The sequence below is a fragment of the Carcharhinus amblyrhynchos genome, chromosome 24, assembly GCF_965287045.1.
Source record: "Carcharhinus amblyrhynchos chromosome 24, sCarAmb.v2.hapA, whole genome shotgun sequence".
Lineage (NCBI taxonomy): Eukaryota > Metazoa > Chordata > Chondrichthyes > Carcharhiniformes > Carcharhinidae > Carcharhinus > Carcharhinus amblyrhynchos.
The window spans coordinates 36,348,485-36,636,842 of record NC_137347.1 but is presented as its reverse complement, the minus strand read 5'-3'; the positions used below and the strand labels follow the sequence as shown (position 1 = coordinate 36,636,842).

The 288,358-nt window shown below is 43.6% G+C and overlaps 5 protein-coding genes across 11 annotated transcripts in view; 2 read left to right on the top strand and 3 right to left on the bottom strand.

The window, feature by feature from the left end:
- Positions 1-91,384: 91,384 nt before the first annotated feature.
- On the bottom strand, positions 91,385-115,296 carry mtfr1l (mitochondrial fission regulator 1-like). 3 transcript variants are annotated; one of them, XM_080211659.1, is made up of 8 exons: positions 115,139-115,253; positions 113,060-113,215; positions 108,537-108,641; positions 104,287-104,411; positions 103,154-103,380; positions 101,392-101,725; positions 97,930-98,086; positions 91,385-94,909 (listed from the first exon to the last, which is right to left on the bottom strand). In XM_080211659.1, the coding sequence occupies exons 2-7, from the start codon at positions 113,072-113,074 to the stop codon at positions 97,972-97,974; spliced, it is 921 nt and encodes a 306-aa protein (XP_080067785.1). In that variant the 5' UTR covers positions 113,075-113,215; positions 115,139-115,253; the 3' UTR covers positions 91,385-94,909; positions 97,930-97,971. The 3 variants fall into 3 exon arrangements, with proteins under 3 accessions (XP_080067785.1, XP_080067783.1, XP_080067784.1); XM_080211657.1 differs by lacking the exon at positions 113,060-113,215 and having other exon boundaries at positions 115,139-115,296; XM_080211658.1 differs by lacking the exon at positions 113,060-113,215 and having other exon boundaries at positions 97,948-98,086; positions 115,139-115,296.
- A 153-nt stretch (positions 115,297-115,449) lies between these two features.
- Positions 115,450-200,732, top strand: LOC145357993 (nuclear receptor coactivator 7). 4 transcript variants are annotated; one of them, XM_080211656.1, is made up of 18 exons: positions 115,453-115,873; positions 122,662-122,830; positions 123,865-123,922; positions 128,012-128,130; positions 128,290-128,474; positions 137,114-137,184; positions 137,268-137,375; positions 139,647-139,760; positions 142,026-142,157; positions 142,926-143,110; positions 146,119-146,879; positions 162,535-162,703; positions 188,945-189,104; positions 191,915-192,037; positions 192,630-192,782; positions 192,861-192,956; positions 193,776-193,849; positions 199,829-200,732. In XM_080211656.1, exons 5-18 carry the CDS (start codon positions 128,363-128,365, stop codon positions 199,962-199,964), a joined length of 2,394 nt encoding a protein of 797 aa, XP_080067782.1. In that variant the 5' UTR covers positions 115,453-115,873; positions 122,662-122,830; positions 123,865-123,922; positions 128,012-128,130; positions 128,290-128,362; the 3' UTR covers positions 199,965-200,732. The 4 variants fall into 4 exon arrangements, with proteins under 4 accessions (XP_080067779.1, XP_080067780.1, XP_080067782.1 ...); XM_080211655.1 differs by lacking the exon at positions 128,012-128,130; XM_080211653.1 differs by lacking the exons at positions 123,865-123,922; positions 128,012-128,130 and having other exon boundaries at positions 115,450-115,873.
- Positions 200,733-204,959: 4,227 nt separating this feature from the next.
- On the bottom strand, positions 204,960-228,789 carry selenon (selenoprotein N). Its single transcript, XM_080211356.1, has 12 exons — positions 228,267-228,789; positions 225,316-225,433; positions 222,845-222,975; positions 220,463-220,675; positions 218,071-218,195; positions 217,122-217,259; positions 213,413-213,494; positions 211,920-212,108; positions 211,725-211,830; positions 209,329-209,441; positions 207,826-207,927; positions 204,960-205,319 (listed from the first exon to the last, which is right to left on the bottom strand). The coding sequence occupies exons 1-12, from the start codon at positions 228,459-228,461 to the stop codon at positions 205,149-205,151; spliced, it is 1,683 nt and encodes a 560-aa protein (XP_080067482.1). The 5' UTR covers positions 228,462-228,789; the 3' UTR covers positions 204,960-205,148.
- A 9,867-nt stretch (positions 228,790-238,656) lies between these two features.
- On the bottom strand, positions 238,657-244,199 carry znf593 (zinc finger protein 593). 2 transcript variants are annotated; one of them, XM_080211550.1, is made up of 4 exons: positions 244,143-244,199; positions 241,965-242,177; positions 240,591-240,653; positions 238,657-239,021 (listed from the first exon to the last, which is right to left on the bottom strand). In XM_080211550.1, the coding sequence occupies exons 2-4, from the start codon at positions 242,162-242,164 to the stop codon at positions 238,889-238,891; spliced, it is 396 nt and encodes a 131-aa protein (XP_080067676.1). In that variant the 5' UTR covers positions 242,165-242,177; positions 244,143-244,199; the 3' UTR covers positions 238,657-238,888. The 2 variants fall into 2 exon arrangements, with proteins under 2 accessions (XP_080067676.1, XP_080067677.1); XM_080211551.1 differs by lacking the exon at positions 244,143-244,199 and adding an exon at positions 242,751-242,977.
- Positions 244,200-275,371: 31,172 nt separating this feature from the next.
- Positions 275,372-288,358, top strand: part of rlf (RLF zinc finger) — a 68,930-nt gene continuing 55,943 nt past the window's right edge. The window contains exon 1 of the mRNA XM_080211520.1: positions 275,372-275,505. Within this exon, the coding sequence (XP_080067646.1) occupies positions 275,377-275,505 (129 nt within the window). The 5' untranslated portion in view covers positions 275,372-275,376. The remainder of the gene's footprint in view (positions 275,506-288,358) is intronic.

Below are 288,358 nucleotides of genomic sequence, written 5' to 3'. Positions count from 1 at the left end.
TTCCAAAAACATGTACACAGAAATCCAGCAGCAATTAACCGATAGTGAATTTCCCCCTCGTGATAAAGTCTATCTGGAACTGCTCAGTTGGTTGGTTTGTGATGCAGAGCGATGCCTACATTGTGGGTTCAATTCCCGTATCGGCTGAGATTCTTCATGAAGGTCCCCCGCACTCTTGCCTAAGCTGTGGTGATTCTCAGGTTAAATCATCACCGGTCAGCTCCCTCTGTCTCTCAAAAAGGGGGAGACAATCTGTGGTGACCTTCCTTTTTCATAAACAGGTCTTTGCGGAGTTACGCTAGGACCTGGTGTGGGCGTGCAGGTGGGTGAAGATGGAGGGTTTGGTGGATTTGGTTTCAATACTGTCCAGTACTGAGGAGTACTTGGGTGAATGACAGTCCAAAGATGTGCGGGTTAGGTGGATTGGCCGTACTAAATTTACCCTTAGTGTCAGGGGGACTAGCTAGGGTAAATGCATGGGGTTATGGGGATCGGGCATGGGTGGGATTGTGGTTGGTGCAGACTCGATGGGCCGAATGGCCTCCTTCTGCACTGTAGGGTTCTATGATTGTGATGCACCTTGTGGTTGAATGACTTGTAGACAGCCAAGCTTATGACAACATATTTTTCAGTAACCAGTCCAGGACATCAAGACACATAAGAACAGGAGTAGACCATTCAGCCCTTCAAACCTATCCCACTGTTCTATTATCTCTAACTTATATCTTAATTCCATCTGCCTGCCTTCATTCCATAATCCGTAATATGCTTACCCACAGAGAATCAGACAAGCTCAGTTTTGAAATTTTTAATCGATGCCCACCCCCCCACACCCCCCACCCCTCCCAGCATCAACACCTTTTTGATGTTTGACATTCCTTACCCATTCTGGACATCCACCCTCACTGAAACTGCCTGGAAATAATTGGACAAGTGGGACCTCACTATCTGACTCTGAGATGGCGAAATCATTGGAATGAAAACCAGGCAGCTTCTACAATCGACTGGATTACTACCCAGCGGTGGAGGTGAAACTGAGATCTCCCCCGCTGTTTGACCCTGTGCTGTGAGGAAGGGGAAGTGAGAGAATCGCAAACCAGGGGCGGAAGGGAATGTAACCATCCCTAATGCTCTTCATGTCACTGACGAGGTCGCCATTTCTTACCTCCCCCCCAAGAAGGTTGCAGTGAATAGAAGTGGAAAGTCCACTACCTATTTATATTTATCACATTTATCCATACTAAGTGAATCATTTTAGCTTCAATTCCTGCAGTGCAATCTCTGATTACCACCTCACTGAAAGATTTTTGCAGCCTTTCCAACCAAAATCATCCCATGACCTTCTACAAATCTACAATTCCACAAAGTGCTGAAAGTTAGGGCTTTCTCGAACTTTAAAGGCAGGCTTTCCTGAAATGGTTTGGTACAATTGAATGGCCACTTCAAAGGGCAAATTCCATGTTGGTGTGGGACAAAAGTCAACAAAAGTCTGAGGTCACGTACCAACCGACTCAAGAACAGCTTCTTCCCTGCTGCCATCAGACTTTTGAATGGACCAATCTCGCATTAAGTTGATCTTCCCCTACACCCTAGCCGTGACTGTAACACTACATTCTGCACTCTCTCCTCTATGAACGGTATGCTTTGTCTGTATAGTGCGCAAGAAACAATACTTTTCACAGTATGAAAATACAGGTGACAATAATAAATCAAATCAAAATCAAAAGTCACTGGAGTCACTGGGCGATGATTTCTGCTGCGTTTACTCATTCAAACCCCAATTTTCAATTGTGTTTTCTCAACTTTTTGCCGTCTTGTCTTGAGTTGCATTCAGGGCCCTAAGCTCTGGAATTCCTTCCTGTTATAAGGTGTGTTCAATAAAATATTAATTTACAACATCGGCTACACATACATATTGAACTTTTCTTTTGAAAGAACACTTCATCTAAGCAAAGGACCCTGGATTAGAGCAGCAGTTACTAAGTTGCATTTGCAAAGAATTGAAGCTGTTTTGATGGAGATACCAAGGACAGAATTTTCCTATCCTGGACCAAGTCCCGGATGGATTCAGGAATACGGGGGACAGCGGGAAAACACCGAATCTTCTGGCCCCAACTTCATTAGCTATGCAACTGGTGTCTCAAAACGTTGGCTCTATTCTCTCCCCACAGATGCTGTCAGACCTACTGAGATTTTCTAGCATTTTCTGTTTTTGTTTCAGATTCCAGTATCTGCAGTATTTTGCCTTTATTTATGGGTGTTGTTTTATTCATTCGTGGGACATGGGCATCACTGGCTAGCCAGCATTTATTGCCCATCCCTAGTTGCCCTTGGTGGGCAGTTGAGAGTCAACCACATGTAGGTCAGACCAGTTCCTTACCTGGAAGATTTCCTTCCCTAAAGGATATTAGTGAACTAGGTGGGATTTTCAGTCAGTGAACAATGATTTCATGGTCATCAGTAGACTCTTAATTCAAGATATTTTCTATTGAATTCAAATTCCGCCATATGCCATGGCGGGATTTGAACCCAAGTCCCTAGAACATTAGCTGAGTTTCTGGATTAATAGTCGAACGATAATACCACTAGCCATCACCTCCCCAGGATGTACCAGTGGCAGGGTAGGCCTGATGGTCTGCTAAATGCTATGTTGAAAAGGTGTCCAACATCATTGACCCACCATTGGAGGAAGAAGGTGGACCTCCAGCAGATGGATCTGCAGGAACATTTTGAAGCTGGAAGATGGACCCCCTCCACCACACTGAATCTGGAAGGTCCACCTACAGATGCTCCCCTACAACTAGGGGCAGATGTACAATAATTGTTGCTAGACTCAGGACCCCAGCCAATGGGGGGGTGGCCCCGATGTTGACTGCCCTGTTGTATCACCTGACCCAGTAATGCGACACTCAGGGTCAGCTCAGCTGGACTCCACATCAATATGGCCAGACAGTTAGCAGGGCATCCAATCAGAGGCAGATCACTCCCTGTATTTGCTGCTGATAGGCTCTAACACAAAGGGCGGGACTTTCTGGCCACGCTCGCCCCAAAACCGGAAAATCCCACCTGAGGTCAACGAACTTTTGCCTGGTCCGCCCGCTACGATTCCCGTGATGGGTGGGACAGGAAGCTTCTGCCCAAGGAGTGGGAAGGAAAGTAACAGTTGTTAAAGCAAGCTCCGTTATTGGAGATTATTTCCCCCTTTTCATTGAGTTAAAAACACTATATATTTGAGTATCCGAAAATGAACCCTTCTCTGCTTGTTGACCAGCCCAAGATGTGACTCAAAGCAAGAATAATATTGACCTTCCTTTACCCTGAGCAATCTTGTCTAATTCTGTTATCCCCGAGACAGTAGCTTGTTTTCAGAATGACAACCTGCTCCTGGATGATTGAATTTTGAGATGAGACAGCTGGTGATGAGAAGCAGCCTCCTTCACGATAAAAATCTGATCTGACATTGAGGGAACATTGGTGCCTACGTTCTGTAGCGTACCTTATTTCCCCAAAAAAGAAGGAACTTGATGGAGCAGTGATGCACACATTCTGGGAACCAGTTTAATTTCATACCTGTCTTTCAGAGCACGGATTCTCCCATTCCATGTCAGTTTCCGCTTTGCTACAACTTCCTTCATGATTCTTCAATTGTAATGCAATATAATTCTAATTTTAAACCGAGAGCAATTGTACGGCCTATGTTCCAAGGAAATACTACATTGAAAGATTGTGGTGATGTCATGGACTGTCGTACAAGCTTGAGCTTACCAATTTTTTAATAAACTCTAACACTCCACATTGGCATTGATTTAAAAATAAATTCTCAGGTCATGGGCATCATTGGCAAGGTTGGCATCACCAACAGAGATAGGGTGAGAACAGAGTCAGGGCCAACTTCTTGAGAAGATGGTAATGGGCCTCCTTCACCTGGGTGAAGATGCTCCTTCAGTGCCGTTAGACAGGCATTTCCAGGATTTTGACCCAATGACAGAGGAACGGCCAAATCAAAGAGGTGTGTGAGTTAAGGAGGAGTTCAGCAGTGATGTTAATCCATTGCACAGAACCATCCCGCGCTCCTGGCTGTTGGGGGTACAAATTCGGAAGGTGGTGCCAAATACATCTGAGCAAGTTTACTGCAGTGCAGTCTGTAGACGGTACACTTGTTGGTTTACAGTTTCATAAGGTCTCTGATATCTTATCCGAATATATAAATATGTGATACCTTATCCTACTGCCCATTCTATACTTGTGAGCCAAGGCAGAGGTTGTTACGCAATATTCCTGCAAGGCCAAGCTTGATGTTTTACCCATCTGCTCTCCGCTTGCATACAGGGAGCCAGTGTGGGCAAGGATTTCTCACGGACATTCACTCCTCTCTAACTCAGAAAGGCAAAAAACAATTGTAACACTGCCCACCCCCACTTCCACCCTGACCGCCATACCCAACCCCACCCACACCCCACGCCAGCCCTACCTCCAGTCCCACCCCCACCCACACTCCCAACCCCTCCCACCACAATTCCTGCCCCCCCTCCACTCCCACTCTCACTCCCATCCCCACCCTTCCCCACCCCCATCCCTACAATACCCCCACTCCCACCTCCGACCCCACTCACACTCCCACCCTCACGCACACTCCCTCCCCCCTTTCACCACCATTTCCATCTCCACCCCCCACCCCCACCCCACACCCACCCTCCCCACCTCCACCCTACCAGCTTCCCCCACCCTCACCCCCAGCCCACTCCAACCCCCACCCCACCTCCACTCCCATCCCCACCCCACACCCACCCTCACCCCAACTCCACTCCCACCCCCAACCCACACCCACCCTCACCCCCAGCCCACTCCAACCCCCACCCCACCTCCACTCCCATCCCCACCCCACACCCACCCTCACCCCAACTCCACTCCCACCCCCAACCCACTCTTACCCTCATCCCCACCCCTACTCCCACCCTTACCCCACCCCCACCCTCACCCCCAGCCCACTTCAACCCCACTCCCACGCCACCCCCAACTCCCACCCCCACTCCCACTCGCATCCCCATCACACACCCACCCTCGCCGCACCCCCAATCCCACCCCCAACCCCACCCACTCCACTCTTACCCTCATCCCCAGCCCCAGCCGCACCCACATCCCCACTGCCACTCCCACCCCCATCCTCAATCCCACCCTCACCTCAACCCCATCCCCACCCCACCCCACCCCAATCCCACCCCCACCCTCATCCTCATCCCCTGCTGCACCCCATCCTCATTCCCCACCCTTATCCCCAACCCTCATCCCCACTCCCACCCCCACTCCCAATCCCACTCCCACCTGTACATCCATCTCACCCAAACCCCCACCCTCACCCCCAGCCCCACACCCAACCCCGACCCCACCCATCCAACCCCCACCCCGCTCCGAGGCCTGAGTGCTAACACTATCTGGTCCGGCAAATTGAAGATGTCTTAGTTCTTTTTGTGGCTGTACCCCTGCTATTTGGATCCCACAAAATTTCATTCTACGTAAGAACATAAGAACTAGGAGCAGGAGTTGGCCATCTGTCCCCTCGAGTCTGCTCCGCCATTCAATAAGATCATGGCTGATCTTTTTGTGGACTCAGCTCCACTTACCCGCCCCCTCCCCATAACCCTTAATTCCTTTACTGTTCAAAAATGTATCTATCCTTGCCTTAAAAACATTCAATGAGGGAGCCTCAACTGTTTCACTAGGCAGGGAATTCCACAGATTCACAACCCTTCGTGTGAAGAAGTTCCCCCTCAACTCAGTCCTAAACCTGCTTCCCCTTATTTTGAGGCTATGTCCCTTAGTTCCAGTTTCACCTGCCAGTGGAAACAATTTCCCTGCTTCAATCTTACCTATTCCCTTCATAATTTTATATGTTTCTATAAGATCACTCCTGGTATCATATCAAGTGTGAAAAATTAACATGGGGATCGCAGTAGAAAATATTTTGGGAAGCGCTGTGGCCTCAGCTGAGGAATAAATATTTCCCTGGGACAGTGGAGGAACTCCCTGCTCTGCCATTTGATCATTTATGTAACATCCATTCTCCTGGATGAGGGAAGTGTAAAACTTACCCAGTTGTACTACTGTTGATTCATACCGAGAGAGTCTATGAACATTGTGCATTACCGATGGGGTAAGTATATGATCAGGCCTTACTGCGATATCCCTCATGGTCAATTATCAAGTTCACATCTGGAGAATGACCAGTCAAACCTGCACCAGAAAGATAACATGACCTGAAAATCCAAATCTGAGAGTGAACTAACACCAGGGAGACAGAGAACATAGAATTCGCTCCCCCAAAGTGGATGCTGGGACTATGAGTAAATTTGAGGAGGAGCTGGACAGATTTTTAATTGGTAATGGGTTGAAGGGTTATGGGAAGAAGGCAGGAAAATGGGGATGAGGAGGATTTCAGCAATGGTTGAATGGGGGAGCAGACTCAATGGTCCGAATGGCCTAATTCTCTTTCTAGACCTTATGAACTTATGAACAGACTGAGGGGAAACATTTTTTTAAAAAGCCAGACTAATTCAAAGCACGCATTTCTCCATACATAGAAATGTATTTTTCACGTTCTATAATTATTTGATAATCCTTCTCCCTTCAACTTCTGTCATTACTGCAGTTTATTCTTGATAAGTCAATTTTTAATCTCAAAAAAGTGGGGCTAGGTAACTGTTTGAATTAAGCAATTTGCACGACAGCGAAAATTGAGAGTACAATCCAATCATCTAATAGCTGCAACGAACCAACTTCGTATCAAGAGGCCTGGACTGTGCAGCTGATACAGGGACATTCCAACAATCTGTTAATAGTGTCTGCAATCAGTAAGGATAGGCAATCCTCCACGATTACCCTCAATACCGATGCCCCATAAAGCTGTGTCCTCAGCCCCTTATTATACTCCTTATATACCTGTGACTACATGGCCAAATTATCCACCAACGCAATTTTCAAGTTTGCTGATGACACCACCGTAGTGGTCGGATCTCAAACAATGATGAGATTGAGTACAGGAATGAGATAGAGAATCTGCTGTGACAACAATAATCTCTCCCTCAATGTCAACAAAACAAAGGAAATTGTCATTGACTTCATGAAGCATAAAGGTGAACATGCCCCTGTCTACATTAGCAGGGACGAAGTAGAAATGTTGAGAGCTTCAAATTTCTAGGTTTCCAGATTACCAACAGTCTGTCCTGCTCCCTCCAGAAAACCTACCAATGTCTCTAATTTCTCATGAGGCTAAGGAAATTTGGCATGTCTGCTATGACTTGCACCAACTTTTACAAATGCATCATAAAAAGCACCCTCTCTGGTTGTACCATAGCTTGGTATGGCTCCTGCTCTGTCCAAGACCACATGAAACTACAAAGGGTTGTGAATGAAATAACAGGTAGTGAATGGGAGGCAAAACAGCCTCCCATCAACTGACACTGTCTACACTTCCCACTGTCTCAGAAAAACAGCCAGATTAATCAAGGGCCCCACGCACCCCAGATATACACTCTTCCACCTTTTTCCACAGGGCAAGATACAAAAATCTGAGGTCACGCACCAACCAACTCAAGAAAAGCTTCTTCCCTGCTGCCATCAGACTTTTGAATGGACCTACCTTGCATTAAGTTGAACTTCCTCCACACCTAGGCTATGACTGTTACACTACATTCTGCACCCTCTCCCTTCGTTGTCTATGAATGGTATGCTTTGTCTGTATAGCATGCAGGAAAAAATACTTCTCACTGTATACTAATATGTGACAATAATAAATAAAATCAAATCAAACCCTGTCCCTGACACTAACACTAACACTCCATCCAAGTAAACTGCACTCACCTGTTAAACAGCTGGCAGCCAGTTGGTGAAGGAAGAGCCCAGAAGACGATCTTTATTCAGTTTTAGATCTGTTCACAAAGTGAGATATTACAAACATGTATCTCCTAACTCTACTTTCCCTGTTGCATAGAATCATAGAATCCCTACAGTGCAGAAAGACGCCATCGAGTCTGCACCAACAACAATCCCACCCAGGCCTTATCCCCATAACCCCACATATTTACCCTGCTAATGCCCCTGACACCAAGTAGCAATTTAGCATGGCCAATCCACCTCACCCTCCAAACTGACTTTGGAGTGTGGGAGGAAACTGGAGCACTCAGAGGTAGCCCCTTTGGATAAATCAAATAACCAATTAAACTAAATCAAATAAACTGAGGGACCTAACTCTACAATCTATCAGCAGCATCAATAATTGCCAAGTTATATTCTTTTGAGTAAAGAATCAATGAGACAAATGAACTAATTCACAAATTGACAGTACCCTAAAGGGGTACTTATTTTCAAGGGGCACTTAATTGTCACTTCAAAGTTTATTTATTTGTCACAAGTAGACTTACATTAACACTGCAATGAAGTTACTGTGAAAAAATTCCCCAGTTGCCACACTCTGGCACCAGTTCAGGTACACTGAGGGAGAATTTAGCATGGTCAATTCACTTAACCTGCCCATCTCTGGACTGTGGCTGGAAACCGGAGCACCCAGAGGAAACCCACGCAGACACAGGAAGAATGTGCAAACTGCACGCAGACAGTGACCCAAGCTGGGAATCGAACCTGGGTACCTGGCGCTGTGAGGCAGGAGTGCTAACCACTGTGCCTCCTTGTCACCCGTATATCTGCACAATTCATTTTACAATGGAGAATTAGATAATTATTACCACCACACACATCCCCCCACCACCTGTATAGATTTAACCTTAATATTTAACAATACAAAGAGGAAATAATCCTGAGATAGAAAGTCACTTGATGATATGAACCAAATGTCAAACCCACTCCCAGAACAGCTGCCAGACAAACTGCCCACAGAAGGAGTCTATTTGGCCCATTCAGTCCGAGTACGTCCTCTAGAGAGCAATCTAGCCAGTCCCATTCTCCTGCTCCTTCCCTGTAACCCTGCAAGATTATTTCTCTCAACTACACATCCAATTACTGATTGTTTCCATTTCCACCCCCTTACAGGGAGTGAATTCCAGTATATGTGAACCAAATAAAAAAGGTTACCACCTGTGAAGAAAGAAAACTGGAGAAATAAGAGTAGGAACAAGATGGGAAAATGAACCACACTCCTGACCGAGCCCCCTTTCAAACTAACCCTAAATTCAACCCATCGAATTTAAGGACATGGTCTACATGATGACTTACTGATTTTTGATTTCTCCATTGACAGCTACAATTTCCAATACTATAATGTATTGTTTATTTATTAGTCACAAATAAGGCTAACATTAACACTGCAATGAAGTTACTGTGAAATTGCCGTAGTCGTCACAGTCCGACATCTATTGGGGTCAATGTACCTAAACAGCAAGTCTTTCAGACTGTGGGAGGAAACTGAAGCACCTGGAGGAAACCCATGCAGACACAAGGAGAATGTGCAAACGCCACACAGACAGTGACCCAAACCAGGAATCGAACCCAGATCCCTGGGGCTATAAAGCAGCAGTGCTAACCACTGTGCTACCGTGCCACCCAAAATCTCCATACAGTACTTTAAATGTCTCTTCTTTCTAGAGCACTTGGTTAAAGATATTATTCGACTTATTTCTGACGTAAATTCTGACCCTCAACAGTTTAGCCTCAGAAGCTTCTTGCTTGATCAAAAATATTTTATTTAAAAGATCTATTTGCGTTCTTACAGCAATCAATAATTGTTGTGCTTTAATAGCAAGGATAACCATACAGAGTAGCAACAAATAATAATAAAAATGTAGTCAGGGCCAAAATATTAATACCAGAATTTAGCTGCTTAACCTCTATCCCATCAGGATTTTTTTCTTTAGGATGCATCATTTTCATCTGATTGCCACATTTTATGTTGGATTATTATCTGCAGTTAGCATGAGCCCTCATCCTCGTTGCCAGTCTCAATTTGATATCAACAGTGAAAGAAAGTGGACTGATTCACCAGCAAATAGCATCACCGCCCCCAGTTCGATCCTGCCTTCATCCCAAATCCACACACGTACATATCGGGAGGGAGTTGGTCTTGGTGGAAACGATGGTTAACTTCCCGCCAGCCATCTGATTGAAACACGAGACCCTCCCCTTAATGAGGGAGAGGTCTTGGGTAAGACATTCTGTCAGAGCGTTAGTGCAGACTTGATGGGCAGAATGGCCTCTTTCTGCACTGTAGGGATTCTAAATTTAACATAGTGAGTAACTGAGACATTAGCAGATTTGAGTCTGGGATGAATCAACTGAAGCCAGTGATAAAATTGGTTGTGACTCAGTCCACCATCTTACTGGATAGGGTTTAATTTTAGCAAGTGGTCTGATAATATATTTTGTTGGTGTTATGAATCATAGGATCATAAAATCCCCACAATGCAGAAGGACACCTTCGGCCAATCAAACCAGCACCAACAACAATCCCATCCTATCCCCGTAACGTCACATACTTACCCTGCTAATCCCCCCCAAAAGTAGGGGCAATTTAGCATGGCCAATCAACTTAACCCTCACATCTTTCAGACTGTGGGAGGAAACTAGAACGAAACCCACGCAGATATGGGGAGAATGTGCAAAGTCCAGACAGACAGTGACCCAAGTCAGGAATCGAACTTGGGTCCCTGACGTTGTGAGGCAGCAGTGCTAACCACTGTGCCACCATTGCACATTGTTCTTCCCCCTCTTTTGGGGAATAGCAAGCTGATTATTAACCTGTCTGAACCACATTACAAACATGGTCACAACAAGCTCTGGAGTGGGATTTGAAGTCATGATGTGGGTATGCCGGCGTTGGACTGGTGTAAACACAGTAAAAAGTCTGACAACACCAGGTTTTAGTCCAACCGATTTATTTGATAATAGACTTATAAGCTTTCGAGGTTTCCCTCTTCGTCAGGTGAATGGAGAGTTCTGGCCTCAGACAGAGCATATAAAGCACAGACAGTTTAGAGATTACTGATTAGAATGCGAATCCTTACACCTAACCTGCTGTTCAAGACCTGAAGTGGCTGACAATGTGAGTGGAAGGAGCACTGATCACAGGTTAAAGAGATGTGTATTGTCTCCAGACAGTACAGTAAGTGAGGTTTTGCAAACCCAGGCAAGTCACGGGGGTTACAGATAGTGCGACATGAACCCAAGATCCCTGTTGAGACTGTCCTCATGTGTGCAGAACTTGGCTATCAGTCTCTGTTCAGCGACTCTGTGCTGTCGTGTGTCGTGAAGGCCGCCTTGGAGAACGCTTACCCGAAGGTCAGAGGCTGAATGCCCGTGACCACTGAAGTGTTCGCCAACAGGAAGGGAACAGTCTTGCCTGGTGATTGTCGAGCGATGTTCATTCATCCGTTGTCGTAGCGTCTGCATGGTCTCCCCAATGTACCATGCTTCGGGACATCCTTTCTTGCAACGTATCAGGTAGACAATGTTGGCCGAGTTGCAAGAGTATTTACCATGTACCTGGTGGATGGTATTCTCACGTGTGATGATGGTATCCATGTCGATGATCCGGCATGTCTTGCAGAGGTTGCTGTGGCAGGGTTGTGTGGTATTGTGGTCACTGTTCTCCTGAAGACTGGGTAGTTTGCTGCGAACAATGGTCTGTTTGAGGTTGTGTGGTTGTCTGAAGGCAAGAAGTGGGGGTGTGGGGATAGCCCTGGCGAGATGTTTGTCTTCATCAATGATATGTTGAAGACTCCGGAGAAGATGTCGTAGTGGGATTTGAAACCAGGGCTTTAGGTTTAGCAGTGACACCAGGGTTACCTACTAAACCACAAGATCCCCCACCATAAACCATGTCACTTTTCTGGCTCACAAATAAAAATTCACATCTTTGGATGAGGTGCCAGCCAACACCAACAGAATTGTATCCAGCAAGGAGTCAGCACCTACCGGAATGTGCCTGGAACAGCACGCTGTTCTTGCTGTTCACTTTTCAGATCATTCATAATGTTGTGTGAACTGTTCGAAGCTTTGGAAGGCAGAGTAATAATGAGTAAATTCCTTCCAGATTACAAGCCGCTAACCCTCGTCTTGTGAAATTGCTGTCTTCGTTGATAAGACAATTTAAAGGAAAGACAAAATGTTCCTCTGGTTTTGAAACAAACAATTCTGCAGAAAATAAATTACTATCCAAGATAACTTATCAAATGCAAAGAATACATAATCCATGATCGTGATAAACAGGCTCGCAGTATTTAAGTTCTTGAGTGTTTTTATAATGCGGAAAATGGCCTATTTGTTTTAAACCGTTGCTACGTCAAATTGAGACGTATAAGATGATGAATGGGATGGATAGGATAGAGGTGGAGAGACTCTTCCCACTGAAAAAAGACAGTAGGACTAGGGGGCACAGCCTCAAGATAAAGGGGGGGCGTTTTAGAACGGAGTTGAGGAGGAACTTCTTCACTCAAAGGGTGGTGAATCTCTGGAATTCTCTACCCGTTGAAGTGGTGGAGGCTGCCTCGCTAAATATTTTCAAGAAGCGGGTTGATGGGTTTTTGATAAGAGAGGGGATTAAGGGTTATGGGGAGAGGGCGGGAAAGTGGAACTGAGCCACGACAGATCAGCCATGATCTTATTGAATGGCGGGGCAGGCTCGAAGGGCCAGATGGCCTACTCCTGCTCCTATTTCTTATGTTCTTATGTTCTTATGTAAATGTACCCAGCCCTTACCTCATTAGTAATTAATAACCTTGATCTTTGATGGATTGGGTTACATTCACGACCTTTTGTAATGTCTTGCGGTCTTGGGCAGAGCAGGAGCCATACCAAGCTGTGATACAACCAAAAAGAATGCTTTCTATGGTGCTCCTGTAAAAGTTGGTGAAACTCATAGCTGACATGCCAAATTTCCTTAGGTTTCTGAGAAAGTGGAGGCTTTGGTGGGCTTTCTTAACTAGAGCATTGGCATGGGGGGACCAGGACAGGTTGTTGGGGGGCACCAGGACAGTAGGACGAGAGGGCACAGCCTCAAGATAAAGGGGGGGCGGTTTAGAACGGAGTTGAGGAGGAACTTCTTCACTCAAAGGGTGGTGAATCTCTGGAATTCTCTGCCCGTTGAAGTGGTGGAGGCTGCCTCGCTAAGTATATTTAAGACGCGGGTTGATAGGTTTTTGATAGGCAAGGGGGTTAAGGGTTATGGGGAGAGGGCGGGAATGTGGAACTAAGACACGACAGATCAGCCATGATCTTATTGAATGGCGGGGCAGGCTCGAAGGGCTAGATGGCCTACTCCTGCTCCTATTTCTTATGTTCTTATGTTGGTGATCTGGACACCTAAAAACCTGAAGCTCTCGACTCTTTCTACTTCATCCCTATTGATGTAGAGGGGGTATGTTCTCCTTTACGCTTCCTGAAATCGATGACAATCTCCTTCATTTTATTGACATTGAGGTAGATTATTGTCGCCGCACCAGTTCACCAGGTTCTCTGTCTCTTATCCCTTTTATTATTTTTCCCTTAAGCAGTCACTGTTGACAATAGCAACCTGTATTTTCATAGTGTCTTATATGCAGTGAAACATCCTCGGATGCTTCACAGGGGAGTTGACATCAAGCCGCATACAGAGATGTCAGGACAGGGAGGGAGGGAGTCCAAAGCTCGGGGAAAGATGTTAAGGAGAATCTTTTCAGGGTTAAGTGGGCGCTTTTAGTTACACCGAGGGGAAAATATTTGGCACAATTGGCTTTAGTCAGACACAAAAGATTGCATTTGAAAAGCAAATCCCATATTGTTTGCATTGATACAAGTGATAAAGCTCACCACCCACACATTTTCCAAGATCATTGTAAAATGTCAACACCGCTGAAAAGTTAACAGCAAACGTTAAATCTCCTTCCGGCTGAGTGAACTGGGTTGGCCATCGAACGGATCCCGGAAGGAGATGTCAGCAAGTGATTCATTGACCGATTATTTACAACCTCCAACTGCTGAGGCACCGTAAACGTCTATCTAAATGCTAACGTGAAATTTAAATTCAGGGAATAAGCCCAGTGAGAAAAGAATGCTTCACTTTCTTGAAACAGCGTTGGGTTGGATGCAAATTTAATTGAAATATTCAATATAAATGTTAGACAGTATCAGTTAGTAAAACACATGACCCCGAAACACAGCTAGCCTTTTTTTTTAACGGCTGATTAGTCACAAGTAGGCTTACATTAACACTGCAATGAAGTTATTGTGAACATCCGCTAGTTGCCACACTCCGGTGCCTGTCTGGGCACACTGAGGGAGAATTTAGCGCGGTCAACGCACCGAAGCAGCGTGTCTTTTGGACTGTGAGAGGAAACCAGAGCACCCGGAGGAAACCCACACAGACACGGGGAGAACGTGCAGACTCCACACAGTCAAAGACCCAAGCTGGGAATAGAACCCTGGCGCTGTGGGGCAGTAGTGCTAACCACTATGCCACCCCATGTTGAAGGAACTCTGGATGCAACTCAATAAATATTTCCCTTTTAACCATAGAAACCATACAAAATTACAGCTCAGAAACAGGCCTTTTGGCCCTTCTTGTCTGTGCTGAACCATTTCTTGCCTAATCCCACTGACCTGCACCTGGACCATATCCCTCCACATCCCTCTCATCCATGAACCCGCCCAAGCTTTTCTTAAATGTTAAAAGTGGCCCCGCATTTACCACTTAATCCGGCAGCTCATTCTGCACTCCCACCACTCTCTGCATGAAGAACTAAACATTTTGCGATGAACTAAACATTTCCCACTGTGTAGAGCGGCTGAATGAAGGTCTGAGCTCTGAAATATTCTTCCCTATTTGGTTAAAAAGTAATTCCTCTCCCTCGGCAGGGCCACTGTGAGCAGGTTACAGCCAGAGTGAGGGCTTCATTGGTCCACATTTATTTTCAACCCATTCCTTACTCGAGGAAGCTAGTGTACGTGGAAGAGAAACCAACAACAACAACTTACATTCATATAGCGCTTTTAATAGGACGAAATGCCTCAATTTGTGTCACAGAAACAAAAATATGACAGAGCGGCAAAATGAGGGATTAGGGCAGATGAGCAAACGTTGGCTCAAAGAGGTAGAGGGGGGATTTTCGTATCTCTGTCACATATTTTGTGGCACCGGAGTTGGGCCACCATTGGCCGATGTTGGGATCTTCAGGGTCTCACTGCTGTTAATGGGTTTCCTGTTGATTGCACCCCCTGGAGTGAACCATTCCGGGCGGTGGGGTGGGACAGACTTGTAGGCCTGGAGACTTCAGTCCCAGACCCGCTAATACAGGGTAAATAGCGATTTAAATATTGATGGTAGGAAGAATGGTAGGAAGGACTATTACTTACGTGGCGAAAAACTGCAGCAGGCGACGGTGCAGAGGGACCTCGGGGTCCTTGTGCATGAGTCGCAAAAACCCAGCTTGCAGGTGCAGCAGGTGGTCAGGAAGGCGAATGGGATGCTGGCCTTCATAGCGAGGGGGATTGAATATAAAAGTAGGGAGGTCTTGCTGCAGCTGTATAGGGCATTGGTGAGGCCGCAGCTGGAGTACTGTGTGCAGTTTTGGGCGCCGCACCTGCGCAAGGATATTTTGGCCCTGGAGGGAGTGCAGAGGAGGTTTACTAGGCTGATACCGGAGTTGAGGGGATTGAGCTATGAGGAGAGGCTGAATAAACTAGGCTTGTACTCGTTAGAGTTTAGAAGAATGAGGGGAGATCTCATTGAGACGTATAAGATGATGAATGGGATGGATAGGATAGAGGTGGAGAGACTCTTCCCGCTCAGAAAGGACAGTAGGACTAGGGGGCACAGCCTCAAGATAAAGGGGAGGCGGTTTAGAACGGAGTTGAGGAGGAACTTCTTCACTCAAAGGGTGGTGAATCTCTGGAATTCTCTGCCCGTTGAAGTGGTGGAGGCTGCCTCGCTAAATATTTTTAAGAAGCGGGTTGATGGGTTCTTGATAAGAGAGGGGATTAAGGGTTATGGGGAGAGGGCGGGAAAGTGGAACTGAGCCACAACAGATCAGCCATGATCTTATTGAATGGCGGGGCAGGCTCGAAGGGCTAGATGGCCTACTCCTGCTCCTATTTCTTATGTTCTTATGTTCTTATGGTGTGGAGATGCCAGCGTTGGACTGGGGTAAACACAGTCAGAAGTCTCACAACACCAGGTTAAAGTCCTACAGGTTTATTTGGTGGCTCGAGGTTTTGGAGCATTGTCCCTTCATCAGGTGAGTGGAGGATTGGGTTCACAAACACGGCATTTATAGACACAGGCTCAAAATAATGATTGGAATGTGAGTCTTAACAGGTAATCAAGTCTTTACAGGTACAATGCAAGTGCAGGGCGGGTTAAGCACAGGTTAAAGAGGTGTGAATTGTCTCAAACCAGGATTCAAGCCAGATCCTCCAGAATTTAAATATTGAAATCAGCTCCGTGCCGATTTCCAGCGCAGAGCTGATGACGTTAGAAGTCTTGGGTTGGGAGGCTCTCGGAGGCAGCGGTGCCCATTGGGAAGCCCATGAAATGGCCTCCGCTGATATCCCTGGCCCGTTGCTGAGGGAAATCACTCCCAAGATGTCCCAAAAAAGGGCAAACCTGTTGTGCTGTCATTGTTTCTTTGGAGGCAAAACTGGCGACCAAGCCGTGCACAGTAAGATCCCACAAGCAGCAATGAGATAAATGACATGTCGATCAGTTTGGATGGCATTGGCTGATGGACCCACGTTGGCCAATGCGCCAGGAGATCTCTCTGTTCTGTCATGGGATCCTTGATGTTCACCTAAACATTGAAGGGACCGTGCTTTGATATGTCATTCAAAGGGCAGCACCTTAGAACAGCACAAGACAGCCGAGATTCTGTGCTCAAATCCCCAGGTAGGCACAGACACTTTAACAATCGAAGGTGATTACTGAGCTATGAAGAATGTTGCTGTCAAAGTGAGGATGTTTTCTTCCAGATTCAAAAGCATTTCAACTTGCGTTAAGAGACATTTATGTTAAATCTTCTTCTCATTGATGACTGTGAGATATCATGGAAGCAGAAGAGTGCATAAAAATAGACACATTAAAACGAAGTGCGTTTTTGCATGAAACGCTTCAAGAAGCTTTACTGATAAGCTGCTGCCCAGATGCGAGATTATTCATTGGAAAATCCAGAGAAAAGTTAGATTTTCATCACCATACAAATGAAGAATTGAGTTGAATGGAAGTCCAAATGTGTTGAGTGGAGCAAGGCAATGGCATTCAGCATCAGTGGTCTTTCCCTTTAAGACCAAAACATCTTAACCATGCAGCCCCAGAGGAAAAAACCAGTAATCAAACATCAAGCTAGCAGGGGCTTCTTACAATTATTTCATGGGATGTGGGCATCGCTGGCTAAGCCAGTATTTTATTGCCCATCTCTCATTGCACTTGAGAAGGTGGTGGTGAGCTGCCTTCTTGAATCGCTGCAGTCCATGTGGTGTAGGTACACCCATATTGCTGTCAGCGAGGGAGTTCCAGGATTTTGACCCAGTGAAAAAACGGCAATATGTTCCTAAGTCAGGATGGTGAGTGGCCTGGAGCTGGTGATGTTCTCAGGTGTCTGCCACCCTTGTCTCTCTAGGTGGTAAAGTTCATGGGTTCGGAAGGTGCTGTTGGAGCCTTGGTGAGGTGTCGCAGTACATCTTGAAGATGGGATATACTGCTGCCACTGTGCGTCGGTGGTGGAGGGACTGAATGTTTGTGGATAGAGTGCGAATCAAGCGGGGCTGCTTTGTCTGGGATGGTGTTGAACTTCTTGAGTGTTGTTGGACCTGCACCCAGCCAGACAAGTGGCGTGTAATCCATCACACTCCTGTCTTGGTGAATGGTAGTAGCGCGACCATTCCAAATGCAGGTTTATGAATGGACCCAAATTTAACTCACTGAAAACCCACTCACTTAGACAAAGTCTGGCCCAGTCTGGCTTAGTGGTAGCACTGACACCTCGGAGTTAGACAATCGTCGGTTCAAATCTCACTCCAGAGACTTGAACTTACAACCTGGGCTGACATCCTAATGCTGTCGTGAGGGGGTGTTACTTTATATGGAGGTTCTGTTACTGGAGTGACGTATTAAATGAAAGCCCCATCTATTCTCTCAGGGTGCATGTAAAAGAATCCATAGCATTATTCAGAAGAATTGTCCCTGGAACCCGACAAGCAACTACAAAAGGGTTGTGAATGTAGCCCAGTCCATTTCGCAAACCCATCTTCCATCCATTGACTCTGCCTATACTTCCCGCTGCATCGGGAAAGCAGCCAGCATAATCCAGGACCCCACACGCCCCGGACATTCTCTCTTTCACCTTCTTCCATCGGGAAAAAGATACAAAAGTTTGAGATCACGTACCAACCGGCTCAAAAACAGCTTCTTCCCTGCTGCCATCAGACTTTTAAAAGGACCTACCTTATATTAAGTTGGTCTTTCTCTACATCCTAGCTGTAACTGTAACATGACATTCTGCACCCTCTCCTTTTCCTTCTCCCTCAGGTATTCTATGAACATAGGAGAGAAGGAAATTGTCTGTATAGTGTGAGGGAAACAATACTTTTCACTGTATGTTAACACATGTGACGATAATAAATCAAATCAAAAAATTCTCCTGGAAGCTGATTAAAGCGTTGGGACTTCCAGTGAGCTGTTAACGGCATTGCGTTTCCCTCATTACAACAATGACAACCCTGCAAAAATAATCTCCATCCGCTATAAAATGTTTGGATACATCCTGAGGTTGCAAAAGGTATTGATTTGATTTGTTATTATCATATGCATTAACATACGGAGAAAAGTATTGTTTCTTGCGCGCTATACAGACAAAGCATACTATTCATAGAGAAGGAAATGAGAGAACATAGAATGTAGTGTTACAGTCATAGCTAGAGTGTAGAGAAAGATCAACTTAATGCAAGGTAAGTCCATTCAAAAGTCTGACAGCAGCAGGGAAGAAGCTATTCTTGAGTCGGTTGGTATGTGACCTCAGACTTTTGTATCTTTTTCCTGACGGAAGGAGGTGGAAGAGAGAACATCCGGGGTGCCTGAGGTCCTTAATTATGCTGGCTGCTTTTCCCAGGCAGCGGGAAGTGTAGACAGAGTCAATGGATGGTTTGTGTGATGGATTGGGCTACATTCACAACCTTTTGTAATTTCTTTCAGTCTTGGGCAGAGCAGGAGCCATACCAAGCTGTGATACAAACAGAAAGAATGCTTTCTGTGGTGCATCTGGAAATGTTGGTGAGAGTCGTAGCTGATATGTCAAATTTCCTTAGTCTTCTGAGAAAGTTGGTGGGCTTTCTTAACTTAGTGTCAGCATGGGGGGGATCAGGACAGGTTGTTGGTAATCTGGGCACCTAAAAACTTGAAGCCCTCGAACCTTTCTACTATAGGGTGCTATATAAATGTAAGTTCTTTCTTTGTACTTTGCCTCCACTATTTAATTCATGCAGCAAGGATCTGCTTAATACTCCCTGATCCACAGAGATTACAAGATGTAGCACAACCTTCGTCATTGCTAATATAACTCATTCTTTCCTAAGGTGCTTCACGTGAGTGTGCTGAGACGAACAAAGATCTGATTTGCTTCTTAAAGTTCCTTAAAACTCCATCCGCTTTGGCTAATAATGGAATGGTCTGATACAGGAATGAGAGAGAAAGACTAAACGAGGTGAACTCTATCCCAGGCGCACACTATTGTAATAAATCTATACTGTAACTCAGGAACTTGGGTCAGTAGGTTAATCAGAGGAAGCAAAAAAGGCCGGAAATTTATTTTGTAACCTTTGAGATCCTGGGAGAATTGATGCTTTTTTCTCTTGTGTGAAGTGTGGAAAATAAGAATCGAGCATTAAAACAAAACATTTAGATAGTGTCTTTCACATATTCAGGACATCTCAAAGCACTTTACAAGCAATTAAGCACTTATCAGAGTGCAGTCACTGTTGCATAAAACACAGCATTTAGTGCACAGCAAGATCCCACAGCAATGCAGTAATGATCAAATACTCTATTTTTGTATTGTTAATCGAGGGCTGAGTGTTGGCCAGGACACCAGTGATAACTCCCTCGCTCTTAAGTAATGCCGTGGGGTCTTTTACGCTCACCCCAGACTGGGTGTCAAGTTAAAGCTCTCATCAGAGGCATTGTACCTCCAATTGTGCAGCCTTCACATCGTACTGCCCTGGAGTATCAGCCTGGACTTTGTAATCAGGTCTCCAGGGTGAGACTTGACCCCACAATCATCTGACTTGGAGGGGGTGGTGTGACTCACTGAACCACAAGGCTCTGCTGTAAACTCTCTGTAAGAGCCACCCACAGTCCCAAACTCTGACCCTTTCCCCATATACTTTGCTAGTTCAAATACTTATATACTTTTCTTTTCAAATTATGTATTTATTCCATTTGCATTATTGTTTGCATTGTACCACATCCTAACAATCCGTGGCATAATAAAAATAAATCCTAAATTCTGCCCTGGTTCTTTTGTTGATCTTAAATTGACACCTTATTAACTCACTGAACATAATCTCCCCTCCCCTTCTGGCCAATTTATCTTCACAATTTTGAAAATCTCTCTCAGGTCTTTGATGCAAAGGTAGCCACATTTGTAACTTGTTGATAAATTGGAAGATTTTGATTTTGAGAATTCCCCCTAGGCTTACAATAAAGGCAAAGCTTTTTGATTATCAAAGCACATTTTGACATTTACAATTGGTAATTTGGTGCCACATAAATACATTCTTTACTGAGTTACCCTATTAATACAGCTGTACAAAACATATGGCCAATGAACCAATGGTAGGCCAGCATTTATTGACTATCTTGCCCTTGACAAGGTGTTGCCTTGAATCGCTGCAGTCCATGAGTAGGTATGACTATTAGGAATAGAGTTCCAAGATTTTGACCCATCGACAGTGAAGGAACAGTGATATATTCCCACATTAGGACGGTGAGTGACTTAGAGAGGAACATCCAGGTGGTGGTGCTCCTAAGTGTTTGCTGCCCTTGTCCTTCTAGATGGTAGTGGGCGTGGGTTTGGAAGATGTTGTCTAAGGAGCATTGGCAAGTTCCTGCAGTGCACCTTGTAGATGATATTTACACCTGCCACTGTTCATTGGGGTTGGAGGGAGGCAATATTTGTAGAAGAGATGCCAATCAAGTATGCTGCTTTGTCCTGGATGGTTTTGAGCTTCTTGAGTGTTGTTGGAGCTGGACTCATCCAGGCAAGTGAAGAGTATTCCATCAAACTCCTGACTTGTGCCTTACAGATGGTGGACAGGCTTTGGGGAGTCAGGAGGTGAGTGACTCGCGGCAGGATTCCTAGCGTTTGACCCGCCCTTGTAGCCACATATTTATATGGTTAGTCCGGTTCACTTTCTGGTCAATATTAACCCCCAGGATGTTGATGGTGATGGATTTATCAATGGTAATGCCATTGAATGTCAAGGGGCAATGGTTAGATCCTCTCTCATTGGAGATAGTCATTGCCTGGCAGTTGTGTGGCATGAATGTTACTTGCCACTTGTCAGCCCAAGCTTGGATGTTGTCCAGGTCTTGCTGCATTTGGATATCAAGTGTGTCAGTATTTGAGGAGTTGCGAATGATACTGAACAGTTTGAAGTCATCAGCGAAAATTCCCTCTTCTGATCTTATGTTGGAAGGAAGATCATTGATGAAGCAGCTGAAGAAAGTTGAATCTAAGATACTCCCCTGAAGAACCCCTGCAGCAATGTCTCAGAGTTGAGACATCCAACAACCACACCTATCTCCCTTTGTGCTCAGTATGATTCCAACTGGCAGAGAGCTTTCCCCTTGATTCCCATTGACTCCAGTTTTGCTGGGCTCTTGATGCCACACTTTGTCAAATGCTTAACTAAATGTTTCCAGTGCCAGGGTATTTATTAACTATCATGCACAAAAATTGGACAGCAAGAATGTTGGGCAGCTCTTTGATGTTGCTGAGAGCAAGTCTCTAATTTTATTTCTCACATTATTCAAAGCTCTCTACCAATGAACTAGGAGGCTCAGGAGAAGTGGTGGCATAGTAGTAATGAAACAGGACTAGTAATCCAGAGATCCAGGCTAATGCTTTGGGTTCAAATCCCACTGAATCTTCCTGAATTTAAATTCAATTAATACACTTGCAATTGGAGAAAACAAATAAAAATCTATCAATCGCAGTTCAGTAAATTGACTGTGGCTCAGTGGTGAGCCCTCTCGTCTTTGAGTTATGAGGTTCTGGGTTCGAGTCCCAATCCAAGACTTCACAGAATCCCCAAATTGCAGAAGGAGGCCATTAGGCCCATCGAGTCTGCAACAACCACAATCCCACCCAAGCCCCAATTCCACAACTCCGCATGTTTAACCTGTTAATTCTCCTGACACTACGAGTAATCAACCTAACCTGCACATCTTTGGACTCCAATACAACACTCAAGGCTGAGACTCAGTTTCAGCTCATAGTGAGTGCTGCGCTGTCAGAGACACCATCCAGAGCTGTAGATGGCTCAGCAGATGGTTATAGCGTGGTGTTGTGCCACCAGCACATGCGAGAGTTTGATCCCTGTTTACGGGATGTGAGTGTCACTGGCTGGGACCAGCATTTATTGCCCATCCTTAACTGCCCTCTATTACAGAGGGCACTTGCGAATCAGTCACATTGCTGAGGGGGCCAGACCAGTTAAGGACGGCAAATTTTCTTCCCTAAAGGACGCTAGTGAACCAGGAATGTTGCGACAATGCTCATTGGCAGACTTCTTAAAAAATTCCAGATTTTTATTGAATTAAAATTTCACTATTTGACGTGGGGGATTTGAACCCAGGCACCCTGGGTCTCTGGTCCAGTGACAATACCACTATGCCACCATCTGTCTTTTGGATGTGATATTGAAACCCATCTGCCCTCTCAGGTGGATGTAAAAGATTCCAAGCATTCTCAGAAGCTCAGGGAAGGTCTTCCTGGTTTTCTCAAGCAAAACCTAAACTGAAGAGCTGGCCATTGATTGATACAAATATGGCTTCTATATTTCCTCCAATCAGCAATCGCTATCCTTCTAAAAGTACTTCATTGGCTGCAGAGCACTTTGGGATATCCCAAGGTTGAAAATGGATTCTACAAATGCAAGTCAATCTTTTATCTTTCAGAACAGGAATGAGATAGATGTTAGGGGTAAGTTTTTCACTCAGAGGGTGGTGAGTGAATGGAATCGGCTGCCGTCAGTGGTGGTGGAGGCGAACTTGCTGGGGTCTTTTAAAAGACTTCTGGATGAGTATATGGGGTTTTATGGGATTGGGGGTTATAGATAGGTGTTGATGTGATCGGCGCAACTTGTGGGCCGAAGGGCCTGTTTGTGCTGTAGTGTTCTATGTTCTATGTTCTAATCCGGTGAACTGGCACGGCAAAAATAATCTCTCCCTCAATGTTATCAAAATGAAGGAGATTGTCATCAACTTCAGGGAGTGTAAAGGAGAACATGTCCCTGTCTACATCAATGGGAACAAAGCAGAAAGGGTTGAGAGTTTTGAGTTTTTAAGTGTCCAGATGACCAACAACCTGTCCTAGTTCCCCCCCATGCCAACGCTATAGTTAAGAAAGCCCACAAACGCCTCTACTTTCTCAGAAGACTAAGGAAATTTGGCATGTCAGCTACGACTCTCTTCAACTTTTATAGATTTACCATAGAAAGCATTCTTTCTGGTGTATCACAGCTTGGTATTACCCCTGCTCTGCCCAGGACCACAAGGAACTACAGAAGGTCGTGAATGTAGCCCATCCATCACACAAACCAGCTTCCCATCCGTTGACTCTGAGGGGAGGCCAGTGGTATTATTACTGGGCAATAAATCTGGGAACCCAGATAATGTTCTGGGACCTGGGTTCGAATCCCACTACAGCAGATGGTGGAATTTGAATTCAATAAGGAAAACATCTGGAATTAAGAGTTGACTGATGATGATTGTCAGAAAAATCCAATTGGTTCACTAATGTCCCTTAGGGATGGAAATCTGCCGTCCTTACCTGGTCTGGCCTACACATGACTCCAGACCCATATGACTGTTAACCACCCTCTGGAATGGCCTGGCAAGCCTCTCTGTTCAAGGGCAATTTGGGCTGCCAGCTAGTGACAGCCATGTTACATGAATGAATTTTACAAGAAGGCAAAGACATTGCGGGTTAGATTTTGACATTGAGGTGCTTACTGTAAAAGACTATCACAAATCACCAGCTCATTTTGCTCTGCGGCACAGAGTCCTCATCCATCCCCTTCTTTCTGGCAGCCCTGTTTTGATATAGAAAGACTCTTATTTTTTCAACCCTACAAAGAATCTCGAAGAAAACGTCCTGACAATACGGAGCATTGAACCTTCGACCCCAGATATGTCAGACAAGCAACATGCCACCATTTTAATTGGAGGGCGTTTGAGCTGTTTCACTCTAAACTTTCTGAGGTGATGAAAGGATTTGGCAGAGTAATGAGCAGACGGTTTTATCAGTTGAAGGTTCAGGCTCTTAATGCCTGGCACAGATGCTTGGGCTCAAATATAGAACGATATGAATAGTTGTCCTTATTCCACACTTGCACATTCCAAGTTGTTGTAATCACACAATCTTCCTGGGTTCCTGCAGACTCCATACTTGGGGTGGGTTGCTTTACCCTCTTGCACATATTACTGGCAAATAACCTCAACCAAACGTATGGAAAAAAAAATCATTATTTCTCATTGTGCAAATTATATTTCTTCCTCTCACATAGTGTTACTGTAATTCATGGTCATGTAAATCGACCTGGTGTTTAGGGAGACAGCCCCTCAAATCATGTTTTTGCATATAAATTGACCCTTTTTTCAGCTCATGTTAGCAATCAACCTCAATTTTCCACCCCACAACTGGATATGTTACCTCCCGATGCATTATATGTGGGTCCAAGGGATCATGTAGGAGCTATAGGCTGAGTAGGGAGGATGCACGGGAGTTTAATACATGCTCGCACAGAGCAGAGCCCTTGTGGAGAATGACAAAGATAGCAGCCGCCAGTTCGCTTTTTGTCATGTCCTAACTATGTTCGGGGTTGTGGGTTTTACATAGAAAGATCACTTGTTCTCTCGGGTGCTTGCGCAAGATCCCATGGTTTTGGTTTCAAGGAAGGGTTATGCTCGATATCCTAGCCAATATTTATCCCTCAATCAACATCACACAATACAGATAACCTGACCATTTTCTCGTTCCTGTTTTACTGTGCACAAATTTATTTGCAGCGTTTCCTACATTGCAGTAAAAAGTACATCATTGGTTGTAAAGAGCTTTAAGGATGTGAAAGGCACTATATAAATGCTAGTTTTTATTATAGCTAAGCCCAGTGTTTCCCACAATGTGGAGATTTTTCTGCAGCAGAGTGTGGGTCTTTGAAGTGGATTCAGGAGTGAGAGCCAGAGCTGGTCTTTCCTCTCTCAAGTTTGGAACCCTGTCCTTACTCTTAGCTGACCTGATAACAGCTAACCAAATAACCATCAGGGATCAAACCTGGCTCCTTGCTCATTCACGCAGTTCAGCAACAAACTGGTGCCTTTATCAAACAGACCAATGGTAAATTGGCCATGGTAAATTGCCCCTTAGTGTCAGGGGGACTAGCAGGGTAAATACATGGGGTTCAAGGAGAGTCAGGCTAACACGTGCACAGGTCTCCTCTTGAACCAGCTTTTCAGAAAAAAAAACGGATAGACTTGCTGTCTGAGAGTCCATTATCCCCAGACTTTGTGAGACTGAGAACTGATTGTGTAGGAGATTACAGGGGGATTGTGGCTGCTACGTCTATATTTCCAGGAGCAGGCTGGACAGGAAGGATCTGCCTTGTTTCCATAACACTGTCAAGACTGCTACATGGCTTTGGTTTCAACAGGAGAGTCTGGAAAGGATGAGTAACAGTAATGAGGCAGGATGAATATTCTGATATCAGCACAGGATGTATATTGTACAGAATTGGGAGATTATCACTTCCGCACAATCGCCCATTTATGTTCATTGTATCCAATGCACTGTCTTTTCTAAATATAAACTAGAAGATTACCCAAGGTACGTTAATCAGAGTGTTACTGTTTTTTAACAATAGGGCTCTTATTAATAATAACAATGAGGGTCATTTCATCATATCATAGAATCTCTCGAGTGCAGAAGGAGGCCATTCAGCCCATCTGCACTGGCAACAATCCCACTCAAATCCTATCCCTTCAACCCCATGTATTTACCCTGCTAGTCCCCCTGACACTAAGGGACAATTTACCATGGCCAATCAACCTAACGCACACATCTTTGGACTGTGGGAGGAAACTGGAGCACCCAGGGGAAACCCACACAGACACGGGGAGAATGTGAAAACTCCCCACAGGCAGGGACCTGAAGCTGGAATTGAACTCAGGCCCCTGGCGCTGTGAGGCAGAAGTGCTAATCGCTGTGCCACCATGGTGCCCTAGGAAATGTGGAGATACCGAGGGAGTGCTGCACAGTCGCAGGAGCGGACTTTTTTATTTTTATTCATTCATGGGACATGGATATTGCTGGCTGGGCCAGCATTTATTGCCCATCCCTAGTTGCCCTTGGAAAGCAGTTGAGAGTCAGCCACATAGTTGTGGCTCTGGAGTCACATGTAGGCCAGACCAGGTAAGGATGGCAGATTTCCTTCCCTAAAGGACATTAGTGAACTAGTTGGATTTTTCCAACAACTGGCAATGGTTTCATGGTCATCAATAGATTCTTAATTCCAGATTTTTTTATTGAATTCAAACTCCAGCATCTGCCATGGCGGGATTGGAATCTTTCACAACCCCATAACCCTCTAGCCCTATAACCATTGTTGTAATTGTGACAGCCAGTTTGCACACAGCAAGATCCCACACAACCAACATGTATCCTTAGTGACTTGCATTGAAGGAAAAGTATTAACGTGGGCACAAAGGCCTTGCTCTTCTTCAAATAATGCCACGGAATTCCCAAGAGGAGTTTAACATTTCACCCGAAAGACAGCACCTTCGGCAGTGTAGCATTCCCTCAGTCCTACGCTGGAGTGTTAGCCCAGAATTTGATAATGATGACAGCATAAGTGCTACAGAAATAAAAAGTGCAACACTTGCAAAAAGTGCATTGTTTCTGCCAGATTTCTTAAATAGTTGCATATTACTATAGATTTGACCCGTGAGTCAGTAGAAGGAAAATTCTCGGCGGTGTGTGTTAGTATTGCTGATGGGGCTGGGCAACTTCTGAAGCCCCATCTAGTGGTCGGAGTCTGAAACACACAGAGACCTCCACATGGAAATACCAGACACGGCAACCACAATCCCCTATAATCCCCTAGACAATTAGCGCTCAGTCTTGCTGAGTTTTGGGATAGTGGGACACTTACACAGCAAGTCTATCCCTGTAATTCTCCAAACAGCTGGCTGGAGAGAAATGAAGGCCCACACACAAATCAGCCTGTCTCTAACGTGAACAAGTAACATCTGCCTGTCTCTCTACACAGTGATACCCAAACAAACATTCAGTCCTCATTTTTATATCATGTTTTTATAAACGGCGGGGGAAAGTTTACAAAAACAATGGACCACCAAACGCGGAGAGGGGGTTTTTCCTTCCCTGTTCCCCCCCTCCCTCCCTTTCAATGCAGTCAGTGCGTCCTGTGGCAATCTCACCGCTGGCTTTGAAGGTTATCGGTTGAATTCACACTGCAGGTATAGAGGTTCAACACAGGGTCACTAGATTTATATGGAGATTAAAGGAGTTAACGTTACAATCTGCTCAGGGAGTGGGTCCCTTTACTCTAAAGAAAAGTCAACCTCTGGGAGACAGGCTTGAATATTTTCAATGATACGGGAGATCAGACTGCGTTTATGCAGGAAAATTATTTCTATTTGATAAATTAGGGAGGAAATGCCTATAAATCCCAATCAGGTTGGTGCCCGGAGGACTTCCTCACAACAGTAATTTACCTTTATTTAGCATCACTAACGTTTTTCTGTTAAAATATTCATTCTCAGGGTCTGAGATTCACCACCACAGCCAGCATTTGTTCCCATTCCTGCCTGCCTTTGAGAAGATGCTGGTGAGCCACCTCCTTGGATGGGGCTGAGTAGCTTGCTAGGCTACCTCCGAGGGTAGTTAAGAGTTAACCAGGTTGCTGTGGTCTGGAACGACAAGTAGGCCAGACCAGGCGAGGACGGCAGATTTCCTTTCCTAAAGGACATCGGTGCAACAATCTGGTAATTACATGGCCACCAATTCTGATAATAAGGGCCCGGTTTCACCATCAAGTTGTGCCCATCTATGGGCACGAAAACTTGGTGATGTCGGGCATGAGGTGAGTAGCACAATACGTGCCAGCTCCCCCTTTACCAAGGTCCAAAAATGGATGCGATCGGGACTGCTCCCAAAATGGGCATGCATTTAAATTAGCTTAATGCCCAACTTTACCAGCACTTCCCCTTTACCATCGCGTTCTGCCACCCAGAATCGGCGCAAAACAGACATGATCCATAAAAGCCCGATTTGGGAGCTCCAGTTAGTGAGGAGATTGGTGTGTAGCATCTGATAGCTCTCTGCTTGAGATCAGTGGGAGAGGTGGAGAGACGGGGTCCACTGCAACCCTGCCTGAGATCAGTAGAGGGAAATGGAGAGATCTGCTGTCATTCTGCTAGGTATTAGTGGGGGAGAAAGGGGGACAGGAGCCTGGGGTCAGTCTGGGTGGGGGGGATAAAGGGTCAGTAATGTTATGGGGATGGGGCAATGTCTGTAGGGGCCAGGGGGAGGCATTATTCAGCCCAGGAAGGATGAGGCAGGGGAGTCACATTATATAATTGTTTTGTCTGCACATGCGCAGTTGGAGGCTCCGATCACAGCTGCTGGATTTCGGGCACATTAAGCCCCGCCCACAGATTTGTGCAATGCAATTCGGAATTGGATATTTTTTCAGACAGAGTGTGGATGGGGGTGCCTCAGAACGGGTCTAAAAGTTGGATCTGAAACACTCCTACATTCAACTGCGCCCAGCACTTAGAATTAAAATGGTAAAATAGGACCCTAATTTTGTAATTTAAGAATTATTTATTTATGAAATTGAAATTCTCCAGTTCCATAGTGGGGTTTGAGCATTCCTATGCATCATTAATCCCTGTCCCACCCATTGACTCCATTGGTTAGCACCACGCAACCATCTGAACTGCCCACCCCTCCTCTAGCCCACAGTCAGGAACAGGAATTTGAGATATTAATAAGCAAAACTCAATTTTCTGATTACTTTTCAGCTCTAATTAATTTATGTAATCTGTAGCCCTCTCACTAGTGATCAAGATTAGGATATTTCTCACTAGCCAGCTGCATTTCCCAATGGCAGGCAGCTGGTGACAAACCAGTGAACAGTGAGTGCTAAGTGCAAGAATATTAAACTGCCAAGGATCCACGAGCTTGGGCAGAAGATCTGCAAGTGTGGCAATGACAGATGAAATGTTTCATGTCACTGAAAGCTCGGGACAATCTCTGAACACAACAGTCTTTCAGCTGTCTCAGTAATTCTCTCAAAGGGTTGCCCAACTTTGGAACTCTCCGCCTCAATAGGCGGTGATAGCAGGGTCACTGAATATTGTTAAGACGGAGGTAGATTCTCGTTAGGCAAGGGAATCGTGGTTAGAAAGGGAATCAACATAGAAAGATCAGCCATGATCTTATTGAATGACAGAGCAGGCCCGAGGGGCCGAATGGCTGACTTCTGTTCTCATTTAGAATGTTTGTATTTTCCCCTGCATGAGGTTTCTCTCCTTGCTTCCCACTGGGGTATAGCTCCAGCTTTAACAACCACCCTCCAATGCCTCGCCCAAGTTGTCATTCTCTCTGTGTTGAGGATTTAGAATGAGTATCAAAAGTTTAAAGTTTACTTAATAGTGTCACAAGTAGGCTTTCACTGAGCAATGAAAGTTCCTAGAGATGGAGAAGTGGACATCAGCAGCTCAGTTACTGAGCAAGCAGCTCAGATGGAAATTGGGTGTTGTAGGAGAGGCCAGAAATTGGGACCATGAGTAGGAGATAGTCACTATTAAACCTAATGGGAAAGACATAAGACCATAAGACTCAGGAGCAGAGTTAGGCACCTCAGCCCATCGAGTCTACTCCGCCATTCCATCACGGCTGATACTTTTCTCATCCCCATTCCCCTCCCTTCTCCCCATAACCCCTAATCCACTTTATTAATCAAGAATTTATCTCTCTCTGTCTTAAAGACACTCAGTGACTTGGCCTCCACAGTCTTCCCTGGTAGAGTTCCACAGATTCAACACTCTCTGGTTGAAGAAATTCTTCCTCAAAGGATTATCCCTTTAGTCTGAGATTGCGCCTTCTGGTTCTAGTTTTTCCTACTAGTGGAAACATCTTCTTCACATCCACTCTATCCAGGCTTTGCAGAGACACGAGAGTGGTTGGAGTGACGAACTCACTGCTACGGGTGATAATGGAGGAGAATATCAGAGACACGATCAAGAGGAGAACAAGAGGGAGAAAGGAATTAGAGGGATATGTTAAAGGGGTGAGATGCAATAGAGTGAGAGGAGCATTATGGAGCATTAGCATCAGGTTTTATTTATTAGTGTCACAAGTAGGCTTACATTAACACTGTAATGAAGTTATTGTGAAAATCTCCTTATCGCCACATTCTGGCACCTGTTTGGAAACACTGAGGGAGAATGTGGCATGGCCAATGCATCTAACCAGCACATCTTTCAGACTGTGCTAGCATGGAGCTGCTGGGCTGAATGGCCTGTCTATGCTATAAATACCTTATAATACTTTGTCATTGGATGGCAAATGTGAATATCATTAAGTTCACTATAGAAAATTCCAATGATAAAGAGCAAGAAAAGATATTTGACTGGACAGCATTGGTTGAACGGAAATTTTTAAATTTGCTTTTCTTTGGCAATCTATCCTCATGTTTCAGTCGCTGTCTACTCCCTCACCAGCCGGCTATTCTTTATACGTGGAGCTCATATGATGAGTGTCAGCTGGCATCACGCCAGCCTGAATTCCATCTGCGCTATGACTGGGGAAGAGTGAGGAAAATGTTGGTCAAAGCTTCCACCCTTGTTGCCACCCAGCGTGTGGCAGGCGGGGGTATCCCACTGGCCGGTAATAAGGAACATTGGCAGTGTATCTGTTTGGATGTAGGCCAATCTCAGAATCATGTTATAGCTCAGAAGGAGGCCATTCAGCCCATCGTATCTGCACCAGATCTCAGAATGAGCACCTGTCCTAGCTCCACTCCCTCATCTTCTCCCCTTTACTCTGCACATTCTTCCTTTTCAAGTCACAGTCTAATTCTGTTTTAGACCTGTTTCTATCACAGTCTTAGATACAGAATTCCAGTCTTAGCCACTTGTTGTGTGAAAACATATCTCTTTTGTTTCTTCTGCTAATCACTTCCAGTCTGTGCCCTCTCGTTTTTGACCCTCTCATGAGTGGGAACAGTCTCTCCCCCTCATCTAACCAGACTCTTCATTTAACACCTCATTTAAACTTTGTCTACTCCCAGGAAAATAATCCCAGCCTCTCCAATCTATCTTCAAAACTGATGATAGTTAAATGCACATATGTGTTCCTGTGTATGTATGAGCATCTGCGTGTATGCATGTTTGTGTGCACATGCGTGCTTTTTGGACATAGGTGAAGACAACTTTGATCTCGTTTACACCCCTGAAGACGCTGAATTACACTGGGGCATTACCCCATGGGCACCTGCGACCCTCAGTGCCAGGCACTCTCTATCAGACAAGTTACTAAGTTCGCTATAGCATTGCAGCCTAGACAACATCTTTGCTTGCCTGACATACGCACAGCACACATTGTAGCAGGAGATGTTGGCTACAGCCCATCTCTATTAGTTGACTTACAAAGTTAGTTGGTGATTTCTCCCCTTCTCCTCTCCAGTGCCACCCCTGTCGCTGTGCCCTGTCAAGGGCAATTGAATAACTGTAGGGGCCCAATGAAACCTTCTTTGTGCAAAGAAAAGATCCAACACATTTTCGTTTTGGGATATATGTGAATAAATTAAACATCCGACAGGCCAAAACTGCCTCTATTTGCAAGGCTGATTCTCAATCCTGTGGAGACATTGATTTGTGTGCGCTTACTATCTCGATACTTCAACCATCATTCACCTTCTTGATCAATTGAAGAGTTCACATCAATAAACTATGGGTGGGACTTTCCAGCACCGCCGCCCCCTCACCACCTCCGCAAGATGTTTTCTACCAAGGTGGCTCAGCATTGGCCACCGGTGGGATCAGAAGATCCCGTCAATGTCCATGGTGTTTTGTGTGACTCACTTGCCCCACCACCGGGGAACCCACCGCAAGGATCACCTTCGGCAGAACTGGAGAATCCCACCAGTGGAGAAAGCCAGAAAATCCCAGTTTAGAGCAAATGGCCGAAATTCTATGGCCCCGCCCACTGCAGGACCAGAAACTTCCACTCAAGGTCAATGGGCAGATTTTTGATAGATAACAGAGTGAAGGGTTATGGGGGAGAGGGAGTGGAGAGCACAAACAGATCAGCTATGTTGTGTAGTGGAGCAGACACGAGGGGCTGAATGGCCTATTCCTGCTCCTAAGTCCTATGTTCCTCAGACTCGCAGTTTCATACTAGTTCTCCTGGACTGATAGATCTGACCCCTAATTCTAGACTGAATCAATTTTGATTTAGAAATATTGGGGCAGATGGGGAGAGGGCAAAAGGAATGAACCAATAGACCTTAGACTCGCTAACATACAATCCATGAGATTGCCTAAAGCTACAGGCAAAGACTGGGTAATTAACCTCTATCGAATTACAGACGTAATAGCATCAAGCCTGGGCATGTTCAATGAAAAACTACACCTAATTACACAACAAACTCAACCCTTGATCAAAAATGATTGAAAAACACAGACACTGTGATGGTAAGTCAAACTCAAAGTCTGTGTCTATATAGTCACAGAGTCATAGAGATTTGCAGCATGGAAATAGGCCCTTTGGCCCAACTTGTCCATGCCAACCCTTTTTTTAACCCCTAAGCTAATCCCAATTGCCCGCATTTGGCCCATATCCCTCTATATACATCTTACCCATGTAACTGTTAAAATGCTTTTTAAAAGACAAAATTTGTACCCGCCTCTACTACCATCTCTGGCAGCTTGTCGCAGACACTCACCACCCACTGTGTGAAAAAATTGCCAGTCAGGACCCTTTTGTATCTCTCCCCTCTCACTTTAAACCTATGCCTCCTAGTTTTAGGTGCCCCTACCTTTGGGAAAAGATGTTGATTTTCTACCTTATCTATGCCCCTCAATATTTTATAGAGCTGTATAAGGTCACTCCTCAGCCTTCTATGCTTCAGAGAAAAAAGTTTATGCATTATCTCTTGTCTATTTAAGTAATTTTAAAATTGTAGTCTCAATTTGGTTCAATGTTCATCGAAATCAGATGATGCAGACAATTGTCCTGAATGTACAACATTCTCCCTGATAACTCTTGGGAACTAAAGCAATGTTATACAGTCAATCTTAAGGATATAATTATGATTTAAGATGTGGATTCATTGACTGTTGTTCAAAGATAAAAAAAATGCTGACATTCAAAATAGAGCTGTAGTCTTAACTTAAAATCAAAAGATTATTGTCAAAGTTCAGCACAAATTTGTAGGATTTAATTACATCTGCATCAGCATTGTCTGCACCACAGTCTGAACATTGAACCAACTTGTGGTGCATCTGGCCTAAATATTAAAACGTCTTAAAAAAATTCCAAGTTAATTCATGTGTTGGCTGTGACTCAGTTAGTAGCACCTATTTTTCAGGGTCACAAGGATGTGAGTTCAAGCCCCACTCCTGGAACTGAACACAAAGGTTAAAAGTTGATGCTTTATTGCGGAGCAAGTTTTTATTTATTACTGTCACAAGTAGGCGTACATTAACACTGCAATGAAGTTACTGGGGTGTCACAGTGGTCAGCACGGCTGCCTCGCAATGCCGGGGACAATTCGATTCCTGGCTTGGGTCACTGTCTGTGTGGAGTTTGTACATTCTCCCCATGTCTGCGTGGGTTTCCTCCAGGTGCTCCAGTTTCCTTCCACAGTCCAAAGATGTGCAGGTTAGGTAAATTGTCCATGCTAGATTCTCCCTCAGTGTACCCGATCAGGCACCGGAGTGTGGCGGCTGGGGGATTTTCACAGTAACTTCATTGCAGTGTTAATGTGAGCCTACTTGTGACTAGTAAATAAATTTTAACTTTAAAATTGTGAGAATGCACTAAAATTGTGATGCACTACTGGAGATGTTGTCTTTCAAATAAGACATTAAACCAAAGCTCTGTCAGGTGGATGCAAAAGATCCCCGAACTGTTTTGTAGAGGAGTTATCCCTAGTGTCTCTGTCAATACTTAACCCTCAATCAACATCACAAGATCGGATCAGCTGAACATTATCGCATTACTAGACAGGGTAGATGCAGGGAGGATGTTCCCGATGGTGGGGGAGTCCAGAACCAGGGGTCACAGTCTGAGGGTTCAAGGTTGACCATTTAGGATGGAGGTGAGGAGACATTTCTTCACCCAAGGAGTGGTGAGCCTGTGGAATTCATTACCACAGGAAGTAGTTGATGCCAAAACGTTGAATGTATTCAAGAGATGGCTGGATATAGCACTTGGGATGAATGGGATCAAGGGTTATGGGGAGAAAGGAGAATTAGGCTATTGAGTCGGATGATCAGCCATGATCGCGATGAATGGCGGGGCAGGCCCAAAGGGCCGAATGGCCTCCTCCTGTTCCTATCTTTTATATTTCAATGTTTCTGGGATCTTGCTGTGTGTAAATTTCCTCTCGTTTCCTACATTGCAGCAGTGGCTACACTTCAAAGGGGCCTCATTGACTACAAAGCATTTTGGATGTCCGGCAGTTATTGAAGGTGTTATATAGATTCAAATCTTTCTTTCTTTAGGTCATTTCATAAAAGATGTATCATTCATCAAACCCAAGGGTTGCCTAATATTCTCACTGACGTTTTAAACTTGGCTGTTAAAAGAGATGGTAATTAAAATCTCTTTCTTGAACGCACTTACAAATAATGCAACAAACGTTCAAAACTAGTACACTGCAGCTTATCATTCCTCTAAACATAAATACAGAAAAAGACAGCAGGAAACCAACACAGTTGGTTCTGTATACCCCACATTTCCACGTATACAAAGAAACAAAGGAGATGATTACAGGATGGAGGAAAAGAGATTAAACCTTGGAATCGTGGCAAACTGGTGCACACCTTTGCTAATAATTAATTAGAGCCAGTGCTACATAACCTACAAAAACTTTGTAAGAGTAAGAAAGATGTTATGGAACCTGTATATTTGAAATAGGAGCTATACTTTCAGAAATGCATATGATTTGGAGGAATTCTTTTGAGATACTTCCATACTACTTTTATGCCAATCCTGAACAGAAGGAGATTTGCCACTAACCTAGGAACAAAGGATATTCTTCTGTGTTGCAAACGTTAGGACAAGCAAGGATTCCTTCTCTGGTTACACCTTAGCATCTGCCACTGACCAGCCGTGATTTGATGCCAATGTAAAAAGTGCCCAAGGTTGTTGAGAAGACCCATGAGGCAGAACTTGATGTATGTATCCTACAGCTCGGGAAAAAAAAAATTAGATAAATAAATGAAACATTTGAAGGGCACGTTCCCACACACTGGTCCAAATTTTACATAAACTATAATTCCTTCCTGAAGCTACCAATCTTCGGAACAGCCGTGAAAATTCCAACTGGATCAGATCCCTGATCAAAGGCTGCAGCGCGAATGTTCAAATGATTCAGGTCAATGCTTACTTTGTTCTCCTGTTTAGGTCTCACTGTCTCACAAATGATGATGCTCAGACGATTTTTCCAGAATCCAGAACTCTTGGCCGGAACGATGAGCTGGTCTCTATCAAATCCAGTGAGAGGTCTCACAACACCAGGTTAAAGTCCAACCAGTTTATTTGATAGTAAACCCACAAGTTTACTATCAAATAAACTGGTTGGACTTTAACCTGGTGTTGTGAGACTTCTTAGTGTGTTTGCCCCAGTCCCACGCCGGCATCTCCACATCATCTCTATCAAATCCAACAGGAAGTTCAGGAAAACTAGTCTTACCCAGAGATTGGTTCGAACTTGCAGCCATGGGGTGTAGTTGGGGCACAAATCACAAAGACGCCTTTAAAAAGTGGGTTGGTAAATGCATGAGGAAAAGTAGAATAGAAACTGCCCTGAGAGTGTGGGGTCAGGATAAGAGGAACTTTTTCCCTATAATGCAGAAGGAGGCCATGTGACCCATCGAGTCTGCATTGACCACAATCCCACCCAGGCACTATTCCCGTAACCACACATATTTACCCTACAAATCCCCTGACACTAGGGTCAATTTAGCATGGCCAATCAACCCAAACCCACACATCTTTAAACTGTGAGAGGAAACAGGGCACCCAGAGGAAACCCACACAATGTGCAAAACTCCACTCAGACAGTGACCCAAGCCAGGAATCGAACCCAGGTCCCTGGCGCTGTGAGACAGCAGTGCTAACCACTGTGCTACTGTGCTACCCCTTGTTGGCTGTAAACATTAGGCTGTTTGGTCTGTTTCTGTGTCATAAATTTGCATTTTTACAGCGCTTTTCACAGCCACTGGAAGTCTCAAAGCACTTTACAGCCAATGAAGTACTCTTCAGTGTGTAGTTACTGCTGTAGGAAACACAGCAGCCAGATTGTACACAGCAAGCTCCCATGACAGCAATGCAACAGTGACCAAGTCCCCTCTGGGGACAGAAAATTGGACAGAACACCAGGGAGAATGTGCCTGTCGTCAGTGGAATGAGATTTTTTCCATTTGCCTGTAAGGGTACAGATGGGGATCCTATGAGCTTAATGTCTGATTGGAAGGACAGTACATCTGAAAGTGCAGCACTCCTTCAGTGCTGCACTGGAATGGCAGCCTTGTTTTTTTGCGACCAAGCCCTGCAGTGGGCTCAAACTCAGTGGCGAGAGCGATGCAAACTGAACACTCTATGCAGGTGAATTTAGGAAGGCGAGTGAGGTGACTGGGTGCCAGCCCTCTGATGCCACACTCTGACCCATGCCAAAGATGCTTAAAAAATGCATCAGTTCAGCTGGGTGTCCAATTCAAGTAAGAGCCACTTTATGCACTCAAACTACAGCCTTAAATCTGTGATTGGCAGGGGCACAGATAGCTCCATATCTAAGCATTCTTTCCTGAAACTATACTCTTCTCCAGCGACATGAAGGACTTCATCAATGATGTTGGCGTAAGGGATCTTTCATTAGTGCTGAGATTGGCTTTCTTATCTCATGCATGTACGTCAGAGTAAGATAACTGTGTCATCTGTGGTGCACTGCAGTTTTAAATAACAGTAATCACTCAGTCAGACAGCCTTGTGTTAATGCATGAACGTAATACTTTACATTTTAACACAAAAAGCAGCAAATTAAAGCCAAGCAATCCCTTATTAAAAGCATAGTAAGAGTCCTTGTAATGTTTCATTTTGAAGAATGAACAAGGCAGCGATAATAGAATTACACGCCAGTTACAGAACAGAAATAGATTATTAAGCCCAGCTGGTATATGCTGGTATTTATACTCCAAGCCAGCCTCCTCCCACCCCCATTTCATCTAACACAATCTGCATATCCTTCCATTTATTTCTCCTCCATCTAGTTTTCCCTACTGGACGTCTCTGCTACTGTAACTGGTAGCAAGTTCCACATTCTCATCACACCCTGGCCCCCATCAGCTTCATCTCAATTTTCTAGACCTTCAGTGCCTCTCTATATCTTTTTCCTCTTCTAAATCCAGCACCGACCTCTCTGACCGAGTTTCAGATCGCCTGACGTCTCTATCTTGGATTTGTTTATTTGTTAGCGTCTCATCTCAAGTAGGCTTACATTAACACTGCAATGAAGTTACTGTGAAAATCCCCCAGTCGCCACACTCTGATGCCTGCTCGGGTACACTGAGGGAGAATTTAGCATGGACAATGCATGTCTTTCGGAGGAAACCAGAGCACTAGGAAGAAACCCATACAGACATGGGGAGAGTGTGCAGACTCCAACACAGACAGTGACCCAAGGCGGGAATCGAACCCAGGTCCCTGGTGCTGTGGGGCAGCAGTGCTGACACTTTTTTGATATCAATCATAGCCTGATAACTCTCTGGTGAAGCATTTACTATATAAATACAATTTGCCTTTGATTTTTATATCACGAACAAACACGAGCATTAAATAAAAAGGGCATCCCATGTGACCGGCTAAATAATGGAGCAGAAAGTGTTTCATTATCAATCACGTGGCAGTGTAACGTGAACACCTCTCCTTCACCCACGTAACTGAGACCAAACACGCTCAATGACACTAAAGGTTCCATGATGTGATAAGTAGCAGTAGAGAAGATCAGCGCCTTTAAACTGATGACCTATATAGAGAGGAGATTGTATTCACGAGGTCAGACTCCTTGAGAAGCCAATGTCACCTGATCGGCAACTGTCAGCCTAGTCACTGTAATCCACCTGCAATGATGGCTGCTTACACCCAACCTGAAGAGGCAGGGTGACAGGAGGGTAGGTCACATTCTGCCCTGTTCATTCAGCCACCAAAGATGAGGCACTCAAATCCCTCCTGGAAGGATGATAACTTTCCCCTTCTCTTTTGGTGAAGCTGGTCGAGCCCAGTCACCTGCTTCGTACAAGATTATGGAAACACCACTGTGCTTGATGGATAACTTACTGACAGCCACCTGGAAAAATCCATTTACCCGTTAGCAACAAGAGGAAGGGCGAATGACAGTTTTACCGAGGGAATAATTCACACCCTACAGCAGCAATCAAAATGACCTGATAAAGCCATTGTATTTTCACAGAAAAAGCATTCAGCAGTAAATTTTCAAAGCAAACAGGCTTGTCAGCATTCATAACAGTAAATATACTCTGTTGTATGTTGGTTATAGTTGACTAAGGAACGGTTGAAGAGACATAGATCTGTCTGAATAACTGGTTTATTGGATGAATGTAGCTATTTACAGATATACTGCAGGTGTTACTCAATTTAAGCCATTATTCTCCTCCTTCTAGACTCCTGGTCTTATAGCTCGCTCTTGTATCATTATGTGGGTGGTACTGTTTCCTTGAATCTCAAACGTTAACCCTTTCAGCCCTGAGCACCCTAATACTTCTGCCACCCCACCCAAGTTTTTGTCCAAATATGTTTCACATGTATATTTACACGTTATCCCTTCTCTCCGCTGGTTTCTGACTTCATAGGTTCATTGGCTCTGGAGGTTTCATGGCTCTCACTGATTGTGTCACTTGTGTGGTTTAGAAGGTTGGCTGTCACCCTGTAATGACTCAGGAAGCCCAACTGGAAAGGACATACTCAGTTGTCCTTAGTGTCAGGGGCTCTAGCAGGATAGATATGTGGGGCCATGGAGATAGGGTCTGGATTTGATTGTAAGGGGTGCAGGCTTGATGGGCCAAATGGCCTCCTTCTGCACTGTGGGAATTCTTGATCGCCCATTGCCTGGACCTCTTTCTGGTGAGCTTGTCCAGGCCACTGGTCCCTGCCTGGGATGACATTTCAGCAGGGAAGGCTCAGTGGCTGAGTTTCAACTGGGCAAGCTAGTGCCTGTTACCAGAACTCATACTCAACGAGCCTCGCAGGGAGATCAATTAATGATTCCCCATGGACCTTATGGTGGTTTTCACATACCCTTTGGACTATTTTGGATGGCCTTCTGGAAGAGTTTCAGGATCTGGTGCATTGTCAGTTCGATTTTCATCGTCTGGTTCTTCCTAATATAGAATGTGGATGGTTCACTGATCTGGACTGAGAGTCCCTTTTTCTTCTCTTGGTCTGATGTTTCTCTCTCCCAGATGGATTTTATGGATTTATCCCTTTCTTGATATTTACCACGTTCCCTATCCTTGGCCCTGGTTCCTTAATGATTCCTTCTGCCTTCCTTTATTTCTGGACAGATGACTCTATGTAACCTCTGGTTCCTGATGCCATGGGGAATCTTGCATCACTGCCTCTGGAGATAGTTGTGTGGACAAGACAGGGAGCTGTGAGAAAGGCACTTTATTAACATCTTGCTTCCCTTCAAACTCCAATAACCCGAGTGTCGCAGTAAAGTCTGTGTCTTCCAACATGGAAGAGATGGCATTGTCTAGTTCAGTTCTGTCTTTGCACCCACTATAACCACTTTTGGCAGATGGATAGGTGTGCATGAATTTACCAAGGGGTCAACACCATCAGATGAATGAGGCTTTGGACCAGGTATTCTATCATTTGAGTTTTGTCTTCCACCTTCTCAGCTGATGCACAGGGTGATAAAGTACTCAGGTACTTGCTGATCCAATTGGATCATTACCACTTCAGCAATAACAGGTTTACTCTCTGGCCCCTGGACTTGCCAAAGGACTGGCCTATCGACTTCTGTGAGGAGTGTCAATAAATCAGCGCTGAAATTCCAATCAAGATCATCAGATCTTATGGACAGTTTGAGGGTCTCTGGTTAAGTGTCATTCATGACTATTCAATGATGGTATAATCAGACAAAGTCGGCATGGATTTACAAAGGATCTTGCTTGTCGGATCTATTGGAATTCTTTGAGGATGTAGAGTTGACTAAGGACAACAAGTGGATGTAGTTTATTTAGATTTTCAGAAGACTTTTAACAATGTTTCACATAACAGACCACTATATAAAGTTAAAGCACATGGTAATGTCTTGAGATGTATAGAAAGCTGGTTAGCAGATAGGAAGCAAAGAGTTGGCATAAATGTGTCATTTTTTGATTGGCAGTCCGTGATTGGTGGGGGTCCACAGGGATCTGTGCTAGGACCCCAACTGTTCACATCATATTAATGGTTTGGAAGAGGGAACTGAATTATTATCTCCAAATTTGCAGATGATACAAAGTTGGGTGGGAGGTTGAGCTGTGAGGAAGATGCAGAGATGCTTTAGTGTGATTTGGCTGAGTGTGTGGCCATATGCATGGCAGGTGTAGTAAATGTGGATAAATGTGAGGTTATCCACTTTGGTAGCAATAATTGAAAGACAGATTATTACTTGAATGGATGTAAACTGAATGACGTGGATACTCAATGAGACCTTGGAGACCTCGTGCATCAGTCCCTGGAAGTAAGAGCACAGGTACAGCAAGCAGTAAAGAAGGCAAATAGTATGTTGGCCTTCATAGCAAGAGGATTTGAGTGCAGGAATAGGGATGTTTTGCTGCAATTGTGTAAGGCATTAGTGAGGCCACACATAGAGTATTGCGTGCAGTTTTGGTGTCCTTACCTGAGGAAGGATGTCCTTGCTATAGAGAGACTACGGTGAAGGATTACCCAGCTGATCCCTAAGATGGCAGGTCTGTCATATGAGGAGAGACTAAGTCAGTTAGGATTATATTCACTGGAGTTTAGAAGAGTGAAAGGGGATCTCATAGAAACTTATAAAATTCTAACCAGATTAGACAGGTAGATTCAGAGAGAATGTTCCCAATGATGGGGGGGTCCAGAACTAGGGGTCATAGCTTGAGGATATGGGGTAAACCTTTTAGAACTGAGGTGAGAAGAAATTTCTTCACCCAGAGAATGGTGAATGTGTGGAATTTACTACCACAGCAAGTAAGTGAGGCCAAAATGTTGTCTGATTTCAAGAAGAAATTAGATATAGCTCTTGGAGCTAAAAGCATCAAGGGATATGGGGAGAAGGGGGGATCAGGATATTGAATTTGATGATCAAAATGAATGGCTCAAAGGGCTGAATGACCTACTCCTTCTTCTAGTTTCTATGGTTCTATATCCTCCGCTGCCTTGATAAGGTTGAGATTGACACAGGTATCATGGCTCAGAAGAAATAATTCCCGGTTGCAAACAAAATATTATATTTCCAGTATTTGTTTGTTCCTGTCTTGGAGCATTGCTTGTAACATGCCTATAACTTGTAGTTTGATCTGTCATGAACCATATAACTAGGTCTCAGTTGTCCTTACTAGGCATGGTTCTTTATCGGATAAGACTACTACACTAACGCCTGTAACCAATTTGACATTAGTGATGTGTCCATTGGCACAAATGTCCACATTCCGGAAAGTGTATTGTGGATCTTTGATCTGTCTTTGGAAACATTGTTATTTCACTTCTTGCTGAGACTGCTCTAAGCCACGCTGTTTGACTGGGTAGAAGGAGTGCACAGTTTATGTAGCTCCACTACTCCAGAGGTCACACTACTAGTTTAAAAATTTCATTCACTCACCAAAATGACCAAGTATTTACCTTCAATGCTGTTCGACCCAGAACAAAATAGACTTTGTTCAGAGGTGTTTCAATAAACTCAGAATGATTAATTTATTATAAAACAAAATATATTTTTCAAACAAGTTGGAAGAACTGGTGAACAGACAATTGTACTCTGGAAGTATAACTATCTATCCCACTTTAAAAGTGCTCCAACATGCTCACACACGCAAATAAACAAAGCTAGGATCTATGCAGAGATGGCATTTGGAGGATAGGCTTCATAAAATAAATAATAAAGCTTGCAGGGTTCCGACATTGTCGATCTAGAGCTCCCTCATGTGAAGGCGAGCAACTTGATCCCAGTAGAGGTTCTCACCAGTGGAGCTCCAGCATGGAGGAGGATATGGAGCTGAATCAATTCTTCTTTTCTCAGCTTTTCAGGTTTCCAAATGCTAGAGTCATACAGAACAGAATTAGGCCCTTCAGGCCAACATGTCAATGCTAGCCATCAAATACCAAACAACACCAATCCCAGTTACTAACACTTGGTCCATTGCATACTATGCCTTGGCGATTTAAGTGCTCATCCAAATGCTTCTTAAATGTTATGAGAATACCTGCCTCCACCAACCTCTCAGGTACCATAGAAAGCATTCTTTCTGATTATATCACAGCTTGGTATGGCTCCTACTCTGCCCAAGACGGCAAGAAACTACAAAATGTCATGAATGTAGCCCAATCCATCATGCAAACCAGCCTCCCATCCATTGGCTCTGTTTACACTTCCCACTGCATTAGAAAATTAAGGACCCCACGCACTCCGGACATTCTCTCTTCCACCTTCTTTTGTTGGGAAAAAGATACAAAAGTCTGAGGTCATGTACCAACCGACACAAGAACAGCTTCTTCCTTGCTGCCATCAGACTTTTGAATGGGCACGCCCGGCATTAAATTGATCTTTCTTTACACCCTGGTTATAGCTGTAACGCTACATCTGCGCTTTCTTATTTCCTTCTCTATGAATGGTATGCTTTGTCTGTATAGTGTGCAAGAAACAATATTTTTCACTGTATGCTAATATATGTGACAATAATAAATCAAATCAAAATGTTCCACATTTCCACCACCTTCTGGGTGAAAAAATCTTTCCTCAGATCCCCCTAAATCACTTTTTCCACACCTCTGGTCTTAGGTATCTCTGCCACGGGAAAAAGATTCTTACTATCTACCCTATCTGTGCCTCTCATAATTTTGCATACGTCTATCAATTCCCCCTCAGCGTGCTTTGTGCCACAGAAAACAAACACAGCTTATCTGGTCCCTCCTCATAACTGAAACTTTTCATCCCAGGCAACATCCTGGTGAATCTCCTCAGCCCCGTCTCCAGTACAATCACATCCTTCTGATCGTATGGTGACCAGTGCTGCACACAATATTCTATCTATGGCCTAACTAATGTTTCATAAAGTTGTACCAAAATTTCCCTGTGCCAATATTCAATGCTACGGCTAATGAAGGCAAGCCTTCTTCACCACCCTATCTATCTATGCTGCCATCTTCAGGGATCTATGGACTTGTACACCAAGGTCCCTTTATCCCTCAATATTCCCTGGGGACCCTATCATTCATTGTATATATATCCTACCCTTACTAGACATCCCAAAATGCATCACTTCACACTTAGCAGGATTAAATTCCGTCTGCCATTGATCTCCCCAATTTACCAGCTGATCAATATCAGCCTGTAACCTAAGACTGTTCTCTCCACTATAACAACACCACCAATTTTCATGCTATCTGCGAACTTGCTAATTATAGAAACTGCAGTAGGCGACGGTGCAGAGGGACCTCGGGGTCCTTGTGCATGAGTCACAAAAACCCAGCTTGCAGGTGCAGCAGGTGGTCAGGAAGGCAAATGGGATGCTGGCCTTCATAGCGAGGGGGATTGAATATAAAAGTAGGGAGGTCTTGCTGCGGCTGTATAGGGCATTGGTGAGGCCGCAGCTGGAGTACTGTGTGCAGTTTTGGGCGCCGTACTTACGCAAGGATATTTTGGCCTTGGAGGGAGTGCAGAGAAGGTTTACTAGGCTGATGCCGGAGTTGAGGGGGTTGAGCTATGAGGAGAGGCTGAATAAACTAGGCTTGTACTCGTTAGAGTTTAGAAGAATGAGGGGAGATCTCATTGAGACGTATAAGATGATGAATGGGATGGATAGGATAGAGGTGGAGAGGCTCTTCCCGCTCAGAAAGGACAGTAGGACTAGGGGGCACAGCCTCAAGATAAAGGGGGGGCGGTTTAGAACGGAGTTGAGAAAGAACTTCTTCACTCAAAGGGTGGTGAATCTCTGGAATTCTCTGCCCGTTGAAGTGGTGGAGGCTGCCTCGCTAAATATTTTTAAGACGCAGGTTGATGGGTTTTTGATAAGAGAGGGGATTAAGGGTTATGGGGAGAGGGTGGGAATGTGGAACTGAGCCACGACAGATCAGCCATGATCTTATTGAATGGCGGGGCAGGCTCGAAGGGCTAGATGGCCTACTCCTGCTCCTATTTCTTATGTTCTTATGTTCTTATGTTCACTTTCACATCCAAGTTGTTAATAGATATAACAAGCAGCACAAGGTCCCAGCACCGATCTCTGTGGGATACCGTAGGCTGATTTTGTTGGCAGAATGGGGCTCGTATCATTAAGGGGCGAGAAACTGGGCACGCACCCTATTTTTCACCCGATCTTACTGTCTCTTCATGCCCATTGACCAGCGTGATGAGCCAGTAAGGTTGTCCCTTTTGTCTTTCTGAATACTGATGGAAAATATTTATTTAAGACCTCGCCCACACCCTCTGGCTCTCACACAGATTGCCCCTTTGTTCTGAATTAGCCCCACTCCTTCCCTGGTCATCGTCTTGCTCTTAATATACTTAGAAAATATCTTGGGGGCTATTCTTAATTTTATCTTCCAATGATATTTCGTGGTCCCCTAATTTCTTTTGTAAGCACCTTCCCCAATACTCTCTTTATACTACTGATGGGCCGCCCCTATTTTTAGTGCACTATGCCTACCGTATCATAGAATCCCCACAGTGCAAGTGGAGGCCACTTGGCCCATCGAGCCTGCACCATCTCACTGACAGAGTATCTTACCCAAGCCTTCCCAACTGTCCTAACCCCATAACCTACACATTTATCACGGCTAATCCATCTAACCTACATATCTTTGAACACTAAAGGGCAACTTTACTATGGCCAGTCAACCTAACCTGCACATCTCTGGACTGTGGGAGGAAACTAGAACACCAGGAAGAAACCCATGCAGACATAGGGAGGATGTGCAAACTTCACACAAACACTCACCTGAGGCTGGAATTGAACTCGAGTCCCTGGTGCTGTGAGGCAGCAGTGCTGACCACTGTGTCACCGTGTATACATTGTTTTTTTTCTTTACCAAACCCTTGATACCACTTGCCATCCAGAATTCCCTGGACTTGCTGCACTTGTCCCCCACTCTTAGAGGCTGTGGTTTCTCTGTCTTTGAGTTGATATGATGTGGAGATGCCGGCGTTGGACTGGGGTAAACACAGTAAGAAGTCTGACAACACCAGGTTTCAGTCCAACCGATTTATTTGATAGTAAACTCACAAGCTTTCGAGGTTACCCCCTTCGTCAGGTGAACTCTCCATTCACCTGACGAAGAGGCTAACGTCGAAAGCTTGTGAGTTTACTATCAAATAAATCGGTTGGACTTAGACCTGGTGTTGTCAGACTTCTTACTGTGAGCTGATAACCACACGTGAAAATTCAGACAAGGCAGGGAGAGCATGAGCTAAGGCAGCCATTCTTTTTGGTTTACTCCCCAAAGCTGAATTCAAAATAACAGGTTCAAAACTTAAACCTCCCTTGTCAGGATATTTCCAGTAAAGCACTAGCTTTTGCCTTTGAACCAGTTTTCAATTAAAATAACTGCAGTTCAAACAGACAGACAGCTACATACCCCACTGCCCCAGTACCACGCTGATCAGATAGCTGAAACTGGATGATTTCCTAGTAAAGGCATGATTGTTGATAGTCTAAAGTGGACTTTGCGACATTCTTTTAGAAAAATCCAAGTGTCCTTCCATAATGTGAAAGAAAAAATACAGTTTGTGAAGATATGACGCGCAAAGATTCTCTTGTTATCTTCTGTGTATATCTGGAGGTTTTAGTTCTGCACATCTTTCCTAAGTTGTCAAAACTGTTTGCAAGAAAAGCAGTCTGTGGGATTGCAGGATACTGTTTGCTGTCTGTGGGGCTTTTGGCAGTGGCGCCGTTTAATGGCATCTTGAACATTTGTTCCATGTGGTGTCTTTTCCCTGGAATGCCATTGACATTCTTTTTAATAAGTTGTACCGCCATTGGGAGTTTAGAATCATACAGAGGGATGCAATTCTGAATTTTAAAAATCTCTTCCTTTAGAAAGCTCAGTTCTGTGTTTGCTCAAGTGTTTCCACGCCCAAATCAGGCTGGCGAAGTGGATTTGGAATCCATTGCTGCTTTAAGCACTCTGGAGGTTCGCCTTGATTTTTTTGAATTTCTGTTGCAATAATGGAGTTTTCCTGCGCTGATCAGCCTTTCCCTGATATCCATTGCAGTCAATGACTCTTTGTGTTTATCACTTTAAAACTCAGCCCAATCTACTCAATTTCTCCTCGTAAGAAAGTCCCTCTGTATCTGGGATCAATCTAGTGGACTTTCTGTGGACTCCCTCCAATGCCATCTTTAGACTGGCAAACTTTTCTAAAGTTGTTTTTCTGAGATTTTGGGGTCCTTCACAGCTGCCGCTTTACTCTGGACTATAGGTCTTGTAAATGGTGGACGGGCTTTGGGGAGTCAGGACATGAACTGCTAACTTCTGACGACCAATTAGTTGATAAGGGTGGTGCAGTCGATTTTCTGGTCAAAGTAAACCCCAGGATATTGATAGTGGGGGATTCAGTAATGATAATGCCATTGATTGTCAAGATGAGATGGTTAGATTATCTCAGGTGTCACGACTTGGCATTTGTGAAGTGTGAATGTTACTTTTGCAATCATATTACCCCGTTCACACTTTCACCAAATTGACATGCACAAAAGTGTAAAATCCAAACCATGCAAGGGCAAGTCTAACAGCACAAGAACAGAATCTACCCTCATGTATTTGCTCACATTTCCGATTTCTTTCTGTCTTTGTATTGTATGTAGATTCAGCCAAAATATTTTTCCTGTTATCACCCGAGTATTTAATACGGGTTTGACTGGGTTTCAGTGTTTCTGCAATGTCGGGTAGTTAATAAAGACAGCACACTAATTCCCTCTAGAATTGATACCTTCATTTCATTTTCGCCCACACCCTCCAAAGTCAATGTTTTCATTGTATTGTTTCCTGCAGAGCAACTAAGGGCAACACAGTCTCAATGTAATGTGGCCAAACCTATTGCTGGAAACTCCCCCCATGGCTTAGTGAGTTTCTTCTGTGAAAATCTGAGGCACAAGTCACAATTTTGGCACCCAATCTGCACTAAATTAACAGGAACATGGGATTATGGGCTGGATTATATAGGCAGGCACGATGTGGAGATGCCAACGTTGGACTGGGGTAAACACAGTAAGAAGTCTCACAACACCAGGTTAAAGTCCAACAGATTTATTTGGGTACAAACACCACTAGCTTTCAGAGCAGCGCCCCACCCCCCCACCCCCCCATCCCACACAACCCTAACACGCTCCCCCCCCCCCCACCCCACACAACCCTAACACGCTGTAGGTGAGCTAAGCGGACGAGCACCCCTCAAGGATAGAAAGTCCCACCTTCGGGAGCTTGCCAGTCAATCTGGTTAGATTTGTGGAACTCTACATTCCTCAAACATTAGCTCCTCAGGCATCTCAACCCGAACCCTTCGCCTCTTTTCAAAAAGTAGAAAAGCTAAAATAGAAAGAGTCGAGAGCTTCAAGATTTTAGGTGTCCATATCACCTGTCCTGGTCCCTCCATGCACACGCTGTAGTTAAGAAAGTACACCAATGCATCTGCTATCTCAGGAAATTTGGCTAAGGAAATTTGGCACATCAGCTACGACTTTCACCAACGTTTACCGATGCACCATAGAAAGTATTCTTTCTGCTTGTATCATAGCTTGTTATGGCTCCTGCTCTGCCCAAGACCACAAAAAACTGCAACAGGTCGTAAGTGTAGCCCAATCCATCACACAAATCAGCCTACTATCCATTGACTCTGTCTACACTTCCTGCTGTCTCGGCAAAGCAGCCAGCATAATTAAGGACCTCATGCACCCCGGGCATTCTGTCTTCCATCGTCTTCTGTCGGGAGAAAGATACAAAAGTCTGAGGTCATGTACTAATACAAGAACAGCTTCTTCCCTAATGTCATTAGCCTCGGGTAGACCAACTGTGCAAATACACAAACATGTCTGGACCTGATTCATCAATCACCCATCAAAGGTCGTTGCACTCTACTGATACTTAGCACGAGATCATTGCACCCCATTGAAATGCACCAGCCTATTGTTAGAAGCCCAGATCGGGCCAGACTTTCTGTCACCAAGAGTTCCTGCAGTTACCTTATCTGATAACAGGTTACACGTAAGCAACAGCGTGGAGATGGACACCTGAGGGTGGACCCTGGTGCCCAGATATCAAGAAACCCACTGGGTATTGGAACCCCCTCCTGGAACTTCATTAGCTGGAAACCAGAGAGGTTTCTGGAAAGGCAAACAGGCAGGGGGATAAAGGGACACATTTCAGACACACCAGCAGCGAAGACTTGATGAGGGAGGTGACCTTGATCACCCAGAAGACTAACCAGAGGAGGAAGGAAGGAAGGATCTGCCATCGAGACTCACCTTCGTGACGACAGACCAGAGGAACTCAGAGAATCGAGCCTGTGTGGAGTTTGCACATTCTCCTCGTGTCTGCGTGGGTTTCCTCTGGGTGCTCCGGTTTCCTCCCACAGTCCAAAGATGTACGGGTTAGGTTGATTGGCCACGCTAAATTGTCCCTTAGTGTACTAAGATGCTTAGGTTAGAGGGATTAGCGGGTAAAATGTGTATGGCTATGAGGATAGGGCCTGGGTGGGATTGTGGTCGGTGCAGACTCGATGGGCTGAAGGGCCTCTTTCTGTACTGTAGGGTTCCATGAATTCTATGCAGTTTAACCAAACCATTTTGCGGGTTTTGAATGGATCTACCTTTCATTAAGTTGATCTTTCTCCACACTGTAGCTATGACTGTAACACTACATTCTGCACTCTATCATTTCCTTTATGAATGGTATGCTTTGTCTGTGTAGTGTGCAAGAAACAATACTTTTCACTGTATGTTAATACATGTGACAATAATAATAAATCAAGTCAAATCAGCTGTTAAAAAGACTTGCCAGGTAGTCTGAGACGGGCTATATGAGCAAATCTGAATCACAATCCTGAAGGAACCTTTTGGGATTAAAGCTAATTGCACAGAGATGTGATATTTCTTTAAAAAAAAGTACTCTCACGGTTTTAAATTCAGAAGTTTTAAGTTGCTCCCCACATAGAAGCTAACATTAATCTGTGCAGAGTGCATAGTGTCTAGACTGAAAAACATAGGTGGTATGTGTTTAGCAGAGTGCGACAGGGGAAGAGGACAGCAGCATTGAAACCGTCATCACTATCAATGGTTTTCTTCACTGTATCATTGGGAACATAACCCACCCCGCCGGCAACTTGGCTTTTTAAAGATGCGGGGGTGCGTGCGGGGGGAAGTGGTACTATTTTTAAAGGCTGTCCCAGTGCACAAAAGTTCACCAGGGAGCTCCCACAACGCATCCCCCACCACACCCCAGCACTTGGGATGTGTTGAACTGGAAATTCAGATTTGATTCTGAGCTAAATTTTCACCATTATTATGCCTTTAAGATATACAGCACAGATGCTCCCTTTAGGGGTGACAGTGGTGCAGTGGTATTGTCACTGGACTGGTAATCCAGAGATCCAGGGCAATGGTCTGGGAACCTGGGTTCAAATCCCACCAGGGCAGATGGTGAAATTTGAACTTAACAAAGGAATTAAAAGTCTAATGATAACTACAAAACCATTGTCATAAAAACCCATCTGGTTCACTAATGTCCCTTTAGGGAAGAAAATCTGCCATCCTTACCTGCTCTGGCCTACATGTGACTCCAGAGCCACAGAAATGTGGTTGACCTTATTACCCTCAGGGATATCTCCTCGATTGGGAAATAACTCAGGCTGTAGAGTTCTACAGTGGAGATAAGGGTCTCTACCCTTTTGAAAAAGGAAGTCTGAAGTCAACAGAATGATTTGTTAAAATTATGAAAGGTTTTGATCAAATGGATACAGTGATAATGGTTAGATCGGATAATGGGATTCTCCGATCCTGCCCAATGTGGGAATCATCACGGGCAGGACGGAAAATTTGACGAAGCAGTCAAAGATCCACTGGCTTCTGATGGGAACTTCCGGTCCGGAGTGGACGGGACTGGAAAACCCACAGCCGAATTTCCTCCTGCAGGGAAGAGCGTAACCAGAGGCCATCCAGAAAACCAATAGGAAATCGAGAAGAAGCCTTTTATCCCCCCAGGAGTTTAAGAATGTGGACCTCACTGCCACAGGGAGTGTTTGAAGCAGATATTATAGGTGCATTTAAGGAGGATTTAGACCAGCATATGAAAGAGAGGATTATGATGGTAGCTTTCGATGAGGCTCGAGTGGAACATTTACACCATCGCAGGCTGGTTGGGCCAAATGGCCTGTTTTTTTTTACTTGATCATGGGATGTGGGTGTCACCGACTGGGCCAGCACTTATTGCCCATCCCTGAGGATTTCTGTGGCTTTGGAGTCATGTGTAGGCCAAAGCAGATAAGGATGGCAGATTTCCTTCCCTAAAGGGACAATAGTGAACCAGCTGGGTTTTTACAACAGAGTTTTTATGGCTACCATTAGACTTTTAATTCCTTTCTTTTAAAAATTAAATACAAATTTCACCATTTGCCATGGTGGGATTCGAATATGGGTCACCAGAGCATTGGGTCACTGACGATACCACTGCGCCACTGTCTCCCCTAAAGGGAGCTTCTGTGCTGTATATCCTGTGTAATCTTATACGTGCAATAATGGTGAGACAGGCTTCTTGAAAACTCAGCCCAGGATCAAATCTGAGTTTCCAGTTAGTGGAACAGGAGACAGATACTGATACTGAACTGAAAGAGTTTTCGACCCAGCTATCCGAACAAATCAGATATCGAGTGGTGCAGGAATCATACTGGTGCTTTTTTTAAAATTATTTTTTACTCCATTATTAAAGTTTGATAGCCAATGCTCAGAGTGGATCTGAATCCATCACCTTGAATCTAATGCGTGGTCCACGCGGGTGAGACGAACAAGATCCAAGCTGACAAGATGAGGCATTTCACCCCATCTTAGGCTTGACTTGATGCTTGGATCTTAGCCAAAAGACTGAAAAGTGTAACCCCTGCCAGGTTTTACTCTTGATGTGGAGATGCCGGTGTTGGACTGGGGTAAACACGGTAAGAAGTCTGACAACACCAGGTTTAAGTCCAACCGATTTATTTGATAGTAAACTCACAAGATTTCGGGATTTGCCCCTTCTTCAGGTGAATGGAGAGTTCTGGCCTCAGACAGGGCATAACCCCGAAAGCTTGTGAGTTTACTATCAAATAAATTGGTTGGACTTAAACCTGGTATTGTCAGACTTCTTCCCAGGTTTTACTCTGTCAGGGAGGTACGTCACACACAGCAGTGACCTTCACATTCAAGCTTACTCCAGGTTTTGCCGTTTGCTTTGGAAAGTCACCGAGATAATGGCTGAATTCCTCTGCAGCTTAATTAATGAATCCTTTCCCAAATGTAGAGCAGGTGAACGGTCTTTCGTCAGTGTGAATGTGCTGGTGTCTCAGAAGGTCAGATGACCGAGTGACTCCCTTCCCCAGTGTGAGTGCGTTAATGATATTCCAGCTCTGACTGATATTTGAATTCCTTCCCACAGTCCTCACATTTCCACAGTTTCTCCGTGGTGCAGTTGTTCTCATGGTAAGGAGGTGCACATGATGTTGTGGTAATATAATCAGGGCCTAACTTTCAGGCTGATTAAATTGGATATCCTAAATGAAAGAATTGGGCGCATTGAAATCAAACACAGTCAAACCTCGGGTAGGCCAATTGTACAAATACACAAACATGTCTGGGCCTGACTATCAATCACCAATCAAAGGTCGTTGCACTCTACTGATACTTAGCAGATCATCGCACCCCATTGAAATGCACCGGCCTATTGTTAGAAGCCCAGATTGGGCCAGACTTTCTGTCACCAAGAGTTCCTGCAGTTACCTTATCTGATAACAGGTTACACGTAAGCAACAGCGTGGAGGTGGACACTTGGGGGCGGACCCTGGTGTCCTGTCAGGCAGATATCAAGAAACCCACTGGGTATTGGAACCCCCTCCTGAAACCTCATTGGCCGGAAGCCAGAGAAACTTCTGGAAAGCCAAGCAGGCAGGGGGATAAAGGGGCACATTTCAGACACACCAGCAGTGAAGACTTGGCGAGGGAGGTGAACCTTGACCATCTGGAAGACTGACCGGAAAAGGAAGGAAGGAAGAAGCTGCCATCGAGATTCATCTTTGTGATGATGGACCAGAGGGACTCAGAGAATCCAGCCTGTGGTTTAACCAAACCATCTTTGCGAGTAGTAAACTTGAATCTGGGGTATCCTCTTGTTTTATGTGGGTAATTTAAGGGTTAATAGTGTTATTAATAATAAACTTGTTGAACCTTTACTTGTGTTTGTTCTTTGCCCATCTTGCAAATAAGGGCATTGGGGTAAAACATTGGAGTGAGCAAATTAGTCGAAAATATCCGAGAATTAACAGGTACAACAATGTATAGAATGTGTATTTGATGTATAGGTGTATATGATGTATAGAAGGTATATCTGATTTACAGAATGCATATGTGATGTACAGAAAATGTATATGATGTATAGAAGGTGTATATGATGTACAGAAGGTGGATATGATGTATAGAAGGTGTATATGATGTACAGAAGGTGGATATGATGTATAGAAGGTGTATATGATGTACAGAAGGTGGATATGATGTATAGAAGGTGGATATGATGTATAGAAGGTATATCTGATTTACAGAATGCGTATGTGATGTACAGGAAGTGTATATGATGTACAGAAGGTGGATATGATGTACAGAAGGTGTATATGATGTATACAAGGTGTATATGATGTATAGAAGGTGTATATGATGTATAGAAGGTGGATATGATGTATAGAAGGTGTATATGATGTATAGAAGGTGGATATGATGTATAGAAGGTATATATGATGTATAGAAGTTGTATCTGATGTATAGAAGGTATATCTGATTTATAGAGTGCTGTGATGTACAGGAGGTGTATATGATGTATAGAATGTGAGCGATGCTCCAAGTTTTGCCATTTGTTTTGGAAAGTCACCAAGGTAATTGCTGAATCCCTTTGCCGCTTAACACAAACAAACATTTTTTTTCTTTAAGCTGCTGAGAGTTTCTCAGAATAACTAGGGTTTCACCAGCTTATTCATCATTCTGTACAGGGTTTCAATGATCCAAAGAATACTTCCGAAGCCGTTTGTCTCATCTGCTCTGGGCGTCTAAAGTTTCATTGCTGAAGGTTTTTTCCCACCCATTGTGTTTGCCTCAATCAGGGATACAGTTTCTCTTGAGCAGAATTCTTTCTTCCCCTGTGGAACAACAGGTGGGTAACATCCCGAGGGATGTATTTGTAGAAAACGTACCTCGAGAAAAAAACAATCTGCCAAGACAGAAATCACTGAGTCTCATGACGGAAAATAAGAATAATTAGGGCTGATTCCTCACTTCTGATGAGGAGTAGGCGAGAGATTTGAAAATCTGTCTGAATCATCTGATTGATTGGGGTATCAGCCCCAATTGGGAACAGGGGAATATTCTGGTAATGATTGAGTAAGAATTTTTCATGAGTTTTAGCAACCTGACACCAGGGTCACATGGGAATGCCCATCCCACACTGCGTGGGAAACAGTCCAGCAGTGATTTTCCTGAATTGGCCAATTAGTGGGCCGAGGGCAGACTCACCCTCCAGAGGGGAGCCTCAATGCGGAGGTACTCCATCTTCAACTTTTTCAACTCTTAATTGAGAAAAAAAACCCCTCGGCAACTGGGCCACTGTTGTGGAGGAAGCCTTCAGCTGAAGCCAAGCAGGAGGGGAGGGTCTCTCGGCCTACCTGGAGTGCCGGACCCTCAGCCTGCAACTGGGAGTCTACCTGCGGGCAATTATCCTGTTCCCTGATGCCTCAGGGGCACCTGGGCCTGGAGGCCGAGCGCAGAATTTGCCTCTGGGAAAATGTCTCGGGAATGGGATCAATCTTATTTCAACACATGAGGGCAGCTCCCACACGCACACCCCTATCAGGGCCGAGAAATCCAACCTGTATTTCAGGAGACGGAAGTAGATCAGAGTTTACAAGCAACGTACAGACACAGAGTCAACTGTCTGTACTTGTTCTTCGTTCATCCCCTCCGATTCTCTCTAAGTTGCTGATTCATGTCTGGTCCTGTAGGTGCCAGAACTCTGTCTCAAATTCCCATTTCTCCAGGGTGAGGCTGGCCCTGTTATCGCAATCTGTGGTTAACCTGAGGTTCTCAGAATTGTAGGCAGACCTTAGAAATCTGCCTTTAAGAGTGCAAAAGGGGGAAGGAAGGAACTTGAATTGTAACACGCAGGAAATGAAAAATTGTACAAAAAAGTTGAATGCATTTAAATAAATGTTATTGCTATCACTCAGTGGGAATTTGCAGAAATGTGTGAATGCTTAACTCTCATTAATAAGTAATGGCCTGAATTTTCTGGATGGTGAGCGCTTGGCCACCTTCATCCTGGGAGTTGGTGGAGAAGGCATCCCCACCACTCCTGACAGGCCCACTGCCATTTTGCACTCAATTGGATGCTGATTGGCAGAAGTTCCATCTTCACTTGGACAGAATTCCCGCCTCACAGAGCTGTCGGCCAATAAGATTGTGTTGGCAGCTCTCCAGCCCATCCAAGCACAGCTCCGCGGTGGCCAGAAGAGGTATTGCGGTGCTTTACCTGAGGCTAAGTCCTTGGACCACAGTTCTGGGAAATACCAGCGGTCCCAAGGAGGGGAGAGAAGGAAATGCCTTGGGGAGATGGCACAAGACGGGAAATCTTGGTTTCATGGGGTTGGAGGGAGGGCTGTCCAGTCCCCGAGGGGAGACTGTCTCTGGAGTGATGGGGGTCTTCCAATTGAGGCATCCCCCCACTCTCCTTCCCACCTAAGATCGAGGGCAAAATCTTGAGGCTGGGCAGGAAGAGGCCATTCAGTGGCCACTTATGGGCCTAAATTGGAACATGGAAGGGCTTCCCAACTGAAGCCATGCCCACTGCATTGTAAAATCGTGCCTAGGTCAGGATGGGCAAGTTCCCAGAGGGGCTAACGGAGGGAATCCCATCCATGATATTTTACACTCCCCACCTGAGAACCCGCTTGGGGGTGGGTGGGTGGGGGGAGCACATACTATATGGACTCACTCCAAACGATCATAAGGACTTCATTTAAACCTCAAAGCTCCCTCCACCACTGCGCCTACAGTCTCGTCAGCAACCCTGCCCCCATGGTAGTGTCCCTTCTTTATTTCACCCCTGCATGGTTAGGGTTTTGTGTTCCAGCCAGCAAGTCTGACCACGGCAGCAGGGAGGAAGGGGTGGGAGAGACTCTGTCATAAAATCCCACCCCCAGTCCCCACTGCCCATTGAGTCGAGAGTGCACAATTCCCCAGTATGTATTCCTGGTAAGCACCAAGCATGGCAGAGAGATGAATGCTGGCTACATGGAAAAGCAAGAGTATGAATGTGTTTGTAAACTGCAGCTATTTCCAGCGGAAGTGTTAAAAAAAATCATCTTTTCAACTTCAGGATATCCCAAAAAATGCTTCACATGCTCATGAAGAATTTACCAGTAAACCCTCACAATGTGAGAATGAAGAAAGGCATCCATTCCATTGCTTCCACTGCCTTTTGAGAATTCCAAAGCCTCACCAACCTTTGAAAGAAAAAAATTCTCCTCATCTCCATTTTAAATGAACAGCTCCTTATTCGTCAACAGTGAGTGCCTAGTCCCCTACAAAAGAAATCATCCTCTTCACATCCACCCCATCAATACTCCTCAGGATCTCACAGGTTTCAATCAAGTTACCAAAAGACCATTTATGCCTTCTGTCCAAATTCTGCTAGTTAGCCAATCTTCAATCCATGCCAATATGCTACTCCTTGCACCATGAGATTCTATTTTCCGCAATAACCTTTGGTACCCTATCAAATGCCTTCTGGGAATCTAAGTACAGTACATCCACAGATTCCCCTTTACCCACAAGCACATGTGACTCCTTCAAAGAACTCCAATTAATTGGTTGAGCATGATTTCCCTTTCACAAAACCCTGTTGACTCTGCCTGATTGCCCTGACATTTTCTAAGTGCCCTGCTACAACACCTTTAACAGTGTCTAACTTTTTCCCTACGACAGATACTAAGCTAACAGGCCTTTAGTTTCCTGCTGTCTGTTTCCCTCCCTTTTTGAATAAAGGAATTAACATTCACATTTTCTAATCTAATGGAACCCTCCCAGAATCTCGGGAATTTTGGAAAATTAAAACCAATGCATCAACCATCTCATTAGCCACTTCCTTCAAGACTTTAGAATGGGATTTGTCAGCCCCCAGAGCCAACAATTTGTTCAACACCACTTCTCTGATGACTAATTTTTCTGACTTCCTCCCTTCTATTTTCTGTTTGTCTTTCCTTATGGAAATGTTCCAATATCTTGCAGAAACAATTCATCATTTTAGAAGTAAGCTGCCAAACCTTTTCATAAAATTAAATATTACTCTCTGGTCTGATAAATTCTGGTGCTTTAATTGAAAGCAGCAAGCTGCTGTTAAGTATTGATTTTTCTATCTGGTAATAACTGATAGCAGGTATTAAAATAGCTTGCAGGTTTCCATTCACGTCTGACAGACAAGACAATGTTGGTTGTTTTATGAAGGGCTCAGGAGGCACTCTGTAAACAGACCAGCCACGCTAGTCTAAGAGCTGGAAATTCCTGTCCGACCGTCAATGGCATTTCACATTCTCCGCAACCCGCCCACCAAAATTCTAGTCACGGATGGGATGGAGGAATTTCGACCCAAATCTATCAAACATCAGAACAATGGATCCCTCCCTTGAAGTTCTCCTGATGAGACCGTTCCTGTCTTAAGATCAGCTTATTTTTGGACAGTGTCTAGGTCAATGTTTATCTCTCCAACCATGTCTCTATTTTACAAAGCAGAAATTACCGCTCTGCTTGGCCTTTTTCACATCTCAATGCTTCTTCACATTTCTTGCTGGGTCTTCCCAGCCCAGATCCTCCAGAAATACAGCAACTCTTAGAGAACTCCATGGTAGCACCGTAGAGCGGGGGGTGGGGGTGGGTGATATGTCCCCCTCTTTGTGGCACCAGCTGCCACATGGTAAGTTTAAACAACTAGTGTCAGTGAATGGGTGAGTAAATGAATGTGTACGCTAGCAGTGGGTGGATATGTTAGCAGATGGGTAGGTAGTAGATGGATAGAGTGACAGATGTGTAGAGTGGTCGGTGGGTCAGATGCTTTGGGGAGTCAGGAGAGGGATGGGTTGGGTGGCTAGGGGTTGGGTGTTTTGGAGAATCCATAAGATTATAAGACATAAAATTTAGGAGCAGAATTAGGCCACTCGGCCCATCGGGTCTGCTCCGCCATTCAATCGTGGCTGATATTTTTCTCATTCCCATTCTCCTGCCTTTTCCCCACAACCCCTGATCCCCTTATTAATCAAGAACTTATCTGTCTCTGTCTTAAAGATCTCAATGATCTGGCCTCCATAGCCTTCTGCGGCAAAGAGTTCCACAGATTCACCACTCTCTGGCTGAAGAAATTCCTCCTTATCTCTGTTTTAAAGGATCATCCTTTTAGCCTGAGGTTGTGCCCTCTGGTTCTAGTTTTTCCTACTAGTGGAAACATCCTCTCCACGTCCACTCTATCCAGGCCTCGCAGTATCCTGTAAGTTTCAATAAGATCCCCCCTCATCCTTCCAAACTCCCAACGAATACAGACCCAGAGTCCTCAACCATCCCTCATAGGACAAGTTCTTCATTCCGAGGATCATTCTTGTGAACCTCCTCCGGACCCCTACCAGCACATCCTTCCTTAGATACAGGGTCCAAAACTGCTCACAATATTCCAAACGGGGTCTGACCAGAGCCTTATACAGCTTCAGAAGTACATCCCTGCTCTTGTATGCTAGACCTCTTGACATGAATGCGATCATTGCATTTGCCTTCCTAACTGCTGACTGAACCTGCACGTTAATGTTAAGAGAATCCTGAACAATGACTTCCAAGTCCCTTTGTGCTCCTGATTTCCTAATAATTTTCCCATTTAGAAAGTAGTCATGTGTACCTACACACCATGGATATCAGAGGATCAGGAAGGAAGCTCAACAACACCTTTAAGGAGCAATTAGGGGTGAGCAACAAGTGTAGGCCTAAACGTTAAAGCCCTCATCTGTGAATGAATAAGTTAAAAAATACTCTGTGCGCCAAGCAGTTTTGACTTGACCAGGGCGATTCAATCTTGAGCTATTCCATGGACTGTGTTCTCCAAACTAAATGCATTCTACCATAAACTCTGGGTGTGGGGACCGTATAATGGATAAAGTGAAATGGTTACATTTGGGCACAAATATTTTGCACCTCTGCAGGCGAGAGCTTTGCCATCTTATTGAATGGCGGGGCAGGCTCGAAGGGCTAGATGGCCTACTCCTGCTCCTATTTCTTATGTTCTTATGTTCTTATTTCTGAAAGGGACACCTTAAACCATCGAATTGAATACAATTTGGGAAGTTAAATCTGGAGATTGGTTCTAGATGGGGAGACAGCTTGCATGGAAGAGGAAATGACAACGGACTCCTTCTGCACTGTGGAGATTCTATGATTCTGTGTACACAGAGACAGATAAAACATTTTTAAATGCCAGCACAAATACAAAACAGAGCAAAGTCCGGGTATGAAGAATTAATCCTGGACAGACTTTGCTTAGGAACATAAGAGTAGGCCATTCAGCCCCTCAGGCTTACCCTGGTACTCAAGTCCATTTGCCCACCTTTGCACCATATCCCTTTATACCCTTCCCTCATAAGAGACTATCACACTCTGAGCCTGAAAGCTCTGATTGCTATCCAATCCTTTTAGGGATTTCCAAAGCTCTCTACGTGAAAAAGTGCTCCCTGGCGTCACTTCTGAACTAATTCTCACTTTTACGCCTCTGTCAGAGGAAATCATTTCTTTGGGTGGACTCAAATGAATGTTTTAAGCATTTTAAACACCTCAATCAGTCGGCACAGTGGTTAGCACTGCTGCCTCACAGCACCGGGGACCTGGGTTCAATTCCCAGCTTGGTCACTGTCTGTACAGAGTTTGCACATTTTCCCTGTGTTTATGTGGGTTTTCTCCGGGTGCTCCGGTTTCCTCCCGCAGTCCGAAAGATGTGCTGGTTAGGTGCATTGGCCGTGCTAAATTCTCCCTCAGCGTACCCGAACAGGTGCCGGAGTGTGGCGACTAGAGAATTTTCACAGTCACTTCATTGCAGTGTTAATGTAAGCCTACTTGTGAAACTAATGAATAAACATAAACTTCTAAACTCAAGGGAATAGAAAGTATATTTGTACAAGTTGGCCTGAGAATCTAACCCACTAAGCCCAGTATATTTGGAGCACTGAGATACTTGGCTTGCAAAGGTATGCATTTCTTTGGCCTATTTCCATCACATTCCCCAGCTGAGGTTACCCATTGTAGTGGCAGAGCCTGGGAAAGACACTGCACCCATAGAAGAATCTCATACAAATGGGGAGAAGGGTTGTTTTCTCATGCTTATTTTCAGAATTGATCTTATTGAGATGCCACAGAGGTCTGGTAACAGTCTGCTTTGTGTTGATACAATAGGAAGGAGTTGCCTTTCTAAAGACTGAGAGAGGATCATTCTGCTTCTCACCATTATTGCAGGAAACAACACCAGCAACTCCAAATATGAGAAGGTGAGAATGTTTCTGCTGATGAATGTGTTTCTTGTTAATTCAATGATATTGATGAAGCAGGGTCTCAGGAGACAAATTAACCTGGGCCCACACATCTGTATTTGACCACATAATCGGCAATCTTCTCCTTATACTGCTACCTCTGTATCTGCCTGGTTTCTTGTTTACCTTTCGAGTCTTTTCTTCGCACACCTCCTGGGTTTTAAAGGGAAACAGGAGTCACTCCCTGAAAATGTTTGACGTTCCACTTTTCTCTTTATTCTGGCATGGGATGTGGGCATTATCAAAGGCTAACATTTGTTACCCAACCCTAATTACCCTTGGCTTGCTGGGCCATTTCAGAGGGCAGTTAAAAATCAACCACGTTGCTGTGGATCTGGAGTCACATGTTGGTCAGAGCAGGTACGGGTGACAGATTTCCTTCCCTGAAGGATATTAGTGATGATGTGGAGATGCCAGCGTTGGATTGGGGTAAGCACAGTAAGAAGTCTCACAATACCAGGTTAAAGCCCTAAAGTTAAACCTGTTGGACTTTCATTGGATATTAGTGAACCAGAGTTTTTTTTCCCTATAATCGAAAACAGTCTCATGATTACTCTGGATAAAGACTAGCATTTCATTTTCACACTTCTCTCTGTTTCACATACTCCATCTCTGAATCTTCCTTACCATTCTTTGGTTTTCTGTCTGCATTTCTGGTGATAGGCTATCAGCTAATATTCATTACTCGCTAACTCCCACTGCTTTCTTGACTAGACTTCCTCACACCAAGGACTCCATTCCTGTCTCCCAGTTCCTCATCTCCATTGCATCTGTTCTGACAACACAACTTTCCAATACAGTGCCTCTGAAATGTCTTTTTTTCTATCCTTAGCCAAGGAGTCCCCCTTCACGTGATTGACAGGGGGCCGCGATCATGCCTGTCACATTCCCTGGGGTTTGCTCTCACCCATTCCCCTCCCTCCTAGAACCACAATAGTGTTGCTCTTGGCCTCATCTTCAATCTCACCAGCCTCCATATTCAACCCCTGATTATTTACCACCATTTCCACCGCCTTGCGCGTGATGCCACCATCAATCACCACCGTCTAGTTGCCCCTTAAATGGGGCAATTCCTCTCCCCTCCCCTTTCAGCATTCTAAATGGACTGTTCCCTCTGTGATCCCCTCGTCAATCCTCAGTCACCCCAACACTCCATCCCCTTCCCATGGCACCTTTCCATGTAAACGCAGCAGTGCCTTTTTAGAGGTTTATCAGAATATTGCCTGGTCTGGAGGGCATTAGCTATGAGGAGAGGTTGGATAAACTTGCTTTGTTCTCACTGGAATGATGGAGGTTGAGGGGTTACCTGATAGAGGTTTACAAGATTATGAGGGGCATGGACAGAATGGATAGCCAGAAGCTTTTTCCCAGGGTGGAAGAGTCAATTACTATGGGGCGTAGGTTTGAGGTGCGAGGGGAAAAGGAGATGCGTGAGGCAAGTTATTTCATACAGAGAGTGGTGAATGTCTGGAACGCATTGCCCAGGGAGGTGGTGAGAGCAGATACAATAGAGGAATTTAAGGGGCATCTAGACAAATACAGGAATAGGATGGGAATGGAAGGATAAGCGCGTATGGTTTTAGTTTAGGCAGGCATCACGCAGGTTTGGAGGGCCGAAGGGCCTGTTCCTGTGCTGTACTGTTTGTTCCCTCCTCTCTCCGCACCCCAGGACCACAAAACACTCCTCCCAGGTGAAACAGTCATTTCCTTCCAATCTAATGTGTTGTATTTGCTGCTCACAATGCAGTCTCCTCTACGCTCGATAGTGCACACGCAGACTGGGTGACAGCTGTGCAGATTACTTGCATTCTGTGACCCTAGGCTCCCGGTGGCCTGTCATTTTAATTCTCCACTTCGCTCTCACGTTGACATCTCTTGTTTTTGGCTTGCTGCACTGTTCCAGTGAGACTCAAAGTAAACATTTTGTGACCCTTTGTGTCAGGGGGTTAGCAGGGTAAATACATGGGGTTACAGGGATAGGGCCTGGTAGGATTGTCCTCAGGACAGACTCAATGGGCCAAATGGCCTCTTTCTGCACTGTAGGGATTCTATGATTCTGGGGTACCTCATTTTTCAATTTGGCACTTTGCAGCCTTCTGGATTTAACACTGAGTGAACAATTTCAGAGCGAAAGCACCATCCATCATTTTGTTCCCTTTTCTTTGCTTGTCTTGTGTCTATTTCCAGTCAGCAGCACACCTTCTCCACCTCGCGTTTCTTTTCTTGTCCTGTCACCATTCCCTTGTCAGGCATTTCCTTTTGCTTTTCTAATTGCTGTAGGTGCATCACTTCTGTTATTCATGCACAAGGATACCGAAATCCCTTTGAATATTTATTCATTTCACACCTTTTAAAAAATATTCTGCTTTTCCATTCTTCCTACCAAATTGGATAATATTACATTATTCTCCACCTATAAGACCATAACAATAAGGTATAGGAACAGGATTAGGCCATTCGGCCCATTGAGTCTGCTCTGCCATTCAATCATGTCTGATATGTTTCTCAATCCCATTCTCCTGTCTTTTCCCTGTAACCTTTGATCTCCTTATTAATCAAGAACCTATCTATCTCAGTCTTAAATACACTCAATGACCTGGCCCCCGCAGCTTTCTGTGGCAATGAATTCTACAGATTCCCCACCCTCTGACTGAAGAAATTCCTCCTCATCTCGATTCTAAAGGGCCGTCCCTCTACTCTGAGGCTGCGTCCTCAGATCCTAGTCTCTCCTACTGATGGAAACGCCTTCTCCATGTCCACTCTATCCAGGACTTTCAGTATTCTGTAAATCTCAATGAGATCCCCCTTCATCTGCCAATGTCTTGCTCAATCACTTAACCTGTTTATATCCTTTTGAGCCTCTTTGTGTCCTCCTCACAGCTTACCCTCCCACCTAACATTGTACAGTCAGCAAACTTGGATATATTACACAGCCACATTATCCAAATCATTGATATGGATAGATTATGTTTAATCTAAAATACTATGATTTTATATTGGCTTTAATTGTTAAATAGCATTAGAACATAGAATATAGAACATAGAACAGTACAGCACAGTACAGGCCCTTTGGCCCTCGATGTTGTGCCGAGCTATATCCGAACCCAAGATCAAGCTATCCCACTCCCTATCATTCTGGTGTGCTCCATGTGCCTATCCAATAACCACTTAAAAGTTCTTAAAGTGTCCGACTCCACTATCACAGCAGGCAGTGCATTCCACATCCCAACCACTCTCTGAATAAAGAATCTACCTTGGACCTCCCTCCTATATCTCCCACCATGAACCTTAAAGTTATGCCCCCTAGTAACAGCTATATCCACCCGAGGAAACAGTCTCTGCACGTCCACTCTATCTACCCCCCTCATCATCTTATAAACCTATTAAGTCGCCTCTCATCCACTGATTGAAAAGTACTATATTCCTTGCGGTAGAGGTTGTGGAGGACGTGATACAACAGTGCTGCAGGGCCACCAGAACGTGCAGACTCCACACAAACAGTGACCCAAGCCTGGAATTGAGCCTGAGTCCCTGGCATTGTGAGGCAGCAGTGCTAACCACTATGCCACCTTGCCACCCATTATGCCACTGTGCCATGGCATCAAAGTGCACAACCAACAGATGTCCAGCGCGCAGGTACAAAAGGCTGATAGAATGTTGTCTTTAATCTCAAGTTATTGCATTGAAAGATAAAGAGGAGGTTCTTTGTTTGTTCGGTGCCTTGGTCAACCCCATCCAGAGTCTGTTCTATTCTGGACACTAAACCTCAGAAAATTGTATTGTCCTTGGAAGGGACACAATGTTGATTCACTAGGATGATACTGGGGTTTAAAGGGTTAAATCATAAGGGCAGGTAATACAAGTTAAAAGGACAAAGAAAATTATAGCACAGGAACAGGCCCTTCGGCCCTCCAAGCCTGCACTGACCACGCTGCCCGACTGAACTAAAAACCCCTGCCACCCTTCCGGGGACCATATCCCTCTGTCCTTAAAAGTCACTATCGTATCTGCTTCCGCTACCTCCCCTGGCAGCAAGTTCCAGGTACCCACCACCCTCTGTGTAAAACATCTGCCTTGTACATCTCCTTTAAATCTTGCTCCTCACACCTTAAACCTAGTGATTGACTCTTCCACCTTGGGAAAAAGCTTCTGACTATTCACTTTGTCCAAGCCCCTCATAATCTTGTAGATTTCCATCTGGTCGCCCCTCAACCTCCGTCTTTCCAGTGAGAACAAACCAAGTTTTTCCAACCTCTCCTCATATCTAACGCCCTCCAAACTAGGCAACATCCTGGTAAATCTTTCCTGTACCCTCTCCAAAGCTTCCACATCCTTCTGGTAATGTGGTGACCAGAATTGAACGCTATATTCCAAGTGCGGCCTAATTAAGGTTCCATAAAGCTGCAACATGACTTGCCAATTTTTAAACTCAGTGCCCCTGCAGATGAAGGCAAACATACCCTATGCCTTCTTGACTACCTTCTCCACCTACATTGCCACTTTCATAATCTGTGTACCTGTACATCCAGATTCATTTGCCTATCAATACTCTTAAGGGTTCTGCCATTTACTGTATATTTCCTAGCTGTATTAAGAACATAAGAACATAAGAAATAGGAGCAGGAGTAGGCCATCTAGCCCTTCGAGCCTGCCCCGCCATTCAATAAGATCATGGCTGATCTGAAGTAGATCTGAAGTGGATATTAAACTCATATTCCTTTGAGTTTAGAAGGGGTGATCTAAATAAGGCATTCAAAATGACAGAGGTTTGATAGGGTAGAGACTATACCCTGTTGTAGGGAATCAAAAATAAAGGTGCAAAATAGTTGAAATGAGTTGGGAGTGAAATCAGGAGAAACCTCGTCACACAAACAGGTATGGGAATCTATATAAAAGCAAAATACTGCAGAGGCTGGAAGCTGGAACAAAAACAGAATATGCTGGAAAATCTCAGCGGGTCTGACAGCATCTCACTCTTCGTCCGAAGGGTCATTTAGACTCGAAATGTTGGCTCTATTCTCTCCTCACCAATGCTGTCACACCATCTGAGATTTTCCAGCATTTTCTGGTGTGCGTATGCATTGGGAATCTAGAACTCACTCCCCAAATAAGGCTGTGGATGGTGAAATGTTCCAGACTGCGATGGACGGATGTTTGTTTGGGGGGAGAATACCGAGGGACATGGGGAAGAAAAGGGTAGGCAAACAGAGGAGGTAGAGATTACTGGAATCTAATTGAATGGTAGATCAAGCTGGAAGGGCTGAATGGCCTTCCCTCTCCTGTTCCTTTGCACCTGCTGCTATCTGCAGATGCAAATATGCTTCACAGTTATGTTATTATGAAGTGTTAAGTATGCCATTTGCTGATTTTAGTCTGTCACCTTACACTATTCTGACAATTTAATTTGAAGCATCCCAGGTTTATTTTTTCCATCTAATTTACTGTCTTATTCCTGTTCTCATTCGGATGTGATAAATTAGGCAATTAATATAAATTGAAATAGTTTCATTGTTGTCTACATACTCAACAGTCATATCAGACAGACTGATTACAGGGTAACTCAGCAATGTATTGATTCTGCTGTCAGCATGGCGTTCCGTCTGATTAACAATACTGGAATGCATAGTGCAATTCATTTTCACAAATTATCTTAGTTTGCTAAACCATTAATTGCATTAGGAATGTGTTATACAATGTCTCTGAAAAGATATGCCATTTGTAACTTATCACTGCAATTCCAGCACGAACGTAATTTTCTGTAATGGGCAGTATTGTCGTGCTGAATAATTTTCAGGGAGATTGAATGCCTTGTTGTAGAGCATCTGCAGTGGTGGATACCTTGGCTACACTGCACTGGGATTGGCATTTCACTGATGATCTTGTGAGGCTCCACTCACAGTGTGAGATATGTCAGCAGGTCAGAGAGAAGGCACATTTCCAAACTGTGCTCCTGCCTAATGAGGTTCCAGGGCAGGAAAGAAGCTTCAGACAATGAAAGGCTATTTCTGGCACACTACAGGCTTTCCTCACGCAGCTGAGTTAATTTATTTCTTACAAAAATGATCATTATAGACAGAGATGCAGATTGTGGCAATGACATTATCATCATGTTACAGTGCACTTTGCAAATTCAAAATTGATTGAATTTTATTCTGAAACAGGCCATTCAGCCTATCATGCCTCTGCCAGCTCTTTGCATTTTCCAATTAATCCCACTCCACTGGTGTTTTATGTAATTCATTCAAGGGATGTTTGCGTCGCTGCCTGGGCCAGCATTTATTGCCTATCCCTGAGGATATTTAAGAGTCAATCGCACTGCTGTGGGTCTGAAGTCACATGTAGGCCAGACTGAGTAAGATTTCCTAAAGGGCATTAGTGAACCAGATGGGTTTTCTCGACAATCGCTTGTGGTCATCATTAGCCTTTTAATTCCAGGTTTTTAAAAATTGAATTCAAACTTCACCATCTACCACGGTGGGATTGGAACCCGGGTCCCCAGAGAACTAACCCAGATTACCTGTGAAGCAACAATACCACTACACCACTGCCTCCCTCTGTCCCCATTGCCTTCACATATGTACCCAAATTCCATCTGAAAGTTACTATTGAACCTGTTTCCGTTATCCTTCCAGGCTGTGCATTCAGATTCTAATAAAAAATTCTTATCTCCCTTCCAGCTCCTTCTCAATTTTCTTAAATTTGTGTCTACTGGTTATCACTGATTTTGCCATTGAAACTCATTAAAATATTAATGAGTTCTTCCTCATTAATATTATCAAAACCCTTCATGATCTCGAACACCTCAGCTTAAATCTCCACCTAACCTTTCCCGCTGTAAACTGAATAACCTCAGTTTCACAAGCCTTGCCATCTAATTAATGTCCCTCATCCTAGGGGCTGGTCTAGCAAACCACCAAGTCCTTCCAAACAAGTTCCGAATGGTATTTCTGTGAGAATTTACCAGTAAATCCTCTCCCCTCCTCATACGGTGGGCTTGAGATTCATTCCCTGAAATTTTTAAGAAACCCTACAGTGCAGAAAGAGGCCATTTGGCCCATCGAGTCTGTACCAACCACAATCCCACCCAGGCCCTACTCCCATATCCCTACATATTTACCCACTAATCCCTCTAACCTACACATCTCAGGATACTAAAAGGCATTTTTTTTTGTTGCATGGCCAATCAACCTAACTCGCACATCTTTGGACTGTGGGAGGAAACTGGAGCACTTGGAGGAAACCCATGCAGACACAGGGAGAATGTGCAAACTCCACACAGACAGCGACCCAAGCTAGGAATCGAACCCAGGTCCCTGGAGCTGTGAAGCAGCAGTGCTAACCACTGTGCTACCATGCCGCCCCAACAGACTTAAGTGAGACTTAAACATCAACAGTTACAGTGAATCAGGAGTTTTCAAACTAAGGAGGAAAGCTGTTTGAAGTTTTGGACTCTGCTGAATGTGGTGTTTTTCCAGTGAATGAAGTGCAGTACCAGTAAGTGGGCAATCTGCTTTCAAAATAGAAAATCTAATTAAAGAAGGATTATCCTTTTTCCTGCCCTGCCAGTTTTTAAAATAAGTTCATAAGAATTAGTGTGTGCCTATAACTCATGCCAACATTATCTACCTGATACGCTGCAGGGAAGGATGTCCCGAAGCGTGGTATATCGGCGAGACCGTGCAGACACTATGACAACGGGTGAACGGACACCATGCAACAATCACTAGGCAGGAGTGTTCCCTTCCTGTCGGAGAACACTTCAGCAGTCGCAGGCATTCAGTTTCTGATTTACGGGTAACCGTTCTCCAAGGCGGCCTTCAAGACACAAGACAACGCAGAATCACCGAGCAGAAATTGATAGTCAAGTTCTCCACATATGAAGGTGGCCTCAACCGGGATCTTGGGCTCATGTCACACTACATGTAACCCCCACCATTTGGCCTGGGCTTGCAAAATCCTACTAACTGGCTTGAGACAATTCACAACTCTATAACTTGTGATTATCCCTCTCTCCACACGCATTGTCTGTACCTGTAAAGACCTGATTACCTGTAAAGACTCACATTCCAACCGTTATCTTGTAATTGCGTCTGTCTATATATGCCGTGTTTGTGGACCCAACTCTCCACTCATCTGAGGAAGGGGTAGTGCTCCAAAAGCTCAAGATTCCAAATAAACCTGTTGGACTTTAACCTGGTGTTGTGTGACTTGTGTGTGGGCATGAGTTTCATCCATGTATGAGGAGTTCTGAACAATACTGAACACGGTGTAATCACCAACAAACATTCCCACTCCTAACCTTATGTTAGAGGGAAGAGTGTTGATGAAAATGTTGAAGATGGTTGGACCTAGGACGCTATACTGAGGGACTCCTGCAGCAGTGTCCCATGACTGAGCTGATTGGCTTCCAACAACCGTCGTCCTCTGTGCTGCCAACCCATCGGAAAGACTCCCCCCTCCCCATCAACTCCAGTCCTTACTCCAGACATTCGCTGTATGTTGAGTCATTGAATCTTCGCCTCATTGGAGTTGAATATCCACAGATATTTAATCAGAGTTGGATTGCAACTCTGCCCCGAGTTTTCTACCTCAAAATCCAGGCAATCCTTTCTCGCCTGACCTTCCACCTCAGGCTAGGCGAGGGCTGTGTAGGGCGGCGCACTCCTGTGACCTTCAGCTGAGGGCTCGTAAGGAAATCATGCCCCTTTTTGTGCTGCACCACCCTCCATTAGGCAGGTAAGTTCAAAGGTCCAGCCTCTAACAAACCAGGGAGAAGGTAGGTTTATTAGGTATGATTTGGGGCAGTGACAGTGTCCGGTGGTCAATGGGGTGTAGGGTTGGGGGGAGGCAGTGAGGTGAGGTGTTCAGGGGGGTCCTGTGGGGGTCGGTACTACAGTTACCCAGGAATTAGAAGTTGTTTTAAATTTAACTTCTCCTGGGTAGCTATTATTGTAAGACAGTTGGAACCAAGCAATCCATACTTGGGGTGGGGTCCCGAGTGTATCCTTGAATCATCCCGTACTTACAACTCCCAGAATTTATAGGCTATTATTGTAGAGGGGTGGCACGATGGCACAGAGGTTAGCATTGCTGCTTCACAGCTCCACAGGGAATCCCCTGCTTGGATCACTGTCTTCCCGTGTCTATGTGGGTTTCCTCCGGATGCTCCAGTTTCCTCCCACAGTCCAAAGGTGTGCGGGTTAGGTGGATTGGCCATGCTAAATTGACCATAGTGGCCAGGGATGCGTAAGTTAGAGGGATTAGCTGGATAAATATGTGGAGTTATGGGGAAAAGGGCCTGGGTGGGATTGTTATCAGTGCAGGCTCGATGGGCCGAATGGAGGAGGCCATTTGATTCAACAAGCCCATCATGGAACATTTAGTGTGATTGGCCTATGAAACTGGTCATTCAGAATTATTTTGAATTATATAATGCAATGTGTATTGCCTTTAGGCAGGCACATAGGTTCACAGTGACAAATGGTTTTCGACAAATTTTAGCATGCTGACTATCTGCCAGTGGCTCGTAAGAAAAACATAGCTTATCCAGGCATAGAACAAATAGGAGCAATATTAATTTGCAGTGCTAAGCTTTCATTGACCTGGCAGTATTTTTCAGGTCTCAGTAAAGAGAAGTTTGACATGTTTTGACTGTATTCAGCAGGTCGTGTAGAGAATTGTTCTGGCCCTCGGAATGTTTCTGTAATGAGGTGACAGTTTGTAACATTTAGTTGCTTGCTTACATCTCCGTGAGCTTCCAATGGACAACCAAGAGCCTTTAGGTCTTAAGCTGCATTTAATGCTTACAAAAACATTCTTTGCACGATCGTTTCCATAATCCAGTCACCAGCTTCTTGGCGTTTGTAGCAGTGGAAGGGTTCTGCTTACCCTGAAAGCAGGAGTGGTGACCATAAAGCCAAACTCCAGAGTTCCTTGTTAACTTCTAATACAAGGACATCAACCTGAAACATTAAGGGTGGAGTTTTCCAGCCCCACTGCAGCGAATGGGGAGATTTGGTTGAGTGCCAAATTCTCCATCCTCGCTTGCGGCGGCTGCGGGGCACAAATGGGCAGAGAATTCTGATCTAACTCTATCACTCTCCACAGTTGATGCCAACCCCGCTGACTGCCACTGCCATTTTGTGCTGCTTTTTTGATTTGATTTATTATTGTCACATGTATTAATATACAGTGAAAAGTATTGTTTCTTGCGCACTATACAGACAAAGCATACCGTTCATAGAGAAGAAGCGAGTGCAGAATGTAGTGTTACAGTCATAGCGAGGGTGTAGAGAAAGATCAACATAATGCAAAGTAGGTCCATTCAAAAGTCTGATGGCAGCAGGGAAGAAGCTATTCTTGAGTCAGTTGGTATGTAATCTCAGACTTTTGTATTTTTTTCCAAAGGAAGAAGGTGGAAGAGAGAATGCCCAGGGTGCGTGGAGTTCTCAATTATGCTGGCTGCTTTGCTGAGGCAATGGGAAATGTAGACAGAGTCAATGGATGGGCGGCTGGTTTGCACGAGGGATTGGTCTACATTCACAATCTTTTGTAGTCCCTTGCAACCTTGGGCAGAGCAGGAGCCATACCAAACTGTGATACAACCAGGAAGAATGCTTTCTATGGTGCATCTATAAAAGTTGATGAGAGTCGTGGCTGACATACCAAATTTCCTTAGCCTCCAGTGAAAGTAGAGGCGTTGGTGGGCTTCCTTAATTATAGCGTTGGCATTTATTTATTGGATTGGCGTTGTTAAGAGGCACTAGTTATGTTACCTTTTTTCCTTTATTCTTGCGTGGCATTTGGGCATCACTGACAAAGCCAGCAGTTGTTACCCATCCTCGGTTGCCCCGTACAGAACAGTTAAGATTCAGCCACGTTGCTGAGGGTTTGGAGTCGCCTGTAGGATGGCAGTTTCCTCGTGAACTGGTAAATGGCATAAATATCTGGCCTCACCCAGACCAGCCCTATCCCCATAACCCCATGTATTTACCCCGCTAATCCCCCTAACCTACTCATGGTCAATTTTAACACGGCTAATCCACCAAAATTGCACATCTTTGGAGTGCGAAAGGAAACCGGTGTACCCGGAGGAAACCCAGACAGACACAGGGAGAATGTGTAAATTCCACACGGACAGTCCCACAAGTCCGGAATCGAACCCGGGTCTCTGGCATTGGGAATCAGCACTGCTAACCACTGTGCCACTGTGCTGCAGGTTCCATTCTTTCAGCTACATATCGATCCTCCCTTAAAGGTATCTATACCATTTACCTCAATTACAGCACATGACACCAAGTTCTACATTCTCACCACTCTCTGGCTAAAAAATGTTGCTCCTTTATTCCCTACTGGATTAATGATCATCTTGTATGTATTTGTGACTAGTTGAGACCTCCCCCACAACAAGTGGCAACATTTTCACTCCGTCCATTTTGTCAATCTCCCTCATAGATTATTCTTCAACCATGTCTTTCATAAACAGCCTATGAATGAAATAAAATATATATTATTTTATTCCTTCCTGGGACGTGGGCATCGCTGGCTGGCCAGAATTTATTGCCCATCCCTAGTTGCCCATTGGAGGGCAGTTGAGAGTCAACCACATTGCTGTGGCTCTTGAGTCACATGTAGGCCAGACCAGGTAAGGATGGCAGATTTCCTTCCCTAAGAGAGACTAAATAGACTGGGTCTGTACTCGTTGGAGTTTAGAAGGATGAGGGGGGATCTTATAGAGATGTATAAGATAATGAAAGGGATGGATAGGGTAGAGGTAGAGAGATTCTTCCAGCTTAGAAAAGATAGCAGAACAAGAGGGCACAGCCTCAAGATAAGGGGGGGGACAGTTTAGAACGGAGTTGAGGAGGAACTTCTTCACTCAAAGGGTGGTGAATCTCTGGAATTCTCTGCCCATTGAAGTGGTGGAGGCTACCTCGCTAAATATATTTAAGTCACGGGTAGATAGGTTTTTGACAGACAAGGGAATTAAGGGTTATGGGAAGAAAGCGGGAAAGTGGAACTGACCCACTTCAGATCAGCCATGATCTTACTGAATGGCGGGGCAGGCTCGAAGGGCTAGATGGCCTACTCCTGCTCCTATTTCTTATGTTCTAATGTTCTAAAGGACATTAATGAACCAGATGGGTTTTTCCGACAATCAACAATGATTTCATGGTCATCAGTAGATTCTTATTTCCAGATTTTTAAAAAATTGAATTCAAATTCCACCATCTGCTGTGGTGGAATTCGAACCCAGAACATTAGCTGAGTTTCTTGATTAATAATCTAGTGATAATACCACTAGGCCATCGCCTCCCCAACACTGGCCAGAATTTATTGAGAGTGTTAATTTAAGAGGTACAATTGAGAGGCAACCACATTGCTGTGGGTCTGGAGTCACATGTAGGCCAGACCGGGTAAGGACGGCAGATGTGGCATTGGAATCACATAATATCTTACCAAAAAAGCAGAGACATCACTGCCACATGCTGATTGAGTATTTACTGCTGCAATAAATTTGAAAGGGGAAGCAAAGGCATCCAGGTGCAACTAAACAGTTAAATATTTATTGATTTATCTTCCTGCCAGATTGTGAATGCTCCCGCAGAATCAACCCATTAATTCCCAGGCCACTTGGCAGCAGACTCAGGGTTCCCCAGGAAAACCCCAGCCTTACAGGAACTGGCCCTCAGTATAAAACATTGTGCTGGATAAAAATACCCAGCTTTTGTTCAGCACCGCAAGACAATGATGAGCAGGAAGTAAGACTCTGATTTCTCTCTCTGCACTTCTGAACCCAGTTCTAAATTTAGCATTCTGGATTTTCATGATTTTCATAACAGGAATTAAAACACAGAAAATGAATCAATGTGCTTCAAGTTATGCCCCTGAGCGTTTGTTACAAGATCTCATTCCCCATGTATTTATGGTTAAATACTTGTCCTTCCATGCATGGGTACAAAAATGAAAAAAATAAACTTTATAATTTGGGGCGGCACAGTAGCACAGAGATTAGCACTGCTGCCTTACAGTGCCAGAGAGCTGTATTCAATTCCAGCCTTGAGTCGCTGTCTGCGTAGAATTTGCACATTCTCCCTGTGTCTGTGTGGGTTTCCTCCAGGTGCTCCAGCTTCCTCTCACACTTCAAAGATGTGCAGGTTACGTGGATTGGCCATGCTAAATTGCTCCTTAGTGTCCAAAGGTGTAGAGGTTAGGTGGATTGGCCATGCTAAATTGCCCCTTGGCATCCAAAGATGTGCACGTTAGGTGGAAATGGGCAGGGCTATGGGGATAGGGCAGGCCTGAGTAAGTTGCTCTGTTGGAGTGTCAATGCAGATATGATGGGCTGAATGGCTTCTTTCTGCACTATGGGGATGCTATGATATGATTCTGATACACTGCAGAGTATTGAAGGTAGAGTATTGACCAACGAAGGTTGGTCGTGTTGTGGATGGTCTGGAAGGATGGCAAAAGTTGCAGCAGGACATAGATAGGATGCAGGACTGGGCGGAGAAGTGGCAGATGGACTTCAACGCAGGTAAATGTGTAGTCGTCCATTTTGGCAGAACCAACGGGATGAACAAGTACACTATCAAGGGCAGAAGTCTGAGTAGTGTTGAAGAGCAGAAGGATCTTGGGGTCCGGGTCCACAGGACTCTTAAATCGGCCTCGCAGGTGGAGGAGGTGGTCAAGAAGGCGTATGGTGTACTGGCCTTCATTAATCGAGGGATTGAGTTTTGGAGTCGGGAGGTAATGCTGCAACTTTATAAGACCCTTGTCAGGCCTCATTTAGAGTATTGTGCGCAGTTCTGGTCGCCTCACTATAGGAAAGATGTAGAAGCTATTGAGAGGGTACAGAGGAGATTTACAAGGATGTTGCCTGGACTGGGAGGCATGCCTTATGAAGTTAGGTTGAGGGAGCTGGGACTCTTTTCCCTGGAGAGACGAAGGTTGAGAGGCGACCTGATAGAAGTTTACAAAATGTTGAGAGGAATAGATAGGGTGGACTCTCAGAGGCTATTTCCCCGGGTTGAAATGGTTGCTACGAGAGGACACAGATTTAAGGTGCGGGGAGGGAGGTTCAGAAGTGATGTTAGGGGTAAGTTTTTCACTCAGAGGGTGGTGAGTGAATGGAATCGGCTGCCGTCAGTGGTGGTGGAGGCGAACTCGCTGGGGTCTTTTAAAAGACTTCTGGATGAGTATATGGGGTTTAATGAGATTGAGGGTTATAGATAGGTCTGTAGGTTGGTAGGTGTTGATGTGATCGGCACAACTCGTGGGCCGAAGGGCCTGTTTGTGCTGTCGTGTTCTATGTTCTATGTTCTATTACAAATGCATTTTACAGTGGCAGTAGTGTTTTTTTGCCCTCATGTCACAGTAGAATTCACTCAACATTTATGTGTATGGCAATCAGTTGGACAAATTGATCAAATCCACTCAGGCAAACCTATTCATGTGCAATATACTTTTACCTCTCCACCAGCCGGACTGCTCAGGTAGTTACACTGGGAAGAAGAAATTGTGCTTTAGGGAGAAGGAGGGCAGCAAGTCTCAAAGTTATATTGAAGTGTGGAATGGATTATCTTCCCTCAGTCCTGCAGCCTCTCACTTTAAATATCCACGTGATGCTGAGAGCAATCAGGTTGGATTTAACTTTGAAGCATTCTTCCTTCTTCATTAACTTTGTGGACTTTAACAAAACACACCTTTTCCACAGGAAAGTATTTGGAGTCTGAGGATGCAGTGATGATTCGATTCCAGTGGTCACTCATTCTCCTCACTGCAGCTTCCAGCAGGGGCCCTCTGCTCAGCAAGTGGGAATGGGACCCCCAGCTCATAATCCTGACAAAGCTTGGGCCTTGAAGATTATTGCCCCTCCTGGATCATAGAATCCCTACAGAGCAGAAGGAGACCATTCAGCCCATCAAGTCTGCACTGAGAACAATTCCACCTAGGCCTTATCCCCATAACCCCACATATATATATATACACATATATGGATGAGTGGAATCGGCTGCCATTGGTGGTGGTGGAGGCAAATTCGATAGGGTCTTTTAAGAGACTTCTGGATTAGTACATGGGACTTAATAGAATTGAGGGTTATAGGTAAGCCTAGTAGTTAGGGATATCATCAGTACAACTTGTGGGCGGAAGGGCCTGTTTGTGCTGTAGTTTTTCTATGTTCTATATTTATCCTGCTAATCCCTCTGACCTACGCATCCTGGGACAGGAAGGGGCAATTTAGCATTGCAAATGCACCTAACCTGCACATCTTTGGACTGCGGGAGGAAACTGGAGCACCCGGAGGAAACCCACACAGACATGGGGGGGGACGGGCAGACTTCACACAGATGATGACCCAAGCTGGGAATCAAACCCAGGTCCCTGGAGCTGTGAGGCAGGAGTGCTAACCACTGTGCCACTGTGTCGCCCCCACCTTCTGCTGTTTTAGATAACTCATTAGTCATTATTCAAGAGTCATTACCACACAGGAGGCTACCATTCGGTCCATTGGGGTCCATGCTAGCTCAGTGCCAGTCATCCTCTCCCTGCAAGTTAATTTCCCTTACATTACCTTCTGAAATCATCCATCATCTCCGTTTCCAACACTCGTGGGGACAGAAAGTTGCCACGTCATTACCACCTACTGTATAAAAACAAATATTTCTCCTCATGTTACTGCTGTTCTCTTTTTCCCTATGTTATATAAAGTTTATCCATTAGTGTCACAAGGAGGCTTGCATTAACACTGCAATGAAGTTACTGTGAAAATCCTCTGGTCACCACACTCCTGTGCCTGCTCGGGTACACCGAGAATCTAGCAATGACCGATGCACTTAACGAGTGCGTTCAAACTGTGGGAGGAAACCAGAGAGTTTTTACAGGAAACTCTTCCTGTAAAAGCCTGGAAGAGTTTAAAGCATTGGTTTTAGGTGAAAGCCACGCAGATAACATGCAAACTGCACAGACAGCCACCCAAGTCAGGAATTGAACCCAGGTCCCGAGCACTGTGAAGCAACAGTGCTAACCACTGTGCCACCCTTCACTACAATACTGGTAGATCACCTTCATATCAAACATTATTTTGGATTTGCCATCTGGCTTTTACAGCCAGATGCCCTTCCTTAACTTTTACCATCTGAGTACAGTATAAACTATGGACAAATTAGAGAAAATATATCCCTGTTCCAGGGTTGTAAACTTCTGTTGGACATATTGGACATAGTGGGTAGCACGGTGATGCAGTGGTTGGCACTGCTACTTCACAGCGCCAGGGATCCAAGTTCAATTCCTGGCTTGGGTCACTGTCTGTGTGGAGTCTGCATGTTCTCACTGTGTCTGTGTGGGTTTCCTCCCACAGTCCAAAAGACATGCTGGCTAGTATGGATTGGCCATGCTAAATTGACCCTTAGTGTCCCAGTATGTGTCAGTTAGATGGATTAGCCATGGGAAATGTGTGAGGTTACTGGGATAGGGTGGGAGAGAGGGCCTGGATTAGATACTCTGTCAGAGAGTCAGCGCAGACTGGATGGGCTAAATGGCCTCCTTCTGCGCTGCAGGGATTCTATGATTCTGTGTGCATTGAGCGAGGATACAAGGTGCTGCCTCTTAACAGCGAGGCTGCTTTACAGACCATGCGTTATAGCACATTTATAGGCCTGACTGCACAAAACCTGTGATGCAAATCTTTCAGGCTTTAGCATACATTAGCTTAGTTCTGTATCCAGGCAGCCTGTAAAAGCCTGGAAGAGTTTAAAGCATTGGTTTCAGTCACTGTTTGAACTGTATTATTTGCAGTACCAACACAAGCCAACTTAGCACCAAGTTCACGCCCACTGCGATTACTCCTGTTTCAACCATTTTCAAACATAGTTAAAGGAAATTGATTCCCCTCCTTGAATGGCACAGCACAGGAGGCCATTTGGCCCATCATGCCTATGCCAGCCTTTTGATAAAGCAATCCAATTAAGCCCACTCCTGTACTCTTGCATCCTACAAATACTTTTCCTTTGAGTATCTATCCAACTAAAAGCTACAATTGAATCAGCTTCCACCACCTTTTCAGGCAGTGTTCCAGCTCACAACAACTCACTGCATAAAATCCCTCGACTCATCACAGTGGCACAGTGGTTAGCACTACTCCCTCACAGCCCCAGGGATCCAGGTTCAATTCCGGCCTTGGGTCATTGTCTGTGCGGAGTTTGTACATTCTCTCCTGGTGTCTGCGTGAGTTTCCTCTGGGTACTCTGGTTTCCTCCCACACTCCCAAGATGTGCAGATTAGGGTGGATTAGCCATGCTAAATTGCCCCTGAGTGTCCCAAGGTGTGTAGGTTAGATGGATGGCAAATGTGTGGGGATACAGAGATAGGGTGGGATGGTGGGCCTGGGTGAATTACATTGTCAGAATTCAGTCTCGATGGGCTGAATGGCCTCTTGTGCACTGTAGTGATTCTATGATTCTTTCATCAGTCACTTCATATCGGTGTCCTTTGAATCTCATTGGAAAGTATTTCTCCTTATTTATTCTATCAAAATCCTTCATGATTTTGAAAGCTTCCACCCAGTTTTCTCTAAACCTCCCCTTCCCTGTATGAAGAAAACTAATCTGAGTCTCTCCATCACTGAAGCCCCATTCTGCTGAGATTTTTAAGAAGTATATAATTTGAGTTTCGTGCAAGGGTTGTCAAGTCAAGTGTTCTCTTGGCTAATAAGCAAGAAGGTAAATGATATTTCCTGTATCGCAGTAAGACAAATTAAAGGTATGCTGTGATAGAGAGAAGAAAGGCTAGAAATACTTATTATTCTAAGATCTTGTAAAATGTGCATCAGAAGTTAATGAGTATAGTCCAATAAACCAAATACATTTTTTAATTTCTTGACCAACATCACAAGATAATTACACATAGAGGAAGCTAATTTATCCGTCTTAGTTCACCTCTCAAGCAATAACCTGGAGTCTCCAATCACAACAACCAGTTGGTTCTTAAATGATTCTCGTGGTTTTTTGGCTTCACTCTACCCGAAAGTGCATTCCATGCCTTGTCACGGTGTAAGCAACGTGCATCCTGGTATTGAGTCTAAACTTGTCTTTCATGCCTCTTCCACGGCCCCCTTTGCTCCAAGTCTTAGTCAAACAATTACATTTTTCAGTGTTATCTATAACTGAAAATCTCTGGCACTAGTGTCCATTATGCAAGTTAAACTCCCTGTTGCTACAGGACGGTTTGCTCTCAGCATAGCTCTCATTATATTTGGAAGTGGGTGAAGAAATTCAGCCTGTGGGAAGTGGGGGTGTGGGGGTTGCATGAAAGTTAGGTAGGAGGCCAGGCTGTGACGCTCTCCCGCAGACAACCTGTGCATTGGTCCCCAATGCACAGGTTGTATTGAGTACCAACAGCCACTTGTGTGGGGTAACCAAGGGGCATGGGTGCGCCTTTGACATCAGCCAAGAAAATCAATACTTTAAAAAAAGGACAACGTTCTTCTTGCAGTCACTGGAAGGAAAAAGGTTAAGCTGATGTTTATTAGGATATCCGGTGATTATGTTGCTCAGTTAAATAGAAAGAGAAGCTGCAAGAACAAAGGATTTAATGTTTCAGTAAATTACCGAAGGAAATCCGGGTGAGGTCCCACATCACATGCATTTCAATGTTCTTCAATCTCATTTTTCCAAAACACAATTGGCTACAAAATAAACAAAGTCGACTTAAGTGCTAAATTTACCAGTTTAAATAGAGGCAAAGAGGATTTAGGAATTAAAATGCTTTTGATGACTTGCAGGCATTTTTGTTTTATAACGTTCCAAGAAGAGTTGAGATTCCATTAGGTGACTCACAAACATTATAAGATAATCTTTCAGGGGACAAAAATAATCTTTTTCCATCTTATGATTCTCTAAGCAGTTTAAAATTAAACAAGTCACTTCGGTCAGTGTGATTCTGACAGTTCAGAAATTGACCAATTGGCCCAGTTGCTGTTTAATCTTCATGTGAATATCTGCCTGCAGAACATCCTTCTATTCCTCTCTCCCTCACGGGTGGAACTTTACAGCCCCTCCGGTCATCAGTATTTTCTGGTCCTGTCAAAGTTAATCAACCCCGGGACAGGGGCGTAAACTTCCACCCAACGTATTTATCTAACTTCAAGTTATTTCTATCTCTACGATTTGCCTTTCACCAGAGCTCTCATCAAATTTTACAGATGTGTCATAGAAAGCATTCATTCTGGTTGTATCACAGTTTGGTATGGGCTCCTGCTGTGCCCAAGACCGCAAGAAAATGTAGCCCAATCCATCTCTCAAATCAGCCTCCCATCCATTGACTCTGTCTATACTTCCCGCTGCCTTGGAAAAGCAGCCAGCGTAATTAAGGACCCCACGCACCCCAGACATTCTCTCTTCCACCTTTTTCCATTGGGAAAACGGTACAAAAGTCTGAGGTCACATAACAACCAACTCAAGAACAGCTTCTTCCCTGCTGCCATCAGACTTTTGAATGGACCTACCTCACATTAAGTTGATCTTTCTCTACACCCTAGCTAGTACTGTAACACTACATTCTGCACCCTCTCCTCTGCTTTGGGAGGCAGGAGAGGTAATTTATCAAAATTCGCTGGACTCTGGGATGGTTCCCATAGATTGGAAAACAGCAAAATTGACGCCACTGTTTAAAAAAGGAGGTAGGCAAAAGGTGGGTAGCTATAGGTCAGTTACTTAACTTCTAGAGTAGGGAAAATGCTTGAATATATCATCAAGGAAGAAATAGCGAGACATCTAGATATAAATTGTCCCATTGGTAAGACACAACATGGGCTCATGAAGGGAAGGTCATGTTTGACTAATTTAGTGGAATATTTTGAGAAAATCACATGTGCAGTGTACAATGGGGAACCCTGTGGATGTGGTGTATCTGGATTTCCAGAAGGCATTTGACAAGGTACTGCACCAAAGACTGCTGCTTTGGATAAAGGTGCACGGTGTTACAGATAATGTATTGGCATGGATAGAGGATTGATTAACTAACAGAAAGCAAAGAGTGGGGGTAAATGGATGTTTTACTTGTTGGCAATCAGTGGCTAGTTGTGTGCCTCAGGGATCAGTGTTGGGACTGCAATTGTTTATGATTCACATAGATGATTTGGAGTTGGGGACCAAGTGTAGTGTGTCAAAATTTGCAGATGACACTAAGATGAGTGGCAGAGCAAAGTGTACAGAGGATGCTGAAAGTTTGCAAAGGAATACAGATAATTTAAGTAAGTGGGCGAGGGTCTGGCAGATGGAATACAATGTTGGTAAATGTGAGGTCATCCATTTTGGTAGGAATAACAGCAAAATGAACTATTATTTAAATAGTAAAAATTGCAACATGCTGTTGTGCAGAGGGACCTGGGTGTCCTTGTGCAAGAATCACAAGGAGTTGGTTTGCTGGTGCAGCAGGTAATTAAGGGGTCAAATGAAATTTTGCCCTCCATTGCTAGAGGGATTGAGTTTAAAAACAGCAAAGTTATGTTGCAACTGTAAAAGGTGCTGGTAAGGCCACACTTGGAGTATTGTGTACAGTTTTGGTCTCCTTACTTGAGAAAGGATATACTGGCACTGGAGGGGGTGCAGAGGAGATTCACTAGGTTGATTCTGGAGTTGAGAGGGTTGGTTTATGAGGAGAGACTGAGTAGACTGGGGCTATACTCATCGGAATTCAGAAGAATGAGGGGAGATCTTACAGAAACATATAAGATTATGAAGGGAGTAGATAAGATAGAAACAGGGAAGTTGTTTCCACTGGCAGGTGATCTTTCTCTACACCATAGCTATGACTGTAACATTACATTCTGCGTTCTCTCCTTTCCTTCTCTATTAACAATATGCTTTGTCTGTATAGCATGCAAGAAAAACACTTTTCATTAAATGTTAATAATATGTGACAACAATAAATCAAATCAAGAATAAACTGAAAAGTATTAAAGTGGGCACCAGGAAATGGTTAAAGATCAGAAGTGATATATGCGGGAGCAAAAAGGAAAAACCCATGAAACAAAATACATGAGAACAGCTTAAACAGCTGGAAAACAAAGAAAATAGAAGGCCATTCGGCCCATTGAGCCTGATTTGCCATTCAACAACATGGCTAGTCCTCTATCTCAACACCACTCTCCCGTGCTCTCTCCGTACCCCTTGACACTTTTAGAATCTAGAAATCTATTTCCTTCTTAGGGTGGCATGGTGGCACAGTGGTTAGCACTGCTGCCTCACAGCACCAAGGACCTGGGTTCGATTCCCAGTTTGGGTCATTTTTTTGTGTGGAGTTTGCACGCTCTCCCCGTGTCTGCATGCATTTCTTCCGGAGGCTCCGGTTTCCTCCACGGTCCAAAGACGTGCGGGTTAGGTGAATTGGCTAAGCTAAATTGCCTCTTAGTGTCAGAGGCACTAGCTAGCGTAAATACATGGGGTTATGGGGATAGGGCCTGGGTGGGCTTGTGGTTGGTGCAGACTCGATGGGCCGAATGGCCTCCTTCTGCGCGGCAGGGATTCTATAATTCTTAAATATATTCAATGACTTGGCATCATAGAGCATTCTGTGGTAGAGAATTACACAGGTTCATCACCCTCTAAAAGCTTTCTCCTCACCTCAGCACGGTGGCACAGCGGTTAGCACTGCTGCCTCACAGCACCAGGGACCCAGGTTCGATTCCTGGCTTGGGTCACTGTCTGTGTGCAGTCTGCACATTCTCCCCATGTCTGTGTGGGTTTGCTCCGGTTTCCTCCCACAATCTAAAAGATGAGCAGGTTAGGAGAATTGACCATGCGAACAGGCGCTGGAGTGTGGCGACTAGGGGATTTTCACGGTAACGTCATTGCAGTTTTAATGCAAGTCTACTTGCGATACCAATAAATAAATTTTACCTCAGTCCAAGATGGCCTACCCAGTATCTTCAGACCATGACCCCTTGCTCTAGACCCTACCCCGCCACCCCACAGCCAGAGAAAGCAATATCCCTGCATCCAGTTTGTCCAGCCCTGTAGGAATGTTATATATTTTTAAAGTGAGCTAAATGGAGCTGGGAAAATGGAGCGGGATTCAGTGACCTGGGAGACTGATGGAGGAAAGGGTAGGTGACACCAATTTTAATTCTTACATGAATTCTTCCAAGTAAAGTACACATTTAGGCACGACGCAGGAGAATGAAGCTTGAATAACCCCGATTTAAACATGCCATCAACGGAGTTTAAAAGAAAAAGTACAAATGAAAACAAAATTAGAGACAGAATCAATTTACTCAGGAAATACAGCAGGAAGCAGGATTAAGATCAAAAGCTGGAGTGAAAACTATACCACTTAACAACTTAACAAGCTTTTTCAATGAGAGAGTGTGAAGTATCGTAGAACTAATTAGCATTAATATAGAAAACATGGGAGGGTGGGGAGGAGTTTTAATGCAAGTCTACTTGCAGCAAGGAAGAAACTAGATAAGCATTCATGGCTCCTCAATCAATCACTTTGTCAACGAGGTGCTAATTCTATCCCTGAGCTGTGCTGGGATAAATTATCAGCTGGAGTCAAGAACATTACAGGGGTCTCCAACACCCCCAGGTTACACCAAGAGGTTGGCAGGCAGGGGAGAAATCCTGCTCTTCATCACCCTGTAGTAAACTGGCTGTTAAGTGCACAAGAAGAGTTGGTGAGCTTTGACAAAGGGTCATCTGGACTCGAAACATCAGCTCTTTTCTCTCCTTAGGGATGCTGCCAGACCTGCTGAGATTTTCCAGCGTTTTCTCTCTTCCGGTTTCAGATTCCAGCATCCGCAGCAACTTGCTTTTATTAAGAGAGGACTGGGCTTCCATTCAATGTGCGCTGCTGCTTGTGGGCAAATAGTCAGCTGTCTAGACTTACACACAGGACAAGCCTTGCATTTATATAGCACCTGCCACAATCGCTGGACATCTCAAAGCATATTGCGGCCAATGAGGAGTTTTTGGAGGGTAGACACTGTCACAATGTAGGAAACACACCAAGCTCCTGCAAACAGCAGTGAGATAATGAGCAGATAACCTGTTTTTGTGACACTGATTGAGGGATAGATATTGGCCAGGGCATCAGGGGGTAGCTTCCCTTAGAGCCACGGCATCTTTTACATAGTGTGAGCAGGCAGATGAGGCCTTGGTTTAATGTCTCATCTGAAAGCGGGCACCTCCACAAAGAGTGGCACTCCCTCAGTGCCACACCCTCTAATGCCAACCCTGACTTTAAGTCTCAGGTGCCTGGAGTGGAGCTTGAACCTGGAACTGCGGGACTCAGGAGGCAGGAACACGACCAGCAGAATCACCGCTGTCTCTGAGCAAGGTAATGGAAAATATCCGGTACCCGCTGTAGCAAAAACAAGAGCAGAGTGCCAACTTGTGGAAAATTAACAGGGGGAAGAAATGTCGGTGGATGAAAAAGAGAGGCAAAGGAAGAAAATACTTTTAGCAAAGGGATCACAGGTATTTATTAAAATTAAGCTCAAAATCAACTGAAAAGACCCTGGATGAATTGACGTTCAAGTGAACACAGAATGGACAGACCCCTTTTACAGGAATTTGAAACATAAGATTTCAGTGGACGATGAGGTCAAAATCTGTAAAATATTGTTGTGTTAATCAGACCACAGAATCAAACTGTCAGACATTGCCCTCCGATGGCACACACAGGTTACTGCAGCTTGAAGTTTGAAGTTTCTGTCACACATTAGCCACGGTAAACGCTCAAAAATCATATATTTAAAGGGCGATTCTCCCAAAAGTGCTGAATTGGTGGGAAAACTGTTCTAAATCATGACTGTTTTATCAGTTCAACCTCACGCTTGAATCTCCGCACTCTCTGCACTACAGGGGTCCCAGTCGGGAGTTTCATTAAAACCCCAAGGTGGGGTGGGGGGGTGGGGGGGTGGGGGGGTGGGGGGGTGGGGTGGGGGGGTGGGGGGGTGGGGGTGGGGGGGTGGGGTGGGGGGGTGGGGGGGTGGGGTGGGGGGGTGGGGTGGGGTGGGGTGGGGGGGTGGGTGGGGGTAGGGGTGTGTGGTGCAGGGTTTACTCGCCCCGGAGCTTGACAGTTTGGGGAGTCTGCGTTTGCGCAGTGGCCTCGATCCGTCAGTCTCCCCGTCTTCTGGCCAGCTCAGGACTCCCAGTGCTGCGCCCTCCAGCCCTCCCTCTCCACCCCACGACCCCATTGCAGCCCCCACAACAATTCCCAGGACAGCCCTGACATCCACACCCCCCTCCCCTCTCCCCCCCACCCCCCGCTGCCCCAGAGTGCCCCAATGTCCAGCCCACCCCGCCTGGCAGTGGTGATTCCGCCCCCCCCCCCACCTGTGGTGATCCCCCGCCCACCCACCCACCCCAGCCTGCCCCAGTCACTGCCCTCCCTCCATCCCAGTGGGGCGGGACCCCCCCCCCCCCAATCCTCTCCAATCGCCCATAGGCCCTGCCCACAGTAGGCACCACCCCCTTTAGCGCAGCTCAATGCTTGATGGGCAGTGCCAAGATGCCTTCTGGATGTGGGCACTTTGCCTCTTGGGCAGGACCAGGGGCACAGGCTGGCACTGCCAGGGTACCTATGCCCAGAGGGCAGCACCCCACCCCACCCCGCCTCCAATCCCCTGGGGCCCTCGGTTGCCCCCTTCATTCCGGCGTGGTATCCCACTAGTTCCCTAATCTGGGGAGCTACTCTAAATCCCGCCGGAATGAAATATTCCTGGCAGGTGGGAGATTCAATTGGGACTAGCAAGTTCCCAATAATCGTAAGTTAAACATGTTTAAACTATATTAAAAAAAGATTCAAATGATTTACCCCTCTTCCCACCAGTTTCCAGCATGTTCTGACCAGCAGCTGGTCGCCGGCTCTGGGAAACGCGCGTATGCTTTAAGCATTTATCTTGGTAAACTATTCAAATAAAAAGGAGAACATGCAAATGTTGAAAATGCTAACCAGATCCATCAGGATCTGAAGAGAGTAAAGACAGTGTAATGTTTTGGGTGTAGGCCCTCTATATCAGAGCTGGAAACCAAACTTATGTGCAGGCATTCCCAGCGCATACGCAAGTCCCAGAAAAAGGCTGATGACGCGCATCTCCCAGCCCCACCTGCCAGAAAAGTTGTGGGTCGCGATGGAAGAATCGCCCCCTTATTTCAATGGGATATGGTCTGAGAAATTCAGTTTTAAATTCACTACGGAAAAGGTTGCTGCAATATGCTGTTCAAATCAACATCTTTGGAAAATAAATCCCAAATAGCCTTTTGAACCCAAAAATGAATCCTAGCTAAACTGGCAGTGAGCCCGAAGGGTGGCACAGTGGTTAGCACTGCTGCTTCACAGCGTCAGGGACCTGGGTTCGATTCTTGGCTTGGGTCACTGCCTGTGCGGAGTTTGCACATTCTCCCAGTGTCTGCGTGGGTTTCCCCCTGGGTGCTCCGGTTTCCTCCCACAGTAGAAAGATGTGCGGGTTAGGTTGATTTGGCCGTGCTAAAATTGTTCCTTAGCATAGGTTAGAGGGATTAATGAGTAAATATGTAGGGATATGGGGTAGGGCCTGGGTGGGATTGTGGTTGGTGCAGACTCAATGGGCTAAATGACCTCTTTCTGCACTGTAGGGATTCTGATGGTTGTTTTAATGGGGCTGCAGAACCAAACTACTGGCAAATACTGCCCTCAGATGGCATACATAGGTTGCTGCAGCTTTAAGTTAAAAATCCTGTCACACATTAGCTGGTAAATGCTCAAAAACTGCACATTTAATTTCAAACAGGGTGGGGTTGCTGTTGGTTCCAGGTTTGATGGGCCGGATGGCCTCCTTCTGCACTGTAGGAATTTTATGATAAACTGTGAAATTAGTATCTTTATTGCAACAGGACTTCTTTACGTAACAATACACATCTATACTTTTCCTATATCTTTGGTAGAATAAGAACATCTCTCACAGGGAATGCTATTTTTTTTATTCATTCAATGGATGTGGCCTTCACTGGTTAGGTCCCTCCATAACTGCCCTGAAGGGGTAGTAGTGAGCTATTTATGTGTAAAAACAGGCCAAGGAGTGTTATTTTTTTTCCTGAAGTCTAGCCTTGTGATTCGTTTAGTCATAGAATATAAAAGTCTAATTGGGATTGGTTTTCTACTAAATTGAAAAGACAGATTTAAATCTGACTGACTCAATCTGTTCTGTGGAATAAAAGCTCTCTTTCTTCCAAATCTGCCTGTTATGAAACCGTTGATATACAAAAACAGCAAGGAAAATAAATGCAAACTTTGTCAAGAGTCTAGCCTTCCTGTGTGCTAGCTCCACTAACACTTGCTCTTCCACTGCCATTTGCACTCATCACACAGCAGAAATTTCAGTTTAAAGTTTATTTATTGGTGTCAGAAGCAGGCTTCCATTAACACTGCAATGAAGTTACTGCGAAAACCCCCTAGTTGCCACACTCCAGTGCCTGTTCGGGTACACAAAGGGGGAATTTAGCATGGCTAATGCATCTAACCAGCATATCTTCACACTATGGGAGGGAACTGGAGAACGCAGAGGAAACACACGCAGATACAGGGAGAATGTGCAAAGTTTGCACAGTCACCCAAGGCCGGAATTGAACTCAGGTCACTGGTGCTGTGGCCAATCATTTTCCTCCTCCCCTCCAATGCTCTCTCCTGACATACCTGGCCTTTACTGTAGATAGTTGGTTTATGGTGGAATTAAATGTTTAACAAATTCACCTCTCTCCCATGCCACCTACTGAATGCATACTAAACTCATCTCTATTAAGTGTGAAAACCTCAAAACATTTTCACCATATAACTGCCCTTTTTTTTTAAGCCAAATCTAAACTGAAAATAAATTTGCAGTTCCACAAATGATTTGTCACATGTATTAGTACACAATGAAAAGTATTGTTTCTTGTGCACTATACAAAGCAAACCATACATAGGGAATTAAAGGAGTGGGTGCAGAATGTGGTGTTACAGTCATACTAGGGTGGAGAGAAAGATCAACTTAATGCAAAGTACGTCCATTCAAAAGTCTGACGGCAACAGGGAAGAAGCTGTTCATGAGTCAGTTGGTACTGATCTCAGACTTCTGCATCTGTCTCCCAAGAGAAGTAGTTGGAAAAGAGAATATCTGGGGTGCATGGGGTCCTTGATTATGCTGGGTGCTTTGCCGAGGCAGCGGGAAGTGTAGACAGAGTCAACGGATGGGAGGCTAGTTTGAGTGATGGACTGGGCTTCATTCACAACCTGTAGTAGTTTCTTGTGGTCTTGGACAGAGCAACATCCATACCAAGCTGTGATGCAACCAGAAAGAATGCTTTCTATGGTGCCTCTGTAGAAGTTGGTGAGAGTCACAGCTGACATGCCAAATTTCCTTAGTCTTCCAAGAAAACAGAGGCATTGGTGGGCTTTCTTAACAACAGCATGGGCTTGGGGGGGCGTCAGGACAGGTTGGTGGTGATCTGGACACCTAAAAACTTGAAGCTCTCAATTTTTTCTATTTCATGCCCATTGATGTAGACTGGGAAAATAGCACCAATAAACTCCCTACTGATGCTGTCCATCAGTTTAACCCATTGAGCAGAGAAGTGCAGACAGACAAAAGCTGCCTATTACATATAGCAATGACTCACTGGTCCCTTGCTGCTTATTTCATGCCTCTGCTAAATAGACAGAATGGTTTTAGGCTTTAATCCAAAAGCATTTCCAGGTTAATGAACATATAACTAAGTTGTGTCACAGCTGTGATAAAACTTTAGTTAGGCTGCATTTGGAATAGTGTGCGCAGTTCTGGTCACCACACTACCTGAAGGATGTAGATGCTTTGTAGAGGATGCAAAGAAGGTTTACCAGGATGTTGCCTGGTATGGAGGGTTTTAGGTATGAGGAGAGGTTGGATAAATTCGGAATGTTCTCACTGGAAAGATGGAGGCTAGGGCTGTGTGTGTGTGTGTGTGTGTGTGTGTGTGTGTGTGTGTGTGTGTGTGTGTGTGTGGGGGGGGGGGGGTGGGGGAGGTGGTGCATGATGGAAGTAGGCACGTTAGTAAAATTCAAGGTGCATCTTGACAGACAAATGAACGGGATGCGAACACAGCGATAGAAACTATATATCGGCGCAGGCTTGCTGGGTCAAAGGGCCTGTTCCTGTGCTGTATTGTTCTTTAAATAATGAGCAATAGGAATTAAATCAAATTTACTGCCAAATATCAAGAATGTTTTTTTACTTTGCAGTTCCATTTATTTGCGTCACTTGTGATGACCCATAAGGTGCAAAGTTTTATTAGTCCCTGAAATGTGAACATTTCCCCAAGCCAGTGCTGAAAAGGGAACAGCTTTGGGACATCACGATGGCACAGTGGTTAGTACTGCTGCCTCACAGCACCAGGGACCTGGGTTCAATTCCTGGCTTGGGTCACTGTCTGTGCGGAGTTTGTACGCTCTCCCTGTGTCGACGTGGTTTTCCTCCAGGTGCTCCAGTTTCCTCCCACAGTCCAAAGGTGTGCAGGTTAAGTTGATTGTCAAGGAGTCTAGCTAGGGTAAATGCATGGGATTATGGCTGGTGCAGACTCAATGGGCTGAATGGCCTCCTTCTGCACTGGCATTCATTTAAAGAGAAACTCAGAAAGGTTTTACTTTATACAGAACTGACATTGTGTCCTATGAAGCAACGGCAGCACTTTTTCTAATTGTCCAATACAAGTGATAAAGGCAAAATACTGCTGGAGAGGCAGTGTCACAGTGGCACTGCCACTGGATTAGTAATCCAGGAGGCCCAGAGAAGCCAGGTCCAAATGCTACTATGGCAGATGGAGAAATTTGAATTCAATAAAAAATCTGGAACTAAAAGTCTTAACGATGACCACGAAACCATTGTTGATTCACTAATGTCCTTTAGGAAAGGAAATCTCCTGTCCTTATCTGATCTGGCCTACGTGACTCCAGACCCACAGCAATGTGACTGATTTTTGAATGCCCTCTGAAAATGGAGGGCAGTTAGGGATGGGCAATAAATACTGGCCCAGTCAGTGACATCCACATCCAATAATAAAAATCAAAACAGGAAATGCTGGAAAATCTCAGCAGGTCTGACAGCGTCTGTGGAGAGGGAATAGGGCCCTCGTTGGGTCTGGATGACTCTTCCTCACTTTGGCTCTACTCTCTCTTCTCAGATGCTGTCAGACCTGCACAGATTTTCCAGCATTTTCTATTTTTGTTAAAGAGCATATTGAAGATATAGAAAAATAGATAATAAAAGGTACATAACCATTATTGAGTTTTTAAAATTTATATACTGAGTGTATGGATATACAATGATGTTTTTAAATTAAAGCAATTGGTCAGTTCATCCTAGGGAACTGAAAGATTGTGCTGCAGTCAGTTATGGGTTTTACTTCCCTCTTCCAGTCCTTACCCCACCCCCCCGCCCCACACATCTCTCCTGAATCATCAACGAATGTACAATTAGTCATGTGTACTGACTTCCAAGGAGATCTTGTGATGCGGTGAGTTGTACGCAAGAACTAAGAGCAGCAGTAGGCCATTTGACCCCTCGAACCTGCTCCACCATTCGATAAGATCATGGCTGATCTTTTCATGAACTCAGCTCCATTTACCCATCCACTCACCATAACCCTCAATTCCTTTACTGCTTAAAAAATCTTTCCTTGCCTTAAAAACATTCAATGAGGTAGCCTCAACTGCTTCACCGGGCAGGGAATTCCACAGATTTGGTGAAGAAGTTCCTCCTCAACTCAGTTCTAAATCTGTTCCCCTTTATTTTGAAGCTATGCCCCCTAATCCTAGTTTCATCCACCAGAGAAAACAATCCGCCTGCTCCTATCATATCTATTCCCTTCATAATCTTATACGTTTTTATAAGATCTCCCCTCATTCTTCTGAATTCCAATGAGTATAGTCCCAGCCTACTCAGTCTCCCTAACTCCAGAATCAACCTAGTGAATCTCCTCTGCACCCCCTCCAGTGCCAGTTCCTGCCTCTTGAGCCAGACACTCAGTGTTCAAAGTTCCAATCTAGGTCTTGATGGCCAAGAAAGCTGTGTTGTAACACAGGCAAACAGGTTGGTTATCAACCTGAAAATCCTTCCAACACAAGCTAAATGGCAGGATAAGAGTAGGAGATTCTCCTGGTCAGCCATGTGATGGGGAGAACATTGGGGTCTCTACCATCACCATCCATAACTCCAGACTCCAACTGCTGCCAAAGCAACTCTTTGACACTGAGTGAATCGTAACACACCACCAGCAGAGTTCCACAGGTCACTGCAATCAAAAATCCAATGCCAGTTTTCCCTACCCTGATCAGTGGTGCCAAGGCCAACTGTAGCTCTCCCACCATCACCTGAGCATGTTTCAGCTAATACAGCAGCTTCCTGCAGTGTACACGCAGACCACTCACTGGATAAGTTTGCCAAGGGAGTAGATTTTACTCAAACATATTCCCTTTATCTCCTCTAGATATGATGTGGTGTTGCCCGCATTGGACTGGGCTAGGCACAGTAAGTAGTCTCACAACACCAGGTTAAAGTCCAACAGGTTTATTTGGTAGCACAAGCTTTCGAAGCACTCCTCCTTCATCCCTCGCCTGATGAAGGAGCAGCACTCAACCTGGTGTTGAGACTACTTACTATGCCTCCTCCAGATAAACTGAGTGTGGAAACCATACCAATCTCAGGGATGGAATGTCACAGTTTCCTGGAACAGTGGCCAACAGAACCAGTCAGGAGATGTACCTATGGCTTGGCGACACAAAACAGAAATCTCAAAAATACTTTCGTATATTTTTTTTATTGGTGTTCTTTTCAGAAGGATCAGAAATGAACAAGAAAGGTAAACTTTAAAAACTTTTCATTCATAGGTTGAAAACCGTTAATATTTTTTCTTATGTAAATGTAATAAATAGTTGACTAATCATGCATGCACAATGTTATGTTATTGCTTTTAAATGTTCACTTCACAGAATAAGCCCCAGAACAACATATAGAAAAGCAATTTGCCCAGTTTAACTACTTCAACTTTTCTGAAAGAGGTGCTAATTCCCACTCCCTTGTGAAGAGACACCTGAAATATTGTAGACATGCAGGATAGGTTTGAGGTTGCATCAATGTTTCTATAGTAAGTGACTGAAGTACTCAGCCCCAATCTCAACATGCAGGATCTGAAGCAATGACTGTGAACAATCAGTTGTCAGATTTCTTGCCCCCTCCACAGGTTTAAGGTGCTGGGGGGCAGGTACAGAGGAGATGTCAGGGCTAAGTTTTTCACTCAGAGGGTGGTGAGTGAGTGGAATCGGCTGCCGTCGGTGGTGGTAGAGGTGAACTCGCTGGAGTCTTTTAAGAGGACTTCTGGATGAGTACATGGGATTTAATGCGATTGAGAGTTATAGATAGGCCTGGTAGGTAGGGATATGATCGGCGCAACTTGTGGGCCAAAGAGCCTGTTTGTGCTGTAGTGTTCTACGAGCACTGAAATTTGAAACGCTGCTCCGAAAATGCCTAATTCGATTTTTGGTGGTGGTCATTGGGAGGATGTGTGTGAAGAGTGTGAGGGAAAGAGGGAAAGGGAAATGTTTTTCTAGCTATGCGCATTAACATGAAGGTGACACTGATAAAGAATCAGTTTTCAATGTTACTGTTGGGGCGCCACTCACCAAATGAATGAATCAATGAATGAATTGCAAGTCTAGCTGACTGGGTTGCATTGGATGAAGTAGCGCAAGGAGTATAAAAACACTAGTATTAGAGAGGTTGGGCTGAATGACCTGTTTTTGTACTGCAAATTCTATCTAATGGCTTAATTTTAAAGAGTAGCATAATAGAAGAAAGCAAACTATGCTTCTTGCTTAAAGGTAGTGATAGCAGGTGCTGGAGGAGCCTCTAGCCCATTTTCTTTAAGTACTAATATTGAGCATTGCTAAGCATACCACAAGGCTAATTCAGTTCCCACTCCAATCCCTTGTGACAAATCAGTGTGACGTTGTGGTGTTTTATTGGTATGTGTCCAGTGGACCCAGTGAGACTCACTTGATGGAGGACATCTGAGGCAGCAGAGCATCGGGGGCCTTCATCTATCATTTGAACCTTGGTCTCCGAATTGAAAAGGAGGCCTTGTGACTCACTGCACCAATCATAATTTCTCTATTTCACAGATTCGTTCCTTTAATACTGCAGTGACCAGGTGTCAAGGATGCAAACATTTTCAGCAACTGAGAGCAAACATACCTTTATATCATCAGACAATGGACTACCTGAACAGTGGGACAAGTGTGGAAAAATACAAAACCATGGGAACAAAATAAGCAAAACAATGAGATTAATTTTGGATTAAGAGCCAGCACAGACACGATGGGCCAAATGGCATCCCTCTAACATCCATGGTCTCAAATTGTTAAAACTATCCATAAAAATGTACCAGTTTGTTCAAACTTTTATAATTGAGATAATATGTACAAACACAATTCGCAAGTGCTGGTTTAGAGCTCTCTTTAGAGCAAGATTGGTTCTCTGCCTTTTATCCATCACACACCCCCACCGCCCCCATGCCTCTCAGTGACGAAGTTTCCTCATCAATCGCCCTCCGACAATAGGAGGCCTGACTGCATCAGGAACATGCGACGTTTGTTGGGGAAAGGATAGATATCCGAACACTTAAAGATTATTTAAAATGGGAGTTAGTTCTGGGGTTTCAATCAGGGAGTTTCATAGAGATTGAGCAACTCAGTAACAAGCTAATGGACTGATTTCAAAAGGAATACTTTCTGAAGCATCAACTCTAATCAACCCTGTTACATTTAAGTGCGGGGAGAGAGAGAGAGAAAGGGAAGGTTAAAAGAATATGCATCATATTTAAAAACAAAAAGCTTATTTGACTTTAGACTGCTTTGATTCAGCAACCTGACAAATGACAAAGCATGTTTGCCCAGCCTTTCACAACACTGCTTTTATTTTCAGTTCAAGAGTAAATGCAGACATTCAATCACCAAATTGCTTTTCCGTGCCAACCCCAATTGCAGCTCACGTTTTAAATTATTTCACAAAAAAAAAACCCATGCAGTTTCTGTATTACAACTGGCCACTCCAACACTTGGTGTTAAAGGACCAAAGCTGCTAATTGAGTGCATGTCAAACATATGACCTTTTGTTGAAGCTACCAAAACTGTAACTACTGCATTACCATCTGCATCTTCAGATGTCGCTTATGCAGGCATCTATTTACAAATCAATATCACAAAACCTGAACAAAGTAACAAATGGAATCCTATGATTCCAGGCTAGCTACAGTGATAATATGCCAACAGCAACCAGCACAGGAATTTAGTAGGTCCACAAAAATATCTCCTTCAATAAAGATTAAAATCGGAATTGGTCCACAAATTGTGGGTAGCATATTGTCTATCAGCATCAAATGTTTCAGATCTCTAATCAAGCTGAGTAATGGTTACTTAACATTCAAGAATTGTATTACCCCTCTTTACCTTTGCTTGACACTCAGTTAAGGGATTTCTTAAAACTTTTAAACTGACTGGAAGTCTATTGTTCTTTTGCTCAGGGGACACAATGAACAATCAATAAAAGAAATACTGATTCAATTACCACTTTTCAATGAAAGAAAAGGGAAAATTATACAAAATGTTTCAAGCATTGCAGCTCAAGTCTGCACTGCTACAATCTAATCACATTATGGGTGTCTTGGAATCACACATCGGCAACTTACCGAATTTTAGTGCGTGGAGCAGTTGGACTTTGGGGCAAGTGAAAGACAGTAAAAGCTGAAAAGGATCACAAGAATGGTTTTTGCCCATTTGAATTCAAAACCAACAGTGGTGGTGAAGAGAGACATACATCACTGTTTTAAACTGAACCTTTTGCTAATGTGCGTACAGCCTGTTTTGGGACATACAAATGTCAGAGGAGAGAATCAAAAGAGGGAAAATACTTGGCACTAATTATTCATTAATCAAATGTAAATCCCCAGTTTATCGTTCTCCATTTAAAGCCACCCCCCCAAACCAACTCATTCCTTGTAACAGAAAACAAATAGAATCTGAGGTAAGAAAGGCTTTACTCCACATTATTTGTTTTTAAATGCAAGGCACAAATATAAGCTTGCCTCATTTATAAATCTGTATCCACAACTCGTAATATTGCAGTGCAAAAAAGTGAGCAGGTGTCCTGATCACATCATCGTGTTTGTCCCAAGTAGCAGAGTCCAAAGAATGTGCTGAACTGGCTGAGAAAACCACAGTCCCTTCCAAGTAATTCAAGTTTCTCACCAACTCAATCCTGGTTTTAAATCTAGTGAAAAGAGCAAAATAAAAACAGATCTGAAATGATGAAGAAAATCAAAAGATACCAGCTCACTAAATATAGAAAATACAAAATAAGAAAATACACAAAATGCCTTTCTTTAACAAACTGAGATGAGAAATGTGTAACGCTTGCCAAATGTAAGTATCATGAATCCCTGGTCAGGAACTGAGAAAGGGGGACAGGGGGCTGAAGAAAAGGAAAATGCAAATACATACAGGAGAGAGACATAAGTCGATCATAGAATCCCTACAGAGCAGATGGAGGCCATTCAGCCCCTCGAGTCTGCACCGACCACAATCCCACCCAGGCCCTATCCCTACAACCCCATTTATTTACCCTAGCTAGTCCCCCTGACATTAAGGGACAATTTTTGTTTTTACTCCAATTCAATCAAATCAAGTCCAATTCAGAGTGTCAGCAAGTTGAGACATTCCCGATCCAAGCTGACAAGACAGACCTCTCACCTCCTGTCCTGGGCTTGATCTACATGATCCAGCCTGATTGGAGTAGGCACAGCTCCTCCTCCAAGGCTTGATCTCATTTGCATCTTAGCCAAAAGGCCAAGATGTTGCTTTTAACAATTGCTTTCAGCATGGCCAATCCACCTAACCTGTACATCTTTGAACAGTGGGGGAAAAAAACCAGAGTAGCCGGAGGATATCCACATAGACACGGGGAGAACATGAAAACTCCACACAGATATTGGATAGATATATCACAAAAAATCTACAGGAAAATATAGAAGCCTTCACTTCTCCATTATTTTGTTTTTTTTTATAAAGTGTCATTAGTTGCCCTTTATCCGTTGCTGTCCCTGTCAGAGCTTATACCCAAATTCATGTTCACAATGCTCTCCTTTCAGAGCTCTTTCCCCCCTTGTTGCTGATCATCTTCATCTGCTTGCGTGGGAGGAACTATTGTTTCAAAGCTCATTATCAGATGACAGGAAGGATGCCAGCAATAGGAATAGATGAGCATTTGCATCCTGCCTGGCAAAATGCTGGAAATATCACCCATCGGTCTTACCAAGAATTGGTGAACTCCTCCCAATTAGAAGAGATAGACAGGCACTAAATGAATACTTTTCGTCAGTATTCACACGGGAAAAAGCCAGCGTAGTCGAGGAGAATACTGAGATACAGGCTTTCAGACTAGATGGGATTGAGGTATATAAGGAGGAGGTGTTAGCAATTCTTGAGAGTATGAAAATAGATAAGTCCCCTGGGCCAGATGGGATTTACCCTAGGATTCTCTGGGAGGCTAGGGAGGGGATTGCAAAGCCTTTGGCTTTGATCTTCATGTCGTCATTGGCTACAGGTATAGTGCCGGAAGACTGGAGGATAGCAAATGTTGTCCCCTTGTTCAAGAAGGGGAGTACAGACCATCCTGGGAATTATAGACCGGTGAGCCTTACTTCTGTTGTCAGTGAAGTTTTGGAAAGAATTATAAGGGATAGGATTTATAATCATCTAGAGAGAAATAAATTGATTAGGAACAGTCAACACGGTTTTGTGAAGGGTAGGTCGTGCCTCACAAACCTTAGAGTTTTTTGAAAAGGTGACCAAAGAGGTGGATAAGGGTAAGGCAGTTGACGTGGTGTATACGGATTTTAGCAAAGCGTTTGATAAGGTTCCCCATGGTAGGCTACTGCAGAAAATGCAGATGCATGGGATTCAGGGTGATTTAGCAGTTTGGATCAGGAATTGGCTAGCTGATAGAAGACAGAGGATGGTGGCTGATGGGAAATATTCAACCTGGAGTTCAGTTACAAGTGGTGTACCTCAGGGATCTGTTTTGGGGCCACTGCTGTTTGTCATTTTCATAAATGACCTAGATGAGGGTGTAGAAGGATGGATTAGTAAAATTTGCTGACGACACCAAAGTCGGAGGAGTTGTAGACAGTGAAGATGGATGTTACAGTTTGCAGAAGGACATAGATAAGCTGCAGAGCTGGGCTGAGAAGTGGCAAATGGAGTTTAATGCAGAAAAGTGTGAGGTGATTCACTTTGGTAAGAGTAACAGGAGTAAAGAACATAGGGCTAATGGAAGGACTCTTGGTAGTGTCGACGAGCAGAGAGATCTCCATGTACATGTGCATAGATCCCTGAAAGTTGGCACCCAGGTTGATAAGGTTGTTAAAGAAGGCGTACGGTGTGTTAGCTTTTATTGGTAGAGGGATTGAGTTTCGAAGCTGTGAGGTCATGTTGCAACTGTACAAAAATCTGGTACGGCCGCACTTGGGGTATTGCGTACAGTTCTGGTCGTTGCATTATAAGAAGGATGTGGAGGTATTGGAAAGGGTGCAGAGGAGGTTTACCAGAATGTTGCCTGGTATGGTGGGAAGGTCTTATGAGGAAAGGCTGAGGGACTTGAGGTTATTTTTGTTAGAGAGAAGATGGTTAAGAGGTGACCTAATTGAGGCATACAAGATGATCAGAGGGTTAGATAGGGTGGACAGTGAGAGCCTTTTTCCTCGCATGGTGATGGCTGACACAAGGGGACATAGCTTAAAATTAAGGGGTGGTAATTATAGGACGGATGTCAGAGTTAGGTTCTTAACTCAGAGGGTAGGACGGGCATGGACTGCCCTGCCTACAGCAGTTGTGGACTCGCCAACTTTATGGGCGTTCAAATGGTCAGTGGATAGGCATATGGATAATATTGGAATAGTTTAAGTTAGAGGGTCATTAGATTGGTTCCACTGGTCGGTGCAACATAGAGGGCCGAAGGGCCTGTACTGCGCTGTAATGTTCTATGTTCTAATTACTTCAGCCATATTTGAGGATAAGAATTTTTGAATTTACTAGCACAGCACTCAAACACAATTTCATTTCCAAGCATAGCTGTTGTTTGATGGTCGGAGGGGTGTGAGAGAGAAAAAAAAAGTGAGGGTGAGATGAAAGAGGAGAAGATCAACTTTAATTCATAATAAATGTACTAACACAGACAGGATCAGCAACAGCCCAAAATCTCAGGTATGCAACTTATAAGCAATTATGACATACTTGCAGAGAGGTTATTACTTGATGTTTGAAGATCTTATTCGATCAGTCTTCCTTCTTGAAAACACAGCTGTCCTGAATGGTAAACTTGCGTTTCAATGCTTCCGATATAAGCACTGAAGGATCATTCTCTCTCAAAAGCTGAGAGCCTCTCCTGGACCTAGTAATAGTAATTACAGTGATTAAGACATGCCCAAGCCATCAGATTTTAGCTTTCTCTTGTAATATATTGTCTGGCAGGCACTGAAGGCACCATCTGGAATGTGTAGCAAGACTAACACCAATTAATGAAGCTTGTATGACGAACTGTAAAAGAGTAATTGCTCTCCTGTTGGAGATGCTTCATTTTCCTTTCATTAGCCTATACAGATGTTTGCAGTATTAGGATATCCATTGATATGGTATTCAGATGTTTGCAGTTGAGGTCCATTGGTAATGTTCAAGTTCAGGATTACCAACTGGAGACCCAGCTTTGCATGTCTGAGGAAGTGCCAGTCATACAGATATACTTTTGCTATTGTGCAAATGAAAGATGGCATAAATGCTGGATATAAATAAATGCTCCTCATCTTGAGCCAAACTGTTTACCAACTGACTTGTTCTATTTAATAAAACTAGCTATTCCATGCAGGAGCGGTGGAGATGGTGAAGCCAGGGAAATATCAAGTAACAGATTAGAGTTTATTTATTAGTCACAGGTAAGGCTTATATTAACACTGCAATTAGGTTACTGTGAAATTCCCCTAGTTGCCACAATCCGGCACCTAACCAGCACATCTTTCAGACTGTGGGAGGAAACCGGAGCACCCGGAGGAAACCTACGCAGACACGGGGACAATGTGCAAACTCCACACAGACAGTGACCCATGCTGGGAATTGAACCCAGGTCCTTGGCACCGTGCGGCAGCAATACTAACCACTGTGCCACTGTAATAGGTACTCCATACTTCCCCTTGGTTTACGCTTTCAGGATTCCTGCTGGACAAGCCACTGAAGCTCAAACATATAGTAGGGGATTTTCACAGTAACTTCACTGCAGTGTGAGCATAAGTCTACTTCTGACTAGTAAGTAAACTTTATTTTCTGGAAGGGACAGAACAGGATTCATGGAGAGAATGATTATCTTTTTTCTTTTAGATAGGCATTCTCAAAGAGAGCACAAGAATTGTTTTGATACAATAACTGAGGAACAAATTCTATCCAGAATAGTTAGAACTAGAATCCATAACTAGAGGACACAGATTTCAAATAACTGACTAAGAGCCAATAATTCAAAGGGAGAAGTTTGCAGGGTAATGAAGAGCCAGCAGGGGAATGGGGCGAAGTGAAAAGCTCTTTCAAAGACCTAGCATTAATGGGATGAGTTGAATGACCTCTTTCTGTGCTAGAAGGTTCGATAAAAAGAGTTTTTCAGACTTCTGCATTTGCATTTTTCCTCTATTTTCATAGTAACGCATTTCTAAAATTTAGCTCAAGGTAACACCTGGACTTCAGGAATTAGAGGTTGGAACCAAAAATCAATCCCCTGCACTCCAAAACTTCACATTCTACTGCAATTAACAGATCAGGTATATAGGAATGCAATGAAAATTCCTGGTGCTAGGTATGCATGATTAAGTTGTCGCTCGTCACCAGATTTGACTTTCAGACACATATTTAAAAGGACATCACAGCTTCAGCCTGATGAACCCAACTTTATCAAAATGCATGTCAGGATCGCTATGCGATGGAAATGATACTGCAAGGTTCTCTAAAGGCTTGGCCTGCATTTAGCAGGTATTACAATGCAAAAGGATGGTTTAGCTTTGCTGTTGCAAGTTCCAAGCAGCAATATAAACCATGCGCTGTTGTGACTGGGAGAAATACATCCTGTTATGCAAGTCTTTGGCACTGTGGGTTGTCATCATAAAACCCTATCTGCATCAATGCTACAAAATAGCAGAATCCCAGTTAATAAGTTTTAAGTTTTGTGGGAGAAAGCACAAGAAAAATCTTTTGATCACTAAGGGTACCTTTCAGCATGTTCGTTCCAGTTTTTAAACAATTAGAGATGTGAACTTCAGAGAACACTAATCCAAAATGTGGAAGAAAAAACGCATTCTCCTCCTCTCCCGACTAAAAGAAAAAAGTTACCAAGTCGTTGTACATTCAAGGCACATAGTACAAGAGCTCCTTTGATCATGTCATGTGTGATTTAAACTAGCCAGCAAACAATGTCTCTTTCAAAACTCAGTAACAACTCAATAACAGATATAGGGTGTTATCTGTGGCACAGTGGTTACCACTGCTGCCTCACAGTGCCAGGGACCCAGGTTCGATTCCCGGCTTGGGTCACTGTCTGTGCGGAGTTTCCACATTCTTCCCATGCCTGCGTGAGTTTCCTCCAGGTGGTCCCACAGTCAGAAAGACGTGCTGGTTAGGTGCGTTGGCCTAACCAAGGCACCTAATTGGTGCATTGCTAAATTCTCCCAGTGTACCTGAACAGGCACCGGAGTGTGGTGACTAGGGGATTTTCACTGTAACTTCATTGCAGTGTTAATGTAAACATACTTGTGACTAATAAATAAACTTTACTTTAAAAATAAGGTTCACAGGCTATGGGTAGAATTTTAGCACGGGGCAGGTGATGGTATTGTGGTGTTATCACTGAAATAGTAATCCAGAGACTGAGGATGCTTTGGGGATCTGAGTTTGAATCCCCACCATGGCAGTTGGTAAGATTTGAATTCAATAAAAATTGGGAATTAAAAAGCTTAATGATGATCATGAAATTGTTGTTAATTGTCATGTTAGCCTAGATTTTTGGTGACACGCTAGCACAGTGGTTAGCACTGCTGCTTCACAGCTCCAGGGACCTGGGTTCGATTCCTGGCTTGGGTCACTGTCTGTGTGGAGTTTGCACACTCTCCTCGTGTCGGCGTGGGTTTCCTCCCATAGTCCAAAGATGTGCGGGTTAGGTTGACTGGCCATGCTAAAATTGTCCCTTAGAGCCCTGAGATGTGTAGGTTAGCGGGATTAGCGGGTAAGTACGTAGGGATATGGGGGTACAGGCTGGGTGGGATTGTGGTCGGTGCAGGCTCGATGGGCTGAATGGCCTCTTTCTGCACTGTAGGGTTTCTATGAACACCAGACGACTTCCCCGTCCTGCTTATGTTTCCCATTCTACAACTTCTCCTTCCTAGTTTCAGGGACACAGAGGTCAAACCCGACTGACTGAGATCAGTTAACTCAGCATGAACCAGAAATTTAACACAGATACTTCTGGCATGTGCAGCTCATTATTACACATTTTGATTATATTTTCACCAAGTTTGCCACTAGGCTGACCTGTTGTGCAAAGAGAAGTTCCTCCATCAGCTTCAGTCTCCATGAATATTTTGATACTTCACATTGCGAATCACAGTCAAGGATTATTCACATCGTTACAACATTACTGACTGAAATCACCTTTAATTTCCAACTCACCCCTGTAACGAGTTTAATTTGACCCTATTCATATCCTTCAGAATATCCATCATGTCCGCAAAGCTTGTGGACTTTGAAAGGCATGAGGTCTCGTCATCACCATCATCGTTGGTGGTTAAATCCTGCCCCTTACTTTCAAAGTCAAAGTCAAAGTTTGATGAAGCAGCAATGGAAAAAGATGCAAGACTTAAAGATTCCGGTTCCTCTGTCTCAGGAATGTCATCATTTATGGTAAATGATGCTAATGGAGGGTATGCGGATTCAAAATCCGGTAAAGAGCAGGCAATGCTGGATGTATCAGGAGAACAAAGTTCTGGCGTAGGAGGAGCAGATGCTGAAAAACAGAAGGAAACAAATTAAAGATTCCCGTTTCAGCCAGCACAGGTTATCAATATAAACACACACAATGCTCAGGATGTTAATGGGATAGCACTGTAGATAATACTATAAATATAACTCTGAACAAAAAAAAAACAAAAAGTCATGAATGTAGCCCAATCCACCACGCAAACCAGCCTCCCATCCATTGACCCTGTCTACACTTCCCGCTGCCTCGGCAAAGCAGCCAGCATAATTAAGGACCCCATGCACCCCGAATATCCTCTCTCCCACTCAGAGAAAGATACAAAAGTCTGAGGTCACGCACCAACCAACTCAAGAACAGCTTCTTCCCTGCTGCCATCAGACTTTTGAATGGACCTACCCTGCATTATATTGATTTTTCTCTACACCCTAGCTATGACTGTAACACTACATTCTGCATCCCGTCCTTTCCTCCTCTACAAACGGTATGCTTCGGCTGTAGAGTGCAAGAAACAATACATTTCACTGTATCCTAATACGTGTGACAATGATAAATCAAATTAAAGAACTGATTATGATGAAACTGCACCTATTCTTAGGTGACAGCCTACAAAGGCATACTGGTAATTATCACCCACACTGTGCAAGATTTCTGTCCTCAACCACCTCCAAGCTGAAAAATGTTTCAACCCCATTAACCATCACGAACGAAAGAGCTTTCATAGATAGGTGAAACTATACAGTTACCATTCAATTCCACTAAACTGTTGTCAATAACCCAATCCTCACTGATTACAGTTACTCCTCATAGGCCACCTCTCTCTCTTAATAAATTTTACTCTTTACAGTAATCCCTCCAACTTACTTCTCCATTCACCCCACCAGTTCTCTGGTCTCATCTATTCTTATCTCTTCAAACTCCACAAACCTCAAGTTCCCTGCGTACATTCTTTATCTTGCAACTCTGGTTTGCTAGGTGAATGTTCCTCCTTGCACTCTCAACACTGGTGTCAGAACTTCAGCTGTCTCAAAATTCTGAATTACCAAACTTTTCCTTTCTGACCATAAAGTGTTAATATCTATCTATTCGACCAGTGTTAGCCGCCTCCCCAACTTATCCCTACACCTGCTTGGATTTGATCCCAAATTTGGGTCATGTTGCTGCATATATAAAAATGTAGAGAGGGCATGCAGTGTGTGCAAAGTCATAATCCAGTCAGGACAGGCATTAGTTGGTGGGCAGAGGGGAAGAAAAAGAGAAACTGACAAATCTACGTTCCTCATTACATTTAGTTTGTCTTTAGGCTACTCGCGACAACATGCGATGGAAGATGTGCCACACTCTCAGTTACAAAGTGAGCAGTCAACACAATCAATAATGCACAAGGTTTTTTTTAATACTTGTTCTGTAAAGGTTAAACCCTTGTGGTGACGTGTTATAATGTTTTCAAAAACTCACTAGTGTCCATTTTGGTCTCGGGCACAGCAACTATTTTTGCAATCTGCTCTCGCAAACGGCTAAGTTCGTCTTGAAGTGCAACTGTGTGGTTCAGGGCAGCTAAACCTGGTTTCTTCAGGCTTTCAAGTTTCCTCCCTTCCCTTCGGAAGTTGGGGACTGATGAATTTCTATGCATTATAAGTAGCGGTGTAGGGTGCCATTCTTCCCTGTACGGTCTGGCATCCGCTCTATGAACAAAAACAAAATCCATCTGTTTCTAAAGAGTCACCACTCTGAATGATGTGCGGTCTTAAAAAAAATTGACAGAAACCCATTTGTTGCAACCACACTTAAAAGGTTCAGACTCATCTAGTAAGTATTCCTGGCTCATTTAACCACAGTTAAATAGAATCATAGAATCCCTACAGGGCAGAAGGAAACCATTTGGCCCACTGAGTCTGCACCAACTCTCTGACAGTACCTTACACAGACCCTTTTCCTCCTACCCTATCCCTGTGATCCCGCACATTTACCATGGCTAATCCACCTAACCTACATACCTCTGGACACTAAGGGGCAATTTAGCATGGCCAAACCACCTAACTTGCACATCTTTGGTTTGTGGGAGGAAACCGGAACACCCAGAGGAAACCCACGGAGACATGCAGAGAATGTGCAAACTCCACACAAACAGTCACCCAAGGCTGGAATTAATTCCGGGTCCCTGGCGCTGCTAACTACTGTGCCACCATGCTGCCCATAGTGGCTCAATATCTGTATTGTGTCCCTGGGACAAATGGTGTTAATTCTAGCCATTGGAACTCAGATCATGTTTTTCTGTAAATATGGAAATTTCAGGCATGTTAAAAGCCTGAGACTGGATAACTAAATTGCAATGTTTAGATTAAATTACCAACAGCATATTTGACGTGAACACTGTATATAAAAGCTATAAACAAAGAGAGGCAATGAGAATGGTTATTTTCAATATTCCATACCCATGGTCTTACCTCATCGTATCCACAAGCTAAGACTAGGCAGACCAGAAAGCACACATCACTGGGAAGACATTAAGCTTTCCGTGGCACCATGCATTTCAGTAGACCAGGAGGTGCCAATATCAAACAACTACAACATCATATTTTGGTGAATACCTCATCCTTGTGAAAGCTTCTCCTTCATCTGCAGCTATCCATGCAATGTCTGCCAAAGTGGGCACAGCCGGTCTATCTCCATGCACAGCACTTAGGGACTCGGCTGCAGTGAGTCCCGGAACAAGCTGTGTGCGAAGACAAAATGTTAAGATTGCATTAAGCGAAAGATTTCAGCTTTTAGTTTAAAGAGGACTTTCCAGTATGAGTAGTTGCAGTTTGGGCCACCAATATTACTTCACACACATTATGACAATTTTTAAAATATAAAAGCTGCCTCAAAGTTATTCATCAGAGACTGGAGTTAAGACACAAGAATGATCCAAAAAGGATGAATCAAAAGCAATACATTTCCTCAGATCCAGAGTATTTTCCATGCTTCGTTCTATATAGCCTTTAGGCTGAAAGTTGTGACATTCCATATACATGTTCCTCAAATGGTTATTTACTTCATCCTAAATGTGAAGGCACTACTGTAACCACGCAGATCTTTTTTTTCAATACTTGTTCATGGGATGTTCATAGAGTTGACGTCGCTGGCTGGACCATCATTTATTGCCCATCCCTAACTGTCCTTGAACCGAGTGTCTTGCTAGCCCATTTCAAAGGGCAGTTCAAAGTAAACCATGTTGCTGTAGGCCTGGAGTCACAACAATTGACAATGGTTTCACGGTCATCATTAGACTTTTTATTCTAGATTTTTATTGAATTCAAAATTTCAACACCTGCAGAGGTAGGATTCAAACCCCGGTCCCCAAAGCAATACCCTGGCTTTCTGGATTATTAACCCAGTGGTAATACCACTATGCTACCGCCTCCCCTAGAATGTGCTCACATGCAACTTAGAGAAGATCCACCTTTCAAAAAGATCTGGGTTTTAAAATTGGTAATACGCACAACCTTTCCCATCCCAATTTGTTTCTATGCATATGCTTGAAAAGTTACCATTTTCCTCAATTGCCCTTTTGTTGTTACATTCGGCATGCTTGGCTTCATTGGTCAGAACATTGAATACAGGAGTTAGGACGTCTTGTTGAAGTTGTACAAGACATTGGTACGGCCACACTTGGAATACTGTGTGCAATTCTGGTCACTCTATTATAGAAAGAATATTATTAAACTAGAAAGAGTGCAGAAAGGATTTACTAGAATGCTACTGGGACTTGATGGATTGAGTTATAAGGAGAGGCTAGATAGGCTGGGACTTATGTTTCTGAAGCGTAGGAAACTGAGGGTGATTTTATAGAAGTCTATAAAATAATGAGGGGCACAGATCAGCTAGATAGTCAATATCTTTCCCCAAAGGTAGGGAGACTAAAACTAGAGGGCATAGGTGTAAGATGAGAGGGGAGAGATACAAGAGTGTCCAGAGGGGCAATTTTTTCACACAGAGGGTGGTGAGTGTCTAGAACAAGCTGCCAGAGGTAGTAGTAGAGGCAGGTACAATTTTGTCTTTTAAAAAGCATTTAAACAGTTACATGGGTAAGATGGGTATAGAGAGATATGGGCCATCTGCGGGCAATTGGGATTAGCTTAGGGGTTTTAAAGAAAGGACAGCATGGACAAGTTGGGCCAAAGAGCCTGTTTCCATGTTGTAAACCTCTGTGACTCTATGATTCAGTCACTCACCTACTAAGAGATATCCAACAATAAATGCATTTTTTTGTTTATATATTTTTTGTTTTTATACCCAGTTCAATCCAATCAAAGTCCAATTCAGAGTCCCATCAAATACAACATTTCCGATCCAAGCTGACAAGACAGGCCTCTCACCTCCTGTCTTGGGCTTGATCTACATGATCCGAGCAAGGACAGGATGAGAAAAGTTGCTGATTTCTTTCAACACAACAACTTCATTAATTGATAGGAGGCACACATAGTAAAATCAGCATAAAACACTACAGGCACTGCAAGAAACGTATCAAAACTTGCCCACAAGACTACAATTCAAATCACCAGCGACAAATCGCTGGGTTCTGTCACTCGAATTGTTAAACATTGTGTTTGAACAGTGACATATTCAGCTTGAATAGAGAACTTTCAACATCTTAACTGAAAGGAAGAGACATACCAAATGACATCTTTCACTTATTCATAGAATCCTACAATGCAGGAGGTCATTCAGCCCATCAACCCTGCACCAACAACAATCCCACCCAGGTTCTATCCACATAACCCCATGCATTTAACTTTGACACTAGTCCCCCTGAACTAAGGGGCAATTTAGCATTACCAATTCACCTAACCCGCACATTTTTAGACTGTGGGAGGAAACCAGAGCACCGGGAGGAGACCCACACAGACACAAGGAGAATGTGCAAACTACACACAGTGAACCAAGCTGAGAATCGAACCCGGGCCCCTAGCACTGCGAGGCAGCAGTGCTAACCACTGTGCCGCAATTTGTTAAAACTTCTGAGGTAGAAGATATTTTCAAACACTTAAATATTATGATACTGGCTGGTCCTTACTTTGGCACAATGAAAAGGAAAATCAAACAGAATCAGAAAAATCAGATAATATAACATAGGTTATCAAAAAATCATATTTGCATTCATGGTCAGATCAACTTCAATTTAGTTAGTGCTGTATTTATAATGAACTTTCCTGCACATGAATGCTTAAGTGACACCAAACCAAATTACTGTGGAGCGTCAGGTTGTATATCGGTCAAATTTGAAGCACAGATTCTCCTTGTGAGGAATATACTTCACTCAGCCAAAGCCAGACAATTTAGGCATAGATTGGAAAGCAATAAAAGTTGCAGCTTATCCTCATCAACAGCGTGCACTGCAGTGCTGCTATAGTTTTATTAACTGAAACCTCACAGTGTGCTAGATTAATTACAACCTCTTATTAAAACAGTCGTTGAAAGTCTGTTCTTATAAATTAGGTGTGAAGAAAGGCTCGTTTGTACTCAAGTAATTCAACATGCACCTAAAGCAATTATTTTATGAATAAGTGAACCATAGCAGCAAAATAGTTTTAAATTGCTTCCCCATGGAGGTAAACATTCTTTTAAATGAATAATTTCAAAGTAGAAGCTGCCATACAAAAGTTGCGTTTACTCTATTATTTCATTTTCAATGCTGAGATGCTTAAGTCAGGAAAACGTAAAGGCCTAATTCACTCCTGCCTTGTCTTCATTTTGTGCACAAAATGGTTTCTTAAGCCTCCAACATGGTGGCCAGGAAATGCATCTATGTCCCTGAAATGGACTGCCCACCATGTTTAAAAGGCCAACAAAAAAATGTTAAAATTGCCGTAGAGTGCCCTTTTTACATGCAAGCAGAAGTTCTAATGTTTGGCTGAGGCTCCCACTCAATCAATGGGAAAGATCAGGCCCCTCCCAATCCAATATTCAAAGACTCTAGGCTACTGCCACCACCCTCCCCCAATAGACAAGGCTGTGCCGGAAAAATAGGAAGCCATCTTGCAGGTGGTTCTTGGTAATGATATTGTCACTAGCAAAAACGTGGCTTCAATCAGGGTGTCATCTGAACAGGCAGAGATAAATGGAACTTTAGGATGAAACGGAATTGTCAAGAAACCTTTTAGAAATAAGTACATGACTCTAGTCAGCACCCTCTAATTCAATCTTTTTAAACAATAGTACATTTTCCACATATAACTCGCTATTGCTTAGTTTTTACTTACAAAGCAGCTGCCAATTTACAGAGTTGTTTAGGATAAATGTAAGAGGCTAACAATTCACAACCTCTGCTGTGAATTCACTAAAATTTCCTTCCAAGAACAGTCAGCTGACAAAGGGAGAAAGGTGTATGTTATTAGGAAGCAATGATTTTCAGTGTGGCAGTTCCTTTGCCATACTCAAACTCAAGGCACTCCCGCCTGGCAGCTCCATTCTTACTTCCAAAAGACAGAGCTGGGTACTAAAAGGAGAGAAAAATTACTATTAAAAATCTGTACTCATGGTAGGCAAAATACTCAGCCCGAGGCAGGTAGGCATTTCATGAGACATTCTGAGGTTGTGCTAGTGGCTCCATATAGCTTCCAGAAAGCAGTCTGATCACTGAAAAGCATTGTTCAAACATGCCCAATAACTAAAACAGAGTAACCCGGGCAGCAGCTTCAAGGTCAACATGCAACGGAAACAAGAGTCTTCCCAAATGAGGTAGAAATTTATTAAAGGAGTTTGTGCATTTTAGCCCAATTATTGAAACAACTTAAAGTGTGCTCCAGTACTAGAGATTTTCCAAAATCACACGTCTAGAAGAAATCACACTGATTACCTGAAAACAAATGCGAGGACATGGTTTCAAAGGGAGGTTTGATCCGATCATTCGAACAACGCTGCGAGAAGATCCATAAGGCTTGTTCTGCCATATTGGAATCATCTGCAACGCAAAAAAAGCCATATAAACAGTAGAAAATCTTATTAAACAATATACAATTTTATGTAACAACAGTCTAAATTCAAGTTAGCGAGTTTTCAATGTGTCATTTGGAAAGAGGAAGTAGGCACCTAAAAATGAATGTGCAATCATAAATCAATTTAATGCGTCAAATGATGGGAGTAAACATTCTATTTAATATGTGGGCCACAAAGTCTTCTCACTTAAAGAATGTAGGCATGGTCCGATTATGAGGAACAAAGTGCAGACATCTACACATGTCAAAAAAAACATAAAAACTCCATTAAGTTTCAACACATTTAGAAAGCCAAGAGTTAATAAGAACAATATTTTCTTCAATATCAACTATTACATCAGAAGTATGATAAATGTATGTGTAAGTGAAAAATGTATCTATCTGAACCATGAATGCAGAAAGCAAAATATACTGCTCCCAAAGTGCATCAGGAAGAAAGGACATTACCTGGAAATGAACCAGAGACAGCATAAAACATTCCAGTATTTGATCCTTGATATACTGAATTTATTGCTCTACCATGACACAGCCAATGCCCCTTGCTTTAATGCAGAGGAAGGGGTGCCAGACCCATTTTCTACTAGAAAGTGTAGATGGACATCCTATAACAACATGGTGATGGGGCTAGGGTTCGATCTAAAATAATCCACCCTTCTCAGTGGTTCAATAATCAAGGAAGAGTAGCAGTTTGGATAAAGTACTACAGGAAAGCTAAAGCTCATGCAACTATACATCAGTACGAATTAACACAACATTCCAACAAAAAATTTTAGTTGGATGGAAACAACAAAACAGATAATGAACAAGCTTTGAAAACTGTCATTGCAGTAAGTTTGTCACAACATTAGCATCAAGCAAGTTGAATTTTCATGCATCTATACTAAATGAACTCAAGTGCAAGGTTGATATTAAAATGGAGAGGACAAAGAGACAAAACTCTAATTGCATGCATAAGAGAGAGAGTAGGGGATTACAGTCATAGAGGTTTACAGCATGGAAACAGGCCCTTTGACCCAACTTGTCTCTGCTGCCCCTTTTTTTAAACCCCTAAGCTAGTCTCAATTGCTCGTGTTTGGCCATATCCCTCGATACCCATCTTACCCATGTAACTGTTTAAATGCTTTATAAAAGACAAAATTGTACCTGCCTCTACTACTACCTCTGGCAGTTTGTTCCAAACACTCACTATCCTCTGCATGAAAAATTTGCCCCTCTGGACATTTTTGTATCTTTCCCCTCTCACCGTAAACCTATGCCTTCTAATTTTAGACTCCCCGACTTTTGGGAAAAGATATTGACTATCAAGCAGATCTGTGCCCCTCATTATTTTATAGACCTCTATAAGATCACCCCTAAGCCTCCTGCACTCCAGAGAAAAAAGTCCCAGTTTATCCAGCCTTTCCTTATAACTCAAACCATCAAATCCCAGTAGCATCCTAGTAGATCTTTTCTGCACTCTTTCCAATTCAATAATATCCTTTCTATAATAGGGTAACCAGAACTGTACACAGTATTCCAAGTGTAGCCTCACCAATGTCTTGAACAACTCCAACAAGACATCCCAACTCCTGTATTCAAGGTTCTGACCAATGAAACCAAGCATGCCGAATGCCTTCTTCACCACTTTGTCCACCTGTGGCTCTATTTTCAAGGAGCTATGAACCTGTATCCCTAGATCTCTTTGTTCTATAACCCTCCCCAACGCCCTACCATTAACTGAGTAAGCCCTGGCCTGGTTTGATTGAACAAAATGCACCACCTCGCATTTATCTAAATTAAACTCTATCTGCCATTTCTCAGTCCACTGGCCCAAATGATCAAGATCTCACTACAATCCCAGATAACCTCTTCACTGTCCACTATGCCAGCAATCTTGATGTCATCTGCAAACTTACTAACCATGCTTCCTAAATTTGTATCCAAATCACTAATATAAATGACAAATAATTGTGGACCCAGCACTGATCCCTGAGGCACACCACTGGTCACAGGCGTCCAGTTTGAAAAACAATCCTCTACAACCACCCTCTGTCTTCTGTCATCAAGCCAATTTTCTATCCATCCGGCTCCCTCACCCTGGATCCTGAGAGACTTAACCTTATGCAACAACCTAGCATGTGGTACCTTGTTAAAGTCCATGTAGATAACATCAACTACATTGACCTCATCTACCTTCTTGATTACCTCTTCAAAAAACTCAACCAAATTTGCTAGACATGATTTTCCACTTAAAAAGTCATGTTGACTGTCCCTAATCCGTGCTTCTCTAAATGCCTGTAGATTCTGAATCTCAAAAATACCTTCTAACAAATTACCCACCACAAATGTGAGATTCACCAGCCTGTAGTTCCCAGGCTTTTCCCTGCAGCCCTTCTTAAACAAAGGCACAACATTTGTCACTCTCCAATCTTTAGGCACCTCACCCGTGACTATCGATGATTCAAATATTTCCTCCCTAGCCTCCCACAGTGTCCTGGGATACACTTCATCAGGTCCTGGGAATTTATCTACCTTGATGCGCTTTAAGACTTCCAGCACCTCCTTCTCTGTAATATGTACACTCCTCAAGTCATCACTATTTACTTCCAAGTTCCCTGACATCTATGCTTTTCTCAACAGTAAATACTGATGAGAAATATTCATTTAGGATCTCACCCATCTCCTGTGGATCTGCACGTAGATGATCTTGTTGATCCTTAAGAAGTCCTAATCTCTCCCGAGTTACTCTTTTGGCCTTTATACATTTGTAGAAGCTCTCTGGATTCTCCTTTGCCTGATCTGTCAAAAGAATTTTGTGTCCTCTTTCTGCCCTCCTGATTTCTCTCTTAACTCTACTTCTCTCTTAACTCTACTTCTACATTCTTTATACTCTTCCAGGGATCCACTTAATCCCAGCTGCTTATGCATATCATATGCCTCCTTCTTCTTGACCAGGGTTCAATATCCCGAGTCATCCAGGGTTCCCTACTTGTACCAGCCTGGCTCTTCACTCTAAGAGAAGTGAAAATGTTGAGGTATTTAAAGCAAACCAAGAGAGCAAAACCACATGTGAAAGCAAGCAAAAGAAACTTGGGCCAGCAGTGAGAGAGAAAAGAAAAATTCAGGATTATGGCTTTATTGGTCTTCATTGTCTTTTAGTGATTTCTGTATAAATATCAGGGGTGTGTGCTGAAAGTGCATCGGGTGTGAGGTTTTAGTGTTTTACAACATACACAAATGCACATAGTTTCTAACATAGCCATTCTCAAACTTCTGTATTCAAAGTTATGAACGGAACTGAAAATTAAAATGTTCACATCTAACAACTAGTTTACTAGCCATACACATTTTTGATCTGTTCCTAAATATCAAATAATCTTTACTTTAGCCTCAAAAGACCATTTTTTATTGTGCTGTACAAATCAGTTTCATATTTCCAATGTAACCGTCGTTACACCCTCCAATAGACTGCCAATTAGCATCAATTCCAGTGCTTGGTTTCAAGCAGATTTCCCAGAATATTGTTTGATAATACTCCGAACACATGCATGCAAAAAGAAAATAAAACAAAACAAAACAAATCAAACAAAAACAGAAAAACCTTGAAACATACACTAAGTCTTTCAGATGGAAAGAACGGTTGATATTTTGGACTTGTACCATTATCAGAACTTTCCTTTGTTTAAAATCACCAGTACAGTATTAGAATCACAAAAAACAGGTGCAGAAACCAGAAAGAAAAGGGAAAGCATCTGTGGAATGACTGTTGGATGGCACAGGTGGCTCAGCTCATTTTGTCATTCAATCATTATTCCACCAGTAACTTGTCTCCACAAGTTTGTTTCCTTTTCTACACTTCACCATTTTAGTGATTCTATTAATAGGGCTGTTCTTATTTAACACTGACTTGTTCTCTCTATAAGTCTCTTATAAAGCATTTCAAGCTTTTCCTTTTTTGCCACCTTCAAGTTGCGCTATAACATTCATCGAGGGTCTGTGTACCCAGGCATTAAAAATTAGAATGCTACACAACTTAGCTGTTCAGATGAAAAAGATTGAGCCATGTTCTTCTTGGCTGAATTTCAATCCTGGTTCAAAATCGAGGAAAGATTCTGCTAATCCATTAAATGAGTCCCCAGTGAAACATACTCATTTTCAAAACTAATCAAGGGACGTGATTTCCAAACAAACATGTCATTACAGTTTTAAATCATGCAGATCAAATATCAGCATTCATAAAAAGCAAACAGCAAATAATTATGGAGTTTGTTAATCCATCAATTTAGATTTGTCTCAGCTTCAGAAAGTTATTAATAAACTGGGGGACCAATTTATATCATTGCCAATTCCATCATATAGTGTTCAATGTTTAGAAGTGTTTCCCCAAATAGTATACACTACTTACGGTATCCGTCTCCATCTTAAATTGCACTGAAGAATTCCAAGCTCGTACAATGCAATGAAACAAAAAACTGTGGCTCTGAAGCAGACAAATTACAAAAGAATACTACGGGAACCAAGTTTCACCTATCCATACGCGTCAAAGTGGATAAGCAAACTCCTGCAAATTAAACAATTATTTTTAAGTGCTTTATCAATTTTGCATGTCATTCTTTGAGAACATAAGAGAAAGACCAGAACAAAACAGCTAAATGTGGCTACCAAACTTGTATTTTCAGTACAGCATGTAAAGAAAACTATTTTCTCATGGTTATTAGTCCACCCATTCAATTTTCTGACTTTGTAAGTCAAAGTAGAAAATGCAGCTCAGCATATTTAAATTTGTAATGCTTGTAATGAGATTCATTGCATACAAAAGGATCCTCAAAGTTACACTTCTGGATACTGGTGTCTGAAAAATATCCAAATTTTAATACATTTGTCTGAAATTCCCCTCTCTGCAATTCCAGCCAAAATGTTAGCCTGCTTAAACTAAAATGGGTCAATAACTCTTCAGACTAGTGTCCCAAGGTATAATTTTAGCACCATGGAGCATAATTAGAGTAAACAGTGGTTGAGGTAATATAACAAAAAAATTTGGAGATGTAGTATTACATCATACTGAATATTCAAATAAACGCAAAGCAACATTTATTTTAAACAAGTGACAACAGCTCTCAATAGCTCACATACATTTGCCACGTAAATCAACATTATTACAATCATGTAGCACTTCCTTGAGGTTTTTCCCTGTCTGGTTGATACTAACTGTAAGCTGAAAAAAAATGTATTAAGAGCATCCATCTCAGAGGAGGCTTCAAACCAATCCACATCCAACAACCTGTCCTGAAAATTTGAAAGATAAGCTGTGGCAAGTTGCATCACGACAGCAGGATAACCCACGGCATTTTGAAACAAAGAACATTCAAAATAAAACAACCTACAACTCTATCGCCCAATGTTAACAGATCCTTTTATAAAAAAATTCCAGAATCCAGATCACCCAAAACTAATCAGTTCTTGCTCAAATTGTACTCTATCTGGGCAACAAATTTTGTTGAAATCTGTCAGTTTGAGATATATTGCTTACCAAAAAACAGACTAACAGGAGAAAAATTACCTCCACCAACCTTCAGTGGCAGAAGTAATAAACAGCTTTGCAGACTAAAACCCAAACTTCTTTGCTAGAGTATTGAATATCAATTGTTTTCACAGTATAGAATTCCTACTGAATTTCTTCCAGCTTGATATTTTAAAATGCCAGCAAATATTCATTACCAGCAGTTAGCATTTATAAAATTACAGAAATAAAGTTGATTAATCTAAACCACTGTTTGCTTAGACTAAATAATTAACGTTTTAAACACTCTGACATTGACAATACTACATTGTCCTTTACACGAAGTGGATCCAAACCCTGGTAATTGGGCTCTTCCAAGCCTGTGTAGCCTATTTATAGCTATTGTTTGTTGGTTTGACCTAGTAGGAATTTTGTGGGCCTGCATCTTTGGAGAAGCCCGAATTCCAGCAGTTGCCTTACAGTGGTTAAATCAAGGTCAACCAGCAGCTTGAGATGAGAATGGAGTTTAAACTTTTTGTGTGGCTCCAACCCCCTGAGACACAAGACTGTACACCCTCCCCCGAATGAAAACATTTTAAAATTCTACTGTATGTCAGAAAAGGTAAATGTCCAAATTGGGTCCATTCACCAGTTTTTTAAAGACATATTAATTAACAAGAAATGGAAAGGCTACCTAAAGGTGTGCAGGTTATGTTGATGTGCATGGGATGTTGCCCCTTGGTGTCAGGGGGACTAGCAGGGTAAACAAACGGGGTTACTGAGATAAAGAGTCTGGGTGGGATGGTGGTCAGTGCAGGCTCGATGGGCCTTTTCCTGCACTGTAGGGATTTTACTATGATTCTAAAGTCACTTCAGTGATCAACATCGCATCAAAATAAAAAAAAACAGCCTCGGTATTTGGTGATGACATTTCGACAACGGCCGGGTATTCACTACAGAATAAAGATAAAGCTTTAAATGTACCTTATAGTCAAAGCAAGGGAAGGAGGGTGGGAAGGGGGACCCTTTCAGCATTAAGTGCTCCAACACATGCGGATAAACCGAGCGCACCCCCCGGCAACTGCAGCTTCAGCCTCTACTTCAGGCCCGGCCCAGGGAGAGAAGTGCCCGTTTCCATGGGAGTTTCAATAAGGCCGCTGCCCATTGGCTGCGCGGCAGGATGCCAGCCAATCGCCTTTGAGGAAAGGGGGGGGTATGCGGGTGGGCCCGCGGCCTGGACATGGCTGCCGGAGCCTGCCTGCCTCCCCCCCTTTGGGGCTGAGTGAGCGGCAGCACCGCCCTCTGCAGAGGCTGGCCAATGTGCAGCAACAAGCATTGCACCAGCATCTATAATGTACCGCTAGTGATGCGGAACAGGATTTTAGTTTACTCTCCCTCATTATTAATTTGTAATCGCCTGTCTTGTCTTGTCTTGGGGAGGGTGGGGGAGTCTTCACTTTTTATCAATGGATGGGAATGGGGATTACAAGGAGTGGAATCATCATGTCTGTTGAAGATTTAAGACGAAGGATTTGTTGTCACACGATGATTTACTGTGGCTGTGATCCGGTATTTTCTGTTCCGGGACTCTCCTTTTTTGTGCTCCTAAGAAAATGGTGCGACACACTTTCAAACTGTCAGGATTTGTTGAGATGTCGGCCGTGCCAAATCATCTCCTGAAATTGAAAATCTTAATAACTGTTATATAATAAGATACAAGTAAGTGGCAACGGAAGACTTCTGTTTTTGGAAATCACCTTTTTCAATGTGCACTTTATGTAGTGTAAGATGTTTTGGATATAGATTTGAAAAATGTTGGACTGTTGTTCAAAAACTGACAGGCGAGAACTTTTTTTTGTGTGGGGAGGCAGGATGACAGGTACACTCAACATCTAATAAATATTAGACAGATGCACAGTGGTTAGCACTGCAGCCTCACAGCGCCAGGGACCTGGGTTCGATTCCCGGCTTCAGGTCACTGTGTGGAGTTTGCACATTCTACCCATGTCTGCATGAGTTTCCTCCCACAGTCCAAAGCTGTGCAGATTAGGTGGATTGGCCATGCTAAATTGCCCCTTAGTGTCAGGAGGACTAGCTGAGATAAATGCATGGAGTTATGGGTTAGGACTGAGTGGGATTGTGGTTGGTGCAGACTCATTGGGCCAAATGGCCGCCATCTGAAATGTGGGATTCTATGATACATCCTTGAGAGTTCCTGTCTAATTCTGCATGTCAACCCTGGCTGAGTAAAGAGAACACTTACCTCTGAATTGGAAGGTTATGGGTTTGAGTCCCAATCTAGGGGAGCACACATTCTTGCAGATGATATATGTCTGCCAAATCAATGCTCAGTACTAGGAGGTAGAACAGGGAGTTTTAATGTCCAAAGCTGATGCTTATCTCTGCCAACATCATTAAAACAGATTATCTGGTTATTATCACATTTATGTTTGTCTTCTGCTTAGGCAGGCCCTCAGGATCAAGGATGACTTGCTTCCACACTAAAAATGAGTAATCAAGTGACTGTGGGGTCCAATGCGTGACTTACAATCTCTGTCACAGGTGGGGCAGATGGTGGTTGCAGGAGTGAGTGGGCATCCAGCTTGCCGCACATTCCTTCCGCTGCTGACGCCTGGCTTCAGCTATCTCTTGGCGATAAAATTCTGGGTGTCCAGCTTCTTCCTGAATTCTTTTGCTCTAAGTCGGGCAGCCTTGGGCCAGGGATTCTCAAGTGCCGGTGGGGATGTTGCACGTTTTTAAGTAGGCTTGAAGCATTTTCCCTGCCTATCACGTTTCTGTTTGTGGGAACTTACCATGTGCAATTCAACCACCACCTTATGTTACAAAGAGAACTATATGTCAAAAATACTTCATTGGCTTTAAAGTGTTTTGGGACATCCTGGGGTTGGATTAGGTGATTTACCCCTGCAATACTTTCCTATTCAAATATTTAACTTCTTCTCGAAAATAATTTTAACCTCTGTTGCAGGAATGATTTTTAGCAGAAAATTCCAGATTCTAACCATCGTCTATGAAGACATCCAAATCTTAAAGTTGTGCCCTCGCCTTGCATCTTTCTGAACAGGGAAAATAATTGTTCCTTGCTCCATCATAAGCATTCATAATCTTGAAGACCTTTATTGGGCAACCCCTCAATTGTCTAAACATTAGTGACAAAAGCCCTGACTTTCCAAACCTCTCAACAAAATTTTAACCCTTCAATCTAGTAATTCCTTAATAGTGAGTATTAGCTGGCTATTTTGTTATGGAGTGGATCATATCTGAGCCAGTTCTGTACTAAGTGATGTTGACATGCATGCCCTATTTGGGAGAGTGTTTTTTTTAAGAATCCTAACTGTTCTAACAATGCAGGTGTATGCTGTAATATTATGTGATCTGAGAAATAAAACTAATGTACTTTCTAACATTACACTTCTACCTAAATTTACAGAGAAGGGTTCAATCATCGAAAATAAAGGCTGAGACTCAATTGCAGTACTGAGGGAGCTTTGTACTATCAGAGGTGCCAACTTTTAGATGACACGATTAAGACCATAAGACATAGGAGCAGAATTAGGCCACTTGGCCCAATGAGCCTGCTCTGCCATTCAGTCATGGCTGATATTTTTCTCATCCCCATTCTCTTGCCTTTTCCCCATAACCCCTGATTGCCTTATTAATCAAGAGCCTATCTATCTCTGTCTTAAAGACACTCAATGACCTGGCCTCCACAGCCTTTTGCAACAAAGAGTTCCACAGATTCACCATCTCTAGCTAAAGAAATTACTCCTCTTCAGCGTTTTAAAGGATTGTCTGTTTAGCCTGAGGTTGTGCCCTCTGGTTCTAGGTTTTCCTACTAGTGGAAACATTGTCTCTGTGTCCATTCTTTCCAGGCCTCGCGGTATTCTGTAAGTTTCAATAAGGTCCCCCCTCAGCCTTCTAAACGCCAACGAGTACAGATCCAGAGTCTTCAACTGCCCCTCATACGACACGCTTTTCATTCCAGGGTTCATTCTTGTGAACCTCCTCTGGACTCTTTCCAAGGTCAGCACATCCTTCCTTAGATATGGGGTCCAAAACTGCTCACAATACTCCAAATGGGGTCTGACCAGACCCAGAAGTACACCCCTGCTCTCATATTCTAGCCCTCTTGACATGAATGCTAACATTGCATTTGCCTTCCCAACTGCTGACTGAACCTGCAAGTTAACCTTGAACAATGACTTCCAAGCCCCTTTGTGCTTCTGATTTCCTAAGCATTTTCCATTTAGAAAATAGTCTATGCCTCCATTCCTCCTTCCAAAGAGCATAACCTCACACTTTTCCACATTGTATTCCATCTGCCATTTCTTTGCCCACTGTCTGAGCCTGTCCAAGTCCTTCTGCAGCCCCCCTGCCTCCTCAGTATTACCTGTCCCTCTACATATCTTTGTATCATCTGCAAACTTAGCAACAGTACTTTCAGTTCTTTCCTCCAAATCATTAATGTATATTGTGAAAAGTTGTGGTCCCAGCACTGACCCCTGAGGCACAACACTAGTCACTGGGATGCCATCTGCCTGCTCAGGTGGATGTAAACGATCCAAAGGTACAATATTTCAAGGAAGAGCAGGAGCATTAAATCCCTTGACCCAGCCAATATTTATTTTTCAATAAACATCATATAAAATGGATTAAATGCTCATTATCGCATTACTATTCATGGGAATATGCTAAGCTCAAATTAGTTGCTGCATTTCCTACATTCCAGCAGTGACTTAACTTCAAAAAGTACTTTATTTTCTTAAAAAGTGCTTTGAGTGGTCATGAAAAGTGCCATATAAGAATGTTTATCTGAAATTCAGAAACAACACAAGGGTTAAATTTTGGAGGAACGATGACCACAGCAGTAAAGATTAAATAGAGAAAAAAGAGAAACATTGTGATTAACTAGCAACCAGAATTTAAGCAGCAAAACACCCCCAAGACCTTTCACAGTGTGGGAGGTTGGACTGAAACAAGATTAGGAGCAAAGTTATAGGAATTATCAATGATAGAGTCAACTATATTAAGCTGGCTTAAAGATGGATGATGAGGTAAGTAGACTGAGAGAGAGAATCCGGAGTGTGGGGCAAAAGGTGGCTTTTGGGGCCTCCAGCAATGTAAAAAGAAGTGATGCTCAGTCAACCACAAATGAAACAGTGAAGCATATTAGCAGAAGTAAAAGTCTGGAGAAAATTGAAAATCTCTCCATGGCATGGGTGCTCCCTATCTGAGCTGTTTCTACCAACCACCTGTTGCTGTACAAACTCACTGTTCCTCTAACACCAGTTTATTCCATGCTCCCTGATCCATCACTGGCAACCACTCCTTCAGCCATTACTCTGGAAAGTGCTCCAGTAGCTTTAGCAATGATTCCAAGAGCTTGTATAACTTTATTCTTATGACTTAACACAGACTTGGTTGCTTCACCTTCCTCTGAAAACTCATGTAGATTGCAGGGGATCTCAACAGTAAATCTCTGGCATTGGATGTAGCCGTTTTCTGGATGGAGCTACCTTACAAGTCCATCACTGTATTTAGAAAAGGACCAGTTGAATGTCACTCCTGTTATTCTGCAAAACCTCATTCTTCCAAGTGTCACACTATGAAATATGATGTATGTACATGATATAGGACATTGATTTTTGAATATCTCTCTCCTTCATCTCCCTTTGACACTAGACTTTCACCACATCTTGTCACTCAATCCAAGCCCCCACTTTCCTATCCATTTAGCAATACCACTCCCTCTGGAGACCTGTTCTTTCCCATCCCCAAATGTTTTGGTGACTGCTTATCTAACTGGATGGCTCAGTCTATGGGACAATATGTCAGTACTGTTTCTCCCAGTGAGATCAGTCAGTAAATCACAGTGTGGGAGTTTGTTTTACATATTTCTTGGAATGTTGAGATAAGGAAAAGTTAATTACCAACTGATAGAACAAGAAGAATCACATGATGTGGTATGAAAATAACTCCTACTGTGATATAAAAGGCATATCACTTTCTTCCACCTTCTTCTGTTGGGACAAAGATACAGAAGTCTGAGGTCACTTACCAACCGACTCAAGAGCAGCTTCTCTGCTGCCATCAGACTTTTGAATGGACCTACTTAGCATTAAGTTGATCTTTCTCTACACCCTATGATTGTAACACTACATTCTGCACTCTCTCATTTCCTTCTCAATGAACAGTGTGCTTTGTATAGCGCGCAAGAACAATATTTTTCAATGTATACTAATACATGTGACAATAAAAAATCAAATCAATAAAAATCATTATTTCTACATGAGGAAGGACTTGCATTACTTAAGAAGCATTATGCAAGAACTGCTGAAAATATTCATCAAATGGTCAATTAATGACAATTTACGGAGCTTATCTGGCCTCCACTGCTATCAACCTAGCTGCAGGCTGGCATGTCACCATATAGTGTACGCTTCAGGTAAAACTGTGTGGCCAGTTTGTCATATCTTGGGAGACTGTGGGGTGGTCCTCCAATCAAAGACACTCAGGACAGTTGGGGAGGAGGCAGTTTCTGAGAGCCTCTGCTCTTGTTGCCAAACCCCCTGTATCCCTCTTCGCATGACCTCCACCTCACAAATCCCACCACTGCTTACCTGTAGCCTGAGTCGCTCTGCAATCCTGGTGCCTGTCCTTCCAGCAGCAGCAATGGCCTCTCCAGTGGTGCTGCTGAGCATGACATGCCAGCCCCTAAATGGGGCTGCCCTGTGGGTCTTGATTTCAAGGGACTGCCTGTTGCTGGCCTCGCCACTGCCTGACTGCATGTTTTTGGTGGGCCATCCTGAAAAGAGGCAGCGTGGGTTTCTCACCAGTTCTCCTGCCAGCATTGGGACCCCTGATAGAGCTCTGAGATTCGTGACCTCAGAGTATTTTCTCTCAGAGGTTTGTGAATCTTTGGAACTCTCTTCCTCAAAAGGCAGTGGAAGTAGATTTTTAAGGGAGGGCTATCTAGAAATTCAAGGTCTTTATCACTGCTTCCTCAATCATGGAGTCATTGTGGTCCAGATCCATACCACCATCTGTTCCTGCACATTCCCCGCACCCCACCCCACCCCAACCCCATAGCCATTGGCATTAGCAGGTGAGCCAGAAGAAAAACCACTAACATTCTTGGCAACAATGAAGGAAGGAAAATATAGGTTGGCGGTGAGGAGATAATTAACCTTTCCACTCAAGTTTTCCTTTTATTTTTTGCTGTTTTCCTGACAATTTCTGCTGGGTTTGTTGAAGATGTCGAAGATAATTTAACTGAGTGAATCTTGGTGTGTTACTCTTGAAGATGAAGAACTTGTTTGAGACTGGGCATGTTAGAATTGGCAGTTGAACAAGATAAACAAAATAGGAACTTGTTATTTATATTGCGCCTTTCACAATCTCAGGTTAAACTGGTGAATAAAGCCAATGATGTACTTCTGAGCTACAGTGTAATATAGGAAAATACAAAATTGTGTCCTTCCCCTCACTGCTTCTTTGCAGTAAGGCTTCCAATGAATTGAAATTTGCTCACTCAGTAATGCTCCAAGCTTCAACAATTTGGCACAACCGATATCTGGCCTTGCATTCAAGGGGAGAAAGAGAAAAAAATGGAAGTGTTTTGTATAATTCTTTCCATGGTCACACCAAGCAGAGAACCATAACAGTATGATTTTTCTTTTAAACATATTTCCATGCACACTTCTTTTCCAGCAATACCCACATTCCATTAAAGGGAAAAAAAGTGCCTACAGGTCAGTGTTGAGTCAATCCATTGCTGAGACTTAGCTGCCACGAGCTCATGATTGAACAGCATATCCCAGAGGATTTTCCAGCCCTTCCTGCTGATCTTCCAGCCTTGCCAAAGTTGACCCCCACCAATAGTTTCTCGGCGGTGGAACGGGCGAGCCAAGCAAATCTCCATTGATTTCAATGGAACCAAAAGGTCCCATTGGTGGCCAATAGTGAGCCACCTCTGCAGTGGCAAAAACACTGCAGGGGGGCTGGAAAATTCTGGCCTCAATCTCCAAGCTCCCATTGGTAGAATGGCCACTGAATCATTGTTTTTATGGAAGGAAGAGAAGAAACTGAGATAAAGGAAGTGTGTACGGTGATGGCCATTAAACTTTGGGCTTAATAATACAAGGTGAAATGTTCCTCCTAGATATCATCACTCTTCCTTCAACAATAGTGAATGACTGATTATTAGCATGTCACAGATAATTAGCTATTCCACTGGGCAGTATAGAAATATCAGTGAAACTATTCCAGAAGTACTTGGCCATATGGCTTGTCAACGTCACTCCACATATTTGGAAATGTCACTGGAATTAATTCTCAATTATCAGATAATGGGGCTGATTTTAATTTGCTCAAAACCAGATTCACTTAGATGGAGTTAAAATTGGATAAAATGTTCTTTTGAGATAGTCAATGGCTATTTTTATGTCTTTTTTTTGTTTTCCTGTATGACATAGTTCTGCTTTCAGTTATGTACAGTTCAGCACAGTCACATGGCTATCAGGAAGCGTTCTGCTGAAGACATTGTCATTTCTGAAATAAACAAACTTTGTGGCCCTGTAATGTCGACATAGCCATGGAAGTCAATGAGCAGAGGAAGGAGAAACGACAAGGTTATTTTTCTGATGTGAAGACAAGGTAGGTAGTCAAGGTAGTCAACATTACTAAAGTAAAACATTAGAACCCTGATTAACTGCCTTGGGAATGGCAAAAAGTCCATTTGATTTGATGCAACATCTCAGGGATGTGGACAAAAAGAATGTTAGCAACAAATTCAGTTATCTATACTCTCAGCTGAAAAGGGTAAAGCTACCTTTTAAATGCTTCAGTGGAGTTGAAGTTCTCCAAATCCATAAGTCATATGAAGAGAAAATATATGTTATGAAGGGAAAAAAGTAATGATTTACATAGCACACTATCATACTTCTTGAAAGCATCCTGAAGTGTTTAATGTGAATTATTTTGAAGCGTAACTTTGGCAAACTTGGTCACTTACACAACACTATCTCACCAAGACTTGACTTCCTTAAAGTTGTTTTTATTTATGGAAACGCTCGCAGGGCAGTATTTATTGTCCATCCCTGATTGCTCTGTGAACCAGCCATATAATTTGAGACCAAAATCACATGAAAGCCATGAAAGCCAGACCAGACAGAGCTGGTAGGTTCCCTTCTCTAAAGGACATTTGTGAATCAGTTGGATTTTTGCATCAATCCAGCAGCTTTCATGATCAGTTTCTGCTCCCTGCCCATTAATTGTTAGATTTATTGAATTGATTTTCCAAACTTGTTATGGTGAGATTGCTTGCACAACTATCTCCCTCTCTCTATGTGAGTCCAGTACCATAATGATTCTGTCATATAACCTTGAATACGCTTTCAGAGAGGCAGTTATCGCTTCAGTTTAATAGCCTTTCTGAAGGAAGGAACTTCTGGCAGTACAAGAGGTCAGACAGGAAGGTACAGCAAGGAACAAATTATATTAGTGTAATTGTTCAAGGGATTGTGAAATTTTAAGCTCAAATTTTATTAAATGCAACTTGAGTATCTGCAATCTTTTGCAGAAGTTTAAAAAATATTGGACTAGAAGCAGCTGCTGCCCACAAAACCAGCCACCCCCTTGTGGTAAATTTATTTCCATTGGGAGTTTGTGCTAATTGCGCTTGTTTGCAGGGCCTTCAAGGAGACTCTCCAAAATTAAACTATTTCCTGGATGGAAGGACTCTAAAAGGTATGTTTTGAAAGGTTTTGATTTTTTTTAAAAATTTACCAAGGTTCTCACTACAGTAACTAGAAACTGTATATGTTTTAAACATTATCAATCTTAAATCAAAATTAAATCGTGTCTGACAAATTTACTGGAGTTCTATGAGGATGTGTCTAGGGCGGTGGATAGAGGAGAGCCGGTGGATGTGGTCTTTCTAGATTTTCAGAAAGCGTTTGACAAAGTGCCTCACAAGAGGTTATTGCAGAAGGTCGAGGGACATGGAGTTGGGGGTAGGGTGTTAGCGTGGATAGAAGATTGGTTGTCAAATAGGAGGCAGAGAGTGGGGGTCAACGGGTGCTATTCGGATTGGCGGATGGTGACTAGTGGAGTGCCCCAGGGGTCGGTGCTGGGACCTCAGCTTTTTACCATTTATATAGATGATCTGGAGGAGGGAACCGAGTGTAGAGTGTCGAAATTTGCTGATGACACCAAAATTGGGGAACGGCAAATTGTGCGGAGGGTGTGGAGAACTGAGCAGCGACAGATCAGCCATGATCTTATTGAATGGCGGGGCAGGCTCGAAGGGCTGGATGGCCTACTCCTGCTCCTATTTCTTATGTTCTTATGTTCTTAAATCAAGTTGGTGGATTGACATTTTTTTCGTAGATTAACCCATTTTCAGCCACATTAATCAAACTGCACTGATTTAATACTCTTCGGAATATCAGGGAATGTGAATCCCATGTAAAAACCTCAAGACTAGGATAATTATTTCAAAAGCTGCGAGGAATTGAGACCAGGTGGCATTTCCTGGCCCTTCCGACCAGCATGATTTTCTGGTTACACCGAAGGTGACCCCTGCACAGCAGGTTCCCTGCCAATGTGGCCAGCAAGCAACGCAATTGATCATTGACTTTGGCAGGACTGAAGATCCCACCGACAGCCAATGATGAACCTCCTCCGCCACAGGAAAACACGCTGCGGGTGGGCCAGAAAACTCCAACCATAGTCAGGGCAGGAATTATTTGAGGATCATTAAAATGTGCATCATTTTGAGGGGTGGCCAAGCTCAGCCAAAGTGGGAGTGGGCTGGTCGGGGGTAGAAATAGCTACATTGGTGTCCCTGTCATCTGCCTATCTCTGCTGTTAAATATTGGATAAGCAGAGTATTGGGTTCATGATTGAACACCCTGTTAACACCTAGGTTGGCATGTAAACTGAAGTCCCAAAGGATCTCGGGCAGCACGGAAAAGCATCTCAGTGTGAGTCACCATGAGTTACCCTGTGCTCAGTGTAAGGATCTTGATCTTTCACTACACTGTAGCTATGACTGTAACACTACATTCTGCACTTTCTCGTTTCCTTCTCTGTGAACAGTACGTTTTGTCTGTGTGGTGTGCAAGAAACAATTTTTTTCACTGTATGTTAATAGATGTGACAATAATAAATCATATCAAGAAAAAGAACAAAAACACATTAAGTATATCTGAACCTACAGAAGCAATTTCAATGCTGTAATCTAATCTCACAATTCAAATGACACATATAAACTATTTAATTTACGTCAATTAAAACTTCTTGATTAGATTACTACCATATAATTGCTTCTGACTATTTACTTTCTACTACTTAGTTTGTGCTTTAATACTCAAAATGTAGATGTGAATATTAGACAGGAACCTGCACCATACTTGCATTTACTTTTTGATTTGGGTGAATTAGGGCATAGTGGAGGGTATAGCAAGGTGACCAAGTGGATAAAAGAGTCTACATCACAGGAGCAGTGCTTTGTGCTATCTTTACAAACAATACATTATACTGGCAAGGCTGAGTGAGCAGAGTCAAAAGTGCGTTTCCGTAAATGTCTCTTCAGTATTTGAGAAAACAAATCTTTAGCAGTTACCCCTCAGCAATGCTTGACATTCACAGCACATCAGTGTGTGCTTTCAGGTTACAATAGCATGGGGATTACAGAGTAGTTTCACAAACTGTAAAGGAATGTTCAAGTAATGCCCCCTTTCCTAGTCAAAATGTAAGAATACATTCGATGATTTATGTCGTCTGAATTGGGTTATGAATGTGATTCAACCACTTCCCAAATATCAAAATTAATTTTTAAAAATTATGAACTTTGTGAAGCTATTTCTAAGTGTTTCAATTCCTTAATTTACTTTCCTTACTTGAAATATTTCAGCAAGATAACTTTGTGATAATCATAGAATTCCTGCAGTGTAGAAGGAAACCATTCGGCCCATCGAGTCTCCAATGATGAGACTCCCACCCAGACTCTATCCCCTTAACCCTATGCATTTACTATAGCTAGTCCCCTTGCTAAGGGGCAATTTAGCATGGCCAATCCTCCTAACCCACACATCTTTGGACAGTGGAAGGAAACCAGAGCACCTGGAGGAAACCCACGGAGACACGGCGAGAACATGCAAACTCCACGCAGACAGTGACCCGAGCCGGGAATTGAATCCAGGTCCCTGGTGCTGTGAGGCAGCAGTGCTTGCCGCTGTGCCACCCTAAGTACCCTGATCGAAAATAATATCCATTTATTTTTTACCGCTGTGACCCACACATTCAGTATTTTGTTTGATGGACTTGATATAATTTAAAGTTACTGCAGTTGACTTAGGACATGGTGTGGTGCCACCAATAGTTAGGTAAGAATGAAGCTGCATTGATATAGCATCTTTCAGCATGACTAAAGAGCTTTACAGCCAACTAAATACATCTTACCACATTGTTTTGTAAGCAATTGTAACAGAAATTATATGCACAACAAGCTCCCATAAATAGCAAATTTGATAATTGACCAGGTAATCTGCTTTTGATGATATTGTTTGGGAGATAAAAGTTGACCAGGACATCAAGCAAGCATTCTGCTCTTCGTCAAAAGGTGCCATCGGATCTTTAGATCCATACAGACTAGCAGACAGGGCCTTATTTTAGCATTCAGTCTGAAAGATGATGGGCAGGATTAGAGAATCATTTGGACAGCACGGGGCACAGTGGTTAGCACAGCATGTCTCACAGCACCAGGGACCTGGGTTCAATTCTGGCCTTGGGTCACTGTCTGTGTAGAGTTTGCAGTTTTCCCCGTGTCTGCATGGGTTTCCTCCAGTTTCCTCCCACACTTCAAAGATACGTGGGTTAGGTTGATTGACCATTAGTGATAGGAGGATTAGCTGGGTAAAGTTACAGGGCTAGGGCCTGGGTGGGATTATTGTCAGTGCAGGCTCGATGGGCCACATTTGGCCCATCTGCACTGCAGAGATTCTATGATTCTTCAATCTTATTTGTGCTTGTCCTGCTACAAGTGATGGCGGAGAATTTGATGTTCCACTTTCAGCGGCACAGGAGAATCCCAGCCACGAACGAAAAGAGAGGTTTTCAGCCAACACCTCTGACAATGAGTACCCCCTTAGTTTTGCACTAAAGTGTCAGTCTACATTTTATATGTACAAGTGTTGCCCTGAAGTTTGAAAGCACAATTCATGTGGCTACTTAAGTTCTTTCTCTGGAGAAACTGATAATTCCAGCTAGACTCAGACTGATTTGGGGGTGAGGTGCAGTAGGACAAGTGATTCAGTATAAACCTGAATGAACCATCGCCAGGTCCAAAGAGGAGAGTTGATGGTGTAATTATAATGACACTGGACCAGTAAACAACAGGGCCAGGCTATTGTCAGAAAACTAAAATCCATAATGGTGACTATGGAACTATCACTGATTGTCATTAAAATGGTTCACTAATGTCCCTTAGGGAAGGAAATATACCTCCTTACTTGTTCTGGCCTATATTTGACTCCAGACCCACAACAGTGTGGTTGACTTAACTGCCCTCTTAAGTGGCCTAACAAGCTACTCGGTTCATGGAGAGCTAGGTTTGGGCAACATTACTGGCCTTGCCAGTGACACCCACATCCCATGAAAGGACAAAAAAAAGCAAGTGTGTGTGCAGGAATAATCCTCCCCGAGGCAGAATGGCCTTTATGTTGATATCTTTCATTTCAAGTATTTTCAACTTGAAAAACATCTTGTTAGAATCAAGTGTTTTATATTTCCAAGAATAAGAAAGACAATGTTCTTTTATGTCTTCTGTTCCAGATCCCCGCCCTTCTATGACAGAGTTAAACCACCGAGCAGCAAGAGCACCTTGTTACCACATGGTGTCCTTACTGTTTAAAACAGCAGAGCCAACAAAACAGCAGCTTCAAGAACTGACAGTGGGTGAATCTTTTAAGTTTCCTTCATGGAATCAGAACTTGCAAGATCCCTTCGGGGAATGCCTTTATCTCAGAGACAGGCTAGGATTTGGATGGTTGGGTAGTAGGATGGGCAACGATTCGCTGTAGGAGCTTAATGGCGTAATTTGTTTTCTTAAGGTTAAAGAAAAAATTTAAACAGAATAAAGCCTTCTCAATAAAGTCTCCAGGGAATGAGCATAAAAACAACAAGATGGCTTCCTCCAGAGAAAATGCAACTGTGTTAAATGCTGCACATTCTCCATCAATGATGAATCCTTCAGGAAGAATACGGAATACTGATCTTCAACAATACTATTCAATGGGTAACTATTACTGGTTAATTTTATCTATATATGTGTGTGTGTGTGTGTTTATTATATCTGTGGCATATACTGCAGCATTTTATTTTAATGAGAACATTTAGTTTGTTGCCAGTTTTCCATCATCTTTTCTGAAATATTGATGTCAATACCTGTTCTCTCCCAGGTCCCTTAAGAAAGCTATTTTTGAATTTTCCATTCTGGGTCTCTTTCTGATCCTGGCTTCTGTTTCCAGTAGATTTGGCTGGATGGCACACCCACCAATGCACCTTCAGTTGAGCCTTTGGTTAGTTGAGGAGGTCGGGTCCCAATAATGCCATTGGAGCCCAATCTGCACATTTAAAGACCTTGCTGGCTTGGACAAATATCCTTGCCATAACCAGCTAGATTGGGAAGGGAAAAGAGTGGACTAGGTTCCCTGTTAAATTATAACATTCATCAGCCTCACACAAACCCCCCTCGCCCCCCATCTCGGCCTCCACCAGGCTGGTGGAATTAAAACTAACCCCTTCGATCACAAAGGCTGTCCCAATGACTTCGCAATTTTATCTCATCAATAACTGAGATGCAGGGTCGCTCTCAGTTCATTCCCTAGTCTGTATCTGTGATCTCAGTGAGGGAGGGTGCAGGGTATTATAGCTGATTTTAGTTCCCCAGGATTAGAACGGGGTTGGGAGGGAGGGAAGGGGCAAAACCTGTCCTGTATCTGGTCACAATCAACTAACCCCTGCTCTGCATGGGCATTGGGTGAGAATAGGATCAGGCTTGGATACTTCCCTCATTTGAATAGCTTATTGATATTCAGTGTTAAGCTTCCTATATGACTAATGCTGATTTGCATCAGATAATGGGGAGTAATGACTGTGAATGAAACCATTCCTTAATAAGGAGTGATTTCCTTAAGAAAAGAAATGAAAAAAAACTGGCGCGATTCTAAAAATAAAATAAGTTGCTAATTGTTAAAATGGTGTTTCTGGATGTTGCTTCTCGGATGTCAGAAGGCTTTGTCCAGGTTTTATTCTGGGGCCAGCATTTTTATTGCCCATCCCTAATTGCACTTCAGAAGTTCAGTTTGCAATTTGCAGGAATCAACAAACCAGCAGTACCAGTGACTTTGGGTCATTCATTTATTATTCTGTGTTTTATCAGTATAAGGTTACAGCTCACAATCTGATAATTAGGTCCAGTCAGAGCAATAATAAAATGTAGAGTCTGCTTGCACTTAAACTAACGTTGCTTTAAAACTATGATGTGGAGATGCTGGCGTTGGACTGGGGTAAACACAGTAAGAAGTCTCACAACACCAGGTTAAAGTCTAGCAGGTTTATTTGGTAGCACAAGCCACTAGAACTCCCACTCACCTGATGAAGGGGCAGCGCTCCGAAAGCTAGTGGGTTGTGCTACCAAATAAACGTGTTGGTGTTGTGAGACTTCTTACTGTGTTTAAAACTGTGAGGCATTTGATAGTGTCACTGATTTCCAATGGGCAGTGCAGTATCAAACCCAAAGTGGAAATTAGCTAAGGTTATGTTCAGAAAGACTCAAATGTTCTTGTGTCTGGTCTTGCAAAAACCAGCAAGTTTAGTTGATTATGCTGCTGATGGCACAAGACACATGCATCAGGAACCACTGGAACTAGAATAATATTTAATCTGATATAAAAGTTACTTTAAGGAGTGTTATATTTTATGAATGAGTTTGCCAGCTACTGTACCATTAAGAAGACTGCTGACTGTGTTTATACCTGCTCTCCATTGCTAAACTATGCCCAGTTCCACTCTTGTCTGGCTTTGGACTTGGCACCAATTTTCCAACTTTTAATAAAGGATAAATCTTTAATAAATAAAAAAAATACATGATATTTTAATGGAATATTTGAATATTAAATGGAGCTAAACAGCACCGGTGCAAACCAGGTTAACTCTTGCACCAAACTTGGTTTTATATTTCTTTAACAAGACCATGCACTAACAATTGGATATGGCCATTTGCTGGGGTGGGGATCCTATGTCCAGTCAAAGTGATGCAGGCAGCACACAATCTTCATTTTGCCTGTTTGTCTTCGTAATTGTGGCATGCATTGCCAATCATGCTGCCAACTAGCTACACACTCAGCAGGGGATCTACTGGAATCACGCGAGGCAATCACAAGCTCAAGCTTGCCTGCACTTCTACTAGGGGAGGTGCGTTCTGAACTGTTTCTGAAACTGTGTAAGCTCCTCCAACAACACAGTACTCCCATTGTTGCTGCAGCAACAAGGGAATGTCAGATGTGCCTCACCAGAAAGTTCCATGATACTGCCTTTAAATCAGTCCCTTGTGCAGCTGAACACTTAATCAGCTATGTGTATTTAAGCGAGGGAATTAACAGGACCTGTGAGGTTGAAAACGGTAGATCAACAGTTAAATTAGCATTGGACGCTGTCTGATGTCACAGTCTCTGATTGCTTCAGGATGCACGGCAATATCACCTTTCCAAACACTGTCAGCAGCAGGTCACCTCGCCAATGCTGTTCTCTCCAGGCTTAAGCACATATACAAATTTTACACCTTATGTTTTTATCTTCTAGTTATCTCTCCTAGATCCCAATTTTTATGGCAAGAATGGCTTGTGTGTTCCTGTTCACATTTTAAGCTTTCCTGCAGCATGTTGGAGAAATTGCTTGCTTGAGGGCTAACTAAATTATTGAGCTGAAAACAGTAAAAAGTACTCTTAAGGTGGCATGTTATGATTGTTTTATCTTAATGATTCCTCAGCTATAACCCCTAGCCTGATTCAAACTCAGCTAGAAAGCATAAAAAATCTTTAGATCTTTAAGAATAAAAAAAAAGAAGGGGTGGATCTGGAACCAAAAGAGAAAACGCTGCAAAATCTCAGCAGGTTTGGCAGCATCTATAACGAGAGAAGAAAGCTGACGTTTCAAGTCCAGATGACCCTTTGATTTCAGCATCCGCAGTAATTTGTTTTATCAGGTGGATCGGATGTATTTGGTGATATGAGGCTAGCATTGATGAGCAAATATCCATTTTTCATTTGTTAATAATTAACTTATTCTGGGAAGTGAAAGGCTGCTGAGTTTTCATTGACTACACTTCAGATAGCCTCAGAGGGCAACCTCAAGCCTAACGGATCCAATCACAGACAGCATTTTTTCAGTCTAGGCTGCAGCTGTTGGGCCGATTGGCTGACTGACATTAGAAGATGCACTGGCAGAGAAATGACACAGGCAGAGTGGCTGGCCAGGGAGTAGGTATATTGTCATTCAGAGAGTGGGCAAAAGGTGCCTCGCCTATGGATCCAAAGCCATTCTCTTGGAACAACACTTGAGATCTCCAAGGACGCTACTGGAGTATAAAATGCTAGTGAGCTGACAGTTTAGTAACCTGTTCCAACATTGGCCTCCAAAACCCACATGGCAGCTGTCTGAGCTTTCATGCCTACAATGTGAGCTATCAGATTAGTTCTATCAGTTTCCACGATGCAGTTTCTGTTGACATGAAAGCTGCCAAGATGGATTCTGCTGCGGTACTGATGGAGCTGACCATTGGGTTCAGGTGGGGGGAATAGCCTCCATATTCTGCATAAAATCTTGAGGTTAATTGGACCTTGACTTATATTCATAGTTTTACAGCACCCAAAAGAGTTCCAGATTCCCACCAACCACCGGTGACGAAACCTTTCCTCAAATCTCTCCAAAATCCTGCCCCATTACCTTAAATCTATGCCACCTGGTTATTGTCCCCCCTACTAAGGGGAAAAGTTTCTTCCTATCCACTCTATCTAAGTCCCTAATAATTTTGTGCATCTCAACCAGGTTCCCCCCTCTTCCTTCTCTGTTCTAAGGAGAACAACCCCCAACCTAACCAGCCTCTTTTCAAAGCTGAAACGCTCCCGCCCAGGAAACATCCTGGTGAATCTCCTCTGCACTCTTTCCTGTGCAATCACATCCTTCCTATAGTGCGATGACCAGAGTGCATACAGTACTCTAGATTGTTCTAAACTACATTTTACATAGCTCCATCATAACCTTTCCGCTCTTATATTCTGTGGCTCGGCTAATAAAGACAAGTGTCCCATATGCCTTCTTAACCACCTTATCTACCTGTCCTACTAACTTCATGGACCTATGGACGTGGGAACTAGTCCTCTGTACCTCCGAGCATGCAACTGTTCATTGTGTATTCCCTTGCCTGGTTAGTCCTCCCAAAATACATCACCTCACACTTTTTAGGGTTAAATTCCATTTGACACTGGTCTGCCCATCTGTCTAGCTTGCCTATATCATCCTGTAATCTGAGGATTTCCTCCTCATTATTTACCACATCACCAATTCTTGTGTCATATGCAAACTTACTGATCAAGCTCCCCTACATTCTCATCTAGATCATTAATGTATACTACAAACAGCAAGGGATCCAGCACCAATGGCATGGATTTTGCCTGCATCGGTACTTTCTGATGTGATAGTCTGTGCCCTTTGCCCTTCTGTGCATCCATTTGCACACTCAATTCGATTTGTAGCCTAGCAACTTCAGGAATGAAAGGGTAAAACTTTGGGGGGAAAAAATACCATTTAGATAGACCAACTAATTTATTTTTGATCTGAGTGTGTTGAGTGGAAAATTTGCCTTAGTCTGCACAAACATGAGTGCGCTCATTCAATTCAGGGAGTTGAAGTTGATTGCTGCTTGTTCAGGTGAAAACATTGAGTTGACAGTGGCAAATTACTGAGCCAAGGTTATTGCAAATCAGTGAGGCAGCTGTTGCTATAGGAAAGGATTTGGTGTCCTCAGAAGTATGAACAATTGGATAATCACCCTTAAAAAAAATTAATAGCATCCAAAATATACATGTGATTGCATTTCGTCTGTAGGATTACAGAAATAGGATGGCTTTGATATTTCTTTTGCTTTTAAAGAGACTTGGAAGGCCATGAGATTTGCATTCCACTCAGCCTACCTGTTCTTGTTGTTATGATTTGAAGTATAAGCACAGGTAGCTGTGCAGTTGTGGTCCCCTTACTTGAGGAAGGACACAAATGCATTCAAGGCGGTTCAGAGAAGGTTCATAGAGTTATAGAATCTCTACAATATAGAAGGATGCCATTCAGCCCACCGAGTCTGTACTGACCACAATCCCACCCAGGCCCTATTTCCCTAATCCCATGTATTTACCCTAGCTAATCCCCCTGACACTAGGGTCAACTTAGCATGGCCAATCCAACTAACCCGCACATAGAGTCATAGAGGTTTACAGCATGGAAACAGGCCCAACTTGTCCAGGACACCCTTTTTTTTGAAACCCCTGAGCTAATCCCAATTGCCCACATTTGGCCCATATCCCTGTATACCCATTATACCCATGTACCCCACTATCTAAATACTTTTTAAAAGATAAAATTGTAGCCGCCTCTACTACTGCCTCTGGCAGCTTGTTCCAGACACTCACCGCCCTCTGTGTGAAAAAATTGCCCCTCTGGACACTTTTGTATCTCTTCCCTCTCAGCTCAAACCTATGCCCTCTAGTTTTAGACTCCCCTACCTTTGGGAAAAGATGTTGACTATCTACCTTGGCTATGCCCCTCATTATTTTATAGCACACTATAAGATCACCCCTCAACCTCCTATGCGCCAGAGAAAAAAGCCCCAGTCTATTCAGCCTCTCCTTATAACTCAATCCATCAAGTCCCGGTAGCATCCTAGTAAATCTTTTCTGCGCTCTTTCTAGTTTAATAATATCCTTTCTATAATAGGGTAACCAGAATTGCGCACAGTATTCCAAGTATGACCTTACCAATGTCTTGTACAACTTCAACAAGACATCCCAACTCCTGTATTCAGTGTTCTGACTGATGAAACCAAGCATGCCTAATGCCTTCTTCACCACTCTGTCCACCTGTGATTCCACTTTCAAGGAGCTATGAACATGACCCCTAGATCTCTTTGTTCTGTAACTCTTCCCAATGCTCTACCAACAACTGAGTAAGTCCTGCTCTGGTTCAGTCTACCAAAATGCATCACCTCGCATTTGTCTAAATTAAGCTCCATCTTTGGACTGTGGGAGGAAACCAGAGCACACAAAGGAAACCCACGCAGACACGGGGAGAATGTGCAAACTCCACATAGATATTGACCCGAGGCCAGAATTGAACCTGTGACCCTGGTGCTGTGAGGCAACAGTGCTAACCACTGTGCCACCGTGCTGCCAGGTTTACTGGATTGATTACAGGGATAAAGGACTTGTCTTCTGAAGGGAGATTGAGCAGTTTAGGCCTATACTTGCTCAAGTTTAGAAGAATGAGAAGAGATCTAATTAAAGGATACAATATGCTAAAGGGATTGAAAGGGTAGATGTAGAACGCATGAAGTTGTAGGGCAATAGAGCACGGAACAGACACTTCGGCCCAACTGGTTCATGCCAACCATGGTGCCCTGCCAATTCGTCCCAATTCCCATATTTGGCCCATTTTCCTCTAATCCTTTCCCATTCATGTACTTATCCAAATGCTTTTTAAATGTTGCCATTGAACCTCAGCACTTTCTCTGGCAGCTCATTCCATCTACACACCATCCTCTGCATGAAAAAGGTGTTCCTCCGATCTCTTTTAAATTTTTCCATCTCATTTTAAACCTATGCCCTCTAGTTTTCAATTCCCCTATTCTGGGAATAAGACGATGGGTGTTCATTCTATCTATGCCCCTCATGATTTTATACACAGGTGTTTCCTCTTGTTGGACATTCTAGAATGAGAGATCATAGTTTTAGGCTGAGGGGTGGCAGATTTTAAACAGAAGTGAGGAGGAACTACACTCGAAGGGTCGTGAATCTGCAGAATTCTGTAGTTCGTGCAAAAGTAAATCAAATTGATCATTAAATAATTAAAAAAATTCCGAGTGTGAGCATTTCAGATGGGAAGAATTCCTTAATCAGGTATATTTTATGCTCCCTCCGTTTGCTGCTTCTTCCCCTGAAGGTGCTGATTGTTGCTAAGGTTTGAACCCAGGGGCAGTGGCTGTCAGCTGCGCAAATATACGCAACTACATACACACACCCCACACACAATATACACACAGACATACACACAACACACATGGACATGCACACATACACACCCCACATACAAACACACAGACACACACACACACCCCGCACACACACACACATACACACCCCACACACAAACACACACACAGGCACACACACACCTCACATAGACACACACGCACATTCCACGTTCAAACACACACACAGTCCACACACAGACACACACACCCCACACACACACATACACATCCCACAAACACGAACACATACATACACACACAAATGCACACACAGACACCACACAGATACAATACACACTCCACACACAGACACACACACACACACCCCCCCCAGACACACACGCCGCACGCACACACACACACATACACACACACACACACACACACACACACACACACACACACACACACACACACACACACAAACAAATTAAGGCAACGCTGCTTGCTATGGCATCTGGTTCTTCCTCACTGTACAACCTGATACCAAACACCTATTGCCTTTGCCAACAGAACCATATAGGAGAGTTTACTACTCCTTTTAAAAATTTTCCACAGCTAGTCTAAAGCTGAGGAAGCCTGGTCACAAATCGAGTTCATTGCATGGGAAGTAAACAAAGTAATGCAGGAAAGATGATTGGACCCCAAGCTCTGGAAGATCCTCACTTTCCACCTCTAATCAACACCTTAAATCCTACCTCTTTGACCAAGCTTTTGGTCATCTGACCCAGTATCTCCTCATATGGCTCGGTGTCATATTTTATTTTATAATGCTCCTGTGAAGCAACTTGAGGCGTTTCATTGTGCTAAAGACGCTATATAAATATAAGTTGTTTTTCTTGCAGACAGTCCGAATCTTAGATTTTATAAGCCTAAAGATTGTAGGAAGAAGAGCAAATTGATGGATAAGGGGTTTCACAATTCTGGAAAACAGTGAATTAACTCTAGGAATTAGTTCAATGAACGTGGTTGATGCACCGAGAAGGACGAGCCTGTAGACAGATTGCAGCTGAGCAAGAAACTGCTTCTTAATTTTCATCATTTTCACATGAAATCCATTCCTTACCAACACCAGAGGATAATTCAATTATAGTTGAAACCCATATGTAGTTACCAGTGTGAAATACTCTCCTCCAAGATCAAACCAAATCAAGCTTTAATCACAGGGGAAGATTTCAGTGCAAAATTCTGAATCCATTTATTAAGAACATGCCAGTTGCAGAAGAAATGGGGATAATGGTTTGTGAAGTTGGACAATCATTCCCAACTGATCCATGCCCATTTTACAATGTGTTGGGGTTTGGACCGGACAGTGGGGGAATTCTGCCTGAAACAGGTGAGAGCTCCAATAAAAAAAATGGAGAGAGAGAGGGGAAGGAGCATTCTGACATTTGATGGCACATGACCTACCCTATAAATCCTTTTAACATTTTAAACATCTCAATTATATCACCTCTCAAACTTCTGTGCTTGAATAAATGCAAGCCAAGTTTATTCAGATCATGTTGGACTGGCCTCCACCCCTGCAGTGAAAAGCATTTGGTGATTCATTTTTTTGTATTTTCAAAATCCCTCAGAAAACAAAAGGGAAGAGAAAACTGGTCGAAAATTAATCCAAGAGAAACCAGTCGGCTGTATAGAATACAGAGTAAGTATTCTCCAAAGATATCACTTTCTTTGCTTCTCTTTCTCACCGACAGATTGAAATACAGTGTGTGGTTTTTTTTACAGGCCGGAATGGAAGACACACTCTTCAGCATAGCCCTGAAGTTCAACAGTACGCCAAATAAACTGGTTCAACTGAACAAGCTGTATTCACAAAGTATTGTTCCTGGGCAGGTATGTGAATGGTTAATGACAAGAAGAATATCCGCATCCCAGAAAAGAACAAGAACTACTGAAAGTGCACAGTGGGTTAGATAGTGTCCAACAAATAAAATAGTTTAATGTTTCCAGTGCATTGAGATCTGTTTATAGTACTTTAATGTGAGTGCAGAAAACATCTTCTTTACTAAGTTTTCATACTACCAATAGTCTTTTACTGTCCAAACGTAGCCTTTTTCCAATTGTAACTCCAACAGACATGTAGCTTCTTCCATCAGGTGTGACGAGCAAACTGCATGGAATTAGAATTTGGATTTAAATGGTTTATTTTCCTGGCAGTAAAATCCAAATTCTGGTACATAATGATGCACACAGACACAGAACACACACCAATTAATATCATTGTAGCTACAATTAGCTGCAGAGGTAGTGGAATGCAGTACCGTAGTTAACGATTGCAGCACAGGCCATGGGCTGAATTTTCAAGAGGACAGGGCCCAGAAATTATGCGGCCAGAGATTGTGCTGGTTTCTCAATTCCATTTCCAAGGTTGACACGGTTTTGAGGCCTGGGCAAGCGATTAGGCTCATAAAGAGCCTTGTTACCCAGAGATTAAGGAGGGATTTTCCAGTCACCTTCAGAATCTCAATGTAATGGGGGATTCAGTTCAAGTTTAATCAGAGTCACTCAGTTCGCTACCTTATCACAGTTTTGATCCAGACATGAACTCCAGAAGTGAATGTGAAAGAAGAGTTAGGAGGAGCTGCCCTCAACATCATGGCAGCTTTCTATCAACAGGATGGTCACAGGATGGTCTATTGCCTGGGGACAGGCACCTAGTAACAGGCTGGGGTTCCAGAGCTCCAGTCCGGCCTACAGGCCCTTCCTACCCACCTGGCTATGGGTATAGCCAAAGGCCATCTTGTAGAGGAACTTCCTCCCCTAGAAGTAGTGGCTTGCTGCTTTTTGGTATTTTTAAATTAAGTTTTAAAAATGTGACTGAGAGGGGACATTTCTGTATTAGACCTCAGTTACTGAATTTTTTATTGTATCCAGGTGTTGCTCTGGAGCTGGAATATCTCTGATTTACCTGGCAGCTTCAAGAACCCATCTGTTGCCCATAATTAGACAGGGAGCCTGTCTCCGTGCCGATTAAGGGATGCCTTGGTCAAAATTCCAACAACTGTTTCCATGGGGACATGTTTGGGATCTGGAAACAGCCCCCACTCCTGTTTCCCATCCCAAATTGAAAATGCATCGCCATGCCAGCTTTTTAAGAGTAGGTTGGATGAGGTGCTGACAGAAATGGGAATAAAGGGTTATGGGATTGGAGTGGGTAAGCAGCTTTTGAACTACTCACATAAAGGATAAACACCAATGAGGGTGGGTTGGACCAATCTGCTTAGTTCCATTTTGTAATTTATACATAAACCTATGTTTGCAGGTGTCAGAGGATACACTAATATTGGTCTCTTCCCACAATCCCAACATCACAGAGGTCCAGTCATTTCAGTGCACGCAATATAATATTACAAACTTCTGAGTGTACTGGATACAGCAAAAGTTATGGACTCCAAAAACAATCAGTTATAACGCTGAAGACTGTACACTGCAGCTAGCTGTAACCATATTTGAGCTGTTTCTATAGAACTATGACCCTGACCTCACATGTAAATCTACCTAAATATATGGAAGATTGCCCAGTATTGAAATTGGGCTAATCTCCTCCTCTCACTTGTTAGTGATAGCAAGAGTGATCAAGTACACTCAAGTGACTCAGTAATAAGCAGTTCACTGGTACTCAGTTCAAGTTCCCTCAGAGTCACTCCGCTCCGGACTTCATCGCAGCTTTAATTCTGACATGAACTCCAGAACTGAATGTGAAAGAAGAGTTGGGAGGAACTGCCCTCAACATCTGTCGAATATGGGAACAGGATGGGTATACATTAGGACTACTGCTGATGTGGAGAATAACTGCCAACGCAGACTCATTGGAATGAGTGACTTTTTCACTTAGAATATAAAAATTACAATGCTTATGTGTTAAATTCAAAACAGAACAGGGCAGCCTACCATTTTACTTGCTCATGCTACCCTGTTACATAATGGAGTAATTTTGCAAGCATTAGCTTGATAGGTAAATGTACATTTGCCAATAGCTTGAAGTGGAAGCTGTTACACAGGGTAATGTGTGTCCATTTGCATCAGATCCAGCCCACTTAGAAAAATATGTTATCCGTAGAGCCCTAGCAATGAGTAAATTTGAATTGAGAATTTTTCCTGCAGCAATTGTACGTTCCTGATCCGGGCATTGCGTTGAGTGAAGACAGCCCCATGTCCTCAAGTCCCAGCCAGTCACAGACTCTTTCTTCATCAGATGCAGAATATGACAAACTCCTGGTAAGTACTGCCCAGTGATGGGTACACTAGCGGAGTGTCCAATTAAAGCCTCCTAACTGTCCTTTGGCCAGTTCCTTTTTAAAAAAAGTTTCACTCCTCAGTGATTTTGTTTCAAATTAGAAAGGCAACAGAAGAAGGACAAGAAAAAGGGCAACTTAACTTTAAGAAGAACAGGAATGGTGAAACTGAAACAAGAAGAATAGGATAAATTTGTATTTAGAAAGTAGATGTAGAGAACAATTAGTTCTTGAATAATGATAAGGAAACTGATGGGAGGTTTGAAAAGAACTAATGATTTTCTTACCTAGTCTTTCGAATTTGTTAGTTTAAAAGGGCCAGTGAAAATTTGCAAAAATAAATATATGAATAAAATGATGCATCAGTAATGCTTCAGAATGTTGGAGACTCTGCAGAGCTATAGTTAAATGAGGACTAACTCACAATACCCTGGTATGAGATGTTAAATCATAAAATCCCTACTGTGCAGAAGGAGGCCATTCAGCCCATCAAGTCTGCACCAACTATAATCCACTCAGGCACTCTCCCCATAACCTCATGCATTTACCCCAGTTAGTCCCCCTGACACTAAGGAGCAATTTTAATATAGCCAATCCACCTAAACCGCACATCTTTGGACTGTGGGAGAAAACCAGAGCACCCAGAGGACAGGGAGAATGTGCAAACTCCGTGCAGACATTGACCCAAGCTGGGAATTGAACCTGCATCCCTGGTGCAGTGAGGCAGCAGTGCTAACCACTGTGCCACCACACCCCTAATGTTATATTATTGAGATAGATATTATTGAGGTAGGTTTCACAACTTTTGAGGAAGAGGCTGAATTACATCTATCCCACAGAAATTGAAGAATGTTTCAGCAGAGACACAGGCCATTTGGCACCATTCTTAACTCCTACTTAGAGACTTTATCCATGGCAAATAGAAATTAAATGGAACAGAAGAAAGAATGGTGTGGAGATTTATAGATATATGTGCACAATGTATTACTTTTCATCCCGGTGACCTGGCTTTAACCATTCCACTAATTGTCTCAATGAAAAGATTGCAATGCTGTAGCAAATCCATCTGTAAATAGAATGCAGCTGTGTGCCACTTCAGTGACTGTTGTTGCATCAGGGAAAAGAAAGATTTGCCTTTTATAGCATCTTCAATAACCTTGTGTCCAAAAATGCTTTACAACCAAAGAAGGAAACGCAGCAGCATTCAAAGCAAGCTCCCACAAACAGCAACATGTGACTGACCAGGTAATCTGTTTCAGTGATTTTGTTTGGCGATAAATACTGGCCAACAAACAGGAGGGAACACCCCTGCCGTTCTAAAAAAATAGAGACTTCTAATAATCCCAGAGAGCAGATAGGACGTTGGTGCAGCATCTCATCTGAAAGAACAATGAATGGATACAAGGGCCGGATTTTCCTGCCACTACCATTACAAGTGAGGATGGAGAACTTGGCGCTCAGCCAAATCTCCGTTCACTACAGCAGAAGCACAAAATCCCCCGGTGTGAATAGCCAGAAAATTACACCCACGGAGTACAGCATTGATCATTTGCCATTCTCTCTGAAATTGACATATGGGATATTTTTCCTCAAAAGATTATTTCTATAAAGATGCAATGAAGGAATATGGTGACATGTTAAAAGACCTTTTTACACAGTGAGTGATTAGGATCTGAAATGAAACTTCCTGAGAGTGTGGTGGAGGCAGATATAAATGCAGCTTCCCAAAGGTAATTGGCGAGGCAGTTGAGGGAAGGAAATTTGCATGATGTCAGGAAAAGGGCCAGGGAGTGGGACTTGCTAAGCTCCTATTGCAGAGAACTCACTTGAACACAACAGGCTGAATGGTCTCCTCCTGTGCTGTAGCCATTCCATGACAATTGACCTCTCAAGTGTAGATGTTCATGGCCCAAAGTGATCATCTACGCATCAAACATGATTTTGTATACAAGCACACTGTAGTATTAGCAATGACAACTAAGTAACAATGTTGGCAACAAATGGGTCTTTAGCTCAGAATTTCTCTCCAAAGTATGACATGGAAATGAAAAGGAACCAGACCATAAACATTTCAGTCCCTTCACAGCAACATCCTCACTCAAATATTGAGCCCACGAGGTACCAAGTCATTAAAAAATGTGTAATGTATGATAGGAATGAATAAATTCCAAAGTTCTATTTTCTAAACATGCAGGAATATTATGTAACCAATATCAAGTATTCATAACAATCATTCTGCAATTTACAGGATGCTGATTCAGCAGAAATGTCCAGTGTAGAGTGGTGCAGCTCACAACACTCCTCATCTCCCATATGGGACGAAATACCTTTTTCTGAAAGATTCCTAAAAATCTGTTGCAAATATTTCACAGATGGAAAGGTAAAAGTGGATAACAGGTTAAACATCACAAATACAATAGCATTTTCAAAGTCACTTGTATTTTTTCTTATTCTACAGGCAGAGTAGTTTTGTTGTGTGTCCAGCACTTTTTACTGTGCTTTGTCTGACTAACTACTGGGGCTTATGAATTGAAGTAATAAAGTGCATGATCATGCACAAGAAATCTTTTTAATGCGTGGCAACTTTAGTTGGTATGTGTACCTGCAACACTTCGGCCTTAACCACACTGAAATCACACTTGACTGCAGGCACATTGCTGTAGCAGAGTAGAGGGAATTTTACTCTGCATCTGCCATACTACCTAGTCAAAAGTGCTTGATCCAGAAAGGGGGCTCAGTAAATGAAAATGTTGATCATTTTACTAGGTTGATACCCCTTAGCTGAATGTACACAAAGACTTATCTCCTTATTCCATAAGTAACCAACACAGAAATGATCATGAAATCCAGTATCTTGGATAGTGATATTAAAGTAAGATTGTGACTTAAATAAAGTCGACACTTGAATATCGATTATTTTCCTGTAAGTGAATTAAAGTGGAATTCTTTCTATGGTGAATGGAATCAAACTATTTTAATAATGAAAGTGAGTGACAACGTGCCCAGTGATTCACAGCATTTCTGCTATTCAGCTGTCAAAAATAGTTGATTTGTGCATCAGATTTTAATGGTTTGGTTCCAATTGATTAACTGGTTGCTTCGCAATAATCGCTTTTCATTGCACTTACACTTTCTGATTTGCCTGTAGGGCGTGGTAATGGGAATCCTACTTGTCACTCCAAAAAAGATCTTTTTTGACCCATACAAGTCCCAGCCTCTTGTAATTGAAAACGGTTGCGAAGATTATTTGTTTGCCTGCAACATGCAGTCACTCATTTCAGCAGTGTCTCACAAAGATGTTTCTCAAATGAAACTTCGCAGCTCTTCTCCCTTGTAAGTGATTTAAAATCAGCCTGTTTGAGCTAGAATGTTTATTCCAGATTTTCTTGATTTCAGATCATTTAAAAAGTATTGTAAATTCACAGTCTGGGTTTAATTTGCAATATTCTGTATAATACTGAATATTTCATAAATGTTAAATATGATGATACCTTTGTACAGTTTTGGGGAACCGCACTCTATAGATGTTATCCTTAAGCATTATAGATCTGTATATTAAATATCCATAAATTGAAAAAAGAACACGTAAGTTATACAGCAAAGCTTTGTAGACTTTGGATCAAATGTCTTCCCACAATGTCCAAAATTATTGCAGAAATTGTACAAGAGAGGGGGAGGATGCATGTCCATGTGTGTGTGTGTGTCTGTGTGTCTGTGCCTGAACGAAATACTGAAAGATTAATGTTTCTCCTGAATCCATACACAGTGAGGCTAAATACCTTAAGAGAAGGAAGGAAACATGAATAGAAATGACACTGTTAATATACAGCAATGTTTTACCATTTTGCTTAGTTAATATTTTGCAGCTCTTGTGTTACAGTCTTTTTAAGCATTAATAGATAGTAGGTATAGAATCCCTACAATGCAGAAGGAGGCCATTCGGCCCATCAAGTCTACATCCTCTACAATCCTACCCAGGCCCTGTCCCCATAACCCCATGCATTTACCCTGCACCTTACACTAAGGGGCAATTTAGCATGGCCAATCCACCTAACTTGCACATCTTTGGAGTGTGGGAGGAAACCAGAGCACCCGGAGGAAACCCATGTAGACACAGGGAGAACGTGCAAACTCCACACAGACAGTGACCCTGGCTGGGAATCGAACCCATGTCCCTGGCGCTGTGAGACAGCAGTGCTAACCACTGTGCCATCGTGCTGCCCATACTGTATACTTTTATAGTAGCAGTTAACTGATGAATTATTCCTTTCTCACTAGTCTTTTACTTCTTTGGTTATAACACGATGACGGTTTATTGAGGACTCCCAGATACATTGTGTTCACTTTTGAGAGGACTTACAACTGTTATCTGAAAGCCACTCGTAGTATGATTAAGTAGTTAAACTGACTTCAAGATCATTGTTGATGAATTTTATACTTTGTCGAATCCCAAGAGCATTCAGAATTATATATATTCATTCAGTGTGTCGAGTAGAAAACGCTAAAGTTCCATTTCCACAATGCATTTTTAAAATTGATTTAGGCTAGCTATCTAATCCTGGGTAGTAAACTTCAATGCTGAGATTTTAGGACATTATGTGATCAGACCCAAGCTCAACTATGAACAGCATTGTGTGGGTTTTCATTCATCTTAATAATACTTAAATCTTGGCACCCTTCAAATCAAAATTGAGGTTTGCAAACAACAAACCATTTTAATATTTATTGTGCTAATGCTATTAATGTATAGTTAGTTATCTTCAACATAGAGACTGTGCTCTTTGCAGCTTTAAACTCTCATTACTTTTAATTAAGATCAACTATATTTCATTCTGTTAACTTTGCCAGGCAACTGCAGATCAGAATTGAAAGAGGCATATTAAGCTAGAGGGAATACAGCTTGTAGAGCACCTCTAGAAATTAGGCCAAATGAACGGAGAAAAGAAGCAGACCATCGTAAAAGAGTAAGGCTTGGGAGAAAGTCAGGGAAGGTAGCAAGGAGGAACATTGAACTTGAGCAGAGTCTGACAGTGCTGGAAGTAGAATGCCAAGCTCGAGACATTGTTAAACGAAACCTATCCTTCGATCTTAAATCAGAAAGCTTTGGACAGATGGGATGGGGTAGTGGTTGTGCCACTGGGTTAGTAATACAGAGGCCCAGACTTAACACTTTGGGGACCTGGGTTCAAATCCAACCACAGCAGCTTGTGAAATTTGGGATCAGTTAATAAACATCTGTAATTATAAAGCTAATTTCAGTGAAGGTAACCATGAAACTATTAAACTGAGTTAAAACTTACCTGGTTCACTAATGTCCTTTAGGGAAAGGAAGTCCTTACCTGTTCTGGTCTGGTCTGCAAGTGACTCCAGATCCAGAACAATAGCCTCTGAAATAGCCAAGCAGTCTACTCATTTCAAGGACAGTTAGAGATGGACAAACGAATGCTTGCAATCAAGAGAAAAAGTCCAGAGAAGGTAATAAAGGTCAAGTTAGAACTAAAGATGGAAAAGCAAATCTGACTAATAAGTTAAATGAACTAAAGAATCATTGAGAGATCAGTAAAGAAAACAGAATTCATTATTAAGGCATGATAAAGAGCATTTAGTCTCACCATTCTGACTGAAATTTGGAGTAATTTTGTAATATTCCTTCTAATTATGAAATTATACTGTGAACTTTTGAAGCAGGAAGATACATAGCTGTAAGTGAGAATGACTGTGGAATTTGTTTTGGTTGCTCCAGTGAAGAGTCAACACAGACACAAAGGCCCTGGTATTTATGGGGAGACAGGAAGGGAGACCGACAACAACTGAGTAAAGCACAGAAACCACAGAGGTCTGACCAGACAGCTGGGCAGATTGAAGGCTGCAAATGGAAAATTTCTGCTACGATGCAGACAATTGATAAAATCAGAAGTCTATGGGATGAACCCATATCTCCTGCTCTTGCTGGCCCACAAGCAATGCCAGAAAAGCACTTATCTGCCACAGTTTGCAGCTTCTGTCTTCCTTTAGCTGCTAACTGTCTCGTGCTCTGGGCAATCTGGCCAGCAGCCATTAAACCAATTCTGATTGCAAAATCTAAGGCATGCAACTTGCAGAACAGGTTATTTCTCTGACTCCAAGATGCCCCCAGTATGGCCAGATGTAGGTGGCTTGCATTCCCATTTTTAGGAATGTAACCTCCTTATCCCACACATTCTGGGGAGGCATTAGCACATTCCCCTCAATGGCTCCATACGGCATCCCATTGAAAATGGTGAAAAGTTCTACCCTGCTGTGTTAAATAATGCAACTTCGTTTAACCTAAATGGAAAGTAAGCATTTTTTTTCTCCTGTAGAAGGAAAACTTCTGTTCAATCTCAAATACCACAGATGGGAAGAAATACTACCAAAACCAGCCAAAGGAAATCTCTGCAGGTTAGTACCACAGCTCCGACCAAAGATGATGCTCAATGTACAAAGAACAAAAAAACAGATTCAGTTTCTGCTGATCGAGAAGTTGAAGCTTTGACAAAACCAATCGGCACCTCCTATTCTTGTCCAGTTTCCCTTTATCAAATTGATGAGAAATTGGTCAATGAAACTGAAGATTTGTTAGACACTGTAGAGTGCTTGGACCTGAAAGAACATGGTAAAACTGAAATTAGAGAAACACTTACCTTTACAAGCAGAATAAAATGTGGAGGTGATCATTTAATATCGGAGAATAGGCAATGTTATTGTGATGGACAATCTGTAAGAGAAGAAAATTCGGCAGCAAATGCAAATTCCAATAGCAGCCGACATCCATTCCATACGTCATCTGAGGAAAACAAGCTAGAGAAACTGTCTTATTCCATGAACAATACTGACAGCAAAACAGCATCTTTTTGTGAGATAAACCTGTCAGATCAAGGATGTCCAGAATACCTGTGTACTCACACACCAGAGAACAAAGGAGAGAAACTGCTTTGCACTGAACTGTCCAGATTGAAGGCAGAAGAGGTCTGCTGTGCAATGAACAAAGCCAAAGAAGATCAATTTAGAATATATGATAAACAGGACAGCAAAACAAATGATGGATTACCTGCACTGACGCAGAAGCATGGATTGAAACAAGGTAAGGGATATTTGCTGCTGTATTTTGCCTTATACCTTAATCCCTTGGAACATTATATTTCCGCAAATAAAAATATTCAATTCTTTTCCCTCTGTTATTTTTTTTTGCTCCATTTCTGTTCTCTTGTAGACTTCTGCTCAGCATTTCCCTGCAAGAGCATCCCTGAGGTTGTTACCTAAATCATGAACCTTCTTAGGATATATTTATGCTTGAAAGAATTTATAGCCATCACTCTTTTTATCCTTCCAATGGCTTGAGCTTCCCTAATTGTCCTTGAGAAAGTGGTGGTGATCCACTATCTTGAATTGTTGTAGTTCATCTGGTGTAGGTTTACTGACAGAAAAGAAGTTCCAGGATTTTGATCCAGTGACAGTGAAGGTATGGTGACGTAGTTCCAAGTTAGTATGGTGGCGACTTGAAAGGGAACCTTCAGGTGGTGGTATTACCATTCATCTGCTGGTCTTATCTTTCTAGGTGATAAAGATCACAGGTTTGGAAGGCGCTGGCATAGGGAGCTTTGGTGAGTTGTTGTGGTGCATCTTGTATATGGCATGCTCTGACGCTACTGTAGACGGAATTTTATGAGATTTTTTCTAAATATCCAGCTAGCTTGAAAACGGCAGGAGTTCCTGATCAATTTTTTGGGTGAGTTTTTACACCCAATCTTACAGACTCAGACATTGAAAATATGGGCTAGACCATTTCTAGCTGCTGTAGGCAGTGGGCTGTGCTTAATTCATCAGCCAGCCTGCAGAGGGAGCTATTGTGCACGCACAGACCTTTGTGGCCGATCGTGAGCCCTATATTGCCCAAAATACAGCCCCACACTGCCTGAATTGCAGATCCTGCCACTGAGACCGATTGTGCCCTTCCCCATCCCACTGATTGCAATGCAGAGCAGGTCCCGCTCCCTCCCCCCACCGATCACACCTGTAGAGCGACAGTGGGCCCCTCTTCCTCCCGATCTGATTGTAGGCAAAGTGCTCAGCATCTTCCCTACCCCCGATCGGGCTGCCCCTTTGGCCCTGCCCCAGCATTGCTCGGCTGGCACGGCCCAAAGAGCACCCCCTCCTGAACCTTGGCCTCCCCTGGGACCCTCAATGGCCTCCAGTTCTACTGGCGAGGCCAACATGACTGTTCTCTGTTCATGGGGAAGCAGGTGTTTTCCTCGCTGGAGACAACCTCTCCCGCCGAGGCCATAAAGGCAAGCGAACCTAGACGATTGAGCAGCAGGCTTGCAGAAGACATGCTAATCAATATTAACATAAATTATTCAGCCTCTCGCCCATTTCCAGCAAGGGGTTGACCTCGCCAGAAACCCAGCTCCCGTAAGATCACAAGAGCGGAGAAACCGGGGGTGATCCTGATTTCTTGGCTTTCATACAATTTTACTGGCTCACTGCTGCCCATTGATGAGCAAGGTAAGCTGGTAAAATTCGGCCCTGTGTGTTGGTGGTGAAGGGAGTGAATGTTTAAGGTGGCTGGGTTGCTGATCAAAGTGCTGGCCCTGGATGGTGTCAAACTTCTGGAGTGTTGTTGAGCCATTTCTAGCCATTTACACTCCTGTCAGTTACCAGCAGGGGTGAAATAGTGCAAGAGCAATAAAAAGGTAATGTTGTACAGTCAGGTTTTAACTGCAACTGCGACTAAAATAATCATGTGTTTGCTGTCAGCTGCATTTTCTTAACACGAAAAACAGATTTGTCAGCAAAACTGTTATCCTGAAAGATATCTCCCTTTCATTTTTCCTTTACTATACTGACCAGGATTTTAGAAGCTCATGAGAATGGCACTATTAATAAGGGAATTATTGACTGGAAATTATATAACAGACTTCATAAAGGAAATCTGGCATTTTTAAAGTTTGTTTATTTGCATCACAAGCAGACTTACATTAATACTGCAGTGAAGTTACTGTGAAAATCCCCCAGTTGCCACACTTCAGTGCCTGTTCAGGCACACTGAGGGTGAATTTAGCACGGCCAATGCATCTAACCAACACGTCTTTCAGACTGTGGGAGGAAACCCATGCAGACACAAGGAGAATGTGCAAACTCCACACAGACAATGACCCAAGCCGGGAATCAAACCCAGGTCCCTTGTGCTGTGATGCAGCAGTGCTAACCACCTTGCCCCCACACCACCCTGTATTTCAATACATTAAAATGATTAGTCATATATAAAAATAACTATTTGCTTTAAGTCAGAGAATAGAATACTTGAAAATTATAATTAATCTTGGCCTACTAATGCAGAAAATTTGACTTCTTAAGTTTCCAGCTCACACACCATGACATTGAAAGACTCACTAATGAACCAGCAATAAAGCTGCTGAAATATCAGGACTAACCACATTAACGTAATATCCTTCTAACCTGTCCTAACATCAAAAAAAATCCAAGATGCGCCAGAGCGAGGCGATCTCTTGCAAGCTGTGCCCAGTGTACCTTCTAATTCTATCTTTTACTCTCGTTCTATGCTTCTAAAACTATATTCTAACTCTTTTAAATTCTTTAACAATGTTCTGTTACATCCTAGCTATGACTGTAACACTACATTCTGCACTCTCTTTTCTCCTTCACTATGTACGGTATGTTTTGTCTATTGTGTGCAACAAGCAATACTTTTCACTGTATACTAACACATGTCACAATAATAAATCAAATCAGAACATCAATTCTGGATTATTTCATCTTTGCAGTCAATATTTATGTTTCCCACTCACTGCAAGGAATTACCCATGACCGTGGAAATATTTGTTTCTAAGTACAACACCTGTGGTGGACTGCAACCTCCCTTCATTATTGATAGATAAGTGGGGAAATGGTATCTAAAGAACACTTTTACATTATCTTCCACCTCATCCGAAATATTTGGGAACAAAGTTGAACTCAGGTCATTATTTGAAAATTAAAATTTAACAAAACTCAAAGGAAAATGAGTGCAGTAGTACATTAATCGGCAAACTGCAAAGAATGATGTGGGGATGCTGATGTTGGACTGGGGTGGGCACAGTAAGAAGTCTCACAACACCAGATTATTTGAACAACAGGTTTATTTGAAATCACGGGTTTTCAGACCACTGCTCCTTCATCAGGTGAGTGGAGAGGTAGGTTTCACAAACACGGCATATATAGACAATGATAATTGCAAGAGCTTGCAATGAAGTGTTGTACTTATCTTGGAATTATGTCTTTGTCTATATATGCCGTATTTGTGAAACCTACCCCTTCCTACTGTGCAAGGAAAGAGTTTGTTGAAATAAAAAATATTTTTTCCTGTACTTTTTCCTCTTTCTTTCTCCCGTTTCTCAAGAATCCTGACTCTTGTTCTTCGCCAGCCCTCCTTATTCAAATGACCATTCCCGATGTGAAGCTGGAAACATGCATGTGCCGGCCTATTAGACTAAGAAAAATATCACAACTGGGGACAAATCCATCCTCAGTTATGCATTTCCAGCGGAGCTGATTGTTACAGTGTAACCAATGGCAAAATGCTGTGATGGTCAGCTGACCCGGTAGGAATAGGAAACAGATGGGGATTGGGGATTTGTGACCCAGGGTGTGGCCCAAGTGGTTGTGTAACAAAGGATATTTATTAAACAGTTACTTTGGATTTACTTTGTGACATTTTTTTTGTTTGTTTATTATTGCTTGCTACTGGACAATTCTTGCTGCCAAATGAACACTGAAGGTTGACTGGAAGCGGGAAACTAGGATTTTGCCTTTGTTTAGCCAGGGATGCTGAGACCAGGCTGAGGGAGTCAAAGTTCATGGAGGTGCTGGCAGGAAAGTGAAGTCATGGCACAGCTGGATCAGCCACAATCTTTTGAATTGTGGAACGGGCTCAAAGGGACTCATGGCCTTGTCCTGTGCCTATTTCTTATACTCTTATGACCACATGTAGTACTTCATCTGATGCCTGAGTGAGGTCACACAGCTCAGTGTGGGCAAGGATTAAACATTGGAACTTACATTTCCTTAGGATTAGTACCAATTGTATTTTGACGGTTAATGTAACTGCAAAAACACTTCTCAATCACTGTTGTAACTGTACGTATTTTAAACTTGCCCACTATTTTGACAAATCATGCAGTTTGTTTTTCTGTCTCTGAATTGGCTGTCCCACATCAGACCATTTTATGCATGAATAGTTAACATGTTACTTGCTAACCATGAAACACTGTTCTTGTCCTTTGATTGCAAATTCCACTGCGTTGCTCAACCTGTTGCCACGAGTGGAGGTGGATAATAACACAAAGCCTCAACATCCATAAAGCAACATGAGTGCTTCCACCAGCACTGTGATCAATCTGGGCGGGGGGGAGGTGGTGGAATCAGTAATGCTGTGGGATGGGGCAATGTTTGTGGGGTCCAGTGGGAGGCATTATCTGGCCCAGGGACAATGTGGCAGGGGAGCTGCATTCTATCTTTTTTCATTGCACACGCGCAGTTGGAGGCACCAATGGGAGCTGCAGGATTTCTGTCGCATTAAACCCCAACCACAAACTTGTGCAGCGTGATTCAGAGTTGCTGATACTTTTTCAGGCAGAATGCAGATGGGGGCGCGTGAGAATGGGTCTAAAAGTCAGATCTGAAACACTTCCAGTTTCAAGTTCGCCCAGCACTTAGAACCAAGATGATAAAATAGGGCCCATAGTGTCTATACAGCTTCCCTTTGCTGAGATTACTACATCTCAGCACTGATCAAAGACTAACTTGGAATTTTCCTGTTTGGTGTGGCTCATACACTATATTACTGTTAATAACAGAATCAATGTTATCTGATATTGAAAAAACATAGTTGCACAAGGTTTGAGAGAAATAATATAAACATTACTTAGTGACAGGAATGGGAATTCCTGCCCAAAGTCAATAGACTCTTGACTGCTCTCGACATGTTCTGGTCCTGCCCGCACTGATTCCTACCACAGGTGGGACAATACCTTCAAACCCACTGGTGGGACATTGCACAAGCATGCAAGTGTCTTCTAAAGGACTGACGATATTGCAGGGACTATTCAGGGACTATTCAACATTCGTACCTGCTTTTGGAGCATTGTGAGTGGACAACGTTCACTATATTTGCAGTCAGGAAATCAGAGCTCTTTGTAAGTATCTGGCAAATGACTGGATTCAAAGTAGAAGTAAAGAGGACAATACTAACTATGAATTAGGAGCAGGGGAAAGCCATTCGGCCCCTCTGAACCTGCTCCACCAATCAGTAATAGCATGGCTGATTTGATTGTGATCTCAAATTCACATTGCCAGCTACCCCCAATCAATTCTTTTTTAAATTAGAATCTCAAAAATATTGAATTAAAAACTCCATCTGGACTCTCTGCAGAATTTGACAATACACCATCAGTACCTTAGTCTAACAGGAGAAAGCTCTGCAATAAATTCAGTATGCTAATAGTGAGGGAACTACCCAATGAAGGAGTATCAGTAATACAGTCAACATTACAATGATGTGACCTTATCTCTGTCAGCTCCCTTCCAGTAGAAGTCCCAACTGGCAGTGTGGATTCCGTAAATTCCCCTAATGTACTTTCAGAAAATCAGTGGTCCCATTTATTTCCACAGCAATTGTTAGAATAGTTGAAAAGTAGTCAGATATCAGCTAGACTAATGTATTCATTAAATGTATTCAAGAGGAGGCTGGATACAGCACTTGGGGCGAATGGGATCAAAGGTTATGGGAAAAAGCAGGATTAGGCTATTGAGTTGGATGATCAGCCGTGATTGTGAGGAATGGCAGAGCAGTCTCAAAGGGCCAAATGGCCTCCTCCTGCTCCTATCTTCTATGTTTCTGACATCCTAGAGTCCAATTAGTACTCTGGCCTCCCATATTCTACGTTTTTGGTCACATAAACTAATTGGGGGGGGGAGGGTGCGAGGGTAGGTGATGTTAGGAGGTCTACAGTTAAGGATAGGGTACAGGTAAGGGAAGAGGCTGAGGATGTCCCAAGTGGTGGCGTTACGGCAAATAGGGTCCAGAAGAAGGCTGGGATGAAAGCGCTTTATCTGAATGCACGAAGCATTCGGAATAAAGTGGATGAGCTGGTGGCGCAGATCGACACAAATGGATACGATCTGGTGGCCATTACAGAGACGTGGCTGCAAGGTGACAGGGACTGGGAGATGAATGTACAGGGCTATCAAGTGTTTAGGAAGGATAGGCAGGAGGAAAGAGGGGGTGGCGTAGCTCTGCTGATTAAGGACAGCATCAAGGTGGTAGCAAGGGATGATATCGGAGCCAAAGAGCAGAAAGTGGAATCGTTGTGGGTGGAGATTAGGAACAGCAAAGGGAGGAAGACGCTGGTGGGTGTCGTCTATAGGCCCCCGAATAATGATCTGGAGGTGGGGCGGGCTGTTAACACGCAAATAAGTGCGGCGTGCAGGAATGGGACGGCAGTAGTTATGGGGGATTTCAATCTGCATATTGATTGGTCGACCCATGTTGGACGAGGTGGGCTCGAGGAGGAGTTCTTGGAATGCTGCCGGGATAGTTTCCTGGAACAGTGTGTGTTGGAGCCGACGAGGGAGCGAGCTATCTTGGATCTGGTGCTATGTAATGAGGCGGGTAGAATTAGGGACCTTGAGGTGAAGGATCCTCTTGGAGAGAGTGATCATTGTATGGTGGAGTTTCTGTTGCAGATGGAGGAGGAGAAAGTGGGTTCCCGGACACGTGTCCTTTGTTTGAATAGAGGGGAGTATGGTAGGATGAGAGAAGAATTGGCGAATGTGGACTGGGGGAGTGCGTTGGAAGGTAGGTCTGCTGAGGAGCAGTGGAGGATCTTTAAGGAGATCTTTCTTGGTGCTCAGCAGAAATTTATTCCGATGGTCAAAAAGGACAGTAGGAAGAGAGGTAATAAGCCGTGGATAACGAAGGAGGTGAAGGAAAGTGTTAAATTAAAAGCGGAGGAATTTAGAGTAGCTAAGAGCAGTGGGCGAGAAGAGGATTGGGAAAGGTTTAAATGTCAACAAAGATTGACAAAAAAGTTGATAAAGGAGGGTAGAAGAAGCTATGAAGCTGGGCTAGCACTTAATATAAAAAAGGATAGCAAGAGTTTTTATAAATATATAAAAAGGAAGAGGCTGGCTAGGGTGAACGTTGGTCCCTTAGCGGATGAGAAAGGGGACCTAGTGGTAGGGGATGGGGATATGGCTAAGGTCTTGAATAACTTTTTTGTTTCTGTCTTCACGGAGGAGGACGTGAATAATTTGCCGGGTGTTAGCGATGGAAAGGTGGTAGGACTGGAGGGTCTTAATGACATTACTGTTACTAGAGAGGTGGTGCACGACAGACTGGAGGGGCTGATTGTGGACAAGTCCCCAGGACCGGATGGAATGCATCCGAGGGTTCTGAAAGAAATGGCGGAGGTGATAGTGGATGCCTTGGTGGTTATTTTCCAGACGTCGCTGGATTCCGGGGAAGTGCCGGAGGATTGGAAAACGGCTAATGTTACGCCGTTGTTTAAGAAGGGTGCCAGGCAAAAGGCGGGGAATTACAGGCCGGTTAGTTTAACGTCTGTGGTAGGTAAAATGTTAGAATCCGTCATTAAGGAGGAAATTGCGAGGCATCTTGAAGGGAATTGCTTGATAGAGCAGACGCAACACGGTTTCATTAAAGGGAAGTCGTGTCTGACAAATTTACTGGAGTTCTATGAGGATGTGTCTAGGGCGGTGGATAGAGGAGAGCCGGTGGATGTGGTCTTTCTGGATTTTCAGAAGGCGTTTGATAAGGTACCTCACAAGAGGTTACTGCAGAAGGTCAGAGGACATGGAGTTGGGGGTAGGGTGTTAGCGTGGATAGAGGATTGGTTGTCAAATAGGAGGCAGAGAGTGGGGGTCAATGGGTGCTATTCGGATTGGCGGTTGGTGACTAGTGGAGTGCCCCAGGGGTCGGTGCTGGGGCCTCAGCTATTTACCATTTATATAGATGATCTGGAGGAGGGAACCGAGTGTAGGGTGTCGAAATTTGCTGATGACACCAAGATTGGGGGAAAGGCAAATTGTGCGGAGGGTGTGGAGAGTCTGCAGAAGGATCTAGATAGGCTGGGCGAATGGGCCAGGAAATGGCAAATGGAATTTAATGTTGGCAAGTGTGAGGTGGTCCACTTTGGTAGGAAGAATGGTAGGAAGGACTATTACTTACGTGGCGAAAAACTGCAGCAGGCGACGGTGCAGAGGGACCTCGGGGTCCTTGTGCATGAGTCGCAAAAACCCAGCCTGCAGGTGCAGCAGGTGGTCAGGAAGGCGAATGGGATGCTGGCCTTCATAGCGAGGGGGATTGAATATAAAAGTAGGGAGGTCTTGCTGCAGCTGTATAGGGCATTGGTGAGGCCGCAGCTGGAGTACTGTGTGCAGTTTTGGGCGCCGCACCTGCGCAAGGATATTTTGGCCTTGGAGGGAGTGCAGAGGAGGTTTACTAGGCTGATACCGGAGTTGAGGGGGTTGAGCTATGAGGAGAGGCTGAATAAACTAGGCTTGTACTCGTTAGAGTTTAGAAGAATGAGGGGAGATCTCATTGAGACGTATAAGATGATGAATGGGATGGATAGGATAGAGGTGGAAAGACTCTTCCCGCTCAAAAAAGACAGTAGGACTAGGGGGCACAGCCTCAAGATAAAGGGGGGGCAGTTCAGAACGGAGTTGAGGAGGAACTTCTTCACTCAAAGGGTGGTGAATCTCTGGAATTCTCTGCCCGTTGAAGTGGTGGAGGCTGCCTCGCTAAATATTTTTAAGAAGCGGGTTGATGGGTTTTTGATAAGAGAGGGGATTAAGGGTTATGGGGAGAGGGCGGGAAAGTGGAACTGAGCCACGACAGATCAGCCATGATCTTATTGAATGGCGGGGCAGGCTCGAAGGGCCAGATGGCCTACTCCTGCTCCTATTTCTTATGTTCTTATGTTCTTATAAGCAACACTGGGTGATCTCAGCAAACATGGCTTTTAAATCCAGGCAAATTCCATCAGCACCAGTCCTTTTTGCACAGCAGGAAAGCCACAGTTTTCAGTACCACAGGACAGTGACCGAAGTTGAACGTGTACTCATCGAAATGGAACTTAATCCATCATTTAAAGAAGCTTTAAGTTGATGGGCCTTGTGGTTATTCTCCTGAAATGGTTTTGCCTCTGCATCAGACTCCAGCCAGTCTCCCAGACTCATAAACTGCCGCTGTGTCAGTGCTATTTTAGCTGCTTCCAGGAGCCGGATTTATTGCTGTTAATTCTTAACAGCAATAAATCCGGCTCCCTTAAACAACAGATAAATCCAATAGAAACTTTCATCTACAAGTTTGTCACTGCGATAAGGAAACTACCTTTAGTTGAATAATACTCAAGAGTTAACTGATGGATGCCAGGCTCTGCAAATCAGAGCTAAAAACACTTACATGATAAGAAGGAGGTAAATTGGGCCAGGCTATAATGAATTAAAAATAAAAAATAAAAATTCATCTATATAAAATGCCTTTCACTGCCTCAGGATATCTCAAAGTGCATTCTGCAATTAATGCTTTTGAAGTATAGTTGCTGTAGTAATGTGTGATATTCAGTGATGCTTAGTGAACTCCTGAGTCTTAATACATATGAGACAAGGCTGAGTTCTGAGCTTAGAAAATCCTCTGGTTTGGAAGGAGAGGATTAGAGTGAGCTAAAAGGATCATTTGCCCCATTGATACAGTCCTGACTCTGTCCCAGATCCCAAGACCAAGGCCACTAACATTTTGAGTGTATCAATGTTACCTGCAGTGCAACAACCATGTGAAATTGGCCACGTGAAGATTTAGCCCAACCACTAGTTGAACTATAGCAAGTAGTCTCACAACACTGGGTTAAAGTCTAACAGGTTTATTTGGTAGCATAAGCTTTTGGAAAGCTGCTCTTTCGTCAGGTGAAGGAGCAGTGCTCCGAAAACTCGTGCTACCAAATAAACCTATATTGTGAGACTACTTACAATGCCTACCCCAATCCAATGCTAGCAACTCCATTGCCAGTCACCCTGTGTGCATAGTTGTCAAGAGCCTTGGAATAGCAATGGGAATTATGCTAAAATTATTGGGAAAGTATTAAACCTCTAACAATCTCAGAAAATCCTGAATTCAAACGTTTTATCATTAAACTCAAGGGTAGGAATTTGTAATCCTTTAAGTGCCTATTAGGTATGTAAACCAACAATATATCACATCGAAGACATGTATCGTTATACTCCCTTTCTTGGATCAATTAGAACATCTATTGAACTGAGGCTTTTGAAACCCAGCCAAGCATTCATAATTGCAAAGGCTGTCACAATGAAAGTTTCCAGCAGCATTGCTTGAAACTGACAAAACAGATGCCCATTTCCATTTCAAAGCAGAGTGCCTGTCAATCAATGGAGAAGGAGCAGCTGCAGAGCTGTTTTTCACTTCCAGAAGCTATGTTTTTTTCGCTATAACAGCCAGATCTGCCAGGCATTCAGTTCACAGCACAAAACTTGACAGCAGAAAACATTTTAACATTATTCAGTGTGTTACGGCACTTTTGACAATTGGAAGTACCGTAATGTCTGGCAACAATTACAGAATGCTGAGCAATGTGAGACTTACCTTTGCACCTCTACAGGACAATACAATCTCTAATAGTGACAGTTGAATGTGTCAAAACATTTTACATTTACTTTTAAGAATGTTCCGGATTCCTCAGCAAGCGGAGTGGCCATGAACTCTCTGAGGGGGGTATGTATTTTTGGGACTTCCAAACCTATACCAGCACACAAATATAGCTAAAAGGGGGAGGATATTCAAATTTCCTATAGTCCTGTCAATAGGGACTCGATCTCGGGAAAGGTGTGTGTGTTTTTTGCACTCGAGGTCTTCCCAATCGCTTCATGACAATGCCATTGGGCTGGGAAAGCAAAGGGGAATTGCTTTTGCAGTGAGATAAAACTAAGTTCAGCATTATATGATTAATTTTACATCTCCCTCAGAAGGCAAAATTCTGATTGGTTGTTTCAATGTGATAGCCTCTCCCCACCTTTCGAATCGATATCAAGGCAATAGTGGCTGGAGTCCTCTGGTCTCATGCACCCCACTGCCAGTGAGAAGGGAGAATTTGGTGCTCAGCCAAATCTCCATTCACAGCAGTGGGACTGGAGAATGCCAGCCACGGGCATGGTCGCAGAATCTGGCCCAATATTTCACATTCATTTCCCTACTGAGCCCATTTCTGATCTTCAATCTAACACCACTGAACAGGTCAAAGTTAAAATTTATTTAGTAAGACTTACATTAACACTGCAATTAAGTTATTGTGAAATTCCCTTAGTTGCCACAGTCAGGCGCCTGTTTGAGTCAATGCACCTGACCAGCATGTCTTTTGGAATGTGGGAGGAAACCAGAGCACCTGGAATGCAGACACTGAGAGAATGTGCAAACTCCACACAGTGACCCAAGCCAGGAATTGAACCCAGGTCCCTGGCACTGTGAGGCAGCAGTGCTAACCACTGTGCCACTGTGTCACCCCAGTGAACCATGACATGTATGTTACCAAAATCTTTCTAATCCAGGTTTAATACAATATGCACGTGGACTGCAGCAATTCAAGGAGGCAGCTCACCACCATCTTCTCAAGGGCAACTTGGGATAGGCAATAAATGCTGGCCAGCCAGCCAGCGACGCCCATGTCCCACGAATGAATTTTTAAAAATCCAAAAAAAAATTTTAAAAATTTGCATTTTGAATAAAATTCTAATTCCAGTGTCTACAGTATTTTGCTTTTATTCTGCCGTTTAAATGTCTCCTACAGGGTTAAAGCTTTTAAACACCTACTCAGTTGGTGGGGGTGGAAGCAATAGTTTAATCTGATAATATTCCACTTCCCACCTAGCAATGTCTTTACCAAGAGCAGCTGTCCTGTTTGAATATATTGAGTCCTTGTTTGTTTTGAGTATCAGGTTAATCTTTGTGTTATAATAGCTGTTAAATTCCCTTTCTTAATTTCACACTGTCTTACATCCTAAAAATATTATGGAATTTGTTTGTATTTCCATCATTACCAGGTATCACTGTTCAATCATTAAAGCAAATTTCTCAGGTGAAGCACCACCGTTCAGTTCAAGCCAAACTACAACACCTCCTATTTAGTTTCCCAGGAATTCTCCACACTGTCAAAATTCAGTTGTAATTCACTTATATTTTTGTTTGGAACATTTCCTCTATTTTAAGTACACTTTGTATTCTGCATTACAACAGTGACCACACTTCAAAAATACTCAACGGGCTGTATATGCTTTTGGATGCCCTGAAGTCACGAGAGGTGCTATATAAATGTTCATTCTTAACTTGGAAATAAAGATGTTGTAAATGAGAAAGTCCATTCAGTTTATCTAAGTGCAACCCCACGCACCCCGGACATTCTCTCTTCCATTTTTTTGTGTTTTTATTCCAATTCAATCCAATCAAGTCCAATTCAGAGTCTCAACAAGTTGGGACATTCCCGATCCAAGCTGACAAGACAAGGCTCTCACCTCCTGTCTTGGGCTTGATCTTCATGATCCAAGCTGATTGGAGTAGGCATAGCTCCTCCTCCAAGGCTTGATCTCATTTGCATCTTAGCCAAAAGGCCGAGATGCCGCTTTTAAAAATTGCTTCAAATGAAGCTGAAATGTAACCTAATGACTTCAACTAAGTACAGCATGTTGATATTACACTTGATCTTAGCCAAAAGGCCGAGAAGTTCTCTCTCCCATCTTCTTCCTTTGGGAAAAAGATACAAAAGTCTGAGATCATGTACCAACTGACTCAAAAATAGCTTCTTCCCTGCTGCTATCAGACTTTTAAATGGACCTACCTCGCACTAAGTTGATCTTTCTCTACACCCTAGCTATGACTGTAACACTAATTCTGCACTCTCTCCTTTCCTCCTCTATGAGCGGTATGATTTGCCCGTATAGCAAGAAACAATACTTTTCACTGTATGTTAATACATGTGACAATAATAAATCAAATCAAATCAAACCATTGCAGTTTTTAATCATTTCCTAAGTGCTTTAAGGATATTTGTCGCTACTATTTACCCAGTGGTCTATAGCAAACACTAATCACTCACTGTGTGAAATATTTCTGGATACATTACATTTTAGTAGTTTGAAGCTTTGTCTCTGTATCCAACTCTCTCAACTTAATTTGTGGTATTATCTGGACTTTTTGATAGGAGTGGACATTTGAGGATGGCGAGTAATTGGCACTCGCCATCCCGAGACTTGGTGCCTAACACGCAGCTGCCAACTCTCGCCCTTCGAATACCATTTAACATTCAGTTGAGCATTAATTGGCAGTGGGCTGGTCTTCCATCTGCTAGTGAGAGCTATCAGCCAATCAAGTTGTTCAACAGCTCTTCAACCTGACCAGGCACAGTGCTGCAGTGGCCACATGCAGTACTGCAATGCTGTGCCTGGGAATAATAGTGATGTGGTGATGTCGGCATTGGACTGGGGTAAACACAGTAGGAAGTCTCACAACACAAGGTTAAAATCCAACAGGTTCATTTGGTAGCACAAGCCACTAGCTTTCGGAACGCTGCTCCTTCAAATAATAGTCCCAGGACTTTGGAGAAGTTAAACCCAGGGGGGTCCCAGAGAGAGTGGGTAGGTGATGTCCAGGGATGGGGCGGCATGGTGGCACAGTGGTTAGCACTGCTGCCTTCCAGCGCCAGGGACCCGGGTTTGATTCCTGGCTTGGGCTCCATGTGGAGTTTGCACGTTCTCCCTGGGTCTGCATAGGTTTCCACCGGGCATTCCGGTTTCCTCCCACAGTCTGAAAGACGTGCTGGTTAGGTGCATTGACCCGAACAGGCACCGTGTGGTGACTAGGGGAATTTCACAGTAACTTCATTGCAATGTTAATGTAACCTACTTGTGACTACTAAATGAACATTACTTTAAAACCTTAAGCTTTACTTTGTGGCATTGGAAGGGGTAGGCCAGGGGGATGAGGACGGCATGGAGCTCCAAAGCCCTGGAGGGGAGGGTGAACCAACTCTGAGGGAGGCCTTCAAGGTGAGGGGCCCTAAACTTTCTGTCTAAGATGGGCAAAGGTGGAAATGTACATTTCCCATCCTCCCCTAAAATTGAGGCTGGGTGGGATGAGGCCCTTAAATGGCCATTAATTGGCTACTTAAGGGCCTTATTAGGTGAATGGGTAGCTTTCCCACCCAAGACTCTGCCCGCCAATGTGTGAAATTGTTTCTGGGTTTGGCAGGCAGGTTACCACGGAAATCCAGTCCATTCAATTATATGGAACCAACCCCTGCCTGAGAGCCAACCGGGGAGGAGCATTAAATTCTGCCTGACGAATCAGCACATCATTAACCCTGTTCTATCTTGACCAGATAAAAGATGGATTGTCACAGTATTCTCATTATTAAGGATTGTATTTCTATCTTCCCTGATTGTTCATACCTAATCTTTTATTGTTAACTTGCTGTTTTTCTTTCCTGAAGGCAGTAACTGGTGCTGGGGTACAGGTGTGTAGGTGCTGACTGCCCTCCAGTACTTTACCCAATTCTTCAGGTGTGACCCTAGAATATAAGTTGGTGACGAGCATCTGGTGCATTGCAAATGAACCTGATTTTGTTCTCATTAGACATCCTCATACAAACAAGCACATCTTTAGCAAGCAATACTGTATTAGCAATTAAGAACTTTAAAAAACAATTGCCTCTTTTTATTTCCCAGTAGCCCAGAGCTATTGCTTGCAAAATTTGGGTAAAAACCTGGCAACAGTTTAAAAATGTTCACTCTGCCTTCAGTCATATGAGGGTTGTGTGCCTCAAATAACCAACAGTTCCAAAAATCTCTTCTTTCACATAACAATCAGGACATGCCACTGATGTCTTTTGCTGATTATGTTGTAGGAATCTCAAATAAATTCCAGTTACTGCAATTGTTAAGATCTGGGCTGTGTTGGATGTGAAAAGCAAAAGACACAAATGCCAGGCCATCAAGGTGGCATAGTGGTTCGCACTGCTGCCTCACAGCGCCAGGATCCAGGTTTGATTCCCTGCTTGGGTCACTGTCTGTGTGGAGTTTGCACATTCTCCCTACGTCTTCATGAGTTTCCTCCAGGTGCTCCGGTTTCCTCCTACAGTCCAATGATGTACAGGTTAGGTGAATTGGCCATGCCAAATTCTCCCTCAGTGTACCCGAATAGGCGCCGGAATGTGGCAACTTGGGGATTTTCACAGTAACTGCATTGCAGCATTAATGTAAGAGCGCTTGCAACTAATAAATAAAACTTTAATTTTAAGTGGCTTCTGTTTACAAAAATTATTGTTTGGCCAGTTAAGAGAAAAGATACAAAAGCCTGAGGTCACATACCAACCGACTCAAGAGCAGCTTCTTCCCTGCTGCTGTCATTGGGTAATTTTGATTGTGAGCGTGTGATGAGGTTGCTGTTAAAGCTATTACTGTAATTGCCCCAACTTCTATCCCCTTGAACTTGGATCGTGCTTTCAGTGTAATTGGTATTGTAACTTTATGTTTGTGTTCAAAACATGTTCACAGAAGAAGCACAGGTTTCAGTGTTTGAGTCACTAAAGTCCATCTCTGTGTAATTGTTACTAAATTGTTTAAACTAATGAATAATTATAAAAATGGATCTTTCTTTGCAGATCAGTATCATTCAAAGGATGATGAAGACAAATTTCGATTGATGTTTTTATGCCTAAAGGTCAGATTTCCCAGGAAAGGAACAAATTTGTTTCAGTTTGGCCTGACCACACCTCGGGATATGAGCCATGAAGAATCTGAAGAATATTGGTTTGCAATGTCCCAGGAAAAGTGAGTTCATAAATGGAAATACATTTCCCTTAACAGAAGCCAAAAACCTGTTAGCTATATTCTTCCACATTTGACTATTGAGTGTTAAATAATAGATTGGTTACGCTGGTTGCATTCTCTTACGGATGATATAAATCATATAAATCCTCGCTGGCAGCTGCATAGGGTGAGATCTTCCGGCCTCCCAGTCGTGTGTTTCCCAGCGGTGGAAGGTGGCGCGCTGTTCGCTAATGGTGGGATTCTCCAGCCCCGCCGCTGTCAATGGGATTTCCCATTGATACCACCCCAAGCTGATGGGTGGGGATGCACTGCTGGCATGACGGGAGAATCCCGCTGACGTAAATGGCCAGAGAAATATCTTCATATCCTGTGAAATGCTTACATAACATTTAAAGTGGATTTAAAGTTTGGAATGATAAAGAAGAATTTGCAGATGTATAAAGACAAATGCTGGTGCATCATGTGGTGTGATCTACTGGAAGAGTTGGCAGGAAAGTAGAGTTAAGATCAGATCCGCCATGATCTTATTGAATAGTGGATCAGGTTGAGTGGGCTAAATGGGCTCCCCCTGCTCCGATTTCTTACGTTCTTTCTTCTTTTTTGATTTGTTTTCAGTCCATTTTTACTTTTTGAATGGTATTTGTTCTCCTGCTGCCGATATCTTTTCCTCCTCCATAGTAGTTATTGATTCGCTGTTGACACATACAGGTGCTGCCTACACTTCACTATCTCAACATGTGAGCACTCTACATGTGTGATTCTTGGTTCTCAGTGTTGGCAGGCTGCTTAACCATGGGAAAGTCATCACAGCTAAGCCCAGTCTTGTTCTCATTGCCATGCATATAGTCACAACACAGAGCCTTCAGCTGCAAAGTTTCTGCCCCGTCGTAAAGATAGTCCAGGAGTCACCCATGGAACTTTCTTTGTCTGTGTGGTTTTGTTACTCGCTGTTTGATATGCTTAACCACTGAGGAATGTGGCAATGATCCTGTTTGTAAATGATAAAATAGCTGCTGTGTGTGCTTGAGTGGTGTAGACATATGTCAAAGGGCTCAGACCGTCTGGTCTCCAGGTGGTTGTACCCCGAGCTACTATGGAAGATGCCCTGGAGGGGACCCTCTCACAAGTCCCCATACTGGCTACATGGGAATTGCCCAGGAAGTTTCAACTTTCAATGCACAATTACCTTGTGTATGGAACCCTCTGAAGCTCTGAACTAGAGCTGGAGACTTTGGGTGGTTCCGACTTACTTAGCAGAATAGTTACTCCAAGAAGTTCAGTGGATGCTGGGACAATGAGTAAATTAAGGAAGGGTTAGACAGATTTTTAACTGGTAATGGGCTGAAGGGTTATGGGGAGAAGGCAGGAAAATGGGGATGAGGAACATATCAGCCATGATTGAATGTGGAGCAAACTCAATGGGCTGAATGGCCTAATTCTACTTTTATATCTTATGAACTTACTTATAAAAAGTTAGAAAGAATAAATCCAGGTCTAACTCCTACAGTGTGTAACCACCACCCGCCCCTACTGAACATCCCCGCCACCGGACTAAACTCTCCCTAGCCTGACCATCTAACCACTCTCCACTCCTCCAACTACCACTCCAGCCCTCCACTGAAACCCCTCAGCCATTCTACACCCCTCACTCACCTGCCACCCTTCCTGCCTCATCTGACATATCTCTCCCCGAAGCTTGACAAAGTGGCTTTGGTACATTTAAACTACCGGAATATGGCAGCTACTGCTGTAAAAAAGGGGCCGTGGCTTGACTTCCCCTGATACTCCCACACTGCAAAGGAGCAGGAAGCTCCACATTTCTCAGGAGACCCAATTCGGAAGCTCAGATAAGAAATGTGGAACTCCGGTGCAAGGTAGGTAAATAGGAGCAGGAGTGGCCAGCTGACAGCAATTCCCATTCCTCGGAAGATTCAGCCTGGTTTTGTGATTGGAAGTAGTGCAAATATTTTGAACAAAGACACTCACTTCATCTCTGGGACCCAGATTCAAACCCACCCTAGAATGATTGGGCAAATGTCCGGTGGGTCCCTGTTATCCCAGTTCCTAGTAAATGTGAGCCCGTAATACAAAAACGTGACAATGACAAACTGGACATTTCATAAGACCATAAGACATAGGAGCATAATTAGGCCACTCAGCCCATCGGGTCTGCTCCGCCATTCAATCGTGGCTGTTATTTTTCTCATCCCCATTCTCCTGCCTTTTCCCCATAAGCTCTGATCCCCTTATTAATCAAGAACCCATCTATCCACGTCTTAAAAACACTCAATGATCTGGCCTCCGCAGCCTTCTGCGGCAAAGGGTTCCACAGATTCACCACTCTCTGGCTGAAGAAATTCCTCCTCTCTGTTTTAAAGGATCGTCCCTTTAGTTTGAGGTTGTGCCCTCTGGTTCTAGTTTTTCCTATTTGTGGAAACATCCTCTCCACGTCCACTCTATCCAGGCCTCGCAGTATCCTGTAAGTTTCGATAAGATCACCCCAATTCTTCTAAACTCTAATGAATATAGACCCAGAGTACTCAACCGTTCTTCATACGTTTTACTCGGATCCCAGCCCTTTCTAACCTGATTGATTTTCATTGATTTAGCTGAGTGAAAGGAATCTGTTTACCAGCTTCCACCTACTTCAGTCTCCCAAGGAAAGGAGATTGAGGAATAAAGCATCTTGTCCTTTTTAAGCATATGTTGCAGAGCATTGCTCGAGCTTAATGTAATTATTTTAATATTACAAAACCAATAGTTATAATTATAAAAAGTTAAACTTGCACAATGGACGCTTATCTCTGTAAAGCACTGACCGAGGACACATCTATCAGAAAAGCTCAGTGGATAAGTTTGTTATCTGACTTATCTCCAGCAGATCAAAGTTTGCCTTTGTTACCTTGCTGCTGCCTTTTTTTTAGCAGTAAATGTGGTCACTTGAGCAATGCAAAGCAAAGCTTAAAAAAAACCAATTTCTCCCCTTCTGGAGGAGTCAAACTTGTAATTCAAGAACAAAGAAAATTACAGCACTGGAACAGGCCCTTAGGCCCTCTAAGCCTGCACAGACCATGTTGCCTGACTGAACTAAAACACCCTACCCTTCTGGGGAACATATCCCTCCATTTCCATCCTATTCTTGTATTTGTCATGACGCCTTTTAAAAGTTACTATTGTATCTGCTTCCATTACGTCCCCCAGCAGCACGTTTCAGGCATCCATCTCCCTCTGTGTAAATAAACTTGCCTTGTACATTTCCTTTAAACCTTGCCCCTCACAACTCAAACCAATGCCTTCTAGTAATTGACTTTTCCACCCTGGGAAAAAACTTCTGACTATCCACTCTGTCCATGTTCCTTATAATCTTGTAGACTTCCATCAGGTCGCCCCTCAACCTCTGTCATTCCAGTGTCGTTCCAGTGAGAACAAACCAAGTTTCTCCAACTTCTCCTCAGAGCTAAAGCGCTCCATGCCAGGCAGCATCCTGGTACGTCTTTTCTGTACCCTCTCCAAAGCCTCCACATCTTTCTGGTTGTGTGGCAACCAAAATTGAATTCTATAATCCAAGTGTGGCCTAACAAAGGTTCTAGAAAGATGCAACATGACTTGCCAGTTTTTAAACTCAGTGTCCCATTCATGTCATTCATCCGAATGACCTCTCTTCAGGTGTGATCCCAGAAAATGAGCATCGTGGCAACTCTGGTAGACTTTCTGCCTCTCCCTGGGAAACCAGTTGCAGTACTCAAATTTCTGCCCCATCTGTGATCAGTTCACTTAGAGCAGACCAGGAATTAATCCCGGGACCTTCTTGTTCTCTATAATTTATGCTACGGCAGCCATTTGCAACAAAAGAATTTCAAAGAAGTAAGAATGACGGAACTCGGAGTAAAGATTTGAGTAAGTTTGCACAGCTGAAACATTCTATTTGCAATGGCATTTTCACATCTTTCTTCACTCCAGTTTCTGTTATATTTGCAGCACTAGCAACACAGTCGAGGCTGGTAACCAGTGCTGGCAAGTTACCTGAATGTTTGTGAGCCATATTTTTGCCATAATTGTGCTGTCCATCATTAGTCAATGTATAACAGAGAACAAGCGCTTTACATCCATGGCTCAGTTATTTAAATTCCCAGTGCCAGAGTACAGCTGTATGTAATGTGATACAACATAATCACACTGACAGGTTTAACACACAGGGTTAAGCGACAGCAGACAATTGTGCAGAGAAGATCCATAATAAAGAGAAGCAAAATGGTTCTATGTAAAATGGAAGTACAGCTGCCAATATCACAATACTTCACTTATTCTAATTTCCTTCCCCTGCTCCCCCCCACCCTTGGCCTCTTCTGAATGTTACCAGGGATAGTCTCCCTAGCCCCCTTCTTGCCCCCTTCCATAACGTTATCAGGGATGAGGAACTTCCATTATCTGGAGATACTGGAGAATTGGTCTCTTTAAAACAGAGAAGCTTAAGGGAAGATTTGTGTTAAAAATGATTAAGTAGACAAGGAGAAACTATTTCCAGTGATAAAGAAGCCAGGAGCCAATGGATGCTGATTTAATTTGATTTGATTTATTATTGTCACATTTATTAACATACAGTGAAAAGTATTGTTTCTTGTGCGCTATACAGACAAAGCATACAGTTCATAGTGAAGAAAATGAGAGAGTGCAGAATGTAGTGTTACAGACATAGCGAGGGTATAAAGAAAGATCAATTTAATGTGAGGTAGATCCATTCAAAAGTCTGGCAGCAGCATGGAAGAAGCCATTCTTGAGTCGGTTGGGTACCTGACTTCAGAATTTTGTATCTTTTTCCCAAAGGAGGAAGGTGGAAGAGAGAATGTCTGGGGAGCGTGGTGTCCTTAATTATGCTGGCTGCTTTGCCAAGGCAACAGGAAGTGTTGACAGAGTCAATGGATGGGAGGCTGGTTTGCATGATGGATTGGGCTACATTCATGACCTTTTGTAGTTCCTTGCGGTCTTGGGCAAAGCAGGAGCCATATCAAGCTGTGATACAACCAGAAAGAATGCTTTCTATGGTGCATCTGTAAAAGTTGGTGAGAGTCATAGCTGTCTTGCCAAATTTCCTTTGTCTTCTGAGAAAGTAGAGGCGTTGGTGGGCTTTCTTAGCTATAGTGTGGGCATGCAGGACCAGGACAGGCTGTTGGTAATCTGGACTCCTAAAAACTTGAAACTCTTGACCATTTCTACTTCATCCCCGTTGATGTATGCTGTAGTGGAAATTTTTCCTGCTTCTTGACAGTAGTGGAGAGAGTCAATAAAATTCATTCCAACAAAACAACTTATCTTTATTTCCGAAAGACTGCATGCAGTATATGGCAGAATCTTGGAAACAGAGAGCAGACCACACAAACTGCTGATTCTATCCCAAGACTGCACCAATTACAAGAATCAATTCAATAGTTATACTTTTTCTTATCAGCTTACATGACTTCAGGAATTCAATTAGTAATACAAGCAGTAATACATCATTAATTGTATTATGATCCGGTCACCTCCGAGACCCCTCAGTCTCATCAATAATATCATTATCTTGTCCTTTGAAGGAACAGAAAGGTTCTGTGATCTCTGACCATATCTTGTTTCCTGATGTAATAGAAGGTTCTGTGACTCTGACCTTTTCTTATTTTGCGTATGTAGTCCCAGGGTATGTGGCGTCAACCTTATCAGGACAGACTGAGGTCAGGTATTTGGCCTTCTCTGGTTTTATTCATGTCTTAGGTTATGCAGAGTCAGTTTTCCTTTGCACCAAATACTTGACCAATTTTCCCATCATGCCACTACTTTATTTGTACAATATCACATGTAGACAGGGGCATGTTCTCCTTTACGCTTCCTGAAGTCGATGACAACCTCCTTCGTTTTGTTGACATTGAGGGAGAGACTATTGTTACCACACCAGTTCACCAGGTTCTCTATCTCATTCCTGTACTCTGTCTCGTCATTGTTTGACACAGTGCGCGCTGTCATCAGCAAACTTCAAAATCAAATTGGAGGGGAATGTGGCCACATAGTCATAGGTGCATAAGGGGTATATTAGGGGGCTGAGAGCACAGCCTTGTGGGGCACCGGTGTTGAAGATGATTGTAGAGGAGATGTTGTCTATCCTTACTGATTGTGGTCTGTGAGTTAGGAAGTTCAGGATCCACTTGCAGAGGGAGGTGCCGAGGCCCAAGCCACGGAGTTTGGAGATGAGTTTTGTGGGATTAATGGTGTGGAAGGCTGAGCTGTAGTCAATAAATAAGAGTCTGACATAAGAAGAGAATTGGCAGATTAATACTCTGACTGAAAGGGTGAGGAAGCAGATTCATTTCAAAAGGAAATCGGATTGAAAAAAAAAACTGCAGGGCTGTTGGGAAAGAGCAGGGGAATGGGACAATTCTACAGTGGAACAAGCTGCCAGAGGAAATAGTCACAGCCCCGTCACTTGTAATCTGCAAGACCCATCTTTAGATTATTTCCATTTGTAAGCTTTTCATTACCGAGAGTACATTTCAGCAGATCATGTCTGAATTTAGCTAGTGCTATCCATATAAATGTTGGCAGAATATGGGTGTTAGTCTGTGATGCCAAAACAACTAAAGCAGAATCAAGATAAATCTAAATTTGTGCTATTCCCCTTAAAGAGCATCTCAATCCTTGGGTGCAACCACAGTATTCTTTAGTGCTACAGTGGCCAAAAATAAATCCCTTTGCATCCTATTGGCTTCACTTACACTGCAGCAACTCTCACCAGGTCTCCTTCCATACCATGACCTCCTTCATGTAGAAAGACAGAGGCAGCAGACACAGGGAACACCACCACCTATAACCTCCATTCCAAGCCACACACCATCTGTTTAACCATTCTTTCATTATTGTTGGGTCAAAATCCTGGATGTCCCTCCCTAACAGTTCTGTGGGGATTGCTATACCACATAGAAATCAGCGATTTCAAGAAGGCAATGCTCACATTCCATGATTAAGTAAAAGAACAGATTGAAGTGTGGCAAATCTCATGTTGTTCTGTACATTACATGATTTTGTTGTGTGATTGTCATTCAGCTCCTGGATAAAATCCTTCTTTGGGTCACTCTATAGTTACCTGCTGGACTTCTTTGAGGCAGTATAAAAATTGTTAGATCCCGTGGCACTATTCGAAGAAGAGCAGGAGAGTTCTAGCTGGTGTCCTTGCTGATCTTTGTCCCTCAACTCACTCTCCTTCTGGGTACCAGGACCTATGAGGGCATTGGCAATCATGGATTTCCATGAGTTGGTTCATGGTTATGCTTGTGGTACTGCAATGAAAGTACTGCAGTGGTTTGATATTGCTTCCTATATGTTCTGGTTGACTAAGAGATTCTCCCACTCTTACTGCCAGCCATGGGCATATTGGAAGGATTTGCATGTTAACATTCAACCTGTTTGGCCATGTTCCGAACACACTTTGTATGACCAGAGTGGGACTTGAACCCAGAGCTTCCGGCTCAGACGCAGGAATGCTACCACTGTGTCACAGGCACCTTTAGATAAAAAAAAGTTTATTTGTTTATTAGTCATAAGTAGGCTTACATTAATCTTTAATGAAGTTACGGTGAAAATCCCCAGTCACCACACTCTGGTGCCAGTTCGGGTACACTGAGGGTGAATGTATTATGGCAGATTCACCTAACCAGCACATCTTTCGGAGTGTGGGAGGAAATCAGAGCACCCGGAGGAAACCCACACAGACACGGGGAGAATGCACAAACTCCAAACAGACAGTGACCCAAGCCGGAAGTCGAATCCGGGCCTCTGGCACTGTGAGTCAGCAGTGCTAACTACTGTGCCACCGCGCCGTCCTATTGACCAGTATATAAGAACATAAGAACTCAGAGCAAGAATAGGCCACCTGGCCCCTCGAGCCTGCTTCGCCATTCAATAAGATTATGGCTGATCTTTTTGTGGACTCAGCTCCACTTACCCGCCCACTCACCATAGCCCTTAATTCCTTTACTGTTCAAAAAATTATCTATCCTTGCCCTAAAAATATTCAATGAGGTAGCCTCAACTGCTTCACTGGGCAGGGAATTCCACAGATCCACAACCCTTTGGGATAATTCCAAAACTCCAGGGATAACACGCCTGATCTTCTTTCTGAAATAGTGCCATGGGTTTTTTACATTCACCCAAGCAGGCAGATGGGGCCTCAGTTTAATGTTTAATCTCAAAACAGCACCTCTGACTGGGCACTCGCTCAGTACTCAGTCTTGATTATGTTCAACCATGGAGTGGAACTCCTGAATCTCGTGACACTAAAGTTTTTAATCTGTATTTGTTGTTTGCATAGATGTTGAACAGCAGTGGAATTCTTAGTAGCAGCATCAGTTATGATTGCACAGTCCAGGAGTGTTGTCCTGAAATAACACTGCATATATAACTACCCTTAAAAGAGGAAGGGAAGTCACAGGGGAGTGCTGCTTAGTCAAAGAATCCTCTGTTCCATACACCAAAATGTGTGTGAAACACATAAAAAGAAAAAAAAATCCTGCAAGTTCTGGGAATATGCAGTGGACCTGAATTCACCTCTGGCTTGGGCACATCACCAGTGAAATCAGCACTTCTTCACACAAAGGTTGGTAGGAATCTGGAATTCTCCCAAAAGGCTGTGGATGCTGGGATAAAGACTGAGCTTGATAGATTTGTGTTGATAAGGGCATCAGCAGCTATATATCAAAGGTGTTTTTTTCATAGAATCCCCACAGTACAATAGGAGACCATTCAGTCCATTGCATCTGTACTGACCACAATCCCACCCAGACTCTATTCTTGTAACCCTCATTTACCCTGCTAATCCCCCTGACATAGGGTTTATTTATCATGGCTAATCAACCTAACCCGCACATCTTTGGAAACTGGAGTACCCGGAGGAAACCGCCACTGAACAAAGAGAAAGAGCAAACTCCATACAGACAGTGACCCGAGACTGGAATTGAACCTGGGTCCCTGGCGCTGTGAGGCAGCAGTGCTAACCACTGTGCCATCATGCCAATTAAACTGAAGAGAAATGCAGGTTTGTTTTAATTGAGTTAAAGAAAGGAGCAGACCCACAGAGCTGAATAGCCTAGTCTTAGAACATGTCTGGCACATCTCTAGTGTAACTGCAGATAGGGAGAAAATGGAGCAGAATCCAGTTCCATTAGGATTTAACCTCATGAAGTTTAAAAGTTTACTTATTGGTCTTACAAGTAGGCTTACATTAACACTGCAGTGAAATTACTGTGAAAATCCCTTAGTCGCCACACTCTGGTATCTGTTTAGGTACATTGAGGGTGAATTTAGCAGGGACAATGATCCTAATCTGCACATCTTTGGACTGTGGGAGGAAACCGGAGCACCTGGAGGAAACCCATGCAGACATGGGGAGAACATGCAGACTCCACACAGACAGTGACCCAAGCCAGGCATCGAACCCAGGTCCCTGATGCTGTGAGGCAGCAGAGATAACCACTGTGCTGCCATGAAGGAGATGCCTGACAATTCCAGTGAGACAGATTAATCTTTCACCCACACCCTGTATGTGAACCAACTCTGTCTGGGGGAGTCTTCTGACTTCCCTGAGAAATTTTGCCCAGTACCCGACCTGATAGACCCAGTGGAACCCATGTCTGCACAGCACAGGCCTAGATTGAATTAAGGCCCATTAAATGCTTTGTGGAAATGGGGATTAATTAGCAGAAGATGTAGGGTAGCAGGTCATTTGAGACCTCGGGTATGTTTGTCCCTGCTCTTTTGCAAATAACTCCAAGCCCAGGTAAGGATCCTACTCTCAGGGTTACGAGCTGTAGCCAACACAAGGAACCAACAAATTTTGAGTGGTGATGGCAGATGAGCTAAACCTTGAGAGGCTATAAGGCCATAAGATGTTGAAGCAGAAGTAGGCCATTCAGCCCATCAATTCTGCTCCACCATTCAATAAGATTATGATTGATCTGATATAATCCACAACTCCACTTTCCTACCTTATCCCCATAACCCTTGATTGAAAAATCGTCTATCTCAGCCTTGAACATATTTAATGACCCAGCCTCTACAGCCCTCTGTGGTAAAGAATTCCACAGATTCACTGCCCTCTTAGAGACAAATTCCTCCTTATCTGTATCTTAAATGGGTGACCCCCTTACTGTGAGATGATGCCCTTTGATCCTCGACTCTTCCACAAAGGGAATCAAAATCTATCCTGTTGAGTCCCCCAAAGATCCCATACATCTCAATAAGGTCCCCTCTTATTCTTCTAAACTCCAGTAAGTACAGGCACAGCCTACTTAACCTGACCTCTTAGGAAAATTCCTCCATCAACCCAGTAGACAACAGCTGCTTTCAGGTGGAGGATCCTTTGGAAAGGGGAGTTGTGTGTCCTTTATGCACACATGAGAAAGGCAGCAGGAAACCACGTCATCTATTCTTTTCTTGAATCATGTTGTTCATTGAAGCTGAGAATGGGAACCTCTTACGAGCAACTGAAGAGGAAAGTGCAGGTCTGCAAAGTGTGGAGAAATGAGCAGAGTACCTGCCTTTGGGCAGATTGCTACTGCCACTACCATTAGAGGCTACTTTGATCCAAAAAGGAACATTTTCGTACTTAACTAATCCAACCGATAAGGGCCTCCAGCATTCACAGTGGAACAACAGGATGGTCCTCTGATATTGAAAGCCTGCAACAAAGATAGAGATTGCAGTTGGACCCTTCCAAGTGCTGGCTGCCCTCACTATGCTGGTGACCCTGAACCCGACATTTGGAGCAAGTTCTGATCTCTTCAGCGTGGCTGCATTTAAGGCTCATTCAACCACAATTCCAGCAGCAGGAATAGCGTGTGCCCCTTGAATCTGACTAAGCAAAGCAAAAATGAGAGAGAAAAAGTATAAATAAAAGCCTCAGAATTTTAACTGGTGTTCCTTGTGAAGGAGACCAAAACCAGGATCATAAATATCAGATTGGGGGCAGCATGGTGGCACGATGACTAGCACCGCTGCCTCACAGCGCCAGAAACCCGAGTTCAGTTCTGCCCTTGGGTCATTGTCTGTGTGGAGTTCACATGTTCTCCCTGTGTCTGCATGGGTTTCCTCCGGGTGCTTCGGTTTCTTCCCACATTCCAAAGATGTGCAGGTTAAGTGGTTTGGCCATGCTAAATTGACCCTTAGTGTCAGGAGGCCTAGCACAGTCAAAATGAAGGGTTATAGAGATAGGGCCTGGTTGGAATTGTTGTCAGTGCAGGCTCAATGGGCTGAATGGCCTCCTTCTGCTCAATAGGGATTCTATCCTATGGTTCTATAAAATCCAATAATTAATTCAGGGGAAAATTCTTTACTCAAGGAGTAATTAGAATGTGGAACTCACGATCATGAGGTGCAATTAAGAAAAATGGCATAGATGCATTTAAGTGGAAGCTCGATAGGTATATATGGAAGAATGGAATAGACAATGATGTTGATAGGGTTATGTGAAGAAGAGCTTCGAAAGCAGTGGATGAGAATTTCAAAATCTTCATTATAAATCGTTTGGCAAGAATTGCAGCTCATTATCCCATGTTACTCTTTCCATTATTTTATGCTGACATCTTTGACCCAAATTGTGTTAATGTTTCGGGCCTGTGTGACCCTCATTCTTACAGGCTCAAAATGGGATTTTCTGCTCCCGTAAGTGTCAAGTGAGCTCGGCAACCGGAAGCGGAAAATGTCGGGAGATGTCCAAAGTTACTTTTCACGTAGGCGCAAAGTCTTGCCACGATTATCCCCTTCCCCGTGTCAGTTTCCTGCCATTCAGTGCTGAGGAGATCAGTATAATACACGTGCATCTTATTCAGTCCATACAGCTTCAAAAGGAATGCATCTGGTGCCTCCACAAGATCAACTGCAGGGGTAGAGGTAGCCTGCGGGTCTACCACACCTTGTTGTCTGTGATGACCTTCGTGGGTATTCTCTGAAGGGCTGAGACCTGGGAGGCCCCAGCCTGATTTGGAGTCCTGCTGTGTAACAATCCCATTCTCCTCGGCCTATGGAGCTGGAGCTGAAGAAGTTACAGGAAGAGGGGATTTGAATGGGCGGGACACTTCCGCAGTTACCTGGATGGACGCCAGTTTAAAGGACACCACCACACATTCTCTCTCAGACATATTCATCCCCCTCATCACCTCACTGGTCCTACTCACTACCACACATGCTGGGCATCCTTATCATCTACCCTTGAATGCATCCTGCTTACATTCTGTCCATCTGTTCTCAGGAAGGAGCAACTGGCACACACCAAGAATGAGAGACAGGCAGAGGGATATAGAACTCAGGCCCCTTACGGACCTCAAGGACAGAGCCATCCAGCTGGCCACAGAGGACACTGACTGCTCCCGTGCTAATGGTGAGGTCCACAGCGATAAAGTGAAGAACCAGCACTGCATCATTTATCAGACAACAATGCTTTGAGTCATGTCTCTAGTTTCTAAAAGCCGCTCCCATGCACTAATGACCTCTCCTTTCTTTCCTTTCAGGCACATCTGGGAAGCAGCCCATTTAGTCTGCCAGCCAGGCCCTCGACTCCAGCCCCGAGCTGTGCACCACTCTATGGGTGCCTGAGGGTCCCGGCTTCCTCCTTGGGACAGAGGCTCAGCTGGAGTGAGCTTGAGAAGCCCTGCCATTTTCTGGAATTGGCACTGATGGATCCCAGCCAGTGCCTGCACCATGGAGTGCAGCAATACAGGACAAAAGTTTTGCACCTAAGTCTCTACAGCGATCACTACCCTCACTGTGTTGATCTTGTTGCGTTGCAGTGTTGACACAATCACCTCAGGCATAAGACAGATGAACCCCTCCATGCAGCCTTTCAATGCAAGGAATATAGCAGTCATCCCTGCCTGACTTTCTTGAGTTTGTCTTTGGAGCTCCTCATGCCTCATGCACCGAGGCATGACCAAATCCAGAGATCCATCATCTGATTGGCACTCAGCAGATTCCTGGCCTCCATCAATCCTCCGAGTGCCAGCGTCTTGAGACTTCCCTGCCTCTGCCTGCTGTGGATATGACAGTGTGATATACTCACTTTGAGGCTGCTCTAGAATTAGGGCCCACTGAGGTGTATATATCTGCACGGGTTGAGGGTACAGGTGAGCGTTGTGACGGGTCTTCTATATCGGGGTCCATGAATCCCTCCCCTGTGCTGCTGTAGGGGCTGGAGTCGAGGACTGGCTGGCAGACTAATTGGGCTGCTTCCCAGATGTGCCTGTGAAAGAGAAGAGAGGTCATTAGTGCATGGCTTTTAGAAATTAGAGACGTAACACAAAGCATTGTCGTCTGATAGATGATGCAGTGCTGGTTTCTCACTTTATCACAGTCGACCTCACCATTAGCACAGGAGCAGTCAGCGTCCCCTCCGGCCAGCTGGATGACTCTGTCCTTGAAGTCCATAAGGGGCTTGAGTTCTGTATCCCTCTGCCTGTCTGGGGTCTCTCCCTCTTGGTGTGTGCCAGCTGCTTCTGCCTGAAAACAGATGGACAGAATGTAAGCAGGATGCATGCAAGGGCAGCTGATAAAGATGCCCAGCATGTGTGGTACTGAGTAAGACCAGTGAGGTGATGAGGGGGATTTTTGATTTGATTTGATTTATTATTGTCACATGTATTAACATACAGTGAAAAGTATTGTTTCTTGCGCACTATACAGACAAAACATACATTCATAGAGAAGGAGACAAGACAGTGCAAAATGTAACGTTACAGTCACGGCTAAGGTGTAGAGAAAGATCAACTTAATACGAGGTATGTCCATTCAAATGTCTGACAGCAGCAGGGAAGAAGCTGTTCTTGAGTTGGTTGGTACGTAACCTCAGACTTTTGTATCTTTTTCCTGACGGAAGAAGGTGGAAGAGAATGTCTGGAATGTGTGGGGTGCTTGATTATGCTGGCTGCTTTACCGAGGCAGCAGGAAGTGTAGATAGAGTCAATGGATGGGAGGCTGGTTTGCGTGATGGATTAGGCTACGTTCACAACCTTTTGTAGTTTCTTGCGGTCTTGGGCAGAGCAGGAGCCATACAACCAGAAAGAATGCTTTCTATGATGCATCTATAAAAGTTGGTGAGAGTCACAGCTGACATGCCAAACTTCTTTAGTCTTCTGAGAAAGTAGAGGCGTTGGTGGGCTTTCTTAACTAAAGTGTCGGCATGGGGGGGATCAGAGATGTCTGTGAGAGAACGTGTGGTGATGTCCTTTAAGCTGGCAGTGAGTGAAATCCCTGTGGACGTGTGATGGGAGTGTGAGTTGAGTGACTTACCTTAACAGAACAAAGGTGATCATAGAATCATAGAATCTACAGTGCAGAAGAGGCCATTTGGCCCATCTGGTCTGCACCAGCCACAGTCTCAGTCAGGCCCTGTTCCCACAACCCCTCATATTTACCCTCTAATTCCCCTAACATTAGGGTTAATTTAGCACAGCCAATCAACCTAACCTGCACATCTTTGAACCGTGGGAGGAAACCGGAGCATCCTGAGGAAACCCACGCAGACACGGGGAGAATGTGTAAACTCTGCAGAGACAGTAACCCGCGGCTGGGAATCAAACCTGGGTCCCTGACGCTGTGAGGCAGCTGTGCTAACCACAGTGCCACCCTGCCACCCATTCATCCTCTTGCAGCACAGGATGATTGTACTTTCCTGCAGGAGGTTCACACTGACGACTGCTGCCACCACCTCCCAGGCTGGGTTTGTGACCTTGCTGCTGGGTTCCACCCTGAGCACAGGCCTCAACAGCAGAGTCTCTATAGGGAACCATCACTTCCCAGCGACCTGCAAAGCATGACTGGTGTGCGCTGGGGCGGCCTTTAAATGTGGCAGTGCTGAGATGATGGCAGGGTGGGCAAATCGAAGGCTGCACGTCAGTGATACAGCACAGAACCCATGGCTGAAAATGTTTGGCATTAAGTAATGCCGTGCTATACTGTGGGAAAAGCCACCAAGACTGTTGATGGGCTCAGTGCTGCTTTTCCATTGGCCTTTGCTGATTTCCAGGTTTATCTCACCCTCTGCTTCTCCCTCCAGAAACACTGCCAGATCTGCCGAGTACTTGCAGCATTTTCTGTTTCTATTTCAGATTTCCAGGACCGCAGTATTTTGCTTTTATTGACCCAAATTGCTGGTACTATCTTTAGCCAAACGGTAGCCAATAGGAATCACCTCCCAAGGAGAAACACTGGTCACATCTTGTTCACTTCTTGTCCGCAATTCTTGTCCGCATGTTCTTCAGGCCAAACCCTGGGAAATAACTGAGGCAAAGTAGGCTCACAGAATAGAATCCTTACTCATGTACAAATGCAGTGTGTCCTTAGCAATTGATAGCACTCACCGATGTCACAGTTCAAACAGAATCAATGTTTAAAGAGAAAAAGAGATAGAAAAGAACAAAAGAAATCATGATAATGTTAATGGTAATTCTGTCTCACCAATAATGTTAAAAGTGGGATGATGATGTTAGCTGTTCAAATAGACGGGGTAATTCAACATTGTGATGAGCTGTTCTGGATGAGAAAATCCTACTTTATTTGTACTTAACTTAATCTGCTGGTACAAATTGCACGAAATTAACACAAAGTAATTAACTATATCACATCACATTCCCGTTACTCATAACATTTCCCCTTGAATTAGAATAAGTAAATATGTAGTCTGGTTTGAAACACCAGGAAGATCCCAGACTTAATCCCCATCCTTCCTGAGTTTGCTGCTCTGAGTTAGGTTGATGGCTGGGCTGCTATTGTACATCTAAACTGGTGGGGTAGGAGGAGGGCAGAAGGAATCATAGAATCCCTACAGTGCAGAAGGAGGCCATTCAACCCATCAAGTCTGTACAGGCTCTCCAAAGAGCATCTTACCCAGACCCACCCGTTTTCCTATCCCCATAACTCCATTCATTTACCATGGCTATTCACCCAACCTACACATATAGCAACACTAAGAGGCAATTTAGCATGGTCAATCCAGCTAACCTGCACATCTTTGGATCAGCCAGAGCTCACTTACAAGGTTATTAATTTGACACTATATATTTGTTTCATATATTCCTTTATTGGTATTGATTAATATTTATATTAATTATATAAATAAATTATATGGGGCATTGTCAAGACCACAAACCTGGAGTACTATGTAAAGTTTGTGTCTCTTCACCTAAGGAAAGATACCTTAGAGGAAATACCATGAAGGTTTACTAGACTGATTCCTGAGATGAGGGTGTTGTCCTATGAGGGAGATTGACCTTTGTTCCCGAGAGTTTGTAAGTGGGTGTTGCTGATTAGGCCCGCGTTTGCTGCCCATCCCTAATTGCTGTTGAAAAGATGGCAGTGAGCCACTCTGAAGCACTACAGTCCATATGGTGTTAAGTTCTTCCACTGTGCTGTTAGGAAGGGAGTTCCGGGATCTTGATCTGGTGATTTTGAAGGAACGGTTGTATAGGGCCAGATTCTCGCCTACAACTGGGATTCTCCAGTTCCGCTGCAGTGAATGGAAATGTGGCTGAGCACCAAATTCTCCATTCTCACTGGCAGCGACGACAGGGTGTAAACGGCCAGAGAATTCCAGCCATTGTTTCAAGTCAGGATGGCAGCTAGCGGAACTTGCAAGGATAGTGAATTTTTGAATTCATTACCCAGAATGCTGTGGATGCTCAGCTGCCGAGCACGTTCAAGAGAGAATAGAGTTTTGGATGAAAGGAAACTTGGGATCTGGAGATAGTGCGGGAAGTTGAATTGAGTTAGAAGACTTATTTAATGGTGGAACTCGTTGAATGGTGGAGCAGGTTCACAGGTTGAGAGACTTACTCCTGCTCCTATTTCTTAAGTTCACACAGCTAATCATTATCAGTTTAGCTCAGTTGGCTCGATGGCTGGTTAGTGATGCAGAGCAACACCAACAGTGTGGATTCAATTCTTGTACTGGCTGCGGTTATTCATGAACGACCCCACTTTCTCAGCCTTGAGGTATGGTGATCCTCAGGTTAAAATCATCACCAGTCAGCTCTCCCCCTCATAAAGCTCATTTGGCACTATGGTGACTTTACCGTTGCCAATCATTATTTGTTGGAAAGTGCAAGCATTCAGCTATCAAAGGAATCCTGGATTGGACCTGTTTGAGAGCTACCAAAAGCTGAATAGTTTGACAATTCTTGCAGGCTAGAGTCCAGGCTGAACAATTGTCACTTGGGTGAAGTGCAGGCAGGCTCCTGAATCCTATGGATTATTATCCCAGCAGGAATACTTCAAGATTGAACATGGGGAAATAAATGGGGAGCAAATATTCTGTCACCCTGCGTGGCAACCAAGCCAAGTCAGGAAAAGTCATTCTATGTGTGATATGCAGTGGGAATGTGAGGGAAGAAACAGCAGCCTGGTGATCAGTAAATATCTGTGCTGTAAATGATATGTATCACTACTATAATTCAGATCATTGTGGAGAGTGATAATTAACATCATTTTATCTGTTTGGTCTTAATCTGTGTACTTTTCTTTAAATAACGAGGGTGGTGACATCATGAGAATCGCCTTGGAAAAGTAACAAAACCAATAAAGTGTAAATTGGGAGACTTAACTTCAATGAAGATTTAATGATTAACTCAGGTCACATCAGCTGAGGTTCAAATGTGTATGTTAACTCCTTCAGTGCGACTGCTCCAAACCTGTTCCATCCAAGATTTGCCATGCTGTGTCATATCAAGCCAGTTCACACAGCACAGAGTGTAAACACTCCAGGGCAACAATTAGCTGAAGATTCTGCATGTTTTATGATTATAAAAATACCCCAAGGCACTGCATAATTAGGTATATGCAAAGCATGCACCAGAACAGGAAGAAGAAGGTAGGCAGGTTGACCAAAAGCTTGTTAGAAAGATTTTGATGCTCTTTATGAAGGGGAGCGGCAAAAAAAAGAGGCTGAGGAAGATAGCTTTGACACGAGAAATATAAGTTCTATTCCTTCTTCCGAGCTACACCCTTCTGGTTTTCTTCTGACCTCTCCGCAAGAAAGTGCGTGTAGTGAAAGTAATGTAAATACAACATAATAATGTCAAAAGGTTCATGTAAAACTCCTTTATTATTTCAATGGAAAGGGCTACCTGTATAAAACAAAACAATGTTTCCACAAAAATGTCAAAGGGAAGGATAAATGTGTTGGAGTGCTGACCAATGGGATTAGATGGGAGTTCAGATGTTTCTAATGTGTCAATGCAGGCTTGATGGGCCGAAGGGTCTCTCCTGCACTGTATAATTCTATGATTCATTGTCGATAAATAGGTGGTAGCAGCCTAACATATAAATTGGAGCTAGCAATTCTCTTGCTGGTGGCTGTTATCCTGTAACCAATCCATATTTGTTTTGTGAATTTGAACATTATTGACGGGAATTTAACCAGATTTGTAACATTAAGCACCCCTATTTGATTTCTTGCTGCATGTCTTATTTCTTAAATTTTCAGTATGTTTTATCTGCTACTCAGCTTTTTTTGAAATTGTAAGATGCAAAATGATTGCACTGCATTATGCATGGCAGTGGGCAGCACCCTGGCACAGTGGTTAGCTGCTTCACAGCTCCAGGGACCTGAGTTTGATTCCCAGCTTGGGTCACTGTGTGGAGTCTGCACGTTCTCTTCACGTTTGCGTGGGTTTCCTCCGGGTGCTCCGGTTTCCTCGCACAGTCCAAAAGCTGTGCAGGTTAGGTGGATTGGCTGTGCTAAATTCTCCCTCAGTGTACCCAAATGGGCATTGGAGTGTGGCGACTTGGGGATTTTCACAGTAACTTGATTGCAGCATGAATATAAGCCTACTTGTGACTAATAAATAAACTTTACTTTAGTGATTGCGTAATAACTTCATTGAATAGCAATGATAGAACTATTACTTCCTGTGATCAATTGTTTTAAATTATGTGGAAATAATATACTTTAACCAAATTGTTTGAATATAATTTTCATCCAGTTGATGTGACCATTATAATTACAATTTTTTTTTCATTTTCATTCATCATTTTAACATCATCCCATTTCAGGTAAAATCTTAAAGATTAACACTCAGAGGAGAGACAAATCAATTGCAACTGCAGACTGTTCCACAATAATGGGAAATATTGTTCTAGTTAATGATATCTGAAAGTACTCAGGTTTACATTTTGCTCAGGTTGTTTTTAGACAGTTTTATGTGCATGTCTCCAGGTCGCAGGAGAATGATCTCTGTGTTTTCTTTGTTTATGAGAGAGTCTGGATAACCAGGTAAAGCCATTCCTGCATTGTAAACCTCCCAATTCTGCAGTGCGTGAGTGGCGGTGACACTTGCTGCTACATTTACAGGGGAATTGCATCATGGTGTCCAGGCAGGAACTAAACTTCACATATGCTAAGCCAGTCCTGCGCTTCTGTGCACTTACACAGTGGCACGTGCATTACGTCAACATGTTGATAACTGCTCAGTTTATTTTATTTATTAGTGTCACAATAGGCTTACATTCACACTGCAATGAAGTTACTGTGAAAATCCTCTAGTTGCCACACCCCAGCACCTGTTTGGGTACGGTGAAGGGCAATTTAGTATGGCCAATGCACCTAACCAGCGCGTCTTTGGACTGTGGGAGGCAATCGGAGCGCCTGGAGGAAAGCCACACAAACACGCGAAGAACGTACAGACTCCGCATAGACAGTGACTCAAGATGGGAATCGAACCTGGGTCCCTGGCGCTGTGAGGCAGCAGTGCTAACCACTGTGCCGCTAGGTTTATAGGAAGGTTGCTGCAGTTCCAGGTGGCAGTGGTAGTTTGGGAGAACAAAAGATTTCCAGATCAGATTCATTTCAGTCATGCCACTGTGAAGAGTCGATGATGTAACTAAATTGTAATGTGGTGTTTCCCCTGGTTATTGGGGAGGGGTGGGGGGCTGGTACCAACACACACTTTCAGAATAAGAGGTAGACCATCTAGAACTAAAATGAGAAGAAATTTCTTCAACCAGAGGTGTGCAACATTCATTGCGTATGTGCAAAGTAGAGGTCAATACATCTCTCGATACCAATATTGGGGTATGGGAATAGTGGAGGAAGATGGCATGGACACAGAAGATCAGCCATGATCTGGTTAATCCCCAGAGCGGGCACAAAGGGCTGAATGGCCTATTCCTGTTCCTGTGAAAGTGTGGTTAGCTACATATAGAATGTTGAAAACTGAAAAAGAAAGACTTAGAATTCCTGAGTAAAAGTGACAACTGTCCTGAGATTAGGCACTGCTGAATCACTAAAATGTACTTCAAAAGTGTCAGTTAACATTTACAGAAGTACAGAACAATTTGTATGTAAAATGTAATGGAAGTTCTTCAGAATGGTTAAACACGATGGGGGTGAGTTTGAGCCTGTGTTAACCATCAGCATAAATAAGCAACATGGGCCTAGAATCTAGCAAGAGTCAGGAAATGAGATTCTCGGTGGCAAGATCTCATTTCCCGATTTCCCACACCTCTCGCCTGTGATGTACTGAGGTTCCCACTCAGAAAGGGAATACTCAGTAATAAATTAATAAATTTAAATCGCATTATAGGGCTTCTCTCTGATATTTTCCCCCCTCACAGAATATTCACATCTCACCAGGTTTACTATCAGCTTCTGTAAAACTTGAAGCTGTTGAGGGAATCTGTATAGTCCCTTGGGCAGAGGGACATACCAGGGCACTGTCCCCTGGCAGTGCAAATTTGGCAGTGCCAGGGTAGCAGTGCCTGGTGGTAGTGCTGGGGTGGATCAAAGAACAAAGAACAAAAACAGCCAGGGAAACAGGCCCTTTGGCCCAACGAGCCTGCGCCGCCATTTAACATTACGAGTCCCCCCCCCACCCATGACCCTTACCTATGCTTATGGCATTCTACATTGAGGGAAAACTAATTTAGGGACAATTTATTACCTCCAGTCAGCCTAATAGCACATCTTTGGGGTGTGGGAGGATCCTCTGAGGTGTCCCCTTAGCTGTGGCTGGGTGGGGGGAGCCCCGATACCTCTGTGATGGGATGGGAAGGGGTTTGCCCTGATGCTTGTGGGGTGGGATGGGGAGAGGAGTTGCCCTGAGGCTTGTGGGGGGAACCCCGATGCCTCTGTGATGGGATGTGGGGGGGGGATTGCCCTGATGCTTGTGTGATTGGATGGGGGGAGCCCCAATGCCTCTGTGATGGGATGGGGGGGGGGGGGGGGTGTTGCCCTGAGGCTTATGGGTGGGGAGATATTCCACCCTATAATGTCGCCGCACTTGAGGAAGGATATATTGGCCTTGGAGGGAGTGCAGAGGAGGTTCACTAGGCTGATACTGGAGATGAGGGGGTTGGACCTTGAAGAGAGACTAAATAGACTGGGTCTGTACTCGTTGGAGTTTAGAAGGATGAGGGGGGATCTTATAAAGACGTATAAGATAATGAAGGGGATGGATAGGGTAGAGGTAGAGAGATTCTTCCCGCTTAGAAAGGATAGCAGAACTAGAGGGCACAGCCTCAAGGTAAGGGGGGGGACAGTTTAGATCAGAGTTGAGGAGGAACTTCTTCACTCAAAGGGTGGTGAATCTCTGGAATTCTCTGCCCATTGAACCTCGCTAAATATATTTAAGTCACGGGTAGATAGGTTTTTGAAAGACAAGGGAATTAAGGGTTATGGGGAGAGAGCGGGAAAGTGGAACTGATCCACTTCAGATCAGCCATGATCTTATTGAATGGCAGGGCAGGCTCAAAGGGCTAGATGGCCTACTCCTGCTCCTATTTCTTATGTTCTTATGTTCTTATGTGCTTATATAATTATTAAACATGCGGGGTGCTGGAATGACTGTGGCAGATTACCTACAATACATTAAGAAGTATATTGAACCTTTGAAAAAGAGCAAGTTTGCACAATTGTTAGGAACTTTGATATAGAATTATTCAGTTTCTTACCATATTATAAAAGTTGACGTATCTTGCAAACAGGTCACAGGTTTGGAAAATATAATTATACTCTGGTATTCCTTCATTTTATTCTCAATAAAATTCATGCCACTGCATTATGGAAGAAGCTGTTTGTTGCTTTGGGTACTAAACGTTAATGGGTTACTCAACTGATAGGTGATTATATCCAATGTCAAAGTTTCCCTCAACACCCCTGTGACTTGTAGCATTGTTATCAACACAACCCACCCCAGATATTCGATCTCCCACAATCATGAGGGAATCACTAACGGTATTTGGAATTATTTTGACAGCTGTGAGACTTAACTTACTAAAAACCCTATTGTCCTGCACACAGGACAACTCTGCATTGTAAGCCATGTTAAACCCCCGCTCCGCTTGTTGAGATTTGTTTTTATAGAACTGGCTGCACAGATGGTAGTGCCATTGTGGTTTCTGTGAGGGTTGTGTGTGCAGCCACTGTTATATTTGATTGCAAAGGCTGCTTCTTGGGCTGTGCGTGATATTGAGCCTATTTTTCATTGGATTATGATAGCAATCATTGTTGTCTAGGTGATATAAGGATACCTTGTTTGTGGCAAATGAAAGCTGTGTGATTGAACTGGCACAAGAGATTTGGTCAAGCTTGTTTTTTCAAGATTATACGGAAATGTTTGAAGCCACTGTATATTTTGATTATTTGGCAGGAAAAGTGCACGGACACATAAAGATTTCCTGCATGTTTGTGCTGAAAGTGATGCTGCCGGTTTAATCCACTGCAATGCCTGTTTTATTCCTTCTAATTTAAAACATGTGCGGACCTGATAAAACTTGAATTGGCAGCTGGCACAGAGAGGGTAAAAGAAAGGGCTAGTGACTGAGATTTAGTTAGGGAAAAAACTCATACAGAAAGTCAGTAACCTTGGTTCTCCAACTATTGCCACCCGATGCGGGTGGGGGAGGGGGTGGGGTGCGGGGTGGGGGGGCAGGGGGGCGGGGGGGGGGAGGAAGACCTTGTGAACCTGCTCCTGGGCCTGGCAAAGCCTGTCATCTATAAGTCCAGACAGTGGGCGATCAAGGGGGTCATCCGACTCAACTGTCTGCCCCTTTACCATGGCTATATTTGCAGCCGAGTATCCTGGAGAGGAAGCATGCGTGTCTGAGGGCACCATTAATGCCTTCCATGCCGATTGGGCACCGCAGGGAGTGGGGTGCATTATTGACCCCTTTGATCAGATTTTGATTTGATGTTTTAAGTTTCCTTTCCACTTTGTCTTTTGTTTCGGGTGGTTCCCCTTTTTCAGGTGCAGCAGGTGGTCAGGAAGGCGAATGGGATGCTGGCCTTCATAGCGAGGGGGATTGAATATAAAAGTAGGGAGGTCTTGCTGCAGCTGTATAGGGCATTGGTGAGGCCGCAGCTGGAGTACTGTGTGCAGTTTTGGGCGCCGCACCTGCGCAAAGATATTTTGGCCTTGGAGGGAGTGCAGAGGAGGTTTACTAGGCTGATACCGGAGTTGAGGGGGTTGAGCTATGAGGAGAGGCTGAATAAACTGGGCTTGTACTCGTTAGAGTTTAGAAGAATGAGGGGAGATCTCATTGAGACGTATAAGATGATGAATGGGATGGATAGGATAGAGGTGGAAAGACTCTTCCCGCTCAAAAAAGACAGTAGGACTAGGGGGCACAGCCTCAAGATAAAAGGGGGGCGGTTTAGAACGGAGTTGAGGAGGAACTTCTTCACTCAAAGGGTGGTGAATCTCTGGAATTCTCTGCCCGTTGAAGTGGTGGAGGCTGCCTCGCTAAATATTTTTAAGACGCGGGTTGATGGGTTTTTGATAGGAGAGGGGACTAAGGGTTATGGGGAGAGGGCGGGAAAGTGGAACTGAGCAGCGACAGATCAGCCATGATCTAATGAATGGCGGGGCAGGCTCGAAGGGCTGGATGGCCTACTCCTGCTCCTATTTCTTATGTTCTTATGCTCTTTTTAAGTTGTCCCTACATGAATTTGATTGTGTTTATTTGGTTGGCACACTAAAAGAGGTGCCTGATCGATCAGCTACATTCAAATCATCCACTAAGCATTTAATTGCCTTCAATTCAAAAGCACCCTTAAACTTAAAACTACATTGATTCAACTCTGGTCCACCCCTACAGAAGAGGGACCCATTACTTAAGAAACATCTCCTACACTTTGCTACCCAGTCAAAAGACTAAATCTCAAATCTGTAGAACAGACTGAGCTTTCAAATTCAGTTTTAAGTGGTTGGATTATATGGGAGAAATGAGACTGCTACTATCAGTATATATTGGTGGATAGCTCCTACCCACCACATCTCAGTAATTACATCAAGAGGCCAACCCATGAGCCGGGCTTGATTTATACTTTTTGACAAGTTTGTAATGGCAGTTGTGAGAATAAATATTTGCCTTTCCCTTGGTGTGAAAGAGTGACACTCCTTTAAGCATTCAAATATCATCTGTTCTCATCATTTCATGGTACATGAGTCTTAATGTGCGTTGTTGGCTAGGGATTTCCATTGTTGACAGTGTCAGTGTTGAAGCAGTTGTGCTGCATTGGAAAAGGGGCAAGAGATTACACCATCACTCTACAGGTACAAACATGCAGTTGCTGCTACTAAACCTTTCCTTAGTTGTTTATAATATTGGTTGTAACTTTTTTTTATAAATAACACACTAACTCTTTTGAGGTTTCTCACTGGACTATTTAAACAGCTGCTATCTTATACTGAAGAGCTGAGAATGTTAACTGCAAATGATTGTCTACATTATCAGAATGTTAACCAGGGCAGGCTCCTAATTAGTCGAGACAAGATTTATTGCTGTGTTTACAGCCCACTTTAAAAGTTTGGTCTGTACTGCAGATTGGCTTGGTCTTCTGACTGGAGGGGCTAGTCTGTGAGCAATCCAATCAGTGAGTGTGGATCACTCTGGATATTTGCTAGGCTTTTATTAATGCTGTTTAAGGGTGATGATATTGAGTGGATTGTTGAGAGCAGCTGAATTGTAATAATTGTGGGATTGGTGTCATTGACTTTTAGTACCTTGTAGGGTGATTTTCTTCTCTAAATCAGTCTCTGGTGTTTGACTTTTTTTAACCAAAGTCCTGTCTTTAAAGCTCTCAATGTTCAAGGAACAGCTCAATATTTGGTCTGAATTATCTGCTTCATTAATTGTGAATTATAGCTTCTGGCTTGCAGTAAGAGAATGATTTAGTATATTGTATTTTTAGCTTTGGATCAGTTTTCTATTTTTAATGGATTAATGGAATAAAACATTTCTTGGTCAATGGGAGAAATGACTAGAAAAGTCTCGATCCAGTTTCAGTTAACTTGAGCCCAGTGCATAAATAATTTTTATATTATTTGGCAGCTTTTCTCTTAAAAGAAAACAGTTGTGGGAAATATAAATCTTCATGGTGTTGTAGTAAGTTAGGTTGTCGGTGTGTATGTGGAAACCTTTTGTCTGGCCCTCCCTCAATGCTGAGGTACAAAAAGAGAAAAATATTTAGCTTTATTTGTGCTAACGTCCTCCTCCTGTTGATACAAATTGATCTGAATTTTTTTTTGAGTAATGCAGTGGAGGAAAAAAACCTTTCCCTGCGCTTAAAGAAATGAGATTTGTGCTTTCCAACATTTGAAATTATTTTCTTCCAAAAAAAATTGAGGTTATTAAAAGGTCAAATTGTCAATGTAAATTTCTGAATGCATGAAACTTCTTTTGCCAATTCTTGAAAACCAAGATGGTGCTAGTCACTGCCAGATGAGGAAAGTTTAAGCTCTCAACAGGTTCTTTGTACTGCATATGTATTTCAAATGCTTCTTTCACTTAAGTATAAAAGTGATGGGAATCTTACCAAAATTCCACTTTGCAATTGTACCACATCTGAGGGTTTTTAAGCCTGAGCAAAGATATCCTTGAAGGGCAAGAGAGAATTTATAGGCACTGTCACTTTGAGTGATGTTTCTCTGAACTATTGACACTAGATTTGAGCATTTGGGAGTTGCAGCACTGCAGAAGAGGTAGAAGTATTGACCTATATTTGCCCTTTCAATTGGACATAAACAATCCCATGTCCTTATTGAAAAGTAAGAGTTCCCCTGTGTTCGGATGAACATTTATATCTTAACCAACATTAAAAACAGGTCATTGATTAACCTGGCAATTTATCTTGCAGTCACTACATTTACAAGCATGTTCAGAAGCCTCTGATGTAAAAAGATGTAAAAGTTGCTATATAAATGCAGATCGTTTTTGCCAATTACTGTTCTGTCATTGCAGAGTGACTGAATTACATGGATACCTGAAACATTGGCGACCTGACCTTTATTTACCTGAAGGAATGGGTGACACCCGAGTTGACGACTTTGTTCTTCTGGATGGAAAATCTGCTTTTCCCTTGAGTGAGAAGTATTTTGATCGTCTTTTTGATGAGTGGGAGGTGAGTTAAGCCAACTTCTGGTACTGAAGAGTGCAGGTGTAAAGAGAAGATATTTGCTCACTAGACAACTTACTATGCTGATGTGAAACTAACAGAAGAGAAAACTGCAGTTAGGATCATCTTGTTGAAGCAGTTTCTCCTCAAGCTATAATGTATCTTTTCTGGTTTGCGTACCATGTGCTCCATTGTGTTACTGCCAAAAATGAATCTCATGATTCCTTTCAGTCAACGGTTGATATTTATGAAGCTTTCTGTTTCACTCAGTTGTCACCAGCAAGCGTGACTTCCATCTTGTATTCCTTATGGGCTATGTTTCCTTCTCCATCCTTGGCGATTTAAATTGCAACGCACCCTGGCACTTGCTGCCAATTTGAAACCTTTTCTTTTTATCCAGCTACAGTGGCTCGGTGACTTCCAGATTAAAAATGGGAGTCCAGGCGACAAATATTTAAACATAAATAAGCTGGTTGGGTAGAACCAGAGCTGATTGGAGTGTGCTGGTATGGTGGTGTTCCTCTGATAAGAGGAATACTGGAGGGGAAATAGTATAATATGGGGCTTCCAAAACACTGATGAAATTTTGAGGCAGCATTGGCCCAACAGCAATTATCCAACCCTTGACTGATTATTGCAGCGTGAGATTTGATCCTGTCCTGTATCCAATATCCCCCCCCCAAGGGATCTGCCTGCAATGGTAATTAGGCAGTGATCAGGTTCTTTATATACACACACACACACACACACACACACACACACACACACACACACACACACACACACACACACACCCAAACCAACTTCCTAATTCTGGGTGCTGATACCAATTGACTGTCGGTTAACCTGGTACAGACCACGTCCCAAAAATGAGGCAGTGGTGCAGTGTTATCGTCACTGAGACCCCAGTTCAAATCCTTCTCTGTGGATCATTTTCTGCTATCATTGGAAATCTTTATTGCACCCTCCCCAGAGTCACTATATCCCTTTCATAATGCTGTGACCAAAGTTCAGTACTGGTTTCGCATTTCTTCCCTATCTTCCTGTTTTAAATTCCTTTATGTAGAACCTATTTATTGTGGGTGGGGAAAAGAGTAGAGCTCTTTTTTTTGATATAACTGATTACGTTTCTTTTTGGACGTGCCACTCCTTTGTTTTGAATATGCTAAACATGAAAGTGCAGTTTGATTTGAGGTGTGACCAAGCAAGATGGTTTTCAAGTAGAATAATATAGCAGCAGGAAGTAAACCCTGAAGCAAATTTATAAAATAATTTACGGAGGAAATGGGGAGGATGGACACTTTGTGCAGGTCAGTGCCAGTGAGATGCTAACTAAATGGATAAACCCTTTTATGAACATTTATCCCTGCTTGTAATAGCCCGCTGTGATCTTTGTACCATCTTTCAACATTTTCCTCTGTGTTCCCTTCCATTTCACAGTTGGTTGAATGTTTGCTTTCTCTTTGTGTATGTGTGCGCAAGCTTGCACACAAACCAGATGTTTACCCAGCTCCACAACTTCACAACTGATTTGGTTCACCAATGTTGTATGTAATACTGTTGCGAGATGTCTTTTACTGCCCTCTCCAGAAGGTCCTAACTCCTTACTGTGGCACAAATGGTAGATGCCACTCACTCAAACAAATCTCTACGTTTGATCTAAAAGTTCTGACCTAATTGTACAGTTCTAATTGGGTATCCAGCAGTTGCCTGAGAACGTCGTCCTCTTTGGATTTAAAAAGTCATATGTTCTGTTTCCAGATGTAATAACATACTTATTTATATTGATTATTCACTGCATATGTAAAGAGCTCATAATTTACAATGCAGTAAGTAGAATAAGGATTTGCACTCTGCTTAGGCCAGAATTGGAGAAACAATCTAGAATTTTTGTCACTATTGTTGAGGGAACTTGGCTTTAAACTCTAGAATTCCATCTCTAAACTCCTGTGCCTTTTGTACATGTCTCGCCCTCCCCTGCACCAAGTTTTTAGTCATCTGGCCTAATGCTGTCTTATACCTCAATACCCTATCAGCTTTTTGTTAACATTCTTGTGAAGTGCCTCAGTATTTTCCCATGTGAAAGATGCAACGTAAATGCAGGTTGGTGTTGAAGTTGAGCTGCTAGTGGCTGCATTACATTGATTTTCCCCACAGTAGAAGAAAATAAGTCTCAGAACCTTTGGACAATATTCCTCGGCATAAAAAGTCAACAGATTTGGCACGTTATTAATGCAGCATTAACCTAATCGCATGAGGGTAATGATTTGTGCTGAAACGTAGCAGCAAACATCCATTACCTGACCATGTTTTTTTTTCTTGCACTAACCTGGATATTGATAGCAAATAAGAACTTGAATCTTTGCTGTATTTTGGTATTAAACAGCCAAGGAATCAAAGCTGATGTATGTGACGCAGAACCAAACTGAGCTAATTTGCCAATGATTCATCAGAACAGCACCAGAAGATGCATTCGGAAGATTGCACGATTAACAATTCAAATCATAAAAGTGGGCTCAAAATTTGTATGTATTACAAATTGGACAGTGCCAAAAGTGAGGTGTCATATTGTACAAGTCTTCAGGATGTCTTCAAGACGCAATCTTGGCAAATTATTCTCTGCCTCAATTCCACGCCTGTGATATAGGTTTAGTTTCTTGCTTTGAACATTCTCCAATTCAGAAAAGGGAATTGTGATTGATAGAAATTTGTGCATCAGATAAAGCACAAAGCTTGGTTGTGGCAGTGAGGAGCTTAACACTTCACTTCCACATTCAAAACCTAATTAGTCACTGACCTGTAACGATTATTTCCAGATTATAAGCGTGGAGGATGACCCAATGAAACACTGCAAAGATATTTTTGATTCCGATTCTGGAAATATGGCACCTGTTCTTGAGGGAAAAAGCAACTTGATGGAACCTTTCCACATTGAGATGGTAAGATTTCAGATTTTCTTCTGCTAGCCCTTGCTTATATCTTCCAGTCTTCACAGTTCATGGAATTGCTCTTTTACTGTATATATTTTCTGAGGAAAATGCGCCGTGAGAACCAAACTGGCAAAGATGATTTTAAAGGAAACTTCTGAGCAAATTTGCCTGTCATCAAATGAGCCTTAGTAAAATTACACATGCTGGTCCTTACTGCTTGTGCCAAGATTTGGAAAGATATCATTCATAGCGGACTGCATATTCTGGTTTCACTGGCTTTTGATACTTGGGTCTCGAGCCACTTACAATTGACCTTGCTCCATTTTGCTAAGGCTGAAGGCCAGAACCCCGCCTTTCATTTTTACTCATGCCTGTGGAACTATTCCTAGGAGCAATAAGGAGACAAACTGCCAATTATTTCCCCCGTAGAAAAATCTACAAATTTGCTCTTAATGCAACTGAATATTTACAGATGCATCTTTAGTTTTGACAGCTGTTTTAAGGAATTACTTTATATGTTAATGACAACCAAGACTTCTAGCTTTCTGCTTAGATTGACTGACTATATTTATTGAGATTGCTATCTTGCATTGCTCCATAGATTTCAAAGTATCTACCACCTAGAACAGTGGGACATCCATGGTTACTGGCATACAGCACATCATTGCATGGCTTTAGTCTGAAAACCCTGTACCGCAGAGTGGCTAATACTGACTCACCAGTGCTACTGGTTTTAAGGGATACACACAATCAGGTACTTGGTATTGAATTATCATCTACTGTCAAACCTCTAAGAGTTAGCAACCACTTAACTACCTTGTGTTGGTTTCAGGTGTTTGGTGCTTTAACTTCTCACCCCCCAAGGCCAAGTGACCGTTTCTATGGGACAGGAGAAACTTTTCTGTACACCTTCAGTCTTGACTTTAAGGTATGTTTGGAACAACATAGTAATCAAATCCTCGTGAACTGGTTATGTACCATAATGGGAACATAGTTTCTGCTCTTTTATTTTCTTTAAAGGCTTTCATTGCTTGCTGGGTGTAGTTCAAAGGGCACTAACAGCCCTTTGGCACTACAAAATGGCAGATTGTTCAGTTGATGTCAGACTCTTGTAAGATGGCCGTTTATCTCTCAACTGTTAGGTGAGACCTGAGTCAACACGCTGTTCTCAGGATACAACTGGGGTTTGTGGAAATTGAGTAATTAGAACAGAAGATTGGAGCTTGTGTAAAATTCATTTGTTAGTCACAAATAGGCTCACATTAACACTGCAATGATGTTACTGTGAAATTCCTCAAGTCACCACAGTCCAGCGCCTGTTCGGGTCAGTGCACCTAACCAGCACGTCTCAGACTGTGGGAGGAAACGAAGCACCTGGAGGAAACCCACGTGGACTCCACACAGACAGTGACCCAAGCCAGGAATCGAACCCAGGTCCCTGGCGCTGTGAGGCGGCAGTGCTAACCACTGTGCCACCCACATTTGAACACTTTTTTGTTCGATCTTGGAGCCCTCATTCCTCAAATCTGGCCTCCCATCTCCCCGTGGTGTAATTAGTCTTCCACAAGCTGCCAACACCTTGATATCCTTCCTAAAAGTAACGCAGAGACTCTACTCTTGTTTCAAACATACTCTTTTGCATTGCGTGTATCCTAATTGGAGAACCTAGGATTGTTATGCATTTTTAAGTTTGCTTGGATTTGGCTTCCTTCCAAATGAACGGTTTTATTGTTTTTGTTTTGATCAGATCTTCCGATGGAGTGGCGCAAATTCTTTCTTCATAAAAGGAAGTTTAGACTCACTTGCAATAGGAGGAGGAAGGTATTTTTTAATCAAAATATCTCTGCATTTGTTTTGCTGCTGAGGGTGGGAGTAACTTTTACAGACGTTTCGATAACTGTCTGGCGTTTGGGATGGGAGACATTTCCCATTGGAACACCAAGAACTTGTATATCTGGATTTAAACTTTTGTTCATGACAGACTGGAGGGGCTGATTGTGGACAAGTCCCCAGGACCGGATGGAATGCATCCGAGGGTCCTGAAAGAAATGGCGGCGGTGATAGTGGATGCCTTGGTGGTTATTTTCCAGACGTCGCTGGATTTCGGGGAAGTGCCGGATGATTGGAAAACGGCTAATGTTACGCTGTTGTTTAAGAAGGGTGCCAGGCAAAAGGCGGGGAATTATAGGCCGGTTAGTTTAACGTCTGTGGTAGGTAAAATGTTAGAATCTGTCATTAAGGAGGAAATTGCGAGGCATCTTGAAGGGAATTGCTTGATAGAGCAGACGCAGCACGGTTTCATTAAAGGGAAGTCGTGTCTGACAAATTTACTGGAGTTCTATGAGGATGTGTCTAGGGCAGTGAATAGAGGAGAGCCGGTGGATGTGGTCTTTCTAGATTTTCAGAAGGCGTTTGACAAAGTACCTCGAGGTTATTGCAGAAGGTCGAGGGACATGGAGTTGGGGGTAGGGTGTTAGCGTGGATAGAGGATTGGTTGTCAAATAGGAGGCAGAGTGTGGGGGTCAACGGGTGCTATTCGGATTGGCGGATGGTGACTAGTGGAGTGCCCCAGGGGTTGGTGCTGGGGCCTCAGCTTTTTACCATTTATATAGATGATCTGGAGGAGGGAACCGAGTGTAGGGTGTCGAAATTTGCTGATGACACCAAGATTGGGGGAACGGCAAATTGTGTGGAGGGTGTGGAGAGTCTGCAGAAGGATCTAGATAGGCTGGGCGAATGGGCCAGGAAATGGCAAATGGAATTTAATGTTGGCAAGTGCGAGGTGGTCCACTTTGTTAGGAATAATGGTAGGAAGGATTATTACTTGCGTGGCGAAAAACTGCAGCAGGCGACGGTGCAGAGGGACCTAGGGGTCCTTGTGCATGAATCGCAAAAACCCAGCTTGCAGGTGCAGTAGGTGGTCAGAAAGGCGAATGGGATGCTGGCCTTCATAGCGAGGGGGATTGAATATAAAGGTAGGGAGGTCTTGCTGCGGCTGTATAGGGCATTGGTGAGGCTGCAGCTGGAGTACTGTGTGCAGTTTTGGGCGCCGCACCTGCGCAAAGATATTTTGGCCTTGGAGGGAGTGCAGAGGAGGTTTACTAGGCTGATACCGGAGTTGAGGGGGTTGAGCTATGAGGAGAGGCTGAATAAACTAGGCTTGTACTCGTTAGAGTTTAGAAGAATGAGGGGAGATCTCATTGAGACGTATAAGATGATGAATGGGATGGATAGGATAGAGGTGGAGAGACTCTTGCCGCTCAGAAAGGACAGTAGGACTAGGGGGGCACAGCCTCAAGATAAAGGGGGGGTGGTTTAGAACGGAGTTGAGGAGGAACTTCTTCACTCAAAGGGTGGTGAATCTCTGGAATTCTCTGCCCGTTGAAGTGGTGGAGGCTGCCTCGCTAAATATTTTTAAGACGCGGGTTGATGGGTTTTTGATAAGAGAGGGGATTAAGGGTTATGGGGAGAGGGCGGGAAAGTGGAACTGAGCCAAGACAGATCAGCCATGATCTTATTGAATGGCGGGGCAGGCTCGAAGGGCTAGATGGCCTACTCCTGCTCCTATTTCTTATGACCTTATGACAGCAAAACATGTTCCAGGGACATTTTCCACATGACTGAAAATATCTGTTCTCTGAAAGATGTTAACTTCTGAAATCGGTGCACTTAAAAAGCAATTCAAATTTTGAGCTGCAGAGGGAGGCCATTTAGCCCATTGAGTCTGCACTAACCCTGAAAGGGCATTTTACTGGGTCCCTGCTGCTGTGAGGCATCAGTGCTAACCACAGTGCCACCAAAAGCATTGATTTTTGGCATAATCTCTGGGGTGGGGGAGGGGGGATAGATTAAAATCTTTTGGCCTAAATTCAGAACTTCTGGAAATGAATTGTAATCTTATTGCATAGGTCACTTGTGGCTCGATTTTAAAAATACTGATCCGTGCTTGAATTTTACCAATCTCTTCCAATTGAACCTAAAGGAGTGAAGTATTGTCTCAGCAAATATCCCTATTGCTTTCTTTCTAAAGTACAGCACTTTTTCCGTTCGGAATGTTGTCTTCTGCTGAACCTCCTTGTGCAGTAATTTCTGTGATCCTGTTCAGAGCACCACTAGGATGGAATATCTGAAAAGGGGTGGCTCTAAGCCTTCATTTCCATTCATATCCCTTTGTAACGTTTACCCACCCCTTCCCAGCCCAAAAAACACACATCTAACTGCTGGCTGTATTTAACCAACACCAAAGGAATGAACCGATTTTAAAATAAAATTTTCTCCCTAAACACTCTTGTATATTTAATACAAAGAACAATACAGCACAGGAAACAGGCCCTACGGCCCTCCAAGACTGCGCTGCTCATTGGTCCAACTAGACCATTCATTTGTATCCCTCCATTCCCAGTCTGCCCATGTGACTATCCAGATAAGTCTTAAACGATCCCACTGTGTCCGCCTCCACCACCCTGCTTGGCAGTGCATTCCAGGCCCCCACCACCCTCTCTGTAAAATACGTCCCTCTGATATCTGATTTTAAACCTCGCCCCTCTCACCTTGAGCCTGTGACCCCTCGTGATTGTCACCTCCAACCTGGGAAAAAGCTTCCCACTGTTCACCCTATTTATATCCTTCATAATTTTATACACCTCTAGGTCTCCCCTCATTCTCCGTCTTTCCAGGGAGAACATCCCCAGTTTACCCAATCTCTCCTCCATAGCTAAGACCCTCCATACCAGCCAACATCCTGGTAAACCTCCTCTGTACTCTCTCCAAAGCCTCCACATCCTTCTGGTAGTGGGGCGACCAGAACTAGACACAATACTCAATGTGGCCTAACCAACGTTCTATACAGCTGTAACATCAGACTCCAGTTTTTATGCTCTATACCCTGTCCTATAAAGGCAAGCATACCATATGCCTTCCTCACCACCTTCTCCACCTGTGCTGCCACCTTCAAGGATCGGTGGACTTGCACACCTGGTCCCTTTGTGTGTCTATACTCCTTGATGGTTCTGCCATTTATTGTATAACTCCTCCCCCTACATTAGTTCTACCAAAATGCATCACTTCACATTTATCTGGATTAAATTCCATCTGCCATTTCTCCACCCAATTTTCCAGCCTATCTATATCCTGCTCTACTGTCCGACAATGTTCATCACTATCAGCAAGTCCAGTCGTTTTTTGTGTCATCTGCAAACTTACTGATCACAGCAGTTACACCTTCTTCCAAAAAGGTCCCAGTACAGAGCCCTGCGGAACACCACTAGTCACAGACCTCCTCCAGCTAGAAAAAGACCCTTCGACTGCTACCTTCTGTCTCCCGTAGCCAAGCCAGTTCTCTACCCATCTAGCCACCTCTCCTTGTATCCCATGAGATTTAACCTTTTGCACCAACCTGCCATGAGGGACCTTGTCAAACACCTTACTAAAATCCATATAGATGACATCCATGGCCCTTCCCTCATCAACTGTTTTTGTCACCTCAAAAAAAAATTCCTCCAAAATTTGTGAGGCTCCACCTCTCTCTTACAAAACCATGCTGTCTGTCACTAATGAGATTATTCTGTTCTAAATGTGCATACATCCTTTCTCTAAGAATCCTCTCCAATAACTTCCCTACCACGGATGTCAAGCTCACCAGCCTATAATTACCCCGGTTATCCCTGCTACCCTTTGTAAACAACGGTACCACATTCACTATCCTCCAATTCTCTGGGACCTCGCCTGTGTCCAATGAAGGGACAAAGATTTCCGTCAGAGGTCCAGCAATTTCATCTCTTGTCTCCCTGAGCAGTCTAGGATAGATGCCATCAGGCCCTGGGGATTTGTCAGTTTTAATGTTCCCTAAAAAATCTAACACTTCCTCCCTTGCAATGGAGATTTTCTCTAATGGTCAACACTTCCCTCTGAGACACTCCCAGTCAACACGTCCCTCTCCTTTGTGAATACTGATGCAAAGTATTCATCATTTAGGATCTCCCCTATTCCCTTGGGTTCTAAGAATAATTCACCTCCTTTGTCCCTGAGAGGTCTGTTTTTTGCCCCAACACCTCTTTAGTTCCTACCGTATGAATAAAATGCCTCAGGATTCTCCTTTAATCCTGTCTGCCAACAACATTTCATGACCCCTTTTAACTCCCCGTTTGAGTTCTTTCCTACTTTCTCTGAACTCCTCCAGTGCTCCGTCTGTTTTTATTTGCCTGGACCTAACGTATGCTTCTCTTTTCTTTTTGATCAGATCCTCAATTTCCCTGGTTATCCATGGCTCTCAAATCCTATCCTTCCTTTTTACAGGCACATGTCAGTCCTGCAGTCTTATCGACTGTTCCTTAAAAGACTCCCATGTGCCAGATGTGGATTTACCAATCAACGGCCATCAATTCCTGCCTAATCCGGCTGTAGCTAGCCTTTCCCCAATTCAGCACCCTATCTTGTAGGACAACACTCATCCTTTTCCATTACTATTCCTAAAGTTAACAGAATTGTGATCACTACTTGCCACATGTTCCCCTGCTGAAACTTTGACAACCTGACTGGGCTCATTTCCCAGTACTAGGTCCAGTATAGCCCCCTCTCTAGTTGGACTATCTACATATTGTTCCAAAGAACCTTCCTGTACACATTTTACAAATTCCTCCCCGTCCAGACCCCCCAGCCCTAAGCACTTTCCAGTTTATACCAGGGAAATTAAAGTCTCCCACTGCAACAACCCTATTTTTTTTTTCTCTCTGCACCTATCCAGAATCTCCTTTACATATTCGTTCTTCCACTTCCTGTGGCCTGTAGTATACCCCCAGCATGGTGACTGCGCCCTTCCTGTATCTGAGCTCCACCCACAGTGACTCATTACATGAGCCCTCTAAATTGTCCACCCTCTGTAATATGCTCCCTAACTAATATCGTTTGTCATGATGTAAATATATATGCCTCTTTATTACTCCATTTATTTAAATCTTTTTGCTATTAGTTTCCCTTCCCTAATCAATCTGCTAATCTGATGCTAAACTACAAAGACGAAGAACAGTATGGAACAGGCCCTTCGCCCTCCAAGCCTGCACTGATCATGATGCCTGCCTAAACTAAAACTGTATGCACTTAGCCCGTACCCTTCCATTCCCATTCCATTCATATATTTGTCTAGATGCCCCTTAAAACGCTGCTATTGTACCCACTCCCACCACTTTCCTGGGCAGTGTGTTCCAAACATTCACCACCCTCTTTTTTTAAAAAAAGACTTGTACATCTCCTCTAAACTTTTCCCCATGCACCTTAAACCTATGTCCCTTAGTACATGACTTTTCTACCCTTGGAAAAAGCTTTTGACTATCCAGGTCATTTCAGCAAGAACAAACCAGCTTTATCCAACCTCTCCTCGCAGCTAATACCTTCCAGACCAGGTAACATCCTGGTAAGTTTCTTCTGTACCCTCTCCAAAGCATCCACATCTTTCTGGTAGCGGCGACCAGAATTGTACACAATTTTCCAAATGAGTCCTAACAGCTGCAGAATGACCTGCCTATTTTTAAACTCCATGTCCTGACTGACAAAGGCAAGTATACTGTATTCCTTTGCAACCTTATCCACCTGCATCGCCACTTTCAGTGATCGGTGGATGTGTATACCCAGATTTTTCTGCTTGTCAATATTCCTAAGACTTGCTGGAAAAGTTATTTCTAGCTGAGTAACTTGTCCTGATGTATTTCTGCACTTGATTGAGGAACCTCTTTTTTTTTTAAAAAAAAGTGTTGGTTATCTCTCTGATCAACCATACAATAAAAAATTTTCTTCTCTTCTGTTAAGTGGACATTTTGGTTTGTGGTTGGATGAAGATCTCAATCATGGAAGAAGCCACCCCTGTGAGACATTCAACAATATTGTTCTATCCAAAAATGAAGATTTCAAAGTGCAGGATCTTGAAGTTTGGACATTCCGATAACTGTACAGCAATGCCCAGTGTCTGTTTGCACATTTTCTTGAAAATATCACTGATAAATGCATGTGAATTCTGAGTTCATTCAGATTTTAAAGGTTCACCACATGTCTGCAACTGGGCCTGATTAATTTAGCAAGGACGTGTGCATGAGCAGTAACTGAGTGTCAAACAGAAACAACTGCAGTAGCTCAGGGCTTCCTTTTAAATGTATTTTTCAGTCACTTTGATGTTTATGCACTGCCAAATGAGGTTGTAGTCTAAAATAAGTGTTTGTGAATCATTATCCTGCCTGATGAAACACTGTCACATCCTGTCATCTGCTTGTGTGCATTTTGATGTCACCCAAGGAAAGTAGATGGAAAGCAAGCTTACCCACTTTGTGTCTGGCTTGTCATTGTGCACCTAATGCATCAGTCTCATTACCAGTCTCTAGCAACAAGAAGCTTTCTTGATCTATCCCAGTCTGCTGTATAGAGTGGGGTGTGATTGCATGGCCTTAAATTTTGTGCTGCTAAACTGGAATGTATTGAGGTTCATTAAATATTTATTGTATGTATATATGCAGTGAAGCTGTTAGTTTAACTTCATTGTTTTTCATAACAGCAAGAACTAATATCATTGCTTTTAGTGACATCTAAAATGTGTTACCTTTTAACTTTCTGAATCATGGATACTCCTGAACAAATCAGAAAAAAATAAACTTCTGGCATTCTTAAAAGTACTGTGACTGTCCCATTAATGGAGTTGTCCTGAGCACAACTGGTGGAATGCTGAGGTCTTCCCAATCCCATTTTAAAATGCTAGCATTTGAGTTTGTTTCCAACATGCTGCAATCTGACATTTTGCTTTATTGAAATACATAAAAGAAACAATTCTTGCACCACAAGTGGAAGTACTAATTTTTAATGTGACAAATGGAAAAACCAGTCAGAACTTCATCCAAGGAACAAAATGACATTGTATCTGAGAGAAGAGGTGGTTCTAATTCAACCAATTTTAATAGTTGTATGAAGTCACTCACAATTGTCTTGTGGATCAGTCTATTGCTTCAACTTGATGCAGGGCAGAGAGTCCAAAAGACTAAAATTAATTGGAAAAACTTGATTGATAGAAACATGCAAGACACTTCAATACAATTTAAAATTCACTGATTGTCAGAATTGTGATAGTTGCCAGCAAAACACAACCAGCATCTAATCTGTAGGCAGTGGAGGTGAGGAACTTTACACAATGACAAGTTCCTTTGGATACACCTGAGCTGGCAGGCAAAACAAAACAGCCCAGAGACACAGCTCTATCCTTCACACTTGGTGCAGCCAACTGGTCATGACGGGACTGTTCTTTTAACATGGTCAATACCTGCCCACTTTGGCACATGTAATGTAAGTGCTGAGGTGGAACTAGGTTATTGTATAAATAGCAGCAGATACAAATTAGACATCTATTCCAATCACCAAGCCAATCTGTTTTGGGACATCAATATGCTTTCTACGGTCGATTTCTTAGTGTTACACGGAGGCTTGCATTAACACTGCAATGAAGGTAGCATGAAAATCCCCTAGTCACCACACTCTGGAACCTGCTCAGGTACACTGAGGGAGAATTTAGCATAGATTTTGGGCTTTGGGAGGAAGCTGGAGCACCTAGTGGAAACCCACACAGACACAGGGAGAACATGTGGCCTTTGCACAGACAGTGACCCAACCTGGGCATTGAACCCAAGTCCCTGGCACTGTGAGGCAGCTGTGCTACCATACCACCCATGAGTTCTGAATTGACTTCATACTTTCCTCCACTTGGGGGCTATTTAATACAAACTGATTGGAGGTGGGGAAGAGAGAAATGGACATGGTGTATGAAAATGGAGGCTGTGAATTCAGTGGGGATGGGTGGATACAATTATTTCTGAACTGTGAAACCGCATGTAACATCAGGCTTAACCCAGTCCTTTCCCAGGCTTTGGGGTTGAGCCTTCACAAAATGCAGCTCTGTAGAAAATAGAAAGCACCCCTCACCACAGCTCATTCATTACCCCCACAGGACTAGATTTTTCCCACAGCACGTTGCTTTGCCACAAGCATAAAAAAGTGCTGATTTGGAAAATCCAGGCTATACAAATGGAAAGACCAGGTATAAAAAGTCAAAGCTACATGTTAATCTGATTCCTTACTAAAGATATTGCAGTTTATAGAGTTTTAAATACAGAAATAATCCATAACACTTTGCATAGGTGCAGCATGAGGTTGGTCAGATTTTAGCTGCAAGTTATTTGGTGCACATGCCAGTAGCAACCAGCAGGCCACCGCCAATGGCTTGATGCATTTGCCTTATTAAACTAGTTCTTCAAGAGAAAAGACAAAAAACCACAATTTTTGTACTGTTTGCAGTTATTCAACTAGTGCCAGACCAGTGATGTCTCCCTGTCTCTCTCTCCTAGGTGATCTAGGTGTGCTAGGACCTGCTGTTTGTACAGAACCACACATGCTTGCTTTACTAAAGCACAACCTTTCATCCCTGTGGCAGGATTTGCATTGCATTTTACAGCAGATTGGGACAAAGGTGCTGACACTCATTAGCACCCAAGATGCCAACAGGACTGAGAGCCAATCACCCTTTTTACAAGCATAACATCAAGCATGAAGTGAAATGTCTCTGCAATACAATTTACCAGCACAGAGCGAATAGAAATGGTTAATGATTGATTGAATTGTAGATGAGGTTTCTTTAAAAAAAACATGTTTTGGGATGTAGTCCACAGGTAATTTTCATGTGGAGATGCCAGCATTGGACTGGGGTGGGCACAGTAAAAAGTCTAGACTTGAGTTGCAAATGCAGTCACCTTGGCATGGATGGCTTTTGGATTTCTGGTTCTGAAAGCTCTTTCCCCACTGGAGCTTTTCTCACCACCCATTGTATCGGGGTAGGCAAACTCAAAGAACCTTAATCTTTCTATCTAACAACTCCTATGTTCCTATGGTATTGATTTTATTAATCTTATTTCAGGAAGTGGCGATGGTTTGTGGGGTGGGGGAGGTTGCTAATCCTTACCATTTGGGGACCATTCAACACAAACCATTCACAAACAGCTCAGGACACTATTCAGTTCATCAAGATTGAGGCAGCATTGTGAGAGAGCTCTTCGGTCAGTCACATTCCCTCACTCGTCCCCATAACCCTGCTCACTTTCCAAATAACTTCCTCTTGAATCTGCTTCCACTAGCTTTCTGGGCAGTGCAAATTCCAGGCCATAAAAATTCCCTGTTAAAAAAACTCACTTCTCCTCTGGTTCATGGAAGCCTACATGCAGGAGGAGGCCATTCAGCCCATTAAGGCTGCACCAACCACAATCTCACCCAGGCCTTGTCCCCATAACCCCATGCATTTACCCTAACCAGTCCCCCTGACACTAAGGGGCAATTTAGCATGACCAATCCACCTAACCTGCACATCTTTGGATTGTGGGAGGAAACTGGAGCTCCCAGAGGAAACCCACGCAGACACACAGAGAATATGCAAACTCCTCACAGACAGTGACCCAAGCTGGGAATCGAACCAGGGTCCCTGGCGCTGTGAGGCACCACTGCACCACCATGCCACCAGGGTTCCTTGAGTAATTATTGTACAAGTGTCCCCTGGTTACACCCTCCTGCTTGTGGAAACAGCTTCTTCTTATTTACTCTTTCAAGATTAAGACAAAGGGGTTTTTTGTTAACTCACATAAGAGTTTCAAAGATCAAAACTCCAAAGCTTTGAGGCAGCAAATGAACATTCTGCAGCAGAGAGGCCCTGTTACTTATCTACACACACCGAGCTGAACCAGCTCCTGAGACTAAAAGGTTGTGTCTCTGCAGTTTTTCAAGTGGGTGTGTGTAGGATTTCGAATACACAAAGGAACTCTCTCCTACCCACACTGGAGTTAACAGCTTATCACAGAAAATAGATTGCTGAAAAATGTTCCTGGCCTTGGGGCTCCTGGGAAAAGACCCTCTCCAAAATCTCTGATTCACTTCAGCAAACTCATCCTTATTTCTAAATATTCCCCCAACACCTTTTGTGTTTTGGGAAAAACTTTACGTCTAGACTGGCAGTTTTCCCACAAGGATAGGGATTCGGAAGAGGTGAGTAGGGATGTTCAAAAGTATTCTGGTAAAGATTTTAATGCCTAAATAGGCAACAACCTATTCTCGAAATCCATGATTTGATCAGTTGTGAGGACGAATGTAAGATCATCATTGGAGGTCAAGAGGAATGGTTTTTGATAGAGGGAGGTGGTCATTCAGACCTGATAAGAAATCGCTCACACTTTCCACAGTTAAAAGACTTGGGGAATGGGGCTAAGCGGTGGCTCATTACAGAGAGTCCAACAGTCTCTCTCCTGATGACGAGCATCAGTTCACCATGTCAGAGGCGGATTCAGCTCGTGGCAAGTGTGCTGGACAACACTGAAAACTGGGAGACAGGAAAACCCCTTAGAGAAAATGCTGGAAGATCTCAGCAGGTCTGGCAGTATCTGGAAGGGGAGAAAAGAGCTGACGTTTCGAGTCCAGGCAACCCTTCGTCAAATCTCATTTCTCCTCTCCTTCATAGAATCCTACAATGCAGAAGAAGGCCATTTGGCCCATCGAGTCTGCACCGACCACAATCAACCCCAGGCCCTATCCCCATGAGCTTTGAGAAAGGGTCACCTGGACTCAGCCCTTTTCTCTCCTTACAGATGCTGCCAGAGCTGCTGAGATTTTCCAGCATTCTCTCTCTTGGTTTCAGATTCCAGCATCTGCAGTAATTTGCTTTTATCCCAAAGAAAAACCCTTGTTTGCTAAGAATGATACGCCCCCAAATCAAACACTAAAATCATGTTGGATGCAGCTTGAGAACACGGAACAGTCACCCTGACGCTATTTAATAAAACAGTTCTTGTCCAATTATTAATCCGCAGTCTTACTCAGGAGGACCATTTCAATGTAGACCCATTCGCAGCCCAACCCCCCCCACCCCACCCCCCCCGCCCCCGCGTCACAGACACTGTGCAGGTAAAAGCAGGTCCAACAAGCAGATGTCAACCTCAGCGAGACACTGGGAAACGCTGCTCTCTGCTCGAGCAGCGAATCAGATTTAAAACCACGCAACACAAAACTGGGGAGAAGCTGTAACGGGGGTGCAGACTCGTTCAGCCGGGATTCCCGCCAGTTAGGACGGAGCGAAACGTTTGGCTATTTCCAGCCCTTCCTTCAAAAACGAGACGTAGGCCGAAACAGCGTGGTCCTGGAAATGAGGCAAGCTGGTGAAGAGACTGGCCTCCACGTCCTCGAGCTTCACTGAAGTGATATCCAGTAAGTGGTTGGCGTTGATGTGGTGAATCTGCCAATAATAATCACAGCTCGTTATCCAAACACAGCTGACCACAACATTGGGAATCTGAGCGGAGAGAGCCAGGTTAGTGCCGGGGAATAAAATGCGGCATCAAATCTTACAGCACAGAAATAGGCCATTCAGCCCATCATATACTAGCGCTTATTATCCAAACTAGCCTCCTCCCACCCAAATTCATCACACCCCAGCAACATACTTCTTTCTCCCTCGTGTATTTGCCCGAGCTTCACCTTAAATACACCTCACATGGTACCTAGATTCACATTCTCACAACTCTCTGGGTGAAGAAATTTCTCCAGACTTCCTTACTGTGTTTATTAATGATTACCTTATATTTATGATCTTTAAGGGTGGTTAGCACTGCTGCCTCACAGCGCCAGGAACCTGGATTCAGTTCCAGCCTCAGGTGATTGTGTGGAGTTTGCACATTCTCTCTGTGTCTGTCTGCGTTCCCTTGGGTTTCCTCCCACACTCCAAACATTTGCGGATTAGGTGGATTGGCCATGTTAACATTGTCCCTTACGGTCAGTGGGGCTAGCAGATTAATTACAGAGGCGGCACGGTGACCGTGGTCAGCACTGCTACCTCACAGCACCAGGAACCCATGTTCAATTCCGGCCTAGGGTCACTGTCTGTGCGGAGTCTGCACGTTCTCCCCATGTCTGCATGGGGTTTCCTCCCATTCTCCAAAGATGTGTGAGGTAGGTTGATTGGCCGTGCTAAATTAACCCTAGCGTCAGGGGATTGGCAGGTAAATATGTGTGGTTACGGGAATAGGGCATGGGTGGGATTGTGGTCAATGCAGGCTCGATGGGCTGAATGGCCTCCTTCTGCACCGTAGGGGTTCTATGATTAACCTTGAACTCTCCCAAAAGTGGAAATACCCTCTTTACGTCTATCCGATTGAATTATTTCATAACTATAAAGTCCTGTATCTCAGTTCTCAGAAAAGGCCTTCAATATATTTGCTGTCCTCTTGACCACTGTGAAAGAATTCTGTCAAATCCACCTGCTTAAGACCTCCCAGGGATGTTTCCCAGTTTGGAGGCGCACACCTCCCTTTCCAGGAACTCAACGTCAGCGCCAGGCACGCTGACATCAGATCGAACACAGCCAAGATGCAAAGTAAAGCTCCTTCTACTCCCTCCTGACTTGTGTCAGCTCCAGTTGGAAGAGCAGCCCCTATCGCCCAACCTCACAACATGGGCATGGCGGCCCAGTGACTGCAGGGCAGCAAAGCACAATGCATCAAGTCAACACCTTCAGTAAAGAACAGCAAGAACACTGAAGTGGAAAGGTATCAATGAGGGACAAGTGCATACTTTCACGGATTTGATTGCTGAAAAGTGAGTTATTTGTCACAAGGCGCTTTCCAAACTTTACAAAGAGGGACGGTACCTTCATCTTCTTGGTTTCTCTGAGGAGGATAAAAGTCCTCAAACCAGGGACACACTTACTTTCATTTGCAAGAAGGTCCATCACAACACACAGCATGTTCCCCCAACTTCCGCCAAAAGAATACGTTCGCTCAATTACAAGCTTTAAAAAGCGAGGAGGCAAACTCCCCTTCAGCAGCACTGGGCCGAGATCGCACTGAGCATGTTAACACATCGCCACAAACCTTACAAATAGGGGCGGAATTCAAACCACAATAACTGAATATCGCAACAGATTTTACTCAATTTATCGAACGATAGTGGGATCACCACTCCAAGTGCAAACTGTTTAATGACCATTTTAAACACAAAGAACAAAGTACAGCATAGGAATAGGCCATTCGGCCCTCCAAGCCTGTACTGACCATGATAGAACACAAAACATTACAGCGCAGTACAGGCCCTTCGGCCCTCGATGTTGCGCCAAACTGTGAAAGTCAATCTAAAGCCCATCTAATGATGCCCAAACTAAAAAAATCTTCTGCCCTTACCCAACTCATATCCCTCTATTCCCTCCCTATTCATGTACCCCTCCAGGTATCTCTTAAATGTTTTTAATGTGCCTGCTTCCGGCACCTCCTCTGGCAGCGCTTCCCAGACACTCCCCACTCTCCATGTGAAAAACTTCCCCCCCATATCTCCCTTAAACTTTCCCCCTCTCAGCTTGAACCCTTGTAATTGACACTTCCAACCTGGGAAAAAGCCTCTGACTATCCAGCATGTCTGTGCCTGTCATTATTTTGTGGATCCCTATCCAATCTCCCCTCAGCCTCCGTCTTTCCAGGGAAAACAATCCTAGTTTATTCAACCTCTCCGCATAGCTAACCCCCTCGAGACCAGGCAACATCCGGGTGAACCTTCTCTGCACTGTCTCCAAAGCTTCCATGTCTCTCTGGTCATGTGGTGACCAGAACTGAACGCAATGCTCCAACTGCAGCCTGACCAAGGTTTTAGTTTTTTTCCAAAAACACTCTGTGGAGAAGAGAATATAGGGGATTTCTAGCTTTAAACACGGAACAATAACCATTATTGCTTCATAAACAAACACCAGGACTTACCACTGTGCCATTTGGTAAAGCTATCATCATCTCGACAGGGAAACTGTAGAATTCTAAATGCAGGCTGGCTAACTTGGCGTTACCTTCATCTTCTTGGTTTCTCTGAGGAGGATAAAAAAGTCCAAGTCCTCAAACCAGAAACACATTTACTTTCATTTGCAAGAAGGTCCATCACAACACACAGAATGTTCCCCCAACCTTCGCCAAAAGAACATTTTTGCCCAATTACAATCTTCAAGAAGTGAGGAGGCAAACTCCCCTTCAGCAGCACTGGGCCGAGATCGCACTGAGCATGTTAACACATCGGCACAAATTTTACAAACAGGGGCAGTACAATGGTTAGCACTGTTGCCTCACAGCTCCAGGGACCCAGGTTCGATTCCTGGCTTGGGTCATGTCTGTGTGAAGTCTGCATGTTCTCCCCACCCTCCCCACGTGGGTTTCCTCCGGGTGCTCCGGTTATGACGCAGAGCAGGTCCTGTTGGGCAGCCCTGTGGCACAACAGGATGTAGAAACCTGCAGCACCACGAATGCATCCACGTCCATCGTTCCCCACACGAGTTTGCGGCTGACTTGGGGGAGTGGGTGCAAGTGGAGACGTGGAGCAGAAAATCCTGGCTTCTCCCTGTAGAGGAAGGAATGGAATGGGGGAGAGGGGTCAATCTGGGCATCTTCACGGAGCAATACTACTGCAGCAATCACTGCGTGAGCACAGAATTAGAGCCGCATGGTGGCACAGTGGTTAGTGCTGCTGCCGCACTAACAGCTGGGAATCGAACCCAGGTTCGATTCCCAGCTCGGGTCACTGTCTGTGTGGAGTTTGCGCATTCTCCCTCGTGTCCGCATGGGTTTCCTCCGGGTGCTCCGGATTCCTCCCACAATCCGAAAGGTGTGCTGGTTAGGTGCATTGATCCAAACAGGTGCCAGAGTGCAGTGACTAGGGGAATTTCACAGTAACTTTATTGCAGTGTTAATGTAAGTAATATAAGCCTTACTTGTGACTAATAAATAAACTTTATTTTACCATTCTTCATTCGTTTCCCCCAGTTTACTCTTGTCAGCGTTTAGAACCTGTGGAATTCGTTCATTTGGGGCAGCACAGTGGTTAGCACTGCTGCCTTATCGAGCCAGGGACCCCAGTTCAATTCTGGCCTTGGGTCGCTGTCTATGTGGAGGGTGCACATTCTCCCCGTGTCTGCATGGGTTTCCTCCGTGGTTTCCTCCCACAGTCCAAAGACGTGCAGGTTAGGTGGATTGGCCATGCTAAATCGACCTTCATGTCAGTGGGATTAGCAGGGTAAATATGTGAGGTTACATGAATAGGGCCTGGTTGGGATTGTGGTTGGTACAGACTCGATGGGCTGAATGGCCTTCTTTTGCATTGTAGTGATTCTATGATTCATTTCAGCTCTACAGATCTCGCCTGAACCCAGAGTTTACCCTGTCCTCTGTTGATTCACTGGCTGTCATTACTTACTCCCATCAAACTCCTTGGTGATTTACCTGCAGATCCTCCAGTTCCTTGACCAGGGACCAGCTGTTGATGAAACTCTCGTTCAGCAGAGAGAGGACGGGCGAACTCTCGAGAACACTTTCCCGCAGAGTCCGCCCTGATCCTGCGTAAGCAGAAGGAAATAAAGTTAATATGACCGCGAGCACCTGACAGTGCGTCAGGACGAGTATCGCACCTTGCACTGGGTTACAAATCCAACCCTCACAGGGTAGCAGAGCTGGGGCTGGCAGCTGAACTATTCCCTTACCACTGTGGCAAAGTCTGCCCATTCTCCCCACGGACACTGGAGAAAGCGGTGGGGTGGGGGATACAGGGGATGATCTCAGAGATGGTTTGGTAGATTAGCCATGGTAAATGCATGGGGTTATGGGGATAAGGTGGGGTGGGCAGGCCTGAGTAAGATGCTGTATTGGAGAGTCGGTGCAGAATTAATGGGCTGAATGGCTTCCTTCTGCACTGTAGGGATTTTACAATTCTAACTGCGAGGTTATCTCAGATTGGAAGGGACACAAGTTAAAAGTGAGGGGTGGGGAGGTGGAATTTGAGGAAAAGCTTTTTTACCCAGAGGGTGGTGACGGTCTGGAATGCGCTGCCTGGGAGCGGAGACGGGATGCCTCACATCCTTTAAAAAGCACCTGGATGAGTACTTGGCTCACCCTAACATTCAAGGATTAGATGGGCAGGTCAGGGCATGGGTCAGTGCGGACTCGATGGGCCGAAAGGCCTCTCCTGAACTGTAGTATTCCGTGAAAAGGCTGGATCTCTTTTCTCCTGAAAAAGAAACGGTTGAGGGACGCCCAAACAGAGATCTTTAGGATGGTGAAAGAATGTGGACGTAGAGAGACTGTTTTGGGGAATATCAGAATGAGAGGCCGTCAATAAAATAATCACTCAGAAATCCCGTCGGGAATTGGGAAAGAACTTCCTTCCCCAGGCAGCGGTGAGAAGGTGGACCCCGCTCCCACAGGAAGGGATCGAGGTGATTAAATAAATATGAGGGATAAATACATTGCGTCGTTACTCTGTGAGGTTATCTTCCCCGGAAAGCAGCAAGGCTGGGATAAGGCGACTTGGACAGATGTAGCCAAGCATTACTGGGGCGGGGGGGGGGGGGGGGATGTGTGTGTGGGTGTGTGTGTGTGTGAGACAAAGTGGAGCTGAGATCACAAGTCTTATTGAATAGTGGAACAAGCTGGAAGGGCCAAATCGCCTCCTCCTATTGCCAAGTCCTGTGTTCGGTGGCAAAGGGAATAGGTTGTGCAGAATTTTATAATCTCTTTTCCTTTTCTAGATCAAGCAGACACCTAAAAATTAAGATGAGGAGCAGAAACTTTGCTCTCTTCATCACTAAGAGCTGTATGATCTCAAACCAAGGTCATTGTTCTCTCCACGATTCTCCCTCACTTTGTCCCAGTGGGCGGCACGGTGGTTAGCACTGCTGCCTCACAGCTCCAGGGACCTGGGTTCAATTCCCGGTTTGGGTCACTGTCTGTGTGGAGTTTGCACCTTCTCCCCATGTCTGTCTGGGTTTCCTCCGGGAGCTCTGGTTTCCTCTCACAGTCCCAAGATGCGCAGGGGGGGGTAGGTGGATTGGCCATGTTACATTGACCCTTTGTGTTGCGGGATGTACAGGTTAGAGGGATTAACGGGGTAAATATGTGCGGTGACGGGGATAGGGCCTGGGTGGGATTGTTGCCAGTGCAGACTCGATGGGCCAAATGGCCTCTTTCTGCACTGTAGGGAATCTATCAGAAGCATCCCAGTATCTTTGCCCAACAGCGATGCAGAAGTACATCTGACGCACCAACTGCAACAGTTCAAAAAGATGGCTCATTCCCCTCATACCCCGTTTTTGCTTGGAGCGCAGGAGGGATTTGTTTGAGGGCGTGGGCTCTTTAAATTGTGGGGGCGGCACGGTGCTTAGCACAGCGCCAGGGACCCAGGTTCAATTCCCAGCTTGGGTCACCGAGTGTGTGGAATCTGCACCTTCTCCCCATGTCTGTGTGGGTTTCCTCTGGGTGCTCCCAAGACGTGCGGGTTAGGTGCACTGGCCACGCTGAACTCTCCGTCAATGTAACCTGAACAGGTGCCGGAGCGTGGCAACTAGGGGGATTTTCACAATAACTTCATTGCAGTGTTAATCTAAGCCTACTTGCGACACTAACAAAATAAAAATTGCTTTGCACAGCCCTGTCACGTGCAGTAATGTAAAGGGGTCGATTTGGGTGCCGGCTGGGTGGGAGTCTCTGGGATTCTGTGCAGTTTTGCGGGGAAGTCGCAGGCCACCACCTTCCCAACTGGGAATGGGCAGTAAATACCACTGCTGCCTGAATGTGGAGAATGGATCAACTCTTAAAAGCTCGAGGGATTGAAAGGCAGGACTCACCTCAGCAAGACTGGTCATCGAGCGCGCCCCAGAGTAATATGGAATGCACAAGTTTATCTTCCATCCTTGCACGAGCAAAGGCCTCAGTAAAAGGAAGATATGACACCTGGAAATGGAAATTTCTGTTTCAGTGCTGTGTGTGGAATCGTCAGCACACAGACAAAAAAAATCACCTCAATTCCATTCGCTCATTACCTTCTTAAACGGGTACATGGTTGTCTCCAGAATGTTGGCAGCCTGCTCGAAGCCGATTTCTGATTGCCAGACAATGTCCTCGAAAATAAACTGAATGGGTTCCCCCGAAGTAGCCACACTGTCGATCACGTGACCACTCTCGTCCACAATAACATTGGGAATGGAAGGGCCTCTGGCTCTGAGCTCCATCTGCATCACAGACAGGCGGACAGACACTTAGGGGAAGCAAAACAAAACAGCCCAGGCCACACTGCGGGGCAAAGGCAGCCATCGGAGGAAGTGTGAGACGACTCTCCGCCGCTACAGAGCTGCCTGCTTCCCTTCCAGCCCGACACACTCCTGCCTCCCACGTCACAAACTGATCAATCCTCACACTTAGCCAGACTTCTGAACTGGTTTCAAAACCCACAGCTCTCCGACGCGAGTCGAGTTGCATTAGAGTCCATCGCGTCGAACCCGGCTATTGTTAAGCGGGACGCAGCAATATTAGATCAGGTGGTTACTGAGGATGCCAGCCGCTGATGTACAGCAAACAGTGACTCGACAATGCTCACCCTAGGAGCGTGGGGAAGATTGAATAGAGACAGCAGCGCCTTGGTAACCATTCCCCTTCTGAAAGAGGCAGTGGATAAGCAGGCCTGCTCAGGCACTCAATCACCGGGACAGTTCCCCCACTGCATTCTCTAATGGAACTACCAAGCTGTCCTTTAACAATGAGGCTTAAGATTCTGTTACAGTCTCCTCCCCCACATGCCATTGATTGTATCTGGTTAAAGCTGAAAGCCTATTTTCCTCGTAAAAGCTGTTCCTTATCAGAACGCTGAGAATGCGGTTTAAGGTATCGTTATTTTATTTCACAAACGAGGGGTTCATTCACCCTTCGTCGCTTGTCCTAAATTAATTTAAGAATGAGAGTTAAAGGGATTCGTTCTCCAAGAAAAGCTCACCACAAAACTTTTTTCCTCCAGGAAATTGGAATCAGAAACCCAGAAACAGACTTTAAAGAGGCCTCAGGTCGTCTCTCCTCTCCCCCTATCAACAGGTGCCAACTTCATGGAATCACAGGGTGGGATTTTCCACGCTCGTCCCAAGGCCGGAAAATCCCACCCGAGGTCAATGGACCGTTTCATTGTCCGTGTCCCACCTCCCGTGGTGGGAAGGAGGGGACAATTCTGCCCACACAGGTCAGGAGACCATTCAGCTCATCGTATAAGTGTTGGCTCTTTGAGGCGATCCACTCTCTCCCCATATTCCTGATATTTTTTCCCCTTTTCAAATATATATTCAATTCCCTTTGGAAAGTTACGATTGAATCTGCTTCCCTTTCAGGCTGTGCCCTCTAACTCCCTGTTTAAAAGAAGAATCTTATCTCCTGCTGTGTTTGTCTATCTGTGTCTCCTGGTTACTGCCCAATTTCTCCTGATTTACTCCAAGCCTGATGTTATTTTGAATACCTCTATTGAATCGTTCCTCCATACAGGAGCGTGACAAACCTGCGGCATGTAACCAATGTCCACCTCCATGTTGCTACCTTCACCTGCTCCACGTATCCACTCCATATCCACATTCAGGGACCTGGTATAGATTAAAGATATATACAAGTTATTAAAGGCGCTGGCCTTTCTGTACAGTTATTGGGTGCTGGAATTGGCAATATAGAAAACTTGGAGAGTCATAGAATCCCTACAGTGCAGGAGGAGGCCATTTGGCCCATTGAGTCTGCACCGACCACAATCCCACTTAGATCCTTTCTCTGTAATCCCCTGACACTGAGGGGCAATTTAGCATGGCCAATCAACCTAACCTGCACATCATTGGACTGTGGGAGGAAACCGGAGCACCCGGAGGGAACCCACGCAGACATGGGGAGAACATGCAAACTCCACACAGACAGTGACCCGAGCCAGGAATCGAACCCAGGTCCCTGGCGCTGTGAGGCAACAGTGCTAACCACTGTGCCACCATGACTACCCTACACTAAGGGGCAATATAGCATGGTCAATCAACCTAACCCGCACATCTTTGGAGTGTGGGAGGAATCGGAACACCCGGAGGAAACCCACGCAGACATGGGGAGAATGTACAAACTCCACTTAGACAGTGATTTAAGGCCAGAATTGAACCCAGGTCCCTGGCGCTGTGAGGCAGCAGTGCTAACCACTGTGCCACCGCACACCCAGGGACTGAAGTTATCCTTGTCAGTTACAATTGGATGGGCATTGGCAAAGCCCAACTGTTGGCCTTAATTATGAATACAGGTGTTGTTAAATTAAGGACCTAGAGGATTTATAAAGAGAGACCGCTGGGACTCTGTGTACTAGATAGCCATATATAATGCTGCATTCTGTAAATATGCCTATCACCAAAAAAAAGATTAGTGTTTCCATTCATTCTTCACCATCTGGCTCAGGACTTATTAAACACCAAATGTAAGTCAAGGAATTCAACCAGTGAAGGCCTCACGGCTGATGTGCCCTGCAATCGATACCCAACACCTGCCTAATCTTCGGCTGGAACCTGCCTCCCAGTTCAGAGTATCTGAACCCTAGGAATTGAAATTCCAAGCACACTTCATTTAAAAAAAGAACAAAATCAAGGTGAAGGGCTGGAGGAGACCCCACTGAATAAGAGAGGAGACAGGAGGAAGTAATTCATTGAGTCTTTACAGTACGGAAGAGGCCATTTGGCCCATCGAGCCTGCACTGATTCTCAGGCAGAGTGGCCTGAACTTACCCACCTTGCCCACCACGGAATCAGTGCGGGCGAGGGTTCTGGCAACAGAAATCTCTGTTGACCTCGGGTGGGAGTTTCCAGACTCACCCGAGCGAGGCTGTAAGATTCTGCCCAGTATTTTACCCAGGCCCTCTCGCTATCCCAGTAACATTTACCACAGCAAATCCCTCTAATCTACACATCCTGGGATAGACACTAACAGGCACGTTAGCACGGCCGATCCACCTGACCTGCACACAAAGAACAAAGAAAATTACAGGCCCTTCGGCCCTCCAAGCCTGCACCGATCATGCTGCCCACCTGAACTAAAGCCCCCTACCCTTCCGGGGACCATATCCCTCTATTCCCATCTTATGTATTTGTCAAGACGCCCCTTAACAGCCACCACCGTATCCGCTCCCATTACACCCACTTCCCCTCCCCGGCAGCGAGTTCCAGGCGCCCACCACCCTCTGTGTAAAAAATCTCCTTTAAACCTTGCCCCTCGCACCTTAAACCTGTACCGCCCAGTAACTGACTCTTCCACCCTGGGGAAAAGCTTCCACTCTGTCCATGTCCCTCATAATCTCGTAGACATCTCTGAACAAGAGGCAATTCAAGATTCGGAGACGCCGGTTTGGCTTTTAAAGTCGGAAGGAGGCCTGGGAGAGAATGAATTAAAAGAGGAAGGAAAATGTGAGAGGATTTACAACTGAGAAGCAGTGAGGGTGTGGCGGGGGAAACAGGCATCCTTCCCAGACCCACAGCGGGGAGGGAGGGGGCCCACTAATTAATAAGATGACGGCTGGAAGCTTGCGTGTCAGCAGGAAGTTGACAAGCTCTGTTATTCTCTAGTATTTTACACTTCCATTTGTGCTGCTGGGTTTCCGAGCGCCAGTGTTTTGGCAGCCATCACCCTCGTTTATTGGCATTTGTCTTCACAAGCCCATCCAGATGTTCAGTGCAGCACCAACCAGCTGTGACCATCGCTATCTAGTCTGCCTCACATCAGAAACGCAAACGGGGCCTGTGCACAGATATGGACGGAAGGAATAACACGTTATTTTTCCCCAAATAGAAGGGAATGGAATTCCAAGCTGAATTAATTTTTTTAAAAAATGAACAGAATCAAGGTGAAGGGGCCTGGGTGGAGGAAACCCCACCGAACCCGGGAATTCCTGCTCGAGGTCGACAGAGATTCCCGTTGCCGGAACGCCCACCCGCGCTGATTCCATGGCGGACGAGGTGGTAGGGTTCAGGCCACTCTGTCTGAGACTCAGTGCAGACTCGATGGGCTGAATGGCTTCTCCCGTACTGTAGGGACTCTGTGAATTACTCCCTCCTGTCTCCTCTCTCGCTCTTATTCAGCGGGGTGTCCTCCAGCTTGGAATTTCAATCCCCTTTCTCTCTGGGCCAACAGTGGGAACGAAACAAGATCGAGGCAAATGCGACAAGAAGCTCAGAGCATCCCTCAGAGAGAATTACCACCCAGAGCAAGAGAAAGAGTGTCAGACATTCTGGCAGGCCCTGGGCAGCACGGAGTGGGTTTTGTGCGATTTCTGTATGTTTTCTTCCGCGAGCAGATCATTGTTATCCGAATTCGGGACAAAAACATCTCCAGCGGTGGAATGTTTCCCGCGTCAGTTCTGATGTGATTGCACACGTGTAGAAGAGAGAGAGAGGGAAAAGAGAAAGGAGAGAGAAAGAGAAATGGAGAGAAAAGGCCAGAGAGTGAGAAAAGGGCAAAGGAGAGAAAGAGAGAAAGGGAGCAAGGAAGAAAACTCTGGTGAGGTAGGAAAGGCAGCAGCCAATTTGCGGACAGCAAGCTCTCACCAGTAACCGTACAATCGGTTTCAGTGATGCTGCTGAAGATTAAATAATGATCTGGATATCGAGACAACTCCTGTCCTCTTCCCTGAACAGTGCCATGGGATCTTCTCATTCCCACCCTTAGGGCAAATGGTACCAGGGTTTACTAACTCCGTCAACAACGTGGCACTTGTCAGAACTGCACAGAGTCTTAAAGTGTTAGAAAATTATTTATTAGTGTTACAAGTGGGCTTACATTGCAATGAAGTTACTGTGAAAATCCCCATGTCACCGCACCCTGGCGCCTGTTCAGGTACACTGAGGGAGAAATTAGCACGGCCAACGCACCTAACCAGCACATCTTTTGGACTGTGAGAGGAAATTGGAGGGAACCCATGCCGACACGGGGAGAATGTGCAGACCCTGCACAGAGTCACCCAAGTCAGGAATCGAACCTGGGTCCCTGGCGCTGTGAGGCAGCGGTGCTGACCACTGTGTGTCACTGAAGGGGGATTCAAATGTTTTGACTTTGACACTGAAAGTGCTGCTACTCCGTCAAGTCTGACCCCCTTTACACAAGGGAACTTACTCCAGAACCAAACCAAAAAAAGGCACGTTACTCGTGAAGAGAAGGTTTATTGATGATCGTCCAGGGCAAGACCACCAGAAGATCACACCGACCTGTCATTGGGAACATACATCCAGAAATCGCGGATGTGGGATGCATCTTTGGAAAGAACAATGTGTCCGGTAAATTGCCCTGGAGTGAACCAGAAAGGATAGTCCGGAGGCTCATTCAGCTGAAATTCCGCATGGATCCTGAAACGTAAACACATCTCATCAGCTCCCTGTCCAAAAGATACAGAGAAGATATTCATTCTGTCTGACAGAAACATCTCCCGTTTTCGTAACAGCATCTCTGACTCCCCACCCCACCCCCCACCATCTACTATCAGCTACCTTCCTCCAGTTCTTAAACGCAGAAGGATATATCCCGGAAATTTACTGCCTTGTCTGCCCGAGGCTCGTGAGATCCCCGCCCGAGGCCAGCGGAGAATGCCTGTTCAGCGAGCCTCGGAACAGGAAAAGGTGGTAAAATTACGGCTACAGTATCTTGTCAGAACTGCGCAGAGTTTTAATTTGTTAAAAAAATTACTTATTAGTGTTACAAGTGGGCTTACATTAACACTGCAATGAAGTTACTGCGAAAATCCCCAAGCCGCCACACTCCGGCGCCTGGTTGGGTACACTGAGGGAGAATTTTGCACGGCTAAATTTAGTATCAGGTTCACACATTCATAAATCCAGGGACGTCTGTGCATTCTCGAAGATAGCTTGCAGGGAGTGTGTGTATTTGTAGTATATTTAATGAAAACCCCAAAACATCAGTGAAAGGGAAACCGCGACCATTTAACTTGGATGGCAGTTCCTGCAGTTCTATTATTTGATAAAGAAAGGCTGAATCCACCTGAAAAACTGTCCTTTATGAGACCCCAAAATCCTTTTTTTACAGCCAAAGGGTTATTTTCGAGCTGTTATTACCTAACAGAGGCAAAAACAACTTAAAAACAGGGAACAAGGAAGAAAGTTATGAGACAAGCGGTGGAGCTGGCACAGGAAACACACTCACCTGAACACAATGTCATAGTAGGATTCACTGACTGCTCGGATACAGGCCACTGCACCCTGGGACGCAAACCTGGTCTTCACAAACGGCCGTGGATGAAACATACTGAGAAGTTTATGGATAATGACCTGTTTGAAAAGGACAAACCTCGTGTAATGGAATGTACAAACAGTGACTTTGAGGGTGGCACGGTGGTTAGCACTGCCACCTCACAGCGTCAGGAACCCAGGTTCAATTCCTGGCTTTTTCTTAAAGTTTGTTTATTAGTCACAAGCTTACATTAACACTGCGATGAAGTTACTGTGAAATTCCCCTCGTCGCCACAGTCTGGTGCCTGTTCAGGTCAATGCACCTAACCAGCTCGTCTTTCAGAATGTGGGAGGAAACCCACGCAGACACGGGGAGAACATACAATCTCCTTACAGACAGCAACCCAAGCCGGGAATCGAACCTGAGTCTCTCGTGCTGTGAAGCAGCAGTGCTAACCACTGTGCTACCTTGCCGTGCCATTTGGGTTACTGTCTGTGTGGAGTCTACATGTTCTCCCCGTGTTTCCTCCGGGAGCTCTGGTTTCCTCCCACAATCCAAAGGTGTGCGAGTTAGGTTTATTGGCTGTGGTAAATTGTCCATAGTGTGTCCCGGGATGTGTAAGTTAGAGGGGTTAGCGGGGTAGATGTGTGGGGTTGTGGGGATAAGGCCTGGGATGGGATGGGATTCTTGTCGGTGCAGAGTCAATGGGCTGAATGGCCTCTTTCTGCACTGTAAGATTCTATGATTTCAATGACTCCAATCTACAGGGATGTATCTTTTTCACCAAAACCAGCATTAAAGATATGATGTATTTTGTGTTGATATTGTGCTGTTTTGATAGATTCATATTTAAAGTAGGGCTGCTTTAAGACGCAGTGTTTTGTTGTAAGAGTCAACATATCTGGGAAAACATGCAGTTCAAATGCATGTTTTCCCAGATATATGTTCAAATGAAAATGATTGATTTTAGCTCAAAATGTATTGTTTTGTAGAGTTAATGGACCTTTTGTTTATTTAGGTTCTCCAGGGATTTTAGATTAGGTATGCAGAGTCATGTGAATTTTGATTGGATTGATTGACGAGGAAAGAATTACATGGTTAATGGGAGGAGCTAAGCTTGCAGGAAGGAACAGTTTCATTTTCATTTTAAAGTGAAGAACAGTTGCTGTCTGGTGGAAAAAAAGAAGTGTCTCTCCAGAGGCTTTTCGAAAGCTCCAAGACTGGTAACCTAAATCAAAACAAGTATGCTTGTGTTTTGCCTCTGAGTCTGAGGCAGAGAGAGCACCACAGAGAGGATTTGCCTTCATTCCAACCTTTAACACTTTTAAATTTAGAAATGGCCTCAGCAGTCAGGTTACTTCGGGCTAAGGCTGCAGCTGAACCCCTGTTGGCCAGGGGAGCCTCCATTCTGCTTGAAGCGCTGGACCCCTGGTCTGCCACCAGGAGACAGCCTCCAAACAGCTGGCCTAGTCCCCCCATGCCTCACGGAGCCAGGAGGGTGGCTGGAAAATATGGGGGTGTAGTTCTGCTGCTGCCCCAAAACTGAACTGATGGAAAATAATTTTAAACCATTCTCTTTCTGTAAAATAAGTTTTCCACATGAAAATATCAACGCGCCAATTACTAAAGAATAATGTTACTCATTACTGAAAAAACTCTTTTAAAAACCAGGTAATCTTCCATAACATCTGTAACTAAGGTAGCTAATTACATCGAAACATAGAAACTAGAAGTAGGCCATTTGGCCCTTTGAGCCTGCTCCACCATTCATTGTAATCATGTCTGATCATCAAATTCAACATCCTGTTCTCCCTTCCCCCCCATATCCCTTGATCCCTTTAGCCCCAAGAGCTAGATCTTGGGGCTTAGAGCTAGAAGATTTCTTCTTGAAATCAGATGACATTTTGGCCTCAACAACATTCTGTGGGAGTGAATTCCACACATTCACCACCCTCTGGGTGAAGAAATTTCTCCTCACCTCAGTTCTAAAAGGTTGGCCGCTTATCCTCAAACTATGACCCATAGTTCTGGTCTCCCCCCGCCATCGGGAACATTCTTTCTGGATCTACCACGCTAACTCTTGTTAGAATTTTCGGGATCACCTCTCACTCTTATAAATTCTAGATTTAACACGAAGAACTAGGAGCAGGAGTAAGCCATTCGGCCCCTCAAGTCTGCCCTGCCATTCAATAAGATCATGGCTGATCACTAAATATTAAAAGGAAATAATGAGGGGAATTGTTGTCATTATTATTGTTATTATTGGTGCATCGTCCTTGAATAACTATCAATGTGTGTTGACTGCACAAGCTCAGGCACATTACAGCGCGAGGGGGAGGGAAAGAATAAAGGGCAGTGTTGTTACCTCTCTTCCTTGTGGTGTTGGAGGGTAAAACCTATTACTGGAGAGATACCCTGTGAAGATGGTCAGTTCATTGGGAATTATCCACCATGCATCTCCCAGCTTCACATCATTCTTAAGAGGGAGGAAGGCTTCAAACATGTTGTTACTAAACACGCTGGAGGGAATCTCTGCCGACTCCCAGTTTCTCAATGCTGACAGCGCACTGTGAGAAACCTGAAACACAGAAAATACACAGGATTTCCTTACTTTTCTCTTAAATATATATTCCTCATATTAAGCTGATCTTTCTCCACACCCTAGCTACGAATGTAACACTACATTCTGCACCCTCTGTTTTCCTTCTTCCCTGCATACTCTATGAGCAGTATGCTTTGTCTCTATAGTGCGCAAGAAACAGCACTTTTCGCTGTTTGCCAACACCTGTGACAATAATAAATCAAATCAAACACAACACACTGTACAAGGGTGGAAGTGGATCGCTGACATTTCATGCATGCATCTGGAAGCCCCAGGAACTCTAAGGGTGCAATAATTTATACTGCCTGAGAAGAGGGTCCTGACTGGTTGGCAAGTAGACATTGACTGGCAGAGGCATTGCCATGGAGAATGCACCAGGGTACAGTTAACTGTCAGGTAAGATTTTGGTCTGCTTGCGATTCTGTCCTGATGCATGCAAGACAAGAATCTTTGACAACACAACTTTTTTTTCCCAGCGACATTCAAGTTCTGTACCACCAAGTGACAATTTTTAAAAAGAACATTTAACAACATCTTTCCAGAGGCTTGGTTAATTTAAAGTTAAATTCTCCTTCACTGTCCCAATCTGTAGAATAAAAAGCTAAGCCCAATCAAGGGTCAATTAGGTTGTTTTGGACTTACAATACATAGCCTCTGAATCAAAAAGGTTTATTAATCTCATCTTAAATCTGCCAGCCATCAGCGTGTTTGGAAGGATATTCAATCTGTTTGACCATCTCATGATCACACCTTCCTTGACCATCAAGTCCTCAGGTAGGGTTCAAACTCAGAGCTCCTGGTTCAGAGGCAGGGACACCAGCCACTGCACCACAAGACCGCCACTGTGCTGAATGGGACGTGTAAAATATGATTAACTGTTCTATAGAATTAAAAATATATAATTTGCAAATGTTACTCTAGCTTGTATGACATTGTTTTGGCAGAGATGCTTTCTTCCTTTTCACTGACAGATTACGTCGAGAGAGCCCGATATAAATTCCAATAAATAATTTAGCAATTCATTAACTGGACTTGGAAAGTGAAAGGTGCAAAATTTCACAGCCTGTTGTCTGGTCATTTGAAGAAGACAGCTTCACGAAAAACTGAACTGAGAGTTAGTGATGTTTGAAAGCAAATTGTTGAATCCCTACGGTTTATGAAGTGTCTCCTTGGCTCAGAGCACAATGTAGTAAATAAGGATCTGACAATCAAGAATCAATTGCTCCCAACATTTAGTCGGGAAGATGGTACGAGGCAACAACAAAGTGATGTAGTCTGTCCAAGCTGGAATGATGGAGGCAGGGGTGGCTCCAGTAAGGCCCAGGTTAGTGCCTCCTCATGGATATTTCTCCCCTCGCTTCTTGAAGACATTAATTCCTTGCTGGGTTCCACAGTGAGCTCTCTAACGCCTCATTCAAATGGGTCTTATTTTCACACTGCATATATCAGGAAATAACCATCTCCAACAAGAGAGAATCTAACCATCTCCTTTCGACATTCAATTGGTGAGTTCTCCTTCATCAATATCTTGAGTGTTACCAGAAACTGAATTGGACCATCCGTGTAAGAAGAGTGGCTACAAGAGACTAGGAATTCTGTGGCAAGTAACCCAATTCCTGACTTGCCAATAGTTTGTCCACCATCTACAAGGCACAAGTGTGTGTTGGATGAGTACAGCTCCAACAACATTCAAGAAACTCAACACCATCCTCGGCAAAGCAGCCCATTTGAATGGCACCCCGTCCACCACTTTCAATATCCACTCCCTTCACCACCTAGACACACAGTGACAGCAATGTGTCAGATACTCAAACTGTCTGAATGCACCAACTATCAAGTCCTGGAGACAAGTCCTTGAACTCAGAGCTTCTGGTTCAGAGGCAGGAATGTTACCCTCTGCTCCACAAGACCTTGATGTTCTGTTTTAGAGGTTACAAATGGGGCATTATGACTTGAAGTTACAGAAAGCAGAAATTGGTGTCGGACTAACTTATAAAATAAACAAAAGCTCCTGTACTTTCCAGTCGCGTGTCGAAATAATCTCTAGAAAGACATTTGCTTCGCTAGGCTTCACAGACTTAAACTAGACAATTTCCCAACAGTCACAGTCAGAGCAGTGGAAAGGGGGAGACATGATTCACTCACTCCAAGAAACCCGTCTTTACTCTTAGTCATAGTTTCCAATATCAGAGGCTGAAATCTTGCTTCGATCGTCAGCATTTCTGAGTTAGGATCCAGTTCCTCACTGCTCTCAAAATCAGGCGGCGAGGCAATACCTGTACAAAATAAAGCACAGCTGAAAGAGTTTAGACGTAACACTGACTCACTCACGATGTTGATTAGGGAAAACATCACAGCAGTACTGAGAGGGGATATATATCTGAGGGTTTGGCCACTGAGTCTACATGGGTAGGACTGGAAAATAAGAAGGGGGAAATCACTTTGATAGGGTTGTACTGTCAGCCCCCAAATAGTTAGCAGGAAATCGAGGAGCAAGTATGTAAGGAGGTTACAGATGGCTCCAAGAAAAAATAGGGTGATAATAATCGGGGATTTTCACTTTCCCAACGTTGACTGGGACAGCCGTAGTATTAGAGGGTTGGATGGAAAGAAATTTCTTGAGTGCATTCAGGAGGAATTTCTCATTCAGCATCTGGATGGCCCGACTAGAGAGGGGACAAAACTTGACCTCCTCTTGGGAAATAAGGAAGGGCAAGTGACAGAAGTGTTAGTGCGGGATCACTTTGGAACCAGTGACCATAATTTTATTAGTTTTAAGATAGCTATGGTGAATGAAAGGCCTGGCCCAAAAGTTAAAATTCTAAATTGGGGCAAGGCCAATTTTGATGGCACCTGGCAGGAACTTTCAAAAGTTAATTGGGGGAGTCTGTGGGAAGGCAAAGGGACGTCTGGTAAGTGGGAGGCTTTCAAAAATGTTTTGAACAGGGTTCAGGGTAAATACATCCCTGAAACCTGGATGACTCAGGATATTGAGACCCTGGTCAAGAAGAAGAAGGAGGCACATGACATGCATAGGCAGCTGGGATCAAATGAATTCTTTGAAGAGTAGAGTTAAGAGAGGAATCAGGAGGGCAAAAAGGGGACATGAGATTGTTTTGGCAGATAAGGCAAAGGAGAATCCAAAGTGCTTCTACAAATACATTAAGGCCAAAAGAGTAACTAGGGAGAGAGTAGGGCCTCTAAGGATCAACAAAGTTATCTATGTGCGGATCCACAAGAAATGGGTGAGACCCTAAATGAACATTTCTCAAGAGTATTTACTGTTGAGAAAAGCATGGATGTCAGGGAACTTGGGGAAAGAACTAGTGATGCCTTGAGGAGTGTACATATTACAGAGGAGGTAGTGCTGGAAGTCTTAAAGCGCATCAAGGTAGATAAATTCCTGGGACCTGATGAAGTGTATCCCAGGACATTGTGGGAGGCTAGGGAGGAAATTGCAAGTTCCCTGGCGGAGATATTTAAATCATCGACAGTCACAGATGAGGTCCCTGAAGATTGGAGGATGGCAAATGTTGTGCCTTTGTTTAAAAAGGGCTGCAGGGAAAAGCCTGGGAACTACAGGCCAGTGAGCCTCACATCAGTGGTGGATAAATTGTTGTAAGGTATTTTGAGAGACAGGATTTACAGGCATTTAGAGGGGCAACGGCTGATTAGGGACAGTCAGCATGGATTTGAGAGTGGAAAATCACGTCTCACAAATTTGATTGAGTTTTTTGAAGGGGTAACCAAGAAGGTAGATGAGGGCAGTGCAGTTGATGTTGTCTACATGGACTGTGACAAGGTACTGCATGGTAGGTTATTGCATAAGGTTAAATCTCACGGGATCCAGGGTGAGGTAGCCAAATGAATACAAAATTGGCTTCTTGACAGTAGACAGGCGGTTGTAGAGGGTTATTTTTCAAACTGGAAACCTGTGACCAGCGATGTGCCTCAGGGATCAGTGCTGGATTCATTGTTATCGTTTATATTAATGATTTGGATGAGAATATAGGAGGCATAGTTAGTAAGTTTGCAGATAACACCAAGATTGGTGGCATAGTGGACAGTGAAGAAAGTTATCAAAGATTGCAACGGGATCTTGATCAATTGGGCCAGTGGGCTGACGAATGACAGATGAAGTTTAATTTAGATAAATGCGAGGTGATGCATTTTGGTAGATTGATCCAGGGCAGGATTTACTCAGTTAATGGTAGGATGTTGGGGAGAGTTACAGAATAAAGAGATCAAGGGGTACATGTTCATAGCTCCTTGAGAGTGGAGCCCACAGGTGGACAGAATGGATCACCGTCTGTGCGGAATTTGCACATTCTCCCCGTCTGCGTGGGTTTCCTCCAGGTGCTCCAATTTCCCCCCACATCACGAAAGATGTGCTGGTTAGGTGCATTGATCCGAATAGGTGCCAGCATGTGGCAACTAGAGGAACTACACAGTAATTTTATTGCACTCTTAATGTGATCCTTATTTGTGACTAATAAATAAACTTTAATTTTTTTGCGTTGCACAGTAAAGCGGCCACAATCAATTGCATTCATACGTTAAACAATGCTGCAGACTGTTTATAGACAATTTTCATCTAGAATGTGGCCAGACTGTACCTGTTAGCTTTTCAGCTAGAGGCTTGAACTCTTCTGGACTGAGGTACAGATCATTATTGGCGTCAAATGAGGAAAACAGGAAGAATCCTTCGCTGCCAAGAGATTTCAGAGCATCTTTCTAGGAGATAAATATTATATCTTAAATGTAGATAACATTGAACCACAAATTGAAACCACTCCACATAATAAAATGAGTTTAGATTTTGTTCACAATGATTCTTCTAAGTTTCTTCTCCAATAACTTAAGCCACATGGAGATTCTTCATGCATGATCCTCACAAGAGTTTGCAGCCACGCCTGGCCAGTGTTAGTCTAACTTATATGAACAGACCTGCCAATACTGACCAGCTGATAACATCGACAATAGTTTTTCTATTTATTACCCCCCCTGCCTCCCTCTTCCCAATCTGGAGGCAACTGGTGTCACAAGGACAGCACGGTGACACCGTGGTTAGTGCTGCCCCCTCACAGCGCCAGTGTAGTGGGGAATTCTGTTTTGTCAGCCAGATTACTTTGGAAAGTTTTAAAAAGCATCTTTGATAAGTTAGCTCTTGCAAAGCATAATAAAACTTTAATTTTAAAACTAAAACATAGAAATAGAACATGTGGACAGCACAGTGGTTAGCACTGCTGCCTCACAGCGCTAGGGACCAGATTCGATTCCCAGCTTGGGTCACTGTCCGTGTGGAGTTTGCACATTCTCCCCATGTCATCGTGGGTTTCCTCTGGGTGCTCCAGTTTCTTCCCACAGTCCAAAAGACATGCTGAATTATAATCTGACACTTTACATTGTAGTTTGCCATTTGTTCATTCAACTGTCGGAAGCACACTCCTCAAACAAAATGGCTTCCTGGTTGCTTAGCAATATAAAACTATAATTTTATTCAGCATTTTGTGGGGTAGACAAAACTGCAAGATAAGGGCCAAGTCACCTGGCAGAATTCCCAATCCAAGTTTTTGGTCTCCCTGTCCTCGAATACAAAATTATATTATTTATTTCTTTAAACAATGCATGATTTCATAATTGTACCATATTCAAGTTACATGGTAGCCGAGTTTCATGTTTTAGCTAATTTACTGACCCAGTCAGTCCTTCAGTTTTACAATTTAATATTGACAGGCTTATTAGCTTTACATTTAAATGCCCATTTTATTCTCAAACCTTATATTAAAATATTTAGCAGCTAGATATCCTGGTGTTAGGTATTATATGATTAAGTGTTCCCTTCGTCAGCCAGGGACCTGGGTTCAATTCCCAGTTTGGGTCACTGTTTGTGCAGAGTCTGCACATTCTCCCCGTGTCTGCACGGGTTTCCTCCGGGTACTCCGGTTTCCTCCCACAATCCAAAAGACATGCTTTGGCCAAGCAATGTTCTCCCTCAGTGTACCCGAACAGGCGCCAGAGTGTAATGACGAGGGGATTTTCACAGTAACTTCATTGCAGCGTTAATGTAAGTCTACTTGTAACAATAATAAATAAACTTTAAAACTTAAACTATACGAAACTACACAAGGCCAACATATGTCAGCGAACATGGAGGTGATGAGCAAATGGGATTTAACCAGGTCATAGAGTGATTGAGGTTTATCACATGGAGACAGGCCCTTTGGCCCAACTTGTCCATGCTGCCCAGTTTTACCACTAAGCTAGTCCCAACTGCCTGCGTTTGGCCCATATCTCTCTGTACTAATTTTACCCATGTAACTGTTTAAATGCTTTTTAAAAGACAAAATTGCACCCACCTCTACTACTACCTCAGGCAGCTTGTTCCAGACACACCACTGGATGAGTGAAAAACTGTCCCTCTGGACCCTTCTGTAACTTTCTCCTCTCATCTTAAACCTACGTCTTTATGTTTTAGACTCCCCTCCCTTTGGGAAAAGATATTATCTGGCAGATCTATGCCCCTCATTATTTTATAGACCTCTTTAAGATCGCCCCTAAGCCTCTATGAAAAGCCTCAGGGAAAAAAGTTCCAGTCTATCCAGCCTCTCCTTATAATTCAACTCTTGTCCTCTTGTTTAGAGGCTCCAAGATGGTAGGCCATGCGGGGGAGGCATCCTTAAGTCACAGACCTGGCCAGGGGCAACAGAGGCATGAATGTGGGTTTCAGCAACAAACCAGCCAGGATAGGGGGGGACATTAAAGTTTAAAAATTTACAGTTTATTTATTAGTGTCACAAGTTGGCTTACATCAACACTGCAATGAAGTTACTGTGAAAATCCCCTAGTCCCCACACTCTGGCTCCTGTTTGAGTACACTGAGGGAGAATTTAGGCCAATACACCTAATGTCTTTCAGATTGTGGAAGGAAACCAGAGCACATGGAGGAAACCCACGCAGACATGGGGAGAACATGCAAACTCCACACAGGAATCGAACTGGGTCCCTGGTGCTAACCACTATGCCACCCACAGTGGGGATATAAAATGTTGGTAAGTGTTGGATTAGAAGCTCAGCTAAGTTCAGGCTCAAAATGTGGCAAATACGTAGCTCAGACACCAGCCAAAGTTTGTTGGGGGGGGGGCGAAATTTGTTACAGTATAAATGGCAAGAACTTTCAGACCTTACAAGATCTGAACTAAATACACGTCTCATATTTTATGAAGGTCCCAGCCACATAACAGAAAAGGCAGTGTGTGCAGACAAACATTGTATGGAGCTGGAGGTTGCAATGGAAATGAGGCAGTCCCTGGCTTGTTATGGAGGGGTACGTGTGAAACGTGAACCTTTCCAAGCTCCTCTCCCCCCACCCCTGGCTCTCTGCACACAAACGCAGCCAAAACGACTAACTTTTCACCTCTCCAGCCCTCCCCCCAGTGTCCCCCTTTATTTTATTAATTGAACTTTTTATCCCATCAATAAACAACCCCCTCCTCCCACCACCCCCCCCCAAAAAAAAAGAACAATTATCCCAGAGACAGCAGCATTAGGCCAGTTTCCCTCTTACTTGTTGTGTGGCTCTGTCATAGTCGCGGTAATATTTCCATCCTCCAGCTCCCAGCAGTAGCAGCAGCAGCGCGATGCCCAGGAACAAGCTGCTCTTTGCGGGTCCTCTCCTGCTTTTGGCCGCCCCATTTCCTTCCTCTCCCGGCTCCCCTTCCCCGTCCCTCTGTCTTCTCCTCTGCCTCACATCAGACGCCATCTGAAAGTCTCCTGGAACTGCCTCTGTTGAGCTCCCGTTCTCTCTCTGGGTTGCCCTGAACTTCTCCCGTTTCCTCCCTGCCTAAAGCACCAACTCCCGCATTAGTGCCCGGGTCTCCATCAGCTTGTGCTGCCTTCCTGTCTCTCTCTGCAGCGTTAGCGAGCGGGGCCTGAAAGAAAGTCTGGAATGACTGCAATTTCCCCACTGGAATGGGCCCCTCTGCAGATATGAATCAGTTAAGCTCAGATCCGCATCTCTCCAATCGCAAGAAAGAGCCAATTTTGATGAATGCCTCTCTTTCTACAAACAAAAGATACCATTCCTTACGTTTAGCGCCGTGCACAGTTCTGCTCTCCATTATAACATTCAAAAGAATATAGAGGCACCACTATATTACCAACTCTTCAACAATTAAAGATCAGTTTCCTAGAATCCCTACAATGCAGAAGGAGGCCAGTCCAGCCTGCACTGACAATTCCATTATGTAGAGGTGCAGGCATTGGACTGGGGTAAACACAGTAACAAGTCTCACAACACCAGCTTCAAATCCAACCAGTTTATTTGATAGTAAACCCACAAGCTTTCGGAAACGGTGTTCCTTCATCAGGTGCGTGGAAGGTTCTGATCAGAGAAGGGCATTGAATAGCAGGTTAGCTGTAAAGACTTGGCATTCTAATCAGTATTCTGTGAACTGTGTGTGTCGTTATACGCCCTTCTCTCATCAGAACCTTCCACACAACTGACAAAGGAACACCGTTTCTGAAAGCTTGTGAGATTATTATCAAATAAACTGGTTGGACTTTAACCTGGTGTTGTGAGCCTTCTTACTGACAATTCCACCCAGACCCTATCCCCGAAACCCCATGTATTTACCCTGCTGATCCCCCTGACACTGAGTGTCAATTTAGCATGGCCAATCCACCTAACTCATACCTTTGGAATAGGAAGTTAAACATCAGGTTAAAGTCCTGCAGGTTTATTTGGAATCACGAGCTTTCGGAGCACAACCCTTAGGAAAGACTCACCTGAGAAAGGAGCCGTGCCCCAAAAGCTCGTGATTCCAAATAAACCTGTTGGATTTTAACCTGGCGTTGTGAGGCTTCTTACTGTGTGCAACCCAGTCCAACGCAGGCATCTCCACATCATCTTTGGAGTGTGGGAGGAAACCTGAGCGCCCGGAGGAAATCCACGCAGACATGGGGAGAATGTGTAAGCCCCACACAGTCACCCGAGGCTGAAATTGAACCCAGCTGCCTGGCATTGTGAGACAGCAGTGCTCACCACTGTACCACATGCCACTCCAACCTCTGTGGCAATCCTGGAGAAAATTTATCAGGACATTAAAAACAGATTGGTTTTCTTGATCATTCTCTTTGACCATTCCTCATAGCGAGGCATCATCCAATTGGCTAATGGGTCTTTTTGCTTTCCAATTCACTTAGGAAGGCAGCGCTTCACAAGGATGGATGCATTAGCCGAGTAATGGTTGGAATGTGGGGGCAAGTCATGTGATAAATAAATCTGTGATAAATAAATAAAGTTATGTGCAGCATGGCGTTACAGTGGTTAGCACTGATGCCCTCAGCACCAGGGGTCTTGGTTTGCTCCCATTTTGTACCTAACCCTTTCCTCTCTGTCATAAGCTGGACCATGATTTTATCTCCCTCTGCAGGTAACTTTGGATTCTCTCCTGCTGCCAATTTCATCCGATCTCTGCTGGGTGATTGTTTCCTTAAAGAATGTAATCGAGTGATCAAGCCCTTCATACACTGAAATACTGCTCTTTTTCCAATACTTAATTCTTCCCCTCCTAGTATGACATCCTCTGGGTGATTCCTTTCTCTGCCTGTCACTAATTTAAATCCCATGATAGCGTGGCTCTCTGTCGTAATAATATTGCAGGCAAAGCCTGTACGTATGTTCCATTCATCTGGAATAATTTTGGCTGGAGTGTTTTTCAGTGTTCATTCTGCCATTCCTGAACTTTGTGGATGATAAGATATGTGAAATCTTTGTCTAATCCCAAACATCTTACAAACTTCCCTCCACACTCTTCCAGTAAAATGAGTTCCTCGATCTGAATCTAGTTGAAGTGGCATTTCCCACCCAGGTATGATTGCATTAGCTAGAATCAAGGCTACAGTTCTGGCAGTAACATCCTTGCATGGAAATGCTTCTACCTATTTGGTGAATTGATCAAGTTGTTGGTATACTAAGCATTGCAACTTTAATTCTCCCAGTGACTCCAGGTTATTCTATTGTTTGATCAACAGTTGGTAAATTCAAATCAGTTAGTGATATAGTTGCCCTCGTATCAATTAACTTAATACAATTGTGTCCTTCTAGCACTGTCTCTATATACATCTGGAAATCCATATCACCATCAGACTCTAGGGGCGCCAATTAGCGTTTTGTAGTTTACAATTTACAAAGTTTCTCTGCTATGAAACTGACTTCTATAACATAATAAAACCTTTGAAACAGAAATCAAATCTTTCAACTTGATTTCAGGTAGTAACTTATTTTGATTATTCATTCTTCATCTCAAATAACATTGTTATATTAAAGTAGCTTGCTTTAACACATTCTTCCTATGTTAGTGATGTGGGCTTTTAATAGAGTCATAGAGGTTTACAACATGAAAACAGGCCTTTCAGCCCAACTTGTCCATGCCGTCCTTTCTTTAAAACCCCAAAGCTAATCCCAATTGCCCGCATTTGGCCCATATCCCTCTATTCCCATCTTATCCATGTAACTATCTAAATGCTTTTTAAAAGACAAAATTGTACCTGCCTCTACTACTACCTCTGGCAGCTTGTTCCAAACCCTCACCACCCTCTGTGTGAAACAATTGCCCCTCTGGACAAATTTGTATCTCTCCCCTCTCACCTTAAACCTATGCCCTTTTGTTTTAGACTCCCCTACATTTGGGAAAAGCTATTGACTATGTACCTTATCTTTGCCCCTCATTGTTTTATAGATCTCTATAAGTCACCCCTCAGCCTCTTACGCTCCAGGGGAAAAGTCCCTGTCTATCTAGGGTCTCTTTATAACTCAAACCATCAAGTCCCGGTAGCATCCCAGTAAATTTTTTCTGCACTCTTTCTAATTTAATAATATTCTTTTTATAATAGGATGACCAGAACTACACACAGTATTCCATGTGTGGCCTTACCAATGTCTTGTACAACTTCAACAAAACGTCCCAAGTCCCGTATTCAATGTTCTGACCCGATGAAACCAAGCATGCCGAATGTCTTCTTCACCACTCTGTCCACCTGTGACTCTACTTTCAAAGAGCTATGAACATGTACCCCTAGATCCCTTTGCTCTGTAACTCTCCCTAATGCCCTACCATTAACTGAGTAAGTCCTGCCCTGGTTCAATCTACCAAAATGCATCACCTCGCATTTGTTTAAATTAAACTCCATCTGCCATTCGTCAGCCCACTGACCCAGTTGTTCAAGATCCCATTGCAAACGGAGATAACTTTCTTCACTGTCCACTATGTCTATTAATCACCCTGTTTACTTCCTTCAATGTTTATTTATTCTGCTGAATTAATTCTCTTTTGAGCCCATTTTATATCTGTTGCTATTTCCAACTTTCCCATATTTAAAATTTATATCTAAATGTACTCTACGTTTTGGACTACTTATTTTATTCTCATGATAGGTTTGCTGATTTTAAACTTCCACTCCTCACAATCTAATCAAAATACTGTTATGTCATTGCCATTGTTGATTAGCCCTAAGTTAGTCGCCACCGTTTTTAAGAAATATCAAATCATGAAATTTCAAATTTACTGACGACACCATTGTGATCTCAAACAATGACGAGACAGAATACAGGAATGAGATAGAGAATCTGGTGAACTGGTGCGGCAACAATAATCTCTCCCTCAATGTCAACAAAACAAAGGTGATTGTCATCGACTTCAGGAAGCGTAAAGGAGAACATGCCTCTGTCTACATCAACGGGGATGAAGTAGAAATGATCGAGAGCTTCAAGTTTTTAGGTGTCCAGATCACCAACAACCTGTCCTGGTCCCCCCATGTCGACGTTATGGTTAATAAAGCCCACCAACGCCTTGATTTTCTCAGAAGGCTAAGGAGATTTGGCATGTCAGCTACGACTCTCACCAACTTTTACAGATGCACCATAAGAAAGCATTCTTTCTAGTTGTATCACAGCTTGGTATGGCTCCTGCTCTGCCCAAGACTGCAAGAAACTACAAATGTAGTCCAATCCACCATGCAAACCAGCCTCCCACCCATTGACTCTGTCTACACTTCCCACTGCCCTGGCAAAGCACCAGCATAATTAAGCACCCCACACACGCAGACATTCTCTCTTTCACCTTCTTCCATCGGGAAAAAGATACAAAAGTCTGAGGTCATGTACCAACTGACTCAAGAACAATTTCTTCCTTGCTGCCGTCAGACCTTTGAATGAACTTACCTTACATTAAGTTGATCTTTCTCTACATGCTAGCTATGACTGTAACACTACATTCTGCACTCTCTCCTTTCCTTCTCTATGAACAGTAAGCTTTGTCTGTACAGCGCGCAAGAAACAATACTTTTCACTGTATGTTAATACATGTGACAATAATAAATCAAATCAAATCAAACATCCAAAAGGGACAAGCGTAATCCTCACACATCCCAACCCACTTATTTTGTGTAATTTCCATGAAACGTTCCCCTCCCACTATATATTTTTGGAATTAACAATTCCTATTAATTCTGCAAAATTTTTAAAGACACAAAGATTCAATCCTGTATAGGACCAAATGGGTTAACTTTCTGCTTGTATGGTTTATATTTAAGCAGGGAGCTGCATCACAGTAAGGCTCGACTGTTGAAGGTGGGCAGATTTTCCTGCTACTGCACCTTAGCAGGACAGTTGCTTTCCTGTCTTTTCTTCCCCAAGTTTTAAACTCCAGATTGAATCTTCCCAGAAAAGCCAATACCTGATACTTTACTCTTAGACTAGGGTATTCCCTGGTAACTACATCACACAAATGAGGCAGTAAAAACCTGTGGATTTTTATTTTAGTGGCACCAAAGAGAAAAAAAAAACAAGATAAGTTGTCCATATTACATCTATATGTCAGGATATAGCACATCTCGTTTGATAGCATTTCACTTCAGAAGCTATTCCCTGTATGAACTGAAAACCGACAAGACACATAATGGCATCAAGCAATCAAATGACTCCAAGCACAGTGTCCTACACAGTGACTCATGGAAGGACAGCTGGGATACTTGTCTCTGGCTCATTGTTTAATGGTGAACATAGGACTCAGGAATAGGAGTAGGTCACTTGTTCCTTTGAGCCTGCTTATTAGATAGACTTGATGGAGTGGATACCTTGAAGATGTTTCCTTTTGTGAGGAACCCTAAAACGAGGGGGCGCAGTTTAAGAATAAAAGGTCATTCTTTCAAAACGAGAGATGAGGAAAATTCTTTCCTCAAGTGGGTTATTTATCAATGGAATTCCCCAGAAGAAATGGAGGCTGGCACATTGACTTTCCTTAAGACTGAATTAGATAAATCTTTGAGATTCAATGGTTACTGGGGTAACTGCAGGATGAGGGGAGGAAGACAGGCAAGTGGAGTTGAGACCACAACCCAGGTCAGCCATGATCTTATAGTAGCAGGCTCAAAGGAACAAGCGACCTACTCCTATTCCTGAGTCCTACCTTCACCATTAAACAATGAGCCAGAGGCAAGTATCCCAGCTGTCCTTCCATGAGTCACTGTGTAGGACACTGTGCTTGGAGTCATTTGATTTCTTGACGCCATTATGTGTCTTGTCGGTTTTCAGTTCATACAGGGAATAGCTTCTGAAGTGAAATGCTATCAAACGAGATGTGCTATGTCCTTACATATAGATGTAATATGGACAACTTATCTTGTTTTTACTGCCTCATTTGTGTGATGTAGTTACCAGGGAATACCCCAGTCTAAGCGTAAAGTATCAGGTATTGGCTTTTCTGGGAAGATTCAATCTGGAGTTTAAAACTTGGGGAAGAAAAGACAGGAAAGCAACTGTCCTGCTAAGGTGCAATAGCAGGAAAATCTGCCCACCTTCAACAGCCGAGCCTTACTGTGATGCAGCTTGCTAACTTCCTGCTTAAATATAAACCATACAAGCACGGCATGGTGTCATGCGCAGTGAATGGGATAAATCACCTGTCGTTCTGGGTTTCATTTGGTATCATTGATTGAATCAAATAGTAACATTTGCTCCACACAGATGCCAGGCAACGATCATCACCAATAACAGTCACTCTATCCGCCGCCCTTTGCCATTCAATGGTGTGACCAGAAACTCAACTGGACCCACCACATAAACACAGTGGCTATAAGAGCAGGTCAGAGGCTATGGTGAGTAACTCATTTCTTGACTCCCTAAAGCCTGTCCACCATCTACAAGGCACAAGTCAGGAATGTGATGGAATACTCTCCACTTGCCTGGATGGGTGCAGCTCCAATACCACTCAAGAAACTTGACACCATCCAGGACAAAGCAACCCACTTAATTGGCACCACATCGACAAACATTCAATTCTTCCACCACCAATGCTCAGTAGCAGCAGTGTTTACTATCTACAAGATGCTCTACAGCAATTCACCAATGATCCTTAGACAGCACCTTCCAAACCCATGACCACTTCCATCTAGACGGACAAGGGTAGCAGATAAATGGGAACACCACCACCTGCAAGTTCCCCCCAAGCCACTTACCATCCTGACTTGGAAATATATCGCCGTTCCTTTGCAGTCGGTGGGTCAAAATCCTGGAATTCCCTCCCTAACAGCATTGTGGGTCAACTCACAGAACATGGACTGCAACGACTCAAGAAGGCAGCTCACCACCACCTTCTCAAGGGCAACTAGAGATGGACAATAAACGCTGGCCAGCCAGCGATGCCCATGTCCCACAAATGAATTTTTAAAAATCAAATATTTTACACTCATATGAACTGGCATCCAGGACCTCAGCTTACTGCCCACCCGAGAGCTTGCATTCTGATATGCAGCACGAATGATCAGTTTAGATTACATACTCATAACCTGCAGCGAGTTCTACAACCCAAAATCTTGAGTACTGTTTTTTTCTCTCAGCTATAGACCTAGCTCCTCCCATTAACCATATCATCACATGAACCTGCGTACCTAAATCCACCTTCCATTCCTTTAATCAAAATCTCAGGGGAAACTCCATCTATAAACAAAAAACCCATTAGCTCTATCCTAAGTAAACACTACGTAGCTAAAATGAGTAATTATCTACTCTCCCAACATTGGAGCTAAATGTTTTCCGGACACACCGACTGCTTACAGAAAAAAGCTGAATTTTAAACATTCCCTCAAACAGGTATGTATGTAATATTTTCATAGTACACTATTATCACGAAAGGGAACAATTTATACCGCATGAGAAAAAAACTGATGACTGGTTGACAAGTCTGCTGTGATTGACTGTTGAACTGTTGCCACGGCTCCTTGGTGCATTCACCATGGCAAAGTCTCACCCAATCAAATCCTTCATGCCAGTCTTGAGGAATTAAATTTGTTATTCCTCTTGAAATTTATCTTTCTTGAGTCTGTCCTGATATAAGAGGAAAAAGTTGTCTCTTTTTTCAGCAATACTCAGGTTCTACCAGAAGTCTATCTGTAAATCCAGAGGCTCAGATTTAGAAGTTAACAACATACCCAAGCTGATACTGAGGGCACGGATTAGGAAAAATTAGTGTCAATCGGGACCCTTTGCATAAAGAAAATAGGTATTTGGCAATTGTTTTCAATGCTAATAAGTGATGTTTGCTGTTTATTATTGTAAAGTGTCTAATAGTACTCAAAAAGAAAATCGTGCCAACAGTGTAAGATCTCACTGAAATATGAACATCGTACAGGCGGACACATTTTGCTCCCTAGTAAATATGTTAACAGCAGATGGAAAGTACAGCTCAGAAATAAGATGAAGGATTGGTATAGGCAAAAGTGCATTTCAAAAAATGAGAAGGATTATCAACTCAAAATTAGCCAGGAGAATCCTGGAATGCTACATCACTCCAATTCTGAGCGTTGGACAATCAGTGAAGCAATGCAGAGAATTGAAGTTACGGAGTTGTGGTTTTTGAGGTGAGTAACGTAGATATCGTGGACAAGTCACTCAACCAGTGAAGAGACGTGGGTAAAATCTGAGACCAAAGAAATTCTGCTGACCAAGATCGGCAAGAGACAGCAGATTTCGAAAGTCTGATGATAATGGGAAATATCAATGGTAAAAGAAGTCAGGGTGGAATGAGCATCTTTCTAAAGAGCTTTGCAAACTGGATACATCTACACCAGTGAAGGTAATCATGCCTCTCAAGCAAGACAAACATGGAGGTCAATGGTTCCCAATACCCCTTTAGGACATGGTACATGAAGAGGCTTGAAGGATCGTGAATAGATCCTCCACTATTTTTATCCTCCCATCAGCAACTGAGTACAAACGGCACAGTGGTTAACACTGCTGCCTCACAGCACCAGGGACCCAGGCCCAATCCTGGCCTTGATTGATTGCCTATGCAGTTTGTGGTAAAGACAATTGTTGCTGAGGTCTCCCTGCGTTTCCACTGGGTGCTCTGGTTTCCTCCCATAGTTTGAAGAGGTGGATTGGTGATGCTAAATTGCCTCTTAGAGTCCAGTGCTATAAGGGAGTGAGTTCCAGGATTTTTGACCCAGTGATGACAAAGGAACAGTACTGTGTTTTCAAGTCAGGACAGTGGGTGGTTTGGAGGGGAATCTCCAAGTGATGGTGTTCCCAGGTATCTGCTGCTCTTATCTTTCAAGATGGTAGCAGTTATGTGTTTGGAAGGTGCTACTTAAGGACCCTTGGTGAGTTTACATAGAACATAGAATCCCTACAGTCCAGAAGACCATTTGGCCAATCGAGTCTGCACTGACCACAACCCCACCCAGGCTCCATTCCTGTGACCCCACACATTTACTCTGCTAATCCCCCCAACATTATGGTCAATTTAACAAAGCTAATCAACCTAACCCAATTACTTTTGGACTATGGAAGGAAACCCACACAGACACAGGGAGAATGTGCAAACTCCACACTGACCCGAGGCCGGAATTGAACCTGGGACCCTGGTGCTGTGAGACAACAGTGCTAACCCTCTGCGCCACCTAATGAACAAAAGGAATACATAACTAATGTCTTATCTACTTCTCCCTTTCCCGGTTCGCGACTCCAGTTCCACACCCACCCACTATCATCATTATCCCCAAGTATCTTAAAGTAATACAAAAAAATTAAGAAACTTGGTCTTCATGCCAAAAACTGGTTTTGTGTCTGTTAAGCCAGGTCAAAACATCAATTAAAGTGAATCTTTTAGATGGTACACACACCATCACTGTGCTTTGGTGGTGGAGGGAGTGAATTTTTCTGGAAGAGGTGCCAGTCAAATAAGCTGCTTTGTCATGGATGGTATCAAGCCTCATGTTTTTGCAGTTGCACTTATGCAAGTGGATGGTATTCCATCATGCTCCTGTCTCGTAGATGGCGGACAGACTTTGGAGAAGCAGGCACTGTTACTTGCCCAAGGTTCCTCTGTCCTGTTCTTGTAGCTGCATTATTTACATTGGTGATCCAGTTCAGTTTCTATCATAACCTCTAGAATTTTGTTAGCGGAGGAATTCAGCAACGATAATGCCATTCCAGCTCTGTATTCTGTTTGATTGTTCTTTGCCATAACTGCTCTAAACCCAATATAGTGGATCACTGTTGCCCAAACGCTCCCCCACTGAAACACGGTCTACTGCATTCATCCAAACTAGGTCCAACATTGCTTCTTTCTTCACTGGGCTGGAAGCATTCTGATCAAGTTCTCCTGTATATATTTCAAAGATTTCTCTCCCTGCTTGCTCTTTATAGTATTTTCTCCACTCTACAAGTGCCTCCCTTTTTTCAGTATTTTGTTTTTTCTACATCTTACTAAAATTTGCTTACAGATTTGCTCCTTCTTCCCCTTTCTAAGTGGTAAATAAGTACACGTCCAGCAGCGTAACTTCTAATAAAAGAAAGCTCTGCTCCTGTTATCAATTGCCATTCATTCATTCCAAATGAACAGCATCTAGTTGGATTTCCAGCAACTTAAAAGATCAAAATAATCCATTTAAATTCTATTGCAATTTGTTTATTGCTGTGAGCAGTTTTTACAGCCCATACAAATACAATCCTATTAAAAGATGAAGTTACCAGTTTGAAGTGTATTTTTGAAGGCATGATGAACAGTTGTATGAATAAGATCAGAACCGATGACATTTTTCTGAGATGGTAAAAATTATGCAAACTCTGAACAATACTAGAAGAGCATTTTTGGAAAAGAGAATCTCATCTTTTTTTATAAGATCAAATTATGATATTTTCATTTCTTCCTCTATTGGCTGTGTCTCAACTTTGACTTTCTTTGCTGGTATATAGGAGCCCATTCCGGCTGCTCGCTCCGCTTCTTCCTGTGTGTATGGTTCCTCACTCAGCTGTTTTAGCCTAAAAAGTACAAAATCACAAACGCCACGGTGAGAATTCAATGGTTGATTTGAGAAGTGAGCAAAGATCGTGGGATGGCAACCTCCTCCTGTTTGATTAACGGGCTGCATTTCTTCCAGTTCAGGTATTATGTTCAACATCTTAAACAGATGCAGGCTTGTGGAGGAGAGCAGTGAGTTTAGCCAGTGAGTAACAGCTACAGACCAGTCTGTGCTCAGGCACTACAACAGGTCTCAGAAGAACCTAGATTTGAGAATGGAAAATTGGCCCAGCTTTCCATGATTGATCACTAACTGGCAATTGCTGTTAGATGGTGTACATCAGAGTCTGATTTTATTATTTCCTGATTTGTAGCCTTAAGAGTTCAAAAGCATGTCAGCATTCATTGTCAAGGATCCTCTGAATACATATTGAAGGGGACTGTATAATTGAGTTATGTTTCTCTCCCCCACATCCTATCACACTTCAGTGGTGAAGACGGGGGAACGAGAGAATAAGAAACAAGTGAACCAGCATTCTGATTCATGCTAACCAGCCACTGACACTTGATGAAAAGTGCACTTGCATAGTCAATGGGTCAGGAGGTCTTATGGTGTGCTAAGTAGTGTCCGTGCCTCTGAGTCAGCAGCTCTGGGTTTGCATCTCATCTTAGCTCTTGATGGCCAAGGAAGGTGCCTTCATAATACAACCAAACTACCTGTAAATCTTTCCATCACACACCAACTGTGGACAAGAGTGGGACACAGCCCTGATGCTCTTTTGCATGCCACAGCCTGGTGATGGAAAAGACATTGTCTCTACTATCGCTACCTAGAGCTCTAAAACAACATGCGTATAGCACCTTGAATTCTCAGTGATCTGTAACACAATACTTGGGGGTTTGAGGAATGGGAGAAATCTTTAGTAACATTATAGAAACTTTCGGCCAGTCTGTAATTCTCCTCAATTTACATAACCCACCAAGGCTTACAAACATAACTCAATTATACAGTGTTATGGATCAACAATGATCACCTGTGACCCTCTGGTACTTTATCCATCAGCACTAGTCACTGACTGTAATCAAAATGAAATTCAGTATCCTCAATCATGCTGATTTAACACAGTTTATGGCTTCATTTCAATAGGAGTCTAAAACTAGATGGCATAGGTTCAAAGTGAGAGGGCAGAGATACAAAAGTGTTCAGAGGGGCAATTTTTTCACACAGGGTGGTAAGTGTCTGGAATAAGCTGCCAGAGGTAGTAGTGGAGGCGGGTACAATTTTATCTTTTAAAAAGTGTTTAGATAGTTACATGGATAAGATGGATACAGGGGGATATGTGCCAAATGCTGGCAATTGGGATTAGTTTAGGGATTTAAAAAGAGCAGCATGGGCAAGTTGGGCTGAAGGGTTTGTTTCCATGCTGTAAACCTCTGATTGTGGGTCTTCTCTTTGGCACATGCTAAATAATACACATTCTGTAGAATGCCCAAAGATGTATAGAAAATTTTTTCATTCACTGTTTTTGTCTTTATAACGATGCAGCATTAATTAATTCTGGAGCGCATTTTAGAATAATTGACATTACCTTCGTTTGTGAACTTTTGTTTTAAAATGCTCTTTAAGGCTTCTCTGATCAATGAAGTACCGCCTGCAAATGAAGCAAAAGAAATAAAGTGACTAAAAAGAAAACGGAAGGACTGCAAATTCTGTGTAGTCACCTGTCAAACAATATTCATTCTTAAATTTATTCAGGGGATGTGAGCGTTTCTGGAAAGGCTGACTGCCCATCCATAATTGCCCTTTGACTTTTTGAACTGAACCGAGAGGCTCGCCAGTCCATTTCAGAGGGCAGTGAAAAATCAACTACATGGATGTGACTTTGCGATTCAAGGCAGTGGCTCACCACCACATTCTCCAGGACAATAAGGAATGGGTTACAATTGCTGGCCTTGCCAGCAACACACACATCCCATGAAAGAATTAAAAAGACTGAACTCTGAAAATATTTGTAAATGACTCTTTATAACTATATTTGGTCTGTAACAGATGTACAATTGTAGGTGGAACACCCTTGGTTCATCAGTATACACCCTCCACCCCACCCTACCCACCATCAGCTGGAATTCTTGTCCTTGTACAGTCCCTCTTTTTTGCAAACTGAGCTCAATTGTGTTCCCAGAAATTCCAAACTAAGGGACGTGGAGAAAGGGCAGTCAAGGCTCCTGAGCGCAATGCCAACATTCAATTTCAACAGGCCATAAGACCATTAAAAACACAAGAGCAGAATTAAGCTACTCAGGCCATCGAGTCTGCTCTGCCATTCAATCATGGCTGATATTTTTCTCATTCCCATTCTCCTGCCTTACTGAACAGCCCCTGATCCCCTTATTAATCAAGAACCTATCTCTGGACACTCAACGACCTGGCCTCTGCAGCCTTCTGTAGCAAAGAGTTCCACAGATTCACCACTCTCTGGCTGAAGAAATTCCTCCTCATCTGTTTTAAAGGATCGTCTCTTTAGTCTGAGGTTGTGCCCTCTGGTTCTAGTTTTTCCTGCTGATGGAAACATCCTTTCCATGTCCATTCTATCCAACCCCCGCAGTATCCTGTAAATTTCAATAAGATACCCCCTTCATCCTTCTAAACATCCAATGAGTACAGACCCAAAGTCCTCAGCCATTCCTCATATGACAAGCTTTTCATTTCAGGGATCATTCTTGTGAACCTCCTCTGGACCCTTTCCAAGGCCTTTCTTAGATATGGGGCCCACAACACTCCAAACGGGGTCTGACTAGAGCCTTATACAGCCTCAGAAGTACATCCCTTCTCTTGTATTCTAGCCCTCTTGACATGAATGCTAACATTGCATTTTGCCTTCCTAGCTGCCAAATGAACCAAAGGTGATAAACACTCCTTCCGAGGAATACAAATCGATCCAAGATGTAAGTTGTTCACTTACGCACAGTGTAAGCAATAGAACTGCGCATTTCCAATGGCATCATAATCAACTTCCTGGTGTAACAATTTGTCTGCATTTTCAGGTTTCATATCTTCATAAATCTGGTCTAAATCTTTTGTTCGTCTTTTTGTTTTCCATTGCTTTGATATGTTTTTCTTTTTGTCGCTGTTGTGATTGCGTATCCTCTTCGACCGAGTCATTTCTGCCAATGATCTTGGAACAAAAACCAATAGAAATAAATAAAGTTATTTACACACTTTAAAGACATTTTGGATTTGGTTTCTGCCAATAAATGTCACAAATAAAACACTCCACATCCTTACAATGGCAAAAAATGCTGGGAAAACTCAGCGGGTCTGGCGGCATCTGTGAAGGGAGAAACAGACCTAGCGCTCTGAGTCCAATGTGACTCTTCGGGTTCTGAGGAAGAGCTTTATTAAATGTGAAACATTAACTTTGTTTCTCTTTTCACATATGGCACCCACTGAATTTTTCCATCAGTTTCTGTTTTGATTTCAGATCTCTAGCACCTTCAGTATTTTGAGTCTGTACAATCACTGTTTTAAAAAAGCAAAATTCCTACACCTTTTCTGCAGGAGCATAAATTTCCGTTATTGACTCAGACCAGAATTCTGATGTTGAGTTATTTAACAACTGACCTGTCTTTGTGGCCTGAGTTAATAAGTTCAAGATTAGCAATAAAAGTTAAATTGTTACCTTCTTCAGCCTTCAATATTTAAATGCTAAATTAATTGTGTTTTAAGAGTTTTAAATTCAGGAGTTTACATATGGAAGCAGATGGTGGCACAGGGCTAATCCACAGACCTAGGCCAGTGATCTGGGGAATGAAATAAATCCCACCACGGTAGCTAGTGGAGTTAAAATTCATTTAATAAAATCTGAAATAGATTCACTTATTATTCATTATTATTGTCACAGGTAGGCTTACATTAACTCTGCAATGAAGTTACTGTGTAGATCCCCTAGTGGCCACACTCTGGTACCTGTTTGGTTAAACTGATGGAGAATTCTGCATAGCCAATGCACCTAACCAGCACATCTTTTGGACTGTGGGAGGAAACTAGAGCACCTGGAGGAAACCTACACAGACAGGGGGAGAACGTGCATATTCTGCATAGACAGTGACCCAAGGCCGGAATTGAACCCAGGTCCCCAGCGCTGAGAGGCAGCGGTGCTAACCACTGTGTCACCCATAAGCGACGGTGATCATGAAACTACATCGATCAACCTGAAAACCCATCTGGTTCACTCACGTACTTTAGGAACAAAATCTGCCACCCCTGACCTACATATGATTCCAGAGCCAGAGCAATATGACTGAGTTAAAGAAGCCACTGAGTTCAAGGGCAATTAGGGATAGGCACCAAATGCTGGCCTTGCCAACGACACCCACATTTCATGAAAGAGTAAAGACTAAAAAAAGTGTTTTAATGAGGATTTAACGTAAACATCAGTGGAAAACCGATCAACAATCCAATAGGAGGGGCAGCCCTAAGGTTAGCACTGCTGCCTCACAGGGAGCCAGGTTCAATTCCCAGGTTGGGTAACTATGTGGATTGCCTCCAGATGCTCCGGTTTCCTCCCAAAGTCCAAAGACGTGCGGGTTAGACGGATTGGCCGTGCTAAATTGCTCCTCAATGTCAGGGGGACTAGCTAGGGTAAACCCACAGGGTTATGGGGATAGGGTCTGAGTGGGATTGTGGTCACTACAGACTCGATGTAAGGATTCTATGATGAAGCCAAATTTCGGCCGCCGGTAACTTTGAAATGCGAATCCCTCTGTTCTTACACTCCACTGGAAGTTCCCCTCCGCTCCTCTGAGCCTCTCCCTCACAGACTCTCCCCCGGGCTCCCCAAATCTTCCTGAAGTGAGGGTCGCAGGCCCCATGCCGCCGGATTGCCGGGGAGGGTGGGCCTTGCTCGCTGGGCCTTGGGCAGAGTAAAAGCGGCCGGGGGGACAGGGGACGTGGGCACATTGCTGCCAGTGTCTGGCACAGAGACTTCATGAAGAGCGGCGGCGGTGAAGCACCCAGACCCCGCACAGCCAGGCCTCTGCATCCCGGGGGGAGGGAGGCGCTGAGCAATGTGCCGCTTCCCAGAGTCGAACAGCCGGGGTAAGAGGCGCGCCTCATTCCCATTCCCGGTCCCGATCCTCACCCGGGGCTTCGCCGCCTCCCGCCGGAAACAAAAGAACTGCTTCCGGGTTCAGCTCCTAGCCCCCCCCCCAGCCGGGGTCACAAGGGTCACAGAGAGTCACGTGCCCCTCCCTACCTGTTTGGCTGCAGTGATTTGACTGGAATCCCCAAAGAGCTGCAGAGGGATCCCCCACAGGGAGAACAGGACAAAGAGGGAATGTTCTCCTCTAAAATCTCCTGTTTATTACTGTTCCCCACACACCTGGTAAACATTTGATTTGATTTATTGTTGTCACACGCACGTTGGGCCTACCGTGAAAAGGCTAGGGATACATACTGCGGCGAGTAACTCCTCAAAGCCTACCCACCGTCCGTAAGGAACAAGTCAGGTTTCTTGCACTCTGCCCAAGGTCGCAAGAAATTACAAATCTGGTGAACTGATATGACGACAATAATCTCTCCCGCAATGTCAGCAAAACGAAGGAGATTGTCATCGACTTCAGGAAGCGTAAAGGAGAGCATGCCCCTGTCTATATCAACGGGGATGAAGTAGAAATGGTCAAGAGCATCAAGGTTCTAGGTGTTCAGATCACCAACAACCTGTCTTGGTTGTCCATGCTGACACTATAGTTAAGAAAGCCCACCAACGCCTCAAATTTCTCAAAAGTTCTAAAAAAATTTGTCATATCAGCTATGATTCTCGCCAACTTTTCCAGATGCACCATAGAAAGCATTCTTTCAGGTCGTATCATAGCTTGGCATGGCTCCTGCTCTGTCCAAGACCACAAGAAACTACAAAAGTCGTGAACGTAGCCTAATCCATTTTGCAAACCAGCCTCTCATCCATTGACTCTGTCTGAGCTTCCCACTGCCTCGGCAAATCAGCTCGCATAATTAAAGACCCCACACATCCCGGACATACTGTCTTCCACTTTCTTCTGTCAGCAAAAAGATACTAAAATCTGAAGTCACATACCAACCAACTCAAGAATGGCTTCTTCCATGCTGCCATCAAACTTTTCAAAGGATTTACCTTATATTAAGTTGATTTTTCTCTACACCCTAGCTATGACTGTAACAGTACATTTTGTGCTCTCTTCTCTATGAACTGTATGCTTTGTATAGCGCCCAAGAAACAATACTTTTCACTGTATACTAATACATGTGACAATAATAAATCAAATCAAAGGAATACGCCACACTTGCCTGGATGGGTGCAGCTTCAACAACATTCAAGAAGCTTGACACCATCTAGGACAAAGCAGCCTGCTTGTTGGCACCACATCTACAAATATCCACTCTTTCTACTACAGACGCTCAGTAGCAGCAGTGTGTACTACGTACAAGATGCACTGCAGCAATTCATCAAAGATTCTTAGACAGCACCTTCCAAACCCACGACCGCTTCCATCTGGAAGGACAAGGGCAGCAGATAAATGGGAACACCACCACCTGCAAGTTCCTCTCCAAGCCACTCACTGTCCTGACTTGGAAATATATCTCCTTTCCTTTGCAGTTGCTGGGTCAAAATCCTGGAATTCATTCCCTAAAGTCATTGGGTTGAGCCCGCAGCACGTGGACTGCATGGATTCAAGAAGGCAGTTCACAGCCACGTTCTCAAGGGCAACTAGGGCTGGGCAATAAATGCTGGCCAGCTAGTGACGCCCTGTCCCACAACTGAATAAAAAAAGTATTTTTGTTTTGCAGGCTATTATAGACAAATGATGGCCCAGTGGTATTATTGCTAGACTATTAATGCAGAAACTCAGCTAATGTCCTAGGGATTCAGGATCAAATACCACCATGACAGATGGTGGAATTTGGAGAATTCAATAAAAAAAATCTGGAAATAAATATCACTGATGTCCATGAAACTATTGTGGATTGTCCAGAAAAACTCATCTGGCTCACTAAAGTCCTTTGGAGAAGGAAATCTGCCGTGCTTACCTGGTTAGGCCTACATGTTTGCAAATAAAGTTTTTTTTTAAGAATAGTTTTAAAAATACCTTTTTTTTGACATGTGTCAGCCATGGTTCAGTTAGTGACATGCACGCCTGTGGCAGAAAGTTGAGGTTCAGTTCCCACTGCAGGACTTGGACACAAGGCTGACCTCCTGTACAGTGCCGAGGGAACGCTGCACTATTACGTCTGCCATTTTTTGGATAAGATGCTAAACCCAGAAGAACGCTCTCAAGTTCCCGGAGCACAATGTCTAAGAACAGTCGTAGAATTCATGGCATACATTCATCCCTCAATCAACATGACACACCAACGTGGATTATCAGTTCAGTTGGCTGGATGGCTGAGTTCACGATACAAAGCCATGCCAATAGCGCAGGTTCAATTCCCATGGTTATCCATGAAGGTGTGCCTTCTCAATCTTGCCCCTTGCCTGAAGTGTGGTGATCCTCAGGTTAAATCAGCACCAGTCAACTCTCCTCCATGGCTGGCTACTATTGGATTGTGACTTTGTTTTATAGAATATTTTATGGTGCAATTTTTGAACTACAGTATTAAGTTTTTAATCTTTATTTATAAGGGTACATCTATAGATTCAGTGACCTTTGTACCTCCATGATTTCTTTCTTCCAAAAAGCTCTTCTTCATGAACTGGATTTACAGTTTGCCTTTGTGTTTGGCTGTTGTAGGTACTGTATGTGAGCACAAAATGTTGCCTCTGTTTAAGAACGTATTTGTCAATCCTTGTCCTGATGGTTGTAACAAAACAATTTGTTCAGGATCAGTTCCAGTCTCAGATTCGATTGTGTTCTACTGTCTCAGGCGGCTCATTACACTCCCTGGTGACAATTTCTGAAATGGCAAATGCTTTAATGTTGCTGGTGGAGCTTGTCATATTATAGAAATGATTAAAAATCAAAGATTTTTCTCACTTTAAACGAAGATATTCCACTGACAGCCTTAAAGTCTTGACACAATTTCCAGGGACATTTCAAGGAGTGTGGTAGAAGTGAAATAATATAAATGTATATAACGTAGATGAACTGATATAATTCTAGTACAATTAATATTCAGCGTGATGAATTGACAACTCTTTTCTGTCATATGAACGTAAGAATTAGGAGTTGTGGTACGGTGGCACAGTGGTTAGCACTGCTACCTCACAGTGCCAGGGACCCGTGTTCCATTCCCAGTTTGGGTCACTGTCTGTGTGGCATCTGCATATTCTCCCTGTATCTGCATGTGTTTCCTCTGGGTGCCCCAGTTTCCTCCCACAGTCGGAAAGACGTGCTCGTTAAGTGGATTGGCCATGTTAAATTCTCCCTCAGCGTCACTGAACAAGCACCTGAGTGTGACAACAAGGGGATTCTCACAGTAGCTTTATTGCGCTGTTAATGTAAGCCTAATTGTGACTAATAAATTTAATTTTAACTTTGATCTGATTGTAACTTCAACTCCACATTCCCGCCTCCCCCTTTCACCCCCTTGCTTATCAAGAATCTTTTCACTTCCACCTTAAAAATATGCAAACACTTTCTCACTGCCTTTTGAACAAGACAGTTCCAAAGACTCATGATTCTCTGAGTGAAAATAATTCTCCTCATCTCTATCTTAAATGGACAACCCTTACTTTATGACCGCTAGTTCTAGACTCTCCCACAAGAGGAAACATCCTCTCCACATTCACCCCATCAACACCCCTCAGGATCTTAAAGGTTTAGAATCACGTCACCTTTTACTCTTCTGAACTCCAGTGGATACAAGTCTAACCTGTCCAACCTTTCCTCATGAGGCAGCCCAGGTATTAATTTGGTAAACCTTCACTGAACTGCTTCCAACACATTCAGATCTTTTCTTGAATAAGGAGACCAATACTATACACAGTATTCCAGATGTGGTCTCACCAATGCCCCTGTATAACTGAAGCACGGCCTGCATACTTTTATATTCAATTCCCCTTACAATAAATGATAACATTCTATTAGTTTTCCTAATTATTTGGGGGGGAACGGTGGCACAGTGGTTAGCACTGCTGCCTCACAGCAGCAGGGACCCAGGTTCAATTCCCAACTTGGGTCACTGTCTGTGCGGAGTCTGCATGTTCTCCCTTTGTCTATGTGGGTTTCCTCCGGGTGCTCCAGTTTCCACCACAGTCCAAAAGGCATGCTGGTCAGGCACATTGGCCATGCTAAATTCTCCCTCAGTGTATCCAAACAGGCACCAGAATGTGCTGAGTACAGGATTTTCACTGTAATTTCATTGCAGTGTTAATGCAAGCCTATTTGTGACTAATAAAATAACTTACTTTTGTAATTTATGCACTAAGACACCCAGATCCCTCTGCATCTGGGAACTTTGTAATCTCTCACCATTTAGATAATAAGATTATTTTTTATTTGTCCTGCTAAAATGGACAATTCCACATTTTACTTCACTCAGTGGGAGTACTTCTGCCCCTCAACATTGTACCAAAGTCTTCAGCAAATAATGTAAGCTGGTACCTCAATGCAATACTGAGGAAATGCTGTATTTCAGGGGACCCATTAAGCTGAAATTCTGTATTCCTTTCTGGTGTTTGTGAAAGATACCATTCCACCATTTGTGTAAATAGTACTTAGTGTATCAATTCTGTGCTTCCACATTATGCTGATAATAACATTTCAGAGATACTTGATTGGTTGTAGAGTCCTTCAGAACATCCTGAGGTTAAAGCAGGTATTAAACGAATTCAAGTTCTTTCTTTTTAAAATCTCTGTTATTTTCTTCCTAAAACTCCAAGTATTCTAGGATGCATATCATCATAATTCAGAACCTTTTTCACAATAGTTCCCTCCATCCTTCCCAGGATTGTTTTTTAAATTCTGACACTACAACCTCTCATCATCTTTCAGCCTTGGGTCACTATCCATGTGGAGTTTGCACGTTCTCCCTGCGCCTGCGTGGGTTTCCACAAGTCCAAAGATCTGCAGGTTGGGTGAATTGTCCATGTTAAATTGCCCCTTAGTGTCCCAAGATGTGTAGGTTAGATGGTAAATGTGTGGAGTTACAAGGATAGGGCAGGGGAGAGGGCCAGGGTAAGATACTCTGTTAGAGAGTCGGTGCAGACTCGATGGACTGAATGGCCTCTTTTTGCACTGTAGGAATTCTATGATATGATTCACTCCCATTATCCCACTAATCTGTGTTCAGAGGTTGCGGCACTGGAGTCACATGGAGGAGAATTGAACTGGGAACACAGTTGAAGTGAAGGGAAACTGACTGGGAACACGGCCAGCAGCCACATGGTAGCTGTGTTAGAAAGACACACCAAGACAATCAATCAAATTATCAGGGAAAAAATTAGAGGATGATGACCAACAACAGAACTTTATGTAGTGCATATAGACAGTGGATGATAGAACAGCTAAGGGAAAACCTAGAGCAGGTACGCAGTGGACCGCTTCCGTCTTGGATTAGTGATGAACAGATGGAATACTTATTTATGGGTAAGAAACACCCCTGTTATCTGGCTGCCAGACGCGACAGTTGACTAAAGTCTAGTTCATTGATGACTACCCTGGGAATGATCTTAGGGCTCCTATAGTCTCTGCCATTTGACCGTGGATGATGTGCTCCTCATCCTCATTTTCCTGCCTTCCTCCCATAACTTTTATACCCATTACCAATTAAAAATCTGTCTAACTCCTCCTTAATTTTACTCACTATCCCAGCAACCACCACACTTTGGGGTAGCGAATTCCCCAGATTCACAACCCTTTGGGGGAAGCAGTTTCTCCTCAACTCTGTTTTAAATTTGCTACCCCTTATCCTAAGACAATGACCTCTCATTCTAGAATGTCCCACCAGTGGAAGCATCCGCTCCGCGTCTATTTTATCCATACCTTTCATCAACTTGAATACCTCAATTTGATCTCCCCTCATTCTTCTAAATTCCAGAGGGTATTGGCCTAAACTGTTCAATCTCCCTTCATAAGACAAGCCCCTCATCTCTGGAATGAATCGAGTGAACCTCCACTGAGCTGCCTCCAATGTCACTACATCTTTCCTCAAATACGGGGATTAATCCTGGCATCCATGAGACTGCCAAAATTTGCATGAGAATGATCAAGCCATTACCATTCATTAGCTCTGTCCCAAGATACAGAATGATAATATTCACTGCTTGGTCCTTTGCAAAATATTTAAAAATAAAATGGTAAAGTACTACATAGTGTGGAGGTGAATCACAAGGCTGGGAAGGTCTTTGATTTAATTTGATTTATTATTGTCACACGTATCAACATACAGTGAAAAGTATTGTTTCTTGCGCACTATACAGACAAAGCATACCATTCATAGAGAAGGAAAGGAGAGAGTGCAGAATGTTGTGTTACAGTCATAGCTAGGATGTAGAGAAAGATCAGCTTAATGCAAGGTGAGTCAATTCAAAAGTCTGGTGGCAGCAGGGAAGAAGCTATTCTTGAGTCAGTTGGTATGTGACCTCAGAGTTTTATATCTTTTTTCCAATGGAAGAAGGTAAAAGAGAATGTCCAGGGTGCTTGGGGTCCTTAATAACACTAGCTGCTTTGCCAAGACCGTGGAAAGTGTAGAGACAGGGTCAATGAATGGGAGGCTGGTTTGCGTGATGGATTGGGCTACATTCATGACATTTTGCAGTTCCTTGCGGTCTTGGGCAAAGCAGGAGCCACACCAAGCTATGATACAACCAGAAAGAATGCTTTCTATGGTGCATCTATAAAAGTTGGTGAGAGTTGTAGCTGACATGCCAAATTTCCTTAGTCTTCCGAGAAATTAGAGGCATTTGTGGGCTTTCTTAACTATAGTGCGGACATTGGGGGGGGAGAAGCCAGGACAAATTGTTGGTAATCTAGACACCTAAAAACTTGAAGCTCTTGGTCCTTTCTATTTTGTCCCCGTTGATGTAGACAGGGGCATGTTCTCCTCTACGCTTCCTGAAGTCAATGACAATCTCCTTCATTTTGTTGACATTGAGGGAGAGATTATTGTTGCCTCATCAGTTCACCAGATTCTCTATCTCATTTCTGTACTCTGTCTCATCATTGTCAGCAAAGGAATCACAAAAGGAAGAGGGAAGTGGTGAATTTTGGAATTGAAAACATATTTAATGTAGTTGAATTGATATATCAGTAGTGGGATTAATATTCAACGTAATCAATTATAGTGGCAATTCCACAGTGGCATGTTATGAGAGCTTCAGGGAAAAAGAGAATTCTCCAGTGATTAAATTAAGCCAGGAAACATTTAATGTCACATAATAATCCACCAGTTAAAGTATGCCACAGGGCATAAAATTATTCATTTCTCAATTCAAGCTGCAAATTAGATTCTGTACTGGAGGTAAAATAATCACTCTTTTTACACAACAAATGTGACCTGAAGCTCGTGCTCATGATGGAGTTTCAGCCATTACTGAAATCTCCTGAGGCTGGGTGAAGGCCAGATAGATTCTACTGAAGAAACTCTAATGGATAAAACACCACAGAGCAGAAATAAAATAATCCGGGCATCTGTCCAAATGCCAGATTGGTGAGATATCCTCTGATCGTGTAGCTGGTAAAACATGACTGATTTGCTACTAAGTGATTCAGTTAACAATAGTTCCCAAGATTAATTTCTCGACTGCACTGGTTGGTTACTCGAAGAGAGTAATTGTGTCTTACATATTGAACATATTCCCAATGGATAGGAAAATAGTGGGGGAATCAGCCAGCATTACTGGTTATCCAATGATTGGTTTTGGAAAGTTCAGGGGACAGAATTGAGCTCAGAAATGATTGTCTCAATGGCAGATTTGGTGCTGACATTGGCGAGGACAGTGCATTCAGGAAAAGGGCTGCATAAAACAATGGAGAATATACACAATGTCATGAAATTTCGGAGGTTATTTTCTCTCTCAATAAAGTAGGTTTGCAAATAACTTTTGTTAGGTACACCTGTAATCAATGAAAACTCAATCTACAAATTTATTTCTGTCTTTTTAGAACCATAGAATCCTTACAATGTAGAAGGAGGACATTCAGCCCATCAAGTTTGCAGCGACTCTCCAAAAGAGCATCTTACCCGGCTTGGGTCACTGTCTATGCGAAGTCTGCACGTTCTCCCCGTGTCTGCGTGGGTTTCCTCCGGGTGCTCCGGTTTCCTCCCACAGTCTGAAAGATGTGATGGTTAGGTGCACTGACCCAAACAGGTGCCGAAGTGTGGTGACTAGGGGAATTTCACAGTAACTTCACTGCAGCATTAATGTAAACCTTACTTGTGATTAATAAATAAACTTTAGTTTAAAACTTTAGCCCCTATTTTTACCATAACTAATTGACCTAACCTACAAATATTTGGGCAGTAAGGAGCAATTTAGCGTGGCCAATCCACCTAACCTACTCATCTTTGGACTGTGATAGGAAACTGGAGCACCTGGAGGAAACCCACAAGAAGAGTGTGGGAACTCCACACTGACAGTCACCTGAGGCTGGGTCCCTGGCACTGTGAGGCAGCAGTGCTAACCACTGTGCCACCCTTGTTGAATGTTGTCAACACTGTATTTTTTCTTCCCCAGCTGCGCTCATTTTTTAAAATCTCTTGCCATTCTCTTTATCTCCCTCGTGTATCCCCATTTTATTCCTGTTCTATATCAGTTGTGAAGGTTAACCAGGACAAGGTCAGTGGCAGAATATAGCAATAGGGGCTGGACTTCATAACTTTCTGTGAGGAAAGAGAACCTAATTAATAGGCAGATTTCCAGCTAGCCTGGCTCCAAAATAGTAATGTGTTAGCTAAATGCACTCAAGTATATTAGATATAGTTAAGACATGCTGATGTAATCATATCACATTAGGAAGATGCAATTCACCCTATAAAGTTACAGTAGCAAGGTTCCCCAAAGACATTTACTTTCTCTTGTTTAGATCAGCTTGAGTAGCTAAGGCAACAGATACCTTTACAATACCTGATTAGCTCATCGCATTACCTTGGTATAGGTCTCAAGGGCACTGCACTTGATGAATTGTATCAATGATTTGATGAATAAAAGGTATTAATCAGATGTTTTGGTGTTTCCTAGTCCACAGAATTGTATTGTGGCTAAAGATAACTGCTTATCCGAGAAGGGAGGCAGTGGCAAATTGATTATGTCACTAAACTAGTAATCCAGAGACCCAGAGTAATACTTTGTGGAGCAGGGTTCAAATCCCACCACAGCAGATGATGAAATTTGAATTCAGTAAAAAAACTGGAATTAAAAGTCTAATGATGACTGTCAAACTATTGTCAGTTGTTGTTAAAAATCCACCTCATTCACCTTTAGGGAAGGAAATCTGCCCTCCTTATCTGGTCTGGCCTACATGTGACTCCAGACCTACAGCAATGTTGGTGACTCTTACCTGCCCTCTGAAAGTGGCCCACCAGTTCAAGGATAATTAGGGATGGGCAATAAACGTTGGGCAGCCACCGATGCCCACATCCCAGGGATGAATTAAACAAAAAGTACACTACAAAAAGGATTTTCACAAAAGGTAAAGTATAATAATGTGCAATGTTCTATGTAATAAGGTTTTCCGATACATTACACTTCATGTATCCGCCACGCAAATTTCTACACCACTTAAAAAACAGAACCTTAAAAATCTACAGACAATTTCTCTTGGTACCAGAAAATACCTCCTGATTGGCCTCAAAATCGAAAATTTCCTGGGGTACAAGTAGCTTCTGATTAATCTCAGGTTGGATTTGGAGTATCTAATGTCTCTTAATTGCTTATTTTTCTTATTTGTTTCCTTAATATTTTATGAGGCTGGAGGTTTGGAAAGGGCCTTTGCATTACTGTTCCCATTAATGAATAAATCCAAATCAGAACACCAAGACTTCCTTGTGTCAAAAATGTCAGAGGCAGAAAAACAGGTAACAAAACAACAGTCCTTCAGTGGGGAGTGCTCTTGCCTCTTGAGTGGCTTCAAGTTTCACCCCAGGATCCGATCATAAAATTCAGGGTTGACTCTCCAGCACTGAGTGAGTGCTACACTGTTGCAGGCACCATCTTTCAGATGAGACATTAAACCTGGGACCTGCCATCTTGGGTGAACATAAAAGGTTCCCATGATGCTTTAGGGAAAAAGAGCAGGGATGTTATCCATTGTGTCCTGACCAATTAACATCAGAAAGAACAGTTTACCCACTGGGCATTATCACATTGCTGTTTGTGGGATCTTGCTGTGTGCAAACTGACTGCTGCATTGCCATAGTGACCACAATTCAGAAGTATTTCATTGGCTGTAAAGCACTTTGGATATCTGGTGGTCAATAAAAATACAAAGCTGCGCTTTTCCCCCCAAAGAAACCTAAGTGTCAAAACGGCGAGAGCACCAGAGTGACAGAGCGGCACCGTCCAGATCCAGTTGTTCTACACTCAGTCATTGTTTATGGAAAGCAGTGAATTGTATGCCATTTCTGGGTGCGGGAGTGGGGGGGGATGTTGGTTGGGGGTGGTGGTGGTGGTGGTGTGCGGGGTTGGTGCCGGTCTTCAATATGCTGCCTGTAAAGTGATCGGGCGCTGCTTTGGAAGGGTACCCTGTTCTCACAGTACATGAAGGAACACCCCCCTCTCCTCCCCCAGAGACATCACTCCCTCCCTACCCCATCGGCAGCATGTTTCCCCAACCCTTCCTCAACACGGATCACGTATCTGGGCAATGCGGCCCTCCCAATGGATCCCCCTTCATGACCCCTGATATACTACCCTCACCCCCTCCACGTGCTCCGCTACTTCATGAACCCCCCAACCCCCTCCAACCATAGTCTCCTCTCAGGCCCCACCTACACTCAGTCCTAACCTTTGGCACTGCCCCTGGCACACTGGCATTGCCCAACTGGAACCAGGTGTCAGGTGGAAACCACCAGATGGGCACTGCCCCCGACTACCCGGGGGCTTCAATAGCCCAAGCCCATTGACACGGCTATCAGGCCAGGTCTCTGCTAGTGGAGACCAGACCAGCAGTGATTCTCGCCGGTCTCACACCACACTGAAGGTCGAAAGATCCCAGGAGCTGGGAGAATCTGGCATCGAATGCGCTATGCATATTTAAATGCTACTTTAAATATGCTAATCAGTCTCACACCCTTTCTGGGCATTTCTTCAGCCAGAGAGTGGTGAATCTGTGAAACTCTTTTTTCCGCAGAAGGCTGTGGAGGCCAGGTCATTGAGTGTCTTTAAGACAGAGATAGATAGGTTCTTGATTAATAAGGGGATCAGGGGTTATGGGGAAAAGGCAGGAGAATGGGATGAGAAAAATTTCAGCCATGATCGAATGGTGGAACAGACTCGATGGGCCGAATGGCCTAATTCTGCTCCTGTGTCTTATGGTCTTAAGGATCCAGTTTGCGCCATTAGAAAGGGGTAAGATTATTGTAAGCCGTTTGGTGCCAGGTGTGAAGCTTATTCACACCTTATCCAACTTCCCGAGATTGTTGGAATCTGCACCAGGTGTACTGAGGTCGGAAACTCCCCCTCCAAGTCTTTTGTTAATCTTCTCTGTGGCCTAAGCTATTTATACAATCGACAAAGACAACAGTTAACTTTCTGAAAGGATTTTAAAGGTGCACACAGCAGAATAACCCAGTCTCACATATATTTTTGTAATGTTAACATTACAAAATAACTCATTTTGTGATGTGATCCACTTAAAGTAAAGTACCTGGGTATTGCAGCATTAAATTAGAAAAATTTAGGTTGCATTATTCACTGAGATAATGCTTATAAAGCAATATATCAGCTAACGGACTGTGAGCAATGTCACCCATACTCTACACAGCTTGTGAAGACAAGGACATGGTCATTTTACTGCAAATTCATTGACTAGGACTCCACTCAAACTTACAACATAGTTTACTACATACAAGTGACACGTGAACAATGCTTTCATTTTCACTGCAGGTTATTGAGAAGTTTGCCTGAAGGCTGCACTCACCCCATGGAACAGCGACCTCCACTGCAGGTTAGGAAAGGAGGCAAGTGTCAAGTCCACCCCAGCTGGGACGAGGATCGAAGTCTATGCTGTGCCACTGATCTGATCCACACTGGGCTGTCCATCCAGCTGAGCAAAGGAACCCCTCCACCACCACCACCACCACCACCACCCCACCCACCCTGCCCCCCCCCCCCCCCCCCCCCTCCCACAACTTAAGAAGCTTCGGTTCATAGAAATTCCTGAAACCACCACTACCAGCTTCAGGTAGAAGCAGTGGACTGTACTTCCCAGCACCTGTGACAAAGCTGTTAAAAATGTTAAGGTTGACAGCGGGACTGACCATTCCCAGAACATGCTGGGATAATTGTCGTTTGTAAGCTCAACTCTAGCCTCCACTCCTGTATGTCTTTGGAAAATGTACATCTGACCATTCCCCAAGAGTCACCCGCCAAGGTGGTGCTGGAGTGAGGTGACTTCTTGCAAGCTGTGCCCAACATTCCTTCTAATTCTATCTTTTACTCTCGTTCAATGCTCCTAAAATTTCATTCTCTTTTAAACACCCTAACTATGACCATTAAACTATTGGCTCTCTCTCATTTCCTTCTCCATGAACAGTATGCTTTGTCTGTATAGCATGCAAGAAACAGTACTTTTCACTGTAAGCTAACGCATGTGACAATAATAAATCAAATCAGATCAAAACCCCAAAACATGCTGGGGGAGTTGTTGTTTGTAAGCTCATCCCTATTCTCCACTCCCGTATGGCTTTGGAAAATTACTGTTTCGATAGGTGGAGAGGAATTATTTGACTATTTAAAGAACAGATGGGATTTATCCTGATCTCTTGGTCAATATTCTTGCTTTAGCCAACACCACTGAAAGAGGTAAGCTGGTCATTTATCTCATTTACTGTACTGTTTAAAATTGCCAGTTGTGGCTGCCCACACAATCCAAGAGTAAATGGAATTTAACTCTAGTTCATTGGTTGTGAAATTCTTTGAGATTCTCTGAGAAGATGATAACTGCTACATAAATACAACTTCTTCCCTTCATCCTGAGAGTGTAACCCTCCCACAGAAACTATTTTAAGGCACAATTAAAGTAGACAGATTTTGTTTTGTCGAAGATATCAAAATACCTTGAAATGCAAACTCTTCAACTTTCCTCCAATTAATTGGTCTAAAAACACAATGTTGGTTATTATATTCCAGGAGGTGTTTGTTTAGCCATCACGGTTTTTGCTCTTTGGATCGAGTGAAATGCATGACTTTAAAATTTTTCATTTTGTAATCTTAAGGTTTTATAACGCCTATTAAATGGCTACACCAGTTGCAGTTCAGGCATCTGAAAGGTCAAAAACAAAGTCAGGAGGTAAGCATAAACTGTAGAAATTCTGGGAATGGTATTGACATTTAAATTTGGAAGGAGATTCTGGATAGAAGTCTGCCTTTGTCCAAGCCTCTAGCCTTCACATCTCCTCATATTGCTTGATGTCAAACTCTGTTTGATATGCTCCTGGGGTGTTTCACTACATTATAGATGTTTTATGCAAAGAACAAAAAACAACACAGCACAGGAACAGGCCTTTTGGCCCTCTAAGTCTGTGCCGATCATGTTTTCCTATCTAAACCAACTGCTTATATCCCTCTATTCTCCGTCTGTTCATGTGTCTATCAAGATAAGTCTTAAATGTGGCCAACATAACTGCCTCAACCACGTCACTTGGCAATGCTTTCCAGGACACCCCCACTCTGTAAAAACTTCTCCACTGAACCTTTCCCCCCTTACTTTGAACTTGTGCACCCTTGTAATTGTCATTTCTGCCCTGGGAAAAATCTTCCAACTGTTCACCCTATCCACACCCCTCATAATTTTATAAACTTCTATCAGGTCGCCCCTCAGCCTCCATCTTTCCAGGGAGAACAATCCCTGTTTATTCAATCTCTCCTCATACCCTCTATACCGGGCAACATCCAGGTAAACTTTCTCTGCACTCTCTCCAAAGCTTAAACATCCTTTTGATAATGTGGTGACCAGAATTGAACACAGTATTCCAAATGTGGTCTAACCAATGTTTTATATAACTGTAACATAATTTGCCAACTTTTATACTCGATGTCCCCCCACCCCAATGAAGGCAAGCATGCCATGTGCTTTCTTTACCACCTTTTCCACCTGTGCTGTTACTTTTAAGGATCTGTGGATCCAGATCTCTCTGTGTGTCCATGCTCCTGATTGTTCTGCCATTTATTTTGTAGCTCCCACCTGAATTGAATCTACCAAAATGCATCACCTCGCATTTATCCGGATTAAATTCCATTTGCCATTTCTCCATGCAATTTTCCAGTCTATCCATATCCTGCTGTATTCTCTGACAATCTTCATCACCATCTGCAACTCCGCCAATCTTAGTATCATCCGCAAACTTGCTAATCAGGCCAGCTACATTTTCTTCCAAGTCATTTATGTACATTACAAACTGTTTGTAAGTTGTTCTTGTAGTCAAAAAGGCTTATTGAGTTAGAACCGTACAGGAACAGAATATTTGCTAAAAAAGGTAAATGTCAACAGAGTGACGTCCAAGATGAAGTAGCAGTTCCCCGGGAACTAAAGTACTTTTGTAACTAAAGTACATCATGGAACAAATGTATTTATTTATCTATCGGCCTTTAGCGGGGAATGAAACCATTCTTTGTTTTCCAAGGACAAATCAATGATTAATTACTTCACTATTTCTGAGCTCATTTCATGCAGACTATTCTCCAAATACTATTCCTCTTAGTAGACATCTGAACTATTCTCACTCCTACACCCCAGCCCTTAAAACAACGTAACCAGAACTAATACATTACTAATAATTGGACATGACTAATTCATTTCCCATGGCATTGAATATCAAGCGTCAAGACTTTTCAGTCTTCAGGTGGAGTGGGGTCAGAGTGCAGGGGATACTTAGACAATGCATGAAGGTCTAATTAATACCTTACCTTTATGGTCATGCCAGCTACCCTTGTTTTATCTGATACTTTAATTATATTAGGAAAAGTGTTGCCATAAAAATTAAGAATTATCTAAATGATTTTGTGAAGATTAAAAGACAAGAGTGTGTCTTGTCTCCCTATTTTTTTCAGTTTATATACTGAAAGTATTCTTAGAGAGCTTGAAAACCTTCCTGGTCATTGCAACACTATATTCTGTACCCTCTTCTTTCCTTCTCCCCAGGTACTCTATGAACAGTATTGCTTTGTCTGTACAGCGCATGAGAAATAATACTTTTCATTGTATCCCAATGCATTTGACAATAATAAATCAAATCAAATTATTAGTCGGAGGTTACAACTGTAATAAAGTAAGATACGCGAATAACATTGTTCTTATTGCTGACTCTGAGGAACAACTGCAAAAAAGAATTAGATAGAGTGCTGAGTGAAAGTGAGAAGAATGAGCTCAGCATAAATTGTAAGAAAACAAAATGTCTAATAGCATCCAAAAGAAAAATCGCACCAGAGTAAAAGGTCACAGTGAAGAATGAAAAGGTAGACAAATTAATTGACCACTTAAGACCCTTAATTGACCACTTAAGGACCTTAATTGAGAGTGCAGCAGAAAGACTATCCATGAGGCTTCCCACCATGCACTTAATTAGGGCAGTGGTGAGAAGGTGTTAGGGTCCCCACTGGCCACCCTCCTGCCCAATTAAATGCCCCCATGCTTCCAAACTTACCACTGGGGAGACTATTAAATTTTGGCTCATGACTGTGGACAGGGCTGGTGAACACAGTAAAAAGTCTGACAACATCAGGTTTTAGTCCAACCGATTTATTTGATAATAGACTCACAAGCTTTCGGGGTTAGTCCCTTCGTCAGGTGAATGGAGAGTTCTGGCCTCAGACAGAGCATATAAAGCAAAGACAGTTTAGAGATTACAGTTTAGAGGGTTGGTGAACCAGTTTGATATTTCCTGCCAGGTATTGTTAGTGCTCGCAACTACTCAGCAGCTCTTAATACCCTACACTAGCCCATCAAAGGAATTGTATGTTTTTTTCAAATTTTACTTACTTTATAGTGGGAGCTTTGTTCTGCTTCTCTGAAGTTAGAGATGATTTTTTTCACCTTGATCCCTGTTTCTCGTGTTGTGTGTGCCACAGTATGACTAATTGCAAGGGACAAGTGGAAACAGATAGATTAAGGGATCCACTTCAGAACTGGTCAAAGACTAAAACCTTGTTGTTCTCATAATAAGATAGCCAATATTTTTAAAGAAATGAATTGATGTATTTTTGAAGTGTTGCCATTGTTGAAATGTAGGAAATACAACAGTCAATTTGCACAGAGTTAGGTACCATACAGGAATATCATAATAACGTAATCTGTTTTTGTGATGTTGATTGAGGCATAAATATTGGCCGGGACTCAGGAGATGCCCACCTACCCTGCCCATTTTCAAAATTGTGTGTTGGGGTCTTTTATGTCACCTTGAGAAAGCAAAAGGTACCTCCAACAGTGCAGCACTCTATCAGCATTGCACTGAAAATGTCAGCCTTGATTTTCTGCTCAAGTTTCTGAAGTGAGATTTGAACCCATGACTTTTGCAATTGAAATAAGAGGCACTGATGATTGAGCACATGGACTGAGAACAAACTTGGGTGCCAGAGGATAGGAGGGGAAACGAAACAATGTATGACTGAGAGAGAGGTTGAAAAATGAGACCAATAATCTTAAATTCAACTTCCTGAGATAGAAAGAAGCAACAATCTTAGTTAGAATGGAATATAGTGAGTGGAAAACATCTTTAGAGATGCAGTACTCTGAAATAATACATTTAACATCAATCATTTTAAGAAGTTATGTATAAAGGAAAAGAAAAAATTGAATAGAGAATGTGCACATTCTCCCCATGTTTGCTTGGGTTTCCTCACTCAACTGAAGAAGGAGTGACACTCTGAAAGCTTGTGCTACCAAATAAACCTGCTGGACTTTAACCTGGTGTTCTGAGACTTCTTACTATGCTTTACCCCAGTCCAACGCCGGCATCTCCACATCATGGGTTTCCTCTCACAGTCCAAAGATGTGCGAGTTAGGTTGATTGGTCATGCTAAATTGATCTTGGTGTCTGGGGGACTGGCAGGGTAAATATGTGGAGTTATGAAAGTAGGGCCTTGGTGGGATTGTGGTTGGTGCAGTCTCGATGGGCCAAATGGCCTCCTTCTACACTGTGGGGATTCAATGATTGCTTTTAAAAAAAGAAAATTCAAACAGAAAATAAGCAAGTAAAAGAATGGAAATGAATGAGTGCCCATATTTAACAAATAGGTGCAGGGGCTAAGTTGGGCAATGTTTCAGATAAAGAATGATGGCACAGGTAGATGGTCAGAGCTCATCTCGGGGCCAAATATAAAACCAGGGCTGTGAACAGTCTGACTCAGCCTCAGATAGCTGCAGGGAGAGAGATGGTGTCAGCGGCTAGGGATCAGAGTTTGCAGCGGGGACTGATGGCAATGGATTTGGCCTTCTTAATATTTAGTGTGGATAAATTTCTGCTCATCCAATACCAGAATTACAGCCTGACAATTTAGAAAGAGTTTGAGAGAAATGATGGTGAGGCAGAGCGAGGTATCATCAGCACCAAGGTAAATCCTTGGGGGACACCAAAGGTAAGTGTGGGGAGGAGGACAAGAGGCCACGCTCTGGCTAATATTAGCAGGAAAGGGTTGGAACCAGGTGAGTGCAGAGTCAGCCAGCTGGACGACAGTGGAGAGGTGTTGGAGGAGGATGGTAGTGTGGTCAACCATATCAAAGACTGCAGGTAGGTTGGAAAGGATGAGGACGGACCTTTGTCATGGTCACACAAGAGAACATTTATGACTTTGCAGAGAGCCAATCAACCTAACAAGCACATCTTTGGATTGTGGGAGGAAACAGGAGCACCCGGAGGAAACCTACGCAGATACAGGGAGAATGTGCAAACTTCACATAGACACTGATCCGAGGCTGGAATTAAACCCGGGTCCCTGGCGTTTTGAGGCAGCAGTGCTAACCACTGTGCCACCATGCCGCATCAGCAAGAAACACGTTATATTGGGGGCAGGTGGCTTCTGCTTCACTGTGACTTCAGCGATCATTGCTCCGGGGCCATGTTTAAACGCCTGCACAGCCTTCTCAATGTCTTCATCCCAGGACTGCCCCAGAAGAGGACTGGACCCAAATCAAAGAAGTCTGCCCTGGTTTAGTGACTTGTTGCTGGGCTGTTCGTGGACTGCTGTGGGGACCCACAGGGATTTGCTTGACTTCCATGATGGCTGGAGGAAATCCACAAATTTTTCAACTGTGTCTTGGGGTGTGGTGTCTACAGTGGCAAGTGTCAACGTTGCACAGAATACTTCAACCTTTGGGCGCAGAAAGAGGATGAATAATCTCATCTATTCGACCAGTTCTTCATTTGAGTTGGTTTGATTTATTATTGTCACCTGTATTTTCATACAGTGAAAAGTATTGTTTCTTGCACGCTATATAGACAAAGCATACCATTCATAGAGAAGGAAAGGAGAGAGTGCAGAATGTAGTGTTACAGTCATAGCTAGGATGTAGAGAAAGATCAACTTAATACGAGGTAAGTCCATTCAAAAGTCTGATGGTAGGAGGGAAGAAGCTGTTCTTCAGTCAGTTGGTACATGACCTCAGATTTTTGTATCTTTTTCCCGATGGAAGAAGGAGAAAGAGAGAATGTCTGAGGTGCATGGGGTCCATAATTATGCTGGCTGCTTTGCTGATGCAGCGGGAAGTGTAGACAGAGTCAATGAATGGGAGGTTGGTTTGCATGATGGATTGGGCTACATTCATGACCTTTTGTAGTTTCTTATGGTTTTGGGCAGAGCAGGAGCTGTGATACAACCAGAAAGAATGCTTTCTATGGTGTATCTGTAAAAATTGGTGAGAGTCGTAGCTGACATGCCAAATTTCCTTAGTCTTTTGAGAAAGTAGAGGCATTGATGGGCTTTCTTAACTGTAGCGTTGGCATGGGGAACTAGGAGAGGTTGTTGGTGTTCTGGAACCTAAAAACCAGAAACTCTCAACCATTTCTACTTCATCCCCATTGATGTAGACAGGGGCATGTTGTCTACTATGCTTCCTAAAGTCGATGACAATCTCCTTCATTTTGTTGACATTGAGCGAGAGATCATTGTCACTACACCAGTTTACCAGATTCTCTATCTCATTCTGGTACTCTGTCTCATCATTTTTTGAGATCGGATCCTCTACAGAGGTGTCGTCAGCAAACTTGAAAATCAAGTTGGAGGGGAATCTGGCCACACAGTCATACGTACATAAGGAGTGTAATAGGGGGCTGAGAACGCAGTCTTGTGGGGCACCGGTATTGAGGATGATCGTGGAGGAGGTGTTGTTGCCTATCCTTACTGATTGTGGTCTGTGGGTTAGGAAGTTCAGGGTCCAGTTGCAGAGGGAGGAGCCGAGGCCCAGGCCAAACAGCTTGGAGTTGAGTTTTGTTGGAATAATGGTGTTGAATGCCGAGTTGTAGTCAATAAATAGGAATCTGACATGGGTGTCTTTGTTATCTGGGTGTTCCACGGTTGAGTGTAGGGCCAGGGAGATGGCGTCTGCTGTGGACCTTCTGTGGTAAAAGGCGAACTGTAGTGGACCTACGAAATTTGGGAGGCTGGAATTGATTTGTGCTGTGACTAACCTTTCAAAACACTTCATAGTAATATATGTCAGAGTTACCGGATGATATTAAGGCACGCTGCCTGGCTTTTCTTTGGCACAGGAATGATGGTTATCTTCTTGAAGCAGATAGGGACTTCAGCTTAGTGTAAAGAGAGGTTAGAGATGTCTGTGAATTGTCCTGCCAGTTGGTCCACACAGGATCTGAATGCTCATCTGGATACCCCATTTGGGCCAGTCACTTTCCATGGGTTGACTTTTGAGGAGACTGCTCTGATGCCTGCGATGGTAACCTCTGATAAAGGTTTGTCTGAAGATTCCAGTGTGGAGGATGTGCTCTCACTGACTTCTTGTTCAAAACAGGCACAGAATGCATTGAGCTCATCTCTCAAATCACACACTTACAAGTCTGTCAGACATTCACATGATGACACTCCACAGGGATCTCACACATTGCCAGCTCAAGGGACGTCATCACTCAGTCTCTCACACACATCTTCACATCTCCATCTGGGGTCATATCCTGTGTTGTTCACCTCCTCATTTGATGCATTGTACACCCACACACTGCAGGCATCCTTATCCTCTGCCTCTGCATGTGTCCTGCTCCCAATCTAGGAATTTCTTCAGCCAGAGAGTGGTGAATCTGTGAAACCCTTTGTTGCAGAAGGCTATGGAGGTCAGGTCATTGAGTGTCTTTCAGACAGCGATAGATAGGTTCTTGGTTAACAAGGAGATCAGGGATTATGGGGAAAAGGCAGGAGAATGGAGATGAAAAAAATATCAGCTATGATTGAACGGCAGAGCAGACTTGATGGGCCGAGTGGCCTAATTCAGCCTTATGGTCTTATGGTCTCTCCATCCAACTTTACACGGGACAAGCTCACCCATTGTAGAAGGGAGACCAGTGCAAGAATGGCAAAGACAAAATTACTCACTCCTTTTGAGGGGTGGGCCATTAAGCTGGCCAGAGAGGAGCCGGGCTGCTCTCGTAGTGAAGGTGAGGCCTGGAGGTGCATATCCAAGTGAAGATTCTGTTTCAGCTGATTCTCAGACAACTAATCGAATCATCCAGTTGACTTGGGAAGTGTCCAGCCATTCCCTATCCCCTCTTTCTGTGATTCCACGACGTCCAGCTCCACAGGCCGATGAGGGTGCACCTGCACCAAGGCAGAAGACCCTAAGCAGACCAGGGCCCAGCAGGCCTCAGTCCTCCATAGGACACCAGCTAAGGTCATCACAACCAGGAGTAGCGGTCAGCAGTCTTTCGCCACCTCTGCTGTGGATGTGGGGGATGCACCAACACATTGCAGTACGGTTAAGAAGATCAGGGAATATTAGCACCACAACAGTCGCTGTGTGTTCACCACATGTAAATACTCCTTATTACTGTAAACAGAAAGGTACCCATTTCATATCTCCTCTTGTATATGCCTGCTCTTTATGCTGGCTGTGTTGTATTCAATCAGATATAACACTATGTTCCCTCTCCTCACTTGTGCACATGTTGGTGTCCTGTGTGTCAGATATTGTGATGGGCACGAAGGACTGAATGATCTCAGAATGGAATAAAAAACCTATGGAACATGCTAGGCTACCTTGGCACGTGCCAACTATTAATATCACCATCAAGGTTTCACAGACTGCGTTTCATTGCTGAAAATGGATTTCCTCAAGAGCCTTTGACAAACTGAAGACAAACTGCTACAATCTCCTTCGCTTTGTTGACATTGAGCGAGAGATTATTGTTGCTGCACCAGTTCACCAGCTTCTCTATCTCATTCTGGTACTCTGTCTCATCAATTTTTGAGATCGGATCCTCTACAGAGGTGTCGTCAGCAAACTTGAAAATCAAGTTGGAGGGGAATCTGGCCACGCAGTCATACGTACATAAGGAGTGTAATATGGGGCTGAGAACACAGTCTTGTGGGGCACCGGTATTGAGGATGATCGTGGAGGAGGTGTTGTTGCCTTCCCTTACTGATTGTGATCTGTGGGTTAGGAAGTTCAGGATCCAGTCACAGAGGGAGGAGCCAAGCCCTAGGCCAAACAGTTTGGAGTTGAGTTTTGTTGGAATAATGGTGTTGAAGGCTGAGCTGTAGTCAATAAATAGGAGTCTGACATAGGTGTCTTTGTTATTTAGGTGTTCCACGGTTGAGTGTTGGGTGATGGCGTCCACTGTACACCTTCTGTGGCAGTAGGCAAACTGTAGTGGACCCAGGCAATTTGGGAGGCTGGATTTGATTTGTGATTTCAAAGCACTTCATAGTAATATATGTCAGAGTTACCGGACGATAGTCATTATGGCACGCTGCCTGGCTTTTCTTTGGGACAGGGATGATGGTTATTTTCTTGAAGCAGATAGGGGCTTCAGATTAGTGTAAAGAGAGGTTAGAGATGTCTGTGAATTCTCCTGCCGGTTGGTCCACACAGGATCTGAATGCTCATCTGGGTACCCTATTTGGGTCAGTCACTTTTCAGGGGTTGACTTTTGAGAAGACTGCTCTGATTTCTGCCTCTTGAGATTAATGTCACATCTGGGATCCAGGAGACAAGCTTGAAGATGTTCAAAACATTCTGTGCCTGTTTTGAACAAGAAGTCAGCGAGAGCCATCACACCTTCTGACGTGTGATGAGGGATGCCCTCCTCCAGTTAGCACCTTTTCTCAGCAGGGACACATGCTCCCAAGGTTTGACCATCCTTCAAAGGGTGAGGACAATGCTGAGCCTAATGTGTAACAAATGTGTAATGGCTGAAATGAGAGAGGTGACAATGCAGCTGTGTATGTTGGCCCACGATAGAGAGAACTTGTACAAGAAGAAATTCTGAACTACTCGCCATCTTCTTCATGGAATGAGCTGATATGAGGGCCTCACATGCATGCCTCTCCTGTCTGGTTTGTCCTATGGCCTCTTCCCTGACAGCCTCGCCTTCCTCAACCTCAGCCCCCTCATCCTTTTTGATATCCTCCTCATTGGAGGAGGGCTGCGGTTCTTCCATATTGACAGTCTGCAGGTTCCTCCCCTTTGCAGCAGCACCCTGTGCAGCACACAGAAACAGTGATCCGTGAGACACTGTGGGAGGGCGGAGGGGGGGGGGGGTCATCGGGGGTTAGAGGTGTCGGGCATTGTTGGTGAGTTGAGTGAGGTCGGTGGGAATGGAGTCGGGTTGTGTCGGGGATTTAGGTCAGGCCGGCTCCGGGACAAGGGGGTTGTCCAACTGGGTTGGGTCCAGGGGTTCAGTTCGGGTTGGGGGCAGGTCCAGCTGGGTTGGGTGAGGGGGTCAGGATGGGTCTGGGGAGTCAGGTGGGGTCAGTGGGGATGTCCTGCTGGGTCATACCAAGTGAACATAAGAACATAAGAAATAGGAGCAGGAGTAGGCCATCTAGCCCTTTGAGCCTGCCCCGCCATTCAATAAGATCATGGCTGATCTGTCGTGGCTCAGTTCCACATTCCCGCCCTCTCCCCATAACCCTTAATCCCCTCTCTTATCAAAAACCCATCAACCCGCGTCTTAAAAATATTTAGCGAGGTAGCCTCCACCACTTCAACGGGCAGAGAATTCCAGAGATTCACCACCCTTTGAGTGAAGAAGTTCCTCCTCAACTCCGTTCTAAACCGCCCCCCCTTTATCTTGAGGCTGTCCCCCTAGTCCTACTGTCCTTTCTGAGCGGGAAGAGTCTCTCCACCTCTATCCTATCCATCCCATTCATCATCTTACACGTCTCAATGAGATCTCCCCTCATGAGGTAATAGCCAGGTCAGATTGGATTGGATCAGAGTTCGCACTGGAGTTGTGGTGTTGGGAAGAAGGTTTCCACCTGGGTGAGGGTAGCAGGTCAGAAGGGCGGGGGGGGGAGGGGAAGGGTATCTAACTGGGTCGGGGAATCAGGTCGAGGGGGAGGGGACAGATCTAACTGGGTTGGATTGGATCAGAGGGTCGGGTTGCAGAGGTGTGAGGAATCCTGTGTGGACGGCTGTCAGGCGTGGGGATCACCATGGAGGTTGTTTATTGGGGTGGGGCAGGAGTTGGTGGAGTTTCCTGAGAGATAGGGATTATATGGGGAATCCCCTGTGGGGATCAGTCTGGACTTTTAAAATACTTACGCTAAAGTTAGAAATGGTTTTGTTTCTACTAACTTTTTCGAAGAAACATTAAGCACTACATTGGCAGAACGATTTGAAGTTAATGATTTAAATCACTTTATCGGATGGTCCCCAGCATGGTGCTATTATCCAGAGGAAGTTAGTGCTTCAGGACAATTGCGGTGCAAATGCTTATCTGGGAACTTCCAGAGAGGGATTCCCCAGCACATCTTTTGGGTATTCCTCAAATCTGATGCTGGGGAGCCGAGAAGTTTCACACCAAAGTTCCAGAAAAACTCAGCATCGTGGTCATTCCTGGGTTATAATTCCACTTTCCGACCTGTTTCCCATAGCCTTTGATTCCCCGAAAATCCTGAAATTTGTCTATCCCAGCCTGAAATGTAGTCAAAGATGCAGAATGCACAAGCCCCTGAGATAGCATGTTGGGGTGCAGAAAGGGTTGCCAAATTTCCAAAATTGGCCTGGAGTTTCCAAGAATTGAAAGTCAGTCCCAGAACACGGTTATATTTGCCCTGGAGAAGAATCATCAGAAGATTAAAAGATAGCCTTTTTGTCATTTTCTTTGAATACTTCTCTTTGCCGAATACAAAAATTATTGAAAATGGGGGAGGGGGGAATGGGGAAGGTACAGTCAAGCATCGTCCCATTGGGTAATCAGTCTTTTTCCTTTCTGATTGGCATAGGAAGGTAGTGCATCACTAGGATGGATATGTTGGCTGAGTATTGGCTGGAGAGTGGGGGCAACTCATGTCAGGAAGCCTCCAGGAACATATTTCATTACAGTTGGCAATCGTAGGTGTGTTCTGCAGTAGCTATCCGTAATGAAATCTTGGATAAGCAAAATACTGTGGATGCTGGAATCTGAAACAAGATTAGAGGATGCTGGATAAACCATAAAGCCTGGTAACATCTGTAGGGAGAGATCGTTTGGCACTGCATCCGACCTAAAGAGTGGGAGAAATGTGTTAAATATTCAAGTGTAATTGTGAGAGATTTTTATTCATTTGTGGGACATGGGCGTTGCTGCCTGGCCAGCGTGGTGGCACAGTGGTTAGCACTGCTTCCTCATAGCACCAGGGACCTGGGTTAGACTGCCAGATTGGGTCACTGTCTGTGCAGAGTCTGCACGTTCTCCCCGTGTCTGCGTGGGTTACCTCTGGGTGCTCCAGTTTCCTCCCACAGACCAAAAGACATGCTGGTTAGGTGCATTGGCCATGCTAAATTCACCCTCATTGTACCTGAACATGCGCCGGAGTGTGATAAATAGGGGATTTTCACTTCATTACAGTGTTAATGCAAGCCTACTTGTGACTAGTAAATAAACTTTTAAAAATATTTATTGTCCATCTCTAGTTGCCCATGGGCCCTTGAGAGTCAACCACATTGCTGTGGCTCTGAAGTCACATGTAGGCCAGATCAGGTAAGGATGGCAGATTTCCTTCCCTAAAGGGCATGAGTGAACCAAGTGGGTTCTGCCTACAATCAATGGTTTCATGGTCCTTAGTAGACTCTTTATTCTAGATTTTTTTATTGAATTCAAATTCCTCCATCTGCCTTGGTGGGATTCAAAGCTGAGGACCCAGAACATTAGCTGAGTTTCTGGATTAATAGTTCAGTGATAATCCCACAAGGCCATCGCTTCCCCCTTGCAACAAGATGCCTTGGAGTCAGGATGCCTTTGGATTGGATGTACGGCAGAGAAATATTTTAATGAAGCCAAATTACTGGAATCTGAAACACAAACAAAAAATGCTGGAAAATCTCAGCAGGTCTGATAGTATCTGTGGAGAGAGAAACAGCGTTAATGATTTGATTTGATTTGATTTATTATTGCCACATGTATTATCAGACAGTGAAAAGTATTGTTTCTTGCGCACTATACAGACAAAGCATACCTTTCATAGAGAAGGAAATGGGAAAGTGCAGAATGTAGTGTTACAGCCATAGCTAGGGTGTAGAGAAAGATCAACTTAATGCAAAGTATGCCCATTCAAAAGCCTGATGGGAAGAAGCTGTTCTTGAGTCGGTTGGTTCATGGCCTGTCTTTTGTATCATTTTCCCAATGGAAAAAGGTGGAAGAGAGAATGTCTGGGGTGTGTGGGGTCCTTAATTATGCTGGTTACTTTGCCAAGGTAGTGGGAATTGTGAACAGCCTGGGAGGAACCAACCCAGTAGGAGGCTGGTTTGCGTGATGGATTGGGCTACATTCACAACCTTTTGTACTTCCTTGCTAATTTTTGAGTCTGGGAGACCGTTTGTCAGAGCTTCAGGAGACTAATATTGAATTGCCCAAACCGATATTTAATGAAGCCAGAGGGGTTGGTGTGATGTGCTATGTAAACAACTGAGGGTGTATGGGCCAGAGGGAGAGAGAGAACCCGAGACTCCCAGGTCTGTTATATGAGGAGAGATTAAATCGGTTAGGACTATATTCACTGGAATTTAGAAGAGGGAGAGGAGATCTCAGAGTAACCTATAAAATTCTAACAGAGTTAGGCAGGGGAGATTCAGAAAGAATTTTCTATTGGTAGGGGAGTCCAGAACTGGGGTCATAGTTTGAGGATAAGGGCTGAACCTTTTAAAACTGAGGTGAGGGGAAAATTCTTCACCCAGAGGGTGGTAAATGTGCGGAATTCACTACCACAGAAAGTAGTTGGGGCCAAAATGTTGTGTGATTTCAAGAAGAAATTAGATATAACTCTTGGGACTAAAGGGACCAAGGGATATGGGGGAAGGGGGAATTGGAATATTGAATTTGATGATCAGCCGTGATCAAAATGAATGACGGAGCAAGCATGAAGGGCCAAATGGCCTCCTCCTGTTCCTAATTTCTATGTTTCTATGAGCTGGGTTTCTGGATTTGTCCAGCGATAGTATCACTGGGCCTGCATCTTCCTCTGGCAACAAGGTATCTTGGAGCCTGGTCACCTTTGGACTGGATCGAGAGCAGAGTAATATTAAATGGTAATACTGAGTAATAATATTGATATGATATTGATATAATATTGAGCAATATTGAATTGGTCCTGATGGAATGCTTCCCAGGGTACTAAAAGAGATGGCGGGAGAAATAGCAAACGCACTAGTGGTCATTTAGCAAAATTCGTTGGACTCTGGGTGGTTCCTACAGATTGGAAAACAGCAAATGTGACGCCACTGTTTAAAAAAGGAGGTAGACAAAATGTGGGTAACTATAGGCCAGTTAGCTTCCCTTCTGCAGTAGGGAAAATGCTTGAATCTATCATTAAGGAAGAAATAGTGAGACATCTGGATACAAATTGTCCCATTGGTGAGACGCAGCATGGGTTCATGAAGGGAAAGTCATGTTTGATTAATTTGGTGGAATTCTTCAAGAACATTACAAGTGCAGTGGACAGTGGGGAACCTGTGGATGTGGTGTATCTGGATTTCCAGAAGACACTTGACAAAGTGCTACACCAAAGATTGCTACATAAGATAAAAGTGCATGGTGTTATGGGTAATGTAGTAGCATGGATAGAAGATTGGTTAAATAACAGAAAGCAAAGAGTGGGGGTAAATGGGTGTTTTTCTGGTTGGCGATCAGTGGCTAGTTGTGTGCCTCAGGGATCAGTGTTGGGACCGTGATTGTTTACAATTTACATACGTGATTTGGAGTTGGGGACCAAGTGTAATGTGTCAAAATTTGCAGATGACACAAAGATGGGTGGCAGAGCAAAGAGTGCAGAGGACGCTGAAAGTCTGCAAAGTGATATAGGTAGTCAAAGTGAGTGGGTGAGGGTCTGCCAGATAGAGTACAATGTTGGTAAATGTGAGGTCATTCATTTTGATAGAAATAACAGCAAAATGGACTATTATTTAAGAGGTAAAAAATTACAGCATACTGCTATGCAGAGGGACCTGGGTGTCCTTGTGCAGGAATCTCAAGGAATTGGTTTGCAGGTGCAGCAGGTAATTAAGAAGGCAAATGGAATTTTGTCCTTTATTGTTAGAAGGATGGAGTTTAAAAACAGCAAGGTTATGTTGCAGCTGTATAAGGTGCTGGTGAGACCTCACATGGAGTACAGTGTACAGTTTTGGTCTCCTTACTTGAGAAAGGATATACTGGCACTGGAGGGGGTGCAGAGGAGATTCACTTGGTTGATTCCAGGGTTGAGAGTGTTGGTTTATGAGGAGAGACTCAGTAGACTGGGACTATACTCACTGGAATTCAGAAGAATGAGGGGAGATCTTATAGAAACATATAAGAACATGAAGGGAATAGATAAGATAGAAGCAAGGAAGTTGTTTCCACTGGCGGGTGAAACTGGAACTAGGGGGCATAGCTTCAAAGTAAGGAGAAGCAGATTTAGGATTGAGTTGAGGAGCTTCTTCACACAAAGGGTTGTAAATCTATGGAATTTCCTGCCCAGTGAAGCAGTTGAGGCTACCCCATTGAATGTTTTTATGGCAGGATAAATAAATTTTGAACAGTAAAGGAATTCAGGGTTATGGTGAGCAGGTGGGTAAGTGGACCTGAGTCCATGAAAAGATCAACCATGATCTTACTGAATGGCAGAGCAGGCTCGAGGGGTCGGATGGCCTATTCCTAAGGTAGGTCTGCTGAGGAGCAGTGGAGGATCTTTAAGGAGATCTTTCTTGGTGCTCAGCAGAAATTTATTCCGATGGTCAAAAAGGACCGTAGGAGGAGAGGTAATAAGCCGTGGATAACGAAGGAGGTGAAGGAAAGTGTTAAATTAAAAGCGGAGGCGTTTAGAGTAGCTAAGAGTAGTGGGCGAGAAGAGGATTGGGAGAGGTTTAAATGTCAACAAAGATTGACAAAGAATTTGATAAAGAAGGGTAGGAGAAACTATGAAGCTGGGCTAGCACTTAATATAAAAATGGATAGCAAGAGTTTTTATTAATATATAAAAAGGAAGAGGCTGGCTAGGGTGAACGTTGGACCCTTAGAGGATGAGAAGGGGGACTTAGTGGTAGGGGATGGGGAAATGGCTGAGGTCTTGAATAACTTTTTTGTTTCGGTCTTCACGGAGGAGGATGTGAATAATTTGCCGGGTGTTAGCGATGGAAAGGTGGTAGGACTGGAGGGTCTCAATGACATTACTGTTACTAGAGAGGCGGTGCTCGACAGACTGGAGGGACTGATTGTGGACAAGTCCCCAGGACCGGATGGAATGCATCCGAGGGTTCTGAAAGAAATGGCGGAGGTGATAGTGGATGCCTTGGTGGTTATTTTCCAAACGTCGCTGGATTTCGGGGAAGTGCCGGAAGATTGGAAAACGGCTAATGTTACGCCGTTGTTTAAGAGGGGTGCCAGGCAAAAGGCAGGGAATTATAGGCTGGTTAGTTTAACGCCTGTTGTAGGTAAAATGTTAGAATCCGTCATCAAGGAGGAAATAGCGAGGCATCTTGAGGGGAATTGCTTGATAGAGCAGACGCAGCACGGTTTCGTTAAAGGGAAGTCGTGTCTGACAAATTTACTGGAGTTCTATGAGGATGTGTCTAGGGCGGTGGATAGAGGAGAGCCGGTGGATGTGGTCTTTCTTGATTTTCAGAAGGCGTTTGACAAGGTACCTCACAAAAGGTTATTGCAGAAGGTCAGGGGACATGGAGTTGGGGGTAGGGTGTTAGCGTGGATAGAGGATTGGTTGTCAAATAGGAGGCAGAGAGTGGGGGTCAATGGGTGCTATTCGGATTGGCGGTTGGTGACTAGTGGAGTGCCCCAGGGGTCGGTGCTGGGGCCTCAGCTATTTAACATTTATATAGATGATCTGGAGGAGGGAACCGAGTGTATGATGTCGAAATTTGCTGATGACACCAAGATTGGTGGAACGGCAAATTGCGCGGAGGGTGTGGAGAGTCTACAGAAGGATCTAGGTAGGCTGGGCGAATGGGCCAGGAAATGGCAAATGGAATTTAATGTTGGCAAGTGCAAGGTGGTCCACTTTGGTAGGAATAATGGTAGGAAGGATTATTACTTACGTGGCGAAAAACTGCAGCAGGCGACGCTGCAGAGGGACCTCGGGGTCCTTGTGCATGAGTCGCAAAACCCCAGCCTGCAGGTGCAGCAGGTGGTCAGGAAGGCTAATGGGATGCTGGCCTTCATCGCGAGGGGGATTGAATATAAAAGTAGGGAGGTCTTGCTGCAGCTGTATAGGGCATTGGTGAGGCCGCAGCTGGAGTACTGTGTGCAGTTTTGGGCGCCGTACTTACGCAAGGATATTTTGGCCTTGGAGGGAGTGCAGAGGAGGTTTACTAGGCTGATGCCGGAGTTGAAGGGGTTGAGCTATGAGGAGAGGCTGAATAAACTAGGCTTGTACTCGTTAGAGTTTAGAAGAATGAGGGGAGATCTCATTGAGACATATAAGATGATGAATGGGATGGATAGGATAGAGGTGGAGAGACTCTTCCCGCTCAGAAAGGACAGTAGGACTAGGGGGCACAGACTCAAGATAAAGGGGGGGGCGGTTTAGAACGGAGTTGAGGAGGAACTTCTTCACTCAAAGGGTGGTGAATCTCTGGAATTCTCTGCCCGTTGAAGTGGTGGAGGCTACCTCGCTATATATTTTTAAGAAGCGGGTTGATGGGTATTTGATAAGAGGGGGGGTTAAGGGTTATGGGGAGAGGGCGGGAATGTGGAACTGAGCCACGACAGGTCAGCCATGATCTTATTGAATGGCGGGGCAGGCTCGAAGGGCTAGATGGCCTACTCCTGCTTCTATTTCTTATGTTCTTATTATGTTCTTATGATGATATTGGATAATAGTGAATGGCAATATTGAGTAATATTGAATGATAGTATTGAGTAATAATGATACAATATTGTAACATTGAATGGTAATATTGAGTAACATTGAATAATAATATTGAGTAATATTGAATGGTAACATTATATCAATATTAATACTCAATATTGAGTAATATTGTAATGATATAATAGAGTAATATTGAATGGCAATATTAAGTAATATTGAATGATATATGAATATTATTACTCAATATTATGTTGAGTAATATTGTTATAATGTTGATATAATTTTGAGTAATATTGTATGGTAATATTGAGTAAAAGAGTAATAATATTGATATAATGTTGAGTAATATTGAGTAATATTGAATGTTAATATTGATACAATGTTGAGTAACACTGAATGGTAATATTGAATGATAGTATTGAGTGATAATATTGATATAATATTAATATTGTATGGCAATATTGAGTGATATTGAGAAATAACATTGATATAATATTGAATGGTAATAATGTTGAGTAATATTGAATAATAATATTGATTTAATATTATTGCTATAACATTGTTAAACTGATCACTGGTGTGATGTGTTATGTAAACAGCTGGGGGTGTCACGGACCTTGATACAGAGGGAAGGTGGGGGTGGTGAGGGGTCACGTGACGTCATAAGAAGGCGCGCGGAGACGGGACCCGCCGCTACGTGCGCGATGACGTCACAAAGGGGCGGGAGCTCCGCGCGGGGGGGCGGGGTTCGGGGAGGGCTCACGTGACCGGTGTCTACGCGCAATAGAGGAGAGCGAAGATGGCGGACGGCGAGAGCGAGCAGGCCCCCGAGCCTTTCACCGAGCGGCTGCGGAGAGCCCAGGCCGAACTGCGGAGGCGAGGCCGCTCCGAGGAGTCTTCGGCGCAGTACTGCCAGCTTTTCTGCGAGGTGGGCCCTGGGCTCTTGAAGCGGCAGCGGAATGGTTTTGATTGTGAGGGGAGGGGGCGGTGTTTTGTTGGGAGGCTCGGAGAGGGAGGGAGGGACTGAGGGCATCTACTCCAGCGGTCTCTCTCTCTCTCTGCCCCTGGGCCCGAGGGGGGAGGGGGCAAATCTGTACAACAGCCTCCACCTCCCTCCCTGCCTCATTATTCCCTTTAGCTTCTCAGAGAGTATAATCACCTCACTTCAAAAAGTTAACCGTTAAAGGCAGCGCTTGTTTTCCTTTTTCCCTCAGTCTCCACACTCCATCCAGTCTCTCTAAGAGTTAAACGTGTTCTCCCGTTTCCCCCCCCCCCCCGCCAAGTGTTGCTTCAGCCCTGAACAATAGCCTGCCCGACTGAGCAACCCCTCAACAGGGGGAAAAATGGAAAGCGACAAACCATCCAGCCCCTTTTTCTTTCTCCCTGAATTATTGTCCTCCAAAGAAAAGGGCGCAATCTCAAATCTTTTTTTCTGATGGTGGAGATGAGCATTTTATAAGATCATGCAAGGAGATCCAGTAGTGCTGCAGTGACTGGATTTTTTTTTACCCTTTCTTCGACTGCAGTCTGTTTTGAGATCGACCCTGTTCACCTCCCCCATAATACTCCAAATCCTTTAAAAGTTTTGTGGCTTTTGTTTTGCATAATTGAACTTTTGAAAAGTTGGTCTCCAGTGAAGTAAAAGAAAACGCCTGAATTTTAAGGCATCGCTCTGAAAAATGAAGTAGCTGCAGTAGTTTGTTTATAGAATAATGGTGTTTAATTTAATTGGTTGTGTATATATCGTAGTTCACCCATGTGTGGGGCTTGTTTATTTAGAAACGTTGCAAGATTTTGTAAAGCACATGGAAATAAATGGGTTCTTAAATGGTAATATCATATTTAAATTTAAAAAAAGTAATGTTTAATTGGTTGCTTGAGATAGGACTTTATCTGTCTAATCTTAACATTTATTTACCAGTGCCATTTTTTTTGTTTTATGGTTTGTAATGTTTCTTCTGACATCTTACACCTAATGGATGCTTGAGTTCGCTGTAGTTTGTAAATTAATGATGGATGCAACATTGAATTTGGTTCATTGTAAACCACATCCATCCTAATGACTGGTAGAAATGGAAAGTTGCTGCTTTGACTTTACCTCATTTTAACCTATGCTTGCAAAGCATTGTCATACTAGCACTGGATATTTATGCACATGTAATGAATGTAGAAGCCATGAGTTAATTGAGTGCTACAGAATTCCAAATGCTGGATGACACATTTCTCTGTGTGTCTTAATTGCTATTGTTTTATCCTAATTTATACTTTTAAGTCAGTTGGGTGCAGCCTGGAAAGTAAACGCTTTGTGTCGAATTCTGCCGGTGGAATGTTTTAAGATTTCACTCTGATATGAAGGGAATTGTTCATTCTACTCCTGGGAACTCTAGAATTCAGAATTTACTGAGGTCACAAGGGAAGTGTTACACAAGATCTGATCTTGTCTCTGGTGAAAGTTTGAAATATCAAACGTATTGAAGGGTAATTGGCATTTTGTGATGTGCATGACATGATACTCTGGTTCATGAAAATATTGTACTACTTCCAAGGTCATGTCTGTTTGGATGTTTGAACTATAATCATCTTTCCACCCTTCCCATCGCCACCTTCAAAAGGGAATTTGTGCAACTAACATAGCTCATCTGATCCATTGATTTTTAAACTGCAGGGTTTCATTTCAGGTATGTATGTTCCACTTCTACTAGTAAGCAAACCAGACAACTGATAGAATTAATCGAGAAGTGCAATGCTGAAAATAAGACCATAAGAAATAAGAAGAGGACTAGGCCCCTTGAGCCTGCTCTGCCATTCAATAGGATTATGGGCCTGATGGACATTCTTCTGAAAAGAAAACAGAAAATGCCAGAAATACTCCAGATCAGGCAGCATCTGTGGAGGGAGAGATGAAAGGTCATAGATCTGAAATTAACTCTGTTTCTCTCCCTGGATGCAGCCTGAACTGCTGAGTATTTTCAATATCTGTCACATGTTGGGTGCTCTTAGCTCTATGTAGAAATATATTGATCTCGAGACATTAAGAAAATCTGAAATGCTTTATCGTAGAATCTGCAGTGCGGATGGAGGCCATTTGGTCCATCAAGCCTGCATTGACAACAATCCCACCCATGTCCTGTCCTACCCCTGTAACTTCACATTTACCCTCCTAACCCTCCCGACACTAAGTGGCAATTTATCATGACCAATCAACCTAACCCGCACATTTGGATTGTGGGAGGAAACTGGGGCACCCAGAGGAAACCCATGCAGACACGAGGAGATTGTGCAAACTCCGCACGGACAGAACCTGAGACCAGAATTGAACCTGTGTTCCTGGCGCTGTGAAGCGGCAGTGCTAACCACTGTGCCTCCTGTTATGGATTAAATATAGCTCTGTTAGTAAGATGCAAGTTGTAATGATTGAGTGTAATATATTTTTTCAGTGTACTGTATGATTTAAGGGAGTTAAAATTTAATGAACTTTGCATATGTATCTTTTCTGATGACAGTTTTGATGAAAAACCAAACTTGATGATCTATTCATCATTATCTGGGGTTTGAACTGGTCAGAAATGTGCCCCAGCATCCCAACATCCAGCACCCCTAAAAGTTGTCCTGCTTAAGTCAGCATGAACTGCTGCTCATTGTGCTAGTGCGTCCTGTGTGGTTTCTTAAAATTTTAATGTTGCCAAAATGCAAATAGTATCATGCTGGTGTCATGTATTACAGTGCATTGGAAGAGAAATACTTGGACTGAAGAGTTGTGGATTAGATGTTTACGTTAAATATAATGCATGGTGCTGGGGTGTATTTGGGAGTTCTGTTTTTAGCCTTTGCATTGAAAGTTGCTTCAGGATCTACATATTTCAATCTGCTTTGAAATTGTACTTTTTAACATATTGGTAACATTGACCAAAAGTACAATTTTATGTTCCTCGTATTTGCTGATGACATTCAGCTCTACTTCATCACTGTCCCTCTGCTGTCTTTGATTTGTTATGCTGCCTGTCTGACATCGTTTGGACGAGCAAAAGTTTCTTCAACTAATTACTAGGAAGACCAAAGCCACTGCCTTAAGTTCCTGCCACAGCTTCTAGTCCATGACCACCAACCCCATCCCTTTCTCTTGCCATCGTTTGAAGCCCATCCCAATAGCTCCTTCCATGGATTAACATTTAATGTTTGATCTTGTGAAGTGTCTTGCAAGTACTTTGAAGGTGCTATATAAATGCAAGTTATATTGCCATGGTAGCTGTTAATGGGTGCAGCCAAAGGCGACACAAATAAAAATGTCTGACTCACTGAGACAGGTGGTTGGCTTTAGTGAGTCTGGCAAGTGTAATCTTTGCTGCTGGCTGTTTCAGACATCTGGTTGTTGTCAGTGGTACTAAAGCAAGTGATACTTGTTTTGCTTTGAAATGACTTTGGGCTTGATAGTAAACTTACAGATTTTATATGCAGGAATAAATTGTAACATGGATGATTGGTATAAAAAGATATATAGTCAGAAAAATGCCTATAATGTGGACAGTTATGAAAAATTATCACCATATCAAGGTAGACCTTCAAGGGTTTGTCTAATGACTGTTTAAAATAACAACTATGCAAATATTAGAGTCCCTCATGTAAACATAACTAAATTTTCCTGTTTGCAATATGAACTCACCATGTGTAGCAGTTGTCGGGACTACCTTAAATAGAAATAATTCTCCTAGGAAGTGCTTTTCCTTTTCCCAACAGAGGGGAATTTTTACTATGCAACGCTGAGTAGGTAATGGTTCACTGAGCGCATGTATATTAGGTCTCTTGTGGCAACATATGGCACTTGTCGTTTAATTGTCAGAAGTTAATTGATATAGTTAAGTGAAGAGGATTGTTTGGTTCGAAGACATATAAAATGAGACACAAAATACAATTGAGCCAGCAACCTTCTGAACTTGCTGATTCCTCATTGTGGGAAGTTTATCCAGTGAGCAGGAGAGTCCTGAGTTTTGTTCCAGGAAGGTGTGAGACTCAATTTCTCAGTTTGTACTGAACTAACTCCATCTCTGTGGTCAGGATTCCTCATCCTGATCTGTTTCATCTCATCTGAAAGTGCAGGTGTCTGAATGAGAACAGCACAGTGTTGGACTTGGCAGCCGTCCCATCCATTTAGACATGGGTATGAACAGTGTCTATTTCCACACCAAGGCACTAAATTCCACTGGGATACAGACAAGTTCACATGGGCTGCCTTCCAGCATATATTCCAGGAAGTCATTCTTTGGAGATGAGCTGAGAAAGTGGACATCATAGCAAGGTTGAGCTTCTTTGATTACATCCTCACCTAATTTCTTTATACATGCATTTACTAGCAGTAATTGTCAGATGCACAAGGAAGGTCTCTCTCCTCTCTCCTCTCTCCTCTCTCCTCTCTCCTCTCTCCTCTCTCCTCTCTCCTCTCTCCTCTCTCCTCTCTCCTCTCTCCTCTCTCCTCTCTCCTCTCTCCTCTCTCTCCAGGTGCTATTCTTGAAGAGAGTGTTGTTAACCTTGGACCTCCATGTTAATCTTCCCCTGGTGGTACATTCGTTCAGTTTGTTAGAAAAGTCATTCTTTGTCCACCTCAATATTTTCCATCGTTGATCTTTTCCCCCCATCCGCATCAGACTTTCTAAATCACAAGTTATTAGTACCCATGAAATTCCTGCTGTCTCTTCCTAATTTTGGTCTCAGATTTTATTCACAGTCTTCATTGGCTGAGTGACTTGTCCAAGCTATCTTCATTATGCATCTTAAAAACCACAATCCTTTGGCCATCCTAATCGTTCGTACTTCATTGATCGTACTTTATTCCTTAGAAAATATGTTAACAACAATGTGTAACATTTTCATTTTTCACTGATCTTACACCGTGGTACAGTTTTCTTTGTTAGTAGACATTTTGTTTTCTTACAATTTATGTTGAGCCCTCCTCACTTTTATTACTTTATCCATCTTTTGCAGTTTCTCAGTCTGCGATAAGAATGATGTCATTGACATATCTTATCTTATTAAATTGTAACCTCCAACCAGTAATCCAGGAAAGTCTTCAATCTTAGAATATTTTCATTGTACAAACTGAATAAATCTGAGGAGATAACCCTCCTGTCTGATTCTTAATCTTCCTGAAATTGCTTAGATTGTTCTCTACTTTCTTGTCTGATTTGTTCCCAATAAAATCCTTATCACTCCAATATCTTTACCATCAAGGTCAAGAGACTCTAACGTGTTTGTCAGTTCTTCATATTTCATCTTATCAAATCCTGCTATAATCAATAAAGTACATGAATACATCTTTTATATCTCTGACTCTTTCTGATGGCATATGTAGCATAAAAAATAAATGAAGATTTAAAATGGATATTCTAAACTGTTTTGAAAAGCTTGAAGACTAAGGAAATCAAGCAACTGATCATAGTTTATTCACTCATGGTACCCAAATAATTCCTCCCTTCCCCCACACCACTAAACATCTATAAATTAACTTTTTTTTGCTCTTCCTTCCATTTTTGTGACTGGTGTGAAAACCCCCTGACAGCGTTGCTAAATTTGTTTTCTCACCCATTTAATCCACTGTCACCTTGTTCTGTCGTCAGGCTTTTGTTTGAAACAGTTTTTTGATGTTTCTTTAACCATTACTATTGCATATTCTCCCCTCTTTTCACCTTTTCAAGGCTGAATCTACTAAACCAGCTTTGTTTTTTCATGATATAGCAGTCTGATATTAGGGATTAGTCTTTGCAACTCTCCTTTGGACTGCCACCAGATCTGGATTCCTGTCCAGTAATAGTCTTGATATGACTAGAGTAATGTATTGTGTATTGATGGTGTTCTGTTGTTTTAACTCTTACCATTGAATTATCTGTCTGCTTTGATTGCCGGCATGCAGCAGTTCAACACGCGGAGCATTAAGTGTGCTGAAACTGAGCATCTCAACTTCATCCTTGGTTATCTTGACACTATACATGGTGTATTTATATTGTCTTCCTGTGTATAGTCTTATACTTGTCCTTTTAAGTTTAGTTGTCACTATACACTTCTGGTCACCCTACTATAGAAAGAGTGCAGAAAAGATTTATTAGGATACTACTGTACTTGATGGTTTGAGTTATAAGGAGAAGCTGGATAGACTGGGACTTTTTTCTCTGGAGTGTGGAAGGCTGAGGTGTGATCTTATAGAGGCCTATAAAATAATGAGAGGCACAGATCAGCTTGATAGTCAATATATTTTCCCAAAGGTAGGGGAGTCTAAAACTAGAAGACATAGGTTTAAGGTGAGAGGGGAGAGATACAAAAGTGTTCAGACGGACGATTTTTTCACAAGGTCGTGAATGTCTGGAACAAGCTGCCAGAGGTGGTAGTAGTAGAGGTGGGTACAATTTTGTCTTTTAAAAAGCATTTAGACAGTTACATGGGTATGATGGGTATAACGGGATATGGGCCAAATGTGGGCAGTTGGGATTAATTTAGGGGTTTTTTAAAAAAGTGGCGTGGACACGTTGCGCTGAAGGGCCTGTTTCCATGCTGTAAACCTCCTATGACTTCTGCCATTTAAAACTAGTTTGAGAAAATATATAAATCTTGTGCATCAGCTCCAATTCACATGTCCTTACTTTAGTAATGACTGAACTTAGCTAATTTGCAGTGAGTGTCTCTGGATTAAACTCTTGTTGATAACTAGAAGTGGAAGTCCCACTACCAATCTGAGGAGACCTTCACTTAGCACTTTGTTCCTCTTCCTTTCCCCTGCTTCCTCACACATCTAACCAGTACCCACTGCTTCAATCCTTCACTCAATTTATCCAGTCCCATTTTGTCATTTGACTGCTCTAATTTTTTAGATGCCCAGAATGTGGGATTTTGCTATTCCATAAATGAAGTGACTGGATGAGAGTCAGATAACATCCTGGTCCACAGTAATCTATTGTTCCAGTAGAGATTGGCTGAAGACAGACCTGCTTCCAAGCATATTATCCTGACTCTGAATTATATTTCTGTTCCTTCAGTCTTGTTGAGCCAAAAACCTGCAAATTCCTAACAGCGTTGAGTGTACCTACACTAGATGGACTGCAGCAGTTTAAGATGGTGGCTCACCATCACCTTCTCAAGGAGCATATGGGGTGGGTGGGCAACAAACCTTCCAGCAATGCTTACATCCCATGAAAGAATAATAAAATATGACTTGGAACAGCTTTTAACATATGAAATCGAAGCAAGAGTGGACTATTTGAGCTGTGGACGGTGGCAAGTGGGGAGTTTGACTGGAGCAGTACACCTGTCGCACTATAATGCAGGTGTCCTAAGATGAGCTCAGGGAGGACAGAAACCTCCTGTGGAGCAGAAGGGCTCCATAAGCTAATTTACCTCGATTCCATTATCCTGTTCGATCCCCGTATCCCTTGTTATCTACAAATCTGTGGATCTCTGACTTAAATGTGCACATCTTTTAGGCCATCACAGTATTTCCAGGCTTGAGTGTTAGATTTGCAGATAGGAAATAATTGGAAGGGAAGGAAGATGGAGGGAAGGAACCAGACTCATGGCCATCTTTTGGGAGATTAAGAGGGGTGACTGGGAGCTTGGTGAAAAACATGAGTTTTGAAGGTGTGAAGAGGCAGAGGGAGATCCAAAGAATAGATGTGAGGTTGCTGAAGGTTCTCACCATTGATGGGGTGAAAAAAATGCTGCATGACAGACCAGAGTCAAAGGGTGCTAGAAAAGATATAAGACTAGAAGAAGTTGGAGAAATAGGGTGGGAGAAATTAAGTTAAGAAAGGTTAAGGAGGGTAAGGATTTTGAACTTAATATTTGAGAAGGGAAGGGAGCCATTGTACGTTAATGAGGAAATTGAATTAATTGCCCCCAGGACTTGTATAAATGGGAGGATCACTAATCGGGGTCCGGAAAAGTTGACACTAAAGGTAACCATTTTCCTAATTTCTGTTCTCATGCTAAACACTTCAATTGGACGATAAATCCTGGCATTGAATTGTATCTAGCTCATTTGATAAGCGGATGCTTTGTTAAATCTCTATCTGCTTAGTTAGGCAGTGATAATCATCTACAGTATTTTAAAACTCAAACAGCTCACAGGATGTTAGAAAGGATATCATGACTGGTTGAGACTGGAGCTTGATCTCAAACTTGGTTTAATCTCTAACTAATGGCATGCTCATGTCAGTAAGATTTTAATTTACTTGTGAAATCATAACACTTATCTGACCCATGAAAAAAACCTGGTTGTCTAATTGTAGAACTGCCTTTCCAAAATTGATGTTAGCTGAAAACATTCTAAGCTTTCTAAAAAAAAATTCAAGTGGAGTGGGTATTGGCTTGGTCAGTGTTTATTGCCCATTCCTAATTGCTCTTGAACTGCTGCAGTCCATGCGGTGTAGGAACGTCCACAATGCTTTCAGGAAGTGAGTTCCAGGGTTTTGACCGAATGACAGTTGGGAAATATGGCAATATAATCCCAGTTTGGGTTGGTGTGTGACTTGGAGGGGAACTTGCAAGTGATGGTGTTCCCATGCATATGCCCTTCTTCCACCTAGATGGTACAGGTTTTATTATTACAAAATAACAAGAATTTGGAGCAGGAATAGACCAAATAGTCTGATCCACCATTCAGTGTGATCATGATTGATTTTGGGCATCAATTCCATTTTTTTGCCCACTCCCCGTACACCTAAATTCCTCAAGACAAACTCTATCAACCCCACCTTATGTATTCAATGAGTGACCATCCATAGTCGTCTTGGACAGATAATTCCTCAGAAAATTTTGAGTAATTTCTCCTTATCTCTGTTTTAAATGATTGGCATCTCAACATGAGATATTGCCCCTGTGTTTTAGTTGATGTGGACAAAAATTGGTAGAGTGTAAGTATCATAGAATCCCTACGGTGCAGAGAGAGGCCATTTGGTCCATCGAGTCTCTACCAACCACAATCCCCAAATCCCTACATATTTACCCGCTAATCCCTCTAACCTATGCATCTCAGGACACTAAGGGCAATTTTAGCATGGCCTATCAACCTAACCTGCACATCTTCGGACTGAGAGGATATGGGAGCAGCCGGAGGAAACCCACGAGGACGTGCAAACTCCACACACAGTGACCCAAGCTGGGAAATGAACCCAGGCCCCTGGAGCTATGAAGCAGCAATGCTAACCACTGTGCTACTGTTCTGCCCCAAATGTAAATAAAATATGAAGTTATGCAATTCGGTTGGAAAAATTGAACATTATTTAAATGAAAAAACTAAAGAAAGCCTCAGCATAGAGGGATCTTGAGGTCCTCGTACATTGAAAAAGCTAGCATGCAGGTTTAACAGGTAATAGGAAGGAAATTGGAATGTTGCCCTTTACTTCAGAGAGAATGGAGTATAAAAATAGGGAAGTCTTGCTAAAACTATACAAGGCACTAGTTATACCATGCTTGGAATGCTGAAGTTTTGATCCCTTTAACCAAGGAAGGATATACTGACATCGGAGGTAGTCCACTAGATTGATCCTGGTTATGGAGTTTGCATCATCAGAAAACATTCACGGCTGTCTTTATTCAAATCATGGGTATAGATTATAAATAGCTGAGGCCCAGCACTGATCCTTGCGGCACTCCACTATTCACTGCTTGCCAACTTGGATAAAGCATTTTTTATGCCTACGTTGCTTTGCATCTGTTAACCAATTCTCTAAACATGTATATATTAGCCCCAGGTGCCTAATAACTTTTCTGTGGCATGTTATTGACTCCTTTTTGGAAATCCAGGCGTACTATATCTTACTGGTTTCCCTTCACCTCCCTAATAAACATGCTCAACCCCAATAAATTTGTCAAACAAGATTTCCTTTCAGTAAATCCACGTTGACTTGATCTGATCATGCAGTGCTTTTCAGAGTGCTTGTTGAGACTTCCTTAATTTCCAGCAATTTTCCAACAACTTATGTTAGGCTAATTGGCCTGTGGTTTCCTATTTTCTCTCTTTCTTGCCAGCTTCCAGTGTAGTGGTACTGTTCCCAAATCCAAGGAGTTGTGCAAAATTGTAGCCAGCATTTCCATTATCTCTGCAGCTATTTCTTTTAGAACACTCGACCATTGCCCTGGGAATTTTCAGATTTTAGACTCTTAACATGTACTAATTCCATTTCTCTGTTGATATTTTAACTTCAATGTTTTTAGGGGTCTGTTTCTCGTATGAGAATTTTCTTTCACTGTGAAGACAGACAAAAGTTCGATCAATGCCTCGTGTGGTGGGCAAGTTATTAGAAGGTATTCTGAGACAGGATCTGTAGGCATTTAAAAACACAAGGACTGTTTAGGGACAGTCAGCATGGCTTTGTATGGAAAATCATGTCTCTCAAATTTGAGTTTTTTGAAGGGGTAACTAAGAAGGTAGAAGAGGCAGTGTAGTTGATGTTGTCTACATGGACTTTAGCGAGGCTTTAACAAGCTACTGCATGGTACGTTGTTGCATAAGGTTAAATTTCATGAGATCCAAGGTGAGGTAGCTAAATTGGCTTGATGACAAAAGCTAGAGGGTTGTTTTTCAAACTGGAGACCTGTGACCAGTGATATGTCTGTGATTGGTGCTGGGTTCACTGTTATTTGTCATTTATATTAATGACTGAGAATATGGGAGCCATGGTTAGTAAGTTTGCAGATGACACCAAGATTGGTGGCATAGTGGACAGTGAAGAAGGTTATCTCGGAATGCAATGAGATCATGATCAATTGGGCCAGTGGGCTGACGAGTGGCAGATGGAGTTTAATTTAGGTAAATGTGAGCTGATGCATTTTGGTAGATTGTACCAGGGCAGGACTTACTCAGTTAATGGTAGGGCACTGGGGAGTGTTACAGAACAAAGAGATCTAGGGGTACATGTTCCTAGCTCCTTGAAAGTGGAGTCACAGGTGGACAGTGTGGTGAGCAAGGCATTCAGCATGCTTGGTTTCATCAGTCAGAGTATTGAATCCAGGAGTTGGCCTGTCTTGTTGAAGTTGTACAAGAATTGGTAAGGCCACACTTGGAATACTGTGTATAGTTCTGGCCATCCTATTATAGAAAGGATATTATTAAACTAGAAAGAGTGCAGAAGAGATTTACTAGAATGCTACCGGGACTTGATGGTTTGTTATGAGGAGATGCTGGATATACTGGGACTTTTTTCCTCTGGAACAGAGAAGGCTGAGGAATAACCTTATAGAGGTCTATAAAATAATGAGCACAGATCAGCTAGACAGTCTATCTTTTCCCAAAGGTAGGGGAGATTAAAGCTAGAGGGCATAGGTTTAAGGGGAGAGATGCAAAAGGGTCCCACAGGGGCAATTTTTTCATGCAGAGGGTGGTGTGTCAGGAACAAACTACCAGAGGTAGTAGTAGAGGCGGGTACAATTGTCTTTTTAAAAAGCGTTTAGACAGTTGCATGAATAAGATGGGTATAAAGGAATATGGGCCAAATGCAGGCAATTGGAACTAGCTTAGGGGTTTAAAAAAAAGAGCACTATGGACAAGTTGAGCCGAAGGGCTTGTTTTCATGCTGTAAACTTTTATGATGCCTTGACTCTGACTATACTTACCTTTTCTTCGTTCCCCATGGTAATTTTCTCCTGTCTCTGTTTCTAAGGGACCAATGTTTACTGGCCAGTTTATTCATTCTATTTTTTTTCGCTTTTCCAACTTTTTTGCTGATTTCTAAAACATTCCCAATCCTCAGACTTGCTACTGTTTTGCATTATAAACTTCTTTTAATCTGATATTATCTTTGACTTTCTGATTAAGCCAGGGGTGGGTCGGTCTTGAGTTTTTGTTTTTCTATGAAAAGTATTTTTGTCGGACATTTTGAATTCTCTTTAATATTAGGGAAGCTGTACTAAACAAACTAGAGCTGCGGGCTAATAAATCTCCAGGTCCTGATGGATTTTGTTATGGGGCCTTAACATAGGTGGCTCATGAGATTGATGTGTTGGACTCCTCTCCATGAAGGGAAGGAGGCAGAAAACAAGAAATTAACTTGACCTTTGTTGGGAAGTGTGTTAGAATCATTAGAGGTTATGGCTGGGCACTTGGACAAACTCAAGGTAATTGGGGAGCGTTAGCATGGTTTTATGGAAAGTAAATCATGTTTAACAAATTTGCTGGAGTTCTTTAAAAGAATGACGTGCTGTGGATAGAGAGGAACCTGTAGACATACTTGGATTTCCTGAAAGTGTTTGGTACCACATCAGAGGTTATTGTAAAAAAAAAAGTTCATGACATGGGGATACCATATTAGTCTGGATTGAAGATTAGCTGATGGGCAGAAAACCAATGATGTATCAATAGATCTTTGTTTAATTGGCAAGATACAATGAGCGGAGTCCCACGGGGGCCTGCTGGGTCCTCAATTTTTTTTACAATTTATATCAATGACTTTGAGGGGAGTGAAGACACGGCAGCTAAATTTGAAGACGAGACAAAGATAGGAAGGCATGTTGTGAAGAGGACATAGTTTGCAAATGGAGAGAGGTTAAGTGAGTGGGCAGAAATCTGGAGTAAAATATGGGAAAGTATGAAGCTGTTCACTTTGGCAGCAAGAATAAAAAAACAGGGTATTACTTAACTGGAGAATGACTGACTGCAAAATGTCGAGGTGGAGAGAGATTGAGATATTCTTGTGCATGAACCATGAAGTTAGTATGCAGGTGCAGCATGTAATCAAGAAGGCTAATGGAGTGCTGGTCTTTATTACAAGAGGAATTAAACATAAGGATTTTATGCTTCAGTTATG

Coding starts and splice junctions, on each gene's coding strand:
- LOC145357993 (XM_080211653.1), top strand. CDS start 122,769: ATGGAAGTCAATGAGCAGAGGAAGGAGAAACGACAAGGTTATTTTTCT. Junction 192,038..192,629: donor AACCTTTCCACATTGAGATG/GTAAGATTTCAG, acceptor ATTGCTCCATAG/ATTTCAAAGTATCTACCACC. Junction 192,783..192,860: donor TAAGGGATACACACAATCAG/GTACTTGGTATT, acceptor TGTTGGTTTCAG/GTGTTTGGTGCTTTAACTTC.
- znf593 (XM_080211550.1), bottom strand. CDS start 242,164: ATGACTCGGTCGAAGAGGATACGCAATCACAACAGCGACAAAAAGAAA. Junction 240,654..241,964: donor TTCTATTGCTTACACTGTGC/GTAAGTGAACAA, acceptor CTTCATTTGCAG/GCGGTACTTCATTGATCAGA. Junction 239,022..240,590: donor ACAAAAGTTCACAAACGAAG/GTAATGTCAATT, acceptor TGTACTTTTTAG/GCTAAAACAGCTGAGTGAGG.
- mtfr1l (XM_080211657.1), bottom strand. CDS start 115,189: ATGCTGAAAGGGTCCCCCTTCCCACCCTCCTTCCCTTGCTTTGACTAT. Junction 103,381..104,286: donor GAAGCTTTCACAAGGATGAG/GTATTCACCAAA, acceptor TTTTGTTCATAG/AGCGGATGCCAGACCGTACA. Junction 98,087..101,391: donor AAATTAAACTCGTTACAGGG/GTGAGTTGGAAA, acceptor TACTATTACTAG/GTCCAGGAGAGGCTCTCAGC.